The sequence below is a fragment of the Amblyraja radiata genome, chromosome 12 (genome assembly GCF_010909765.2).
Source record: "Amblyraja radiata isolate CabotCenter1 chromosome 12, sAmbRad1.1.pri, whole genome shotgun sequence".
Lineage (NCBI taxonomy): Eukaryota > Metazoa > Chordata > Chondrichthyes > Rajiformes > Rajidae > Amblyraja > Amblyraja radiata.
In genome coordinates, this window is record NC_045967.1 from 32,475,587 (window position 1) to 32,763,944 (window position 288,358).

General features: G+C 41.5%; 3 protein-coding genes and 1 long non-coding RNA gene across 8 annotated transcripts; 2 read left to right on the top strand and 2 right to left on the bottom strand.

Annotated features, from left to right (window-relative positions):
• The first annotated feature begins 294 nt into the window (after window positions 1–294).
• On the top strand, window positions 295–83,689 carry pof1b (POF1B actin binding protein). 2 transcript variants are annotated; one of them, XM_033030412.1, is made up of 16 exons: window positions 295–640; window positions 23,035–23,127; window positions 26,500–26,622; window positions 31,133–31,249; window positions 32,948–33,103; window positions 43,034–43,176; window positions 49,191–49,224; window positions 52,193–52,273; window positions 54,939–55,031; window positions 57,348–57,461; window positions 58,729–58,881; window positions 66,050–66,160; window positions 68,380–68,508; window positions 78,056–78,123; window positions 82,078–82,189; window positions 82,345–83,689. In XM_033030412.1, the coding sequence occupies exons 1-15, from the start codon at window positions 443–445 to the stop codon at window positions 82,175–82,177; spliced, it is 1,713 nt and encodes a 570-aa protein (XP_032886303.1). In that variant the 5' UTR covers window positions 295–442; the 3' UTR covers window positions 82,178–82,189; window positions 82,345–83,689. The 2 variants fall into 2 exon arrangements, with proteins under 2 accessions (XP_032886303.1, XP_032886304.1); XM_033030413.1 differs by having other exon boundaries at window positions 296–640; window positions 82,397–83,689.
• Window positions 83,690–93,946: 10,257 nt separating this feature from the next.
• LOC116979024 (zinc finger protein 711-like) lies at window positions 93,947–134,082 on the bottom strand. 3 transcript variants are annotated; one of them, XM_033030416.1, is made up of 9 exons: window positions 133,421–134,082; window positions 116,944–117,042; window positions 112,742–113,305; window positions 109,715–109,762; window positions 105,269–105,424; window positions 102,465–102,608; window positions 101,248–101,385; window positions 97,590–97,733; window positions 93,947–96,577 (listed from the first exon to the last, which is right to left on the bottom strand). In XM_033030416.1, coding segments are annotated over exons 4-9 (1,761 nt in total). In that variant the 5' UTR covers window positions 109,716–109,762; window positions 112,742–113,305; window positions 116,944–117,042; window positions 133,421–134,082; the 3' UTR covers window positions 93,947–95,399. The 3 variants fall into 3 exon arrangements, with proteins under 3 accessions (XP_032886307.1, XP_032886306.1, XP_032886305.1); XM_033030415.1 differs by lacking the exon at window positions 109,715–109,762 and having other exon boundaries at window positions 133,651–134,082; XM_033030414.1 differs by lacking the exon at window positions 109,715–109,762 and having other exon boundaries at window positions 133,421–134,081.
• LOC116979025 lies at window positions 121,817–126,744 on the top strand. Its single transcript, XR_004413619.1, has 3 exons — window positions 121,817–121,947; window positions 125,233–125,236; window positions 126,733–126,744. It is a non-coding gene; the product is annotated as an uncharacterized LOC116979025 (long non-coding RNA).
• Window positions 134,083–194,281: 60,199 nt separating the features above from the next.
• On the bottom strand, window positions 194,282–242,315 carry LOC116979026 (ADP-ribosylation factor-like protein 13B). 2 transcript variants are annotated; one of them, XM_033030418.1, is made up of 11 exons: window positions 241,635–242,315; window positions 241,078–241,223; window positions 239,346–239,416; window positions 237,466–237,679; window positions 230,790–231,039; window positions 224,953–225,058; window positions 213,665–213,867; window positions 207,531–207,651; window positions 201,394–201,652; window positions 199,079–199,192; window positions 194,282–194,564 (listed from the first exon to the last, which is right to left on the bottom strand). In XM_033030418.1, the coding sequence occupies exons 4-11, from the start codon at window positions 237,500–237,502 to the stop codon at window positions 194,509–194,511; spliced, it is 1,146 nt and encodes a 381-aa protein (XP_032886309.1). In that variant the 5' UTR covers window positions 237,503–237,679; window positions 239,346–239,416; window positions 241,078–241,223; window positions 241,635–242,315; the 3' UTR covers window positions 194,282–194,508. The 2 variants fall into 2 exon arrangements, with proteins under 2 accessions (XP_032886309.1, XP_032886308.1); XM_033030417.1 differs by lacking the exon at window positions 237,466–237,679.
• Window positions 242,316–288,358: the final 46,043 nt, after the last annotated feature.

Sequence of the window (288,358 nt, forward strand, 5' to 3'; positions counted from 1 at the left end):
ATACCTTGCATTTGTGGCCCACGGCACTTCATAGGAAGTTCAAAACAAAACTTGACAACGTAAGATATCAAATGGACAAGGAAGAGGGCGTTTTTAATCAAAGCTTGATTAGTCATTATTAAAACTCATGTTGAAATATTTACGGGGATGTTATGTTTCAACTGCAAATGGTTATTCTCCAGGTTCAGGCCCGGCTGGGGTGGGAAACAAGGGCATTAGAGCTCCTCTAGTATCTTTGGTGGAAAGGGCGTGCTGTGGAAGTAGCGACACCGCCCTTTGAGTTGTCTGTCTGTCAGTCAGAGTGAAGGTGTGTCGCACCTGGGCTCGGCTCCGACACTCCTCTGCCTTGGAAAGTCACACACTCTCCACTCCGTCGACGTTTACCTTTCGCCCGTGTACCAGTGCTGAGGCAGCCGTGCGATCGCCAGCCTGTTTCCCGACAATGTCATCGCGAATGCGGCCGGGAAGTTCGTCCTCTCTCTCGGAGGGCTCGTATTACGAGAGCATCGAGCGTGCCGGCTCCCCCAACCCCGCACTCTACATCCACGGACAGAAACACTACCTTCCCGTCGGCAGCCCCACAGGGCCCACCGTCACCAGACTGGTCCGGCACGGAGGCGGCCAGCAGACCCTGGAGCGGGTGAGCAACTCATTCATTGCCGCCGGCTAACCCGCAGCTCCTTTCACAATCTATTATTTTACCTTCATGCCATCGCTTTCCTATAGATACAACTCTGCGCAATGTTCCCAACTGTACGGAAGATTTTGGGAGTGATAGGTTCGGGGCATAAGTTATCAATTGAAGATTACGATCAGTTGTGCAGATCTTTGAAAACGTTTGGAACTTGTCAGCGAGAAGCTAAAATACGACGGGAGATGCAATTGGCTGAATAAACAGGGCGATCACCTGTGTTGGTCTCAAGTCTGCCTCCACAGGCTGCTCGCTGCTCGTGTTTTTTTTTATCCGTGATCATCAATAACAACGATCCTCCAATACTTTTTTTTTACTTCTACTATTTTTTATCTTTATTTGCCAACTTCCTCTCCTTCCCCAAATTCTTCCTCGATAATCTCCCCGCGTCCACAATGCCCAGCCCTCCGTGTCCCCCTCAACATATGCGACATCGCATAATGTACCGACGTACAGAGGGATCCCGGGATCCAAGTCCATAGCTGCCTGAAATAAGCAACACGAGGAGGTAGAGTGGTGAAGCAGGCTTATGTATGATGCGCTTGACTTCATCGGTAGTAGCATTGAGAATAAGAGTCAGGAAATCATGTTGCAGCTTTATAAAGCTATGGTTTGGCCACGTCTGGAGTACTGGGTTTCTGAGGCAGCAACTCTATGCTTTTAGATTGACTCATGTAAATGCAGGAAATGAATAAGGATCTTCTGCAGACAGAAGGAATTTGTTTACTTTGGTATTGGGTTGAACACAGACATCATGGGCCAAAGTGCCTGTTCCTGTGCTGTACTATTCTCAATACACGCACTTCCAAAATTACCAAATCACTCTATTTACTGAGGTGTTTGAACAGTATGATCGTGTGACATAATAACAAACATAAGAGAAAGTTTGCATATTTGATTTTATCATTAAATTTTAATTCGATATTGAACTTCATTTATTTAGAAATGAGGAATTGCATATGCTGCCTTACAAAAGAAAATACTGGTGAACATGGGTAGGTGACGTTTGGTATCGGGACCATTCTCAGTCTGGTTGGGGGGGGGGAGAGAAAGCTGGTGGAGGGGAGGGGCAAGACAAAACGTGGCAGGTAATAGGTGAACACGGGTGTTGGGGAGTTTTGATAGGCAAATGGCTGGACAAACGGCAGACATGAAAAGACAAATTATGAGCCAAAAGGATTGAAGAGTTGCAAATTGTAAAGCTAGATGTACAAATGTACGGGAGGGGTAGGGGAGAAATAGGTGTGTCCAGGTGAGGCATGGGGCAGGGCTGATGTGGGGAAGGGGTGGCGGTTGCTGTTATCTAAATTGGAGAATATAATGTTCATACCTTTGAATTGTAAGATACTCATGGAATATGAAATGCTGTTCCTCCAGTCTGCATGTGGCCTCACTCTGGCAATGGAGGAGGCCCAGGGCAGAAAGGCTAAAACGGTTAGCACCTGAGAAGTCCAGTAGGCCTTGGTGGACCAAGCGCAGGTAGGTGGCAAAACGGTCGCAGAGTCTATGCGTGGTCTCACCGATGTACAGGAGGCCACATCAGGAACACCGGATGCAGTAGATGAATTTAGAGGAGGTGCATGTGAACCTCTGCCTCACCTGGAAGGACTGCAAGGATCCCAGGATGGAGGTGAGGGAGGAGGTATAGCTACATATTTATTTGTTTGTTTGGGAGGAACTTGCATGAAGGAAGATCTTCTTTGTGATTGTCTGCAGGTTTGCATGATAAGATTGGGCACAGTTTGCATCAAGTTGGAGTAATCAGAGGAAATGTCAGAGTGACATGATAGCCATTTTGTGGCTGTATTTTGAATTGTTACTATAGTAACATAGATCATTGTTGCTTAGTGATGTAAGTGGCCTGGAGAAAAATGACATCTTACAGTCCACAGCTGGACTAGACAAGTTTTCTGGAAAAAAAATTAATATGAAAAATAGATCAGGTCTTTTGCCCAGAGTAAGGGAATCGAGAACCAGAGGACGTGGGTTCAAGGTGAGGGGGGAAAGATTTAATAGGAACCTGAGGGGTAACATTTTTTTTACACAAAGGGTGGTGGGAGTATGATTCTTCATAAATCAGAAAAAAATCAGTTGAATTGATTTAATTTTAAGCAACAACTTGGTTGGGCTAAGGATTATGATTGGAACCAAGGCAGAAGGGAGGGTCGGAAGACAAACAAAGAAAGCAGACATCAAAAGAGTTGTGCACTGATTTTTAACGCAGTGATATGATGCAGTTGTGGAAGAGGGAGACTAAAGATAGCAACAAGTAATATTAAGTGCAGAACAGAGAATTGGGTACAGCTGCAGTTGGAGAATCTCCATGAGGATATGGGATTGGAGACGGTAGAGGTAGGAGTGGGTGAGGGATTTGAAGGTGGTAATGAGATCAAAAGATCTGTGGCATGTGAAGTGCAGGCTTTACGGTCATAAAGTTCTGAGCTGTATAATTCCGAGTGATTGACTTTATAGAAGATTTAGATGAGGAGGAGAGTGAGAATAAACCGTTATAGGAACTTGGGATGTTTCCGAGTATCTCACAGTCCATTAAGTATTTTCAATATTGTCACTGCTGTAATACAGGACATGTTGCAGCCAATTTGTGCATGACTGGATACCACTAACAGCAAAGAGACCATAATTAAATTATGGCCATCAGGGTTTGTTTGAGGGATTAATGTTGACCAAGATGCAGGAGAATATCCCTGCAGCATCTTTCATTTGAGAAGATGGGCAGACAAAACTCAGCGCATTGTGTGCTGAGCCCCAACAACTCCCACTTGCAAATAATTCTCTATCTTGGAATTCTCTATCTTATATCTGGAATGATTTTGCATTGATTTGTGAGACCTTGTTGCTTCCGAGTTTCCTGTTGCATTTCCCTGCCTTTCAATTACATTAGACGCAAATCGTTAGCTCTATGCCATTTCAAGACATACTCGGGCAGAAAGAGGAAAACTTCTAAGGATGTTCTTAAAGCATCCTACGAAAGTGTAACATTTTCCCATGACTCTTGAGTATTCTAAAGGGCCTGTCCCACCATGCGAGTTCACCCAAGAGCTCTACCGAGTTAAAAAAAAAATCAAACTCATGGTAGAATGTACGTAGCGGGTATGTCAGAGCTCGTGGACATCTCGTAGCGGCTCGTAACGCTAAGGGCAGGTACTCGGGAAACGCGGTAAGTTCGTGAAACTTGTGAATTTTTTTCAACAGTGTGAAAAATTTCCAAGAGTAAATAAATACTCGTGATGAAGTCCAGCGTAGAAGGATTGCAAAAATTACCAAAGTACTCTCCACTTTCCTTTAAGCAGCTGTCCCAACCATGTAGAGTCTGCATATCCCGCATCAACAGCAACAATTTCTATTATATCTTGCATACATGGTGTAGAATTGGAAAATGGTCCAAAACACTGAGCCACAGGCTAATTGGTTTGTTAAAGAGAACTACTAATAGTTTATGATCTTTTATTCATACATCTAAACTCTTTAAAGCCTGCTTTAAGGAATAACTGAAGATGGGAATAAATGTATTGAATTCGCACAGTGTGCCAGTTGGCTGGGTAGTTACGTCACAAAGAGTTCCATTGTTAAATTGGTGTTCATTATCTCCATTTTATGCCTCGAAAGATTGAATGCAAAATACATGCCTCAATTTATTTTTCAAATTAGATTGTTGTGGTGACATCTTGAAGATTTGTAATGGAAAAAAAATGACTAGGAAATTCTTTAAAACCTTTGACCTGACTTATTCAAACTTCTTGCAGATGAGGGGGAGCCTGGAGGAATTTACAAATGAACAATTTCCAATATGAAGTAACAACATTGTCTTTACAAAGGAGGTTTTAATGAAAGTAATAACTCTTTGCTTCTCTGGCCAAACCTGACCTAATGAGTTCCTCTATTGACAAGAAATCAGATGTATTTTATGGAAATAAATGTCATGTAAAGTGCTGATTAGAATAATTATTTGCTGATATAGGATTTAAGCACACATTCTAACTCTCAAGAAAGTATTGGCACTACTTCAAATGTTGACACCGATGAACACAGGCTTCCTTCGTGGGGAAAACTGAAACATTGCTGTATGTAAAAGAAAAATATACGTTCTAAAGTCAAGAAGCTGCTCAAATATTTCTGCCATTTTGTCATTATGTGAACAGTTCTGACCTGTCAATATAGAAATAAAACGGTGATGATCATTTGCCTATACAAAGAAAATAACACGATTGTGATTTTTGGGGTAAGCAGAGTTGGCATCTGCAAATTGATTAAGACTATTCTGATGGATTGGACCTGTATCGCAAAGTAGTGGAAATTATGGTCAGGGTTTAATTTTTCTGGCAGAGTTTGCTGAAATTCTCAAAATATCGGTGAGTTTGCTTTGATTCTAGCACAAGAACCACCTGCTTATTTGAATAGTATATTGTGGTCCATGGGGAAGAAAAAAGGCGATCGTAATTTTTCAATTTTGTTTTGTTTGTTTTTACTTACATTTGCTGGAGAATCTTTTGATGATTTTTAATGTAAATAAAACCTTTTTTTAATAGCTTTTACTTGTTGAACTTCACGTAGTTTCAACAGTAACAATCACTTGGCAATGGTTGACATGCAGCACAGAGCCCACAACACTCCTAGATTATGTTTCCTAGACACACCTGTAAATGTGGGAGATCAAAAGAAAAAAGGCATAAAAGCAAGTGCAATCATCATTTCCTTTTAATCTGGGATGGGGAGAAGCGATTAGATTGAAACCACTGTATTAAACAGCAGTGCTGTTCATTGTAAAATTATTACAAGGTTTCTTAGGAGAAGTTTAATCTAATATAGTAAGCCAATTAAAATTTAAAATATATTATTCAGATAGAATAAACTAAACTAGAAGAGTAGCAGGTAGAATTAACCAAACAAGTAACCAAAACTGATGCATCAACTAGCTCATCAAAAATCACTTGATCTTACCTTACATAAATTTAGTTGGCTCAACATTTACATCCTGTCAGAGAAAAATGTTCCACATTTCTTGAAGCTTTTTAAGCAGCCATTTGAAAAAACAATAATGTGGAAATGGAGACACAAAATGCTGGAGTAACTCAGTGGTCCGGAAGTGGCGGCGCTGGTGAACGGCTGTGGCTCGCCTGCAGTCCGTTTGTTTTTACATTTTTGTGTTGTTTTTTTTGTTTTGTCTAGCTAAGTTTTTGGTTTTTTAGGTTGTGTTTATGTGGGGGGGGGCTTGCTGTCTCTCCCTTCGGGGGAATGCGACTTTTTTGTCGTATCCCACTTCTCTGCCTCCGTCTGTGCTGAGGCCTAATGGCGGAGCTGGTGACCTCGAGGCTCCGGAGGCAGCCTGTCAGGACTCGCCCTGGGCTCGCTCCCGTGAGGTCGGCCCAGCTTGGGGCTGGAACGGAGCTCCCGTGAGGGGCTGTGACGCTCCCATGAGGGCGGCCTGGCGAGGGGCTGAGACGCTCCCGTGTGGGCGGCCCAGCCCGAGGGTAACGGCGCTCCCGTCAGGGCGGCCCAGCTCGAGGGTGGAACAGCGCTCCTGTGTGGGCGGCCCAGCCCGAGGGTGGAACAGCGCTCCTGTGTGGGCGGCCCAGCCCGAGGGTGGAACGGCGCTCCCGTCGGGGCGGCCCAGCTCGAGGGTAACGGCGCTCCCGTGTAGGCGGCCTGGCGCGGGGCTGAGACGCTCCCGTGAGGGCGACCTGGCTCGGGGCTGGAACGGTGCTCCGGTGGCTGAGACGGCGTTGCGGCGGCGGCCTGAGTCCGGGGTTCGGCCGCGGACCAGTGGACGACGTCGTCAACAGCTGCGTCTGCTGGACTGGAGGGCGGCAGCTTCGACCACCCCGGGCCGCGGTGTTTGAACCGGCCCGTTCGCTGAGCTCGGTGAGCCGCGGGACTGATTTACCATCGCCCGGTGGGGTATCGCCTCAGCGCAGAGGAGGGAAGAGACTGCAGCCCTAAGATTTTTGCCTCCATCACAGTGAGGAGGTGTTTGGTGGACTCACTGTGGTGGATGTTAATTTGTGTTTACTGTCTGTTCTGCTGTCTATTATTGTATTATTGTATGTATGACTGCAGGCACGAAATTTCGTTCAGACTGAAAGGTCTGAATGACAATAAAGGAAATTCAAATTCAAGTGGGTCTGGCAGCATTTCTGGAGAAAAGAAATATGTGACATTCTGGGTCAAAACCCTTCTTCAGACTAACAGGTCTGAAATGTCACCTATTCCTTTTCTCCAGGGATGCAGCTTAACCTGCTGAGTTACTCCAACATTTTGTGTCAATCTTGCTGTAAACCAGCATCTGCAGTTTCTTCCTACACATTGTGGTAATGTAAACGGTTGCCCTTGGCTGAATTATGAATTTAATAATGGATAGAGAGACTCAGTCTTAATGTGCCAATGCAAATGCCCAATTGGGGTTGATTTTCTGAGAGCAAAGGCATAGTCACTGGCCATAGTCTGACAGGGATTGTTGAATAAATCCCATCTTCCAGCCTTTATGAGAAAATCAGAAAGTTGACGTACTGGCTCCTTTGAAAGTTGTTTAAATCTCTACTGGATTTGCTCTTTCCATCTCGGTAGAAACAGGTGGGCACAGTGGTTCAGTAACACAACAGGCTTCTCAGCAAAGTTGAAGAACATGGCAAAAACGGGATATTATGGGATTAGCAAGTTGTTGCCAAAGGTTGTTTCCAGCAGCCCCCCCACTTTTTTGGCTAGACATGTTTCATAATGCGTAGCCTATAGTTAACGCACGCAGTGTACGAGTACCACATACAAGTCGAAGCTCCTGTGGCTTGGAGTTCCCGAAGTTGGTCTCAAACCAGAGATCACAAGCTCCATGATGTGGCATCTGCGGTTGGAGCTCCAATGTCGATCCCTGGCAAAGGGATCGCAAGCTCCACGATGGTAACTCGGCAGGCACCCATGGCTGAAGCTCCCATTGACTGACGTATCAGGTCACCGAAAAAGTTGTGGCGTGACGCGGTGTGATGAAGTATCGACGCGCGGTGTTTTTTCAAGTGTCGCAACATTTTTTTGTCGCTGCTGGATTTTGAAATGTTCTAAATCTTTTGGCGACCCTGATATGACGCCGGCAGTCAGGTGAAAAAATCGCCAGTGGGACAGGCCTTGGGATATTTGATGGAGATGAGGAGCTTAGACTGATTGGTTGGTGGGAGGCTAGTCTCTTCAGTGGAAGGGTGAAGAACCCTGGTCATAGGTACAAACTAACGGAGAACTAATTTAGTAGAGACATGAGGAAAAGCATGTATGTAGCAAGTGTTCAAGAGGGAATTGTATAAAATGAAGTCAAATTTGAATGGTTGTACAACAAGAGCTAGTAGATGGAACTTGAAAGTTGCTCTGTTAGAGAGCCAGTGTGGACATGATGGATTGAATGGTCTCCTGTGCTTTAACTATTCTCTGATGTCAGTGATTCACTGTTCTATAGATGCTGTGTAGGGCATTTGAAACATACAATTAGAGTCCCTTGCAGGATAGAAAATCATTCACGACCATGCCATCTGCAATGTTTTGTCTGATAGGAGATTCACATAAATTAACTGTAGCCAAAACCTATTTCAAATATAGTTCTCCTATAATACAATAGTTATATTCATAAGAAATCTTGCATTATTAGAGAAAGTGATGTTATAAATACAATTGTGTCCACGGGGAGAAGAAGATTAGGGGATAGAGAACTTCAGCTTCGTAATAGCAAAGATTTTTATCGACATTATTTTCGAAAATAAATGTTTTTAAATTATATTTATTTGGTGTTGCTAAAATTACTGAAGTCTGGCTGTTGCAATTTTTAATAGACTATCATTGCACAAGTGTCATTAAAGTAATTGCTTGACAACTTTAGTGCGGTAAAACTGACAGACTGTTCTTAAGAGACAATGGTGTTGGATTACTGTGGGAAAATTACATGGGACAGTATTTTCTTGTCAATTCATAATGTACCTTTAAAGTGGTTCTCTAGTTTCTAATCAAAATTGTCATAAACAATTCAGCCCACGTAATAGATAATCAATTGTGTTATATCTGATTTGCATTGTGGAAGCACATATTATAGCAGATTTGCCTGTATTGGAAATAGTTAATCGCAAACCGTTGTGACCAGATTTTTTTCAAATCAAAATCTCATCCAAGAATTAACCATTATTGGAAAGCATGTCTCATGAAATCAAGTCATCTTTAGTTGTTAATTAATTTAATTAAAGGAGGTTTCAAATCTCATTTCTTCAGACACAGTTAAACATAACATATTTTTGTTGTATTTTGCTGAACACAACATGGAAATTCATTAGCTTTTTCCATTACATTGGCCCCCTATTTTTGCTCTTTAAGACTTTCCTAGTGATTCAGAACCCATGCCGAATTCATAATCAGAAAAACTACAAATGCTGGAAATTTAAAACTGAAACAGAAAATACTGGAAAGACTTTGCACGCCAGGCTGCATCTGTGGGACGCGAAATAGAGTCGGGTTGAAGACGCTTTGTTAGTACTGGATAAGAGACAAGATGCAGGGAGAATGGTAGAGGGGAATGTCTTGTGTAGGGTAAATCCAGAGTGACCATGGGGATAATCTGTAACAACGTTTTTCGTCAATGAGTGAATGGGAGCAGTTATATGTGAGAACGTAGACAAAAGAACATGGAGAGCAGGAGGATGTGCTCAGCAGGTTAGGCTGAATTACTGAGCATTGGTTATTAAGTTATTGCATTAAGTTATTGCGTCCCCTGACTGGATTTCAAGGTGGAAGATGGAACTAAAGGCACATTATGTCCGTCCTCTTCCAAAAGTTTTACAAAATCCCCTTTTTAATGTATCTCCTTGCAATATCCGGAAAAATATCCTACTTACCCAGAGAGCCGTGTGATGAATGGGTTTAAACAGTAATGCTGTTGCCATCTGTTAAGTTGAAGCTAATTGAAAGCCCAACATTTTTGTTCAACAAATAACATAGTAGTGTGATGTTTCAAAATGTTACTTGGTTTTATTGTTGATCTGCATAATGTATAAGCTTAGTTGCTGTTTGATTCTGAGTAACATCTCTCTGCACAAAGGATTTCACACTGTGGTTTGACACGCCCTTGATGGTGTAATCAGGTGGCATTGATTTACATGGGGTTTGATCGCATGTCTGCTTGTGATGTCTTATCTTTGATCAATTGCCATCTTCCTACTATTTACAAAAAAATTTTAGCACCGAGGCCAAAATATTTTTTATCTTTTAGAAAGGTGATTAACATAATTTAAAAAATGAAGAATATTCATGCTTTAAACTTTCAATTCAAATGTAATGTAAAGCTGCCTCTGGGATTTTTCTACATAAATTCAATCCCTGACAAAAGTTTTAGTGTACTTTCTTAAAACCAGTCTGAGCTGTATTGAGTTGCGCAAAAGTACTAAATTGGAGCAGGGCAAATTACAACGGGTATTAGGCAGGAGCTCGGGAGGGTATACTGGGAGCAGTTGTTATTGGGTAACTCCACATCTGACATGGGAGTTGTTTAAAGGCCATCAATCAGAGTTCAGAATCGGCATGTCCCTGAAAGGAGGAGGGATAATAATGGCAATGTAATGGATCCTTGGATGACCAAAGAGGTTGTAAATTTGGTCAAAAAGAAAAAGGAAGCACATGTAAGTGGATGGAATCAGACAGGGCCCTTGAAGAATATAAATAGAGGAAAGATCTCAAGCGGGCAATTAGAAGGGCCACAAATGACACGGTGAGTTGGAATAAAGAAAATCCCAAAGATTCGGGATGAAAAACAAGAGGGTAACGAGGGAGAAGATGGGACAAGTCGAGGAAAAAGATGGAAATTTTTGCTTGGAGTCCAGGGATGTAGGCAAGGTACTAAACAAGTACTTTTTATCTGTTTTCAGGGGAAGTACTTTGTATCTGTTTTCAGGAGAAGGACATGGACAGTGACATCAGTGTGGTGAATACTAATATGCAAGAACAGTTGGAGGTTAAAAAGTTGGAGGTGTTAGGACTCTTGAAGAACTTTAAAGTGCCTGTCCCACTTTCATGACCTAATTCACGATGTTTTTTACTCGTGGACGTTTTTCATCAGGCTAGAAAAACGCCCCGACCTACTTGATGCTATGAGTACCTACGACTGGCATCACGACCTACCTACGACCTCGTGACGACCATGCTGCGAGTACGAGTCAAGGGCAAACTCGGCAGAGGTCGTGAAAGTGGTACAGACCCTTGAGATAGATAAATCCCCAGGACCCAGATTATTGAGAAAGGCAAAAGTGGAGGATGAGGGGACATTAACAAAGATATTTGTGTCTTCTCTATTCAAAGGCGGTCACAGAGGACTGGAGAGTAGCTAATGTTGGAAAGGATAGATAGTCAGAACCTTTTTCTCAGGATGGAAAAATCAAATTAAACTAGAGGGCATGGCTTTAAGGTAAGAAGTGCAATGTTTAAAAGAGATATGCAGGGCAAATTATTAGTTAGTAAGCTTAATATTTATTTTGAATGTAACAAAGCAAACATCCTCAACCTGAGATTAACGATTTCAATTCAAAATGCACAATTAAGAAGCTGGTTTTCAAATTATGTTTAAACATAGTTGTACAGTATGATTTAAAAAAAAAAAAAAACCACACAAACAAATATCCATTTGCAGAAGTTGCCGGAAGACTACTTTAAATTTGGCTGTAATTATGGCTGAATATAAATTTGGCTGAATATAATTCTTTGTAGATTTTCTGACACTCTTCTGCTTATTCTTGTGCATCTGTGAACAGCGCTGCAGAAGATGTTGAGCTAGAAACCCATAGTTTTGTGTCTTATGCAGTAAATCTCAAACTGGAAATTGATCATTACATGAAACATCATTGAATGATTTTTACTGATTGTTACAATAGTATACAAAACTGATTTGGAACATTTTTGAGTGGGATACTTCTGCATTCAGGCAGGTGTGTGTAATGTGATGTGAAACTCTGAATGTGCTACCTCAGCTGCGGCTTCTTATTGCCTCAAATTGTCGGATACATTTACGTTAAAATTTGTATCAGATCCATTTTTGACGCCTTATTTTTATGCTGTGGTTTTTAATCCGTCCATTGCATCATCATCTGGGATAATTTCATTCTTGCAGAATCTGGCCTTGCTGATCAGCTATTAATAACTATTTGACCGTGCGACCATTTGTTATGAATGTCTTTACTTTCCTTGGAAATGAAATTAGAATTGCTTTGAGAGTACATTAAAAATAGGCATTATTATTCATAAAACATGAATTGGGAATAAGACCTGTTCACTGTCACTCTTCACTGGCAGTATTGCTGGAGGTTATATAACACATTTGGGAGACTCCTGCACAATTTGTAAAGGCTTGAATCTATCTACTTGAAAAAGCAATACGAGATGATTTTCTGCTCCTAAATACCTCTGCTGTAGATTGCCAGGGTAAACTGCCTCAGAACAAACCAATATTTAAACCAGTGGATTTTATATGACATGCTTTGTAAACAGACCTTCAAAGACTTTTCTGTGAGCTGATACATTCTTCTTAATGCCCCTGTCCCATTTAGGAAACCTGAACGGAAACCTCTGGAGACTTTGCGCCCCACCCAAGGTTTCCATGCAGTTCCCGGAGATTTTTGTCAGTCTCCCTACCTGCTTCCACTACCTGCAACCTCCGGCAACCACCTGCAACCTCTGGGAACCGCACGGAAACCTTGGGTGGGGCGCAAAGTCTCCAGAGGTTTCCGTTCAGGTTTCCTAAGTGGGACAGGGGCATATTAACCCTGTAATCAAAACCGCGTCATTGCATCTTCTGCTCTCTTAACTTGGTCCTGTGCATTACTAGCTTAAATAATTTGACTTCTCCCTCAACTATACCATTTGCTTGATGGTGTATTTTCTTACAAATGTTCCTTAGTAGAGATGCTCAATGGGTGCAGTGACAGAGCACTAACAGCTGTCCTGATCTTTAAGGCTTCCACATCAACTTTCAATTATGCTGGGGAGGTCCCGGTGACTGTTTGGGTTTGTGCGATTTCTGTGGCTCAGAGAAGAGGAGGTGAAAGTGAATTGCAGACGGTAAATTGGGGTGTAGTGGAGTGCTGCAGATCAGATGGTGCTGAAGCTTCTGAGGATATGGTTATGTTTTGTTTCTAGTTGGGTGGTGGTATGAGGTGTTGAGGATGAAGGTATAGTAAATGACTTGCAAGAGCCCCTGACAACCAGGTTGTCCTGGATGTATCCAGTGATGAGCACTCCTGTGACAATGTGGTCATAATTCCAGTTGTAAACTGAGCTTTGTATGCATCATCCCATGTGCCATATGCAGGAACTGCACCAAGGAAGCAAGGAAGACTCGTATCACAAACTGCCCAATAAAATTGTTATGTTGTTGAAAAATGACCCAGAAAAGTGGTTATAGCGTCTCACTGTGGAAAAAGAACATGATTCTCAATTGTATATTGCTGAAAATTTGTGTTATGTGCTTGGGTGTCGGTAACAGCATTGATCTTAATCACCTGGGAATGTTGTTCGGTGGAATTCCCCAGTAACATCCAGCCATATATGTACAACATGAGATGTGGCGCTTAGTATGCTTTACTCAACTGTAATATGGCTGCTTCTCGCAGCCATGCCCATCTTATGAGATCATCTTTTAATACATTTATTATACTGTGTTTTTTTAATTTATTTTCTTTGATATGACATGATCAGGTGGAATGATTTTATCCTTGCAGAATCCTGGTGCAGAATAGCTTGAATGGCAGAGTACCATTTTTGACTGTCAAATGGTTGATTATCAATTTGCTTTCTTTATATGGAAGCAAAATCAGAGTTGCATTGAATGCATTAAAGATAAACATCATTATTTATATGATCTTCAAGAAAATTTATTGTGCTGTCTATGTCTTTTCCAATTATTGTCCTCTGCATTGTATGTAGATTATTATCTTGAAAGGTTATATGAAATTAAAAATATTGATTTTGGCACTGAATCTTCACTTTTCTTCTTTGGCATTCCTTCATGACCCAGGATGATTTGCTTCCATTCCAGTATGTAGAAACAGTATCCATTGGCTATATTTAAGAGGGAGTTAGATGTGGCCCTTGTGGCTAAAGGGATCAGGGGGTATGGAGAGAAGGCAGGTACAGGATACTGAGTTGGATGATCAGCCATGATCATATTGAATGGCGGTGCAGGCTCGAAGGGCCGAATGGCCTACTCCTGCACCTATTTTCTATGTTTCTAACAAAGAACTGCAGATGCTAGTTCATACACAAATGGACACAAAGTGCTGCTGCAACTCGGCAGGTCAGGCTGAAAATTCGGAATGAAGAAGGGTCCCGACCCGGAAAATCACCAATTCAGAGATGTTGCCTGACCCGCTGAGTTACTCCAGCATTTGTGTTGTTTTTGTTTGGTTCCATTCCAATTCTGTAGGTTCTGAGGTGACCACTGAAGCCAACGTGGGACTTGGCACAAGTGGGCCAGGTGATATCTGGTGAGGTGGATGTGTGGTTAGCTTGTAAGGTGGTGCACCACCATTTACATGAGCTTCTGTACATGGAATGGAGATTCTCAGTGATATCACAAATGCTCCTTTTTGTGTGGCCATGGGCAGTATCGTTTTATCAAGGAGGCTTGGAAAATACCCTTGAATGTTTTACTCTTGTCCACTTAGTAATCTCTTTCTGTGTCCAAACTCAACATGGTAAATCTCTGTAAGAGATCTGGTGTTAGGTATGCGAGTGGCCTGCGCAGTGAAGCTGGCTGGATGTAATTAGGGCCTCGATTTCAGGAATATTGGCCTGGAAGTGGACACTGATGTCGTTTCAATTTTCCTGCCAGTTGTTTTGAAGAGATTTGGCAGAGTCTGCATTTGAGGCTCAGTGCTAATCCCTGAGGCTGTATGCTATTTTATCTATTATTTGATTAGATGATAAAAATGAAGGGACAGAATGTGGCCAATCAAGCTATTAATATTCTTTATCTTCTCAACACTGAAGGCAATTTTATTGTTCTCTGTAGGATTCATGCCAGCTTCACTTTTCAAATGAGTAACCGCCCATGATTGCCATGTATTTATTTCTTCAAGTATATGGTTGGATAGGTGCTGAAAATGAATGTTGTCTGGCCAGTTTTCAGTTCCAACTGGCTAGGTGTGGATTCCTGTGCATACCATCAGTTACAAAGTAAACAAATGTCTGTTGTTTAAATGGGAAGGCAGAGTCATTTTCTGTGAGAAACACAATAAATGCTTCTGGGTGCTGTAGTGGTGTATATTTTTGGATTTGGAGAGGAGAGCTGGCCTTGAGTGATGAGTAAAGAGTATGGGTGATTCTTCAGTAAGTGTCTACTTTGGTGTCCCATTACTTTGATGCAGTATATGAGGAAATTCCATAATTCTATCCCATTTCTTCTTTTTCTATATTGTTAATAAACATAATCCTCATAAATAAAGATGAAACCCTAAATGAATAAAGTGTTATTTTTAATTTTTTCCCCAATGTTCGTCCCCCGTCCCCCCCCCCCCCCCCCCCCACAAAGCCACATGTCCCGATGGTAACTAGTGAAATTCAGCTGTGAGTTGACAACAGAATTTAATTGCAAGTAGCAAGTGATTTTAAAAAAAAAACTGCTGTGGTGCATATTTGTGGGAAGCCACCTGTCTAGACTTTCACGATGGCATATAAGCTGTTGTCCCAACCTATGATCCACAACAGACTCAATGGTAACGCAAACTGATGCCAAGCAAGGATGCATCTTTATCCCGATACTCTGCTCCACTTCCCTTGCTGCAGTGCTGCACTTCACTCCTAACAAGTTTCCTGCTAAAGTGAAGCTAATGTGCAAGGTAAATAGGAAATCATTCAACCTATCATACAGTATCATGAAGCTACTCCAGAACCAAGATCACTTCAACCTCAGGAATTAAGTTGTAGGATGCAAATGGTCCTGTTCCTATAGATTTGGAAGCTAAACACGGAATTCATCGCCAAGTCATTCACTGAAGCACACAAAAGAATACAAGCCTACATTTGCCATTTTATAAATATAGATCTTCTGCCACCTATAGTTCACAACACCACACTATGGTGATAAAGGTCCAAGACTCGATCGTACATACATGAACCACTTCCTATATCTTATCTTTGGAGAGACCTCTAACTTCCTATATCTTATCTTTGGGCAGACAACATGTGAAGACGTTCCCTACACTATCAGCCCAGCCTTTGAAGAAACAATAATTTAAAGATCAAGGCTATAAACCTTGTACTAAGCTTCCTTAGTTCTAGTTCTTCCCAGGCTCCCTGCTATCCTTGTACAAGGCATTGGTGATTCCTGTCGACTCGCATGCTTCTGCAATGTGGATGATCTGCAGCAGATATTTTAAAGCTCTTCAGAGATACATTCAGGAATTCATCCAAATCTGCTCGCACGATACGAGATATATTGTCAGCATAATTTCTCCGGCCAACATCTCCAGCTCCACCATCATCCCCTCCAAACCTGTCATCAGACTCTGGACTCCGGTCATCTCTATGCAATTGGATCCTTGACAATCCGTTTAAATTGGCCTTAATACTTCCTCCTCGATGACCATAAGCACAGGAGTACATCATGGCTGTGTGCTCAGTTTTGCACTATTATGGTCTGGTTGGCTAATATAACGGATTAATTATTTGTTGTATTATTAATTATTTTATATTCATTTGTTGTCATTACGTAAACAGGCCTGTAAGGCTGCAGCCAGGATGAATTTCTGTTCTTGATGCCTACGACAGTTAATCATTCTTGACTCTTAAGAATGATAGACAATTAACACTGATTTCATCTTTGTCTCCTTTGTTATTATACTGTCAAAGAACTTTAATTTGTCAGGCACTATTTCTCTTTTTTTTATTTAAATAAATAATGTTTACATAGTTTTCCTGTCAACTAGTGTCAGATTAGCTGATCTGTATGGTGGTGGGGGTGGGGGGGGGGGGTCTTGTTTTCTCTAGTAGTAACTATAGCATACTCAAGGTCCTTGTACAGTTCTTTACTGCAATATACTTGCCATGCATGGAGTGAAAAGATAGGTTGAAAAGATTTCTGAGATGCAGGATTATCCCATGTCTAGTGATTAATCGGAATGGCCTATAATCCTCACCCGTACACTAGTTTTATGTTATCCCACTTTTGCATCCTGCACACTCAGGGCAATTTACAGAAGTGAATAAACTTACAAACCTGCACATCTTTGGAAACCGGAGCACCCAGCAAAAACTCGAGCGGTCACAGGGAGAACGCACCATCTCCACACAGACAGCACCCATAATCATGATCGAACCTGGGTCTCTGATGCTATGAGGCAGCTGCTCTATCACTGTGCCAGGGTGCTGGGAACCAGCAGTCAAAGTCCAAAAATAGGGATCAGCCATTATGGGGCTGGCATGAGAAATGATTTATTTGACAGAACGTTGTGAATTTTTGGATTTGAGAGCCGTGGATGTTCAGTACATTCAAAACAATGGTTGAGCGAATTTTGGATACTAAGAAAATCAAGGCAAATGCAGTTAGTAAATGCACTGAAGTAAAAAAAAAACAGCCGTGATGTTATCGAACGCTGAGGCACCAGAGACGTGCTTCTGCTGCTATTTCTTTGTTTTTACTATTACCCTTCCCTGGTGGATTCCTTATTGTGGAATTAGTTTGAGATTAATCATCAAGATCACTAATCATTAGACTGCTAATTAAATGTCTTGTTATATGATACTAGATCTACCGTAGACTAATCCCAATGGGCTCCAGGGCACATTTGTTTAAAACGATGTGCACCAAGCTATTTATGCCAATTTGATCTGTCATATTGAATATAATTGTATGGTTTCTAGCATTTTGTAATCAGTACCAGTAAGAAGCTCTAATTAAAGATCTCAATTGTAAAAAATGAATGAATCTGGTTTGAATTAGAGGTGGCCTAATATTAAAAATAATACATTGACACTAGATAACCTTTATATGAATGCCTTTTGAAATGTTCTTAACCAGATAATTTGGAAATATAACACATTTTGATGATATTTAAGGGAGACAAAAATGCTGGAGAAACTCAGCAGATGAGGCAGCATCTATGAAGAGAAGGAATAGGCAACGTTTTGGGTCGAGACCCTTCTTCAGACTGATGTCGGGGGGCCAGGAAAAAGAAAGGAAGAGGCGGAGATAGTAGGCTGTGGGAGAGCTGGGAAGGGGGAGGGGAAGGAGGGTATTTAACATTCTTTGACATTCCTTGGAATGTTTTCAGATATACGACTACTAGCATAATTGGAAATGATTTATAATTGAAATATTGATCTGCCCTTCGATGTTTTAACATTTGCTGTAAAGGAACCTAATGTCATGAATCTTATTTGGGTTTATTCAGACTCCATTACCTGCAAACTGGCTAATTTGTATCAGACTTTGTATGAGTCAATTGCATGGTATGAGCCTTTTACCAATGGAAACTTCTTCTGGCCACATCCTTGTTTTATTGGGATAATTCCAGAGTCAGGTGCAGATTCTTGTGTCTACTTCCAAAACTTTGTTTTTATAGTAGTCTGTCAAGGTTGACCAGACTTGCTATCTCTGCAGTCATCAGATAGTGGTTCGGTTGCTGATCCTAAATGTATCTAACAATAGTTAATTTTGATCAACGCGCTTTTCTCTTGAAGAACTGCAACACAGCTGGCTCCAGTGTGGCAACAAATCTTTCAGGCTTCTGTGAACACACACACTGTCCCTCTGTAATGGAAAACTTTGCATATAAAACCTTTGCCCAACTTTCCGTGTCTGAAAGAACATAAGGATTTCAGACCCATAGCCCGTACCTCGGTGATTATGAAATCTCTAGAAATAATTTTGCTCCGACATTTCATCAGTACAACAAATTATAAACTCGATCCATATCAATTTGCCTATAAGCAGGGCTGTGGCACGGAAGACGCTGTTGCCTCCTTAGTTCATACTATTTATAAACATTTAGACAAACCCAACACCTATGCACGAGCAGAGTCTGAAGAAGGGTTTCGGCCCGAAACGTTGCCTATTTCCTTCGCTCTATAGATGCTGCTGCACCCGCTGAGTTTCTCCAGCACTTTTGTCTACCTTCGATTTTCCAGCATCTGCAGTTCCTTCTTAAACACCTTTGCAAGAGCCCTCTTTCTAGATTTTTCATCAGATCTCAACACAATACAAGCAGACATTTTGGTGTCAAAAATGGTCCGGCAGGAACTGAATCCTTATCTGATTCATTGGTATGCTTCCTTTCTCACTAACAGAGTACAGATTGTCAAGGTGAATAAAACCCTTTCATCTGCCATCACAACCAATGTCGGGGCTCCCCAGGGTTGTGTGAGTTCAGCTATGCTTTTTACCTTTTACACTGATGATTGTCGTACAGATACACCGAATCAATATATTCTAAAGTACTCAGATGATACAGTTCTATTATCTCTGTAAAGTAACTCAGACAACCCTGTGCTGCACCAACTCGGCGTGATCAAACTGGTCGAGTGGGCTGATAATAATGCCCTTGAGATTAACACAAAGAAAACAGAAGAGATTGTATTTGGTTCACCATCTGACTCTCATAAAGTTTCTCTTGTTTTCCATTATGAAAAAAATCAAGCAGGTATTTTCATTTAAATACTTGGGGTAACGATAGATCATCAGTTATCATGGAATGACCACTAGGATGTGGGCCAAGCATCAAAAATGTGTCTAGAAATCAATTTTCGTGACCCACGTCACGGTACGACATGAAATTTTCCACAGATTTAGATGAAATATAATTGAGAAGGATGTCATAACTCGTCAGTGCCAAAAGTTGCACATTAATTAATTAAACTAATTAGAAAATGAGATCGGGAAAGTAAGCGCCATCTAGTGGCAAATGCCCATATTACACCGTGGGCAGCCTATTTCCGTGTTGCAGTCCATTTAAATTATATGTGTGTGTGTGTGTGTGTGTGTGTATATATATATATACATATACACACACACACACACACACACACACACACACACACACACACACACACATATATATATATATATCCAGGCTGGGGGACAGTCCTGCAAGGCATCTTCTAGTCGCTTTAATAGGAAATGTAATGAGACTGCAGCAGAGGTCCCAGGTTTTAAGGGCTCATGAACCTGCCTAATTAAAGGGTCAGGACAGATCCTCTGGGTTCCCCCATTTACTGAACCCCACTGACTGCCATAGTGGGGAGAATGGGGGTAACAGCCATAGTGGGACTGGGGCAGCTCCAGGCTGGGGGACAGTCTAGTAAGGCATCTTCCAGTCGCTTTAATAGGAAATTTATTGAGACTGCAGCAGATGTCCCAGGTTTTAAGGGCTCATGAACCTGCCTAATTAAAGGGCCAGGGCTCATAGTGGGACTGGGGCAGTGCCAGACTGGGTGACAGACCTGTAAGAGACCTATTTTATTTCTGATGTAAATGCCACACCCTGACCAAGAATCGAATGCTCTGATGTTTACTCGATGAGTATTCATTTTAAGCTACAATGAGCCTACATTTATGTTAGAGACCCCCCCGATTATGCCTTTGCAAATGAGGGCTATTACCTTTAACCTAAAATAACCCTAAAAGTGTTGCATTGTTTTAGTATCTGTAGTTTGTGTGTGTATCTGTGGATGTAAGTGTGTATGTATGTGTGGATGTATGTATGTGTGTGATGTATGTGTGGATGTACGTGTGTGCATGGATGTGTACATGTATGTCTGCGTGCGGATGTGTGTGTGTGGATGTATGTGTGCATGTATGTGTGTGTGCATGCATGGAAGTGTGGATACGGATGGGTGTGTGTGGATGGGTGGGTGGACTGTTGCACTGTCATTCACCAGCACGCCATTATCATAAGTAATTCACTCATAGTTTAAATATTTGACCAAATAAACAGTGAAACGATCAACATTAAATTAAAACTTTATATAATCATTTATTTCTCCATATTATTTGTTTACATTACATCTGATCTTCATCTGCGTATTCTTTATCAGATTCCAAGTCTCTTGATACATTTTTGATGTCTTGATAAGTCCATTGATAAGTTAGTTCAAGTGGAGGGTCAGGCAGAGGCTACAAAAAAAAATCTCAGTCATTAAGTCTGCATGGACTTCAATTCATAACATTTCAACCTCTTCTTAATGTTAATGAGAATAACACTGTTACTACCATAGATTAGTTCAAGTTCAAGTTCACATACACCAATTCATTTCTACATAAACATCAGCCATTTCTGACCATTTCTCACTCCAATGGAAGCCTATAAAATGCAGTGAATATTCCTCCGTTTTCTCCCGTGGTCGGGGCCGGGAAACGGCCGCTACGGACGGCACTATGTACAGCCTCCCCCCCCCCTCCCCCGCGGAGAAGATCCAAACACACTCCGCGGCTCCGTGTCCGTGAATCGGCCAATTCTTCATTGAGACCACGGCTTCACTATGTTAAATACATAGGCCCAAAGGCCCCGCGGTCGGAGCCCTTTTTCCCGGTAAGTTATCGCAGGCAGCTCCGAGAATAGATGTTAAAGAAAACTTATTAGACTTCAACAAGCTGGCATTAGTGAAAATGTTTAATTTGCTTTGTTATGGATACACATAGTTTAGACCATGAATGAATGAATGAGTGAATGAATCAATGAACGAGTGAATGTTCAGCCTCCAAATCTCATTTTTTCACATTATAAAATGGTGCAATTAAATTAATCAAAATGTCCATACAGATTAATTTTCATAAAATCAGACTTTAGATCTTACTTTTCAGTTCTAGTTGATTCACAAAGTTTGACTGCAGCACTTCAGCAGGGAATTTGCTTTCAAGGCTTTGTTCCATTTCTATCCACTAGCTGCACATTCTTCAGACTTCTTAATGCTTTTCTCACTAAATTAAATTACCATGCTGCAAGTTTCCACGACATGTATTCCACAGAACAACAAAGAACCTTCATTGGAATCTCCAGTAAAACAGGCATCAGTGAAGTCCTCTCAGCCATGTTGTGTGCTCCCTGCCTAGCTAGCCTGAAACAAAGCACGTGATTGGTCAACTGGCTTCCGACTCCATGTTAAACGTGCTTTGATTGGACTAAAATTACCCCAAAAATTTCCGTTTTTTTCTCTAATTTAATAAAAAAATGTGCAAGTTTTGTTCTTGACGAGTTTCAGGGATGATTTATATAATATTTTTACACAATATGTGAAAATTTCATATGGTTCCGTGAGTTGGGTCACGAAATTGCACAAAAAAGCTCCTCTGCCCACAGCCTACACATTGATAAGATTTGCAATAAGACAAAACAAAGAATCTGGTTTCTCCGCCGACAGATCTTTTGGAGCAAGTAGATAAATCCTTTTGTTATTTTTTACCGCTGTAATAATGAGTTTTGTAATACTGTGGGACTGCATGGTATGGGGGTTTGTCTGCTACTACAGGGTCAAGGCTGCTCCAACAATTACAAATCTGCACAAAGATTGTGGGTCAACCACTTCAGAAATTGTATAAATCATCCTACCATAAAAACATATTAAGGATGGCCAACAATATTTCTTCTGACCCCAACCACGTTCTGAACAGTGAGCTCAATTTGTTACCATCAAACCGGAGATATAGGGTTCCAAAATGTAATAAGGTTAGACTGAAGCACTCTTGTGTCGAACTAAGTACGGCGCTTAATCCCAGGTCAAATGCATGCTGATGGGCCTCAAATGTTGTCTTCTGTTATTGTAATGTTGTGTTGAATGTATGTATTTTTGGGTCCTGCCTTGATGTCTTAATGCATGACTTTTCAAGTCTCTTTTGTCTTTTATATGATGCTGTAAATGGAGCTGCTGCGATGCAAAACAAATTTCAGACTTTGTTCTGACAATAAAGTAATATCGTATCGTATTATTTAAACAAATGCTATAAATTCTGCATGCACTAAGAGCAACTGCATTAAAACTCAGCAAGGTGTCTCTTTCCCTGAATGTGAGCCATCTTGGTAGGTTTTTTTATATAGTTGCTCTTGAATCTTGAATGGCACAAGTTGTATCTTGTATTTTAACTTCTCCTGTGATTTGTTAAACACTGAACACTGTCAAACTGAGAAAAGAACTGAAATGTGTTGTCCAAAAGCAACAAAGCAAATAGGAACCACTATGCACATGATTATGAATCATTTTGTATCTTGCATTTTGGTTAGTTTAATGATGTGATTTGAATTTTATTTGTAACAATAACTTATTCTCCCGCAAAGGTTTAAAAAAAAAAGTTGTGCATTAATTAACATAATGTAATGCATCTTTTTGTGCAGGTACAAGACCATCAGCAACAATATCAACATGGTAATGAAGTCACCTATGTACAGAACAGCCCCGGGCAGGTGGGGTTGTCAAGCCCCACAGAGGTATGAGTTGGTAGTTTTACAAGCATGTCGAAACAGAACCTATAATTGTCTTGTCACTTTATGTTTTGCTGTATTAATTTTGCAAATTTAACCTCCCTGCTTACTGATGTGTGTGTGCAATGACAAACTGAAGTTAAATCTACCTTAAACCATGCTTATTTATTTTAGTTTTGTGGTATCTATTGAGGAGATAAATCCTTTTTTTTTAAATTGAAGATTTGTTTTTCTTAGCAAACACCAGTTGTGTTTATTACAGTGGAATCTTTAGAGGCAAATCAATTCAGAATATGAGTCATGGCTATTGAATGTGGAATAATGTGGGTCAGTCTGCATGCATGAAGCTTTATTCACAGGAGAAAGCCATTGCTTTCTTGTTACATGGTAAAGTCTCATATTCTTCTGAGCTCTTAAAGCCCTGTCCCACGGTACGAGTTCATTCCAAGAGCTCTCCCGAGTTTGCCCTGATTCGAACTTGGAGATTTACGGTAATGGCCACTTGTCGGTACTCTGGGCTCTCGTGGACATTTTTCAACATGTTGAAACATCTACCCGTGCGCACCTGCCATTAGCGAGTCTTCCCGAGTACCTGCTGTTAGCGGTACGAGCCGCAAAGAGACGTCCCCGAGCTCCGATGTACCCACTACGTTCATTCTCAGTGCTTACCACGAGTTTGATGTTTTTAAAACTCGGGAGAGCTCTTGGAATGAACTTGTACCGTGGGGCAGGGCTTTTACAAGCACCATGGTGAAATAAAGCTGTATAATGCAGACCGTAAAATTTAAATAGCAGTATATCTCTTGGAGAAGTCCCATGCAAATTAGCTGTAATATACTTTTCTAAGTGTGTGCCCATTCCAATGTCAACACGGAATCTAAATTCAATGGTGATTTAATTGACACGTGTGCAAAGTGCTAACACAAGGAAATTCTTGTTCTTACAAACAGTCCAGCAGAGTATTGCCATAATCCCAATCGCCAATTAACAAGTGTACAGAAATAGTCTACTGAGCCCACATGCAAGAAGTGCATATTTTGACTTCATTTTCAAACTCCATGCTCTCGTTCTTATGAGCGCTGTGAGATCAAGGCTACTGCGAACCTCCAGCCATCTCCTTTATGGATGCCACGTCCCTCTCCTCGCCCTTCTGCCTTTGTTTCCCAGGGGCGCCTCCTGCAGCTGATCATGAGGACTCAGTTGGCCAGACTCCAGTTCCCTCTTCTCTCCTACCGGGTCTTGAGTTGGCCTTGCTCCTCTCCCGTCATGTCCATTGTCATCGTCGGCTCCATCCTCCTGGTCTCTGGTCTTCGAAGGACGAGCAGGGGTCGGCACTGCAGTCTCCCCTTCCAAGCCAACGGTCCATCGGCTCCAACGAGCAAGGAACCGACTCGGCAGCCACTTCCTGCAGGCCATCATCCGCCGGGTCTTACGCTCTGCCTGCGGGGGTCAGCTCCGCCTGCTACTGCAATCTGCCGGGTCTTGAGTTGGACCAAACAAGGGCCTTGGCCTTCTGGGAGTGTCAGCTGCACGTGTCCTCTCAAATTGTTACCCAATAACATTAAATTATGTAAGCACTTAAATCTGATACAAGTCTCAATGCCTATTCAAATGTTTAGAAATCAGATCTTCACTTTCCAGTCATTTAAAGTTGAAGTCTATGGCATTCTTTCTAGCCTTTTCTTTCCTCTTCTTACTTACAAAAAAGTAAAGGGAGCATAGGAAGCTGAATTTCATTTTCCCTTTTTTTCCCTTTTTTTTAATAGACCCAATAAGTAAATAAGTAAATGTGCAGGCCATTTCTAGAGACATTAACATATGAGGAGCAAGGTTAGGCCAGTTGATACCGTGTGTCTGCTCCATTATTTTATAAGATGGCTTATCTTTAACCTCAGTACTTCTCTACTGCATGAACCCATTATTCCTTTATTCCTTTGATTTTTATTTTGAGTATACTCAATGTTGGCATCTTCACAGTATATAGGGAATTTCAATGGTTCACAACTCACTAGGTGAAGAATGTGTTTCTGGCCACTTTCCTAAACGCTAACTCCGTATTATGAGACAATGACCCCCTGTTTCTAGTTGCTCTAGACCGGGGAAAATATTACTTCCGTATCAACCCTGCAAACCCCTTAAGATATTTGAACATTTCAGTGAGGTCATTTATTGTTACAAATTTAAGAAATTGGAATCTGAATCTGTTTAATCTGTCCTTTATTAACGATCCTGATTTTCAAACCTGCTCCACTGTTTTAAATGATCACAGTTCTTCTGCTCCTTGTACTCAATTTTGCTTTCATGTCCAAAATCTCTTGAGCTGAGATAACCTGAAGATGAACTGCTTTGATTATTAATGGTTCCCTAAAATTTTAGTTAATTGTTGGGACACATTGTTTGGATGAACCATCATAGCAGTTTGATTTTGTTTAACATTTGTTTTATTGTATAATAAACTTTATTAGTTTACTCTAAAATCTTTAAAACTTTAAAACCAAGAACTCAATAGAAAATAGAATTGTGGGCGGGTTGTGGCTATTTGGCCATGTGAATGAACATAATGCGTTCTTGCTTTGAGAGAATGCCATCGAACGTACCTACAATAACCTACATTAAAGATAGGCTCAAAATTATTTTAATGTAGATTCTATAATAAATGAATAATAAATGCCCCATCTTCATTAGTCTCACCCTGTTTGCCCCATATCCTTCTAAACCTATCCTATCCAAGTACCTGTCTCGACTACTTCCTCTGGCAGCATAATTGCTGTGAAGTATTTTGAGATATATTGAGGAAGTACAGTGTAACTGAAACCTTACTCTTTCCTTCTCTTTCATTGAAATTAATTTAAAGTGAGCGGAGTGTCATGCTTTGTATTTGGTTGGGTTGATTTTGCCTTCCCTTGCTAAGCTAAAGACATGGAAATGAACATAGGATGAGTGCATTTCAAAAAAAAAAGTAGCACAATGGCACAGCTCATAGTCTGCAGCCCATACCTGCAGAGTTCAATCCTCACCTCAATGCTATCTGTGTAGATTTTGCACATTCTCCCTTTGACCCCGTTGATTTCCCTGGGGAGCTCTAGTTTCAACTATTGAACCATTCCTCCCATATACCCAAGACATGCAGATTGGTTAGCTAATCGGCCTTTGCAAATTTCCCCTAGGGTATGCATGAGTAGCAGCATCTGGAAGAGTTAGTGGGAACATGGGATTCACTTAGGATTAATACACGTGGGTGGTTTATGGTCAGCATGGATTTGGTAGGCAAATGGCTTGCAGTATTTCCATGCTGTATCTCTCTGTAACTCTATGAAGATGGGATAATTTTAGTTCATGAATGTATTAAAAAAGAATTGTCCTTTGTTTGTGACACAGGTACAAAACAGGCAGCATCAATATATACTGTCCCAAAGCATGAAAGGAATAAATATTCCAACTGAGTCGGAAGTTATAGTACATAAAACATTCGTGACAGTTAATCAAGTTCCATCTGCACAGGTAAGAGTTGATGCAAATAATTATTAATTACCAATTTTATATATCCATGCCAAGGTATAAATTGTTAGTATTTTTATATCATCTTAGAAAATGAAAGAATAAATAAGATAGATTAATTTATTCCACCAATGCTTTAATATTTCACTATAAAATTGTACATAATTAATTTGTCCATATTATTAGGCCAAATAGTCATTTTCAGACATCCCTCTTGCTATACGGACTCATTCGAGAGCCTGTAAATTGAATTAGCCTCAGTAAACTTGGAATCTTTGCAATTAAACTTTTTTTTTTGTTTCCATTAACAAATCTGTATCTCTATTAAAATTGTTTTTTGAGTTTCTGTGATTGTGCAAGGAAAGTATGAATGAAAGTTCTTTTGTCTAAACATAATCAATTTGTCTGCACCATGGATATTCAGCCCCTGGTAGGCTAGTATGTCCGGGATTGTCCTGGTATGCAATGAGTTGAGTGGCAGTTTTTATTTTCAGGAAAACTGCACACCACTTGGTGTGAATGTCAGTGGTGGGAGAGAAAGCTGAAGGCTATTATATAGGGTAGACACAAAATGCTGGAGTAACTCAGCGGGACAGGCAGCATCTCTGGAGAGAAGGAATGGGGGACATTTCGGGTCGAGACAAATTACTCCAGCATTTTGTGTCTACCTTTGATTTAAACCAGCATCTGCAGTTCTTTCCTACACGTTATTATAAAGGGTCAGACGTGAAAATATTAGTAGGATTAGATAAAATGAACATTTCTGAAAGTGAAATGCATTCTGAAAGGAACATGCATTTCTGATAGATAAACCTACTAGAGATTCTAGTTGTTCAGTTGAATGGACCCAGAGCAATCCTATTATCCAATGTCCCACTTACTTTCAACTTGTGGAGGTTGCGATTAAACCTTGCACTGGAACTGTGCTGTTCTTACAATTATGCTGGGCCTTGGTGGGATTGCACCTTGATGAGCATTGTGCACAGTTCTGATCTACTTACTAAGAAAAGGTGAACTTGCAAATGAGGAAGTGCAACACAGTTTCACCAACCTGATTCTTGAATGGTGTGTGTGCTACATGAGGAGTGATTAAGTAAACTGGGTTAGTATTAGGTTCATACAGCGTGGAAATAAGCCCTCTGGCCCAACTTGCCCATAACCTGTCCTATCCATGTACCTGTCTAAATGTTTCTTAAAAGTTGTGATAGTACCTGCCTCAACTACCTCATCGGGCAACTCTTTTCATACACCCACCACCCTTTGTGTGAAAAAACCCCTGAGGTTCCTATCAAATCTTTCCCCCCACCTTAAACCTCTGGCCTTGGATTCTCGATTCCCCTACTCTTGGCAAGAGATTGTGTGCATCTAATCCTCTCATGATTTTGTACACTTCCATAAGATCAATCAATCAATCAACCTTTATTGTCATCTTGCAAAATGAGAAGACGTTTCCCAGGGAATACCGGAGCATCGCACATGCAACTTAAAACATTTCATACATTGTTGTTGCCGCACCAGTCCACTAGTTGTTTTACTTCCTCCCTGTACATTGATTCCTCATCTCCGCTGATGAGTCCCACCACTGTTATGTCATCCGCAAATTTTATGATCCTATTGTCCCTGAATCAGGCAGCACAGTCGTGTGAGCAGTGTGAACAACACCGGGCTGAGCACACAGCCTTGAGGGGAGCCTCATCCCGCATCCTCCTGCGCTCCAAGGAATAGGAGTCCCAGGCTGCTCATCTTTCCAGCTCAGGCTCTCTTGTCTTGGCAACATCCTCGAAAATCTTCCCTACACCCTTTCCAGTTTGACAATATCTTTCCTATAACATGGTGCGCAGAAATGAACACAATACTCTAAATGCGACCTCACCAACGTCTTATTTAAATGCAACATGGCCTCCTAACTTCTATATTCAGTACTCTGACTGATGAAGGCCAATGTATCAAAAGCCTTTTTGACTACCCTATCCATCTGTGATGCCACTTTCAAATAACTATTTACCTGCATTCCTAGATTCCTCTCCTTTACAACACCCCCCAGAGCCCTACCATTCACTGTGTAGGTCCTGCCCGACCTACACATTAAATTTTCATAGAATGAGAGGAGATCTCTGTGAAATGTGCAAAATACTAACAGGGCTAGCCTGCCTGGCTGGAGGAGTCCCAGTCTTATGTCAAATGATTGAGTTGAGCCACAAAGGGCTGTAGAGGCTAAATCACTGAGTATATTTAAGAAGATGATAAAACGATTTCTAGATGCAAACTGCATCAAGTCATGGGGAGAGAGTAGCAATATACTGTTGAGATAAATGATCAGACTAGATGGTAGCAAGCTGAAAGAGCTGTGTGTTCCGCTCTTGTCCTTATTTTCAATCTTTCTGCATTTCTATGAAATTACCGTGAAGGCACCATAATTGTTCATGTTAAAATAATACATATAATTGTCTCTAATTGAGTTTGCTATAATTTAATGCAGCATTATTGATTCTAATGTCAATAGTGTGTGGGGGATGATAGAATTCCACGTGCAAATTATTTTTTTAACTGACAAAGGAACATTGACCAGGTTTTCCTGGAATATACACACAAGGACACTCTAAGGATAAAATGAACTCTGAAGTGAAAATCAAAAAGTAACTACAGCTGCTGGAAATCTGAGATATCTATATATTACTAAAACTCTGTTTGTTTGTTTGTTTGTTTGTATGCATGTGTGTGCGAGAGATCCAAACCCCCCACCAAAACGGTACACGATTATGCTACAATTTTTGGCCCACCTTACTCACCATTGTCCTGCGATGTAAATGAAGCAAGTTTTGCTTAGATTGATGGTATATATTACGTTATTGACATTTTAAACTTTACAAAAATCACATTTCAAACCATTTTTCCACTTGCCCTGCCAGTCAGCCACGTTCGATGTCACAGTTATGTCACAATGGTATCCCGATTCTCATTTACATAAAAAATCATGATTTTCAAAAAAACTCGGTTTCAATCAAATTCTTCCGTTTTCATTAACAGCTAACATTGTGTTTGAGTTATTTTAAAGAAAAAACTTGATTTTAATTGAGAATTTCATTTAAAATAAAAAATCACGATTTTCATTGTGGGGGGTAAGATAGTGGGGAGGTGAGGAGTGGGGATGCAGAGGGATAGAGGGAGAGGAGGGGGCAGTGAGGGGAGAAGGAGGGGAATGTGGGGGAGGTGAGGAGGGAGAGTGAGGGAGGATAGAGGGAGAGGAGGGGGGAGTGGGGGATAGAGGGAGAGGAGGGCAGTGGGGGAGGTGAGGAGGGAGAGTGGGTGAGTGGGATAGGGAGGAGGTGAGAAGTAGTGGAGCAGGGAGATAGAGGGAGAGGAGGGGGTAGGGAGGGCAAAGGGGTTATGGAGGGTGGGAGTGACTGAGGAGAGGGGAAAGAAGGAGGGGAAGGGAGTGCTGGGGGATGAGGGCGAATGGAGTATAGGGGTAGGAAGAGTTATAGTACATAAAACATTCGTGACAGTTAATCAAGTTCCATCTGCACAGGTAAGAGTTGATGCAAATAATTATTAATTACCAATTTTATATAGGAAGAGGGATGACGAGGCGCTGTTGGGGGAGGGCTGCAGTGACGCGGGCCACGACGGGGATCTCTGGCGTCACAATGGGACCCCTCAGCCGTGCCTGCGCATCCACGGTTTACTTTCCACAGATGCTACAGTACTTGACTAGCTGAATATTTTGTGGCATTTCCTTTACTTCTGGTCCTTGAAATGCTTTGCGCGACTGACCTACCATTCATCTTTTGGGCAATCTCTATAAAGCACCATTTTCTCTTCAATTTACTGCCCTCAATCTTCCTCGGCCCTGCCACTGAGACTCCTGGCTTTCCTCCTCCCACCACTTCCAATTCATCCACCTCTCAATTAATTTCTTCCTGATAACAGCCCTCCCTTCTTGAAGGTTCCTGCCACTCCATTTGAAAACTCCAATATCTTCTTGCCTCCCACCACTCCCCACCCTATCACTCTTCATGGAGCTTTGGTTTATCTCTTCCTCCCAGCAACAACAGTCATCCATCAAAGACCTTCAGGGTTAACTTAATCCTTCTGCACCCGGCCATACCACCATTACTGCCTTGAGAGTAACTCCCACTCCAAATGCTTCTCTGCTTTCCCTTTGTGCTCCATCATCTCTAATCCTCCACCTCCTTGAGGTCATTGACTAAATGCTATGCTTAACACCCACAACCTCCCCTCTCCAACTACCCATCCCCCCCCCCCCCCCCCTTATTTTGCAGTCCCCATCCCTTCACCAAACCTGCAATTGGAACAGAGTATCAGATGGCCTATTGTCAGGGAAGAAAATGTGCCAGTGTGTTTGGATTGGATAAGCCAGCATCTGGAAGTGTGGTTGGCACTGCACTGTTAAACCTACCACCTTTTGGCTGCACTGGAATAGGGAGTGTTCAGTCTAAAACCACCTTGTGATGATGACTCAAGTCTAACTGTCATTTGACTCTGTTTATAGGTATATGAGGGTGTTCAAGGCTTTCAATCCTATCAGAACATTGGAAATTCGCAAACCCACTGGGAAGATATCAAATACAGTGAAAGCCAAATAAGAAATGATCGAAGCCCTGTGCAGGTACCGTTTACGCTACGGCTTTCCAATGTTTTTCACATGTTTGGAACTATTTCAATTAATGCTTTTTCACATTTGCAATTCCACTCAGAATAATGTTTAAGAAAGAACTGCAGATGCTGGTAAAATCAAAGGTAGACACAAAATGCTGGAGTAACTCAGCGGGTGAGTTACTCCAGCAGTTTGTGTCTACCTCCACTCACAATTATGTAGAACCACAGATGCTGATTTACAAAAAACAATGCAAAGTGCTGGAGTAACTCAGTGGGTCAGTTGGCATGGCTGGAGAACAGGGATGGATGACATTTAGGGTCTGAAGAAGGGTCCCAACCCGAAACATCACCTCTCCATGTTCTCCAGAGATGCTGCCAAACCCGCTGAGTTACTTCAGTGCTTTATTTTAGTTTAGTATAGAGATACAGGTGGAAATAGTCCTTTCGGCCAGCGATCCCCACACATTAACACTACACTACACCGACTTTTACATTTACCAAGCCAATTAACCTACAATTCAATTCAATTCAACTCAACTTTAATGTCATTGCACAAATACTGAGTATGGGTACAACGAAATGCAGTTTTGCGTCAGTCCGTAGTAGTGCAATATAGAAATTTAAAAAAAAAGAGGATACAGAATAATAAAAAATACAGAATAATTAAACAATGGGGACAGAGGGACCGGAGGAATCTATCGGCGGGACTCCGAGTTCAGCAATGCGACGGTATGATTGTAGAAGCTGTTCCTCATCCTACTGGTACGAGACCTGAGGCTCCTGTACCGCCTCCCTGATGGGAGGAGGGCAAACAGTCCATGGTTGGGGTGGGAGGGGTCTTTAATGATCTTCCCAGCTCATTTCAGACACCGTTTTCGGTGGAGGGCATCCATGGCAGGGAGCGGGGCACCGATGATGTGCTGCGCGGTTTTCACCACCCGTTGTAGTGCCTTCCTGTCCGCAACAGTGCAGCTGCTGTACCATACCGTGAAGCAGGCGGTCAGGATGCTCTCGATGGTACACCGGTAGAAGTTGGTCAGGATCTGGGGGGACAGGTGGGCTTTCTTGAGCCTCCTCAGGAAGTTGTTCTGTACGTCTTTGGAGTGTGGGAGAAAACCGAAGATGTCGGCGAAAACCCACGCAGGTCACAGGGAAAACGTACAAACTCTGTACAGATAGCACCCATAGTCGGGATCTAATCCGTGTCTCCGGTGCTGCATTCGCTGTAAGGCAGCAACTCTACTGCTGTGCCATCGTGACCGCGGTGTTTTGTTTCTGCTCAGAATACTAAAGGCCCCCTTTGACTATCTCAGTCCTTGGACAATTAAGTTTCAGTAGCAGATGGAATAATTTGCAGGTAGCTGATTAGATACAAAATTAAATATCTGTGGGTTTGAGCTTTCTACTCATGATTAATATTTGGAATAAGGTTTTACAAAATGAATGAATTAAATCGTGGAAGAATATTTCATAGAAAAACAAATGTGAACAATGTTTTACTATTAACGGTTCTTAGGTTTCCGCATTGTTGTCACTGCAGGCATATATAGAACACAGGTATATTTATGAGCATGCCACACATTGTGCCCTCTTGTAGGTTGTATGTAATGGAGGTTTGGGGATGGTTTGGAAATTGAGCCCTAAGGTGAGGAAATTTAACTTCAGATTTGTGAACATTTCTTCAAAGTTAATAAATGTTGCTTTGCAGGTTGTGTCTTATCCGAATGAACACATCACGTCTCGGAGTACACGAAGCTCTGTCACATCCCAAGAATATGACCTACACTCAGAGGAAACCCAGATGAAATGCTCTGGAGGAGGGAGTCCAGTACCAGCCAGAACCCGGAGTCCTCACCCCAGCCAGGTACTGCAGTTACTTTACGACCTAGTTTTTTCACTGCACCTCGGTACACGTGACAATAATACATTAAACTAAACTAGGTTGAAATTTAAATGCAAAATTGGTCTATTTTTCATCGTTCTTTCATTTAGCGTGTTTGGTTCAGTTTAGGGTCTGCAAGTTTGCAAAACTAAACCCTTGTTATGAGAAGAGGTAAATTAAGATGGTTGTTTTATCTATGCTTTTGGCACAATTAAGCCCAAGGTTGATTTTGTGACTCCATTTCAAATGAGATGACTGAGTTTAGGAAAATGTCGCTAAATTCAGTTAAAATGTTGTTGCCATGACTTAGTATAACATCAATCCCATACAATGTTTTGATGCTAAATTAACTGTGATTTTGCAATGCTTTGTTGTTTTGCAGATAAATCTGCACAATAATTGAGCTGTCCATTTATAAATGCCAGTCTCTGGAGCAGAACATCCAACCTTTATCACAATTTAAATTACATCAGAATTATAATTGGCCTTTAACAAATCCACTCCGAATAATAAATGATCATATGTAATTCTTGGCTTATTCAAGCTAACTCGGCTCTTCAAACAGCCGTGACTTTATTCTTGCCTTTAATCACATGAAGATGAAATGCTTCTCATGTAATTTTATTGACAACTTGTTGGACAGGAGTATCTGATTACGTATATCTTTGGCAAAATGATGCAAGATGACATATATATTGATGTTAGTTTTAGCTAAAGCTATAAACCAGGAATGCACTCAGCCTTGTTTTTCTCATCAAAGACAACAAGGAAGTCTAATGATTAGTCCAACTGTGCTCCTGTTGGTGAGGGGAAATCAATACTGTTTACTGAACCAAAAATCAAAAATGCTAGAAATACGCAGCAGATTTGGTAGTTGTGGTTCAGGATAAAGACTCTTCATCAAACTGTTCACTTGCCCTAATTGTATTCATTGTCACCTACTGGCCATGCTAATACATATTAGGTGAGCACAGTATTGAAAGCAAGGTGATGAAGTTTACCGAAGCCCAAATCACTCCTTGATCTGTCTGGTCAAGTGCAATTTGGGGCAGATCTTGCAAAGGACTCATAAGCTACTTGAGGACTCGAGAGCTTGTCAAGCATTAAAGCCCTGTCCCACTGTACGAGTTCATTCAAGTGCTCTCCCGAGTTAAAAAAAAAAATCAAACTTGTGGTAAGCACGTAGAATGAACGTAGCGGGTATGTCGGAGCTCGGGGGCCGTCTCTTAGCGGCTCGTAACGGCTCGTCTTTCTCAAATATTGAAGAAGTCCTGCTTTTCAATCGGTTTGTAGGAGGAAGAATGGGGCAAATTGCTTTGGTTACTGAAACATACCCAACATGTGGAAAAACAAACTGATTAAACTGGATGTGAGCAATATGTTTAAAATTATAACAACGTGTAAGAAAAACTGAGGCTACTTTGTGTTCCCCTTTGTCATTTTTTATATAATATTTTATAAGTTTTCTCTATTCTATTCTAGCTAGTGTTGTTTGCTTAAAAACAAAATAAAGTGTTTGTCTCTGACACCACCTCCTACCTTCTCCTGGACTATGAGCTCACAACTGAATCTGTAACCACAGTTCCCTCATCCTTGTGCAATCTACCTCTCCCTGCTCCTAAGAAACACAGCAGGATTACATAGAAAATAGGTGCAGTAGGCCATTGATGATTGAATATCTTTTTTAAATTACAAGTGGTTTCAATTCTATGAAAACTTTTCCATGTAAATCAAATGGAATAAATAAATAACAAATTGTAGTTATCAAAGTGTTCTACTTTAATTAACTTTAAGATTGACATATCTTAAGAGGGATTTTTTTCACAAATGTCTTCCAGCTGTTGGCAACTGTCTGTTGTAAGTGCAACACTATAGTGTTGTGAACAACTTCAAAGGCACAGCTAATTATTTTGTGGTTAAGGAAGACCTTGTTTCATCTGCATTAATTGAAAAATGTTGAAATAAAACCAAGATGAGGTTAAATGAAACGGGACATTGTATCGGACCGTACCCAAAGTCTTTTGATTTAATTTGTGTTGTGTAACAATAATGTCTATTCCTGTACGAGTGCTGACTAGTAAGGAATATTCACCAGCTTTGCTGTGTTCCCTACTCTGAAATGCTTTGCACTTGTGACTAATGATAGCATTATTATAGGCTAACCGATTTCAATTCAAGGCTAAACACTAAAGGGCCTGTCCCACGAGCATGCGACTGCATGCGGCAAGCGCGACCAAACCGGAAGCGGGGGCCGCGCGGAGGTCGAGTGATCCCCGTACAGGGCCGGTCCCACCAGCATGCAACTGCATGCGGCGAGCGCGACCAAACCAGAAGCGGGGGCCGCGCGGAGATCGAGTGAGTGACGTGAAGTTCGAGCGAAGTCCGCGGGAAGTCCGCACGTGACGTACGACGTTGAGACGGTGCGTACGCCCGTCGATGCGGTGTGTATGACCTCAATGCGGCTGCGGGCCGGCAGGCCGTTGCCGTGCGGAATTTTTGAACACTGTCAGTTTTCCGGAGTCCCGCGCGATGTCGGGACCAGATTCTCACAACTCCATACGGCTCCGGCGATCGAAGTGGGACCGGCCCCGCGAGGCGGTACGGCTCAAGCGACCGCGTTAGGTCGCGCTTGCCGCATGCAGTCGCATGCTCGTGGGACAGGCCCTTTACTCTCTGACGCCACCTTCTACCTTCTCCTGGACTATGAGCTCACAACTGAATCTGTAACCACTGTTCCCTCACCCTTGTACAATCCCCCTCTCCCTGCTCCTAAGATCCACAGCAGGATTACATAGAAAATAGGTGCAGTAGGCCATTCGGACCTTCGAGCCGGCACCAACATTCAATATGATCATTGCTGATCATCTAAAATCAGTACCCCGTTCCTGCTTTTTCCCCTATATCCCTTGATTCCTATAGCCCTAAGAGCTAAATCTCTCTTAATCTTTGCCCAGCTATAATAATTATTTCAGCTTGTTCTTGCCTGATACAATTTATGTCTTCATGCCTTGATTCACAATTTTCCTCTTTTTCACTATACCCACCTGTTTCATGGCTTATTTGAGAATAAGAGCCATACAGCACAGAAACGGGCCCTTCGATTCACCAAATCTCCGCCAATCACCAAGTACTCATTTATAGTTATTCAACATTGTTTTACCATTTATTTTCTCTACATTCCCATCAACTCCCCTCTGAATCAACCACTCGCTTACACACCGTTTGGAGCTCCGGAGCGTTGGGCCTGCAGCATCGACATCATGGAGCTGTAGTTCGTGGAGCTCCCAACGCGGGCGGCGCTGACTACAACATCGCAGAGTCCCTGGGGCCCTTTGCCGAAGGCCACCAGCGGGAGTCTCCGCCCGGCGCGACCTGGGGACGTCGGGAGCTGCGGACTCCGGTGGGAAGCGGCCGTTTTGGAGGTCCAAGCCGCTAAGGTTGGCCTCCAGTCCCGACGTTGGAGTTCCAACATCCCGGCGAGCGGGCCTGAGTGGCGGGCTGCCGTAGCGGCGACTGTGGTGAGCTCCGGAGGCCCCGACCACGGGTGAACATCGAGGAAGAGACTGACTTTGGTGCCTTCCCTCACAGTGGGAAACCTTTGATTCTGCTGTGTGGGGATGTTTTATGTTGAACTCTATCGTGTGTTGTGTTCTTTATTTTATTGTATGGTAATCACATTTCACTGTGTCAACTGGCACATGTGACAAATAAATGTATCTTGTGTCTTGTATCTTGGTAGAAAAAGAGTCAACATTTTCTATACATGGTCTTATTAAAGAGATTTTATCAGTTTATAGCTCAGTATTTCAGTTTTAAAGATGCATGAGGATCAACAGGAAAAGAGTTTTCCATCACGGTACACCAAAATTCAGATGGGAGTGGTACGGTTAGTTTGCACAGTAGAGGAGGCATTAGAGAAGCAGGTTATGAATTATTTTTTGAACCTCACTATGAAAAAATGACTGAGAACATTTCCCCAGATCAATAAGACATTTCCACATTCACAACTGGATATACTTTGAAAATGTATTGAAAAGATCTCATAATGACCTACTTTGAAAGGGAAAAGTACAGGAGGAGCAATTAAAAAGAAAGCATTGCAGGGCTCTCACTTAACTTTTTTTCTCTGTAGCCAGACTAGGCTGCTTTTTAGGTTGCCAAATGACAATTTAGATGGTCATTTAAGACGGCTTGCATGCGACAAAGTGCTCGGACGAAGTGGGTAGTTACCAGTCGGAATTATGCTCAATGAAGCATTCACATATTATTACTGCTTCAAATAAAGTCACAAACTAAACAAATTCACCATTCAAGACATGATATATACCACAATGACATGCAGCAAAATTATAATACAGTATCTCAACTCTTTTTACACATTGCAATGAATGCAATTTCTATTATTTCTTTCTACTTCCAAACAAAAATGTGGTTGGATTATTCAGCGTATAATCAACCCCGGTGAGACCAAGTGCAGGCTTGACGATCGCTTCGCACAACGCCTCCACTCAGTTCGCAATAACCAACCTGATCTCCCGGTGGCTCAGCACTTCAACACCCCCTCCCATTCCGAATCTGACCTTTCTGTCCTGGGCCTCCTCCATGGCCAGAGTGAGGCAACCACAAATTGGAGGAACAGCACCTCATATTTTGCTTGGGTAGTTTACTGGCACTGGAACATTGACTTCTCCAATTTCAGGTAGTCCTTGCTTTCTCCCTCCTTCCCCTCCCATTCCCAGCTCTCCCACAGCCTACTGTCTCCGCCTCTTCATTTCTTTTTCCCACCACCCTCCTGACATCAGTCTGAAGAAGGGTCTCGACCCGAAACGTCGCCTACTCCTTCGCTCCATAGATGCTGCCTCACCCGCTGATTTTCTTCAGCTTTTTTGTCTACCACCCATTCACAGAAGTTCTGTTATCCCACTTTCCTCACCCACTCCGTACACATTAGGGGCAATTTTACAGAGACAAGTTAACCTACAAAGCCACTGCGTCTTTGGGATGTGGGAGGAAACCCACATGCTTGCAGGGAGAATGTGCAAATTCAACACTGACAGTGCCCGAGGACAGGATCGAACACAGATCTCTGGTGTGTGAGGCAGCAAGTTTACCACCTCTGCCACTATATTTTGTTTTACAACACACAAAAAATAATACGTTGATAACTTTGGTTACCAAAAAAAACCTATCCATTTTCAGTCTTAAATCTCTAAGTCACGCTATGTCCCCCTTTACAGCTACTTTATGTTTTAATTCAGTTCAAGATTATGGGGCAGTACATTGGACATAAAGTTGCTACCTAAAGGTGCCAGAGACCCGGAATTGATCCTGAATATGGGTGCTGTCTGTGTGGTTTGCTCCTTTTCCCTTTGATCGCATGGGTTTTCTCCGGATACTCTTGTTTCCTTCCACATTCCAAAAGTGTGCAGGAACCTGTTTCAGACCCAACCCAAACGTAATATTTTCCTTTTGTCCAGAGATTCTGTCTGACTTATTGAGTTACTCCAGCTTTTTCTGTCTATCCTCAGTTTAAACCAGTATCTGCAGTTCCTTCCTACATACACAATGCTATACGATAGAACTTTATTAATCCCAAAAGGGAAAATGTGTGTGTGGGTATATATATATATATATATATATTATACACACACACACACACATATATATATTTATTTATATAGTTATATATTCATATATAAATATACACTTTTGTTTACTAGTTTATAATATTGTTTACAGAGTACTATGTTTACATATTCTGTTGTGCTGCTGCAAGTAAGATTTCATTGTTCCAACTGGGACGCGAGAGAATAAAACACCCTTGACTCTTGACTCTTGCTAATGTGTGGTGTAGAACTAGTGTATGGGTGATCAGTGGTCGGCATGGACTCGGTGGGCCCGAAGGGCCTGTTTCTGCGCTGTATCTTTAAATTAAACTAAAAACACTAAAACCAGAGGGAGTCTAAAGAAGGGTCCTCCAGAGGGAGTCTACCCGAAATGTCCTCCAATTTCTTCCATCCAGAAATGCTGGCTGCTCCATGGAGAACCCCCGCACAATTAAAGCATGGAATAGTTCTACCATAGTTACCCACCCTACCATAGTTACCCAATCAGACGCAACTAAATTTAAGGTAGCTCTTTTTTCCCCCCAAGAACCCTTTTTTGCTTAAGCCCACCCTCCATCACCTACAGTTTAAATTCCATTTGGAATATTTTTGGAGAACCAGGAAACCAAGAAGCAAGAGTTATTCCAGGGAGTTACTCCAGCTCCTGGGAGTGAGTCTGCATTGGGTTTCAGCGGTCGCAGCGAGTCGGCGCCTGGTCAGCAATGGCGGCCAGATCTCCCACAATGCAAAGGGAGTGAGAAAGTACCCGGCGTCAACCAGGGCGGCCGTTGATGTGCTGGCCGTGGCAGTGCGCATGTGCAGGGGGAGGACGTGCAGGCTGTGGCAGTGCGCATGTGCAAGGCGGCCGGCCTTGCCGGCAGATGAGGAGCGGCCGGAAATCGGAGACACGGCGGCCCGGACACGGATGGCAGGCGGAGACAGAGTGACAGAGAGAGAGATAGAGAGGGGGACCTGCTCAGAGTTGAGCGGTAGGTGTCCCGGGTGCACCCAGAGAGCAGCACCCAAGCGCTGTCACGCAACCGACAACCTAGGCCTGGGCCCGGAGCCGTGACAAAGAGTCGCGGCTGCGGCTCAGAAGCCCGCCAAATACGAGGGAAATCCCATCCCTGTGCCCAGGAATCTAGGATCATCCTAATCCTGCACCGCAACCAACGGACTGCAAACATCCCATATTCTTTAACCCTGCCAGGCAATTGTATCCCTATCCCAGGAATTTGCATCTACCTAATTCAGGGATTTATCCCGATCTACTTGATTTTTTTTTTTTGCTTACCAAGCCGGAAAAAATGACACGGTGTTTAGGTTGCCCGGCGGGACTTTAGGTGGCCATTGGCAACCGAGCAACCGTTATTTTCGAGCCCTGCATTGTGACAAACCACAAAGACAAGTTGTTCAGCCTGCAAGACATAATCACAGTACTGAACATTTCAGCAGCATATTAAACAAATATTGAAAGTGTATGGTCCAAGAATCAGCTTGAGAGAATTGAAGAGAAGTTTTGCAAATACTACTTGCAATTAGTGAGAAATACTCTGTCGAGTAGCAAAGTCTGCAAGATTTGATATACTTCTGAGGTGAGACCAACCATTGTTTAAGATAAATTGAGAATTGGTGATTCCAGTGAATGCAGAGATTAATTATTGTTAAATGTGTAGCTTCAACACATAAAAAAAAGATTGTGCCTCAAGTTACAACAAAAGATTGAATTAGATTTAAATGCAAGCTCTAAGAAGATGAAAAAGACAAAAAATCTAAGATGAATAATTGTTAAATGTGTAGCTTCAACACAAGTGTTTCAAATGTTATAGAGAGTGGAGAAACATAACTCTGTTAAATCTGTATTTTTATAGTGTAGTAGATGTAATATATTGTTGACGTGTTATAGTTACTTTAAAGCAGTTACCTATTTAAGGAGTGTGCCATGTGAAAAACAACTCTGCAAAACTCTGCAGGTACAGCAGCAGGCAGTGAAGAAAGCTAATGGCATGTTGGCCTTCATAACAAGAGGAGTTGAGTATAGGAGCAGAGGTTCTTCTGCAGTTGTACAGGGCCCTAGTGAGACCACTCCTGGAGTATTGTGTGCAGTTTTTGTCTCCAAATTTGAGGAAGGCCATTTTTGCTATTGAGGGAGTGCAGCGTAGGTTCCCAAGGTTAATTCCCGGGATGGCTGGACTGTCGTATGTTGAAAGAATGAAGCGACTGGGTTTGTATACACTGGAATTTAGAAGGATGAGAGGGTTTCTTATTGAAACGTATAAGATTATTAAGGGATTAGATGATTAGATTAGATATAATTTATTGCCACACAGCCAGGCTGGTGGAAATTTGGGTTGTCTGCAGCGATACAATAATAAAGAACACACAACCACAATAAAACTGTAACACAAACATCCACCACAGCATTCATCACTGTGGTGGAAGGCACAAAATTTGGCCAGTCCTCCTCCATTTCCCCCCCGTGGTCAGGACCAGAGTCCAGAGTCAGTCCAGGATCGGCTCTTCCTCACCGGAGACCGCGGCTTTAAGTTGTTGTAGGCCGCAGGCCGGCGGTCAAGATTTAAAGTCCCCGCCGCAGCCAGAAGCACCGTAGACTGCAGGGCCGGCGGTCGAAGCTCCCCTCCAGGGGTGATGGTAAGTCCATGCCGGCCCCGCGGTAGAAGTCGGCCGCGGGCCGGCAGTGATGGCTTCTTCTTCCCCCGGGTCCCCAACGTGAGATCCCGGGCTGTAGACGCCGCACCAGCTGGAGCTCTGCAGACCGCGGCTTCAGGCTGCGACTTCAGGCTGCCGGCTGCCCCGGGCCAGCGAAACGGAGCGCTCTCCTCCAGCGAGCCCCAGCGAGGGCTCACCCGCTCCATGCCGAGAGTCCACGCTGCGCCCGCCGCTGAAGCCCCGGGCGCGTCTCCGGGAAAGGCCGCGTCGATCCTTGATGTTAGGCCACGGGGGAGGCGACCTGGAAAAACTCGCCTCTCCGTGGAGGAGGCGACCGAAGCGGTTTCCCCCTCACCCCCCCACACCACCCCCCACATAAAACACACAAAGAAACATTAAATACAGACTTTAAAACATACTAAAAAAATAAAAAAAGGTTGAAAAACTGACGAGCTGCATGACATGGCTGCTGCCAGAGCAGCGCCCCCTACAGATGGACACACTAGAAACAGGAAACATGTTCCCGTTGTTGGGGGAGTCCAGAACCGAGGGCCACAGTTTAAGAATAAGGGGTAGGCCATTTAGGACGGAGATGAGGAAAAAAATGTTCACCCAGAGAATTGGTTGAAAAAGCCTCCGAAGGCAGTGGGGGCCAGTTCTCTGGATGCTTTCAAGAGAGAGTTAGATAGAGCGCTTAACGATAGCGGAGTCAAGGGATAATGGATAGTGGATGATCAGCCATGATCACAGTGAATGACGGTGCTGGCTCGAAGGTCTGAATGGCCTACTCCTGCACCTATTGTCTATTGTCTATTGTATTTGTAGAAGTAATTGAAAATTAATTGAATAAAGTGCTTATGCATGTACATAAATACACACACATTTATTTATTGCTTAAAGGTGCATGTATATGAGCCTGCATATTCTATACAAGATTTTGTTGGAGATTTATATACTCATCGTGCATACTTTACGTTGTCTTTTACACTGATGGTCTTATATGTATTTTCAAGTGGCATTTGGTATCAGCACTTAGATTTTGCTTATTTTCATATTCTTAGAGCTTGCACTTAAATCTAATTCAATCTTTGTTGTAACATGAAGCACAATATTTTTTTGTTATTAATCCAAATTATTCAAACAGTTTTTGCCATTTCACTGTCAACAACAGTCTTTTGTTTAGTTACTGTAGTCATATTTCACAGTTGCTATTCATGCCTTTTTTATGACTGGCCCCAATGGTTTAACTCTTAAGCACACTTGATAAATTATGGTTTTTGACCTCAGTCATGTTATGACTTCCATTTTTATTTCTATGTCACCAGCATGACATTTATTTAGAAGTGTTACATTGTTAGAAATAGAAATGAAAAAAAAAACGTGTGACAAAATTTGGCATCCAATGAGACCCCATTGGGATATTGTTCAATATTCCACTGTGAATTCGATTTTGATTTTCAATTTATGTGTATGCCCAAAACAAAACAATTTCTAACTCTTAATCAAGTGGCTTTCACTATTAAAAAATTGCCAGTAGCATCCTGTTCCAAAATATCATCCATCCTGTAAATTGTAATTGATAACAATGATCCTCACCAATGTAGAATTGAACTATGTAATAATTTTCTGATACCAGATCAAGAGTGCAATGGATTACGAGAGTGGTAACACAGAGAAATTGGATCCTCGATACTTTGGTGAGCTGCTGGCTGAGCTGAAATGCAAGACCACTGAGCTCCACAACATCCTGCAGGAAAATACGCAGAAAATCAAGTGCAAGTGAGTATTTAACTTACTTGTCTCTGATCAGTGGAGTTTGCGTTTAATGATTTAGCATAATTTGTTTATTCGTGGTTCAGGATTGTAGGAAAATATGTGTAAGGTTTGTTTCGAGGTAAATAAGTGATTTTAGAATCTCAGTAAAAATGCCAGCTGAGAGCAGATTATCAAACTGGCTCTCAAATAAAAAGGTTAACAAGGTAGAAGAAGGCAAATTAATTCATTGAGTCTGCTCCATCTTTCACTGAGGTCATGGCTGATCTGTGACCAGCTCCACCTACCGACCATCGCACACTTCCCTTCATATTCTTTGCCACATAAGGCAGTGGAGGCCAATTCACTGGATGTTTCCAAGATAGAGTTAGATATAGCTCTTGCGGCTAATGGAATCAAGGGCTATGGGGAGAAAGCAGGAACGGGGTACTGATTATGGATGATCAGCCATGATCATTTTGAATGGCGGTTGTGGCTTGAAGGGCCAAATGGCCTACTCCTGCACCTATTTTCTATGTTACTATATATTTTCACGAAAATCTACCAAACACAAGTTTAAAATTTACAATTGATTTACAACTTTTGTCTACCTTCGATTTTCCAGCATCTGCAGTTCCTTCTTAAACATATCCTTAAAAGGAGATGGTGCTCAGGTCTGCTGCCGATATCTTGGGTATAGTCTAGATCAGTGGTTGGTATGAGTATAGCATAATTTTGTATAACTTCTACCTGATACAAAGGCCAGAATTTCATTATTTTTTCAGGTTATTTTCCATATACTTGAGATTTTACGTTATGGCTATTTATTATCACTCTGATGTTATCAACCAATCAAAGTTGAATCAAAGTAAGAATTAAACAGAATGGATCTTGGCATTAGATCTGAACATTGCAGAAACACATACCATTGAATTCAACCCTTCAAAGTTCTCCTCATGGAAATTTGGCATGATGTCTAGATTGAGAGAGCTGGCCTATAACTGTAGCAACCCGACACAGCCAACCTCTCAGTATCAGACCTTCTAACAAAGAAAACAGACATTTTCATTAAGGTGCGTGCATGCGTGCGTGTGTCCTACCAGCAAGGGTGATCTACCAGAGATGGCAACAAAGTGGTCAACAGTTAAGAGGCATGAATGCTGGAAAACATCACAATCAAGTTGGATCCCATGAAATATGATAGGATTAGACTTGGCGAGGAAATGGCCTGCAGCTTATCTGTGATGAACACTATGAAAGAAACTATCAGAATAGCATGGGCCAAGACTATACTCTGAATATGACAATTTGAAGAAAGTAAGAGAAATCAAAAAAGGATTGTCAAGTCAAGAGAGTTTATTGTCATGTGCCCCAGATAGGACAATGAAATTGAAGTTGGAGGGCAAGTTCAGCCAGGCAGACAATCATACTTCAAACGAAGCGAATCAGGCCATTCGGCCCATCAAGCCTGCTCTGCCATTCGATCATGGCTGCATTTTTCCTTGTGAAACTCATTGTCCTGCCATTTCCCCATAACCATTGACGCCCTTAGTAATCAAGAACCTATCTATCTCCACTTTAAAAATACCCAATGACGGCCTCCACAGCCGTCTGTGGCAATGAATTCCACAGATTCACCAACCCTTAGCTAAAGAAATTGCTTCTCATTTCCAGGCTAAAGGTATGTCCTTTTCTTCTGAGGCTATGCCCTCTAGCCCTAGACTCTCCCACTACTGGAAACATCCCCTCCACATCCATTCTATCTAGGCTTTCATTATTCGGTAGGTTTTAATGAGATTTCCCCTCATCCTTCTAAACTCCAGCGAGTACAAGACCAGAGCCATCAAACGCTCCTCATATGTTAACCCAATCATCCCTGGGATCATTCTTGTAAATCTCCCCTGGACCTTCTCCATTGCCAGCACATCCTTCCTCAGATATGGGGCCTAAAATTGCTCACAATATTCCAGTGCAATGTAAAGCCTCAGCATTACATCCCTGCTTTCATATTGCAGCTCCCTCGAAATGAATACTAACATTGCATTTGCCTTCCTTACTACCGACTTGATGTTCAAATTCAACTTTTGGGAATCATGCACCAACACTCCCAAGTCCCTTTGCACCTCTGATTTCTGAATCCTCTGCCAATTTGGAAAATAATCTATACCTTTATTCCTTATATCAAAGTGCATGATCGTACACTTTGCTATGCTGTATTCCATCTGCTACTTGTTTGCCCACTCTTCCAATCTGTTGAAGTCTTTATGCAGACTCCCAGCTTCCTCAACACTACCTGCCCCTCCACCAATCTTCATGTCCTGCAGATATGGCCACAAAGTCATCAATTCCATCATCCAGATTATTGACATATGATGATTATCAGAGAAAATAATTAGTTGAGGGGATCTGGCTGGTTCTCTGTTTTGGGAAGAAGCAGAGGGCTCTGAGATCTTCTTTATGGGAAATTTGTGAATGTAAAGTGGACTGGCTTTCCATGGTAAAGGTGAGTCAGTGAGGCCCAAGGCATTTGAAGCTATTGCAGTGATGGAGAGTGTGTGAGGTGTCCCAATGTAGACGGGAAGAGACTGGGAAAAAGGGAACAAGATAGCATCAAGGTACGAGTAGATGTTTCCTGCTGAAGATTTTTGCAAGTGTATACTTGCAAAAGTTCTGAAGCTCTCCAGATTAATCATGCACAAATCAAACTAATGTACGAACAATCGCTTTCCAAATAATATAGGCTAAGGAATAATTTGGTTACAAGAGAATATTGAACCTTAGTGGAGATCATCGTTAGACCCCCTCCAGTTTGCCTATCGCCCCAACCGTTCTACAGAGGATGCCATCTCTACCACGCTGCACACAGTACTCGCGCATCTGGAAAACAAAAACTCATACGCCAGAATCCTGTACATTGACTTCAGCTCAGCGTTTAACACCATCATCCCACAGAGACTTGTGGAGAAACTAACCCTGCTGGGCCTCAACACCACCCTGTGTCACTGGATCTTGGACTTTCTGACAGAGAGACCGCAGTCAGTCCGTGTTGGCAAGAACACTTCAGGCTCGATCACGCTGAGCACCGGCTCCCCTCAAGGTTGTGTGCTCAGCCCGCTGTTGTTCACATTGCTCACACATGACTGTGCTGCCAGATTCAGGGACAATAAGATCATAAAATTCACGGATGACACAACAGTGGTGGGACTCATCAGCGGAGACGACGAATCAATGTACAGGGAGGAAGTAAAACAACTAGTGGACTGGTGCGGCAAAAATAATCTAGAATTAAATGTCGACAAAACGAAGGAGATGGTTGTCGACTTCATGAGGGCGCAGCCAAAGCATACACCCCTCAACATCAGTGGCACCACAGTGGAGAGAGTGGAGAGCATAAAGTTCCTCGGTGTGCAAATTACAGACAGCCTCACCTGGTCCAGGAACACCACTCTGACTGTCAAACGGGCCCATCAGCGACTGCACTTCCTGAGGAAACTAAAACAGGCCTCACTCCCCACCAACATCCTCAGGACTTTCTACAGGGGTACGGTGGAGTCTGTACTCACATACTGCATAAATACGTGGTACTCCACCTGCAACTGCTCGGACAGGAAGGCTCTGCAGAGGGTAGTGAGGGGAGCAGAGAGGATCATTGGCGTCTCCCTACCCTCGGTACAAGAACTGTTCCAGAGCCGCTGTCTGAAAAAAGCTCAGAGAATTGCTAAGGACAAACTGCACCCCCTCCACATACACCTGGATCTCCTGCCATCAGGCAAGAGATATCGAAGCATCAAAGCCCGGACTACAAGACTGCTAAACAGCTTCCTACCACAGGCTGTGAGGCTGCTAAACAGTCACTCTGTACTCACAGTCACTTGATTCTGCGGCTGGCACGGACACTTTAATAACTGGCACTGGCCACTTTAATAACTGGCACTGGCCACTCAAATCAGCTGCCCCGGACATTTTTATGATTGGTTTATTGTATTTTAACGTTATGTTTTACCTGCTTTTAACTATTTATACTGTTCCATCAGGGACTGGATTGTTTTTAGTGTTATTATGTGTGAAATGTTTTAAATTTCATGTGCGATGCTCCGGTATTCCCTGGGAAACGTCTTTTCATTTTGCACTGTACAACTGTTGCTTGCAAGATGACAATAAAGGTTGATTGATTGATTGATCACCCTCTACAATCTTGGCATTGGTACTGTTTTGTGGGTAGCTTTGAAATAAAATCTTTAAATAGTATTATCATAGAATTGTTTATATTGGCAGTGAAAGTCTGATGTGTTGAATGAAACTTCATACCTCTAATTGTAACTGGGAGTGACAACCATCATAGTCTCAGCCTCTCTCCATTTCAGTAGACAAATCCTTGGCTACTATTTAGAAGCAGTATTTCTTTTCCAGTTTATTGCAGAAAAAGCAGTTCAATAACAAATTCTTACTGCAAATCAATTCAATACTTTGTTTGAAATGCTATACCTATAGTAAAAACATGCAGTGGATGCAGCCTATATTTCTGTGCAGCAACTTGTATTCTTAAAATATGGGACACGGGAAACAAATAGTTTATTTAAATGAGGGTAGATAATTGAAGATCTGTGATCTGTATCATAAATCATAATAAGCTAATCCGACAATGTTGAAAATCCAAGGCTTTATTTAAAATGGAATTGACTACATGGAATTGACTACAGTGTCATTCAGTTGTCGGGTAAAAAGAAGTTAATAACTTCCCCTACCATTCTCTGATGACTACCTATGGAAACTGCTAGGGTGGAAGCTCGTGAAGAGATCTTGGCCATGTTTTTAGATGGAAATATCCTCAACGGCAGCAACAGAAAATGAAGTGATGAAAAAAGCTGACAAGCAAACAAGTTCACTCTAAATTTTGGTTTCCAAGATTTAAAAATGGCTGGATCATCTGCAGTGAGAAGTAATAGTTGTTTTAAATAGAAAGGAAAAATGTTAAAATGTCAATAAAACCAAACTTTATAAAAAATTAAAAGACAGGTGTGGTATTGAAAACATTAGCATGAAGAAGTGAATATATTTAACAGGAGCTCTTAGAACAAGAATACAAAATAGGGGTAGGAGAAGTCCAGGTGACCATTCAATATGATCAAGCCTCACCTCTTCTGTGCCAGTTCCCCACAGCCCTCAATTCCATAACCTTTCAAAATGCAAAGTTTATCCTTGTGGAATAGTGAATCATTAAATCATTTCAAAGACATTCAGTTTTCCACTTTCCCATTGTGTACCCAGTATTATTACCATTAGGAAACCTGAACGGAAACCTCTGGAGACTTTGTGCCCCACCCAAGGTTTCCGTGAGGTTCCCGGAGGTTTTTGTCAGTCTCCCTACCTGCTTCCACTACCTGCAACCTCCGGGAACCGCACGGAAACCTTGGGTGGGGCGCAAAGTCTCCAGAGGTTTCCGTTCAGGTTTCCTAAGTGGGACAGGGGCATTAGTTTATCTCTGAGTATGTCCTCACCTTCTGTCAGTGCCCTGGGTAATCCAAGATACAGTGTGTAACTCAAGATACAGACTCATTGGCAGTGGCGGACTGAGTCTAAAAATATTGGTTGCCAGGAGACAAAGGGGGCCCACCCACAACTACAATGCTATAATTTAACAGGGGCCCACTTGCCATCACTTGCTATCACTTCATCAGGGGCCCACTTGCCATCGGACAAGCTGACACCCTGGCCAGTCCGCCATTGCTCATTGGTGCTCTGTAAATTTGGGGTGCACTGACCCTGTAAGTCTGCTTAGCAGCTCAAAGGATATTTACTCAATGAATGACCTGTTTAGCTCTCGATGGCATTTCCAATTTTGCACAATTTATCAGGCCCTACTGATTGGGTCAACTGCTCATTTCTATTTTTCTAAAATGTGATTTGCAAACTATGCAGTTATGTACACTAACAATAGTTGATAAATGAAGACCAGAATGTAGTTGCCAATAACTGATTCTGTATTCACGCAACATAACCAATGCAACATTTTAATCTAATTTTATTCTTTTTTTCGACAGACAGGGCAGTTTGCAAATGAATCTTGATCTCAATGTAAGTACTGCAGCTTCCTGATAATTTATAAGATAAGTAGGGTGTGATTTATATTGACAACTGTTGACAGATCTTAACGTCATACATGTATATCATCAGAACTATTTTTAATGTCAATAAGAGTAATAAATCAACTGTTAAAAAATCTTGTTAAAATGGAGCAGGAAGCATAAAGTATTTGCAATTTTCACTTCTGACGATATAATGTAACTTCCAAATAGTGATTTAAAATAGGTAGTATTTATAACATTGATTTATGCATATTTGTTTTGTTGTATTTTGGAAGGTGATAAAGTTTTGATGGTGTGCTGCCATTAATAATGTATTTGCCCTCTTACCCCTAATTTTGTGCAGTCATGAAAATTCAATTAATGAAACCAAAGTAAATACCAAGTAATAACCATGCTGCTATTTGTCAAGATTATTGAAAAAATGTAAACACATTCAGCCAATCCTTCGAGAACATAATGAAAACTTATTGTTTTTAATAAGTTGCAGTGAAATTTTTGTCCATGTATACAGAAACATTTCAAAACATGCTCCAACTGTGTTTTGGTGTTAAAGTACAGATGTCGAGAGGATAAAGAGGAACACATTTAATTAGTTCAGAATATACAAAATCCAGACAGACGGAGGATATTTAAATGTGAAAGGTACACAAAATTGCTGGAGGAACTCAGCGGGTGCAGCAGCATCTATGCAGTTCCCTTTTGAACATATTTAAATGTGAGATGGATCAGGTGCAAACTAAATGTATTTTGATTTGGAATAAAGAAAGATCTGATGACAAAGAGGAAAAATAAAAGATGTGATGGAAGAGTAAGATATTATTCATGCACCAAATTATGGTTTCCCCTGTCGGAGAATTTCCAAAAGCTTAAGATGAAAAACAGATATAAGGACTGCTTGGATAGAATTGGTTTATCCTTTGGTAATAGTGTTTTAGCTTGTTATGGTGAATGTAAATAAGAGTTTGAAAAATTTTAAGAATTAGAATTGATAAATGCTCATTAAAATATCATTTTAACTCTACTTAGCAATAATGCGGTTGGGCTTCAGGGAATCCAAGAAACATTATGCAAAAAAGGTGGCCATTCATTTCACAGTCAACATTTTTATTTATGGAGTGATCCATTCCATTTCCCCTTTAATGGGATAAAATATGATCCATATTTGGATTAATTAATGACAAAAAAAATAGAGCTGACCAGCAGTGAGAAATACAGTGCCCTCCATAATGTTTGGGACAAAGACCATCATTTATTTATTTGCCTCTGTATTCCACAATTTGAGATTTGTAATAGAAATAAAATCACATGTGGTTAAAGTGCACGTTGTCTGATTTTATTAAAGGACATTTTTATACATTTTGGTCTCACCATGTCATTAAGAAGAAAGAGAGCACTGGTGAGCTTACTAATCACAAAGGGACTGACGGGCCAGGGAAGACCTCCATAGCTGATGACAGAAGAATTCTCTCTATAATAAAGACAAATCCCCAAACAACTGTCCGACAGATCAGAAACACTTTTCAGGAGTGGCTTTGTCAATGACTACTGTCCGGAGAAGACTTCATGAACAGAAATACACTGCAAGAGGCTACACTGCAAGATGCAAACCATTAGTTAGCTGCAAAAATAGGATGACCAGGTTACAGTTTGCCAAGTACTTAAAAGAGCAACCACAGTTCTGGAAAAAGGTCTTGTGGACAGAGAGACGAAGATTCACTTATACCAGAGTGATGGCAAGAGCAAAGTATGGAGGAGAGAAGGAACTGCCCAAGATCCAAAGCATACCACCTCATCTGTGAAACACAGTGGTGGGGGTGTTACGGCCTGTGCATATATGGCTGCTGAAGGATTATCTTCATTGATGATACAACTGCTGATGGTAGTAGCATAATGAATTCTGGAGTGTATGCACACATCCTATCTGCTCAAGTTCAAACAAATGCTTTAAAACTCATTGGCCGGCGGTTCATTTTACAGCAAGACAATGATCCCAAACATACTGCTAAAGCAACAAAGGAGCTTTTCAAAGCTAAAAAATGGTAAATTATTGAGTGGCCAAGTCAATCACTCGATCTGAACCCAATTGAGCATGCCTTTTATATGCTGAAGAGAATACTGAAGGGGACTAGTCCCCAAAACAAGCATACGCTAAGGATGGCTGCAATACAGGCCTGGCAGAGCATCACCAGAGAAGACACCCAGCAACTGGTGATGTCCATGAATCACAGACTTCAAGCAGTCATTGCATGCAAAGGATATGCAACAAAATACTAAACATCACTACTTAGATTATGGAATGTATGGCTGAAAAACAACTGTAATGCACAAATTCAGTCCTTGCTGGATTGATTCAGTGCATTTGAATTGGATGGCAAGTTCTGCTCCATGTTAAAATAAAATGTTTTAAAATAATACCCCCCACAAACCTGGAGAAATACATGACATCAAAAATGTCTGTCTTCATCAAAATGTAATGTAAATCACATGAAGTATCTGCTTGGAACTGACAACTTTAAGATGAGGTCTGGCAGTCCAGGACACTATAGGCCATGGATTGGCCAAGGAATGGACGTGCAGCATAAAATCTGATTTTAAAGACTTCTTTGCTTTTCTTTTTATATTAATATATGCCTCTTCTATGGTATGTCATTGTTACTTGCAGACCAAGAACATGAGTAGCAGCTTAACTAGAGTAGAAGAAGGAAAGAGGAAAATGGTGGAAGAGAGAAGATGGTAGTTGGCTGGAGGAGCTAGGAGGCATGCTGGTGTGACCTTTATTTTTCCTATTTTTGCAATTTCACACAATATTGCAAAGATATTTACATTTAAATAACAATTGTTTGCTTTGATTTTTTTTTCAGCAATAGTTTTGTGACGGTGTTTCTGATTAACATGTATGTGTATCAGCCTTTAACAATGTCTCAAGCCCTAAACAGAATGTTTTTATTGTTATCCAGGGTACCAATGAAAATCTTGAAGCTCTGATACCAAAAGGGGTATCTGAATTGACAAAACAACACCTGCGCTATATTTTGCAGGTAAAATCTAATATATGTCAACTGTCAGTGAAAAATTGAAATTGTTCTTTCGAAAGGAGAGCACATTCTGAAGTAGTCTTTCTACTTGAGGTTCAGTTATATTAATAAGTGGTGCCATTCCTTCATGGAGGGATTTTCTATTTTATTGCATCTCCATAAACTATGACTCCAAAAAGGCTGACCTTTTAGAGTCACGGAGTAACACAGCGTGGGAACAGGTCCTTCGGCCCAACTCGCCCACACCGGCCAACAATGTCCCAGTTACCCTAGTCTCACTTGCCACGCTTAGTCCATATCCTTCCAAACCTGTCCTATCCATGTACCTGTCTAAACTTTTTCTTAAACAATGGGATAGTCCCAGCCTCAACTACCTCCTCTGGCAGCTTCTTCCATACACCCACCACACTTTGTATGAAAAAGTTACCCCTCGGATTCCTATTAAACCTATGTCCTCTGGTTCTCGATTACCCAACTCTGGGCAAAAGATTCTGTGCATCTACCTGACCTATTCCTCTCATGATTTTGTATACCTCTAAAGGATCTCCCCTCAATCTCCTGCACTCCATGGAATAGAGACCCAGCCTACTCAACCTCTCCCTATAGCTCACACCCTCTAGTCCTGGCAACATCCTCGTAAATATTTTCTGAACCCTTTCAGGCTTCACAATATCTTTCCTATAACATGGTACCCAGAACTGAACACAATATTCTAAATGCAGTCTCACCAACGTCTTATACAACTACAATATGACCTCCCAACTTCTATACTTAATACTCTGACTGATGAAGGCCAAATGCCAAAAGCCTTCTTGACCACTTTATCTACCTGCGACTCGACCTTCAAGGAGCCATGCACCTGTACTCCTAGATCCCTCTGCTCTACAACACTACCCAGAGGCCGACCATTTACTGTGTAGGTCCTGCCCTTTTTCGATATTCCAAAATGCAACACCTCACACTTCTCTGTATTAAATTCCATCAACCATTCCTCCGCCCACCAGGCCATAACATAACATTAAACCATGCCAAGAAACCAAGACTTTGATAATCATAAATGTCTCCCAAACGTTTGTGGATTTTTTGTAGAACTGTTAATGGAAAGGATGTTGTCTTTTTCTAAAAATAAAACCTTTAACAAGTTGAACCTAAAAATAAAACCTTTAACAAGTATGAGAAAATTTGTTTCTTGCTGCTCCTAAAAATCCAACTTTTATTTAACAAATTAGTGGAAAATTAAGAATGGTGCTTTGGCCAAGGACAAAATAGGGTAACATTTATAAGGATGCAAATTTATGCAAAGTAGTTCTATGCGTGCCCAAGTTGCCTTGATTTTTACGGTGGATTTGGCTGATGTAGTGACCATGATGTTAACTGATGCACAAACCCAGGAACTTCCGTCAAGAGATCTTTACCTTCAATGGTCCAGGAAAAAAATTAGTTTACAGCACATTGTACACCATTTGAATGGGCCTGATCTTCCATTGTGCCTCTCTGCCGATACACTTGTTTCTTATGTGGAAGCCCTGATGTCAAGAATGTCACATCTGTCGGTTCTTTGGTGCCACTGCTCAACATGGTAAATTACAGAGGCAGACCTATCAATAAAATGTCCTTCACTGAAGAAAGTCAACTCCCAACTAACATCTGTGGCTAATACAACAGACTGTCAAATGTCACCTCATAATTCTAAAAGGTGCACTCACACTTGGTGCAAATATATCTTTGGGCTATTAGTGTAAGCTTCTGTCTGCAAACATTTTCAGCTAGTTCTTCTTGCATTACAACAGAAAATGGTGGACTTTGCCTGATTCATCACCTCCAAACAATTGAAGGGTTGTAAGGATATGCTGCCTCAAGAAGGCAGCTAATATCATCAAAGACTCCACCACCCTGGGTACTTCTTCTTGCATCAGGGAGCAGATACAGGAGCCTGTGAACTGATACCTTCCATCAGGTCCTTAAACAAGCCCAACCTAACTATCCTCCTCCCCCCCCCCCTCCCCACCCCCCAAGCAACCTGGTCACTCCACATTTCCACCAATTCCCTGCTACTTACGCACAGTGGTCAGTTATCTATCAATCTGCACGTCTTTGAGATGCGAGAGGAAACCACAACCAGAACACCCAAAACGTCACCTATTCATGTTCTCCAGAGATGCTGTCTGACTCGTTGAGCTAATTCAGCACTTTTTTATAAATCACCATCTGCAGTTCCTCGTATCTTAATCATTCAGGTTGATTAACTTTCCACAGAATCTGATAAATCAAGATCTTTGCTGGAGTTTCTAAACAGGTTCCTTTCAGGTGCTTTCCCCACTTGTTATGCTATAATTATCATTATAGCTCAGAGTTTAACAAAAACAACCTCCAAACATCATAACTGTTGGCTTGCAGCAAGAGATTAAAGGAAAGTTTATTTTTGCTTCATAGTGTTACAGAAAACCCATTAACAGTACTTTATTGTATTGTTAATTAGCAGTTGTTACGGTGCACATTCAATAATGCTAAGCCATATGGAAGTACTGCAATAGTAAATCTACTTGTAGCTTTTGGGGGTCATCAGTTTTCTGATTTCTTCAGTTTGGTGATAAAACTTGCAGAAATGTATTCCCTATTTATCGTGGACAAATTGGACTGATATTCTGTGTATATGTTTTTTTCCCAGACAAGGTTTACTGTGGACAAATCCTTGCGACTTCTTTTGGAAACGTTCAGCAGCTTACGTGAAGATCTACTCCATCTTCAGGACGACCTAAGAGTACGTCCAAGAGTTGTAACAATTCAGTTGAGAATAATTAATAAAAGCAAAGCAAAATTAAATACGTCGTGTAACTTGGGTTACTAATCTTAAGTTTAATATGGATGTGTTTCAGCTCACATTGTTAACATATTATCAAAGCAGTAAAGGGAGATTCACAAAGGGAGATTCTTAATTGTATTGCAATGATAAAGAGGCCAATAGATTCTTTGGGAAGTATTCGTTCTACCATTTCAAATCAATTAGTTTTAAATACATGTTTATTTTCCTTCAAATTCATATTTTAATCCCCTCTACTAACTTTGCTGAAAGGATTAAAATGTGTTATTGGTTAAGTAGTTTGGGCATGATAATTATCAGCAAACAGGCCAACAGTAGCAGACACATGGGAGCACCACCACTACCTTGGTTTCCCTGCAGGTTACGCACAATCTTGAATTCAAAATATGTCACAGCTCGCAATCACCATGTTAATGCCAATTAGGAATAAGCAATAAATGCTTTGCCCAGCACCTGAAATTAATACCCCTATGTAATGCGAGCGTCCCATACCGCAAACAGATATTCTGAATTCATAGCACAGTAGAAATATTTAAGTGTTTGTTGGGACTGCGAATATTGTTGCATCACCACATTGTTGGTCATGGACTGTGGTCCACAAATATCATCAAGACTGGGAACACAAGTTCTGTAATGTGTAGGAAGGAACTGAAGGTAGACACAAAAAGCTGAGTAACAGAAGAACATGCAGCATTTCTGGAGAGAAGGAATGGATGACGTTTTGGATCAAGACCCTTCTTCAGACTGGTCCGACTTCTCTCCAGAGATGCTGCCTGTCCTGCTGAGTTACTCCAGCTTTTTGTGTCTATCCACAAGTTCTGTAATGTTCCATTGTGCAAAATTATTTTAATCTTTGACAGATCTGCAACATTTCTGGATGTGATACAATACTTCTCAACCAAAAAACAAGCACTGAAAGAAATTAGTAACTTTATCCATGCACCATGTGCCGTTTGGTAAATTATGGTCCTCACTGCTTATGGCATATTTACATATGGTAGTAACTGACATGAATCAGGGTCATTGATGAGCATTGCGAACAGCTAGTAAAGAGTTCCCACCAGAGTGGGAATCTATGATCTCATTTTTCGCTTGGCAGCTTACAGCCCATTGGTATGAATTTCTCCTACTTCAGGTAGCCCTGGCATTCCTTCTCTCTCTATCCCTCCCCCACCCAAGTCGCACTAGCTTCTCGTTTTCATCCAACAAACAGCTAACAATGGCCTGTTTCCTTTATCATTGTTACTTTTTTGCATATCTTTATCCATTGTTCTTTATCTCTCTACATCATCATCGATATCTCTCGTTTCCTTTATCCCTAGCCAACCTGAAGAAGGATCTTGACCCAAAACATCATCCATTCTTGCTCTCCAGAGATGCTGCCTGTCCCACTGAGTTACTCCAGCTTTTTGTGTCTATAACCATATAACCATATAACAATTACAGCACGGAAACAGGCCATCTCGGCCCTACAAGTCCGTGCCGAACAATTTTTTTCCCTTAGTCCCACCTGCCTGCTATCTAGGATTTAAAGTTAATGTTATGCATGTGACTTTGCTAATAGCCCATAAATTATATGTCAAATGATACAAAGTGTCCAAGTTGTTATAATATGGGAACATAAGTCTTGCACATTGGAAATTTGCTCTATACAATACCCCATTTTACTGAGCATGTTTAAGCATGGAAGGATTTTTATACATTGTAGGCACAAGAGACTGCAGCTGCATAAATCGCTAGCAAAAAACTGCTGGAAGAACTCAGCAGTTTAAGCAGCGTCTTTGGAGGAAATGGACAGATGGTGTTTCATGTCGGAAACCTTCTTCAAACATTAACTCAAAACATTGTCTATTTCGCTCCATAGATGCTGACTGACCTGCTGAAAACTACTCTAGCATTTTGTTTGTGTCCCTTGCCCAAGACCATTTTTTGTTGGTGAAAGAGAGACCAGCATTCAGTTTGATTATGATGAATCATTTTACTTATGTAATTTTGTTTGATAGTGCATACTTTATTGGAAACACAAGCTTGAGGCACAAATCATGGAGAGGAATTTGTAAACTAGAGTTGCCATTTGCAAATTTCAATTAAATCAAATGGTTCAAATATTACAGACATTATGTATGTGTTTTCATTTCTATAATAAATACAAATACATTTAAAGTATTAATGTTACATCATGATGTCAATTATACTTGACCCATCAATATCATATTTTCATTTTTATTAATATATTCCCTTCCTTTTCTTCTACAGAGTCTTGCCACAGACAAGGAAATGCTGGAAAAAGACTTGGGTTTTAAATCGCAAAAGATGACAGAATATTCACAGCTCTTGGAGTCCGTACGAGAGAACAACCGACAGTTGCAGGTAGAGTAATGTGATTATGTTTTACTGTTGTGTTCACTTTTCAATGTTAGAGCAAGCAGGTAATTTGAAAATGGTAGTTGATGATTAATGATATGCAGAGTGGTGCAAAGAAAGGGCAGTGCTGCTGCCTCAGCTCCAGTGCCTTGGGATCTGTCCTGACCTCTGATGCTGTCTGTGTGGAATTGCACAATATCTTCTGTGACCACCTGGATTTCTCTGGGACTACATTTTATTACTCGTACTTCAAGAAATCTTAAAATTTCATTACAATAATGCAGGAAGCTGCAGGTAGAGGTCAGGATACAAAAACAAAGCTGGAACTGACGGCTGCTGACTGTTATGCAATAAACCAGGTATAACTTATTAAATGCAAAATTGTTCCCATCCTACTGCTTGGGAAATCGTAATATTGCTGCTTATCTGTTATGACGATCTATCACCTGTCAGTGATGTCTGTGCAGTAAAAATAGAACATAAAATGTAATCAGTGCAGATATTTAAACTGTAGTGGTGACACACAAGCTCAGCCTCACCAGTCGTTTAACTGGAAGTGCTGACCCACAAAAATATAGCACTGCAGAACCTTTGTTCAAGTATATTAATGGGTTTGAGGAGAATGTCATGCAATCTTAATTTTCCCCTCCATTACCGGCAAACAGTGGCTGCAGTGTGTACCATCCACAAACTAATATACCCTAGGCTACCCCACAGCACTCCCCCAAATGTGTGACTTCTACCACCAAAAAAGGGCAATGGCACCAAGAAATGGGAACATCACCACCTGCAGGTTTCCCCCACATTTTCCACTACCTTAACTTGAAAATTTCAGTTTAGTTTATTGGCCCATAGAGTGAAACGCTTTTTGTTGCGGGCTAACCAACCAACAGATATCATCATTGTATCATCATTTATCATCATTGCTGTGTTGCAATCCTGTGTGTCATAGACCAGCAGCAGAGACAATAGCTGCAGTGGTTCAACAAGGCACCTTACCATCACTATGTCCATGGCAGTTGTGAGTGGTACTAAATGCTGGCCTTTGGTGACAAAAATGCTAGGCATTTTAAATGGTATCACAAAGTGCTTATTTTTTCACAAACAACCGTCAACATTTTTCACATGAACAAAACTGCAAAAGTTTGATAATTACAATGGGTTTTGTTAGATTAGTTGACAGTGTGCTGTATTACAAAATTAAGTGTTGAATGTGAATAGAAAATTATGTTACAGAGGCATAAATCTCCATGGTGTCTCTCCTTTGATTTAGAGTACCATAAAAGAGAATGGTTCAAGCCATCGATCCCTTGAGGATTTGATGTTAACTCTGAGAAATTCTGAGGCAGATAAGGAATTCCGCGTGAAAGAGTTGGAATTCAGCAAGAGAGCTCTAGAACAAGATAACGAGTCACTTCGTCAGCAGGTAAGGACAAGGACATCTCTATGCAATTAAGTATGCAAATATTTTTCAAGTAAAGGAAAGCGAAGACAATCTCTTCCAGTGATACATTGTATCCATTCATTGGTTGGTCATTGTCAAAGGGGACATCTGCTCTGTTATCCACTTGTGGTTCACGTTTTTATGATTTTTGAGTGAATAACAAGATAAAATAAAACATGTGAAAGGCCAGAATTTAATGGGAGTGATGAGCCAACCCCCTGCCCTCATGAATGAATCTTCCTGGTGAGAACTTGCTGAGTGAGAAGAGCAGCAACCTCTGAGCACTAAAATGATTTGGCACCCAGATAAGCCATGCCCCAGGGTGAACAGGCTGGCAAGTTAAATTAAGATTGTGAATGTCCAACAAGTTGAATGTAAGAGATATTCAAACACAATAAAAACATGTTTTAAGCAATAGAAAATACTTGAATTAAGTGTATTTAAATTATTTTAATTAATAGGGTTTATTACCTTTAGATTACATAATTGAACCTTGACATTCAATAGCATTATCTTCATCACATTCCCACTATCAATCTGCCAATATCCAATATCATTATAGACAACGCAACTGCTGCCTGAGCACTGGCTGCAACAACAGCTCAGGGGCTGGGTATGCATTGAAGATTGACTCGCAATCTGAGACACCACGGCCTTTCCTTTGTTTGTAGGGCATAAGTCAGAAGGATGATGGAATACCTTACACTTGCCTAATAGCTCAAAACCATCCAGCCCAAAGTAGCCCACTTACATTTTTTTTAACCATTGGTGTACAATAACAACAGTCAAATCAAAACACACTCTACTTACTTATCAAAGCTACTTATAATATTTTCTAAACCCCCAATCTCTACCATTGAGAAAGGCCAGGGCAATAACAAATGTGCGTATCACCACAACTAGGTTTCTCTCCAAGTGACACACCAAACATACTTGTTAATATACTACTGTTCTTCTTTTTCACTTGGTCTAAGCCCAGGAACATTCCATCCACCAGCACTGTGGGAGTGCTTTCACCAGAAGATCAGCAGCAGTTCAAGGTGGCCCACCACCTTTGCAAGGGCAAGTAGAGTTGGACAATCTATGGTGGTCTTCCCAGCAATGTACATAATCTACAAATTAAAGAAATAAAAATAAAAATAAATTACCTTTTTCACTTGCAGCCATTCTTCATTTCAAATAAATGCAGTAAATCTGTACCAGGTCTAAAATGGATTAGATGGAGGAGGTAGATTTCTCAGCACAATCAGGAAGTTGTGGTCTACTTCTGGGATTATGACAGTGCACAGTTGGATGATGTAAGCAAGGAACTGTCATGACGTTCACAACACACATAGAGAAATCCCACAGTTACACTTGGCATTTCTTATGAATATCAGGACCGTGATGTTTTACTCCTCCTCCAAAATGATTTAAACTGAGATAGCACCCAAGGATAAGTGTAGCCCACTATAACCTCGCAGGGAACAAGAATCCACCAGGAAAAAGGAGGGAATGTTTGCCTGGCGAATGAACAAAGTACAGAAAACTGTTCATGAAATCAAATTATTTCCCTTCCACATCTGAATTTTCTTTGGGTGTTTATTTTAATAGCTTTTCACATTATTTTAGGATGAATTCATCTTGTTTCAGTTTTATATATATACTAGACTAAGTGGGACCCGTTGGGTCCCAGCATCACACAGGAGGGCTGGTCATCCAACGCAATATTCCACCTCTCCACCAATTCTAATATTGGTGGCCAGTTGGGGGGGGGGGGGGCTTTCTGGAGCGCTAGTATGGGTGTTATGGGCTGACGGGACTGGTTTCCAGAGGGCTAGTATGCACAGCCATAAGTGGTAGCGTTTTATCTAAAATCAATATACAGTGCAAACAGGAAGTAAGTGCATTTACAGTAGTGCCTTTTAACTTCAAGCCAAAGCTCCCAAGCCACCATTTGCAGTAAGTAGTTCCTTTCAACTTCATGCCACCATTTGCAGGTAGTGCCTTTCAACTTCAAAGCTCCCAAGCCACCATTTGCAGTAAGTAGTGCCTTTCAACTTCATGCCACCATTTGCAGTAAGTAATGCATTTCAACTTCATGCTACCATTAGCAGTAAATAGTGCCTTTCAACTTCAAGCCAATGCACCCAAGCCACCATTTGCAGTAAGTAGTGCCTGTCAACCTCATGCCACCATTTGCAGTAAGTAGTGCCTTTCAACTTCAAGCCAAAGCACCCAAGCCACCATTTGCAGTAAGTAGTGTCTTTCAACTTCAAGCCACAATTTGCAGTAAGTAGTGCCTTTCAACTTCAAGCCAATGCACCCACGCCCACATTTGCAGTAAGTAATGCATTTTAACTTCAAGCCATTGCACCCAAGCTACCATCTGCAGTAAGTAGTGCCTTTCAACTTCAAGCCACACCCAAGCCACCATTTGCAGTAATAGTGCCTTTCAACCAAGCCAAAGCAACCAAGCCACCATTCGCAGTAATAGTGCCTTTCAACTTCAAGCCAAAGCTCCCAAGCCTCCATTTGCAGTAAATAGTGCCTTTCAACTTCAAGTCAAAGCTCCCAAGCCACCATTTGCAGTAAGTGGTGTCTTTCAACTTCAAGCCACACCCAAGCCACCATTTGCAGTAAGTAGTGCCTTTCAACTTCATAGCCACCAATTTGGCGTTAATTGTGCCTTTTGAACCATTTCAACCAATAGCCACATTTTCAGTAATAGTGCCTTTCAACTTCAATCAAGCTCACAGCACACCTTTGCACATAGAATTTTGCCTTTCACTTCAACCAAAGTCACCAAGCAACTTTTGCATAAGTAGGCCTTTCAACTTCAAGCCAAAGCTCTCAAGCCATCATTTGCAGGAAGTAGTGCCTTTCAATTTCAAGACACACCCAAGCCAAGCCAATCGGGGGGGGAGGGTTTCTGGAGCGCTAGTATGAACCATTTTAGAACCAATAGACATTTTTCTTGCAAGCTTTAGAACCAATAGATATTTTTTTGCAAGCTTTAGAACCAATAGACATTTTTTCAAGCTTTAGAACCAATAGTCATTTTTTTGCAAGCTTTAGAACCAATAGAGACACTTTTTGCAAGCTTTAGAACCAATAGACATTTTTTGCCAGCTTTAGAACCTATAGACATATTTTTGCAAGCTTTAGAACCAATAGAGACACTTTTTGGCAAGCTTTAGAACCAATAGACACTTTTTTTGCAAGCTTTAGAACCAATAGACACATTCTGCAAGCATTTTAGAACCACTAAGGGCACTTACATTTCAGTAGACATGTGTTCAGTGTTATTCACAGCTCAGAGAAACGTGATCCTCTGCCTTCCTGCATCTTGAAGAGTGAGTGAGGCACACCACTTCCTGGTTTTATAGTCTCTCCCCCTGCCGCCAGCGGGGGCAGCAGAGAGAATGGGGAATTTTGTAAAAACATTAATATCTCTGTCATTTTTAATCGACGGGAAAAATCCTCGGCACACATGCGGCGGAGGGGGGCTCTGAGCAAGGTGGCCAAAAATGACGGCCGTAGGTGGCGGCGTTCTCTTGGAAATCGCAGCAGAGATGGCCAAAACCGGTCAAGAACAGACTTTTAGTAATATAGATAGATAGATATATGATGCATTTGAAGTCTAGCTTTGATATATTTGCAACCATATAAATATACATGTATGCCCCACTGTTACACTTAGACCTTGAGTGTAAGTATCTTAGATATTTGCTTATGCAATAAGGCACAAGAGAATAGCACCTTGGTAGCTTATAACCCAATGTCATGAACATCAAGTTCTCCAATTTCAGTAACCCATCCTCTCTTTCATCCACCCTGCTCTCCCATCACCTGAGCCTGAACACACCTTTCGTTCCACTTTCCCAGTTCCTTTCCCCTCCTCAATCTGCTCAATCTGCTCATTTTATGTTCTTTTGATAAACTAATGCAAGAACTTACTTAGGGCTTGCTTCTCAAACAAATACAAGGTGATTTTTAGGGTAAGATATTATTAGCGATACAAAAGTTTGTTAATGCACTTGGTCCCCAAAACCATGAAGCATTGGGATCATAGTAAATTAAGAATTCAATTACTTTGAAAATGAAGGATCAATAAGCATATCTCTAAAATTAATAAATGTGTTTTATGCCTTTTGATTTTTCAAATAGGCAAAATTCATTATGCACTCGGACAACAATTAAATTCCAAAGATTAGATCACTATTCCATGAAAATAATACCAAGAATTAATATGTTTATCAATAAAAATAGGTTAAACATTCATTGATATATTTTGGCTGTAAAGGTGGTGCCATTTCCTGGTCCATTCTTTAGTTTCACCGGGTGGCTCCAGCAATGGCTGCCTCGCCAACAGTCTGTCTGGCCTTCCTTCTTTTGTTGTTTGTTAGTATGTGTTAATTGTATGTTTTTAGTGTTCTTTAGCTTGTTTTATGTGGGGGAAGGGGAGTTGGGGGAAACTTTTTCTAATCTCTTACCTCGATGGAGTTGCAATTTATTTCCGTATCGTATCTCCGTCCTCACTGCGGTCTAACATCGAGGAGTTGGCGACCTCTGCTGGAGACCGATTTCGAGAGCCCCACCACGGAGCTCGCGGTCTTTAGTCAGAGACCGACTTCGGGAACTTCAAGCCGTAGGAGCTTCGATCGCCCTGACGCGAGGAAGAGAATTAGACTTTATTGCCTTCCATCACAGTGAGGAACATGGGAAATTTACTGTGGTGGATGTTTATGTTAACCTTTATGTTGTTGTGTGTCTTGTTGCTTTTTTTTAGTATGGCTGTATGGTAATTTGAATTTCACTGTACCGAAATTGGTACATGTGACAATAACCAGACCTTGACCTTGAAATCAAATGAGCAGCAGAGTATAGCAAATGTCAACACTGTCCCCTGCTCTTGAAATAACTCTGATTGTTTCATTATTGGAAAAGCTGTTAAATACAGTTTCATCTTTGGGAAGTTACTTTGTGTCATCTCCAATTTTAGGTAACTCGACTTCCCCTATTTTACCTCTCTCCCTTTATTTCCTCCTTTCTTTCCTGTGCCCTACCTCGATACGCAACCATTTCACGAAGAGCCCCAACCCAAAACATTCTCTAGAGATACTGGCTGATTAGCTGAGTTACTGCAGCATTTACATATCCTGTGTCTACAAACCCCTCACAATGTCTATGGTGATTTAATTTTATGTTGACAGCAATTCTTGTTCTGTAAGGGTTATAACCTGGTTCCCTTGCATGTGTTCTACGTTTTAGATTAGTGGTAGTTGAAATCCTCAAAGTTGTATTTGTCAATTAGTTCATCAAAGTATGCCTATTGTTTAGAACATGTTTGGCTTGGGCAGCTGGCAAGGGAACAAAATTGCTTGCACAGAAACATAGCCTGGCCCAAACACACATTAATGAATGCTAGAGCACGTATTTTCTATCATCGGAGATTTTTAGAATTGGTAGCAACTCCTAAGGCCAAATTCGAGATCTCTCCCTGTGGCTGGTGGTGAAAAAGATGTTTCATGACAAATGGCTGAATGTACACTTAGTTGCTATACATTAAAAAAATATATATAATTTCCTTATTCTCTGATATTCTGTGATTCTAGCTCTGGCTTCACTAATGAGAGATGGATTAGTAACATTAGTAAAATTATTTGCCTCACTGAAAACTATCACAGTGTCCTATTAACAAAATAACCATTCATCCTAAATAGCAACAGATCAGCAAACATTTCTGCTGCTAAAATACAAAAGACCTAGGCTATATTTTTTACTCATGGTGTAGCTTACTCACAAATGGCTGTCGATGAGTTCAGAATTCTGCAGGAGATTTGGTTTAAATTGCCTCACTATACACATCTGGAGTGATAATGAATCATTTATCTGCTTTGGATTGTATCCGTTTGTCTTTGGGAGCATCCTTTTATGCAAGATGTCAGGTTAACCCGAAACATTTCACCGGGTGAAATTTGAAGGATATGGACAGTTAACAAGGGGAAAAAAGAACGAGGCCTCAGGAGTTGGACAAATTCTGAATGTCCAGCACCTGTTTGTGGGTGATCTTCAGTGACATTTGTCAAGGTTGAAGGGCTAAGTAAAAGTCCATGTAATAGAATTTGGGAATAGGGGATGAAGTAGTCTTTGGAACAAAATCAATTAGGTTAGCACATTTAGGAAATGCCTCTTGTGGTATGATTATGACCATAACGAATGAGTACTGACTGCATGCACAAAATATAATGATAATGAAGATAGTCTGACTTCTTTGATATTAAATGAAGATACAATGAACTATAGTTGCTAGTTTATCAAAAAGAGAGGGACAGCATCTCTGGAGAACATGGATAGGCACGCTTTGTGTTCAGACCCTTCTTTAGATGATTGTAGTAGAGTGGAGGAAGCGGGGTGGGGGACAAATCCTGGCAAGTGGCACATGGATAGTGGACCCCTGCATCTTCAGGAGATGTAACACTTATCCTTATACTCCTCCCTCACATTCTTCAAGGGTCCCCAGGAATTCTTCCACATGTGACAGGGATTTTTGTACACCTCCTCTAACCTCATTTTCTGCATTTGGTGATCTTGATGAGCTTCCTTTACATCAGCAAGACCAAGCGTAGATTCGGCGACCGTTTCGCTGACACTTGAGCTCGGTTGGCCAAGGCCTGCTGTATCTCCCGAGTGCTAATCAACTCCACCTTCCATTCCCTCACTGGACTTTCTGTCCTGGGCCCACTCCTTGCCAGAGTTAGCCCGCATACACACTATCCCACACAAAAACAGCCCTGTATTCTGCTTGGCAAGCTTACGAACGAACTGCATAAACATTGAATTCAATTTTAGGTAACTAACTTACAAACAACCCCTGCTCCTTCCTCCTGGATGCACACCCATTTCTCCCTTTACCCTTCCCCTTGTCCTTTTCCACCAATTCCTCTTGGTTTCCTCTAACTTCACATTTCATGCCTCTTTTATCCTTATATTTTATCCCCCCCCCCCCCCCCCCATCTATAATAGCTTTCTGAAGAGGGATCCTAACCTAATAAAACCTATCCATGTTCTCTAGAGATCGTACCTGAGATAATTTTTCAAAATGCCACACGACTATCCATGCTACCAACCATGTTTTTACACTGACAATATTATTCGTTGTTTACAGCTAATGAAGAGTCCATCCACTGCAACATTTACCACTGACATTTCAAACAATTACTATGAAATGGTCAGTAAGCTCCGTGAAGAAAAGGACAAGGAAATCACTGTTTTGAGGGTAAGGAAATTAATTTCATGCCGTTAGCTCCTATTGAAAATTGTAAAATCTTACCGCATGGTTAGAGGAGATTGTGTCTGGGTTGGTTGGAAGATCTATCAAATTAGCCTCAATGCTCTTGCCAGGGAACTTCTATCTGTGGGTGTAAATTGGTCATAAAATTGAAAAGGTAAAATGGAAACTGATTCTCCCATTGTTCGTGTCTGGTGTATTAAAATGTTACTTTACTTGAAAATCAATGTTAAGGTCATGGAAATCTGCAGGCCAATTAAAATATAGATAGCCAATTATTACAAAGTTATCAGGAAACTAATGCAGCCTTTCTTTCAAGGAGCTGTCGATAGAATGGAGAGGTTGCGGTGGTTATTCTCAGAACAGAAAACGTTGTAGGGAAATCCAGTGGAGTTATTTAAAATCTTGCAGGTAGAGATTAAATATTGACCATTTTCCCCCCATTGACTGGGAGGTCAGGAACTTGGGGTCATAGAATGAAGGAGAACTTGGAGTCATAGAATCGGCAGGAGAACCAAAGGTGATATCAGAATTTTATTTTGCACAATGAATGATTTGGATCTTGAATGCACTGCCAGAGAGGATGATGGGGGGAGTCAAATTCAATTGATGGTATGTGGGGCTGGACTAGGTATCTGAGAAAGAGAAGTTGCAGTTACTATCACATCAGGCCAGTAGAATTCATAGATCACAATGGCCACCTTTTGTGAAAAATAGAAATCAGGGGGCTGAAATATTTTTATTAGAAGTGATGTACAATAATATGACATAAATAACATATTACATTTCATGTACAACTTATTTTAAATTTAATAGTATAAAAAAAGATTAAGAAAAGCAAGAAATATAGAGAGAGAGAATATTATATAGCTCGAAAAAGAAAAGGTGATGTGAAATAAGCAAAAAGAAAAAGAATAGAGGAGAGAAAAAGAGAAAAGAAAAAAAAAAGAGATATTGAAAGGGATATGCCTCCTTCGTATCTTTACCATTCCCCTCCCCCCGGTTCTGAAACAATTAATTTCTAATGTTGTGCTGCACCACATGCTTGTAATAAGTCTTTAAGAATTGGTCTCATTTGCCTGATAGGAGGAATCTCATATCTTCAAGGTGTAACATTTCCAACATGTTTGAAATTCACATTTTGAGCGTTGGTGTGGGTGCATTTTTCCAGAATATAAGTATAATTTTTTTTGCTGTTATTAAGCCCTAATTAAGTAGACATTTTTGAAACTAAGTCCAGCTTACATCCGTCTTCCATTGATCCGAAGATAATCAGTTCTGTATTGGGGTTCAATTTTATTTTATTTTACTTTTTAAATATTTTTATTAGAAGCAAACATTATAGTAAAACACTTTTCATGTACATCAATCATACATTATTAAAATTTTCAATTGTGGATTGATTCTGCTTCTAGTTTTTTTTTTTATATAGATAGAAAGAGAGAGAAAGAGAAAAAAAAAGAATTACAAATGCCAAAAAAGAAAAAAAAGTGGAATGAATTACTAATAATACTTCGGATCTTGGGCAGTTCCTTCTCTCCTCCATAGGTTGCTCTTGCCATCACTCTGATATAAGTTAATCTTCGTCTCATCTGTCCACACGACCTTTATCCAGAACTGTGGTTGCTCTTTTAAGTACTTCTTGGCAAACTGCCATTTTATTTTTGCGGCTAACAAGTGGTTTGCATCTTGCAGTGTAGCCTCTGTATATCTGTTCATGAAGTCTTCTGCGGACATTGGTCATTGACAAATCCACACCAGACTCCTGAAGAGTGTTTCTGATCTGTCGGTCAGGTGTTGGGGGTTTTCTTTATTATAGAGAGAATTCTTCTGTCATCAGCTGTGGAGGTCTTCCTTGGCCTGCCAGCCCCTTTGCGATTAGTAAGCTCACCAGTGCTCTCTTTCTTCTTAATGATGTTCCAAACAGTTGTTTTTGGTAAGCCTAAGGTTTGGCTGATGTCTCTAACAATTACAGATTAAACACAGCTATAATTTCTACATGGTGAAACCACAATGTAGCAAATATTTTTGAAAACAAAATGTATGTCTTTTAGAAACAATAACACTATAACTGTTCTTTAAAATAATGAGTAAAAATTGGTGCTGTCTGGTGTCTTTGCAATGTTGTTTTTAAGAGGATGCTATATTGTTCATTTGAGCTATGGATATGCATTTTTATACACTCACAACGTCTTGGTCTCTTTAAGTCCCAAATCAGCAATATGAAACGTGAAATGTCATCCGGACAAGACAGTAGCAGCAGCATGGAAATTAAATTAATGCAATACAATAACAATCTGAGTGAGAAGGATTCCATTATTCAACAGAAGAATGAGGTAAGATCACATTGCTTGTATCTGATTTCTTTGACATTGTCACATAAGCATCCAAATGAATCAGTAGAATTAGACGCAGGACAATGGCCAGTATTGTGGTTTTGGACTAAAGTTGCTGTGTTCTAAGATACCCAGTGCCAGCATGGGTTTTGACTACATCTTTTCCCCATATGTAGAGTGCAAAATCACCACCAAGCAAGAATTGTTTCTTGGCAATAGACTGAGCAACATTGGAACTACCTGATTTCATGTTGCTGCCATCCGGAGTGGCGCCACTGCCCAAGCAGCAGCGGCTCGCCGGCAGTCCATTTGTCTTTTTTTTCTTTTGTCTTCTTTTTGTCTTGTTAGAGGTATGTTTTGGTTTATTTTTAGTTGTGTATATGTGGGGGGGGTGGGGGAAACGTTTAAAAATCTCTTCCTTCAACTGGAACGCAATATTTTCCTTGTCGTGTCTCCGTTGTCGCTGAGGCCTAACATGGTGGAGCTGGCGGCCTCCAACTGGAATCGACCTGAGGGCTCCGGTCGCAGAGCCTGTGGACTTACCATCACGGAGCTGGCTGACTTCGGAGGCTGTGGTGTCGCTGCTGCTGCTGTGACCCGACTTCAGAGCTTCGGAGGCTTTGGCCACGGGCCCTGGGGACAGTAACATCGGGAGCTCGCAGGTCCCTGGTTGGAGACCGACTTTCGGGAGCTCCCGCAACAGCAACTTCGTCCGCCCCGAATCGCGGGGTTTGAATCGGCCCGTCGCAGGGCCTTTCATCACCCGGCGCGGCTTAATCGTCTGCGGGATCTACCATTGCCCTCCGGGGGGCTTCAACATCAAGAGCCTCGATCACCTCGACACATCAGTTTGACTACCTGACCACGGGAGATGAAGCAGGGAAGAGATAAGAATTTTTGCCTTCCATCACAGTGAGGAATTAAATTGTGTTAATTGTTGCTTTTTGCTGTCATGACTGCATGGTATGAAATTTATTTTTGTTTGAATGACAATAAAGGAAATTCAATTAAGTCCAGGCTTTGCTAACAACTTTAGTTTTAATAAACTGTAAATTCTAACGTGTGACAAGTTTTACCCTGTAGAGTTATTCAACTGGAACTGCAAGTTTTGATTAAAAGGTTATCGAGCTGAAACATTAATTCTGCTTCTCACTCCATAGATGCTGCCTGATTTATTTAGTTGCTTCCAGTATTTTCTATTCTACATTCCAGATTTCCAGCAACTGCAGTATTTTGTTGCAACTTACTCTGCTTATATCTCAAATAGATTGCAGCAGATCTGTAAATTGGCCAAATGCAGATGTGACATTTCAGCTTATTCTGCCTCATTCCAAGGCTTTGTTCTTGATTTCCATATAACCATATAACAATTACAGCACGGAAACAGGCCATCTCGGCCCTACAAGTCCGTGCCGAACAACTTTTTTCGCTTAGTCCCACCTGCCTGCATTCATACCATAACCCTCCATTCCCTTCTCATCCATATGCCTATCCAATTTATTTATATAACCATATAACAATTACAGCACGGAAACAGGCCATCTCGGCCCTACAAGTCCGTGCCGAACAATTTCCTTGCTATCTTTGTAGTTTTTGCTTTCAGTGGTATGGAATTTCTGCTGCTTTTTCTTGATCTCCCTTGTGGTTTTAGCAGCAACATCTGGAGAAATCCAACAGTGATGTAATATCTGTAAACTATTTTCTCTTGGATTTTGTCTGAAAATATGATGTGGATTAGGATTATTTTTGTAGAGTTTGTACAAAATTATATTATGCGTCTTAAATCATATGAATACTTTCCCCTCCAGGTTTGTAAATTATTGTTGTATTTTTGGGATATTTCAATAGTATCTAACGGCCCCAAATTGTGTATCATACCCCATCTCAACCCAAACACCATGCCAGTTCTGCCACTGTTTAGCAATGTTACAACATTTTGAGATTTTAAAAATCAAGTCTGTAATTTATCCCATCAGATAAAGCATAAAAAGAAGTTTAATTTGACACCTAATTCACTTTCATATCTTCAGTATTAAAAGAATTATGGTCATTTTCATACTCGGAAATTAGCATCTTGTTCCCTATTGCTTTTTCATTGACTTAACACAAAAGCCCATAACTTTTTTAAAAATTAAGAGAACTGAAAGAAATTTTCAGTTATTATAGATTGAAGCATTCTGAAACAAATATGAAACAATCTTACTTAGATAACTTGAAATGAAAGCATATAATTAGTTAGTTACCCAATTGTAGCTAATTACTAAATTCAATTACTAGATCTAAACATCTATCCATTTCTTAAGAATAGGTTAACATTTTTAAATAGCCTAAGTGTCCAAATAACATTCACACAAGAATTCACAAATATAACATAATTTTTAAATCTCATTGTCATGGGTTTATAGGCCAAATGGAAGGAATTTAATGTTTAATACCTGTAAATTAATGGCCATTTAAATCAACTTGCGAATGGGTTTTTCTGGAACGCTATCAATTGTAATGTTGCGGTTGCGGTGGATTTAAACCCGTATAGGCAGCAAATACACTGTCGGTTCGTTCATGGGGAAAAAATCACCGTTTCGCTGCTTAAAATTAAATGTGAATTAAATACATGAATTAAGAAACACTTTTATACATAAAAATAAACTACTTTCTTTTACCTGTCCCCTACGTAAAATCCGGCCCCGTTGTCGGCATTGACGACTTCAGAAGCTGATTTTAAAATCACTCCAGCGAATAACTTGTCAGGCGAATTAAAAAAAAAAAAAAAAGGCCGTCGGGACGATTCCTCAGCCAAAACCTGCACTCCAACAAAATATAATACAGGACCAGGTAGTGAAAACTACCTAAACTAATAATTTAACCCCGCCCCCCCCCCCCCCTCAAACGCGCCAAAATCGCGCACATGGCCAGTGGCAGAATTGCAGCGCCGCTGAATGTAAGTATTGTAACATACCTACACTGTTTATAGGGAAATGTATAAAACTACTGTGATGATTAATGCATAGTGCTTTCTACCTGTTGAAGCATTGTGGTCTATTAAGCTTTGACCCAGCAAACTAAGAACATGGTGTTCAGTTATGCTGCATTCCCTGAGCTCATGGTCCAGTCATGTCAATTTTAGATGATCTTACAGGCACGTCTAGGTTTGCAACCAGATATGAAGCACTTCTGTTGATAACTTGCCAACTGATGGTACCTTCAGGACTTTAACATAATAGTGTAATTCAGCCTATTATAACTTCACTTCGGAAATATTACTCTTATTTGAGCTCCATCCCTGATGATAATCTAGCTGCAACTGAAAAGCAAGAAAAGGTCTGTAACAAATAGAGGCTGTTGGGGTGGCGTGCCTGCTTTCACTGGTTGAAAATAAATACTGCTGTCATTGACAAATAATTTTGGTAAGCAGGCACATTTGTAGCCTATAATTGAAGATAAAAAGAGTTGGCTATTTATAAATATAATATAATTTAATCACTACTTGCTGGGAGTCAAATACCTCAGTAAAAACCTATAGACATTACACACATAAACCTGACTATACCCTGCGGCAGGAAGCTGTCTTGATGCTGCATGTTTCTAATTCATGAATTAGTGCTACTTTACAGCCTATGGATATAATTTCAGGCAGCATTCAGTAACCAGTGCTGATTGTAACCTTGCCTATCAACAAGTGGGGCAGCACAGTGGCGCAGCAATAGATCTGCTGCCTCATAGCGCCAGATACCCCAGATCGATCCTGACCTTGAGTGCTACCTTTGTTGAGTTTGTACGTTCTCCTTGTAACCATGTGGGTTTTCTCCAGGTGATCCGGTTTCCTCCCACATTCCAAACGTGCAGGTTTGTAGGTTAATTGGCTTCTTTAATTTGCCCCTAGTGTGTAGAATGCGAACGTGGGATAACACATAACTGGTGTACGGGTGATTATTGGTTGGTGAGGACTCGGTGGGCCAAAAGGTCTGTTTCCAAACTGTATCTTTAAACTAAACTAGATTGAATTGAATTGAATAAATTTTATTAGCCAATTATGTATACATACAAGTAATTTGCCTTTGTGCTTTGCTCGCAAATAACAACATGATATACAGTAGACAATTAAAAATAAAACATTATAATTTAAACATGTGAAGAATGGGGAAAAAAAATACCAGAGCACAAGGATGCTACAGGCTTTTGGCTGTTGAGTAGAGCTACTGCTCGTGGAAAAAAGCTGTTTTATGTCTGGCTGTGGTGGCTTTGACAGCCTGGAGTCGCCTTCCAGAGGGAAGTGATTCAAAGAGTTTGTGGCCAGGGCGAGAGGGGTCAGAGATGATCTTACCCGCTCTCTTCCTGGCCCTTGCAGTGTACAGTTCATCGATGGGGGGAAGGTTGCAGCCAACAACCTTCTCGGCTGATCGAATGATGCGCTGCAGCCTCCGGATGTCGTGCTTGGTGGCTGAGCCAAACCAGACTATGATGGAGAAGGTGAGGACAAACTCTCTGATGGCCGTATAGAATTGGACAATCATTGCCTGTGGCAGATTGTGTTTTTTCAGCTACCGCAGGAAGTACATCCTCTGTTGGGCCTTTTTGACTGTGGAGTCGATGCACAGTGCAGTTAGATCTTTTATAATCTAGAATGGATTTGTCATCTTTTCCAAGAATGTAAAAATGAGTGCAAATGTATATTTAAAACGTTAAGCAAATATAAATGGTATAAAAACAAAAAAAAGTCCAGCAAGCTGGAGTAATGAGATATTTTAAATTTGTCAGTAGACTACTGCAGTAAGGTCAATCTGCATCACTTAATTCAGCATAGTATGTCAGTCTCTAGCTATCCTTCCATAATGAGACATTCTGGCATTATTAATACCCATTTTTTAAATAAACAAAACAGACTTCAATTTTTATTTTTTTTAAATATTTTTATTAGAAGTACAATAAAGTACAGTAATACACATCACATATATCTTATTACATTTGTTGTACCACTTCATATTTTGAGCTTTAAGAAATAAAAGAAGTAAGGAAAGTGAAAAAGAGTCGTGAAGGTGCAGGAAAGTGTTGGGAAAAGAAAGCCCCTTAGAAAAGAAGTTAGAGAAGGAAGTAAAGAAAGGAAATAGACCCTAGAAAAGAAGAAAAAAAAAAAAAAAAAGAAACAATCGCTCTATTATAACACAAAACTCCGCAAAAAAGGATATACCAACCGTATTTTTTACCCCCCGTTAGCAGATCCTGGCACCATTTATTTTTTAAATTACTATTGCACCTTATGCTTGTAATATTTCCATAAATGCAGACCACGTCTTTTGGAAGTGGTCTGCTTTGCCTGCTAGGCGGAGTCTCATCTCTTCCAGGTGTAATGTTTCGAACATGTTTGAAATCCACATTTGTTGGTATAGGAGCATTTTTCCAGAATTTGAGTATAAGCTTTTTTCCCATTATTAGCCCGTAATTAAGTAGGTTCTTTTGAAACACGTTTAGTTCGGGGCTACCTTCCGTTATTCCAAAAATAATCCATTCAGCTTTTGGTACAAGTTTTATTTTAAATAATTTTGTGAAGATTTCAAATATTTCGTTCCAGAATTTTTGGATTTTTATACAAAAAACAAAAGAGTGCGCTATGGTAGCTTCTTGAGACTGACATTTATCACAAATGGGTGAGACATTGGGGAAAAGTTTATTTATTTTGGTTTTTGAATAGTATAGTCTATGTAATGTTTTGAATTGAATTAGAGTATGTCGTACTTTGATCGAACATTTATGCACATATAGTAAGTGTTTATCCCAGCTCTCTTTTGAAATTTTTATAGCTAGTTCTTGTTCCCAGTCTCTTCTAATACCATCAGTTGTAGGTATTTCTATATTTAAAATAGTGTTGTATAAGTATGATATTAGGTTTGCTGATTCAGCCTTTGTCTTCATTGCTTCATCCAGTAAGTCTGGAGGCATGTTATGATAGTCTTTTGTGTATTTTTTCAGATAGTCATGGATTTGAAGATATTTAAAATATTGATTATTTCTCAAATTATATTTCAGTTGTAATTGTTGAAATGATAATAATTTTCCAAATTCATACAAGCCTCCGAGCATTTTGATTCCCATTCTTTCCCATTGTGTAAATGATTTATCTATAGTGGAAGGTTTAAATGACGGATTATTGACTATTGGCATTAAAAGAGATAGATTTCTTAATTTTAGATTCTGTTTTATTTGTTTCCAAGTTCTAATTGTGCTATGTATAATTGGATTTTTATTGTAATTTTTGTTATTCAGATTCATTGGTGAGAGGAGAGTCGCTCCTGTATTACACGGAGAGCAGTCCTCTCTCTCCATTACAATCCAGTCCACCTGCTGGGCAGAGTTGTCCAGCAGGTGAATCATATTTTTAATATTTACTGCCCAATTATAGTACATAAAGTTAGGGAGCGCTAGACCACCCATCTCTTTTGGTTTACTAAGGTGTGCTCTTTGTATTCTGTGGGATTTATAATCCCATACAAAATTTGTAATGTCTGAGTCCAATTTTTTGAAAAACTTTTTTGGAAAATATATAGGTATTGATTGAAATAAATATAGGATTTGTGGTAAAAAGATCATTTTTATAGCATTTATTCGACCTATTAAAGACATCGGGAGCGTTTTCCAGAATTTGATTAGATTATTTAGTTTCTTAAGTAAGGGACTGTAATTGGCTTTAAACATAGCGTGATAGTTTCTAGTAATTTCAATCCCAAATATTTGAATTTTTCTGTGGCTATTTTAAAGGGGAATTTTAAGAGATGTGTTGAGTCTTTCGGTTTTATCGACATAATTTCACTTTTGTTCCAGTTTATTCTGTATCCTGAGAAAGATCCAAAGTCCTCAATTAGATTTAATATGTTTGGTATACTGATTTGCGGTTTTGTGATGTACAGTAGTACATCGTCGGCATATAAAGATATTATGTTATTTGAATTTTTGTATTATAATCGTAAATATCCGGGTGTGTTCTGATTTTTTTCAGCTAAAGGTTCAATTACCAGAGCAAATAACAGCGGTGATAATGAACATCCTTGTCTATTGCCCCTTGATAATTGGAATTTCGTAGATAGTATATTATTAGTTAATATTCTAGCCGTAGGTTTGTTATATAATAATTTAATCCATGCGATGAAGTTCTCTCCCATTTGAAATTTTTGCAATACTTTAATCATATAATCCCATTCTACTTGATCAAACGCTTTTTCTGCGTCCAATGAAATGATAGATAACTCTTGTTCTTGAGGTGTGTGAATGCATTATGTTAAGGAGACGTCTCAGGTTATTAAATGAGTGTCTCTTAGGTATAAATCCCATTTGATCCTCGTTTATTAATTTACTAACATATTTACTTAGTCTTCTAGCTAGTGTTTTCGCTAATATTTTTTGATCCGTATTTAACAAAGCAATAGCTCTATATGAGCCTGGTTCTTCTATATCTTTATCTTTTTTAAGTATTAATGTAAACGTTGATTCTGCTAGTGTTTCAGGTAAGATGTGTTCTTTAAAAGCATATGTATACATTTTCTGTAAACGTGGTGTAACTATGTCGTAAAAACATTTATAAAATTAATTACTGAATCCGTCTGGTCCTGGTGTTTTTCCATTCTTTAGTGTGTTTGTTGTGTCTTCTATTTCCTTAGATGTAATTTGTGCTCCCAGTTCCTCTTGTTCCTTCAATTCTAGTTTTGGAAGGTTACAATTGTCCAGGAATTCTGAAACTTTATTATTGTCTATTAGCGTTTTGGATGTGTATAAATTCTGGTAAAATTGAGCAAATCTTTTATTGATATCATTAGGTAGTGTTAATAATTCCCCTCTATCTTCAATTTAAGAGAGCTACTAAGCATTTGTTGTTTTTGCAATAATTGCTGAGTTAGATCAAGCATACCTAAACACTTAAGCTTGGAGGGCCATTCTCAGGTTAGAAAGGGAGACAGCAGACAAAAGCAACTGTCAGCACTTCCATACATATTAAATGCTCCCTTGGAACCTACTTATAGGTGTAGTGATATTAAGAGAATGTTTGACAGCATTAGTGCATACTTCTCTGCACATTTAGTGGCTCATGAGAATGAGAATACTGAAGCAGGTCTCAGCTGGACGGTTGTGACATTTTTCAACTTTAGTCAAAGAGCTTTACCCTCTCTGGGCTATTACTAGAGAACCCAAGGCATCCACCTACCTCCTCTATGTGGGTGCCATTGTTAAGGATAGTTTCCTCGTAACCTACTCTCGCTTCAATCATCTGCTCCTTTCAGCCCACTCGGCAGCGGCTCGACTACAGTCGTCTGTCTTTTTTTATTTTTGTCTTGTTAAATGTATGTCTTTGAGTCAGTTTTTATTATTTTTTTTAGCTGTGTATATGTGGGGGGTGGTGGGGGGGCTGTGGGGAAACCGTTTGAATCCCTTCCCTGTGCGGGGACCCGACTATTCCCTGTCGGGTCTCGGATGTCGTTGGGCCTAACATCGTGGAGTCGGCAGCGACCTCCGGCCGGGACTAATCTGAGGGCTCCAGTTGCAGAGCCTGCGGAACTGAGATCGCGGAGCTGGCCAACTTCGGAGCGGGAAGAGCTGTGGTGGCGTGCGGCTGCGACCCGACTTTGGAGTTCGGAGGCACCGGCCGCAGACCCGGTGGACGGGAACATCGGGAGCTCGCAGGTCCCTGGTGGGAGACCGCTTTTTCGAGCTCCGCAACGGCGACTTCTCCCGCTGGAATCGCGGGTTTAAGGACATGGAGACGGGGCCTAACATCGCCCGGCGTGGCTTAAACGGCCTCAGGACTTACCATCGCCCGCCGGGGGCTTAAATGGCCTCAGGACTTACCATCGCCCGCCGGGGGCTTTAACATCGGAGCCCCAGTTCGCCTCGACACTGCAGTTGGACTGCTGGACCACGGGAGAAGGAACAAAGGGAAGAGATAAAGACTTTGCCTTCCATCACAGTGAGGAGATGTTGGAGACTCACTGTGATGGATGTTTATGTAAACTGTGTTAAGTGTGGGCCTTGGATTGTGTTGTAAACTGTAGAAATGATATTTCGTTCAAACCTAGGTTTGAATGACAATAAATTGCATTCTATTCTATTCTATTCTATTCTACTCCATCTTCTTTGGTAATCTCTGACCAACTGTTCAGTTAAGTTTCAGATCAATGTCACAATCAAGATACTGCCGAGGAGACTTTGACAAACAGTGAGATGACCAGGCTTCCTCTTGCTTGAAATGGTCATTTCTTGTCATGTATGAGGATGTTATTCCAATTCTGTTGGAGGCTAGCATGGACAGTATTACTTAATCGAAACCAGGAGATGGATATTGTTTGGGCAGGAAACAAATGCCTGAACCATAACAATTTTATTTTTCTCTGATAGGGTTCCTAAAGCAGGAAACCTATGGCAAGAATGTTTGATAACTGTTCTCAATCTAAAGGGAATATGCGCGGCTGGACATTGAATGATATTTTAAGAGTTCTCCAGCATAAAGATTTATGGCTGAAATTCCAAAAATGAATTATTCATAATTTACAATATCCTTTTTTTTTAGGAAATCACGAGACTCAGATCTTCACAACATGGGTCCAACAATGTGACGCGCACCATCATCACAAAGCGGTAATGCATATTGACATTAGTTAAAAAGTGTATAATTATTGGATTACATCTGGCCTGTCAGCCATTCCTTTTAAAAAGTCAACAGTATTATTTTCCAAAACTGAAGTATACCAATCATAATTTGTTACTAGTTTAAGGCAATATAATTGTAATCTTGATAAAATAAAATCACTGGAAGATGTCACATTCTCTTGAGCTTTCAAATAAGACATACATGGGATATTTCACAGATATTGGGGAGAGATCTTAAGACCTTCCATGTGGAGGATGGAAATGTAATGGGACTGGATGTCCATGGTAAAGGTAAAGCAATGGGAGGCCTAGAAATTGAAAATTATTCAAGAGTTGAAGAGCGTGTGAGGTGTCTCTGATGTAGGTGGGAAGGGACTATACAAGTGGGAATAGGATGGAATCAAGCCATGTGGAGATGCGTTCAGTGGGGCAGGAGTCTGCCAGTTGTGGATTTTAGGGAGGAGGAGATAGAAGTGGGTTGTGCAGATTGGGGTACAATAAGGTTGAAGGCTGTGGAGGGAAGATTGCCAGAGATGATGAGATTAGAAACCGTCTGGGAGATGATGGTGTGGTGTTCATTCAGGGGGTCATGGACAAGGGGTTGGTATGAGGTGGTGTCCGAGAGCTGGCGACTGTCCTCAGCATGGCTGGTCTGGAGCTTTTTGAGATGTGGGTGCAGGGATACAACGGTAGGGCCTCTGATAAGTTAGATGTGGGAATTATATTTTCTGCACCCCGGCTACCTGGAATCATGGATAGGAATCTCAAAACATTCAGGGCTGAGCCGAGATAAAATTTATATGAGTTAGATAGAGCTCTAGAGGGGCTGGTGGAATCAAGGGATATGGGGAGAAGGCAGGCACGGGTTATTGATTGGGGACGATCAGCCATGATCACAATGAATGGCGGTGTTGGCTCGAAGGGCCGAATGGCCTCCTCCTGCATCTATTTTCTATTCTAATATGTAGTGCATGAATAAATTCTCCACCCAAGTGGGGTAGTAGGCTCATTCATAAAGTATCTTCAAAACAAACATCGATAAATTTTTAGATATTAAGAGAATGAAAGGTCTGGGTTTATGCAGGGAAGTGGTGCTGAGATTAAAAATAGGAGAATTATTTGTGCTCAGATTAATAGGAATAGTAGGAAAGTGGAGCCAAGTTGTCTAGTTTGTCTGATGTGTTTTAAGTGTATAACAAAGCTACTTGAAGTTGCATCTCAGCAATGGTGGGCCAGTTCATTGGCTATATTTAAGAGGGAGTTAGATGTGGCCCTTGTGGCTAAGGGGATCAGAGGGTATGGAGAGAAGGCAGGTACGGGATACTGAGTTGGATGATCAGCCATGATCATATTCAATGGCGGTGCAGGCTCGAAGGGCCGAATGGCCTACTCCTGCACCTAATTTCTATGTTTCTATGAGGGAAACTTCAAGATACTACAATTAGAGTAGGGAAGTGATCCAAGAAACATAAGGACTGGAGGCAGTTACAAAGATGAAGGAAAGCTCTTAGTGGAATTTTAACATGAAAAAAACTTTAAATTGATTCTCTGGCGATTAAATCAACTTTTAAAACATTCAGAATCAAAGCAGGCCATTTTAATTTGATTAAATAAATATTGATATTTTAGTTTTTTTTTTTAATGTATAAATAAGGCTGCAATTTACCTGTGCTCTTTTCCAGTTGTCTGATGGTTTTGCAAAATAGCATGCACACTTAGTGTTATAATTGAACGAGTAAAATCAGGGAAGTTGCTGACTCATTACATAGAAACATAGAAATTAGGTGCAGGAGTAGGCCATTCGGCCCTTCGAGCCTGCACCGCCATTCAATATGATCATGGCTGATCATCCAACTCAGTATCCCGTACCTGCCTTCTCTCCATACCCTCTGATCCCCTTAGCCACATCTAACTCCCTCTTAAATATAGCCAATGAACTGGCCTCGACTACCCTCTGTGGCAGAGAGTTCCAGAGATTCACCACTCTCTGTGTGAGTTCTTCTCATCTCGGTTTTAAAGGATTTCCCCCTTATCCTTAAGCTGTGACCCCTTGTCCTGGACTTCCGCAACATCGGGAGCAATCTTCCTGCATCTAGCCTGTCCAACCCCTTAAGAATTTTGTAAGTTTCTATAAGATCCCCTCTCAATTTCCTAAATTCTAGAGAGTATAAACCTCTCCCTGCTCCTATACTCAAATCCTTTTGCTATGAAAGCCAACATACCATTCGCTTTCTTCACTGCCTGCTGCACCTGCATGCCCACTTTCAATGACTGGTGTACCATGACACCCAGGTCTCGCTGCATCTCCCCCTTTCCTAGTCGGCCACCATTTAGATAAGTCTGCTTTCCTGTTTTTGCCACCAAAATGGATAACCTCACATTTATCCACATTATACTGCATCTGCCAAACATTTGCCCACTCACCCAGCCTATCCAAGTCACCTTGCAGTCTCCTAGCATCCTCCTCACAGCTAACACTGCCCCCCAGCTTAGTGTCATCCGCAAACTTGGAGATATTGCCTTCAATTCCCTCATCCAGATCATTAATATATATTGTAAATAGCTGGGGTCCCAGCACTGAGCCTTGCGGTACCCCACTAGTCACTGCCTGCCATTGTGAAAAGGACCCGTTTACTCCTACTCTTTGCTTCCTGTTTGCCAGCCAGTTCTCTATCCACATCAATACTGAACCCCCAATGCCGTGTGCTTTAAGTTTGTATACTAATCTCTTATGTGGGACCTTGTCGAAAGCCTTCTGGAAGTCCAGATACACCACATCCACGGGTTCTCCCCTATCCACGCTACTAGTTACATCCTCGAAAAATTCTATAAGGTTTGTCAGACATGATTTACCTTTTGTAAATCCATGCTGACTTTGTCCAATGATTTCACCACTTTCCAAATGTGCTGCTATCCCATCTTTAATAACTGACTCTAGCAGTTTCCCCACTACCGATGTTAGACTAACTGGTCTGTAATTCCCCGATTTCTCTCTCCCTCCCTTCTTAAAAAGTGGGGTTACGTTTGCTACCCGCCAATCCTCAGGAACTACTCCAGAATCTAAAGAGCTTTGAAAGATTATTACTAATGCATCCACTATTTCTGGAGCTACTTCCTTAAGTACTCTGGGATGCAACCTATCTGGCCCTGGGGATTTATCGGCCTTTAATCCATTCAATTTACCCAACACCACTTCCCGGCTAACCTGGATTTCACTCAATTCCTCCAACTCCTTTGACCCGCGGTCCCCTGCTATTCCCGGCAGATTATTTATGTCTTCCTTAGTGAAGACGGAACCAAAGTAGTTATTCAATTGGTCCGCCATATCCTTGTTCCCCATGATCAACTCACCTGTTTCTGACTGCAAGGGACCTACATTTGTTTTAACTAATCTCTTTCTTTTCACATATCTATAAAAGCTTTTGCAGTCAGTTTTTATGTTCCCTGCCAGTTTTCTTTCATAATCTATTTTTCCTTTCCTAATTAAGCCCTTTGTCCTCCTCTGCTGGTCTCTGAATTTCTCCCAGTCCTCCGGTATGCTGCTTTTCTGGCTAATTTGTACGCATCATCCTTCGCTTTGATACTATCCCTGATTTCCCTTGTTATCCACGGATGCACTACCTTCCCTGATTTATTCTTTGCACTTTGTGTATACAGTGCAATGATTTGGTTTCTGAGAACATTGTGCTTCTGCCTTTATTTACTTTGAAAGGTTGAAGGTTTCAAGAAAATGTACTACACTTTTCCCTGTCAATGGAAAAATTAACCAGAATAATCTTTAAATGTTGTCAATGTTAATCAAACAAGGGTTGCATGAAATATGTGCCAAAAATACATATTAATTTTTAATTTATTTTCCATTTTCTCTGTATTTTTCTCTTGAGATGTGAATTGTGGTATTTGGCTCCTGAAGGATCATTTTACCCCTTGTTTACAATGCAGATACCTTGACTATCCTATTCTGGGCCTTCTGGACAATATACCTAAATCACCAAGTAAAGAACGAAAGACTATTTTCTATGAAAATAATAGAAGAAAGTAAATAAGAAAACAGGTACGTTTTATATAATTTACTCTTAACTCTTGCATCAGTTGCATTACCAGAAGAGTGCTGATGAACTGTGTATTCTTTCTTAGCAAGCTTTTACAGGCAATGGATGTGTTTAAACTTGTTGATATTGAAGGTACTCTTGCCTTGTATTTTCACAGTAGGTAAGGACTGAACCCTGGAGTAACACTCCATGAAATCTATTCTCATTAGGAACATCTTTCGGCCTACTGAAGACTAATTGAATACATCGGGAAGTATTTACTATTTTTGCCACCTAGGTTAATCAACATTTTCTTAATTTTATGGTGTCCTTTCTTAGCCTTGATTAGCCACAAAACGTGGTATTTTGCGGGGAATCGGTATCAGTTTGTGTTAAACTGTTTATTTTTTAAATGTATTGTTGAAGACTTAAGGTGTGAGGATTTTTGCTATTTTACCTTTTAATATTAGAATTAAATTAAATTGCATATTAGACTTAAAGGTGGTTGGTATGAAGAATAGAGCATAAAAATTGAAAAATAAATTAAATGCAAGCTAAACCACTGTCTAGTTGATGAGTGGGTGCTTTTTATCTGCATATTGAATGGTGATGTTTGTTTATCCTGTATATTATATGAAAGGCATTTTCCACTATACTTAGTGTGCCAGTTTCACTTGAACAGCAATGATTTAGTAGCAATACACAAGAGCACTGCCTTTTATTTGTGATTGTTCTCATTTCCATGTACATATACTTAAGTATAGGTACACTAAAGACAAGAAACATTACCAGTGATGGATGAAATATTTTATAATAATGGATTTTACCTTTTGTTCTGAAATAATTTTGTAATTTAACTGTGGATTATTGACATTGAAAATATATATTTTAAGATGTATAAAATTTATTGGTGATTTAAAATAAAGAGGATTAAATTTATTTATATTCAAAATAACGTGACAATTACTAAATTGCGATAAGAATTAAAGAGTGCTCTCTGAAAATTAAATCATCCTAATTGACTGTGTCCAGAAATAATTTCGACCATTCATTTTTAGCAATATCTGCTCATCAGTCTGTTCCATTCAAAACATGTTTGTAGGACATAAAGAAACTCTGATTCAAATGGATGAAACTGATCATTAAGTACAGTGTTAATTTTATACTTTATGGCTGAAGTAATTATTCTCAGTGCGCTTTTTTTTAGTGCAATAAGCAACTTCGAAATTATGGAGCTAGACCTTCTTGTTAGTATTGTGACCAAATATGTATATGTCTCAACTTTCTTATTGAACATTGGGGTTATAAACTGTACTGCACAGAACCATTAGCGTTTTATTCCATTATACATTCTGGGGTGCAATAAATTACTTTGTTGTACGTTAATGCAAGTGGATACATTTCTGTATTCCTTGAATGGTTCAAGGCTATCATTACAATTGAAAAATGCAGCCAAGACCGCAGAACAAATCTATATGTATCCATGCAATTTAACAAAAAAATAAAAAAAATAGATAAATTGTCTTTTGTTCAGAATCATTACTTGTTCAGTACTTTACTTTTAGATCGTAGTGCGAACACTAAGTCTGGGCTGTTAGAATACTTTAACCTTGTGGTACAAAGGCAGAAACATTCGACATCACTAAATAGAGTATATTGGAAGACATTTGGCATCCATGGAGAATGAGGAGATGTATAGCTGCATGGAAAACCTAAAAGGTGTTTGCATATAGTTGACATTAGAGAGCTGCTTTGTAGGTGGACAGAGTCTGGGAAATGAAGTGTGTTATTTGCACATTTAGTGCAGATGTCAACTATCAATCAGCTACTACAATTCTCAAAAACATCACTGCATGAATCATAAGCAACTATTTTTGCTGCATTAATATATATATATATATATATATACACACACACACACACACTAGACTCAGTGGAACCCATTGGGTCCCATGTTCACATGGGAGGGCTGGTCCCCCAATGCAATATTCCATCTCTTGACCAATTCCAATATTGGTGGCCAGTGGGGGGGGGGGGGGGGGGGCTTTCTGGAGCACTAGTATGGATGCTGAAGGGACTGGTTTCCAGAGGGCTAGTATGGACATTGTGGGCCAAATAGATTTTTGGGGTGGCAGCTCACTCTCGGCTGGTGGGCTGGCAGTTGACTCACGGCTATTCCTTGAGATTCCATTTCAAGCAGGGTGCAAGGCCACTAAATTCAAGTGCAGTTTCTTACCACTTCAAGCAGGGTGCAAGACCACTAAATTCAAGTGCAGGTTCATACCACTTCTAGCAGGGCGCAAGGCCACCAAATTCGGGTGCAAGACCACCACATTCAAGTGCAGTTTCCGACCACTTCAAGCAGGGTGCAAGGCCACCACATTCAAATGCAGTTTCATACCATTTCAAGCATGGTGAAACCACCATAAAACCACACCAAACACCACAGCCGTAAGTGGTAGAGTTTTATCTAAAATCAATATACAGTGCAAACAGGAAATTGTCAAGTTTAGACCACCAACCATTTGCAGTGCTTTTACTTCAACCCAACCCCCCACCAACCATTTGCAGTGCTTTTACTTCATCCCAAACCCCCACCAACCATTTGCAGTGCTTTGACTTCAACCCAACCCCCCCCACTGACCATTTGCAGTGTTTTTACTTCAACCCAACCCGCCACCGACCATTTGCAGTGCTATTACTTCAACCGAACCCCCCACCAACCATTTGCAGTAATTTTACTTCAACCCAACCCCCCACCAACCATTTGTAGTGCTTTTACTTCAAACCAACCACTTTTCATTTTTAAACCACATTAAGGGCACTCGAGGTCTGTAAAACCACACTCACAGTTTAGGAGACATGTGTTCAGTGTTATTCACAGCTCAGACTGGGAGACATGACCCTCTCACTTCCCCCATCTTGCAGAGACTGACTGAGGCACAACACTTCCGGATTTTATAGTCCCTCCCCCCTCCCACCAGCATGGGCAGCAGAGAGAATCGCAACATTTTTTAAACATTAATAACTTTTATTTTTCATCGATGGGAAAAATCCTCTTGTCCTGCGCAGTGGAGGGGGACTCTGAGTAAGATGGGCAAAAATCACAGCCGTAAGTGGCAGTTTTTTTTTTCCAAAATCATGAAACAGAAAAACAGGAAGTGGTCAAGATCAGACTTTTAGTAACATACTAGACCAAGTACAGACCTGTTGGGTCTGTTCCTCCAACGTCCGGTTGTGGTGGAGGGGCGAGGGGGGCAGCATGCGGCGTCACACGCACTAACCACCCCCACACACACGCTAACTACTCCCCCTTGATATTATATTAATATTATTAAGAGTGAGGGCAGAGAGAGAATGGGGAGAGACAGAGAGAGAGGGGCTGAGACAGAGGGAGAGGGGGTGGAGGGGAGAGAGAGATGGGAGGAGGGAGGGGGGCTGAGGGGGGATCAGATAGTGGTGGAGGGGGTTTAGGGGAGGGAGGGCAGGGGGGGTGGGGGAGAGAGAGAGAGAGAGAGGGGGGGGGGAGAGAGAGGGTGGGAGGGAGAGAGAGGGGAGGGGGGAAGAAGGGAGGGAGGGGGGAAGAAGGGAGGGTGGAGAGGGGTAGAGCCGCCCAGCAGCTTTCGGCCTCAGACCGTTTTGTGAACAACTTTATTAAAAATTTGGGGCAATCAAATTTAGAGATGAGTCGAGTTGCGAAATTTGTAGGTTAAATCGCTACCGAAATATGTAAAAATCTCAGCGTATTCGTGTCTGGTTTTCGAGAAAATAAGTTTCAAAGGCAAAATGACATACACCCACACACACAGAGTTTTAATAGATATATATATATCAACATTCACAGCAATCTTGCACAAAGAAAGATTAATAATTCCTCTTTGTGCCACCTTAATTTAATAAACATGCACTAGCCTTCCAGTGGAACTGGTCTTTGAATATTTTTAAGGCAGAGGTGGATAAGATTGTCAATATGCAAGAAAGTAAAGATTAAGAAAGACGGGTAGGAAAGTGATGATGAGGTTACAATAAAACCAGCCATGATCTTATTGAATGTCAGAGCAGGTTCAATGTGTCAAGGGAGTTACATGTAGTCCTAAATCATATACTTAATGGATTGTGGAGGCATGCTGCTTGGCTATAGCACTGGTTATTGCTGTTGCACAGTTTGCCACTGCTACAGGTTAGATGGTTTTCATTGAAGAGGAAATAATCTTAATATGAAATTGTTTGAGAAAGGGAGCAATGTGAAAAGGCTCTATTTAAATGTCCCCAAAGCATGAACCCTGCAATTACATTTATTTTCAATTGAAAACTGTTGGTGTGGATAGCGTTCATAGGGGAATTTTCCAAAATAAAACCTGAACAACCCGTCAACCAAAACTGCACATATATAAATAGGTTTTTAAAAATTCATTCATGTAGCTGATATTATCTAACATTAATGACTCCAGTCAACAATCCAATCATTATAGTTGCAACTTTAAGTCTATTACATTTGCAAAATTATTTGTGTATCTCTTTCACATACAATGGACATCAGCTCATCCTTGCTCTAATGTAATTCTCTACAATTTATATTACAATTGTGCTGAGTAAATTATATTAGTTCTTATTTTCAGTATGATCTCAGCTTTTCTACATAGCATGATATTGTAAACATGCTCAGCTCAATTAGCTTAACCTGCCTAAATATTTAAGAAATGTATCTAATTCACCCCACCCTTCCCAGAATGCTTTGAAAACCAAAAATTCTCATAACCCGTTCTTCTGGTTTTTACTAAATCTATTTGAACAAACTTTTTGACAATCGTAAGGCCAATTTGTTTTTCACATTTCATTTATCATAATTCTGAATGAAACTCCAATGGTATAATCACCTAGCAACACACCCAATGTAAAATTAATAATGTCCAATTGTTGTGGTTCCCTTGGATAAGTTTACAAAGCAAACAGTTGCTTTGATTTATTGTGGCTGTGATAGTGTCAGGTTTAAATTATAAAGCTTTGTTGCAGCTTGACCACTTTCTTTGCAACTTGTAAATGCAAAATGCAGAAGGGCAACATGAATGTGCTGCGTGAATAATTGTATGTATAACATATTTTCACCTCCAAGTTATCTATAATTGCACAAAGGAATCAGGATTGTTGAAGAGTGAATAGCATGTTTTAATTGGAAATTCTTCTGTTCAAAAACAGAAGTTTGCTATAACATTAGAATTGACTGCGTGCAAAATATGCCAAATAATTATTTACTTGATTTTCATATAGCTCACAATCTTGTCTGTGTTCACATGATTTTCGCATCTGCAGTCTCATGAGTAAAAAAAGATAGAGGAACAGATATGTAGACAGCTTACAGAAAGATGCAAAAGCAACAGGGTTAGTGTAGTGGGAGCACTGCACACAAATCCTGATGTTTCTGTTAGTTATGAGGATCAATTGAGTTTGAGGAGAACTGTGATATATTGCCTTAATTAAAGTATTACATACAGTGTAGCAACAGTGACATGTTAATTTTAGAAGTCCACCACCTTGTGCCGAACAAAAGTATTGCTCTGTTTAGTGTCCTTCACACATTCCAGCACGATTTATGGAACTTTACAATAATGCAAAGCTACACAAAATAAACATCTGGCCTCACTAGCTCCACAATCACAAACCTCAATGCCAATCCACAATTGACCAAGGTTCTGCCCTGATTTCCTGATTCCCCAAAGAGCACAACTTACCAAAATCTGATGCCCCTAATCCTCCAAATAGAGGCCTTGATCTGCACCCTATTCCCAAACCATTTAAGGGACTGATCCTTAAGGCGAGATTGAACATCCCACCTCAACCCCAAGTCCAAATCCTAAATGGGTTCTCGGACCACCAACCCTGTCTCCATTAGTTGGAAAATGAAGGATTTTTTAAAACGTTGAATTAATATATGTAAACATCTATCTATCTATACATAACTAAAATGTGGATCTTGTTATCTTCCGGTTTGCGCGGTCATTCTATTTGGGCAAAAACGGTACACAATAGCGCTACGATTTTTCGCCAGCGTAATCACTGTTCTCCTCTGCTGCGATTGCACCGTTTCGTTCTGATCGGTGGTCTAATGTAAAAGTCAGCGAGATTTAAAACTCGCGCGTGCGCAAATCGATCTACTTTCCTGCCAGTCGGAGCCACGTGGATTGGTCTTTTCTCCTTTCATTCCGCGGGACGGTCCGCCCCTTCCTTCTCCATCGCGTCTTTAATGGAGCTGAGGGAGGCTCTGGATGACCGGTGGAGGTCTCCAACCAGACACAGTTTTCAGAGGGACCGGAGTCGGAGATATCGCCAAATGGAAAACGGAGACTCTGATCCCGGCAGAGAAGGTCCAGCGCCCGCTATGAGTCCACCAGCCCCTTCCCCTCTGGTCCCCCTCGCTGTTTACTGCCCCCCTCTCCCCCACAACCCCCGTCTTTTCTCCAAGCCCTCTCCCCTCCCTCTCGCCACCACACCCCCTCCCCTCCGCCTCCACAAACCCCCCCCGCGGGGCCCACCGCTTCACCCCACCCCTCCCCGCCTCCACACCTTTCCCTCCCGCCCCCCACCCCCACAACACCCCTCCCTCCACCTCACACCCCTCCCCTCCACTACCCCAAGCCCCCCTCCTCCCACAAACCTATCTGCCCACATACCCCTCCCCCCCATAACCCCTGCACCCACACAACCCCCTCCCCACACCCCTCCCCTGGCCACACAACCCTCCCCCTCCACCCACCCTCTCCGGCTCCATAAAGCCCGCTGCCCCCCCCACACTCCTCCACTCCACTATCCCCACAAGCCCCCCGCCCACACCGATCCCCCAACACCCCTCCGCCCACACACCCTGCCCACACAACACCCCCACCCCTTTCCCCACCCCTCTCCCCACACACCTCTTTCCACACACACCCCTCCCCACACACACACACCCTCTCCTCCCCACTCTCCCCACACACCTCTTTCCACACACACCCCTCCCCACACACACACACCCTCTCCTCCCCATCACACATCCTCTCCTCCCCCCTCTCCCCACACCCCTCTCCTCCCACACCCCTCCCTCTCCCCACACACACCCTCTCCTCCCCCACACATACCCCTCTTCCCCCCCTCCCCACACCGCCCTCCCTCTCCCCCACCCCTCCCTCTCCCCACCCCCACTCTCCCCACACACACCCTCTCCCCACTCCTTCCCCCCCCCCTCCCTCTTCCCCCACACACCCCTCCCTCTCCCCCCCCCCCCCCCTCTCCCTACACACACCGGGTAAGCTTTCTCTATCATTTAGTGAAATCGTGGCTGATCTGATTGATCAACTCCGCATTCCGGTTTTCCTTTGGTAACCTTTCACCCCCTTTGCTTATCAATCATTTATCTTGTTCTGCTTTAAAAATATGCTTTTTGAGCAAATGCGTTCCAAAGTCTCAATGTTCAAAATAATGTCACCTTATCTGCTTGAACATTTTAACTCTGCTTCCCATTTAAACCTCTCTGGCATGAGGGGTTACATTGTCCTCCTACATTGTCAGAGTGAGGCCACATGCAAACTGGAGGAACAACACCTCGCATTCAGGTTGGGTCGCATACAGCCCAGTGGTATGAACATTGAGTTCTCCCCCTATGACAATCAGTTTGAAGAAGGATTCTAGCTTGAAATGTCACCTATGTCTTTGAGATGCTGCTTGACCCACAGTTACTGCAGAACTTTGTGTTCCAAACAAACACCAATCACCAGTTACCAACAAATGCAAGCTAATGGTTAAAAGGAGACCAACTTGAAAATGGAGACACAGAGACTGGGGTAAAAAACAAGCTGCTGGAAGAACTTAGTAGGTCAGGAACCATCTGAAGTGGGTAGTGGACTGATGACATTTCAGGTTAGTACTCCTCATCTGGAGTACGAGGCCTCTCATTAAAAAAAAACACAGCAAATGCACATATACAGGTTTTGTCTTCAGAAAAAGTGTAATTAGAATATGACCATTAGTAGATACCTTTATTCGTGGTTCAAACCTATATGACCTGTGGAGCCGTTTGGTATAGAGGTCACAGGTTTAGGAAGTAGTCTGGGTGAGTACATGCATTTTATAGATAGGATACACCATAGCCGTTGTGTGCCAATGCTTAGGTTGTTAATATGGAGCTAATGAAGGAGGCTGCTTTGCCCTGGATGCTGTTGAACCTCTTGAGAGTTGTTAGCCCTGTACACATCCAGGCAAGTGGAGTCTATTCCTTCACTCCTGCTTTGAAAATGATGGACTTCCAACAACCACAACCATCTTCTCATATGAGCCATGACCCCAACCCTTCTTCCCTTGATACCTATTGACCTCAGTTTTACGGCACTCCATGATGCCACATATTAAACAACAGTTGGTCTCCTCCTCAACCGTATATCTCCAATTCTTCTATAACCTAACATAGTTAGCAACTGTTAACATTCAGGAGATGATTTAAAACAAAGTTTTGTCATTACATTAAAAAATAACTTTAGATCTTTAAGTTTTAACGGAATTGTTTATTACATTGACAGGCATTTATAATCAGTATATTAACGCCAGAAATTTAGGAGCAATAGATGAGATACGATTCCCCCTCCCCCCCATATATTTGTACCATTAGTAGCTGATCCCTAAGGCAGGGACTGGAGCTTAGTCATCAGCAAAACAGAATCATTGAGCCAAAATAAGCGCTTTGCTCCAAACCTTCTATGCCAACCAAGTTACCAAACCAAGCATGTCCCACTTGGTTGCATCTGGTCCAGATCCACCCAAACCTTTTCTATCCATGTACCTCATTAAGTGTATTTTAAAAGTCGTAATTGTACCCGCCCCAACCACTTCCTCTGGCATTTGTTCCATATACACACCACTCTGTATGAAGACGGTGCCCCTCGGGTCCTTTCGAAATCGTTCCCCTCACCTTTAAGCTATACCCACAAATTTTGACTCCCTACACAGCAAAGACTGGCTGTTCCCCTCGTCTATCAACCTTGTGATGTTATATACTCTATAGCTCACCCCTCAATCTGCTACGCTCCAAGGGAAAAAAGGACTTTGCCTATCCAGCCTCTCCTTATTACTCAGGCATTCCAGACCTGTCTACATCCTTGTGCAGTCTTTCCAGTTTATTGATATCTTTCCTAAAGCAAGGCGACCAGAATGGTATACAGTATTCCAAATGTGCTTGTACCAGAATCCAATGGCCAGTTTCTGGACTGTGAATGTTAAATAAAATATACAGTGCATCATATATTTCATACAACTTAGATTTGAACAAGAACACAATGACATTTCCATACTCTTCATTAATATTTAGTTATGCTTGCGTTAAATGCAGGTTCACTTTTCCATCCTGATGGTACAATTACGTAACAATCGGAAATAAATGACCATGTGCTTTCAGTTTGATCACAGGTTGCATGGAGACTGAGAGCCTGCTGGAGAAGTACAGGATTGAATACAAATTCATATTCACACTGCAAACCATTATCTACTGTAAGCTCCAGTCAGAAGTAAATGATAAAGAGATCAACTGCTTCTTATAGGAATAAAAGCAAAGGAATTAGTAGGTGGACCCGGTCATTCAAAATTCAAACATCGAGAAGTGAAAAGTTTAAAGCAAGATGAACTGAACCGGAGGACTAATGCAAATGCCTTATTTGTTGGGGATTCCAATATAAGATATCCTGACAGGAAATTTATTCATTACAACCATACTAATCCTTTTTCTATTTCTGGAATCATCGTATTGGAAAGTAGTTTCAAGGGGATACTATTGTTTGGGGGAAGTAAACTGACAGACGGCAGTGATGCAGTGGATCAGTGTTGCTGCCTCACTGCTCCAGAGACCCGTGCTTTATGCTGGGTGCTATCTATGTGCACATTCCCCCTGTGAATAGGTAATTTCTAGTGTAATGATCTTCCACAACACAATCCTGGACTGCGCTGTGCTACTTAACAGGCATAAGCACCTTTGAACTGTTGCTGACTCCTCTCACAACATTTCACTCATTTAGTTTAGTTTCATCTCCCCAATACTGATGAATCACAACCTTTGACTGCATCTGCTTGTATTTTCACAACGTTTTTGGATGAAGTGCTTCAAAGAAGAAAAATATCATAGTTTGGGATTGAAATGGGAACATGGGTAACAAATTAGCCATGTTGTCATAAGCAATGAATTATCTTGAATGAAGTGGTTTCCAAATGGGGCTCTGGCACAAGTAGATGTCCTACGTTTGATCCCCTTTTGTTCAATACATTCATTCATGAATAGGAAAACAACATTGGTACTAACTTGTAAACTACCTGGAGCTAATAGATTGCAGATTAATTTTATGGATCCAAGATTAGGTAATAATCTTAAATATAGACTAATATGCAGCTGCACCCAGGTATATTCAGAAATAATATGAAATATTACAGGTGTACATCAATTAACAAAGATGGACCCTAAACGGTGATGCACTCAAGTAACATCAATACAGTGCCACAAGGACAAACTAGTTGAGATGGGTCAATGTAAGTGTTGTCAAATGACTCCCAAATCACATTTCTTTCCTATGTCAGATGGGAATTTTGGCAATGGGTTGAAATCACCCCATGCTGATAATTAGTGTTTAAAAAAAAAGATGTCTATAGCACAAAAGTGGATTTCACCTATTTTTGGATCAATTTACGAGCACCATATTTTGCCTTAATGTCTTAACAACCGTCACCAAAAGGATTTGCTAAACTAAGGCGACTTCATGAAGACATTTCTCTCATGCTTTTCTTCTTGTAATTATTACGTTGACATGCATTCCCAGATAGAAGGGATTGCCTGAAGGAGATAAACGCACAAAGAGCATTGGGCAGCATGGTGCACAGCGGTAGAGCTACTGCCTTACAGCGCCAGAGACCCAGGTTCAATTCTGACTACGGGTGCTGTCTACGGATTTTGTACGTTCTCCCTGTGACCTGCGTGGGTTTCTCAGAGATCTTCGGTTTCCTCCCACACTCCAAAGACATACAGGTTTGTAGGTTAATTGGCTTGGTACAAAAAATGTAAAAATTGTCCCGAGTGTATGCAGGATAGGTTAATTTAAGGGGATCACTTGTCGGTGTGGACTCAGTGAGCGGAAAGGCTCCTTTCTGTATCTTCAAAATAAAAACAAGTGGTGGAGGGTGCCTAGAGACAACTGGGATAAAGAGGGAAAACCCTGAGGGAAGGGGAAAAAAAATCGAGATGGATATGTTTAAAAAAAGATCTGAATTAAGATCATCAAGAAGCATGGGACTACCTCTTGCCATGCAATGCTATTAGATCTTGTGCCATGATTGGACTGCTCCATGATAATCTTTGGTGCTACAGACAGTTGCATCTGGCATGCAGATGCTGGAATTCTGGTTTGTGCTGCCTCTCTGCAAAGGGGAACACATGAAAATCAATACTGAGGAGCTTATGAAGAGGAAAATGATAACCCAGTAATGACCATGAGTTTGATTCACAAACTAGTGTGACATACTCCTTTGTTTAACTGTCATTCTCAATCGTTACCTTCAATGTTTTGTTCCAAGTTTTGTTTGTACTTCAGAAAAACACACCACACGTTTAATACATTATAATGTGCGAATCAGTAGAATACACACACCTACGTTTAAATTCCTGATGGTCTGGATTTCACCACTTCAAGTACAAAATGCCTTTATTTACCATATCATTTTAGGTTTATGAATTTTATCTGTATAGGAGCAAGTATTCAAAATTATTATTACATCACTTATTTCATAGCAATTTAATTGTTTTATTACCACAATCTGTATTGTCACTTTACAGAAGCAAAACAGTAAAACACAGTTATTTACCAGAAATTAAATACTCATGACTTCATCCTCAAGCAAGCTTCAAAGACTAAATCATAAATCTTAGTTCATAATTTGTGGACATAAGAGTGCATGCAACCAACAGTAATTAATTATCTGTAAAACTGCAATGTGATTGGGCAAGGGGAATTGACCAAAAGCTAACTTTCAGTGCAACGGATGTAGTTTTATTGATATACTCATCACATTAAGAACATTTAGAAATAGTAATCCCACAGAACAGTGACAAAAGATTTCTTATTTTACAGAGTGTACAACCTTTGCAGCCACATTAAAACACACGTGTTTTCTTAAATCTAAGAGGCATTGCTAAATTAACATTCTGAATTTTGAAAATAGAACATTTTGAATTCTCGAGCAACTGATTCTCATCTGGTGCAAAACGAAAATTGACAACATTTGAAGAAACACAAAACTACCACAATACAATGAACAAAGTTAAAAATTCACAAAGTGAACAACCATTTAATGTGTGAGCAGTAACCAGCTAAAAAAAAAACTATATCCATCATACCACTTCCTATACATTATATGGATAACAATGTCAAAACAAGATCTGTATCCATTAAATAGCCCTGAACCAAATTGTTTGGCTCCTGAAGTACTCCCATGTTATATTATTTACGGATCATGAGTATTTGCAAAGGGATGCATAAAAATATCATACATGCCCTATAGTAAAAAGCAGTCCAACTCTTAAGAGTACGAAATTAATCTACACTGGCTGCGTAGACCCATTCTTGCATTGATAGTAAAATAGCAAATCTGTCTCAACTGCAGCACCTATAAGGAATAAAGTAAAATAAATCCCAAATCCACTGAACCAGTCTTTTTACAAGCATTTTGGAACGTGGTCTGTACTTGTTGACTATTTATCACAAATAACTATTCATTGGGATTTATTTTTGATTAAAAAAAAGTTTAAAAGATGTTTTTAAACATCAATTCCAGTAATCAGATAATTTACCAGGATTAACTGTAAAATGGAAACAAATTTAAAAGGTCTAATTGTGAGTTTTATAGCATTGCTGTGGAATAGAATATTTTGCAGCTGCATGTGAGACAAACTCAAGACACCCAAAATTGTTTTAAAAAAAAGACAATGAACTCACTTAATGGCTTCACAATTATGGCAATCCCAGAACACTACTTCCTAGTTTCTGTAAAGAAACCAAAACATTTGTACAATTGACTCCGCCTCCCAATTCTCATACCTTTTGACAACTTATAATACAAAGGATGAAAGGTAGATCGAGAAACAACACTCAAGTCGAGTCCAGGAGAAACAGTTCACGAGCCATGCCAATTAACTCAGTTAATTAAGTTTGTGTAAAATATTTTTACGCCTGTACATCACATTATAGCCTCTTTATGATGCCGCATTATATGCTGGTTCTTTTCAGAAGGCCTACGAAAACCTTTCTTACAAAACTCACAACGGTGAGGATAGTCCTTTGTGTGAATAGAAATTACATGGCGCTTGAAGCCCGAAGCATCAGTAGTGCTATACTCGCAATATTCACACTGGTAAACTTTCTTCCCACTATGTGTCTTCATGTGCTTCTTAAGTTCACTTTGCTGTCGAAACTCTCTCTTACATCTTTTGCATTTAAAAGGAAGATCCTTAGTGTGAACTGAAAGAATATGGCGACTGAGTATAAAAGGATCTGCAATTTTGAAATCACAGTGCCTGCACTGATGAAGCTTTTTACCCTTGTGAGTTGACATATGTTTCTTCAACTCCGATGGACGATGAAATCCCTTATCACACACCTCACATTTGTGTGGGAATTCCTTGGTGTGCACAGATATTATATGACGTTTAAGGTCACTAGAATTGGAGCTCCTGTGGTCACAATGAGTGCATTGATGTGTCCTATGTGCCTGAAATAAAGTGGCATGCTTTTGCAGATCTTTGTCATCCAAAAATGTTTGCGGGCAGTGGTCACATTTGTATGGCAGCTCATTGCTGTGCTTGGTTTTCACATGGGTTTTCAGATTAGAAGCATCAGCAGACCTATACTCACAGTACTGACAATGATATGGTTTCTCCCCAGTATGAGTTCGCATGTGTTTCTTGAGTTCTGATGGATGACGGAATCCTTTCCCACATTCCACACAAATGTGTGGAAAATTCTTGCTATGCACTGCCAACAGGTGCCGATTGAGAAGACCCTGTTCAGCTGTCTCATAATCACAAAATTTACATTTATGCATTTTAGTTTCTTTTTCTCTGTTAACCAGTTTGTGAGTGGTCAGTGTCCCTGCCTGAGTGAATCTTTTCCCATACTCACTGCACTCGTATGTTTTCTCTCCTTTGTTGATGAGCTTGTGACTCTCCAAATGATTGTGAAAACTTGCTTTTTTATTTGTTGTATAGTCACAGTCTGTACACTGATACTTCTTCTTTGCACTTTGCTCCAGATGATTCTTCATATGTCTTTTCAAGAAACCCCTTGATTTAAACTTCTTTCCACAGATGTGACAGGGGTATACAGTTATGGGTTGTCCATCAGGTCCTATGATGACAGCTTTAAATGAAAAAAAAAAAGATTTAAAAAAAGATTGAAGTTACTGCTAAGATACTATGGTCTTTGAATCTGAAAAGTAAACCAACTTTGAAACAGCCTGATTGAGATATTTTACCTACACCTTTCAATCCCTCATAACGCTCCCTCTCCACCAATTTAAAAAAGCATCAATGCCAAATAGATATTAATGAATCTTTGGGATCTGGTTGTTTATTGTGAGCTGAAAAAGGAAGATTTAAATGGAAATAAACATGTGAGCACAAAGTAAAATTAAAAAATCTTAATGAATATCTGTCCAGCTAGAAAAGTTAAATGAACCATCTTCATGGTAGGGGTGTTAATTCTTGCACCCTGTAAAGAAATAGGAATGACTCAATGCTTTTTGCATAAAGCTAATGGATTATAAAGCAATATGGGTTCCATAACATTTAAAGTCAACCCTCATCTCAATTTCTCCCTGTGGGAATACAGTTGCATTTTACATCATTCTTATGGAGTATATGATGCGCAATACAAATGTATCCTCTCTAAAACAAGAGATATAATAAATAAGGGCCATAACTCAAGATGTCAGTCTGAAGAAGGGTCCTGGACAAAACATTGACTGGCCACTTCCCTCCACAGACGCTACCAGTCCCACTGAGATCCTCCAACAATTTGTTTTTGGTCAAAATTCCTGCATCTGTAGTCTCAAGTCTCCAACAAATAACCCAGTTTAAAATCAAACTTGGTGCATCAGCACAAGATACTTTATTTCTCAAGCTCAAACTAACTTCTTTAAAATTCATTTTTCAGTCTGAAAAATTCTACCTATCACTTCAGTTTCTTCTTATATAATTGATGAACTGCCAATATATATTTAATATTTGACAATTCCTAAATTTAATATCAATATTAAACTGAGCATTTAAATATTAACTAATATTATACAATGCACCTCATCCAATCACTTGGAAGCATGTGTTCCTTTTTATTACCAATGATGATGATTTCCCTCATTAGCTATACTTACCTGTATGCCATTGTCTGCCTTCACCCCTTCTCTTCTTCCTGGCTTTTTGCTTTAGTGCTCTGGTGGTACTTGTGCTGTCACTTATTTGTAGGAATTGACTCGATGTGCCATTCTTATTCTCTATCTTTGCTTCAAAGTTGTTACCTTGAGCAAAACAATACAGTCTTTAAAAATAACCAATGATAACTGTGGGTTCATTATTTTGTAAAACCCAAGTATTTATGCAAAGAGCTATTTTGCAACAAGGCAAATTCGAGGAATTTACTTCAATTTTTTTCAGAAAATGAGAACGGGGTAAATAAAGGACAGGAAACATCAAAAACAAACGCAGCCAACCAAACAGCACATCTTTGGTTACATGTGCGGCATGCCAACAATAAAACTTAATCTATCCGGTTTTCCTATAAAATAAAGCAAATTGTACAATGTCTTCACGAATCTCAAATCAAATTTATGAAAAATATTCTGGTAATTATTACATGGCGTAACTGAAAGAAAAAGTCGCCAATGGTCTGATTTTTTACAAAGAAATGTTACCATTCCATGTGAAACTGCTGGAACCTCCCCAGTCTTGTTCCACCAAGTGGAAATCCCAATCAGTATTTGTTTGACTTCAGCAAATTTTTCCATGAGGAATATGAAGTTCCAGCAATTCCCCAAGTCTGCCAAAAAGTCTCCACCAGAAACAGCATCTCCATTAAGTTGAATGTAGAGGAACAGCAAGAGGGCAAAGTATTAGGTAAAATATATATATTTGAATTAATTTAGTTTAGTTATACGTTAAATGTCATATGGTCATGCGGCATGAAACAGGCCCTTCGGCCCAAATCGTTCATGATGCCCCGTCTAAGCTAGTACCATTTGCCCACGTTTGGCCGATATCCCTCTAAACCTTTCTTATCCACATATACCTGTCCAGGTTTTGTTTAAATGCTTTTATAGTACCTGCCTTAGCTATCTCACATCTCGTTCCATATACCCAGCAACCTTTGAGTGAAATAGATGCCCCTCAGGTTCCTATTAATACTATCTTGTCTCACCTTTAACTTATGTCTTATGGTCCTTGATTCCCCTACCCTGGGTAAAGGACTCTGTGCATTCTCCCCATCTATTCCCCCATGTTATATCCGTGTGTAAGATCACCTCTCAACCAGTTGCACCCCAAAGAATAAAATGCTAGACTTTCAAGTGCAGCCACAGCTTTGTAAATGTGCTTATGTTTATTTTTTAATATATTCTCCGAATGACAAAAAACCTTAGCAACTATGTTTGTGACAGGTTTGACAACTAGCATTTTGACAACACTATTTTGTAATGGTGTTTATACACATGGGGCCCCAGAATCACCCTAGCATTTGGACCAAATTAATAATCTACCATCAAAAACTTAGTTTGAACTTGATATATGGGTCAGCAGCTTGGTGTTGGCAATAAATTATAGATCAATAAATGGTTTTGTTTAATTCATTCATTTCTTGAGAAGCGGGCATTTTTAAAAATCAAGGCTAGCATGTATTGATCATGCCGCCAATACTAGTGAGGCACTGCCTCAAACTACTGTGGTCCCGGTGAAGTTCCTCCCACAATGCTGTTGGATAGGAGGTTCCAGAATATACAGCTAGACAATGAAGATAGGGAAATAAATTTGCAAGTCAGAATGGTATGCAACTATGAGAAGGATCTGCAAGTAGTGGAAGTTCCATGCACCTACTGCACTGGTCATTCTTGAAGGTAGAGGTTGGGCTTTGAGATATTCGTATGGAATGACCAATCAAATAACTCATTCAAGCATATAATATTCAATCATACTCCTGTCGCGGAAAGGCACTGGCTGATCTTCCTTTCTGCAAGCTACAATTGTTAGATTTAGAGTTAGATTTAGCACTTAGGGCTAACAGAATCAAGGGATATTGGGAAAAAGCAGAAACTGGGTACTGATTTTGGATGATCAGCCATGATCATATTGAATACTAAAAGGACCGAATGGCCCACTCCTGCACCTATTTTCTACGTTTCTATGTTTACAATGTGGAGCTGGAACGAGAACAGAACTATAGGACTGAGGAAACGTGGGTGAGGGATCTATTTATGACAACAGGGGGAAACCACGTTGAGTAAAGAATGAGGACATCTCGGATGTCCTAGAATGGAACGCCTCATCTTGGGAGGATATGAAGAAATTGAGAGTAGGGGATCGAGTGTTTGCAAGAGGCAGGGTGGGTAGAAGTCTAGTCTAGATAACTGTGGGAGTCAGTAGGTTTGCTGTGGACATCTGGACAATCGAGTCTGTCCCCTGTGATGGCGACAGAGATCAAGACAGCTATCTCCTTAGAACAATAAATATGTAAGGAGGTCACAGACAGCTGCAGGAATAATAGGGCTTGGATTTCCTTTGGTCTCCTCCCACAGACGTTTTGGTTGAGAGGGTAAATGGCCACTGTGAATTGCCCCTAGTGTGTAGGTGAGTGGTAGAATCTGAGAGGAATTTATCGGAATGAGGGGAGAATAAAAATGAACCATTGTAGGATTCATGTAGAGGAGTACTTGATGGTCAGCATGGACATGGAAGGGTGAAAGAACTGTTTTGGGCCATGTGACTCTGGTGACCCATTGTTCCCGCTGCCTCATTAAAAAGTCACAATTTCCCCTGCTCTACGCAAGATAGCTAATATTTGTACCATTATTCTTTTGACATGCTCTGACATTCATTAGTTTTACATATTGAAAGTCTTTTAGAAATCCACATCAGTGACACTTTACACCTCTTAAAATAATTCAAATAGGTTAGTCAAAGAAAGATTCTCTTTAGACATCTTTCCTGCCATAAATTGTTATTTTGAAACTTATGCTTTTTTGCTTCCATTCACAAAAGTTCAATCGCTTTCGCCATTGAAAAAGTTAAGCAGTTAAGTTATTGTATTCACTGGAGGGCGAGGGGGGATCTTATAGAAGATTATAAAAGGACTGGACAAGCTAGATGCAGGAAAAATGTTCCCAATGTTGGGCGAGTCCAGAACCAGGGGCCACAGTCTTAGAATAAAGGGGAGGCCATTTAAGACTGAGGTGAGAAAAAACCTTTTCACCCCGAGAGTTGTGAATTTGTGGAATTCCCTGCCACAGAGGGCAGTGGAGGCCAAGTCACTGGATGGATTTAAGAGAGAGTTAGATAGAGCTCCCGGGGCTAGTGGAGTCAAGGGATATGGGGAGAAGGCAGGCAGGCACGGGTTATTGATTGGGGATGATCAGCCATGATCACAATGAATGGCGGTGCTGGCTTGAAGGGCCGAATGGCCTCCTCCTGCACCTATTTTCTATGTTTCTATATAGTTAATCTTGGTAAGTGCAAGGTTATGTGCTTTGAGAGCTAAACAGGCAGGCCAAGCACAATGAATGGTAGGATCCAAGAGAGCATTGATGAATAGAGATGAATAGAATTGCCTCCTCCTGCACCTATTTTCTATGTTTCACTATACAACTCATCTTCTTTCTTACATGATGGTTTTATACATGTATTCCTTTGCACTACATGATTTTCTAATGAATTACAAAATACTTTCGGTCCACTTATCTTTTCTTTAGATTTCTTAAACTGCACAGATACACAGTAAAAAATATTCAATCTTAATCTTAAACATTAAACGTAAATCACAGCCCCTACCATACGCAGCAGCCCATGCAACAGGTACAAAGGCTTTATTGATGCCAGAATCCTCAATCTGTGTCTCATGCACTGTTGCTGCTTCCTCATCCCCAACAATGACCTCCATATAAACTTCATCAGCAATATCAGCACAATCTGCATAAAATATAAATTAGATTTTTCAGTTTTTTTTAAATAGTTAATTGAAGAATTAAATTTACATTTAAATCAAATTATTACATTCCACTCCCTCAAAATTCACTATAATTAGCAAAAAACATAGCTTAATTTGTTAATAGATGGCATGTTGGTACAGTTAAATAATGTTTTTGATAGATTCTATATAGTCACAATGTGTAGGGAGAGCTTTGCATCTGAATATTTGACACTATGGTAACAAGCAAGTGGTCTTACTTAACAGGAAATTAAAATTCATAATTTAAGGAAATTATTGTTATATGTGCAGAAACCAGGAACTGCAAATGCTGCTTTACAAAAAAAGACAAAATGCTGGAGTCACTCTGCAAGTCATGCATCATTCCTGGAGAACATTGACAGGTGACATTTCGGGTCGAGACCCTTCTTCAGACTGTTGAAGTTACACGTGCCCTTTTCTTATATGCAAGAAAATTTCACATATAATCAATTAGATTTTGTAATTGCTAAAATCTTCCTCCAATAGATGCTGATAATTATATCTCTACAAAGGTCCATTATATCTTTGACTAACCAGATTGGTTTGGGCTTCTTTCACAAATTCAATGTTCTGGAAACTTAATATCTTGGCTAGCACAAACATGTCAAAAGCAAAAATGAAGCAAGTCAATTATGTAGCTAATGGCGTCCTAAATTAATTATATTTAAAATGGGTGAATTTAGAAGGCTTTCACAAACACAATCTTCTATATTGCTACTTAACTCGATGCTGACTATATCAATATCTGCTACATTAATATTAAAATACCAGTACAATTTCTGGTGGAAACCCATTTCTTCTATCAGCTGAATTACTGAACATGGATTTTTAGCTTTGTTAGATTATGCGTTGAATTTCATGTTTATGGTTTATCTTATTCTATACTGTTACATAAAAAGCAAATTAACTTATTCTGAAAAACTAATCCAAACCTCTAAACAATTGCACTAATAACTAACCTGACTATATTGAATACAATAAATCACAGCCCTCCTTTCAACAAACACTGAATAAAGAAACTGTACATAGAATTTCTTACTAATGTCATCTTCCTGAGATGGGTCTTTAACTGCCATATAAACCATCTTTTCCCGAGACATTCGGCCAACATTCCCTTGATCGAGCATACTGGTTATGGCATGACCATTCTGATATTCATTTTCTGCAACTACTTCAGTTTCTCCTTGAAGCAAGAAAACAAATCAGACATTAAAAGAAAATTTAAAATCAACCTTAATTATATTACAAATACAGTGAAAATACAAAAAAAGTTGCCATACAATGGGTCATAAACACTTGAAGATATTTTGCAGTTGCACGTGTACACTTTAGTTTCCAATGTTCTAAGCATACAAACCTGCTCTGTAGTGAATGGATTCAAATTTAGTAGACAAAGTGTTGGGAGTCATACAGCATGGAAACAAGCCCTTCGGCCCAACTTGTCCACACTAACCAACATGCCCCATCTACACTACTCCAACCTGTGTGTGTTTGGCCCATATCCCTCTAAACCTATCCTGTCCATGTACTTGGCTAAATGTTTTTTTTTGTTGTTTTTTTTAAACACACTACCTCCCCCAGCAGCTCGTTCCATATACCTACCTACCAGCCATTGTGTCAAAAAGATGTGCCACATTTTGCAAGTACCATAATTCTTTGAACAAATTATCTTATGGGCAACAATAAATGAAAAAAATAAATGTGTCATTATAATCAGTACACTGGCCCAAAATTGAAAATAACACTGATTTAAATTCCATAGGCATTCATTACAGAAGCTGACAGTTTAAAACTAGACATCCATGAGATGAGGCAAGGTGGACTATTAGCAGCAATGGAAGTGTATACCTTCACAATCTGTAATCTTTTGAACTAGCATATCTACCACAGACACTCTACCATTGCAATCAAGTCATTGGATCAAGGACAATATAAAGAGTGGATGCAGTACCAAATATTTCCAAGAATGTTATGCTAGCCAAATGAAGCTACAGTATTTTAACAGGACAGTATGAATGCCACTCAAAACAAAAATACATTTAACAGGGAATATTAACTGAGTTTCTCTGCAAGCACAGGTTGTGGTGTTCAATACCAGGACTCGAGCCACAAAAAAGTACAGATGATGTGCCAGAAGTTCAGACACTTTTGTGATCAAGGTCAATGAAAGTGTATGCAAATATTATAACCCACTGCATGTACCACCAGCACACGCGTGTCACCCGCTTACCACCAATCTCTCTCAATTTGGACTCAAATATTTAGTGTTACTTCACCCTTTCTGAATCCCCATACTCAGTACTGCTATAACACTCAAACCCACTTTATGCAGCTTGCATACATTCCCAGAGAGTGAATGACAAACACATTCATGCAAACACATTTCAAGACATTCACTAACATTTGCCCTCTTTCCTCAAACAGAACAGTGCCTAATTGGAAGCAGCAGAAGCTAAGCAATAGTGAACATCTGCATTTGTATCGTACCAAAATAGACAAGGTGAAAATCAGTGAGGCCACAGTGAGTCAAGGGTTGAAATTATGCAGTAAAATGGTATCTCATTCTAATCCTTCTTTGTTGTACCCTTTCCCTCATCCCATAATCCCTTAACAAACTGCAGATAGTTGACACCTATAACTTTTCTTCACTGCCCTTGTTATTACTCATCATTGCGCTTTTCTCCTTTCAGATAACTAAGAACTGCAAGCTGTCCAAGCAGCATTAAAAGAGCAAGCTAACCATGTGTATGAAAATACTATCATTCATGAAAATAAAATCAAAGCAGTTATCTTAATACAGTTTAATTTAGAAGAGAGCCTGGAAGGAAATGTTGCACACGGGAGACTCTGGAGTACAGGTGGTCTCCAGATATGTCAGAGGATAAGAGTCTACAGTTGAGATTGCACAGGAGACTGCTGCCAGATCTAAGGAATAAACTTTGGTAGGCAATCTAAGGGTAGTTGATGAGAAAACAATGACAACGTTAAAAAAGTATTTAGGCACGAGTCCAAACACACAGATGATTCTGGCTCGAAACTTACTTCTAATAAAGTTCTAGATTTTTGCTCAATAAGGAGAAAACTAGAAAGCTAAAGTCATGAATTTGAATTCAAAGTAACTAGTTAGTCTTTGACAAATTTAGTTGCTCTATCACAATATAACCAACAAAAAATTGTGTAAGGTAGACAAAAGTGCTGGAGAAACTCAGCGGGTGCAGCAGCATCTATGGAGCGAAGGAAATAGGCAACGTTTCGGGCCGAAACCCTTCTTCCTTCGATTTTCCAGCATCTGCAGTTCCTTCTTAAACTAAAAATTGTGTAAACCTAGTTCAAAAGTATATAAAAAGTAGAATTATATTATCATTTCCCATTCTGTGCCTTCCTGCCTTAAACAGATAGTAAGTTAAATTAAAACTCATTTAGTCAGTATCAGTGGCTTTCCAACCAAAGCAATTGTCGATAAATGATGGATATCAATCATGGAAATTAAAGTTCATAATGATAAAAATGAAATGTGTTTCCATATTACCTAATTGAATAGAACTAACAATTAAAAATTGTGTAAGAATCATTATTTTTGAATGTCAAAGTTCCATTCAGGTAAAGAAAATTAGGTCCATATATCAGTTTACTATTCTGCTAATAGCAATGTGAAATTAAAACATGTCTAGTTATGGCTTACATTTCTTCTTAACCAAGACAATGTTATGGGATATATAATTATTGCAAAACACGTTTAGATTTTCACATTGTATACTCACCATCTGGTTTTCAGGATTGATAAAGGGAATAAACCAAAATGTTTTTTTCAAAAAATATTATTAACTTTGCTATAATTTTTACCTATTTCCACATCATCTTCGGGTTCCGCTTTAAAAATATACACTTTTATGACCTCAGCCCCAAATCCGTCTTCTTTAGAAGAATCATCTTGTTCAATATCAGTGCTTATTTTTATTGGTGCATTTTCCATACGATCCATCTTCTCTCCGTCATCCACTGCACAAAACAGTGATAGAAGAATATAAGCCTCAAGCGTAATACATTTTATTTGGTCTAGCACCTATTTGACTCAATAAATTGATTGGCCATGTAAATATTTGATAGATAAGAGCCTCTCATACATATTCCTGTCTTTCCACAGCTCCCAACAACTACAAATGATTGCAACTAAATAATATTTGCTTGACCTTATTTAATTCTCCCAAATTCAACCTTGTTTTGATTGAACAATAGTACGGTTAGCTAACAATACTTTGAAGCATTTAATATTCTTTGATCCCTTGGTGTTTTGGGCTACAAGTGTGGAAATGCAAAACCATATGAAATTAATGCTCCAGAACCTACAAGCAATGATGACTGAATGTCATAAATGAAAAACAAGTTGATTTTCTGACCCTTACTAGGGAAGAAACTGAATATTTAATACAGCCTGAAGTACTTTAGTTAATTTCAGCATCAGACTGTTCAATCCTCTACCAATATTGGGCTCAACAAATCATTAACTGTATAAACAAAAAATGGTGGATAAAAGGTATGGAATATTAATGACACTAATTTTTTAAACTACAATTGTTTGAACCAATGGCAATGAATTATTGTGATTCCGTTTGGAGAATCTGAGTTGTACAGTATAGAAATAGGCCTTTTGGCCACTCATCCATGGCGACAAAGGTGCCCCTTCCTGAGCGAGTCTCATTTGGCTGCAAGTGACCCATATCACTCTCAGCTTTTCACATCTATGATTCCATCAAATCATCTATTAAGCATTGAAATTGTACCCACCTCCACCACTTCCTCTGGCAGCTTGTTCAATATACCAACCAACAGCAAAATACTGCCATGCAGTCCCTTAGGACCCTTTAACCTTTCCCTCTCATACTTATGCCCTCTAATTTTAGTTTCCCCTTCTCAGAAAAATAGGCTGTGACCATCCACCATATTCTATGGTAATTTTTCATTGGGGAGAGGGGACGGAGGTTGATTGGCAAGCGGGTGAAGATAAAGGCAAAGGCTAGAGTTGAAAAGGTGACAAAACTGTGCAAGAAAAAGGAGTAAAATGTAAAGCCGGTGATATGGATGGGACACCCAAGATTTCAGTGCAGGACCTTTCTAAAGAAATGTAATCTGCCCATCCCCTCCAAAGATGCTGCACTGTGTTCCTCCAGCAGTTTGTTTTTTCCCTTTCTAGCACCTTCTAGCACATGCAGTCTGGTGTCTCTATTCTCATCCAAATCATTAGTATTAGGACAAATTACAGCATCAATTACTACACCACACTCCTGGTCACAGCTCTCCAACCTGAAAAACAACCCTCCACTACCACTCTTCCACCAAGCCAAGTTTGCATCCTATGTGATCTCGCCTTCCGGAATAGCCTTACCGCATGGTACCTTATGAGACATCTTGCTGAAATCCACGTGGACAACATCAACCAACTTGTCCTCAGAAATCCTCTTGGATCACATCTTCAAAAACTATTACATTTGTGAAACACAATTTCCCAGGCACAAAACCATGCCGACTATCGTTATTTGGTCCTTCCCTTTCCAAATGTAGTGATATCCTCTATCTCAGAATCGCATCCAAAATCTTTCCTACCCCTGATGTTAGGCTCACTGGCCTTTAGCTCTCCAACTTTTTCTTGCAACCCTTCTTAAATAAAGGCACAACATTACCCACCATCCAGTCTTCTGGTACCACATCTGTGGCAAAGGAAGACATTAAAAAAAACTGAATTGCACTAGCTATGGCCAATGGCTCTGAATGGAATGACTGGAGATCAGCTACTCTCACCCAAGTAACTCAGACTTAAGAAGACCCATTGGGGTCCAGCAGCAGAATTCTGGCATAAGACTGCAAGAAGTCTACAGGAAACTTGTAGCTTCCTCAGAAAGTAACAATCACAGGATGTCACCCCAGGCTGCTGTCACTCACCTCCCAGTAGCCAGATCAAGAACAGCATTGGCAGAAGCCTGGGAGAAAGTCACCTGCATGTTTTCTTGATGAGGAAATGGAGTATAGAGACCTAAAGGAAGAATATTAAATATCTATAGAGTAATAAAAAGTAATTAATTTTACTAATACCTAATTGTAACTGTCTAATAATGTAAGATTACATTATTGATTAGAAAAAGGCCATTGTCTGCATCAAATCCAATGAGAATAAAGGTGCAATTATGAAATCATGGGAGTTTCCTCTCACACCAATCACTGATCAATTGCAAAATGGAATATTAATCCTACATCCACCCTCACTGAACATAAAATGCCACGTGACACTACGAATTAGAATCTGGTCCTCAATTTCATCATTCCAACCTTATTTCACAACTTTGTTCAAAGACCCAAAATAAGTGGCTGCTTGTGTGGACTATTCAAATGAATTGGCATCCATTTTGAGTTAGAATGGTTGAGGTTTAATGTTAAGGCCTGTTCTAAGACTCTTAATCTGACAATATTATAATTCCCTCCAGATGCTAAATGGGACCCAATGTATCTCATCGCCTTCTTGACCAATTTATTTCAAATGAAATTAGCAGTAATTCAAACTCCATTCCATTTTAGTCTCTGCATGCAAAAATACATATTTTCCATAGTTTTTTTGTCATCTGTCCCAATACGTTGCATTATCCATATTAAAGTTAATCTACCACATCCAAATGTCAAACCTTCTTTGCATTTGCTTTCATTACATTAATCCATGCCCCAAGAAAATGTACTACTACTAACTTCTAGTTACTTTCATTGTCTTAGTGTTGTGTTACGAATAACCAACACTGTAATTATGGAGTAAACCAGACAATAACATCCAGTGGCCCTTAAACTGTAACTTCAAGTAGCCTTTGCTTTCCCTCTCTCTCCATCTCCTCCCCCTTCCCAGTTCTCCTACCAGTCTTCCTGTCTCCTACTACATTTTATCGCTCTACCACCCACTCCCCTGATATCAGTCTCAAGAAGTATCACCCATTCCTTCTCTCCAGAGATGCTGCCTGTCCCGCTGAGTCACTCCAGCATTTTGTGTCTACAATAACATCCAGTAACTGCAGTGGCTGTCAGAGTGAGTTTGTTACTCTGTTACATAGGTGCATTTTATAAGAGAAAAAGCATACAAATGCCCATTTACATAGTAAATACTTACTAAACAAGCCAGAAAAGTGTTAGGCCATGTCCATTCACATGTAACAGAGATCATTAATAGTCCGAAACAGTCTGAAGAACGTCACCTATTCCTTTTCTCCAGAGATGCTGCCTAATTTGGCTATTCCAACTGAGATATTCCAACATTTTGTGTCTCTCTTCACTGATAGTTTTCCCTAGCATTGAAAATTTACTGGTACAACTGTGGAGTCAGACGAATTTTCTCTGGTGATGTAAAAAAAACATCTAAAATATAACTTTCTCCACATTTCTTTTCTCTTAGTAGCAGCTTTGTTTCCATTTATCTGACATTTAAATTGGTATTGGATTAAAACTTTAACATAACAAACAAAATCAGATTCTGCTTTTTCTGTGCACAAGAACCAGATCCATGAAATAGGTTGCTGCCTCTTTTTAACTATGAAGGTTACACGTTGCAAGTGTCACTCGTTCACCGCTTACTGTAATATAATCTATTGTTTTTTTTTGGATAGTCTTTAAAACTAGACAACCAATCAAAAAGTGTGCTGTACACCTAAGGCTTCATTCTTAACCTTAAAGGAGAACTTGAATTTTCAAAGGGTTTTTCTTATAATGACATCTACTAGATTACCTATTTAAGAAAGAACTGCAGATGCTGGAAAAATCGAAGGTAGACAAAAATGCTGGAGAAACTCGGCTTTTGAGGCAGCATCTATGGAGCGAAGGAATAGGTGACATTTCGGGTCGAGACCCGACCCGAAACGTCACCTATTCCTTCGCTCCATAGATGCTGCCTCACCTGCTGAGTTTCTCTAGCATTTTTGTCTACTTTCTACTAGATGACCTTATCTATTAGTTTAGTTACAAACTCAATGCATGTGTATGCTATTGCCAAAGAGTACGAAAAAGCAACTGCTTCCTCAAATAATTGCCCTTCAAGTACGTATTTATAAAATGACGTGGTTTTTTCCTAAGGAAAAACTATACAAATTAATTCCATTACTATTTTTTGATTAGAACTATATTTCTTATTCGTGTCAATTAATTTTCCAATAATCAGAAAACCTATAATCTAAAAGCATCAATAGCTTTGTCGCAATTTCTTATGGATTCCAAAATGTACAAAAATCGACTAAAGTATTTGTAGAATGCAAGTTTTTCACTAACTTTTGCATGTCTTTTTGGTGAAAAACTGTTGAGATCATGTCATCGAATCTGCAACATAATTGTAAATAAAATGTACTCAATTTATCCTTTGACATCAACATTTATGCTTCAAGTTTCATATACTATTCACAACAGGTTAAAACTTTATATTTGTTAAGGTTTCCCTTGTGGCCCTTTTAATTTATTTTTTTGCTTTCAAATTTTCTCCATCTTTAAATAACTCAGTTGCCTTTGTATTAATCTAAAAAAAATGTCTTTCTCCCTTAAATCTCATTAGTCATGTTATGTTGCATTTTTATTTCACATTACAAAATGTCTTTAAAAAGATAAATATCTACCGTATGTTAAGTACAAATTCCTAACTAATATTTCCTAAAACAAATTTAAAAAAAATGTGTTTTAAGCTCTGTTAAGTCTAATTCCATTCCCTCAAGAACATAAATCAAACAGAGAAACTACTAATTCCATAAAAAGTTATAGATTACAACAAATGAAAAAAACATGCAGTAAAATCCCATAGAAGAGCTTTTTTGTTAGTGGAAGGGACGTTCTCCTAAAAAGGACTGTGCAAGTTTGTATTCATGGATTTTTTTTGAATAGCAGTAGCGCTTTTTCAAATGAAATTTAACTCATTACACTAAATATTAATTTTTAATCTACCTGTAAAACTTATCTAAGCAAGTCAATTATTTTTAAACTGACGTTTTGACGTTTTTAAACTGACGTTGATCATTTGAACCATTAATGACCAAAATAGTGTGACCATATCTTGGGCTACTTACGAAATATAAATGCTCAACGAGCTCATGTCAAATACATCAGACAAACTAAAATGCAATTCCACGTTTTCTCCTATACCAAGCTTATATCATTGACATCAAAATAAAATTAACTTCTCTTATTCACCGGTTAGTGACATTTGTAATACCAGGCAATATCTTCATTCAATGGAACAATTGTTATTTCAATCAGTATCTGATTTTGCACATTGCCCCCATCTGTAAGTGGAGATTCTGTTCTACTAGAACAATATGTCTGGTACTCAACTTCAAAAGAGCACTGTACTGCGCCACTATCAGAATTTATTTTTTGCCTTCCCTCTCTGCATATACCCTAAATTTGATGTCTTATCAATACATGTGTTATTATAAATGTTAAATTAAATTGATTAGATTACATTTTAAAAAAGTAACAGGATTATTAGATACAAAGACTTTATGAAATTCAGCATGAATCATTATATGTGTACATGAAATACAAATAGCAGATAAGGCCTGAAGTTTTGTAATACATCACAGAAGCAACTTAGGCTCAATGACATGAACATGCACATTTAGATTTTGAAACTAGTTGTAAAACTTGTCAAGAGAAGAAGAAAAAGATGGAGTATGCGAAAGAAATACCCACAAATGCACGGAAATATAAGAGATGGGATAGTAAGCCAAAAACAATAACAAACCTTATTTTCGATATGCAATATTCATCATAAAGCACAATACAGTTTACTATGACTTATGCTCAATCTTCAAAACATTCCTTACATGTTCTTAAAAGGGAATATCAAATTTTAAGAATAGGATACTGATTGGCAATAAAGGTACATGGCAAATAATTGGAAATCATAGATATTAACAATTGACTGGAACTAACTGTAAAATAAGCAATGTCATATTGGTGGCAGGCAACTAGCAAGACCTAAAGATAAGTGCTGAGGTGATTATTATTTACATTCTTCCTTAGTGCTTTCTTAGTGGAGACATAAACAAAACTATTCCAGACTTTTTAAACAAGCTACAAATAGATAATGTTTTGGACAGATTAGGAAGCTAAACTATGAATGGCAGATGTAATTTAATGTGAAAAAATACCAAGTCCTCATGTTGGAAAAAAAATTAAGAACAATAACAATGTTAAGTTAAATTATATTATTCACAAGACACCAGATAAGATAAATATTTGAATGTACTGAGGGATAAACCAATGAATCTATCAACACAATGGAGGAGAGGAAAAGGTGAAAAATCGACTTGATAAGAATTTTGGGCTCTATTGTCAAAAAATACAGCATAATTGCAAGGCCGTGATTCCAAGTTGGGTTCAGAGTCAACACGCAACAAACGTACAGAGTACATTTCTGTTCAACAAATTAAACAATTAAATCAGAGTGGAATGGTGAAGAAGGGAGGGGGAAGGAGAAGAGTTAGAAATGAGAATAGGATGCAGTAGGTGAGAATGTGTACAATGCAAATCATTTGCCTCAAGAACGATTCAACATTCTAAAGGCAACTGACAAAATGAAAATTCACGGGCTAGAAATTCGATTATGTAATACATTGCGCTTTTACATACTAGACCATAGGTCTGCAGCTTCACACCAACATAACGTTACTATTTGCAAATATTGTCTACTAGATCTTCCATGTAGTGGCAGGCATGAGATGATATGTATATTTTTTGTGAGGTACAGATTCAAGGGCATATAAATTTTGAACATCGAAGTGGACTGACAAAAGATAATTTAGATTGAATAACTATAAGGAGAAGGTGGTGAATATATGGAATGAACAGCCACAAAAGATTAGTGATTGATAGTGCCAACAAATACAATAGAAAACCAAAGAAGTTTGGAGAAATTTGACATATGAGTAATAATCTTTCCCACATTTTCCACATAAATAAAATTTATTATTATTATTATTATTATTATTATTATTATTATATTTTTCTACAATAGTGTTGGCAAAAGGGCAAGACTTCAAAACCTGAATTATGAATAATTGACATTCCTAAAACAGTTGTAAAGGACAAAAATTGATACAATTATACGATTTTAATTTTGTATTAAATGGTATTCTGCATTCGCTCACAATTTAATTCCTCAAGAAGATTCTTGCCAGTCTAAGTGTTGTAAATTGCTTATACACTGATAATGAACAGATACTTGCTCAGTATAAAGCTAAGAGTAAATTGAATATTTCAATTCACAACAATGATAAATACACAAGACGCATGTTAATTTCCACTTACAGGATATCATTAAGAAATCCTCAGATGTTTCTTTTCCATCTACTTGGGCTTCAATAGTCATGGTTGGGCCAGAAACAGTCTCTTCATTTTGAACTACTAAATCATGGTTTTGAATCACAGACTCCGACACAGACTCTACTTCCATAACTTCTTCTGTGAGCATCGCAGGAGAGAGAACATCTGTAACAGAATCCTGGACTACATGTTCGAACTGTTCCTCATCCTGCACTGATACAAGATCTGACACTAGTACTTGATCTGGAACATCAACAGTCTCTGTTATAAGATCTGAAGCCAGAACATGGTCAGGAACTGAATTGGTATTCAAGTCTTCTTCAATGGTAACATTTGCTTCTAGGACAGAGTCCGAGACCATCACACCATCCGTCACATCATCACTTTCAGCTATAATATCCGGGCCCTGAACAACTTCATCGATGTTAGTTGTAAGACCATGTTCTAATGTAACCTCTTCCCCAGTGACATCTGAGACAAGCACTGCATCAGGCACAGATACAACAATGTGATCTCCATCAATGTGGGCTGCGCCAGCCATTCCAGACACTGCAACACAAACGACAGATTAGTTATGGACAATTTCTGTGAACATTTTACAAATTACATTTGTTTTAGATGTAAATGTAAGAGATGTGATTTATCTACATTACAATGTAATCGTAATAAAATTGCATAATAGAATTATCTATAGATTTGATCAATTATTAGATCTCAAATGTTCCAAACAGACAACAGCACACGGGAAACCAAAGAGCTAGTTAATTAAATAAAGCAGATTTTTTTTTTCACTGAACATACATTCCCACACAACTTTACATTATTTCTCTCACCCCGGCAAGTAAAACATACCATTTTACCTCATCCTGGCACACAAGAACCAGTTTATATTAATTTCCTTTGCATTAAACCTGCATATTTCCTTGCTAATGTCTTCCATGATATCAGAAAACTTGGATCATGTTGGTGGTACAGTCCAAATTAATGGGAAGGAAAGTTCGAGAATGGATAAAGCGTACGGTCAGGGCCAATTGCGAGCGGTGCGAGGGGGGACGTGAATACGAGGTCAAAGTATTGTATATAAATGCGCGAAGTATAAGAAATAAAGTGAACGAGCTTGAGGCTCAGTTAGAAATTGGCAAGTATGATGTTGTGGGAATTACAGAGACATGGCTGCAAGAGGGCCAGGGCTGGGAACTGAATATCCAAGGGTACACCTCCTATCGAAAAGACAGACAGGTGGGCAGAGGGGGTGGGGTAGCTCTGTTGGTGAGGAATGAAATTCAGTCCCTTGCAAGGGGTGACATTGAAACAGGAGATGTGGAGTCAGTATGGATAGAACTAAGGAATAGTAAGGTTAAAAGACCCTAATGGGACTTATCTACAGGCCCCCAAACAGTAGCCTGGACATAGGCTGCAAGTTGAATCGAGAGTTAAATTTGGCATGTAGCAAAGGTAATGCTGTGGTTGTTATGGGAGATTTCAACTTTCAGGTAGACTGGGAAAATCAGGTTGGCACTGAACCCCAAGAAAGGGACTTTGTAGAGTGCCTTTGTGATGGATTCTTAGAGCAGCTTGTATTGGAGCCTACCAGGGAGACGGCAATTCTGGATTTAGTGTTATGTAATGAACCAGATTTGATAAAGGAACGTGAGGTTAGTGAGCCATTAGGAGGTAGTGACCATAATCCACAATTGGAGAGGGAGAAGGGTAGATTGGAGGTGTCAGTGTTACAGTTGAATAAAGTGGACTATGGGGCCATGAGGGAGGAGCTGGCCAAAGTTGACTTGGTTTATACTCTCTAGAATTTAGGAGATTGAGAGGGGATCTTATAGAAACTTACAAAATTCTTAAGGGGTTGGACAGGCTAGATGCAGGAAGATTGCTCCCGATGTTGGGGAAGTCCAGGACAAGGGGTCACAGCTTAAGGATAAGGGGGAAATCCTTTAAAACCGAGATGAGAAGAACTTTTTTCACACAGAGACTGGTGAATCTCTGGAACTCCCTGCCACAGAGGGTAGTCGAGGCCAGTTCATTGGCTATATTTAAGAGGGAGTTAGATGTGGCCCTTGTGGCTAAGGGGATCAGAGGGTATGGAGAGAAGGCAGGTACGGGATACTGAGTTGGATGATCAGCCATGATCATATTGAATGGCGGTGCAGGCTCGAAGGGCCGAATGGCCTACTCCTGCACCTAATTTCTATGTTTCTATGTTTCTATGAAAGATACCCTAGCAGGGATGACAGTGGAACAACAATGGCAGGTATTTCTAGCAATAATACAGAAGGTGCAGGATCAGTTAATTCCTAGGAGGAAGAAAGATTCCAAGGGGAGTAAGGGGCGACCGTGGTTGCGAAGGGACGTCAGGGACAGTATAAAAATAAAAGAGAAGTACAACGTAGCAAAGATGAGCGGGAAGCAAGAGGATTGGGTAAATGTTTGAAGAGCAATAGAAAGAAGACAATACGAGGAGAAAAGATGAGGTACGAAGGTGAGCTAGCCAAGAATATAAAGCAGGATAGTAAAAGCTTCTTTATGTGAAGAGGAAAAGCTTAGTTAAGACCAAAGTTGGATCCTTGAAGACCGAAAAAGGTGAATTTATTATGCGGAACAAGGAAATGGCAGATGAGTTGAACAGGTATTTTGGATCCGTTTTCACTAAGGAGGACACAAACAATCTTCCTGATATAGTGGTGGCCAGAGGATCTGGGGTGACGGAGGAACTGAAGGAAATCCACATTAGGCAGGAAATGGTGTTGAGTAGACGGATGGGACCGAAGGCTGATAAATCCCCAGGGCCTGATGGTCTGCATCCCAAGGTACTTAAGGAAGTGGCTCTAGAAATCGTGGATGCATTGGTGATAATTTGCCAATGTTCTATAGACACAGGATCAGTTCCTGTGGATTGGAGGATAGCTAAGGTTATCCCACTTTTTAAGAAAGGCGGGAGGGAGAAAACAGGGATTATATGCCAGTTAGTCTGACATCGGTGGTGGGGAAGATGCTGGAGTCAATTATAAAAGATGAAATAGCCGCACATTTGGATAGCAGTAACAGGATCGGTCCGAGTCAGCATGGATTTACGAAGGGGAAATCATGCTCGACTAATCTTCTGGAATTTTTTGAGGATGTAACTAGGAAAATGGACATGGGAGAGCCAGTGGATGTAGTGTACCTGGGCTTTCAGAAAGCATTTGATAAGGTCCCACATAGATTAGGGGGCAAAATTAGGGCACATGGTCTTGAGGGTAAAGTGCTGACATGGATAGAAAATTGGTTGGCAGACAGGTAACAAAGAATAGGGATTAACGGGTCTCTTTCAGAATGGCAGGCAGTGACTAGTGGGGTACCGCAAGGCTCGGTGCTGAAACCGCAGCTATTTACAATATACATCAATGATTTGGATGAAGGGATTCAAAGTAACATTAGCAAATTTGCAGATGACACAAATCTGGGTGGCAGTGTGAACTGTGAGGAGGATGCTATGAGAATGCAGGGTGACTTGGACAGGTTGGGGGAGTGGGCAGATGCATGGCAGATGAAGTTTAATGTGGATAAATGTGAGGTTATCCACTTTGGTATAAAAAACAGGAAGGCAGATTACTATCTAAATGGCGTCAAGTTGGGAAAAGGGGAAGTACAACGGGATCTGGAGTTTGTACACTCTGGAGTTTAGAAGGATGAGAGGGAATCTTATTGAAACATATAAGATTGTTAAGGGGTTGGACACGCTAGAGGCAGGAAACATGTTCCCGATGTTGGTGAAGTCTAGAACCACGGGTCACAATTTAAGAATAAGGTGTAAGCCTTTAATGGAGACGAGGAAACACTTTCTCTCACAGAAAGTTGTGAGTCTGTGGAATTCTCTGCCTCAGAGGGCAGTGGAGGCCGGTTCTCTAGATACTTTCGAGACCTAAATAGGGCTCTTAAAAATTGTGGAGTCAGAGGATATGGGGAGAAGGCAGGAACGGGGTCCTGATTGGGGATGATCAGCCTTGATCACATTGAATGGCGGTGCTGGCTCGAAGGGCCAAATGGCCACCTATTGTCTATTAAATTCTGTTGCTTTAAAACTTAATTTAATCTCTACTTGACTTGTGATCTTATTTTTACGTACTAAAATCATTGCATTTAAAAGGTAACAACTTGTTCTTTTATACCATTTCTAACAAAGGAAAGCTACTTACCGAAGTCCTGCATAATCATTGCATGAGAAACTTTTGATTCCTGTGAATGCAGCTCAAGTCCTCCCCCTCTTTGATCCATGATTTATAGCTTTCATCAGTCTTTAAAGAAAAGGGTATAACAATTAGTACTTAAACTAAAAGCTTTAATGAGCACTCATAAAGCTATCAAGCTAACCATATCTTAAGATAACAAATAAGTTGAGCTGCACATGAATTGGCCTTGATGATCTATTAAGGAAAACTGGTTGTTTCAAATATTTCTGGCACAAATAGAATCAAAAAACATCTAGGTCATGGAATCACAGTAAGATTTGGCACAGAAGTCAATCTGACAGATTTCATCTGTGTTAGTTATTTGATAGAACTATACAATAAATATGATTTCCATTTTCAACCAGCCCTGTCCTAACTAATACTGCTTAGTTTGCTTCCATTACCATTCTAGGAAGTTTACTTCGGCTCTATAACAAAATGTGTACATGACATCTCTGGTTCTTTTGAAAATCATAAATGAGTCTAACAACGGAAGTTGCAATACAAGCCAGGGCCCATCAGCCATAGCCACAATATTCAGTCATAAAATCTAACCAAGATATTCTTAACTTACCTTGTTGCACACTACCTTCTAGGAAGCAAAAATGATACCCATGGCTAATATTTGGCAAATAACTAGAAAATGTAATGCTTTAAACTAAGATTGATTCATTTAATATCCTCTTCACTTTCCCATCAGACATTTCAATCATGTAATTACCTCACCCAACCTCCAAAACTAATGTAATAATTTACACATTACTGCTACACTTTCATCCAAAGACCTGGAGCACTGATCTGGAGGTACAGGAGCAAATTTCAAATAAAAATGGTGAATATGAAACTATGACACTGTGTTAAAAGCCCACTGTTAATTCATGTCCTTCAGGGAAGGCCACCCACCATTCTTGCCTGGCCTGCCTCTGACATGGCATTATGCCCAACTCTTAAATGTCGTCTGAAATGACCCAGTGACAATTGTTCAGATGAAAATTAGATGGGGGGAAATGGGGACAAATGTGATTGTTTCATTATTGTAGTCCTCTTTATCAGAGCTTATTTTCAAATTCTGTGTCTCCGCATTAAAGCATGAAAAAATAATTTATGAAGAGGCTGGAATCCAGAGGGCCTGGATATATTTGCTGTATATTGAAGGTTTTCCAGCATTTCCAAAATTAATGAGGATCCAAACCATCTGAATGCTGAGTTGGATGACATTCAGATGTTATTGCGAATGGAAGCGCAGCTCTAAATAAAAGCAAATTTACAGCAAAAAAATCAACATTAGCACTTCATAAAATGGGAAAGACTGAAGGATAATCACGTTCAGCACTTAACTGAATAAACTTCAAATGCATCACCCCAGTTTGGTCTAAAACATGATAAATATTTGGATGCTCACAGAGCTTTCTTGTATTGATTATGTAAATATTTAATCCTCTTTAACCCTATTACTGCCATCCTTGAGAACACCCTGAGGAAACTAGGTGTTTGAAGATCAAGACCACAAAATAAAAACAGGAAATGCTGGAAAGGGTCAACAGTCAGGTGGCATTTGTGAAAAGAAAGATATTCAAGGCTTCAGGTCCAGGCATTTAATCATAACTGAGAAATAAAAGTTAGTTAACAAAACAGACAACATGGAGAGTGACTGGAACAATGGAATTTCTCCGATAGGGCAAAATAATGCAGCAGCTAAGATCAATTAAGATTAATTGTTGGTGTAATCACTGTATCACTATGACTTTATAATGTGCTACTAATGTCCCTGTATAAATGGTTCACTTGTAATTAGAGTCAGTCATAGAGTCAGAGTGATAGTGTGGAAATAGGCCCCACTGTCCAACTTGCCCACAACGGCCAACATGTCCCAGTTACACTAGTCCCACCTGCCTGCGCTTGGTCCATATCCCTCCAAACCTGTCCTATCCATGTACCTGTCTAACTGTTTCTTAAACATTGGGATAGTCCCAGCCACAACTATCTCCTCTGGCAGCTTGTTCAAAACACCCACCTTTGTGTGAAAAAGTTACCTCAGATTCCTATTAAATCTTTTCCCCTTCACCTTGAGCCCATGTCTTCTGGTCCTCGATTCCCTTACTCTAGACAAGAGATACTGTGCATCTACCTGATCTATTCCTCTCATGATTTTATACACCTCAATAAGATCACTCCTCATCCTCCTGCGCTCCAAGGAATAGCGACCAAGCCTACTCAACTTCTCCCTATAGTTCACACCCTCTAGTCCTGGCAAAATCCTCGTAAATCTTTTCTGAACCCTTTCTAGTTTGACAATATCTTTCCCATAACATGGTCCCCAAGAAAACCCATGCAATCACAAGGTGATCATACTAACTCCATACATACAGCACTCTTACTCAGGATCAAACCTGCGTCTCTGGTGCTGCAAGGCAGCAACTCTACCGCCCCATACCAAAATCAGATCCCGCATTGGTCTCTGCACATTCCTCAAAACTGGAATAGAAGGATGTCACCACTAAAGATGTCACCATGGGTCTCTCCAGGGTTGGAGGATGCCAGTGCGTGGCTTTGTTTAACATGGGGAGACTGGTGCACAGACAGCCACCACATGGTCCTTGACAAATCTGGGTCGGGAACCAGTGGCATGGAGTCCAAGGCGACAGGAGACCCTTTTCTGCTGCAGCCTTCATCCGCCTTCCCAGCCATTGTGACGCTCCACTAAGGTCAGTCATCATCCTCCGCCTGTTCCACCGTTGAGGTCTTGATTGGATTGCTCTTTGTCAGAGTCCTCCCCCTCGACCATACCGTCATGGGTGGCCCTACCAGGAGCATAGCTCCAGACGGCATAGCTCTCAGGATCTCAGGACCACACAAGCTTCTCCACCACGACAAGGTGACAATCCATGGATTATCCCTAACATAATGATGATCAAGTTATGAGGATCATTGGCCATGAGGTTACCTTGTAAAAATATACATTTTAAAAACCTGTTATTAATAATCATCAGCACCCCATTCTTATTATCATTAGCTCCAACAGAGATAAACCATTTAAAAAAATTTGGCTTAATTAGTATAGCATCAGTACATACTCAGATTTCTCTGAACCCTCTTGCCTGAATTTGAAGGGCAATTAGAACATAAATCGAACATAAAAGAGTACAGCACTTCAGAGTATATAGAAGAGTGGCCCTTCAGCCCACAATGTTTGCATCAAACCTGATTCCAAGTTAAATTGGTCTATTCTGCCTGAACTTGATCCATATCCCTCTATTTCCTCCATTTCTAACTAAACTAAACTTTGTAGGGGACTGATATGTGGCAACTCTTTGCATACTTTGTAAATTGAATGCAACACAAATAATTTCACTCTAGCTATGTACATGTGACAATATAGTATCATCATAATCAAGATGACACTACATTGCTACCAATGCCATCCAGTTCTTGTGAAGGAAATCATTTGCCAATGCTATCAGATTTATCCACGAGTAGGTTAGTAAATAAATTGAAGCAACTTGGTTTTACATATAGATTTTCTCATTATCCAACATAGTTTAACAGGCATACTGCTATACCGTACAGGTGAAATCCAACACAAGTGGTCTAGCATCATTTGACTTCAATGTTGCGCCCAGAGAATATTCTGCAACCTTGCTCTCAAGGAGAATCATCCAAGACTTCTTGCGTATGGAGTGCACAGCCTAAAGTTGCAGGACAACTTGTTCTATTTGATCTTATTTGATTGTGCACGTCAGGTTGATTGCATTAGTCGAAAACAGGGCGGACCACGTGAAGGTTGCAATCTCCCACCCCATCATCCAAGTGAAATTACAATTGGGGGCAATTTTGCTTATACCTCTGGCATATCCATGACACAAAATTGATATAAAACAATTTTGTTCGTAAACTAGAGAAACACTTAAAAGTTACTCTGGAAATGGACAAGCAGAAATAAAAGTCCAGGAGAGAAAACTTATTTGCATAGACCTATCCCCGTGTCCAATCAGGCACCATTGTCTCTTAAGCAAACAGCTGCTACTTTAATTACACATGCCCACTGGAATTGAAAAGCATTCACTTCTATTGACATCAGTGCAATAAAAATAGTCCATTGACCAATGTAACAACGTGTTTAAAAACAAACATGTGTATTTTTACAATACTGGAGAGTTTTTGACGAACAAGATTAGTATTCACTTTTTTACACCAATACATTGTTAACAAAAATCTACCCATCATGTGAAACCTTATAAATAGCAGATATAAATTAGATGACTTCAAGACCGAAAGTCAAAACCTTTTTTCATAACAGACAAATTTTCATCGTCTTTTCACCATTTTGGACACCAAAAGTGTGACATTAAAAACTGCCACATTTAGTCATGAATATTAAATTCATAAACTTCATATGGCTACTCATACATATACGTATTGATAATGATCTAGGGAAATACCTTCAATACCAGGAGAAAAATACAGTAATATAAAGGTAATACAGTACAGTAAAGATCCCGTAACAGTCGTTGTGCTTGGTGTCCATTGTCACAACGACCGTTATCGGGGTCGGTACGTCCGTAAGTTAAACCACGGAGGCTCCAAACCTCTAACGCTTTTCAAACACCCAACGAGGTATCTTATGGTAGTAGCGATCTTTGGGTGAGTTAATTATTTGTTCTAAATTTCCAATTTAATGTATCAAAAACATCATGGTGTCAAAAACTCAACGACCGTTTACGATATATTTTCCGACTTTTTAAAATCAGTAAAATCAGTCATCAAAACTAAGAAACTAAGCCAATCTTCAATTTGGAAACATAGTGTCCCTTGTTTACCTGTCGTAAGGATCCAGTCGCTAACTTCATTCCTTCGTGTCAACTTCGGGAAGCTCCGCAACGACCGTTACGGACACATTTTACTTACAAAGAAAATCAGCCCAAATCAAACGATCTGACGAATCATCGGCCATCGATAGCTCAAATCCATAAGGTAAATGCTTGGTTTTCGCTAATAATGTATTATTGATGATGTTATATTTTACATGTTATTCACATTTTAAACGTTACAAATTTAACTTTTCACTTAACATCTCACTGTAAAAAATCCAAATCCAATTGCCCACCCTGCCCATTACAATGTTGCAAATCACAGGACACTGAGTCCTGGCAGCAAGTGCAATTGGATTTTTTTCCCTGGTAGCAAGTGCAGTTGGATTTTTATTTAAGTTTAAAAAGAGGGAGGGTGAATAAGGGGAAATGAGCCGCCCCTGCGCAGTTGGGGGCTATGGGTGAGTGGTGGAATATTGCATTGGGGGACCAGGCATCCTGTGTGAAAGGGTCCCACTTGGTCTAGTAGCTATTAAAATTCCTTTATTTTTGAAAGTCTCTTTGGAAAGAATAACTTTGTTATTGCAGGTCTGAAAGTCTTTAGTCACCAAACCCCTATTGATACAATATGTAGGAACTGCAGATGCTGGTTTACACCGCAGACAGATAAAAAAAATCCTGGAGTAACTCAGCGGGTCAGGCATCTCTGGAGAAAAGGAATAGGTGATGTTTTGGGTCGAGACCCTTCTTCAGCCCTGATGCGCAGTCTGAAGAAGAGTCTCGACCCGAATCGTCACCCATTCCTTCCCTCCGGAGATGCTACCTGACTCGCTGAGTTACTCCAGCATTTTGTGTCTATCCCCTATTAATACAATTTGTTTTTATAATATGATTTTCAATAATGTAATGTTTTTGTTTAGGAACACAACTCTTGCATTACAGCCCATCTACCTTACATAGAAATATCAAAATACAGTAGATTTTCTCCCATCATCCTTTCTGGAATCTAATCAACACCAGCTGCTTTTCTTTGTTCCAACTGTTGACGCACACAAAAATAATTATCCATTCGAGGAAAAGATGGACAAACCCAGTTAAGTAGGAAGCAGGATAAAATAGATTGTTTATTCATCTGAAAATATATTAGAACTAATCATTATCTACACAAATTGTTTTTTGAACAGCAAATAAAATGACATGCAAGTGGCCAGCCATTGGGTCTGGTGCTGCTGTATGAAGTTTCAATGTTGACTTAAGTACAGAATACACCGAAACCAAAACACTTAAAAATATTTCATCATTAATACTTGTACAGGTATCTACATTAAAAAAAAACCTGTTGTAATTAGAAAATAATGAAACATGTTCTTTCTTTTTGGCTTGAACAGACTAGAGACTCATTACAGAAGACAAGCATTTAATATCTTATCCAAAAGGACAATGCAATATTCTCTAGGTTCTAATGAAGTGCAAACCCAAATTACATACTCCTATCCCAGAGCGAGTCAAGAGATGCAAGAGACTTTAACCAGTGAGCTAAGTTGCAGGCACAAAATTTGCATATGATACAATCACTGGGGTTAGCGAAATTCCCATTTGCAAAAAATTCAGAACTATGAAAGGAACAAATATAACAGGATGTACTATACATTTTTTTGCTTTAAAAATTTCCCACAAACAAGATAAAGGACGTTGTTGCAGAAGATACCTGTACCTTTGATGAAATGTTACCCAAATAATTTGCTCCATCATTAATGCAGTCGCTGTAGGTTTCATCCACAAAATGCGCCATAGTTACTCATAAAAAAGATACTCATTACTACTCACTCAACTTATTACCATTATCTCAAAGAAAGACAAATGAGGAAGGCACATGGGAACACTCAATTCCTAACCACCACCAACCACCCCACCCGTCAATTTTATTGGTTTATAACTACTGCCCTTTATCACCGACACTTCTGAATTACACGGTGGGAGTTCCTTCGCCAGAAAGACTAGTAGTTCAAGTTGGTGGCACATCTTCACCTTATCAAAGGTAAGCAAGGATAGTCAATAAATGCCAGCCTTCCCACAATGTCCAGTTCCCAATTTTTTTTTAATTGCACAAGACAAATTGCATATAATACATGCGTCTTCTCCATTCTTCATAATAAATCTTTTTCCAATTCTAGAATTGTACTCAGTCTTGTACCATAGCATTATGTTCATGTTCTTCAAAAGAGTTTGGTATCTCGATAAAGGCAAGGAATCATGGAATTTGTCAAAAGTCATTCAGGATCAAAAGAAAGCGAACGCAGCGTTGTATAAACTGTGTATAAATTGTTAACTATTCTACCAAGGAATTAATCTAGAATTCTGTCAACTCAATAGCTTCCTTTCTTGTTCTGCTGTTCACACATACAGACCCAGTTCTAGTTCAGTTCATTAATCTGCAATAATGAGATATTCAAAAAGTTAAATAATTTATTATTTTCATTTAATCCTTAATGTGTTTGCTACTACATAAGAAAATATTACTTGTGTTTGAAACATTTTCTTATCTTTATTCATAATTTATGTGTAAAAATATATTTAATCTGAAGCAAGCAGCGACTGTATCAATGTGATGTGGGCTGATGCTTTACCTGCAGGCAGTGTGAATGTACCGTGAAGGCAAAGATTCATCTCAGAGGAAAACTGACTGCAAGGTTGGCCCTGTGAAGGAGCCGCCAATCCGATACAAGACATTTAACTGCGAAATCCTTTAGTATTGGATCGATTGAGTGGAGGGTCTGTGCTGTTCCAAGTTTGCGGCAGTTGCGGTGCGTTTCCCCCAGCCATCTCGCCCAGTGCACGTTGACCAGCACAGTTCGCCAGCCCTTGTTAGCAGAGGTCTTTGTGTAGGTGTTACCCGAAGCCTAAAGGTTTTGTGGAGGTTCTGTGTTAGGATCGGGCATGCAGCGAGCTAGCGAGAGGGCAGTCAGATCACATCAGCCCAGGTTGACGCGTGTCCGAATTTTAATGGGTCGTTATTAAACTGTTCCGTCTGTGCGGCATCGCCAGCTCTCTCTCCTAGATCCCCCATCCCAACTGTCGACAAAATCTGACTGAGAAAATGTCCCCACTCATATTACGGGTTAGCTCTGCATTTGCCCACTTGCTGGGCCGAGCGGTGCCTCCTTCAAAGAGAGCGAGAACAGGTCCTGTCAGCTGGGGAGCTGCGACCACTGCTGAGTGACGCCTCTAGTTTGGCTGCGCTTCAAATGGCTGCAAATTCTAATTATCACCTCCCGGTCACCCGGACCTGGCTCCCAACTGTGTGCCCTGACAGACTGGAACCCACCCCATAGGTTAAAGCGACAGCATCTTTATTTAAGCCAACCTACCTTGAAAGTTTAACCAGCCTGTTCGAATCCAATCTGAACTTTCCAACCTACACAGCACATTCTCATTTCCTTCAATCCAGGAAGGTTGTTTAGATAGGAATGCAAGGACTGTCTCAAATTGGTTAGCCACACAACTTGTAATTCGTGTAAATCAATATCAAATTTGAATGGATGTGACCCAGGCTAATGCCAGGGATTTGATAATTGACAGGTTCATTCCAGGCATTCTTGCATTTTCAAGGCTGGTGCTGTATTGAGTCTGTAATTTAAATAGATACAATTGTGGGTTTGTGCAGCCTGCAGTACACTGTGGCCTACTGCTGACATATTTGACAGATATATTTATTTATAAATTTCAATGAAATGAATACGCAGGTCCAGACACACACAGTAGCTCAGCTGGCGAGAATGTTTATTCCAAATGACCCATGACCTGGGCATGCGCAGTTGTAATACCAAACTCGCTTATTGAGAATTAAGAAACTGACAATTTTTCTACAAAAACAGTCCAGTTTATTTCACATTATAACGGACAGAGAAATGAGTTGCATATTGTACTTGGATTCAAAATTAACTCCCCAAAATGAGTGGAACTTAATACCACTAAAATTAGAAATTTCAAATTTTGAAGATCTAACTAGAATTTAATGGCATTTATTGTAACTTAACCAAATATCTAGTAACATGAGTGAGAAATTCTTCTAGTTTTGTGCTGGTTCTTAGACTGAACTAATGAACAATGGCTGCTACACCTGTCCTTCCTCTTTTTCTTAGCAGAACATTACAATATCATAATAATTTCTATTGACGGGGCAGACAGTGCTGACAGGACAGGATAAATGAATGGACAGATTGTGAGATGGCCTTCCACTGTTGACAGCGAACATATGTAATCCTGATGCATGGTCCCAAGGTTCAACATATCATCGCAAGTAGCACTTCGACACTTTGTCAGGGGTCGTCAACCTTGTTCTACATAGGGGCTGGGCCGCATGTCTGTGAGCGGATGGCGGGCCACATCTATCACGTGTGCACATGCATCCCGCCCCGGATGGAGGCATCAAATCACGTGTTCACAGGTAGACAAAAATGCTGGAGAAACTCAGTGGGGGGGGGGGGGGGGGGCAGCCTCATGCTATTCTTGCATGTCTCACCTGCTGTGCTTCTCCCGCATTTTTGTCTACCTTCGATTTTTCCAGCATCTACAGTTCTTTCTTAAACGTGTTCACTGAAGGTGCACGGCCGTGTGGTGGCTTTGCGCAGGATGCGTACAGCCAGAGCTCGGCTGCTGCTCGGGGCGCCCGGCCGCTGCTGCTCGGGGGGCCCGGCGGGCCGGATGATTTTGTGTTATGGGGGGGCCGGAGGTTGCCGACCCCTGCTTTAAGTGGACCAGTGATTCATAGGAATGTGGGGATTTTCCAGTTCTGCCCCCCCCCCCCTCGTGGCTTTCAAGACATTGCACATCCTTTCCTCTTCTACTCTATCGGTTGGTGAAGCTTATTGTTGTGTAGAACTGTAACTGATGTACCATTGGAGCCCTTCTGCCCTTGAATGAATTTTCAGAAATAACTTAGTCATAGCTATGCAATGACACACAACCAACTATGATGTTATATATTATCTATTTCCATTCCAACTTCACTTATACGCACAGCTTAGTGTGTTTTTGTTGTGGATTCATTAAGCCCTCTGCTCTCCATGGTTATTCAATCATTGATCACCACTTGCAACAACTGAAAAACTATGTGATCCCTTGGCAAAAAGCAGCATGCTGACATGCACACACTTTGTTTTCGATAAGTGAAATGTACTCTGAACATTCTCTTATCTATTTTGATGGTTAAAACTGAGCCAGGGATGGGTCACATCTCTGAGTTTATCCATAACCAGTTCCACTTGTAAAGTGAGGATATGGAGGCTAATTATAGCACAGGCTGAATGAGAACCAGCACTCATAACCATTTGTCAATTTCATGGTCACTAAAAATTTCTTCCACCTGGAAATGAGTAATCCAAATGGACATAACAATATTTTTATGACTTTATAGATACATATCGAACAATTAACCTATATCTATTCTTTTCTCTTTTGAAAATGAAAAGGAAATTGGCAATGAAACTGTCGTGAAAAAATATGAACACAATGAACTGCTGGATGATGAACATAACCACTGTGCAACAAACCCCATTTTTAACCCAAAGACCATACTTGGTCTTGTAAATTTGTTTCTACATGTCATGATGAATAATGAAATGAGTTATTTTGTAAATGATTAGTTCCTATGAGGACAATATTGAGTGTCTAAGCTTCAAAACATTAAGCAACAAAAACAATAATTTAGCACCAAAATAACAAATTACCAAAAGGCTAGGCATTCAGTAATTTTTACCAACTTTTATGAAACAAATCATATTTTTTTAAACAAAACAGAAACATTCAATATAATTCTGTATAATTTTGAATGCATTGCGTATTAGACCATAAAATGCATCATAATATGGATAAAGCTTAAATTATAATTGCATGCCTTAAACAATACTAAGTTGTAAGTTTTTGTAAAATAATAGAATTTAGGATTCAATGGCAGACTTTCGATACTTCTACTTCACCGACATGCGCAGGCTGCTTTGACGTTATAATGACGTTTCCTCAAGCGGAAAGATCCATGCTGGGCCCTAAGTACGTCAGGGTGAATCTTTGGGACGGTTTGACACGGGACACGCGCTGAGGGCTGATCATCCTGCAGTGGGCCGCCCTTGTGGAGGGTGTATAGTGTTAAAAGGCCGAAACACCCAGTGATGCAAGGGTACACTACTGATTATGTGTCCTGTGTCCAACTGTCCTGAAGGTTACCCAGGCCAAGATATACGTATTCCCCCCCGCCCCCCACCGATGTTGAGCGTCTACCACTCTCAACAATCAACGAATGTCGTGAAATGCTCCCCACCTATTGGCACAAGGGACTTCTTAACATCTTGTCCTGTGTATTTGATTCTGCTTGTCAACAGTTGGCCAGCAACAACTCTTCCTTTGATTTTCTTCTTTGAGGCATCTGGCCTCAACTCAGCCATGCCCCATAGTACGATATTCAGCCTTTAGGACAGTTTATAAATTGGAAACCGGTGCCCACTTCCTATCTGTGACTGGTTACATGTCAAGTTCAAACATACTTTTCCATCTGTCCAACACATCTCAACCCTCTTTCCCATATCTTTCAATTTTAATTAACATAAATAAAACCACCTGAAATATAAAACATCACTGTGAGGTATAACCTTACTCCTTTGTTAATTAAATGGCTTCTCTAGATATTTAGCCACACAAAGTTATACAGCATTGGACGTAATTACAAATACTTGCCAATGCAGCTGGAGGGTTTCTTGTTAAATAGATTTACACATTTGCAGATCTCTTTCAGAGATATCCTTTTACGGTCAAATCATGACTTTTCCAAAAGGAGAATTAAGAGGCAGCTTAGTGGAAACAAAAGACATTGATAAGCCCAGTCTGCCAGAGTCTGATTGGACTATAAGGGAAATAAAATTATGAATTGTTTCCATTTTTAACTCCAAAACTGATGTCCCTTCTGACTTATTTAAACATTTAGACATTTTAATTGAATGCTTTATTTTCCCAATCATTTTTGATACAGGGCTAGACAGCCATGCTAAACGGGAAGGATTGAGGAATGTGAATCAAAGCACAAAATGTGGGAACTTCTGAACTACTTTTAACATTTTTAAATGTTTTCTCCTCTTTGCTGTAAAACATCTGGTTGCGAATCTCTTGTACACTGTCTCAGTTTAATCTACCATACACTATTGCACTTAAGCATGATTGTCCCTTATGTATTTAAGATTTTTAATGAACCATATGTAAAAAAACAATTTTACTGTGCCTAGGTTCATGTGACGATAAAGTACCATTCAGCCATTAAAAACGAGTCATCGATACAGTCATATTTTATTTTAAGAATTTCTGAAAATTCATGTCTTGAGTGTGCAAGTATTTTGAATTTTTTATAAATTTCTACCATTTTTAAGAGATCTCTGCAGTCCTGTTAAAGAGTGTGCTGATTAATAGTCTGGGAGAGAGCAGAATTCAAATGATAAGAAAATCAACCAATGAGACAAGTGGCTAAAATAAAAATATTTAGTACTGACATTGAATATGATCAGGTCAATAATACTTCAATATATCAATGTAGCAATGTAGATCGATGGATTCACCCCCCCCCCCACAATAACGATATAGATCTGCAGTTTTCCAGGGGCAATGCCACTGGTGAAGGGGAATTAGCACACTTACTAATTGGCACATTGGGTGATGCAGCAGTAGAATTCCAACGGATCCCCTCCTCTAGGACACCCCATCATGGCCATCTACCTGCTTTAGACCAGTCTCCAACGGGCCCCCTCCTCTTGGACTCCTCCTCATGGCCACCAACCTGCTTTAGCCCCATCTCCAACAGACCCCCTCCTCTTGGACTCCTCCTCATGGCCACCTACCTGCTTTAGACCTTTTTATTTTAAACTGCCGGCGGGACATCAACCGCCTCAACTGCTCAACTCCCCTTTCTCACTCTAACCTCTTCCCCCCTGAACGTTCAGCCCTCCACTCACTCTGCAACAACCCAGACTAGGTGATCAAACCTGCCGACAAGGGAGGTGCCGTGGTAGTCAGGAACGCTGATCTCTACAAGGCTGAGGCCACGCACCAACTCTCAGACACCTCCTCCTACTTATCCTTGGACAATGACCCCACAGACGAGCACCAGGCCATGATCTCTAACACTATCACTGACTCCATCACTTCCGGCTCCCTGCCCTCCCAAGCCTCCAACCTCATCGTTCCCCATCCCCGCACGGCCCGATTTTACCTTCTCCTCAAAATCCACAAACCTGACTGTCCTGGCAGACCCATTGTTTCTGCCTGTTCGTGTCCTAACAAACTTATTTCCACATTCCTCGAATCCATCCTATCCCCCCAGGTTAAATCCCTCCCTACCTATGTTCAAGACACCTCACACGCTCTTCGTCTACTCCATGACTTCCATTTTCCAGGCCCCCATTCCCTCATCTTAAAGCCCTGTTTCTTCCTCGACTGCAGAGCCAACCAATACTGATACTCTCCTCTACTTAGCGGAGCTGGTCCTTACCCTGAACAACTTTTCGTTTGACTACTCCCATTTCCTCCAAATACAATACGCGCATGGGCCCCAAGCTATGCCTGCCTCTTTGTAGGGTGCGTCGAACAATCTTTGTTCGAGACGTACCATAGCCCTATCTCCGAAATCTTCCTCCACTACACCGACGACTGCATTGGTGTTACCTCCTGCACCCATGCACAACTCACGGACTTCATCCATTTCACCACTAACTTCCATCCGGCACTCAAATACACCTGGACCAATTCCGACATTTCCCTACCATTTCTAGACCTCACTATCTCCATCGCAGGTGATAGGACTACTCACCGACATCTGGACTACACTTCTTCCCACCCTGCTTCCTGTAAGGATTCCATCCCCTACTTCCAATTCCTCCGTCTACGCCGTATCTACACCCAGGATGAGGTGTTCCAAACTAGGGCATAGGAGATGTCCTCATTCTTCAGGGAACAGGGGTTCCCCTCTTCTACTATAGATGAGTCGTTCACCAGTCTCTTCTATACCCCATAACTCTTTCACTCCCCATCCCCCCCCCCCCCCCCACTCGTAACAAGGGCAGAATCCCCCTTGTCCTCACCTTCCACCCTACCAGCCGTCACATACAACGAATAATCCTACGACATTTTCGCCACCTCCAACGGGATCCCACCACTGGCCACATCTTCCCATCTCCTCCCCGTCTGCTTTCCGCAGAGACCGCTCCCTCTGTAACTCCTTGGTCAATTCGTCCCTTCAACCACCCCCTCTCCTGGCACTGTCCCTTGCAACCGCAGGAAATGCTACACTTGTCGCTTTACCTTCCCCCTTGACTCCATTCAAGGACCCAAACAGTCTTTCCAGGTGTGGCAGAGGTTCACCTGCACCTCCTCCAACCTCATCTATTGCATCCACTGCTCTAGGTATCAGCTGCTCTGCATCGGTGAGACCAAGCACAGGCTTGGTGATCGCTTCGCCCAACACCTTCGCAATAACCAACCTGATCTCCCGGGGGCTCAGCACTTCAACTCCCCCTCCCATCCCTGAAGATAAAGTCTAATATACACTACCCATCGATCCTCTCCAGAGATGCAGCCTATACTGCTGAGTTACTCCAGCTTTTTGTGTCTATCTTTGGTTTAAACTGGCATCTGCAGTTCCTTCTTACACAAAACATCACCTATTCCTTTTCTCCAGAAATGCTTAAGAAGGAACTGCAGATGCTGGAAAATCGAAGGGAGACAAAAGTGTTGGAGAAACTCAGCGGGTGCAGTAGCATCTATGGAGCAAAGGAAATAGGCAACATCTCGGGCCGAAACCCTTCTTCAGACTGATGTACGGGGGGGGGGGGCGGGGAGAAGAAAGGAGAAAGGAAGAGGAGGAGCCCGAGGGCTGAGGGAGAGCTGAGAAGGGGAGGAGACAGCAAGAGCTACAGGAAATTCTAGAAGTCAATGTTTATGCCGCTAGGGTGCAAACTGCCCAAGTGGAATATGAGGTGCTGCTCCTCCAATTTCCGGTGGTGCTCACTCTGGCCATGGAGGAGGCCCGAAACGTTGCCTATTTCCTTCGCTCCATAGATGCTGCTGCACCCGCTGAGTTTCTCCAGCACTTTTGTCTACCTCCAGAAATGCTTTCTGACCGGCTGAGTTATTCCAGCTTTTTGTGTCGATCATGACTTTGCTACACTGTATTACATCTGCCACTTCTTTGCCCGCACCCTCTGCATGTCCAAGTCCTTTTGCAGATGCCCTGCTTCCTCCACAATACCTTCCCCTCCACCTATCTTCGGTCCATCTATCCTCATTCACTATCGATCCCCTGTTCACACTAGTTCTAAATTATCTAATTTTCGTATCCAATCCCTACACACTAGGAGCAATTTTGTAGAGACCAATTAACCTACAAACCCACACGTTTTTGGGATGTGGGAGGAAACTCACGGGATCACAGAGAACATGCAGACTCCACACAGACAGCACTCGAGGGCAGGGTCGAATCGGAGTCGCTGGCTCTACGGCCACTCTCACATTCATGAGGATAACACTTAAAACACAGAAAATCACCAGGTCAGACAGAATCTGTGAAGAAACGGAAGTTAATATTTCAAATGTGTGACCTTTGGTCATTGACTTGAAACATTAATTTCCTTTCTTTATGCATTGATTCTGCACAACAATAAATTTTGCAATTTTTGTTTTAACTCATATTTGTAGCATCCACATTGTGATTTCCGTCCTACTGGCATAATGTAATACTACAAAACATTATTCTTTACAGTTCAAACGTTATTTTGAATAGGCGCTAGTAACATTACAAAATCTAGAGGCAGGTAACCACTTTTCCCACGGGTACTGCATAAATAACACAAACAGATTTCAGGCAGAGGGAGCCTTACGACGTAGTTAGAAATTGGCTGGGGGCGGGAATTCTTTTGCTAATTCTAACAAAGGGATAGGTCAAACGGATTTGGGATAAAACAGTTAAAAGATATGAGTGAATGTCCGTACATTTTTAACTTTGATAGAAATATTCTGTTCCAATTTAATATTTTTTAAAGCGGAAAACGTTCATATATAGTAAATTAAAACGAGTTTTTCAAGCTTAACCAGCATGCTGCAACATCGCTGGCAATACAATGGGCGCGTTAGAGATATCCAATACAATGGGCGCGTTAGAGCGAAGGCCGATCTCAAACCGGTCTGCAGTTGAACGCTGTGTGTGCGCGTATGATGGGTCCGAATAGTCATGTTTGTTCCTAAATGCTGCAAATCTCTCGGCGCATACATGCCATTTTCCAATCGCATCAGAGCTACAACCCCATGGAAGGTGAGGCGATTGCAGTGAGGTTTAGACGCGGGGAAAGAAGGCCGATCATGGCCGCTTACCCCTCCCTCCACGGTTCAGACACCAATCACCCGCCCAGTCGCCGACATGTTGTTTCTCCGCCATGTTACGCTCCCTGTTCCTAGCGCTTGTCCTCGCAGATTCGGGGGCGATCACCTCCGTATATATTGTTGGCCAAGGCCTAACCCGCAAATTTGGCCGTCCCGCTCTCCTTTCCTCTCGTATTTTACTTTGTTTAATTTCATTGAACCTGGCCGCGCACAAGAAAATAACTCACTCCAGTTTCTCCCTCGGGGCTGCCGTTCTCCTCCTTCTCTACGGCCGAAAGTCTGGGACTGAACGACGAAAATATCCCCCGTCTCTCCCTCCCTTTCTCGGTGGGCTTCTTCCCTTTGGTCCGTTGAGATTTCAGGCCTTACATCGAGTCTGTCGGGGCTGGAGCGAGGAACAGGGCCGCGGCCTAACTGCGGCCTTAACCCGGCCTAGTTCGGCCCGCCCTTCAATTACCTCAGTACGGGGCCCGAGGCGCGCCCTTGGACTCGGCGCCCTCCCCCGCTGGGCGGGCCCAGTCACTGCTTAAACCGGCAACTTGCTCGTTGTGCTGTTGCCTTCCCTCCCCTGCCTTGCTCTGGTCTGAGGCGAGGCGCGATGCCGTCTGCTGCCTGCCAGGGGCCTGACGCTGCCCGGCTCCAGGCCCCGCCAATTAGGCTTCGATCTGGCGGCGGCGGCGGGCGAAGCGCGCGCCCGACCGCCGGCCCGCCCGCCCGCCCGCACCGGCTTTTCGGGGTTACGTCAGAGCGAGGCAGCTGAGGAGCTGCAGCCTGAGCCGCAGGGTAGAGCAGAGCGCAGGCTGGTGCGCTGCCACGACAAAAAAAAACACTGGAATCGGGCAAAATCTGCAGTATCTGCAACAAAATAACGCAGCGCACGAAAGGGTAGAAGGTGCGTTACCTAAATCCTCCAAACAAGGAGTTTACTTTTACACACACGTTATATTCCGGGGGATAAAATACCACAGGCCCGACGGACGTGTCACTCGAGTGTTTCCATTTCTGTTTAAACATTTGGCTTCGTTTGATTTGTGCCGTATTAAAAAACGCGTCAAACCAGCCCTCTCAGTTGTAAATGGCCTCATCGGCGAAGGAGAGAAATTGGAAGGTGATGGAGAGGATTTGCTAAGATTTACAACTTCTGAAATAATCAACTTGACTCAGGGCAAGTGTCGACTGCTTTTCGTCAAAATGTACACTGCGACACCTCTAAGATACATATTTACATGTTGCAGGGAAGATAATATTACAAATTAAGATGAACACCTACAGCTGCCCTCATTTCATTATCAAAACACAGGCCCTCCGGATACAAATAATGCAGAGGCAGTTATAAATTAATCAGAAAATCTGTTTGTTAATTAAATACAACAATAAGGGCAGAACAGTTGGTAGAACTGCTGCCTCACAGCGTCAGAGACCTGGATTCGATCCTGACCTTGGGTACTATCTGTGTCAAGTTTGGACGTTCTCCCTGTAACCTCTAGGTGCTCCGGTTTCCTTCCACATCCCAAAGACGTGCGGCTATGTTGGTTGTTCAAGAAGGAACTGCAGATGCTGGAAAATCGAAGGTACACAAAAATGCTGGAGAAACTCAGCGGGTGCAGCAGCATCTATGGAGCGAAGGAAATAGGTAACGTTTCGGACCGAAACCCTTCTTCAGAGGAAGGGTTTCGGCCCGAAACGTTACCTATTTTCTTCGCTCCATAGATGCTGCTGCACCCGCTGAGTTTCTCCAGCATTTTTGTGTACCTTCGTTGGTTAATTGGCCTTTGTAAAATTTCCTCTAGGAAAAGTGTAAGGAGTGCAAAAATGGGATAACATCGAACTATTGTGAACCTGGAGATCGATGGTCAATGTGGACTCTGAGCCATAAGACCTTTTCCAGTCTGAAGAAGGGTCTCAACCCGAAATGTCACACATGCCTTCTCTCCAGAGATGCTGCCTGTCCAGCTGAGTACTCCAGCATTTTGTGTTTACAGCCTTTTTCCATGTTGTATATCTAAACCAATAAGTTTTTTTGAAGAGCAGATGGTGATTGATGAATGGAGGACAGTGATTGGAGTAACTCAGCAGGACAGGCAGCATCTCTGGAGAACATGGATAGGTGACGTTTCCGGGTGAGACCCTTCTTCAGTGGATATTGTATACATAGACTTTAGTAAGGCTTTTGACAAGGACCCTCATGGTCCAGAAGATTAAGATGCATGGAATCCATGGTGACTTGGTTTGGATTCAGAACTGCCTTACCCATAGAAGACAAAGGCTGATGGTGAAAGGGTGGTATTCTGGCTGTAGGTTGTTGTCTTGTGGTGTTCCACAGGGATTATTCTGGTACCTATAGGGAGGCTTTTTCAGACTGACGTCTGAAGAAGAGTCCTGACCCAAAACAACATCTATCCATAATTTCATAAATGCTGGTTTATACCTAAGATAGACACAAAATGCTAGAGTAATTCAGCTGGTCAGGGAACATCCTTGGAGAAAAAAACCTCCATGTACTCCAGAAAATCCTCTGGCCTGTAGAGTAACTCCAGCAATGTGTGTTTTATCATGATTCCAGCAGCTGCAGTTTGTTTTGTCTCCTGAATGGAAATGTAGATGGGTTAGGGTAGTAAGTTTGCAGACGACACCAAAATTGATGGAGTTGGAGATAGAGAAGAAGACTGGCAAAAGATACAGCAGGATTACAGATATGGGTGGAGAAATTACAGATGGAATTTAATCCATGCAAATGTGATGGTTTGCACTTTGGGAGATCAAGTGTAAGGGGAAAGTATACAGTTGTTGGTAAGACTCTTAACACATTGATGTTCAGAGGGATCTTGACGTCCAAGGCCATAGCTCCCTGAAAGCAGCAACAGAGGTAAGTAGAATGTTGAAGCAGGCGTATGATATGCTTGCCTTCATTGGATAGTGCATTGTATAAGAGTCAGGAAATCACGTTGCAGCTTTGTAAAACTTTGCTTTGGTCGTAGATGGAGTATTTTGTGCAGTCCCAGTTGTCCTGTTACAAAAAGGATGTGGAGGCTTTGGAGAGGGTGCAGAAGGGGTTTACAAGAATGCTGCCTGGATTAGAGGTTATTAACTAGAAAGAGAGGTTAGACAAACTAAGATTGTTTTCTCTGGAACATCAGAGGTTGCAAGGAGAAGTATATGAGAGGCATAGAGATGGACCTTTTTCCCAGGATGGAATTGACAAAGAGGACATGGCCTTCAGGTCAGCGGGGGAAAGTATAAAGGAAATATGGAGTGCAAGTCTTTTACACAGAGAATAATGGGTGCCTGGAACGAGCTGCCAGGGGTGGTGGTGGAAGCAGATACAATGGTGGTGTTTACTGGGCACATTAATATTCAGTGAATGGGGAGAAATGGATCACATGCAGGCAGACGAGATTAGTTTAACTTAACATTATGTTTGGCACAGACAATATGAGCTGAAACGTCTGTTCCTGTGCTGTACAAAAAAGCACAAGCTTTAAGATTTGGTTTGATATAGGCTTTTTAAAATTGTATGATTATTTACTTAAAGTTTAACAGATAGATAGTCATAAATGGCATTTAGTTTTTTGGTATGTTTAATGCCAATATTGGCCTAAGATAAATGTCCTTCAGTAGATTTTTTTAGAATTTAGCAGGTTATTTGAAACCTGGTGCCAGTGTTAATTGGAAATTTTCCAGTTAGTTTGGCATGTGATTAAATTCTGTCTGTAATTTCCTTTTAAATCAGACATTTTGGCAGTTGACAGAGGGAAAGAAAGCATCAATGTAAAAATTAAAAAAAACAGTTATATATTTAATGCAGTAGTTCCAAACTGTTTGGCATATTATATTTAAAGAAAATAAAGCTAACCAAAATATATATTCTGTGGATTTGCTATTGGCTTTTCTTAGTGTTGCTCAATGAACTTGAAAGGCAAGAAAGGCAACTAATGGTGACAAATCAAGCCACAGCAAGACTTTGTATCTGTAGTCAGAAACACCAACACCAAAACTATTTAAAATTAAAAGTCAAAAGGTGTGTTAGGATTCAATTAAAAAAGTCCAATTCATTGGTTTTATCTCATTTTCCGATATACGGGTACCTCTCATTAGTTGAAATTTACAATCTCAAACCCAGTGCAAGCCAAACTGAAACCTACCACAGAGATATAGTTTGAAGTGATGATAGTATGTCTTTTTTAAATTCCTGTTGTTTGACTGATTAAACTCGCCACTGTAAATTGGTAACATGATCAAGGTCACAAGATTGGTAATCCTACAGATCAAACTGTAATATGTAATGAAGGGTTCTGAATTCAAATAGATTAGACAGCAAAGTTATAAAATGGAGCGACGTTAGAAGGGAAACGGTGGTGTCAGCGAAAACCCAAACTACTGTAAGTAGAACCATGCAAAAGTAACATGTCCAATTTGTTCCAAACATCAAGATTATTTTGTTTCTGTTGATGAACCTGCCAAGTAAGAAAAAAATATTTTACATCTACAGTGGCAAATCTCAAGAGTCAAGGCTCTTAGCCCTTGAGATTCAAGAGTCAAAAGTGTTTATTTGTTATAAGTGCTGAAACAGAACAATGACATTCTTAATCGCAGCTGTGTAACAGGTTTATAAACACAGTATTCAAAAAATAACATAACATGATAAACAAAAAAAAGATCAATAAAGAAAAATGCCTCAATATTAGTGCAAAAACAAAACAAAAGCCCAAAGTCCCTAGTGCAACGGAGGCAATTCATAGTTTGAAAATTAATTGATGTTTGTAGTGTTCAATAGAGCGTGGTCAGGGTGGAGTGGGCACTTGATCATGCTGGCTTCCTTTTTTTTGAGGTGAAAAAGATCCTATAGATCCCTTCGATTGTGGGGATGTCAGTACCCATGAACTGGAAGTTTGTGTTGCTGAACCAGGCCGTGCTGCTACCAATCAATATGCTCTCTGCTTCACACCTAAAGAAGTTCAAGTTTGTTGACATAGCAAAGCTCCTCAATCTTCTAAGGAAGTAGAAAAGTGATGGACTTTCTTTGTGATTGTATCAATCTGCTGTGCCCAGGCCAGATCTTCAGAGGTATACACAATAGACAATAGGTGCAGGAGTACGCCATTTGGCCCATCGATCACATTCAATGTGATCATGGCTGATCATCCTCAATCAGTACCCCGTTCCTGCCTTCTCCCCATATCCCCTGACACCACTATTCTTAAGAGCCCTATCTAGCTCTCTCTTGAAAGCATCCAGAGAACCTGCCTCCACCACCCTCTGATACAGAGAATTCCACAGACTCACAACTCTCTGTGAGAAAATGTGTTTCCTCGTCTCCGTTCTAAATGGCTTCCCCTTATTCTTAAATTGTGGCCCGTGGTTCTGGACTCCCCCGACATCGGGAACATGTTTCCTGCCTCTAGCGTGTCCAAACCCTTAACAATCCTATATGTTTCAATGAGATATCCTCTCATCCTTCTAAACTCCAGAGTGTACAAGCCCAGCCGCTCCATTCTCTCAGCATATGACAGTCCCGCCATCCCGGGAATTAACCTTGTAAACCTACGCTGCACTCCCTCAATAGCAAGAATGTCCTTCCTCAAATTAGGGGACCAAAACTACACAATACTCCAGGTGTGGTCTCACCTCTGTATAACTGCAGAAGGACCTCTTTGCTCCTATATTCGATTCCTCTTGTTATAAAGACCAACATGCCATTCGCTTTCTTCACTGCCTGCTGTACCTGCATTCTTACTTTCATAGACGGATGAACAAGGACCTTCAGATCCCGTTGTACTTCCCCTTTTCCCAACGACGCCATTTAGATAGTAATCTGCCTTCCTTTTTTTGCTACCAAAGTGGATAACCTCACATTTATCCGCATTAAATTTCATCTGCCATGCATCTGCCCACTCCCCCAACCTGTCCAAGTCACCCTGCATTCTCATAGCATCCTCCTCACAGTTCACACTGCCACCCAGCTTTGTGTCATCTGCAAATTTGCTAATGTTACTTTGAATCCCTTCATCCAAATCATTGATGTATATTGTAAATAGCTGCGGTCCCAGCACCGAGCTTTGCGATACCCCACTAGTCAGTGCCTGCCATTCTGAAAGGGACCCGTTAATCCAATACACATCCAAGAACCTGAAGTTGTTGACTCCACCATCGACACGTCGATGAAGACAGATTTGGCCTTCCTTTTCTAAAGTTAACAATCAGTTCCTTGGTCTTACTGACGTTAAGAGTAAGGTTGTTCTGGCACCATTCGATTAGACAATCATTCTTTCTCCTATACTCTGACATCATTACCCATGAGATGTTCCTGTGATGATGGTTATCGAGGAGGAAGTGTTGTTGCCAATTTCTGCCAATTGTGTTCTGTTGAGGAGGACGTTGAGGATCCTGTTGCAAAGGGATGCGCAGAAACCCAATTCCCTGAGCTTGATAATGTTGGGAGGGGATGATGGTGTTGAATGCTGAGCTGTAATCTGTGTGCAACAGCCCGATGTATATTTTTATTGTACAAACTAGACCAAGTGCAGACCCGTTGGGTCTGTTACCCCAACGTGCGGTTGTGGGGGGGGGGGGGGGGGGGAGGCGGCATGCAGCATCACACACACTAACTATCCCCCCTTCCCCCACGCACTCACGCTAATTACCCCACTTGATATTATATTAATATTATTAATTTGCTCCTTTTACCCCATAACCACCCTATCAACTGACGCATAACCCCCAACTTGCAGTCACATCTAGAGAGGGGGGGGGGGGCGGGGGTAGGGAGTGAGGGCAGAGAGAGAAGGGGCAGAGACAGAGAGAGAGGGTGGGAGTGAGGGGAGAGAGAGGGGGTGCTGATAGGGGGTGAGGTGGGGAGCAGGGAGGGAAGAGGGTAGGGGGTGTGGAGGGGAGGGGAGGGGAGGGGGTTTAGGGGAGGGTGGGGGAGGGGAGGGGGGAGGAGAGGGGGGGAAGAGGAGAGGGGAGGAGAGGGGGGAGAGGAGAGGAGAGGGGGGGGGAGAAGAGAGGGGGGAGAGGAGAGGGGGGGAAGAGAAGAGGGGGGATTTCCGTTCTCTCGGAAATCGCAGCACAGTTCGCCAAAACCGGTCAAGAACAGAGTTTTAGTAATATAGATGGTCCAGCGCAGAGTGGAGAACAAATGAGATCACAACCCTCATTGATCTATTTTGGTGGTCGGCAAATTGTATGTTCTTGCTAATATATGTGCCATATCCATTCTCTCAAAATCTCGCTTCATCACCATAGACCAGGGGTCTCCAAACTATGGCCCGCGGGCCACATCCGGCCCGCCACGATATTTTATCCGGCCCACAGCAAGCTCTTAACACGTTCCATCCGGCGGGCTATTTAGCGGTTTCTGTGGTAGCGAGTTCAAACAGCGCCCCCACTTGCTCCGCCCCTCCCGTCTTTACTTGACTGGCGTAAAAAGGACACCCCACTGGTCCTCAGCGCGGGCTTTCCACACCGCCATCTTTTTTTCCGCTCAGCGACCCGATAGCTCCACGGGTGTTTCATTTTACATCGTGACAGATATATATATAGAGAGAGAGAGAGACATTAAATTTATAAAATCGATATTTCTTTATTTTTTCCTACGGCACGCAAAAATGTGCAGGCCTTAGGAAATGTGGCCCTCATGCTGAAAAGTTTGGAGGCCCCTGCCATAGACATTAGTGCCAATGGTCAGTAATCATTGTAGCAAATCTACCTTAATTTCTAAAACTGGAATAGCATTTTCCAGATTTTGCTGTTGAAATGACAGTGAAATGTATTCACTCTTTTTAAGTAGTAAAACCGACACTAACTTTGGCATTATTCATGTGCTGAGGTATGGAAATCCAGTCGTGATTCATCTTCACACCTCACAGTATATTTAATTTTTCAACTTTCTTTCCATAGAAAAAGGTGATTTTTCAACAATGTGCTGTTCTATATTTTGTGCTGTTCAATACATAGAATATCTTACCATGCATTGTACCACGCATTAGAGATATGAGTTCATTTTTATGGCATATTATCCTTGATTACTGCTCTGCAAACTCTGGCTTCAATATATGTTGATGTAATTCCCTGATAAATATTACTGGTTTGGTAGCTAGCAGAATTACTAAATATGATTAGCTGCTCATCCAGCTGGAGCAGATCATTGCTTCTGGAGGCCAAGGATTCCGTAGAGCTGATACCTGACAGCAACCCTTAGCAACCGTCATGGGGAAAGGGTGAAATTATGTCTTCTAAAGAACTCGCTGAACACAGTGGAAATTTCCATTTAGTTCAGTTTAGTTTATTGTCACGTGTACTGCAGTATAATGAAAAGCTTTTGTTGCATGCTATCCAGTCAGCAGAAAGACATACATGATTACAATCGTGCCATAACTGTGTATAGATACTTGATCAGGGAATAACGCTTAGTGCAAGGTAAAGCCAGCAAAGTCCGATCAAGGATAGTACAAGGGTCACCAATGAGGTAGTTAGTAGTTCGGGACTGCTCTCTGGTTGTGCAGGCTGATAACAGCTGGGAAGTAACTGTCCCTAAATCTGGAGGTGTGCGTTTTCACATTTTTATACCCTTTGCCTGATGGGAGAGGGGAAAAGAGGGAGTGGCCAGGCTGCGACTTATCCTTGATTATGCTGTTGGCCTTGCCGAGGAAGCGTGAGATATAAATTGAGTCAATAGAAGGGAGGTTGGTTAGTGTGATGGTCTGGGCTGCATCCACAATTCGCTGCAATTTCTTGCATCCTGATAAAATGCTTTCTATTGTGCATCTGCAGAAGTTGGTGAGAGTTGTTGGGGACATGCCGAACATGTTGGCTTGCTTTCTTGGTCGTTGCTTCAATCTGGGTGGTCCAGGAGAAGTTGTTGGTGATATTGACTCCTAGGAATTTGAAGTTTTCAACCATCTCTACTTCAGCACCATCAATGAAAACTAGAGTAAGTGGACCACTTAGTTTCTTGAAGTCGATCACTATCTCCTTTGTCTTGCTGACATTGAGAGAAGGTTGTTGTCTCAACAGCAGGACATGAGGATCTCGATCTCCATCCTATACTCCATCTCATCATTATATGAAATCCGGCCCACAATGGCGGTGTCGTCTGCAAATTTGAAAATTGAATTAGATTTGTACATGACTGCACAGTCGTGGGTGTACAAGGAGTAGAGAAGGGGACTGAGAATGCATTCTTATAGAGCATGGTTGAGAATTACCATTGACGATAATTTGACCTCTATTCTCACTGATTGGGGTCTGTCGGCTGGGAAATCGAGCATCCAGTTGAATAGATGAATGTTGCAACCAAGTCCTGCGAGTTTGATGATAAGCTTGGATGGTATAATCGTATGAAAGGCAGAGTATTAAAGTCTGACGTAGGTGTCTCTTACCCAGGTGTTCTAGGGATGAGTGTAGGGTTAGGGTGATGGCATCGACCGTGAACTTTTGTGGCGGTAGGGGAACTGCAGTGGGTCAAGGCCACTGTGTGGTCTGGATTTAATGCGTTCCATAACCAGTCTCTCAAAACATTTCATGATGGTGGATGTCAAGATCACTGGACGGTAGTCGTTTAGGCATGAGGACTTGCTTTCCTTCGGCACTGGGATGATGATGGTCTTGAAGCTGGTGGGTACCTTAGAACCGAGTAGGGAGAGATTAAAGCTGTCCGCGAATACTCCTGCTAACTGGTCCGCGCAGCTACTAAGGACATTGAAGACTTGAACCTCGTCTGGGCCAGTTGCTTATCGTGGCTTTACCCTCAGGAAAGCCGATTTAACCTCTGCTACAGTCACCCTGGGGAGAGGCTGAAGTCTGGAGTCTGAAGGGCCAGGTGTCACCGCCAGTTGGCCTTATGCTTGAAGCGAGCAAAAAATGCATTCAGTTCATCAGGAAGGGCTGCACTATTATGAATGATGTTGCCCAACCTTATTTTGCAGCCAGTTATCTTATTCAGACCTTGCTACATTCTTTTTGTGTCCGAATGATTATACTAGGATTCAAGTTTGTCCCGATATTGTCTCTTGACATCCTTAATGGCTTTGCGGAGAACATAGTGGGCATTCTTGTACTGCTCAGGATTGTTTAATTTGTATGCAGCGGACCTGACCTTAACCTGTGAATGTACCTCACGGTTCATCCATGGTTTGTGGTTGGGGAACACTCGGATTGACTTCGTCGGCACACAGTCTCCTACGCACTTGCTGATGAAGTCAATCATGGCAGTGGCGTACTCATTCAGGTTAGCTGCGGAATCCCTCAATATGGGCTAGTCCACTGAATCAAAGCAGTCACGTAAGTTGTCATCCGTGTCTGTTGACAAACATTTCACAACTCTCTGTACCGGATCCTCCTTCTTCAATATTTATTTGTAGGGATGGAACAGAAGCACAGCTAGGTGATCAGATTTCCAGGTAGAGGGACAGAGCGGTAGGCATTTCTTTATTGATGTATAACAGTGGTCGAGGGTGTTCTGGCCGCTGGTGGGACATGCTGGTAGTAATTTGGTAGTAGGCCCCTGAGGTTGGCTTGATTGAAGTCTCCAGCTACAACGACCAGGGCTTCGGGGTGTTTTGTCTCGGCGCTATTGATAATGGAGTACAGTTCGTTCAGAGCAAGCTTGACGCCTGCGTGTGGGGGATACTGACTACTGTCGGGATAGCTGTGGTGAATTCCCTCGGCAGGTAGTAGGGACGGCCATTCACAGCTGGGTATTCAAGGTCGTGGGAACATTAACTCGCCAGAACTGCCACGTCTGAACACCACGAAGTATATATTAGAAAGCAGACAGCGCCGCCTCTAAGATGCTGTACAGTCCATCTGGTGAAGGGAGATGCCCTCGGGCTGAATGGCACAGTCAGGTATGTCTCTGTAAAAAAGAGCACACAGCAGTCTCTCATTTATTTGAGGTAAGTCATTCTAGCTTTGTTATCTAGCTTATTTTCAATAGATTGCATGTCATTCAGTGGTATGTTAGGTAGTGGGGGGAAGGGGGGGGGGGTCTTAAATCCCTGTTGTTTTAACCTTACTTGCCTTTATTTTAATAATAACATATCTGTCTTAATTTTATTTGTTTTCAAATCATGGGTATGCACTTGCCACATTTACCATACTTTTTGGGATAATTAAAAATTGTTTCAATATGAACCCCTACCGTGGTATCAATATGTAAAGTGAATCAATGGATGACAAACTCCACTAAACATTATTTAAGCATAGGGCGCACAGTCAACGTTACCACAGGAAATGAAGGATAAAATTATGTGATTAGTGGTTTTAAGCAAAATTAGGGAAACCATCACATTGCCTAGATTTCTGCCGTTAGTTGAAAAGACAGAAAAAAACAAAACATGACTTGAAGACAAATATTTGAACTGTGAAAAGATGACAAAATCATGCCAGAGAAACTTGGATATCTAAAATGGTCCTTGAATCATTTTTGCTTGAACAAAAAAGAACCTAATAATTTATGTTAAAAGCAGTCATGAGAGCATTTTGATCAATATATTCAGCCTAGTAAAATATATTTATTTTATAATAATTTTATAATAATTTTATAATAAACAATTTAAGGTTCAATTTTAACAGTATTAATGTAAGGAAGTTATTTTATAAATAAAATGCCCGGATTCGTCAATAATTGTAATAATATTAAAATAGTGGTTCTTATCACATTTAAAGGACTTTTCTAACAAAATGAATAAAGCATAACTTTAAGTGTCAGTATATCTACTTAAGTAAAAGCAGTATAATATTGCATAACTGCTTAATTATGCATGATAACACTTTTCAAAAAGTAAAATTCTTCGATGGGAATCTGAGTAATCCAAGATTAACTCTTTTATCTAATTTGAAAACTTATTGCAGAGCAGTTTTCACAGAAATCAGGCTTGAATGCCTTTAATCCTCTAATTTGCATGAAAATAACACGTCAAGCACAAGAATCCAGAACATCCGGTTCTTGAAGGATATGGGCAACATTGTGCGTGTTCGTAACATAAAATTAGCATTTAGTGTACTTATCCCCTGTCAAAATTAAATATCAATACTATGACATGCAACAATCCTTTTCTAATTCTGGATCTCTAAAAATCTTCTGAGTATGATCAATATCTGGTCAGAAGCAACTCCACAATACTGCAAGAGAAGCACAAATAAGTAAGTTCCATCTCAGGTCATCAGACCTAGAATTTCTCCGTTATGTGTTAGCGTAAACTAACGGCAGAAATCTAGGCAATGTGATGGTTTCCATAATTTTGCTTAATACCACTAATCACATAATTTTATCCTTCAGTTCCTGTGGTAACGTTGAGTGTGCGCTAGATAGGTGTTTTTTCTTCTAGGTTAAAATTATATTTTGAAGCCTCTCCCAATTACAATAAAGGGACAAATAATCCCTTAAAATGGTGTAGGATATATTACCATTGGCTTGGTGGCACAAAGGTAGAGTTACTGCCTTATAGCGCCAGAGACCTGGGTTAGATCCTGACTGTGAGTGCTGCCTGTTTGTTTTATATGTTCTCCCTGTGACCTGCGTGGGTTTCCTCCCAGAGAGTTGTGAATCTGGAATTCTCTGCCACAGAAGGCAGTGGAGGCCAATTCACCGGATGTTTTCAAGCGAGAGTTAAATTTAGCTCTTAGGGCTAACAGAATCGAGGGGTATGGGGAGAAAGCAGGAACGGGGTACTGATTCTGGGTGATCAGCCATGAACATATTGAATGGTGGTGTTGGCTCGAAGGGCCGAATGGCCTGCTCCTGCACCTATTGTCTATGTTAGTGTAGGAGAATCGCTGGTCGGCACGGACTCCGTGGGCCAAAGCGCCAATTTCCACTCTGTATCTTTTAACTAAAAATTAAACTAAATATGCTAGGGTACACAAAATTGCTGGGGAAACTCAGCGGGTGCAGCAGCATCTATGGAGCGAAGGAAATAGGCGACGTTTCGGGCCGAAACCCTTCTTCAGACTGATGGGGGGTCAACAGTTCCCTGGTTCCCGCTGACCCCCCATCAGTCTGAAGAAGGGTTTCGGCCCGAAACGTCGCCTATTTCCTTCGCTCCATAGATGCTGCTGCACCCGCTGAGTTTCCCCAGCAATTTTGTGTACCTTCGATATTCCAGCATCTGCAGTTCCCTTTTGAAAACTAAATATGCTGTTGTGACTATAGCTGCAGCAGCTTTCTTCATCAGCTACTGCTGGAAACGGCAATAGGTAACATGCAATTTTGATATGAAATTTTTTTAAACCATTTTTGGACTGAGCTGAGCACTCGCTGCCCAGTATCTGTTTGTGATATGTTCATGGATGAACTCAGCACATAAGTATTATGATTGTTTGCTAGGTTGGTATAAGTAATTATTCATCCATGCTCCACAAAATCAGCAAGGGCCTGAAATCAAACACTTTCCAGCCAAGTCTGAACAAGCTTGTGTTCTGCCTACAATTGCTAACAAGGTCCAGCCCCTAAAATGGACTAAATATCCAACAAGTTTCACAGCTAGCAAAATGTTTCTAATTAATGAAATCCTTCCGTTAATATTTATTTTGAAAATAGTGTCTTCGATTTACTTTTTTCTTGCAATCTTGACTACCGTAACGTTCCTTTTTAGACATCTGCTTCCAAGGCTTAACTGCCAATATCTCTCAATTGTTTGCTGTAGATCAATTGATAGCATTCGTACTATGAAGGTCAGTAGTTTTTGACATCATGTCCTCTGCAAGTTCCAACTTCAAACACAATGCCATCTTCCAGAATTTGTGATCTCCAATGTAAGTTAATGTAATGCAAATTCCTTGCATGTGAATGCTTGGCTAATAAACTTATTCATTCATTCATTCGTAATGCATCATCATCAAACTTATTCATTCATTCATTCGTAATGCATCTTCCCTTCTCATCTTTGCAAGAACCATTTGCCCAACAGTTCCCTGGTTCCCGCTTACATCTCCCTCAATAACGATTTATTTCCTTCATTCCAATTTTTAGCTGTTAGTTTCTGGTCATAAAGACAATTGAATGTGGAAAGAATTGCGATTTTATAATTTGACAAAATAGGTTAAAAGTGTAACTTCCTTTGTAGGAGCCATTCATGCTGATGCTAGTTACTGTTAGCATATTTTATTATTTTGTCTAGATATTTCTTGCTGAATTATTTTGAATGCTTGGGGGTGAGCTTTTGATACGTAGATGAACGTTACATGTAGCGTAGCCAAAGGAAGTGGTCAGATCAGACTGGAGCTGGCACGGGAGAAAGAATACAGTTTTTAACAGATCAGATAGTAAGAACGGAACGCTACAATTTGTATAAGAATAAAGAGGATCTTGTATGTTCACTTCTTTGTCTGTACAACTACTTCAATAAAAGAACGACTGGGAGATTTGTTTTTGTTATCGTCTGCGTAAATTCTAATCCTCCCTGCCTTTTAAAGTAAAAACTGTTCGCTATGAGTGGAACTGAAGTTAGGAAAACTGGAACAAAGGATCTGCTTGATGCCGTCAATTGGACAAGGTCGCCACCTGCGCTAAGCTGAATAACGAAGATTGGAAACGTCGAAAGCCAACGCGCAAGGAATCGTGAGTAAACATACAGCATTAGGCTTTAAGAACGGCTACTTTAGGCTGTTTTGGAACGGCCAAGAAGGCTGTATTGGAAAAGCTGCATTAAGCTTTATTGGAAAAGCGATAAGAAAAGTTGTATTGAAAACGGCTGTGAAGGGGCTGTCCCACTGCGGCAAACTAATCTGCGAGTTTTGAAGAGTTTGCCCTCGACTCAAACTCGCAGCATGGTCGACACGTGGTCTTAGGAGGAGATCCTATGAGGTCACTGGAACTCTCCTTCATGCTTGAGAGAAGTTCCCGAATACTCGCGGCCTCAGCTAGGTCGCGGAAAACTTTTCAGCATGTTGTAACATTTTCCGCAAGGGCGAAGTGGAACAGGATTCTGGAAAAGAAAGAAGATCAAGCCACAAATCTAATTATTCATCATGTGCATCTTCAAAGGTCTCTGCTCGTATTAAAACTCAGGCTGCTCTCTTGGAATGGGTTTCCGCCAGGAAGAAAAAGCACAAGCTTGAGGCACAAGAAGAACAAATGAAAAGAGAGGCACGAGAAGCACAATTGAAAAGAGAGACAGCCCTGGCAGCAACCAAGCAACCGGGCTTGAGCTTGAGGCACAAGATAAATATTATAAAAGAGAGATGGAACAGTTGGAACTGGAGACGGAGCTGGCAGCAGTTAATGCATAGATTGATGCACTTGAGGCCAAGAGATCATGAAGAAGTGGTCACACATTGGAGCGGTGTCCACAGATTGAGGCCAAGAAGGAGCACAGATTAAAGATAGACTTCTTAAAGGAGAAGAGAGTCTGCTTTGGATTTTAGAAGAAAGGACACATGGGCAAAGAGTGCAAGAATTGTATGACTCCTGATGTGTGCAACCAAGATCATCCTGAAATACTCCACATGGAACAGAAGAACACAGAGAAGAAGCCGGAGCATACAGAACAGAATGAGAAGCCAACTGTGAGTGATGCTGTTTCCTCATCTAAGATGTGTGAGCATATTGAGGCCGGTGAAGAAACCTGTATCTTCTCCATTTTACCAGCACAGGTAAAGAGCCGCAAGTGGAGACACGGTGTTGCAAGCATACGCTTTTTGGATCATGGAAGTTCAACTACTTTTTGCACAGAAAGCTTGATGAGAAGGCTGAACATTACAGGACTAAAGACTAAGATTCTCTTGCGTACCATGAATGAAGAGAAGTCTGTGTTCAGTCATCATATCTCAGGTTTGGAAATATCTAGTCTGGCCAAGACGATTTTAACTATCTGATGTGTTCACTCATAAGACCATGCCTGTTTCTCATCTAAACATTCCCAAGCTGGAAGACCTGAAAGAATGGCCATCCTAAAATAGACTGACATCGACCTACTCATCGGAACAAATGCTTCAAAGATATTGGAACCTTGGGAGCTGGTCAACAGCCAAGGGGAAGGATCATTCGCCGTAAGGACCCTACTCGGATGGGTCATCTATGGTCTCCTGCGAAGAGACAACAAAAGCAGGGATGAAAATGGCTGCCCTGCTGCTGCTGTCAATCGAATATCCACTGTAAACTTAGAGGACCTACTGGTCAAGCAATACAATCACGACTTCAGTGAAAGAACCAATAATGAAGCAGAAGAAATGTCCAGAGAAGAGGTAAAGTTCTTGGATATTATGAATCGCTCAGTAAAGATGATAGATGGACACTATTGTCTAGACTTACCTTTCAAACAAGAAAGCATCAGTTTGCCGAATAACCGTTGCATTGCAGTGCAGAGCATCCAGAGCCTGAAACCAGGTTTGGCAAGAATAAGACATTTCATGATGAATGTACATCTGTCCTCACAGAAATGATTGATAATGGTTATGCTGAAATGGTACCAGTGGACCAGCTGAATCGAAGTGATGGACAGCTCTGGTATATTCCACACCATGGGGTGTATCATTCAAGGAAAGGAACCTTGAGGGTGGTCTTTGACTGTGAGGCAGTCTTCAAAGGAACATCACTTAACTGCCAACTGCTGCAGGGTCCAGACCTTACCAACTCACTCATTGGAGTTCTCATCAGATTCAGACAAGAACCAGTTGCTTTGATGGCTGATATCAAAGCAATGTTTCATCAAGTCAAGGTATCAGAAAAGCATAATGACTATTTGCGATTCCTGTGGTGGCCTGAGGGTGATGCACAGCAAGATCTTGTTGAATACCGGATGAAGGTACATCTTTTTGGAGCAGTGTCATTATAAAGATGTGCAAACTTTGCATTAAGGGAGACTGCTGAGGCCAACAAAGCTTATTTGCCAGCAAAGGTCGCACACACAGTAAATAATAACCTATGTGGATGATTGATTAAAACCATGTCTTCAGAACGGGAAGCAATTCAAATGGCAGCACACCTGACTACCCTCTGCCAAATGGGAGGATTCATGCTGTCAAAGTGGATCAGCAACAGCCGTGCTGTATTGGCATCCATTCCACAAGAAAACAGAGCCAAGGAGACCAGGGAGTTGGACTTGGACAAAGAAAATTTGCGTTGAAGCAGATGTGTTCAGGTTCAGAATTGTGGTACAGGAACGACCATACACCCGACAGGGCATCTTGTCCATAGTTGGCTCTATATATGATCCTTTAGGATTTCTTGCACCATTTACTCTGCCAACCACGCAGATTATGCATGAGCTCTGTAAGGAAAGACTCGGATGGGATGAGAACCTATCATTTAAGAATAAGGAGTAAGCCATTTAGAACGGAGATAAGGAAACACTTTTTCTCACAGTGAGTGGTGAGTCTGTGGAATTCTCTGCCTCAGAGGGCGGTGGAGGCAGGTTCTCTGGATGCTTTCAAGAGAGAGCTGGATAGGGCTCTTAAAAATAGCGGAGTCAGAGGATATGGGGAGAAGGCAGGAACGGGGTACTCAGCATTGATCACATTGAATGGAGGTGCTGGCTCGAAGGGCCGAATGGCCCACTCCTGCACCTATTGTCTATCGTCTATCGCAAACCTCTCAGCGATGGACTGGATGGTTAGCAGATCTCAACAAGATGTTGGAATTTAAAGTCGACCGCTGCAAACATGACCATTTTATCATGTGATCATTCTCCACTCGTAGCTAGACGTAGTTGGTCTTAGGTGTGGAAGACTGAGGTTGAGGGGGGTCGTAGGAGGTCGTGGACATAGTCGTAGGAGGTCGTAGACATAGTCGTAGGAGGTCTTTTACTTTGGCGAGCCAACACGACCTTGACATTTTTAAAAACTCGTCTAGGGTCTTCTAAACTCGTGGATTAGGTCGTCCAAGTGGGACAGCCCCTTAACTCCGCTGCAAGAAAGGTCATAACAGACTGTGTAGTGTGTAGACGACAGCGGGGAACAGTTGTAGAACAAAAAATGGCAGACTTGCCCCTGGAGAGGATTTTACCTGACAAGCCTCCATTTACAGATGTAGGACTAGACTACTTCAGTCCTATAGAGATCAAGAGAGGATGAAGTCTAATTTTATATCGAAGTCACGTGAGTGACTACGTGAAGAGCCCGCCAGCCCGCATGCGCGTCAATACGTCGACGCATGGCGCGGGATCGGAGCAATTCGAAACTGCTCCGGCGGGTAAGGAAAATTTTTGTTCCAGGAACGGCCTGCTGCTCCGTTAATTAGGTGCAGCGGGCTTGGAGAAGCTGACGGCCGCGGCCAATGCAGCTACTAGAGAAGCGGCCAAACAGCTACCACCATGGAGGATGGTCGATCTCGAAAAGTTGACAGGCATGGCCTGTGCAACTACCACTATTGAGGCTCCGAGAGGGAGCAGGCGGCTGTTGGGGAGAAAAAACTGACGAACTGGAACTTTAATCCCCAGCAGGATCCCATCGCGGCAGTGTTTGGGAACGATTGATTCGCATAATTCGAAATGTGCTGCGGTCTGTTCTTAAACAACAAGTTCTGGACGATGAAGGATTGCAAACTTTATTTTGTGTAATTGAAGTAATTTTAAATGATTGACCTATTACCAAGAGTTCTGATGATCCAAAGGACCTGGAAGCACTTACACCAAACCATCTTCTTCTGTTGAAGACCACACCAATACTATCCACCTGGACTCTTTGTGAAGGAAGACTTGTACATTAAATGCAGATGGAGCTGTACATTAAACAGTTCAGATACAATATATGGCAGACCTTTTTTGGAAACGGTGGACACAAGAATACTTGCCTCTAATCCAAGAACGACCACGATGGCCAAGGGTAAGAAGAAGTTTTATTCGAGGTGACATCATTTTGGTGGTTGATTCAACTGCACCACGAGGCTCCTGGCTAATGGGCAGAATGTTGGAGATCATATCAAATGCACAAGGTTTTGTGCGAACAGTACGACTTCAGACTAAGAACAATATCTTGGTAAGACTGATAACTAAGATATGTCTGCTCCAAGAAGCTAAAGAAGAAGATTGAAGAATCACTAAAGACATTTAAATGCCAGCACATAGTGCATACCTTTTGTTTTTGATAATATGTTATGTTTTTATAGCTCCTTTTAATGTTCATTGATAATTGCTTTGTCATATACGTAGAACAATTAGGGGCCGGTGTGTTAGAGCCATTGATGCTTAGGCTAGTTAGTGTTAGCATATTTTATTATTTTGTCTAGATATTTCTTGCAGAATTATTTTGAACGCTTGGGGGTGAGCTTTTGATATGTAGTTGAACGTTACATATAGCGTAGCCAGAGGGAGTGGTCAGATCAGACTGGAGCTGGCACAGGAGAAAGAATACAGTTTTTAACGGATCAGATAGTAAGAATGGAAAGCTACAATTTGTATAAGAATAAAAAGGATCTGTTATGTTCACTTCTTTGTCTGTACAACTACTTAAATAAAGAATCAATTAAACCGGAAAGAACAATTGGAAGATTTGATTCTGTTATCGCCTGCATAAATTCTACTCCTCCCTGTCTGTGTAGTAATGACAATAAAAGGTTGGACAATGGAAAATAATACAATTGCATTACAACCTTGTCTCAAGTAAATGCCTCAACAGTTGCAATTTGTGAGATTGATAGATGGGTGACAGAGAAAGACATACTTGAGAAACACACTGATTCATTGTCCTTCCCTGCAATGTCACAGGAGTTCAAATAGGTGGAGACACAATACACAGATGCTAGAATCTTGAGCAACAAAAATAAACTGCTGGAGGAACAAAGCGAGTCATGCAGCACCTGTGGAGAGTAATGGATAGACTACATTTTTGCTCAGGACCCTTCTTCAGTTTTGTCTGTCCATTTCCTCCCACAGATGCTGCCTTTTTTTAGGTTAGATAGGTGGCTAATTGCCAGTTCTTAAAAAATAATCAGGGGTGATTAATGAACATTGGCCATGATAATGATGCCCACCTTTTACGCATAAATTTAAAAAAAATCAGCGATTCCATTCATTTTTGTGTGAAAGCCACAAATCAGTGACTGCACAAAATATAAATCAACCTAAATGTAATATATTATTGGAATACATGAGTCTGTAGTTCAGTTGAATGGGCTTAAACAAAATTGTAAAATCAATTGAATGTTCAGATGGCATTATCAGGGATTACGAATCTTCCAAGAGTGATGACAAAGCAATAGCCTAATTCAGTATTTCAAATAGTGGTCTAAACTGTAAGAGTATCTTTGAAATTGTCAAAATATGATTGTAGCGCTGATATAATTCCTACAAATTTAATAATCCAACTTTAAAGAGTGATTTGAGTCAGTTATGGATTAATTTTTTTAATGGTCAGTTAACTGTCATATTTTGTCATACTCTGTACTACCTTAAAAAAAATTGAATAAATCATTCAGTTGCTAAAATATTATAACATGCTTTTATTCTCAAATTACCATTTTAATGATGGATGAATTAATATGTTAGCATGACATGACTGCTTTCTTATATGTATGGCTTGCATTTGTTTGGTTGATAAAGCAACACATGTTTGTACACCAATTTTAGAGAATAAACACATTTCAGCCGATTTGATTTATTCCATGAGACTGCACAAAATGCACCATTGGAAGCTTCCTATCCGGATGCATCACAACTTGGCATGGCAATTGTTATGTCCAAGACCGCAATAAATTGTTGGCAGTTGTGAATGCAGCCCAGTCCATCACACAAAACCATGCTCCTCCCCTGTGGATTTAATCTACACTTCACATTGCATTGGGAAAGCGGCCAACATAACCGAGGACCACTCATATTCAGTCATTCTCTTTTCTCCCCTTTACCGTCGGGTGGAAAATACAAAAGCTTAAAAGCGTGTACTACCAGATTCAATCATTCAATTGCTGCTTTTCAGCTTCAAGCAACTCACGTTCACTCCCAGCATCTGGTGCTAGCTATGTGCACATTACATGTTCTGTGTGATATTCCAATTCCCAATTCCCCACCACATCCCAAAGACGTGTATTGTAGATTCATTGGCCACTGTAAATTATACCTGGTGAATAAATGAGTGGTAGAATCTGGATGCGTATTTACAGAGAAAGTTAGTGCTGAATGAGACTGATTTTTAACTTGGAGTAGACATGAAGTGCCAAACTGGTATTCCATGTTGTAACAGAATATGGACATTTCCATCAAATCTGCCACAAGGATGGTGGTGTTGTAATAGACATAGAAATAGGTGCAGGAGTAGGCCATTCGGCCCTTCGAGCCTGCACCGCCATTCAATATGATCATGGCTGATCATCCAACTCAGTATCCCGTACCTGCCTTCTCTCCATACCACCTGATCCCTTTAGCCACAAGGGCCACATCTAACTCCCTCTTAAATATAGCCAATAAACTGGCCTCAACTACCTTCTGTGGCAGAGAATTCCAGAGATTCACCACTCTCTGTGTGAAAAATGTTTTTCTCATCTCGGTCCTAAAATATTTCCCCCTTATCCTTAAACTGTGACCCCTTGTAGCCTTTGCAAATCTCCCCGCCAGGATATTGGCCCCCCTCGGGTTCAAGTGCAACCCATCCTTTTTGTACAGGTCGCACCTTCCACAAAAGAGGTCCCAATGATCCAGAAACTTGAATCCCTGCCCTCTGCACCAGTCCTTCAGCCACACATTTATCCTCCACCTCGCTCCATTCCTACTCTCACTGTCGCGTGGCACAGGCAGTAATCCCGAGATTGTTACCTTTGCGGTCCTTCTCTTTAACTCTCCTAACTCCCTAAATTCTCCTTTCAGGACCTCCTCTCTTTTTCTACCTATGTCATTGGTACCTATATGTACCATGACCTCTGGCTCCTCTCCCTCCCATTTCAGGATATCTTGGACACGTTCAGACACATCCCAGACCCTGGCACCATGGAGGCAAACTACCATCCGTGCCTCCCGACTGCGTCCACAGAATCGCCTGTCTGACCCTCTAACTATAGAGTCCCCTATTACTACTGCCCTCCTCTTCTTTTCCTTACCCTTCCGAGCAACAGGACCGGTCTCTGTCACTACCCCCAGGTAGGCTGTCCCCCCCAACAGTACTCAAACAGGAGTACTTATTGTCAAGGTGTACAGCCACTCTCTAGTCCCTGCCTGTGCCCCTTGCCCCTCCTAACCGTATAACCCATCTCTGTAATAACATCTCTGTAATAACAACCGTAATAACCCATCTCTGTCTGAATCAGAACTGTCATTTCAGTTGTAATCAAATTTATCCTTTTGTGATGGTGGCTTAGTTTTGCTCTCTCGACCAGTACAGCCTAACCTACTGGGCATTTCCTGCAGTCCTGTATTTGGCTTTCCTATGTTCATATTCTCACACTCTAACTCTATCAATCTGATAATCTGTGTTAACATTCTCTCTAATTTCCCCCATTAATGCAGTGACTATGTATCCTCTCCAATTTAGGTTTGATGAATCGATTTTTCCGAATAATAATGAGCTCTCTGGCCTATTCATCCTGGTTTATTTTGTATTCTATTGTTTGATCTGCCTAACCTGTTCATGACCAGACTGTGGCATTGTGGTTGAATCCTAACTACCTCCTGAAACAACCTAATGAGTCGCTCAGTTGTATCTTTAGCATTACATTTAAATAGAAGAGTAATAAAATTGTAAGATTACCTGACACTAAATTAATACAAGGCCATCCGGTCCTTGCCAAAACACCCACATAGGTACCCGAGGGCTGATGTCCATGTTTGGAGAGCTGTCCCACAAACTATTTAAGCAAAACCTGCAATGGTGGTACACAGAAAATCACAGGTATCAATATGTAAGATGCCTCTAAAAAAATCTCTGGACATACCCTGTAACTTTGACCAGTCACCAAAGAAGACCCTGCAATGATGGCCAAGTAGCTGCTCAGAACGAGAAACTGGATCTATTGGAAAATAAGTCAAGCTGACCTGTGATTAGCATAAGATCCAAATGCACACAGCTAACTGGGCTACACTCAGTCTAAGCTCACAGATAATGATGCTGGGCTCCTGCATACCAATGCATCTACTTGCTCAGATGGCTCAGGAAATTTGGCATGTCTGCAATAGCCCTTACACAAATAACTCTCAAAAGTTTGAAAGTGTGTACTACCAGATTCAAGAACAACTTCTCCCTCACTGTTATCAGAGTTTCATATATGGATTAATTTCTGATCTTCCAAACGGCCACATTGCGGCCCTTGCACATGACAATAATAAACCAATACCAAGACAGCACAGGCACCACCTGAGGCAGAATACAAACCTTCGTAAAGAGCAGAGAACCAAGAGAATATAGTGATGGAAAAGTGAGTCCTCAATAAATTCAAAAGTCTAATAGAGTCAAATTGAACACGATTAAGTACCTGTTTTCATTCAGCTGATGAATCACTGTCTTTCTATGACTTTTAAAGAGGTCCTTCTGCAGTTGTACAGGCCCCTGGTGAGACCACATCTAGATTATTGTGTGCAGTTTTAGTCTCCTAATTTGAGGAAGGACATCCTTGCTATTGAGGCAGTGCAGTGTAGATTCACGAGGTTAATCCCCGGGATGGCGGGACTGTTATATGAGGAAAGATTGGAAAGACTGGGCTTGTATTCACTGGAATTTATAAGGATGAGAGGGTATCTTATAGAAACGTATAAAATTATAAAAAGAACTGGACAAGCTAGATGCATGAAAAATGTTCCCAATGTTGGGGGAGTCCAGAACTGTCTAAGCATAAAGGGGAGGCCGTTTAAAACTGAGATGAGAAAAAAAAAATTCACCCCGAGAGTTGTGAATTTGTGGAATTCTCTGCCGCAGAGGGCAGTAGAGGCCAATTCACTGGATGATATTAGATAGAGCTCAAGGGGCTAGCGGAATCAAGGGATATGGAGAGAAGGCAGGCACAGGTTACTGATTGTGGATGATCAGCCATGATCACAATGAATGGCAGTGCAGGCTTGAAGGGCCAAATGGCCTCCTCCTGCACCTATTTTCTATGTTACATCTAAAAGAAGCAAAGACACATCATGTACACTGGATGAGGAACTATAGTCCTTCACCTGGATGGCTTATTGAAATTGCAACTAACCCAACCAGCTGAGTCTTGATAAACATAGCTCCACACAGAGTCGGCGGCTGCTAGTAAGCAAAGCAACATGAGGGATAAATCTACTTGACTACTTCTTTGCCAGTCTATCTGTTACTAATATGTATGTCCAAAACAGTATTAGTAGGGGAGACTGCTGCGCATTCTTATGGAGACAAGTTACCATTTACACATCCAGGACAATCTCCATTGTGTAGTGTGGTACTAGTCTGGTAAAACTGAGAACAGATCTGACAAGTCAAATCTGGACATCCTTGAAATGCTGTGGATCACCAACATCATTAGAAGTTGTATAGCCAAAGTCGAACTTCATGCCTCGCATATCCCTCACTCTATCCTTACAATAAAACTTGTGGCTCATTCTTGAAGACTATGCAGGAATACCAGGCATACCTCAAAATAAGGTAACAACCTGGTGAAAGTGCAATACATGGCAAAATGCATGCTAAACAGTCAAATCATCATGGAATAGGTAGAACTGAGTGATCCAACAACCAACTGTCATATCAAAGCACTGTAGTCTTGCTACATATGGTGATTAAACAACATTGGCAGGAGCTAGTATGTGAGAACTAAAGGAAGCTAAGTTATTTGGAGCCATGTTCCACCAGAAGAGTCAAATGGTGCACCTCAGTTTCCCCCTTTGGTCTCCATCATCACAGGAGTTATTCTCCAACTATGGTAGCAAGAAAAGGCCTGAGCACTGGATAAAACAAAAGCTATGGGACTGGATAACATTCTGGCTATAATATTGATGATTTGCATATCATAATTTGACATGCCTCTAGCTCGAATGTTCTGGCACTGACATTTACCCGACACGGAAAACTGCCAACTTAGTAATGCCCAGTTTGGATTTTGCTGGGACCACTCAGCATCAGACTCATTACAGCGTCAGTCCAAACAAGAGAGGAGAAGAGTGTTTATTGTCATATGCACCATATACGAACTGGAACAATGAAATTATTACATGTTCCAACTTTTCAGGTACATTAGATGCAACAACAACAATCATTAAACAATAAATGTGTAAGAATTAACTGCACATGCTGGTTTAAGCTGAAGATAGACACAAAATGCTGGAGTAACTCAGCGGGACAGGCAGCATCTCCGGAGAGAAGGAAATGGGTAACTAGAATATGATAGTGTAAAAGACAATGTAAGTAATCATATTACAGACAACGTAAAGGCAATCATATTAGAGCAAAATCTATAGTGGTTAGGTAGGGTTGAGATGATGGAGGCAGGATTATGGTTTATTATGAACAGCGTTTAAACTTTAATAAATTTGCATATGACATTAAATATAACGATCTTTAGAATGTGATAGAAAATGGATGGATTATCCCATTTATACCAATTGAGATGGGTATCTTATAATGATTACTTTGACACTCAAGCAATAAATTAAACTGTTCACATTTACTAAAAAGAATGATTTATTTCTTGTAATTGTCCATTGTGACCCTGTTGTAATTAACAAGAAGATGCTCTGGCAGGCAACTAACAATTGAGTTTCTCATTGTATACCTCTTTTCTTGACTTCCACCGTTGCCCAATGGTCTTTCTCCACATCCTGGTCTATTCCACTGTCTAAGTTGTATTGGTTCTAACATTAGGTGCATTCAACCCTAGCTAACTGCTGGTTTAAATTTACTTAGATGCGTTGCCCATTTCTGGACCTTTTGCTTCCCTCACTGATCTATCCTTAAATTTAACATGTTCTCTGGATATGAAGTCTCAACTACTGTGCTGAACAACACCTTTGCTCATTCTGTTGCTCATTTGCTTAATTTTTAAAATTACCTGGATCTGCTGGTGAATAGTTTCTCCTTAGACTATCATCCTTTTGGTCTGAGGTATTTTCCTGTACTCCTACAACTTCACCATATTGTTTTACTCCTGTATTGGAACTACTTCCTGATTCTTTCTGTTGTGTGAAGAAACATGCACCGGTGTCCTTTCTGATGCCCTATCATTTAATTATCCTGGAGACTTTATTTTCACATCATATCACTGCACTTAGTCAATAGTTCATGCATCCATAGACTCTCTGACTTTAGCTCTGCACTACCTCCAATACAAATAATTGCGAGGCAACTTGATGTTCAATGATTACATGTGCAGCTTTGGATGTAATGAACCTGATCAATATATTTATTTTTCTTTCCATTTTGTAAACATCTTTTCTTTAGCTTAGGTGCTGCACAGAGGATGTGCAACCGTTAAAATTTCTTAAGTCTCATTTTGTGGAGAAGGGGAAGGCATTTAATCGCTGCATGAACAATTCTTGCTAGAATTTAGTATTGGGCCTCTTCACCGAAAAGAAGAAAGGGTTACATTCCTTGTGCTAGGTTCTTTAAATACCTAGTATTTGAAATTATAATATGCAGAAAAAAATCATTATTATTATTTTCTTCAATAGAGTGCTGGTTGATTATTTCCAGCAAGACGCTTCATTAAATCATAGGAATATTTATAGAAGCTTCATTTATACATTTATTTTTTTTAACTATCAGAATCCCTTGTTTAAAGTATCTCTCTTCCTCCATATTGGGGCCGTGGAATAGCAAAGTGATTGCCGATATGCTGATTTCCTGGATGCTCAATTGGATACTCTTCGTTGAAACGTGATCCAGTTGCATTTGAAGGTAAAACTTGAATCCTGTTTAATCCCTTTATATCAAAAGAAAAAAATAGTTGTTATCCAGGATGATAATATTTTTTGAATTAAGTTTATTATTTATTTTGTACAGTTAAGGATGAAACATTAAAAAAAAAAAATGAACAGTGTCATTGAGTAAAATGATTGCAGTCATCTCAGAATTTGCAGTTTTCTGGCACACATAAAAATAAGGCATTATCCTGGTAAACCTACCATGACTTTTTAAAATAACTATGGCTCAGATAGGAACACACTTGCATCCGAGTCTGAATATTTTAGGTTTAAGTATTTTTGTAGACTTGGGGACAATATTTCCATAATGTCATCTTCCAAATGTGATACTAAACCAAAGCCCTCTAGGGTTTCTTGGGTGAGGAGATGACGGGTTGGCGGAAAGATGTGATGAGAGTTTATCTCTAGTGCCTTGCAATTGTTTTAATCTTTGTCATTATATATTTAAAACTGATTATCCAGAGTTATCATCTTGCTGCTTGCTCAAATTGGCTACTGCATTTCCAGCATTAGACTAGTTTATTGTTATAATGTAGATAATAATAAAGATGACAAAGTTATATGAATACAACTCTATCACTTCCAGTTTTCCTCAGAAACATATTTTGCTACTCATCAATGATCGTTTCAGAAGTTTGAATGTTTGTTGAAGAGAGCCAATGGCTTGATCCATTTAGAATCCCTGAGCTAATGAGCCAGTTCATGTCCACCAACTGCCAGATCCAGATAAGATTTAGATTTGGGGTGATAAGTGAAAGAATAGTCTACAAGGGACACACCAGAAGTGTGATGAAACACTTTCTATTTGCCTGGATGTGTGAAGTTTTAACACTCAAGAAGTTTGAAATAAAGCAAAAACAAGTATTCGTCATTTTAAACATATATTCCCACCACTATGTCAAACATGTCAAGAACGTAAAAGACAATCCACATTAATGTAGCAAAGCTTCTTCAAAAGTACTTTGTAGAGTCTTTTAGAACGAAGGAACTCTAACTCATTCAAGTTACTTTCCAAGTCACATCATGGTTTCACATCATCGTGGAACTTCTTCTCTCCACAGTAGGAGTATCATTACAACAAAGAATGTAATTGAACGACACAAAGAAATCATCTCTCACAGTCCACCTTGAAGCTTACAAACTCCACCTCACTGACTACAAAGATGCCCTCATTGCTGCAAAATCTGCCTACCTCTCCTCCATATTCACCGATCCCTGCCTAAACCACAGAACCCTCTTCTCCACAGTGGGCAACCTCCTCAAGCCTCGAGCCAACACTCTCCTTACCTCTACTCCGGATCTCTGCAACTCATTCCTCCACTTTTTCGCTGATAAAATCAGCACCATCTATCAATCTTTATCCCCTGTACCCGACTCCCCAGCATCTACTCCACTACCTACCAAGGCCCCTCCTTTCAACATCTCCACTGACCTCCTTATCCCTCCTCCACACTGCTTCCTCTCCCAGTTTGACCTGGTCACCCCTATTGAAATCTCCAAACTCATCAGCTCTTCCAAACCCACTACCTGCTCCCTCGACCCTCTCCCCACTCCCCTGCTGAAGTCCTGCCTCCCCGTTCTCTGCCCCTACCTCACTAATCTCTTCAACTCCTCATTGTCCCCTCCGCTTTCAAAACTGCTGCTGTTACACCAATCTTAAAGAAACCTGGTCTTGATCCCTCCTCTCTCATTAACTACCGCCCAATCTCAAACCTCCCCTTTCTTTCAAAAACCCTGGAGCGTATCGTTGCGTCGCAACTTCATTCCCACCTCCTTGCGTATAACCTACTTGAACCCCTCCAATCTGGCTTTCGCCCCCTCCATAGCACAGAAACTGCTCTCCTCAAAGTCCTCAACGACCTCCTCACCTCTGCTGACACTGGTTCCCTCAACATCCTCATCCTCCTCGACCTGAGCGCAGCCCTCGATACAGTGAACCATAACATCCTGCTCACCAGACTCAAAGACCTCGGCATTGAAGGCTCTGCACTCAGCTGGCTCCGTTCCCACCTTTCCAACAGATCCCACTTCATCTCTCTCCACAACCACACCTCTGCTACAGCCACAGTCACTCAAGGCGTTCCCCAAGGCTCCGTACTCGGCCCCCTCCTCTTCATCATCTACATCCTCCCCCTTGGTCAGATACTCCGCCACTTCAACCTGGACTTCCACTGTTACGCTGATGACACCCAGATCTACCTCGGCATCAAATCCCCCCACAATCCCCCCTCTCCCATATCAACTCCTGTTTGTCAGCTATAAAAATCTGGATGCAACATAATTTCCTCAAACTCAACAGCGATGACAGAATTCCTCCTCATAGGCTCCAAAGCCACACTCAGCAAAATCAATAACCCCACTCTCACCATCGACAGCACCACTGTCTCCCCATCTCCACAGGCCCGTAACCTTGGCGTGATCTTTGATTCCACCCTCTCCTTTGAGCCTCACATCCGCCATGTCATTAAAACCTCCTTCTTTCATCTCCGCAACATCGCCAAACTCAGACCCTCTCTCACACCTCCCGCTGCTGAACGACTCATCCATACCTTCATCTCCTCCCGACTGGACTACTGCAACTCACTTCTCCTTGGCATCAGCTCCACCTACATCAACCGACTCCAACTGGTCCAGAACGCAGCCGCCCGACTCATTACCCACACCAAATCCTGGCATCACATCACTCCAGTTCTCAAACAACTTCACTGGCTTCCCATCTCCCACCGGATCAACTACAAAATCCTGATCCTCACCTTCAAAGCCCTCCACCATCTGGCCCCCCCCATATCTCACTGACCTCCTCTCCCCCTACCAACCCTCACGGTCCCTCAGATCCACATCAGCCGGTCTCCTCTCCATCCACAAGTCCAACCTCCGCAGTTTTGGTGACAGAGCCTTCTCCAGGGCAGCTCCCAGGCTCTGGAACTCCCTCCCCCAACTGATCCGCAATTCTGTGTCCCTCACCATCTTCCAGTCCCGCCTCAAGACCCATCTCTTCACCACTGCCTATCCTTAGCCCCACGTCCCCCTCCCTTTTCATCTGTGCATTAATTGCCTCATATTGTGTTTTGTATTGAATTCTGTCTTTACTTTGTGTACTAGTCATGTCTCTACTATTTATTTCATTCCCCTTACATGTTTTTCCTCTACCTGCTACATTTTTGTAAGGTGTCCTTGAGACTCTTGAAAGGCGCTCATAAATAAAATGTATTATTATTATTAAAGAATGAAACTGTGTTCAAGAGTTTATTTGTCTCTGCATTTTCAATTGCAGTCAGGGTTAGGCCAGCAATACCTATATTTATTTTTCCATCCCTTCCACCTGCAGAATGCATGTTAGCTTCATGCACGATTGACTTTTCAGGGCAGTGCCACTGATGTCCATATTCTGATTCTTGCCTCATTGTTAACTAATATGTTTAATCAACTGAAAATCCTTAGTCATAGAGGCATAGTCATACAGAATGGGTAAAATGCTCTTTGGCCCAACTTGTGCATGCCAACCAAGACCATGCCAACAAAGACTGGATAGACTCGGCTTATACTCGCTAGAATTTAGGAGATTGAGGGGGGATCTTATAGAAACTTACAAAATTCTTAAGGGGTTGGACAGGCTAGATGCAGGAAGATTGTTCCTGATGTTGGGAAAGTCCAGGACAAGGGGTCACAGCTTAAGGATAAGGGAGAAATCCTTTAAGACCGAGATGAGAAAAACGTTTTTCACACAGAGAGTGGTGAATCTGTGGCATTCTCTGCCACAGATGGTAGTTGAGGTCAGTTCATTGGCTATATTTAAGAGGGAGTTAGATGTGGCCCTTGTGGCTAAAGGGATCAGGGGGTATGGAGAGAAGGCAGGTACAGGATACTGAGTTGGATGATCAGCCATGATCATATTGAATGGCGGTGCAGGCTCGAAGGGCCGAATGGCCTACTCCTGCACCTATTATCTATCTATCCATCTAGTATCTAGGAACAGCAATCTAAATAAAGTAAAACAGAATGCATACCAATCATGCCAATAATTGAAGTGATGAGGTCAAAGATTCTAGGAACCTTGTTTATGGACAGCTTGGTTCATGATGCTATTGTGATGAATGATTTGTTCTGCTTACCTTCGGCTTTGCAGAGGATGTTGCAGGAGGCATCCTATTATCCTGCCAAATATCGTCATTTCTTGGGGGATATGGTGGAATAAAATGTTGACTGGCTTCATATGAAGATTTTGCATGTTCCATAGGAAGTGGAATTTGTTCTCTGATTTTATTCAACTCAGGCTGAATGCTTCTAAAGAAGAGAACAATATTGATTATTCTGAAAATATCATTTCTTGCCCTATACATTATCGATCTGTGTTTAAAAACTATGCAATATTGTATATGAAAACTGAGGCTTACATGAGCATCTTCCCTTTAAAATGCTTTCAATGCAAATGCATCTTGGCAATGATGCAGTATTCTGCAGTTTAAAACCTGTTCTGTTGCGCAGAGATGCACCACCAGTGGGCAATTTCTCCACAGTGAGAGAGATTACATTAAATCCTTGGTGTAACAGATTTGCAGACACCAGATGCTAAATACCATAGCTACAATTTAAATTTGAATTAATACATCCTGCACTGCACAATTGACCTGCATTTATTCAAATTAAATAATTCCTCCACTGTTCAGCCTCTAAAATGAAAACAGCATTATCCTCCATTTTAATTGAATTTAAAACACTTGAAGTCAGGGTTAAAATGTTCTCTTATGCACAGGACATACATGAAAATTGTATTGGAATTAAGTGGTAATCAAAATAAAAGCCTTTTTGTCACTTTTGCCGTGGTGAAGTTTTTAATCCCTGGCAACCGCAACAACACAATGAGGCCATGATCTATCTCTTTCCAAGATATATTTTGAGAGACTAGTGTGGAAGAGGGTATGGTCTTTTATTCAAAGTTAATTACTTCAATCATTGTGTCAATAAGACTTTATGCTATATGCGATGTACCCAGCGGTGCACTGAGATATTAACAACTGTTGCAATACTATCAGATTACTGAATTAGATAGACACAAAAAGGTGGAGTAACTCAGCGAGTCAGATAGCATCTCTGGAGAAAAGGAATAGGTGACGGGTCTAAAGAAGGGTCTCTACCCAAAACAGCATCTATTCCTTTTCTCCAGAGATGCTGCCTGACCCGCTGAGTCACTCCAGATTTTTGTGTCTCTCTTCGGTTTTAACCAGCATCTGCAGTTCATTCCTACAGATTAGTGAATTATTTTAGTATGCTAAAAAAAAATCCTGATCTTCCACTGCAAAAAGCTGTCCATGAATGAGTGCTGTAGGTTGGCATACTCCAATGCCCAGCTATGATCTGAGGGAGTTACTGAAGCTTGGCGCAGACATCACAAATGTCCTGTGGAGAAAGCCGCAGGTCTCTTGCCACTGTACACTAAGGGGATGAAAGCCATGAATAACAGCTTCCACATTATCATTGTTTAGGAAAGGTATGTTTAGGAAATAACATGTCATGCTGATGTAAAACAGATCTTGCACATGTGGAGACACCCTAATGTATCAAAATGTGTATGAAAAAAACTGCAGATGCTGGTAAAATCGAAACGTCGCCCATTCTTTCTCTCCATAGATGCTGCCTCACCTGCTGAGTTACTCCAGCATTTTGTGTCTACCCTAATGTATCAATATCTATATTTTTGAAAATAATTTATATAAAACATAAAATATTGTTGTATAAAATAGTAATTGTTTTGATGTACTGTTTACAAATGTTATAAACAAGTTTTTTTAATATACATACAAAACACTAAATTGCTCTAACACTAACACTAGCTCTATTTGTTAATTAACTTTCCAATTCTATGATGGTATAAATAAAGTAGTTTGCTGATTACATTTTTGAAACAATCTAGGTGATAAGACAAATATATATTTATAATATTCTTGGTTTCTAAGTTCATTGCGCTTATACCATTTAACATCTGTACCCTTTGTCAAGTAAAGTCACATAGGTATATGTTTTACCTAAATTTACAATAAAATAGATGCATAGATGCAAAACGTTCCAAACCTGATGTTGACTTTGGGAATGTAGTTCGCTTCTGGATTATAAAGATATTCCGTACTAGGCACATTAACTTTTGGGATTTTCCGAGGATAATTCTTGTGACATGAAGAAGTAACAGACAATTTAAGTTTTCAGAAATACATCTTAATATAGTAATTATTGAACCAAAGAAATAGAACAGAGTACAATGGCTTTTTGATAGCACTATGTAGAAAAATACCCTACAATGACCATGATGTAACAGCTACTTCATTCGTTAGCTAGTTTAGAGATTTTGTATCTGCTGTGTCAGTCATCTTTAAAGTACAGTCACCTTAAATAACTCTAGCATCAACTGTATTCCCAGGGCCACAGGTACAATGTCCACATTGGGGCACGAGGAGGCTTGCTGACTACTGATCCTGCTTAAGTCGTTTGCTGAATACATTGTGCCTGGATGGATTTGGGAAGAAGTATAAGAATTACATTATTGTAACTTTTCTGAGATAAAGCGTACTCAAGAAGCCGCATAGTCTACTTTTGTTCCTATTTGTAAACAGGTGGGATGAAACATACAAGCTGAATCTTGCTTAGATTGCCTGTTACATCTCCAATGTCAATTTTAAGGTGGTGGTGGAGAGTGAATGTTGTTCAGTAACCTGCTAATTTTAGTATTGTATGTGGGGCACCAATATCATTCTTTATTTTGTCAGAACATTAGAGCACTGATTGGTAATAGAGGGTTTCTGAATAGCAGTGTATGTGTGGCTGTATGATACCCATTGTCAGGAGTGCAAGTTTTACAAACCAACAATAACATGCACCTTCCAGCATTAAAATCTATAAGACAGGGTGGTGTAAATATGCAATAAAAAGGAATTTATGCAACCTAAACCCACAAATAAAGTTCACTTCATGCCTCTTTTTGCTGATATCATCCAGAAAAATGAACTTTAACAGTTAATGACTTTGACACTGATTTTACTTTTATTTATGGAATCAATTGGATTAGTGAAAGGAAATAATTGATTAATTAAGTTAAGCGCTACTAATCTGAGAATGTAATGCATATCCATTAGGTTTTTGAATGGAAATTCCCAACTAGAAATTGAAAGAATTTTAGGATTTGTAAATAGTTTTACATTATAAGGAGAACCATTCAATTAACCCGCTGAAGTTCTTTGAGAAGTGTAACTATCAAAATCACGAGGGAGGAAACAGTGGATGTGGTATATAGATTTTGGGATGGTTTTCAACAATTTTCCACATAGGTAGTTGGTTAACAACGTTAAAACAGATTGAATTGGGGGTAAGATACTGATATGAATTGAGACAGAGCAAAATGGGGCGTGTATGGATTGTCGTCAAATTATCATGCACTGATTAGTGAACAAATTGTTAAACTAGGAGGGCTTGCGAGAACAGAAGTGGATGTAAAGAGGTTGCAAGAGGATATGGACAAGCTGAGTGAGTGGGCAGAAAATGGCCTATGGAATTAAATATGGAAAAATATAAAGTTATACACCTTCGTGCATACAACAAAAAAACAAACTATTTGTTAAATGAAGAGAAATTGTATAGCGATTGTAAACAACTGTACAGACAGTCTGGTGTTCAATTCAGCTTTAATCATCAGTCATGGTGGTACTATACAATACGTTGTTAGTTCATCTCTACCTCTGGTGTAACTACGTAATATGGGAAGTGTGTGTTAATATAAAGTGTACAGTAAGGTGGAGCTAGTGTTAGTACATTACTCTGATTGGTGCCCATGCACTAACCAATCTACAGCGATAATGTTCAAAGGGCCTATTCACAACTCGTACAACATGTAGATGCAGCAAGTGATTAGGATGGCAAATAATGATAGTCTTTTTTACAAGGGTATTTAAGTTCAAGAATAAGGAAGTCTTATTGCAATATTTTCGGATCTTTGTGAGACCACATCGTGAGTATTATGTATAGGTTTTTTTCTTCTTACCTAAGAAAGGATACACTTATCTTTAAGGGAAGCAACAAAGATGCACTAGATGGGTTCCAGGAAAGGTGACTGCCATATGTGGAGAGATTTCTCCCAATTTTAGAAATATAAGAGGTTTTATTGAAACTTACAAAACTCACAGCTCCTGCTTTCCCATTATTTCCTCAGTAGCCTAGGTTTCTTCCACCACTAGGTCCTTCCCCTGCTTTTCAGCTGGCAGCTAGCTGTTCAGCCTGAAATGTAGCCCAAACTCCCAACCTTGCACAGAAAATCATCAGCAGAAAACCACCCACCTGGTGTGGCCTGGCAATGGCAAAGAGCGTTCTCAAAGTGCTCAGAATAATCAACATGATGGTTGTAAGCTTAGTGACCATTCTTTAAACCGATAGACTTTGATTCATAGGTCACAAATAGAGACAGTATCAGAGCTGATCATACACTGAAAGATTTCCAGAAAAAACACATGTGTTTTCCAGTACACTTTTGACTTGATTACGATAGCAGGGTATTCCAGTGTATTGAAATAATAGAATTGTAATTGGCGACCAGTACATTTTGTGTACATCTTTCTCAATTGATCAAATTCATTGCTGCCTTACCGCACTTTTCTGTTGAGTTTCAGTATCTTCATCATCATTCTCATCGTTTACAAATGCGTCATTCTGATGATAAATGTTCATAACAGAGTGTTTTGATTTGGCTTCACTTCGAGTTACTTTTTTGTTGGTCACTCTTCATTTTGTGTTAAAATACAAATAACAATATTATAGAAAAATTAAATATTGAAATGAAATATCTCAGCTGTGCCAATTTTATTTAGGTTCCAGTTTTATAGCTTAATAACATACACCATTCCCCATCCCCCCCATCAATTTAATAACCTCCAGAATTTATGAGCCCATCCTTCTGAATACTTCCTCAAAGAACCCCCGTCTCACTCCAGAAGTCAGTCCAATGCACCTATAAAGTTTGCTCCAAGGCATTGAAAGCCTTCAAATTTAAGAAACCAGAATTCTGCATAATGTTCCGGATGTGCTCACCAATGTCTGTACAGTTGTACTTTTATACCCAACCCCTTTGCAATAAAGGACATCTCACATGTCTTTCTAATTGCGTGCTGTATCATCATATAAACTTTCTGTGATTCATTTATGAGGAACATCACATTTTCTAAATTCCACTTTTTTAATAGTTTGTTTCCTTTTAAGAAAATATTTTTTCTATTCTTTTCACCAAAATGAATAAACTCAGATTTATCCATGTTATTTACTATCTTTCTCCTTTTTACTTACTCTCTTATTAAACTGTCTGTATCCCTTTGTGTCCTTCTTACAGACTCCTTTCCCATTCAGCTTAGTATCATTAGCGAACCTGGATTTGTTGCAATCAATTCCTTCAGCATTTCTAGTTTGTAAATTTCTGAGACCCAGAGCACTGATCTTGAGGCACCCCACACTACTATCCCAGACTAACTGTCAATCAATAAATCACAAATGTATTCCTACTTTCTGTTTGTTATTAACCAAATTACTTTCCATCCTAATTTATGTGCCATGCACTACCACATGACCTTATGTTCCAACCTTTTGTCTGGCATCTTGCTAGTTGCCTTTGGAAAACCTAAATATGCAGCATCCACTGGATCATTTTCTTCTACCCTGATGGTGAACATAGTATATCTGTCAAGTGCAGTTTAAGAAATGTGATTGTCCAAGCCTATTGTGCATTATAACTAATAACACATGACTCACCCTTTGCTTGCTTTTGCAATGTATTTTCGTTTATTGTAGCTGTACACACAGTGCATACAGACACCAACAACCAAAGCAAGGGAAACTCCAGGAAGTATGGCCACCAGTATCAGGTCGCGGATATTCCACTGCTGTTCACAATTTGGACCCATATTCCAGTAATCCCCCAAGGGACCTTTAAAGTTTGTGCACCTAAGAGAAACGTGTTTTCATTATGTGGCATGTTTGTGGCAATTTAAATGGTTTAATATGCACAGACTAAACGTTTAATAAGATACATTTATAATGTGCCTTTCACAACATCATCCATTATAAACCACATAACTCGCAGGGGTGCCATTTGTTTGTATGGCCACTGACGTCCCAATAGCAGCAAATGTAATAATGACAAGATGATCTATATTAGTAAAATTAAAAAAGAAATTGCAGCTGTTGGAAATCATCAGTCCTTTAGTTTATGAAAACAAAATAACAGTGCTCTTATGAAACACCTATGCACACTTTGCCAACTAAAAACTGTTATTGAAATGAAAGGTTGCAAATGTTGTGTTTATGACATACTACTTATCATGATTTGCATCTTTCTCTTTGATTTTACACACCTATTCTTTGAATGTTATACATCCTGTACACTTACAGTAAGAAGTAGTTCCTCTTGCCATTGCAATCAGGTTCCCAAGACTCCTGTCTTGGGGATCTGATTTTTTTATTTTAACTCGAGCATACAAGATGTCTCATTTAGGAAATACTTACTGAATTGCAGGCACCCCACACATGTTTCTCTCTGACATTCAGTCAGAGGAATTGTGTCGCAGTGACGAAGGATGAATATGGCCACCTGCTGAGAGACCTTTTACCTCTCACCTCATATGTTAGGTTATCTTTCTCTACCTGCCGTCTGCTTATTTTGCCTGTCTTGCTCAAGGAATTTGCATGCACCATGGAGTCAGAACATATTCCATTCGCTCAAGGCATAATATTTACGACAAAATTTAAGAAAAATCTGGAAGCACCAAATCCTGGTAAAAATCTATCACTGCCTAATCTGCAAGTAAGTAATTATTGACATTTTAAATAGCACAGTTTTCAAGTGTTTTCATTTGCTTAATACTTGATCATATTTGTTAAACATTTGTTAAGCATTTGATGTTAACTGTATAATTTCATTCTGATTGACGCCAAGGTCTGCCTTGTATTGCATATTTTCTTCAGATGATGAAGGCGCAAATGCTAATGACCTTCTCATGACAATTGTCAAATGACTTGCTCAACAAATATAGGCACGTACAGCAGATTCCAAATCAGAAGCAAATTATGATCTACAGTGCACAGTAATTTGGAAAATATTGAAGAATTTTGTTGCTGAAATGTTTAACTTGGGTAGATATCCTAAATTATACATTTCAATTCATGGGAAGTGAAGACTTACAAGAAGAAGCTATTGAAACAAATTTGAAATGTAACAATTGACATTAATTTTACTGTACATTCAATCAAACATTTCCTCAAAGGATTTACTTTGTGCATTGACATGATTTCCTTATTTGTTGTAAATGAAAGTCATCATTCCCTCAATGAATGGTCCTTTTAGAACATTGCAAGCCTCCCAATGTTTTGGGAGCAAACATTATTTGCTGATTCTGGCAATCAAGCTCTGGAATAGGATACTTGTAAGTCCTACACTTTGATCTGTAGGACTTGATACTGTCTTTGATCTGTAGGATTGCCTCCCACCTGGCTCCAACTCTATACATACATCCCCAGCTGACTTTGACCTTCTGAGGATCAGCCACTGGCAACTTGACTTTGAACCTTTAAGGCCTTGATCACTGAAGTTCCCAAACCACTTCCCCTCCTCCACTGCCCAGCCTGACCATGCCTCTTCAACCGGCTCCTGTAATTACCCAACCTCCACCAATTATCTCAGGACCTGATCCACAGCCACTTGCCCTTTCTGCAAATCTCCACCCATTTTTTCCATCCAATCAATCAGGGAGATCACCAACTCCATCCCAGCTACTATCTGTACTTCTCCACACATCCCAATCCTTAACCTATGGCTATCTCTTATCTAAGTCTCAGTCCTTGACTGCATGTTATCCCCGATAGACTATTGTAAACTACTCTTAACAAAGTGGTGTTTAGTACACTGCTACAATTACGACAATTTAAACACAGTAGATTAAACTGACTTTAACTAAACCTAATATGAGAACTAACCAGAACACTAGGTTTGTTCTATGAATGATGAATATCATTCAGATGAGACAAGTACTGGCAAATAAATGTTGCCAATGACCACAACATACTTCATTCTGAGCAAAAAGATGGGCTTGGGTTTAATTGGATTTTGCTCAAAGTGTATTACCTCATTAAACACAACTTTACTCTCCCTCAATGCTGCTTGAGGTGGATTGATAACAGTGTCGTGAGGGCAAAAGTGCTAGAAAAGGTTTTCTGGACAACGTGCCAAACATGTAACCCCTCAACATGAGATTTAAGGAATGGGAAATAGAGGAAGGACAAATATCAACTATAGAAAGAGAAATGAAAAGAGGAGAAAAAAGGCCAGATTAGGAAATTAAAATGTCAAAATGAAAAATATGAAATATACATTTAAATATTTTAAAATTCTATTAGAACAATTATCAATTTGTAGGAATTAATTCGATTTACTATTCAGATGAGAGAAGATTTTTGTCATCAAGAATTTTTATGTTGTTAAAAGAATACTAACACTATTGATTATTAAACTGTGGTGAGTTGAAAGGGCAATTAATATTGAAATGCAGTAACTTCAAGAAATCATGAGGTGATTAGCTGCAAAATTTCATTTCTGCATGGCTAAAGTTACTGTGAGTTGAGATAACTTGCAAATCATGGAATATCTCATTGCCATAAATGTGATTGATTATTTGAGAGAAACAACACGCAAACAGGCCTTTTGCCCCACCTAGTTCATGCTAGTTCTATGTTATCTTCATCCACTCCCTACACACTAGGGTTGATTTAGAGAGTTTAAATTTACAGAAGCCAATTAACCGACAAACCAGTATGTCTGTGGGATGTAGGACGAAACTGGAGTTACCAGAGGAAGCCCATACAGTCTCAGGGAGAACTTGCAAACACCACACAGACAGGATCTCTGGCGCTGTGAAGCAGCTGCTATACCGGCTGCACTACTGTGCCACCTCTTAATCAATTCATGCATTAATTTATTGGTTGTTCAATTTATAGTTTAATCATGCCATTCATTTATTTACAAAATATTCTTACTCAAGTGTAATCCAAAAATATTGCAAAATTATTATCTGATCATTAACAGTGACACAGCATGTCTTTGTAATCTGTGAGGATTTGAAGCGTTAAAAATGAATAGTTACCGACAGTATTCTTTATTTTCCCTACAGTAGCAAGGCATATGATCCGGGCAGGTGTTCTTTAAACATGGTTCATAGTCATAAATATTTTTGCAGTTTTCTGAAAAATAATTTTGAAAGGTGGATGAGATATTAGCTGGGTGTAAAAAAAAAGAGCTTTCTAACAAGTTGCAAAGAATACCACAATTCATAGATTTGTCAACTTGAAATATTTAGGAACATAAACCATAGAATGACAATGTAAAAAAGGTTAAAGAAAAATGGCCTACTGTTTTTCATACAGCCATTTATTTCATTTTCATTGATATCAATGCTGTTTTAAGCCAAAAAAAGACAGAAAGTGTTTGTTTAACTCAATGGATCAGGCAGCATCTCTGGGAAACATGGACGATTGTTGTTTTGGGAAGGGACCCTTCAGATTGATTGTTGTGGGGGTAGAGAAAGCTGGAAGACAGGAGGGGCAGGACAAAGCGTGGCGAGTGATAGATAGAGATGAGGGGCATTTTTGATAGGCAGATGGTTGGACAAATTCCAGAGATGAAAAGACAAAAGGTATGAGATAAGGATAGACGAAATGCGATTTATCCGTCACCCTCTCCCTCTTCCTCGCCCTCTCCCTCTCCCTCTCCATCACCCTCTCTCTCTCCCTTTCCCTCTCCCTCTCCTTCTCTTCCCCTCCCTCTCCCTCCCCCTTCTACTCCCTCTCCCCTTCCCCTTCTCCCCCCCCCCCACCCTCACCGCAATCAGTCTGAAGAACAGTCCCGACCCAAAATTTCAGCTATCCATATTATCCGAAGATGCTGCTTGACCCACTGAGTTACTCCAGGACTTTGTATCTTTATTTGAAAACCAGCATCTGCCTGTATTAGTACCATGTAATTACGTTTCAATCTGAAATCACATTGCTGGAGAGACTTAGCTCGTTTTCAAGATTAGAGTTAAAATTTTAACTCCCTCTGTCCAGTTGAAATTTGATCAGAGTTAAAAATCAAAGGGTTCAATTGCAACTCCAATATAATCCAAAATAGTTCAGCTCCATTGATTTTATCGCTTTCTTGTGTCGGTGTATGTAATGTAATTAACATATTTGATGTCTTGCGCAATGGGACGCATGCGCAGGAGGGACTCAAGGTGGCGTCCTGGAATAAAGAAGCTTGTTAGTTTTACTCCCGTGTCTGAGTGTTATTTAAAGTCAGTTCCAAGCATCAAATACACAACAATTGGCAAACGAGGATAAAAGAACAGAAAAGAAAAGAAGGACTGTCAAGAAAAAAGAAAAAAGTTAAAGAAGAGGTTGTATTTGGAGACAAAGTGGAACGGTACCAAGCAAAAAAATTTGGTGCCAAATGGTTTTGAATTGGCTCCAAAGAAAAGAAAGGTCAGAACGGGAAGCAAGAGCGCAAGGAAAACAAGTGGGGCAGTAAGTGTCACTAAAGAGCGCAGCTGGAAGCTAGAAGCTGAACCAGTAGGACAGCGACGGTGTCAACTTACCTGGAACGCTTTCCAGGGCTGTGCAGCCGCCACCAACTTTGGGTGAGTCCCAGGGCCATGTAGCTCATGGCCAGGCCCAGTAGCCGCCACCGACATCGGGTGAGGGCCTAGTACCGTGTAACCCACGGACAGGTACGGCGACCGCCACAGACGACAACTGAGTCTCCAGCCGGCTGTGAGCAGAAAAAGCCCAGCTGTGAGCAGAAAAAGCCCGGCCACGCGAGAGATGCGGACCGGCCGAGCGAAGAGAGGGTCCGACCAAGAGAGAAAGCCGACAACGCAAGAGAAGCGGGCACAGCACTTCGCCAGCCACCGACGAGCAGAGCAGCGGGGGCCAGCAGAGCTAGGCCAAGCCGTGGAGCTAGAAGATTGAGGGGGGATCTTATAGAAACTTACAAAATTCTTAAGGGGTTGGACAGGCTAGATGCAGGAAGATTGTTCCCGATGTTGGGGAAGTCCAGAACAAGGGGTCACAGTTTAAGGATAAGGGGGGAATCTTTTAGGACCGAGATGAGGAAAACATTTTTCACACAGAGAGTGGTGAATCTCTGGAATTCTCTGCCACAGAAGGTAGTTGAGGCCAGTTCATTGGCTATATTTAAGAGGGAGTTAGATGTGGCCCTTGTGGCTAAAGGGATCAGGGGGTATGGAGAGAAGGCAGGTACAGGATACTGAGTTGGATGATCAGCCATGATCATATTGAATGGCGGTGTAGGCTCGAAGGGCCGAATGGCCTACTCCTGCACCTATTTTCTATGTTTCTAGCGACGGGCGGAGCAGTAGCCAGGCGGGCGGAGCAGCGGGAGTCAGCGACAGCCAGGACAACCGCGAGGCAGGCAAGTAAGCAGGCAAGCCAGCGAGGCAGCGAAGGCCAGCAACGGCTAGGCCAGCTGTGAAACCAGCGGCGATCCAGTGAGGCCAGCAACGGCAGCAGCGGTGGCCCGGTGAGGCCAGCAACCGCAGTAGCGGCAGCAACGGCGAAGCCCGGTGGAGCCAGCGGCAGCAACGGCGAGGTCCGGTGAGGCCAGCAGCAACAGCAACGGTAGGGACAGCCCGAGAGATCGCTGATGCACCGGAGTCCAGTAAAAGCTGGCACAATAAAAGCTGGACTGTTTGAATGTAATGTGTTGTTCAATGTCATTAATAATTTAAGTAAATTTGTGTGCATTGCAGGAATATGGTTTAAAAATTTCTAGTTTGCTATTAACATGAAATGTTGGTTTATTGGTATAAATCTATTATTATTATAAGAATGTGTAATAGTCAATGGGCTGGATAACTTCTTAGAGTGGAAAAGGATTAAGTCCAGGGCAGAAAACACAGTGAGAGAACAGAACATAGTGCACCTGAATAGCAACAGGGTAGCATGACTTTTCTAATTGTAGGAAAGGTGCCGCAGTTAGATTCTGGGTGTAATTTTGAGAAATGGACCGAAGTCTTGGAGGCTTGTTTCATTTCCAATGATATCGCTGCAGAGGAGAAGAAGAGAGCATGGCTTATATTAGGCTTAGGAAGAGAGGGTTATCACACCTTATGTACGGTGCTGCAGCCAGCAAAGCCCATGGATAAAACGTACGAAGTGTGTAAGGAGGCATTAATGGCTCATTTCTCGCCAAAACCTCCAAGGATATTCAGATGCAAGGAGCCTGAACTAAAGATGGAAAGGAGTTCCTCAAAGGACAAAAGTCAAGTGGAAGGACAAAAGTTAAGTGCAAAGGGACATTGCCATCCAGAGGGCAACTCTAACTATTCAAGCTGCATTCAAGGGTATGGAGGTACGGAGAGAGATCCAGGACAAACAGAAGGCAGCAACGGTAATACAAGCAGCATTTAGAATGCACAGAGTATACCGTCCATACAGGGCAATGAGATTGGCAGCTATAATAGGTCAAACCCATTATAGGGCACACCTTCAAATGGAAAGTGATCGCAAAACTTACGTAAAGGTACGCAGCAGCTTTGTGCTGCTTCAGGCTGCCTACCGAGGAATGCTTGTTCGAAAGCAATTGCGGTGCATGCACAAATCTGCCTAGGTCATACAGACTTATTATCAAATGCATAAACAGCATCAGTATTTCAAGAAACTACGCTGGTCCGCCATTGCAGTACAGCAATTATACCGAGCTTGCCAGATAAGAGATGTCCACGTGAGACATTATAATAGTTTGAGTAAAGCAGTGGTTTGTATTCAGGCCTTCTACCGCGGGATTAAAGCCAGAGAATTGGTTGAGAAAATCAAGGCGGCACACCATATTAAGTCAGCCTTAATGATGTGCATTACAAGAAAACATTTCTGATGTAAAAGGTGGCTGTAGCCACTCTGCAAGCTTCATTCCATGGGTATCGATCAAGGGCACGCTATAGAGCTATGCGGTCATTTCGATCCAGAGATGGTACAAAGCATGCAAAATAGGGCATTCCAAGGTTGTGCAATATCAGTCAATGAGGTATGCAACCATTACCATGCAGGCTGCCTACAAGGGTATGGTGGTTAGGCAGTGGATTAAGCAAAAGAGGCCTACGGTAAAAATTCAGTCAGTATTCCGTATGAGTTGGTATAGGAAAGACTTCCTCAAACTGAATTATACAGCAGTTGTAGTGCAATCACACTACCTTGCTTATAAAGCAAGAAAACTATACAGAGCACAAATCAAAGCCACAGGTATTGCAAAGACAATATAGATCCTACTTGAAGAACCAGAGATGTGACTTAAGAAGACAAATGGATGAACAACAGAAAAGGCTTAAACGATATAGGAAAGACTTCCTCAAACTGAAATATACAGCAATTATAATGCAGTCTCACTACCATGCTTATGAAGCGAGGAAACTATACAGCGCGCAAGTCAAAGCCACTGTTGTATTGAAAAGACAATATAGATCCTACTTCTTGATGAAGAACCAGAAATGTGATTGAAGTGGGCACATGTGCGCATGTGCGGGGCTCTTGTAGAGTGTGCGCATGTGCAGGGCTTTTCCGGAGTGTGCGCATGTGCAGGGCTTTTCCGGAGTGTGCGCATGTGCGAGGTATTTCGGGCCGGAAGGGCCTGCGGAATCAGTCATGTTTGCCAGACATTTCTGAGATTATGTATTAAAGAAATAAGTTGCTTAAATTGTTGTGAGGCAAATGAAACATTACACTACTCGCCATTTACATAAACTCAGAAACGTCTGGCAAACATGGCTGATTCCGCAGGCCTTTCCCGCCCGAAATACCTTGCACATGCGCACACTCTTTGAAAGCCCTGCACAGTGATTTAAGAAGACAAATAGATGAACAACAGAAAAGGCTTAAACGGTACAAAGAATGGTTAAATAAATATGTGACAATGAGTAAAAAGCTGCTAATAGAAAGGTCTAAAGAAGAGAGGCTTGTCGGTCGAGACAAAAGTATGCAGGACCGATTGCGACTAGGACACTTCACTACAGTCCAGCATGGAGCCTCCTTCACTGATCAGTGGACAAATGGTTATGCATTGCAGAATCTCACTGAACAACAAGAGCAGATAAATACGCAGCGCCAGGAAATTGAGCGACAAAGGAAGATGCTAGCAAAAAAAAAAAAAATCTGCAGCCATGTGTCAGATGCCACCTACAAATAAGGAACAGAAACAGAGGAAAACTAAGCAAATGGAGCAGAGAAGGAAATGTTAACTTTAGCAGAATATCAGGAATAGGAAGAAATCTGCAAATTAGATCAGGACATTTAAAAATGGGAAGAGGCAGAGATACAGGCAGAGCTAGAGCGATTAGAAAGAGTTCGCAATTTTTACATAAGGGAACGGAAAATGATAACACATAAAGCAAGGGGTAATATATCTGGTTTAAGGAAGATGGGTGGTATGAATTTTTTTTTTATAAGGGCTAGGTTTGGAAATGATTATTACAGTTATGAGGATGTATTGTAAGATGACTGTAATAACACAATTTTGCAACAGTGTATTAATTATATTGTATGTAATAGAAATGGTGTTTACTGCCTCCAAGTTAAAAGGGGAGACGTGTGGTGTATGTAATGTAATTAACATATTTGATGTCTTGCGCAATGGGACGCATGCGCAGGAGAAACTCAAGGTGGCGTCCTGCAATAAAGAAGCTTGTTAGTTTTACTCCCGTGTCGTCTGAGTGTTATTTAAAGTCAGTTCCAAGCACCAAATACACAACAGATGGAAACTCTGTAAATGTATGTAATATATGAAATCAAAATTGTATGATCCATATAGAACAGAGATAGGCCCTTAATGGTATATTATGAATATCTTCTGTCGTCCTGCTCATTAAAGCCAACAGTAAAGTGAAAAGGATGTTAGTTCTAGAGGATCGATGGAATATTTTTTATTTCTCACATTCTGAAACTTCTGCATATGACAAAGCTCCTCAGTTATTCTGAAAGGAAGACTTTCCACATTGACAGTATACATTCATCCTATAATATTGACATTAATAGAGTACTGACCTGATTCTACATTGCTTTCGATTGCGACATATGTAAATGGAGACTTCAAGGATTGTTCAGTGGATGTACCAACCAATATCATCAATATGATTGCAAAAGTAACCTGAGGAAGCATCATGATCAGCTTTTCAGCAGCAAATCGACATAAGGTAGCGTACTTCCAACAGGCTTAACTGAAATGAAAAATAAATTGCTGACTACTTCCTTTTACGTCTGAAATACTTAGATTGCCACTCCCAATATGATCATAAATTTTTATGAAGTAGTTATAATTCAGTCCAACAAGGTAATATAAAGTTATAGCCAGAATAATGGCTGACTAGAAGCAACATCTACAGGTCACTGTTCAATTCTCAAGAAATACGTTCCAAGGGGCAAAATGCAGTTGATTACTGTTTCTAAGCCATTATTTTAGAGGAGGAAAAAAGGAGGATGACAATTATACGCAACTTGTGGAAATTTTGACACCAGTTCTATTCAAGAAAATGTACCCTTTTGGCAGGCAATGATGCTGTTACCCCAGGCCCAGGGAATCCAAGCAGTCACGTGTTGCTGCAGCTGCATAATGGATTTGATTTGGATTTCCATCAGTATAGTTCATGGCCAAATGTAACTGGTTTATGTCTTTAAAATACATTGTCTATAAGATTTGTAGCCTATCCAGATACATGTTTGGTCTGGTTAGTGATGAAGACATTAGTTGTCAAATTGTTGTGCCATTGAAACTGCTTTTGATTTTTTTTATCATTTAGCGCATGCTGGCTTCCTATATGTCGCATAGTTATGTAATGGCTTACATTATGTATTGGATGAGTTTGTACATATGTGACTGGCAAAGTGGTGAGCAGATTCTTCCCTTCTAATACCACAGGGATTATAATGTCTGCATGTCAGAACATAGACAACAGCGATTGACTTTCATTGTATGGTAATAGTACTCTTAGTGGGGTTAACAGCACATCTGTTCTCTTGGCTTAGAGGACAATTTATACAGGAGCACAATACCTTACAATGGAGTACACCAGGGTTAAAGCGGCCATTTGGAAGGTCTTTGCTTCTGTTCACCATAAATTTCTGCAAAAAGTTTGTATGGATCTTTTACCTTTCTTTGGTCTTCTTAAATTTGTTTGAAGTTGAGGTAGCGATCAAGCCATATTGGTAAATCTCATATAGAGTAGTAAGTTCAGCAAGCTTGAAAATATGACATTTGGCCTGTCAGCCAAATCAGTAATAAGGATTGTTAAAACGTGAGGCCCAAACACTGATGCCTCAGGTACTCCATTAATCACAACATCATCTGGTAAACTTCAGTAAATGCACACTATTTAAACCAGGGGAACGTGGCAAATATTAGTAATAGTATTAGATGTAAATCATTTATAATTAGTCGACAATACAGAGGAGGTGAATCGGCCTTTCAAGCCTCCACTAGCTTTTTCAACAACTTGTCCTATTAGTTACAATCCCTGCTTTTCCCCTGAACGTGTAAAAGCTTATTTTCTCTTCAAGAACTTATCTAGTTTTCATTATTATAGAATTTTTATAAAATCTGTTTCTATCCTTCTTCCAGATAGTTAATCCCACTCCATTCCTCGACCACAGGAAATATTGGAAATCTGTAAGTCTGAAAAGTGCTGTTGAATCTCTCCCAAACCTCATCTATTCAAAGGAGAATACCAACTTTTCCAGTCACTTCACCTGATTGAAAGACTATTTCCTGACTTAATTTTACTAATTTTCTGCTGAAAGTCTTGACAATCTTTGCATTGTCCCAAAGAATAATAATTCAGATGCAACCCCCGAAGGATTAACACTACTTCCTTTTTAGGCCGTCTTTCCTTCTGCTTGTAGAAAGGTAATCATTCCAGGTGCTATTCAGCTTTCGGCCTACAAACTATATGTCTCTCTCTGTCCACCCCTACTTCAAAACTGCACCTTTTGGTTTGTTTTATCTGATTCTTCAAGTCAAATTTGTGTCACTTCGCACCACTGCATTAAATTTCAGCAGATTGTCCTTCAGAAGTTCATTATTATTGTCCTCATTTGTTGCTGTATTAGGTGTCATGCACTTATGCGCTTTATATCCAAGTCTAGGTAATAAATCCATATCAACAGATGTAATGGTCCTAATACAGGTCCTTGGGGCCAGCACTGTAATATTAATTTCAGTACAAAATATAGCTGTTCTCCATCATTTGCTGCAATCTTGTTTGTGTTCTAATTGTTTAGAAATGCCAACCATAGAAAATGACATATATTTTAAGTGCATGGAAATTATGATGTTCTCTTTTATGAAATTCCAGGTTCCAGTAAAAGAGATGTAGAGCGTCACGTATAAAGTTTATTACTCCTATTTTTCCTACCATTAAGCCATTTATTTATCCAGTGAAGACTAGCTCACCCAGTATCTCATGCAGTCTATCCTTCTGGACATATTACCTTGTGGAACCTTATGCAAGGTGTTGCTGAAATCCATTTAGACTGCATCTTCAGTCCTGCCCTCAGAGGTCTTCTTGATCACTTCTGTGAGAATTTCTATCAAATTTGTGAGCTATGATCTCCCACGCACAAAACCATACTGACAATCCCTAATCAATTCCTGTCTTTCCAAATGCATGTATATCTCACCCATCAAAATTCCTCAAGTCCTTGCTTTTGTCTTTTGATTGGCTTCTGATTTCATAGAGAACCAATTTTCTGCAGTGCCCCAACTATTATAGTAAGAAAGCTGCTGGCTGAATCTGCACCAGGTTAGATTAGATTAAGGGTGGCACAGTGGCGCAGCAGTAGAGTTGCTGCCTTATATAGCTTACAGTGCCAGAGTCGCGAGTTCGATCCCGACTACGGGTGTTGTCAGTACGGAGTTTGTATGTTCTCTCCATGACCATGTGGGTTTTCTCCGAGACCTTCGGCTTCCTCCCACATTCCAAAGACGTACAGGTTTGTAGGTTAATTGTCTTTGTATAAATGGAAATTGTGCCTTGTGTGTAGGTAAATAAAGTTCCATTGTCGGTAAACATGACAATTAAATTCTCTTGACTATTTCCTCAATAGGATCAAGCTCAACTTGGAAGGAAACTTGCTGATACTTCTTGCTTTTATTGTGTATCTAGGGGTTGAAAGCAGTCAGCTGGAGTTTGTCTGCAATATATCCTGTAGATGGTGCACATGTAAGCTATGGTACGTCAGCGCTGGAGGGAATGTACAATAGAGAGCATATTGACTGGTTGCATCACGGCCTGGTTTGGCAACCTGAACGCCCAGGAGCGAAAAAGTCTGCTAAAATTTGTGAGCACTACCCAGTCCATCACCGGCTCTGAACTCCCCACCATCGAAGGGATTTATTGTAGTTGCTGCCTCAGAGACCCATGCCATCCTGGCCACGCACTCATTTCACCCCTGCCATTGGGAAGAAGGTACAGGAGCCTGAAGACTGTAACGTCAAGGTTCACAAATAGCTTCTTCACTAAAGCCATCAGGCTATTAAAGACTTCAACCTCAAATAAGCTCTGAACTACAATAGACTATCTATACATAACTAAAACTATGATCTTGTTACCTTCCGGTTTGCGTGGTTTTTCTATTTGCACAAAAACGGTACGCGATAGGGCTACGATTTTTCGCCAGCTCATTCACCGTTCTCCTGTGCTGTGAGTGCACCGTTGCGTTCCGATCGGTGGCATAATGTAAAAGTTAGCAAGGTTTAAAAATCGTAAAAACCACGCGTGCGCAGATCGATCTCCTCTTCTGCCAGGGGGTGTGTGGGGGGGTGATTAGTCTTTTCTGTCAGTCCCCAGGACGATCCGCCCCTTCCTGCGCCATCGCGTCTTTACTGGAGCAGAGGGACGCTCTGGATGGCCAGCGGAGGTCTCGAACCGGACACAATTTTCAGAGGCTCCAGCCAGCACGGTGCAGAGTCGGAGATGTCGCCGATGCCACCAAACGGAAAGCGGAGACTTTAATCCCGGCGGAGGAGAACAGCCAGCGACCAGCGCCCGCTGTGAGTCCCCATCGCACCGCAAGCTCCAGCCCCTTCCCCTCTGGTCCCCCTCGCTATCATGGGGGGAGGGGGGTAGGAGACAGCGATCCATCCCCTCCACAACCCACCCTCCCGCCCACACACCCCCTTCCTCCCACAATCCCCCCTGCCCACACACCCAACCCCCCCACAACACCTCTCCACAACAACCCCCACACACCCCTCCCCCACACAGCCCCTCCCCCCACACCCCCTGCGCACACACCCTCCCCCGCCCACACACATCCCCCCGCCCACACACACCCCACTCCCACACACACCCCCATCCACACCCCCCTCCCCCCCACAACCCCCCTTGCTCACACACCCCCCTCCCCCCCGCCCACACCCCTCCACCCACAACTCCCACCACCGCCCCCATCCCCCCCCCTATATTCCTCCCACCCCCCCACAAAGCCGCACCTGCGCAGTTAGGGGCTATGAGTGAGTGGTTGAATATTGCGTTGAGAGAACGGGTTGCGTTGGGAGAACAGGTGAGTGGTGGAATATTGCATTGGGGAAAGGGTTGCATTTGGGGACCAGGCCTCCCGTGTGACTGAGACCCAACGGGTCCTACTTAGTCTAATTATTATTATTATTATTAAATCAGCATGGGTTAAATTGGACTAAGCACATTGGATAACAGTTGATGTAGGCAGTCTGCTGCTGACTGGATAGAAACGTAGAAAACAGGTGCAGGAGTAGGCCATTCAACCCTTCAAGCCAGCATCGCCATTCAATATAATCACGGCTGATCATCACATTCCTGCTTACTCCCCATATCCCTTCATTCCGTTAGCCCTAAGAGCTATATCTAACTCTCTCTTGAAAACATTCTGTGGATTGGCCTTCACTGCCCTCTGTGGCAGAGAATTCCATAGATTCACAATTCTCTGGGTGAAAAAGTTTTTCCTCTTCTCAGTCCTAAATGGCCTACCCCTTATTCTTAAACTATGACCCCTTAGTTCTGGGATACTTTAGCCCAAAGTTTAAACCAGTGGACTGGGTACCAATTCAGTGGGCCGCCTTTTCCAGGGTCGTGTGGAGCTTCTTCAGTAATGGTGGAGCTGCACTAATCTAGTTAATCAGCTTTTATCATGATGTTGAATTGTGTGTTGTTGATACCACGGAGGCTTGAGGGTGAGTTACTCATTATATTTCTTTAAAAAAAATATTCTTGCACTATCCGATTTGGACTATAAATGCACGTAACATTTGATGCAATCTGCTTCCTGAGATTAAATTGCCGATTTTTGAACCCAATAAGGCAATAGCTAGTACATTGAGTCATATCATTATTCATATGCAATTTAAGACAGAATTAAGATTGTGTAAGTTTAAGTTAATTTTTTACATGTACTTTATTCTATGCAAATTACATCTAAATGATTCAAAGAAATCACATTCTCTGAATCATTTTCATTTGATTTTACCCATATCTTTTTGCATAGAAATAGAATATTTATAACCCTCCTGATTAAGAATATATCTTTGGCATCATATATAATAAATGCTTTTGTGTAGGAATGAACATTTGGGTTTTAAAAACCCTCAGTAATTTTGAGTTAGTCATATAGTCATATAATCATCCACTAATCTATTGTGGAGATCACACTGTGGCCCAGATAAGGCCCAGACAACACCCAGGCCCGTACAAAGCTTTTCAAAAAGGGGGGTGGCATGACAGGATTACAAAAAACTTAATGTTAATGTTAAGCGAAGTGTGAAATCCCTCGATTCTCAGGGATTTTAGATGCTCTCTGATGCATTCTGAGCCTTATTTTGGAACATTTTTGCACCAAATTTATGACCAATATTTCAGGAATCTGAGAGGTAGCTTTTTCACACAAAGGGTGCTGGGTGTATGTAACGAGCTGCCAGAGGAGGTAGTTAAGGCTGGGACTATCCTAATGTTTAAGAGACATTTGGACACGTACATGGATAGGACAGATTTAGATGGATATGGGCCAAACGCGTGTGAGTGGGACTAGTTTAGATGGGACATGTCGGTCGGTGTGGGCAAGTTGGCCTGAAGGGCCTGTTTCCACACTGCATCATTCTTTGACTAAAAAGTGAAGAAGAAAAATGTATGTAGATAAGTAGAGCAGATTTGAAAGAGGAGTGAAATATAAAGGCAGAGAGAGATTTATGGGTGGAAAGGAACATAGGAAAGGAGGGGGGAGAGTGGGCTTGGGCAGATGGGTGAAGGGAAAATAATAACAAAGTGTTAGAGTAACTCAGCGAGTCAGGCAGCATCTGTGGAGAACATGGATAGGTGACATGTCACAGAGTGCTGGAGTAACTCAGTGAGTCAGGCAGCATCTGTGTAGAACATGGATAGGTGACATGTCACAGAGTGCTGGAGTAACTCAGTGGGCCAGGCAGCATCTCTGGAGAAAAGGTATAGATTATATTTCGCGTCAAGACTGTTCTTCAGTAATATTCATGATGTGACATGCATAGACATTCCTGAATGTTACCCAAACCATCGTGAGCTACTTTGTTACGGTGCTTGCCCTCTCCTATAACATCTCTGTTGCCTTGGGTGATGCAGGATAGGACACAAGCTTTGGGGCACGGTGTGAAGCTGTTGCCGTCTGTCCCAGCCTGGTAAAAACCTGGATGGAGTGGATTTGGAGAGGATGTTTCCACTAGTGGGAGAGTCTAGGACCAGTGGCCACAGCCTCAGAATTAAAAGACATTCCTTCAGGAAGGAGATGAGCAGGGATTTCTTAAGTCAGAGGGTGGTGAACTGTGGAATTCATTGTCACAGACAGCTTGGAGGTCAAGTCAATGGACATTTTTCAGGAGGAGATTGATAGATTTTTGATTGATACGGGTGTCAGAGGTAATGGGGAGAAGGCAGGAGAATGGGTTTGAGAGGGAAAGATAGAGTCATAGAGTGATACAGTGGAAACAGGCCCTTCGGCCCAGCATGTCCCATCTGCACTAGTCCCCCCTGCCCACGTTTGATCCATATCCCTCCGTACCTGTCCTATCCATGTACCTGTCTAACTGTTTCTTAAATGTTGTGATAGTCCCTGCCTCAACTACCTCCTCTGGCAGCTTGTTCCATACACCTATCAGCCTTTGTGTGAAAAACATACCCCACAGACTCCTATTAAATCTTTTGCCCTTCACCTTAAACTTATGTCCTCTGCTCCTCGATTCTGGGCAAAAGACGCAACCATATCTATTCAAATCATGATTTTATACACCTCTATTAGATCATCCCTCATCCTCCTGTGTTCCATGAAATAGAGTCCCAGCCTACTCAACCTCTCCCTATAGCTTTGGCCCTTTAGTCCTGGCAACATCCTCGTAAATCTTCACTGTACCCTTTCCAGTTTGATGACATCTTTCCTATAACATGGTGCCCAGAACTTCTATACTCAGCCTGACCCGCTGAGTTACTCCAGCACTCTGTGAAACGTCACAGAACAGGGCAAGATTAGCAAGTTTGCTGATGATACAGATGTGAGTGGTTTTGCAGATAGTGAAGATGGTTGTGAAGGATTGCAGCAGGATCTGGATCAATTAGCCAGGTGGGCAGAGGAATGGTTGATGGTTGCATGGTTCCTTGAAGGTCGTGTCGCAGGTATATCAGGTGGTCAAAATGTATTTTGGCACTTTGGCCTTCATCAGTCAGAGTATTGAGTATAGAAGTTGGGAGGTCATGTTGCAGTTGTATAAGACGTTGGTGAGACCGCATTTAGAATATTGTGTTCAGTTCTGGGCACCATGTTATAGGAAAGACGTCAGTCCAATCAGGGTTGTGTCATCCACAAACTTGAGAAGCTTGACAGAGGTGTCTGTGGAGGTGCAGTCATTGGTGTGGCGAGAGTAGAGGAGAGGGGAGAGTGCGCATCTTGCTGTGTTCCTATGCTGAGCGTTTGCGGGTCCGAGATATGCTTTCCCGCCTCACATGCTGCTTCCTGTCTGTCAGAAAGCTGGTGATCCACCGACAGAGGGGTTCAGGCACAGTCAACTCAAAGTTTGGAGCGTAGTAGCTCTGGCACAATGGTGTTGAATGCGGAGCTAAAATCAATAAAACAAAATCCTCTCATAGGTCCCCTGGCGGTCTAGGTGCTGGAGGATGAAGTGCAGGCCCAGATTGACTGCGTCATCCACAGATCTATTGGCCCAATATGCAAAATGCAGATGGTCCAGCAGAGGGATTGTGATATTTTTCAGCTTGGCCAGCACAAGCCTTTCAACGGTCTTCATTACTACAGAGGTCAGTGCGACAGGCCTGTAGTCTTTAAGACCAGTAATCCTTACCTTTTTGGGTACAGAGACAATAGTGGAGACTTTGAAGCAGGCAGGGACAGTACATCTTTGCAGGGATTGGTTAAAAATGAGTAATTGGGTGTGAAGTGGTGAGTGGGGTGGGTGTAGAAGGGTCCACTCTTTTCATACTGGAGTCTTGCCTTAAGTAGGTGTGAAGTGGTGAATGGGAAGGAGAGAGTGCAGGGTCCATTCTTTGCAGACTGGGGTCTGGCTGTGTTTGTTGGGGAAGGGGTACCAGGGTTACGTTTCTGATTTTCAAACCTGCAGTAAAACTCATTCAGGTTGTTCATCGGCTGACGATTGTCCAAAGAGTGGGGGACTTTCCTCTTATAGCTGGAGATTTCTTGCATGCCCTTACAAACTGAAGAAGAGTCATTAGCTGAGAACTTGCTCCTCAACTCCTCAGAGTACCTTTCCTTGGCAGCTCTGATTCCTCTTCTCAGCTTTATCGATTAGGCTATCTTTTAACTCTTTAACGATTAGGCTATCAGCTTGACGCATATTTGCCACCATCCCCCCCCCCCCCCCCCCCCCCCCCCCACCTCCCCAATCTCGAAATGGAAATGTTACATCTGTATATAATGATCCTGCGGCCTACAACAACTTAAAGCCGCGGTCTCCGGTGAGGAAGAGCCGATCCTGGACTGACTCTGGACTCTGGTCCTGACCACGGGGGGGAAATGGAGAAGGACTGGCCAAATTTTGTGCCTTCCACCACAGTGATGAATGCTGTGGTGGATGTTTGTGTTACAGTTTTATTGTGGTTGTGTGTTCTTTATTATTGTATCGCTGCAGACAACCCAAATTTCCACCAGCCTGGCTGTGTGGCAATAAATTATATCTAATCTAATCTAATCTAATCTAATTAAAATATGTATTTATTCACAAACTATGGAATGCATATTTTTCAGTATTGTTATCAAGGAAAAGAAAGCAGTTCCAATTGTTTGATATTATTTGATATTGTTTAATATTATTCATATGGAGGAAAATATAATAGCTCTAAAACATAACTTAATTTTGCAATCTCACTAAAGATAATCCCCCTTTCCCTCTCCCCATCTCTCTCTCCCCTCCCTTCCCCTCTCTATCTCCCCCTCCCCCTCTCACATCCCCCCCTCTTTCTGGCAGGTTGAGGGGGGGGTGAAGATGAAGGTGGCGCGGGCGGGGAGGATGAAGGTTGCGTGGGCCCAGCGGGGGTGGCGTGGGCCCAGTGGGGGTCAGCAAGGGTGGCGTGGACCCAGCGGGGGTCGCGTGGGCCCAGCGGTGTGGCGTGGGCCCAGCAGGGGTGGCGTGGGCCCAGCAAGGGTGGCTTGGATCCAGCGGGGGTGGCGTGGGCCCAGCGGGGGTGGCGTGGACCCATCGGGGGTCAGCGGGGGTGGCGTGGACCCAGTGGGGGTGGCGTGGGCCCAGTGGGGGTCAGCGAGGGTGGCGTGGATCCAGCGGGGGTCAACGGGGTTGGCGTGGGCCCAGCGGGGATGGCATGAGCCCAACGGGGGTGGCATGAGCCCAGCGGGGGTGGTGTAGGGGGAAGATGGCTTGGGCCCCGGCTGCGGGGGGAGGCGAGGGGAGCGGGCTCCGCCGCAGCGGCGTCTGGTGTTGGGGTTACAGCCGTTGGGTTCAGATTCAGCCACACCCACCCGGCGACGGGAGAACGGAGAACTGGCTGTTTCCAAAGTGGAAAAGCTGATGGTGATTTTTTCTTAGGGGGGAAAATAACCCCCCCCCCCCCCCCCCCACCTCTGCATCTAAAGAAAACCAAGCATATCAAGTTACATTCCTTAATTTATATATTAAGGTCGATCAGTATTTTAATATACTTTATTTTAAAAAGCTGAGACATTGGTGCATTTGAAATTAATGTGATTAACATCCGAATATTTCTGCAGTCCTCCCAGTTGAACTTCCAGACTACACCGGAACGCAAACTTGTTGTAGCAAAAGATTAAAGGAATTATATGGAGTGACCATAACAAGCCACTTGGACTAAAAGGAGAAAATCAAACTGTTATGTCAGGCAAAATAATAACATGCCTGAAATATGTAAAATCTATATACTTTTAAAACTCTGTGTGTGTGTGTGTGTGTGTGTGTGCGTGTGTGTGTGTGTGCGTGTGCGTGTCTGTTTGTGTGTGTGTGTGTGTGTGTGTGTGTGTGTGTGTGTGTGTGTGTGTGTGTGTGTGTGTGTGTGTGTGTGTGTGTGTGTGTGTGTGTGTGTGTGTGTATGTCAGATTAAATTTTCAGATTAGATTTATGGCCTTTGATTCCTTGGTACCGCCTAAACCACACACAAAAACTCAAGAGATTTTTTCCATTTCGTTAGCGATTTCACTTTTACATTCGCATATCCACTCCTCATTACATTTACACATTTTTCTGTACACATTTTTAATAAAATCCTTCCCCCCCCACTCACTCATTTTTTCGCCTCCTGCTGGCCAGCCACCATAACGGCTGCTGCCGCCCGGCAACATTTTTCACATTTTGCTAGCGATTTTCACTACTGCCGCCTGGCTCTCCTCCACTCTCTCCCCCCCCCCCCCCCCCCCCCCGGCCCGGCTCTGTCACGCTGGCGGAAGGCACAGATCGGCTGGTCCCCCGCTGCTTTTCGCTGTCCCCGCGGGCTTGCACTCTCCGAAAATCCCGCGCGTCAACCGCCTGTCGGCCCGCAGGCGTATTGAGGGCATACGCAGCGTCGTTCCGATCGGTTGAATGTCATCAAAGTTAAAAATCTTTGGTTTAAAAATCTTAAAAACTGCACGTGCGCAGATCAATCTCTTCTGCCAGTCAGCGCCGCGCGGATTAGTCTCCTCCCCTGTCACTCCCCGGGATGGTCTGCCCCTTCCTGCACCATTGCATCTTTACTGGAGCTGAGGAAAGCCTGCGGAGGTTTCCAACCGGACTTTCGGAGGGACCCGAAGCAGCCCTGCCTCAAGCAGCGGCCCATCCCCAAGCAGCAGCCCCGCCCCAAGCAGCAGCCTAGTGTCGGAGACCCGACCCAGCCCAGCCCAGCAGGGGAGACCCAGCCCAGCCCAGAGTTGGAGACCCAGCCCAGTCAGAGATCCAGCCCAGCCCGGAGATGTCGCCAGTGTCGCCAAATGGAAAGAGGAGACTCTAATCCTGGCGGAGGCTGTAAATCCCCATCGCACCGCCAATTCCAGCCACTACCCCTCTGGTCCCCCCTCGCTGGCTCCTCCCCCCTCCCCGTGATGCCCCCCTCTCTCCCATGGCTCTTCCCCCATCTTTTCTCCGAGCTCACTCCCCCCTGCCCACAAATCCCTCTCCCCGGTAACTCCCCCTGGCCACACACTCCTCTCCCCCCTCACAACCCACCCCCTGCCCACACACCCCCGTCCACACACGCCCCCGCCCACACAACCCCCCGCACACACACACCCACCCTCCCGCCCACACATAACTAACCCACCACCCACACACACCCACCCCTCCACACATCCCCCCGCCCACACACCTCTCTCCCCATACAACCCCCCCAGCTCCTACAACCCCCTCCCCCCGCTCACACAAAACTCCTCTGCCCGCACACACACCCCCCACACACATACACACACCCTCCTCCACCCCCCATTCCCACATCTCTCCTCCCCCCTCCCATAGCCCTCCTGCCCACAAACACACCTCCCCCCCCACACCCCCCCTTCCCCCACACCACCCTCTTTCCCCCCTCCTACACCTCCCTGTCCACACACACCCCTCCTCCCCTCCCACCCCTCTTCCATCCCCCCTCCCCTCCTCCCCTCCCACACATGAAGAGGAGGGGGAGGGAGTGCTCGTGGATGAGGGGAAGTGAGCCGCGCCTGCACAGTTATGGGCTATGGGTGAGTGATGGAAAATTGCGTTGGGGGAACGGGTTGCGTTGGGGGAATGGGTGAGTGGTGGAATATTGCGTTGGGGAATGGGTTGTGTTGGGCAACCAGGCCTCCCATGTGACTGGGACCCAACGGGTCCCACATGGTCTAGTACTCATTAAAAACCTAAATTGTTTAAGATTATTAAAAGATTTAATTGAAAAAGCACTTTAAATTTCTAAATACACATAATCTCTTTTAAATGCTTTATAATAACCTAAATTAACAATCCATTTGAGTTTTAAATGTATTTGTTTAGTAATATTGAAAATAATATATTTACACTGAAACTCTATCTGAAATAACATTACAACAAAGAATTCTTTCCTGAGGGTCATACAAAAGTGATAAGTTGACTATTTTTCTTTTCTGCAGCAGATATTTGATAAGCCTAGAAATTGCAAATGAATAGTTTTGTCCTCAGTTCCCACTCCCACTCTGAATTGAGTGAACTACTGGATTTCCACACAGAATTACAGGCGGTAAATGTAGAAAATCTGTCAGTTCATGGTCTACAGGACTTCCCACAAAGTCCAGACCATCAGTGTCGACACCAACTTGGTGTGGCACAGTGGCGCAGCGGTAGAGTTACTGTCTTACATAGCCAGAGACCCGGGTTCGATCCTGACTACAGGTCCTGTCTATACAGAGTTTGTACGTTCTCCCTGTGGCCACGACGGTTTTCTCTGGGTGCTCCAGTTTCCTCCCACACTCCAAAGACGTACAGGTTTGTAGGTTAAAATTGGTTTTGGTAAAAATGTAAATTGTCCCTAGTGTGTAGGATAGTGCTAATATATAGAGTGATCGCTGGTCAATGCGGACTCAGTGGGCCAAAGAGCCTGTTTCTGCGCAATACTTCTAAAGTCTAAACAATTGGAATCCAAAATAGGACCAGAGTAAAATATTTCAATTTTATGCAGAAGCAAAATAATTAAAAATATTAAACATTAACATTAAATTTCTATATTTTAAACCGCTGTGCTAAAATGTCATGCTTTTCCAGCAAAAGAGTTTTAATTCCCTTAACAAAGAAACAGAATTCCTTAATAGTAGAGCTAACCCACCACAAAGGGAGGTGCAAATAATCTAATTGTTAATTGAAAGATGAACATCCTATAATTATTGTTCAGCAACTTGTCTGTGAATAGAAAAAACGTGTACAGATATTCCAATCAATTACCATTGGAAATGTATTTTTAAATATGGCCAAATGTTTGTGCAAATCTCCAGTAAATGCAACAAAAACAAGTGTTGATTCAGGAATCAGATGAATTCCCTGCTCTAAATAGTTTACTGACAGAAATGACCTTTGTTAATTGCTTATCTGAAAGATAATGCATTCAAATACTTTTAGAGGGTGCAGCATTTACGTAGTTCTGCAGGATAGTCAGTCTAAATTTTCAGAGGGACTTCAAACATGATCCCTGATTCAGATGCATAATTGTAAGAAGAAATTGCAAGTAAAAATAGAAAATCTTACATATCTCTGAAAGTCTGTTCTCACTGTAAAAATGAGATTATATAATATATACAGTATTGTGTAAACCAGGAAATTGTAAACATAGTTCTTTCATGGTGTCCATCTCAATCCTTTCTATTTTTGACAGATTTGGAACACATTAATTATGAAAAAGGGTTTGTAAATTGTAGTTTTATTCAACCCACTAAACTTAATTTTCAGGGTTTTGATATGGGCTTTGCTATTAATTTTGATTTTTGGTGGCATCAAATATAAATGCACAAGGTCAACTGGCAATGGAGACCTGAATTTACTGAGACAATAGATGAAACTTAGGTAAGCATGCTATTTGGACTGATAAAAAACAATCTATTATTAAAAAATGAAGTGACAGGAACATGGAATTCCAAAGAGATTTAAGAGTCTTTTTATAGAGATCAAAAAAATGGGACAGGCAAGTACAAAATGTCAGCTTCATCAAGTACGTCTAATCCATAAACTGAGGAGGTGTTAACCTTTACAACTCGTGGCTGAATATGAAACTGAGGATTAATACCCACAAAGTACTGGAGGAACTCAGCAAGTCAAGCACATCTGTAGGGGGAATGGATAGACCACGTTTCAGGACCCTTCTTCCAATTGATGAAGTGGGGGGGGAGCTGGAAAAGAGAGGGGCGATGTGGCAAAGCCTGGCAAATGATTGGTCGTACAGGGTGGGGAGGTAAGTTTCTATAACTTTACAAAATTATAATGAGACTCCATTTGACGTATTATTTACAGTTCTATCCACTTTATAAAATTGTATTAGTATTTAAAGAGTACAATGAATATTTGTCATACTGTTACCAGGGTCCAAGGAGAGATTACAGAAACTGGTCATGCATTTTTAATAAAGAAGGTAAATTGGTGATTCGATTGCCATTGTTAGGGTTTTAAAAGGAATCTGTAGAACAGAGGAAAATAAATCTCTTTCCGTTGATGGTAGGGTCTGGGGCTAGGACTCTTAAATTTAAAACATTCCGAAGAGAAATTAGAAGAACACTTCTTCATGCAAAGCATGGTAGAAATGAGGAACTGTCAATGCTTCTTTTATAATTTACTGCCTAAGATTGTTAACTATTTGACAGACCAGGATGTACTTGATGAAGCTGAAATACAAATCATCCAAGATCTCATTGATAGGAGGTAGGTTTGAGAAGGTGAACCTTCTTTTCTACATGGTTTATCCCAGACTTGTTATGATCTTTAAGCTTAGAATAAAAAAAGGCTGAGACCCTAGTAGATGCTCAGGTACCTTTAACATTACAATTTGTACAAATGTCAGATTGTTTCCTTTAAATATATTAAGCATGAAACAAAGAATATGCAATAAATGCAATAAATAAAGACATGAAAAAGAAAGTAGAGCATTGCATTGCATATAAAAGAAACTGAATTTAGGATTAATTGTGCATCAGCGTCTCTCAGACAGCTAAGTATCTGATGACGTTCATAAAAATAAAATACAAAGTTCTGTAGTAACTCAGAGGGTCAGGCAGTATCTGTGGAGGGAATGGTCAGGTGACATTTCAGGTCAGGAGCCTTCTTCATTAATTTCTATTAATAAAAACAAAACTGTTAAAGATCTTGTTTATTAAGTTCCATAATTTGTCAATATTTTCTCACGATGCCAGTGAAAATAAAATTTAACGCATTAGCTGACAGCCACCCGTTGTACCTATACATGTCCAACAATGTTCAAGAAAGCATGGACTTTAAATGACAGCTCCAGTTGATACAATGCAATAATATCAAGTGAGTGAAGAACCCAGCTCATCAGAATACACATTGAATTGATTGTTCAGTTGTTAGCTCGAGGTCTGGTCTTTAATGCAAGGAGTGCTTTCCTGTAAAGATCTGAAAGGGTATACAAAGAAAAACACACGGATTAGAAGAAACTAAAGTATAATTAAGTATGGAATCCCTTGCATTCTTTGAATAGATAAAATTAAAAAATAGACAGGAATTAAGTATATACAAAAAAAAATTGGAATTGATTATAAAGTTACAATCTTCTAGCTTGTCCCTTATGTTACATGTGGTTATGTTGTTTGAACAGTAATTATTCATATCCAGGAGACTAGTCACCAAATGGGAACACCAGAATTGTATACAATTCCTAGGTATTTATATTCATTAAAATATTATTTTCATATTTATATTATATTCATTAGTAACAGTTCAGTCATTTCTGGAATCCATCTCCTGATAGGTGATCTGTATGGTTATTGTTTAAGACAGGACCTCTTGATGTCCAAGCTAATATCCTCTAGACTATAATACTGAGTTTGTTGACGCCAGATACAATTAGAATCTGTGTACCTAAATTGGATGATGCAAGGATGGAAATGTTCCTGTCCTTTAAATTAGGTTTAACACAAGATATGTTGAACTGTAGCCTGCAGAGAGGGAGCCACCGAGCCAGCCCATGCTCGTCCTCCAAAGACCAGAGACTAAGTAGATGGAGCCGATGATGATGACAGACCTGTTGGGCGAAGAGCTAGGCTGGGAGGAGAGGGAACTGTGGTCTAGCCCAGTGATTCTCAACCTGGGGCCATATGGCAAATTTCAGGGGGGCCACAGAAAAAAATTGGGATTTAGGGGGCCACAGGTTCAATGAAGGGGGTCACAGAGCTACCACCCGGTTGCCTCCTAAATTTCAGTTCTAATAAATTTAAATCTATGTATTTGAAATATTTGTGCAATTAATAGACACTGATATTTTAATGGAAGGTATTATAATATTGAAGTACTTTTTTTCTGCTAATAATGTCAGGGGGGGGCTACAGAAAAATTAAAAGATCCCAAGGGGGCCATGAGCTAAAAAAAGGTTGGGAACCACTGGTTGCCTGTGGGAGACACTCCGCGGACACCAAGGTGGACAGGAAAGGAGAGGGACATTGTTCGCTGGTCGATCCACACGTTCAAGGAAGGTGATGGCTGGAGGCCCTGCAGCAACCTGGGGATTGCCCGGACTAGGCAATGTTCATTATCCCTAGAGCACGGACTGGACTTTGAAAATGGCACCAAAACCTGGCGCTTCCTACATGTGGGCTCAGTAGACTATTTTTCTTCACTTTGCTAATCGGGCATTTGCTTTGTTATGGCAGTACTTTACTGGATTGTCTGTAAGAAAATAATTTCACTGTGCATTTGCACATGTGACAATAAAAGCACATTTGAATCTTTGACATTATGGGTCGATCTTGTGTTATAGCATTCCATATTCTAAGCCACTATTCAAGATATTTTAGTGATTTTTGTGCAGCAACACTGAACTCTAACGTGCTCTTTTAATGCTTCATTATAGTTAAAGCTCAATTATCCGGTAGTCACAAAAATGTCACTAATTTAGAGGGAGCACCTTGGTTGATACTTTACAGAAGGGTTGCCTGTGATAAAGAATTTTAGTTCTGGGGTACAGTGGGACTCGGTACAAACATTGGTGCCGAGAACTGAACATTATTTTAGAAGAAGGAGACGACGAGATATTTTAGTCAAAAGATGGTGAATCTGTGGAATTATTTGCCACAGAATGCTGTGGAGGCCGTCAGTTGATATTTTTAAAGCAGAAATAGATAGATATTTGATTAGTACAGGTGTCAGAGGTTATAGGGAGAAGGCAAGAGCATAGGGTTAGGAGGGGAGAGATAGATCAGCCATGATTGAATGGCAGAGTCGACTTGATGGGCTGATTGGCCTAATTCTACTCCTATCACTTATTAACGCTGGTAATGTGATGGAGGAGGGGAGTAAGGGATCTTGATTAGGGAGGTAATGATAAGGAAGTCATGGTATGAGACACGCTGGAGTTTTGAATTAAATAAATTGTGTAAGAATATTAGCCTTTGCAGCAAAATATTGGGATTAATCATATCTACAGTATGGCAAAGGTTTTGAGTGGTATCAGGAAGTGGTTCTGTGATGTAGATCCTTGCATATTTTTCATGTCCACACCTTGCCTGAGCAGTTAGAGATTTATTGCTCAACAAAAATAACTAGATGCCAAATGAAGCATGAATTATACAGTCTTGGCGAGTTAAAGTCAATTATATAATTATTAGAACCACTTGCTTAAAATCAACAAACTAAGGGAAGTTTAGAAAATAGATTTATGGATTTTCTGATTACTAGACTCAATTACAACATGAGCAATGCAATTGCCAACTAAATCTTTGGTAAGGTATTCATACAGAAGAGCTAACTTCTAATGACTTGAGTTCTAATAAACCATCAGGACATTATCAATAAATATCCTAAATCCAAGTATAGCTAAATAGCATGATTGGGGTTTCAATTATCATTTGGAATCATTAAATGGATATCCTTTTAAACCTACCCTATCCATGTACTTGTCCAAATGTTTTTTAAACTTTGTACCTGCTTCAATTACCTCTTCTGGCAGCTTATTCCAGGGGTCAAGGAAAGAGCATTCACGTTGCAGCCCTGTTTCCACCAATCTTTCCATCACCACACACAAGAAGCACAAGAAGCACAAGACAGACAACATTGTGCAGATGCCAAGAAGTGTGTCAGCTCTGACTGAACAACTTCTAATCTTGTGTGTGGGCTTGATAATAAGAAAAAGCTTATTCCATATAGAAACATAGAAACATAGAAAATAGGTGCAGGAGTAGGCCATTCGGCCCTTTGAGCCAGCACCGCCATTCAATATGATCATGGCTGATCATCCAAAATCAGTACCCCATTCCTGATTTTTCCCCATTCACTTGATTCCGTTAGACGTAAGAACAACATCTAACTCATGAAAACCTCCAGTGGATTGGCCGAGAATTCCACAGATTCACAACTCTGGGTGAAAATGTTTTTCCTCATCTCAGTCCTAAATGGCCAACCCCTTATTCCTAAACTGTGACCCCCTGGTTCTGTAAATCCTGGCCAAAATGGAGCTAGTATAGAGCCAAAATAAAGCAGAGGATTCATGCATTGCAAGGCCTTTTTGGTCAAGTCTGTATTTCTGTATAAGAAGCCACAGGCGGTTGGCTAGTGCCAGGAAGTCTAGGTCCCAGATCAATGTTGCAGATAAGAAAGGTATAAGTATCTTTGCAATTGTCAATATGTAAGAGAATCTTGCAGAGGACCTCCAAAATATTGTAAATGCATGAGTTTCATTGGATTGCTGCACAAGGATTGTAAATAATGTTGCAAGACAGTTACCCTGTTTGTTGATTGGCCAAAGTGTTAAGCCCTGGCAGAATTGTTTTGAGTTCCAGGGTAAATGTTGCATTATTCAGTGAATTAGCTTCCTTCCAGGAGCTTCTGCAAGAAACATTATTTTAGGCTCTCTGTAATCGGATTGTGGAACTGTCAATAATGCATTGATGTAATTAATATGTTTGATTGGATTGTAAGGGTCCACCCCTATGTAGTTCGGCCCCTCGAGGTTCGTGGACCTATTAAAGGTAGTCCCATTTTGGATCGCTGTTGATCTTCTGGAAGGGCGCTTGGGATTGCGTGACCTTTTGGGCAGTGCCTGCTTGCACGAGGCTGAAGGGCTTGGCCAGGCAGAGACAAGGATCGAACCCGCGATGGTTTAGGTATCATGTAAGGGATTTGTTGTTCATTCTAAAAATAAAGTTTAGTTGGTCCAGTGCTTGAGTCAGTGTTTTTTACTGAACTAGACTAGGGGGTAAGCTTTAGGAGAGCGTATTTAGAGTTCTGGACTTCCCCAACATGGGGCACATTTTTGCTGCATCTAGCCTATCCAGTCCCTTAAGAATTTTATATGTTTCTATAAGATACCCTCTCACCCTTCTAAATTCCAGTGAATACAAGCCCAGTGGAACCATTCTTCCCTCATATGTCGGTCCCACCATCCCGGGAACTAACCTGGTGAACCTACTCGGCACACCCTCAATAGCAAGAATGTCCTTCCACAAATTAGTAGACAAAAACTGCACACAATACTACATGTGTGGTCTCACCAGGGCCCTGTACAACAGCAGTAGGACCTCCTTGCTCCTAAACTCAATTCCTCTTGCAATAAAGGCCAGCATGCCTTCACTGCCTGCTGTACCTGCATGGTTACTTTCAGTGACTGATGTACAAGGACATCCTGTATCATTGAACCTCCATTTTCCCTAATTTGACACCATTCTGATAATAATCTGCCTTCCTGTTCTTGCCACCAAAGTGGATAGCCTCACATTTATCCACATTATACTGCATCTGCCATGCATCATATAATATCATCCTTTGTGTAAAATGTTGCCCCTCAGGTTCCTATTAAATTTTACTTCCCTCATCTTAAAATGTTTCGAGTTCTAGTGGACATACTTGATTCACTTTTTGTGCATTTAATTAGACATTTAACTCAAACTACTGGATTCTGACTATGTGTTGGCCCTTACCCAGAGGTGCTGTTAAATCCACATTTTTGGAAAAATCATCGTCAGGGTCAGCTGAATTGATCTTGTTTTTGCATTTCATCTTTATTTTCTTCCCCTTATTTTTCTTTTCAGAATCTAAATCAGATTTTTAAAGAGATGTAATCACACAAAATAATCTATCATCTTAAATCCAAATGGAACAAACTACATGGAACATAGCTTGTTCCCTCTAGGTTTTCAAACACTTTCAGACATTACTAAATAATTATATGTTATCACCTATTCGTTTCAAATAATTTTCACCTCTCAGGAACTCATTTGGTTTATAACACATTGTCTCTCTGATCTTACTTTAGGCTCTAAATGTATAACTGAGTGAAAATATGAACAAATAAATGTGTTATGAGCCTCTAGAGTTCAAAGAGTACGATGGGGGAATTATATGGATAAACTTTGAATTAGCTAATGTTATTAAACTAAAATGTACAACATTTACAACTCTTAGACAGGTTGATATTCATCCACTTCCTATATTGAACTTTAAACAGAGAATAAATAGCAAGCAGGAAACTTTGGAAAGAAATAAATAGTTTTCAAGACATTTTTACAACACGCCAAATTGAGGGCAGTTTAGGCAGGACTCCAATAAATACAGTTAAATGACGAGTAAAAAGAATGAACTTCTTAAACATCAATGAGACCAAACAACAGGTTCCAAATCAGAAATATGCTGCATTTACCAATTACCTACTTTCAACTCTGCAATTACATCAAACCAACCATTTTGGCTGACAGCTTATTTTAATAATTTGCTAACAACAACAAATTGCAACAACTCCTTAAACACGGGGAAATCTACCCGTATATGGAATAACTGATATCAACTTATAGATGGAGATTGATAGAAAGGTCACAGAGGGAGGGTTGAGGAAAGATTTGAAACTTGAGATAATTCTGCCACCGAAGGTAGTTGAGGCCAGTTCATTGGCTATATTTAAGACGGAGTTAGATGTGGCCCTTGTGGCAAAAGGGATCAGGGGGTATGGAGAGAAGGCAGGTACAGGATACTGAGTTGGATGATCAGCCATGATCATATTGAATGGCAGTGCAGGCGCGAAGGGCCGAATGGCCTACTCCTGCACCTATTTTCTATGTTTCTATAATTTAGAGATGGGATGGCGAAGGTAATGACCTCCAAAGATGGTGTGAAAGAAGTAGAAAGTGTACAAGAGAAGTTATAGGATTAGAGAAGGTTAAGGAACAAGACCATGGATGGATTGGAAAACAAGGATAAAAATGCAAAAAATCATAGCATTAGTGGATCAATTAGCGGATAATTCGTTGTTTATTATTATCTCGTTAATGGGACTTGGATTCAGGTAGAATATTGGTAGCAGAGTTTTAGATGATTTTTATGATACTGACTGTAAAGGGAAATTCATTTCGTTGTCTCTAATTGAGACAATGACAATAAATTTGAATACAATACAATACAATACAAAGATGCATTCATATTAATGGAGAAAAAAAGCCCAGAGGGCAATGGAAACATTGCACAATGTAGATAAAACAAAAATATGGAATATTTTGTTCATACAGCGGGGACCAAATGAGACTAGGACTAAGGCAAGAGAACTTATCATTTAAAACTGGCATTCACCGAGGTTCCAGTACGGTATCAAGGCAAACAGTTTGTGTCATTTTGAAGTATTGGCTAAGAAAAGAGGTGAATAATGTGCATGGAAATTGACTTTTATGGTGGATGAACAGTAAATTTGCCACCCCAATTTAATTGGAAAAGTCATTATAGAAGTTTCTCTGGCTGTGACGGGACAAATCGTAATGGAATTGAGTGACGGCAGAACCTTTCAATTAAAAAAAAGCTTTGGTATGAGAGGAGGATAGGGTGTTCAATTGGGCCAATATCTGCAAAAATATTGATTAATCTGGGGAAGGGTTGTACAGCGCTTTGCAAATCATGGAAAATGCCATTTGTGACTTTGGTTAAGGATCATTAATGCTTCGCACAAAAAATGAAAAGTGATGAAATTATATATAATAAATCAATATCAACACAGGCTTATATATTGTAACAAACTACCTCACATTTCCAGTGGATCAAATTCCAAAGGAGAACAATACATCCAAATCACTTATTAAGTAACATTTTATGCTGTAAAATTTTGCCTGATGGATTCAGATTGGTTTTGTGGTTATCTTTAATGCCATTAATTTAAGATTTCTCATATCAAAGAGAAATTTGCGTCCTTCCTATTCTATGAAATTCATTTCTTACTGCATTTCAAATATGCAACAAGCTAGGGACATAAATTTACCTTTAATAGCTTCTGTGTTCCCAGAGTTTGGCATCAGTGTTTTATTTTCTGCTTGGTGAGAATTATCCAACTGAATGATACTTCTATCCCTCTCATTCCTCCCTTTGCTGGATACAATAGTATTGTTAGTTGTGTCTGAGGAAGTAGTGTTTCCACTCATCAGCCTCTTTGTTCGAGATAAACTCAGATTGCTGCCAGAAAACCTTATTTTCTTCTTTTTTTTCTTGGTCACGAAAGCATTCTTGATTTTTTCTTCATTCTGTTACAATAACAAAGGAGAATTACAGTTTCACCTTGGCATCAGCAGAATAATATGTTCCAGTTAGAGTACAGTTACAAGTTGAATACAGGTACGTAAATCAATAAAATGAATTTACATGACATTTATGTATACCAACATGAATGGTGAAAATATGAACATATTTGGAGATTAAAAAATAAGCCTCCTTTTTAAAATAAATTATTCATTTTATATTTATGCATTTTTTTCAGGTTTGTGACATAGATTATCAGGGTAGAAGGGGTGGCTCCTCTGAATTCTAAATCCTTTCACCTAATAAATGATGTGGAAGAACAGTGCTCTATTACTCCTCCTGCCGAATGAAAAGCACATGATTTCCACTTAGCATTTCCTTCCAGCAGACTAATGGTTGCACAAGAACAAAATGCAGTGGTGTATAAGCATTCAACTGTTTAATTTCTGTAAGGAACCTTAGGGTGAATATTATTGACTCAAACAACACAAAAACAAGGTTGTGTAGCCTACTGTGCTTGTCCTATTTTTCTAAAGAGATTCACAATTAGTCTTATTGATTTGTTCTTTCCTCTGTAACTTTCATCTACGAATATCCAATTTCATTAAAAAAATTACTGCTAAGCCTGCTGCCAGTACTTTCACAGTGTATTTGCACCATGACACTAATATGCTTATTATAGAGTAAATATTAAGTTTAGAAATAAGATATGTATTTTCATTTATATTGTATTTTAAGTAAGGATTGTTAAGTGCCAGTACATTCTGGAGATAAGTTATGCATTCATTCATGCATCTTCTCATCTCAATCATCTCAAAGAATGCCTTGAGAATAAATAATCATAAAACATTTGTATCTAGAATGTTTAAGTTGTGGTGATGCTCTGGAAAAAAATGATGGATTGTGGCCAGTAGAGTCTGAATTCTGAAGGATTATTAAAGGAACATGAGATACATTTGAAACAAATTGATTGAAAAGAGATATTTTAAAAGATAATTGAAAATGTAAAAATTAAATATGGAACATTTAAAAAAAAAACCCACGAGAAGAGTATAAGGAATGCAGACTCAGATTGGTTAAGGCAAGCTTTAGAAAGTTCTCTGCAGAAGTCTTCTTCTTTTTAAACAGTCCCTTTGGATGGATGATGATTTGGTTCCACTCCAGAGGTGGCTGATGAGGGTAATGTATAGTCTGCTACAAATGGGACAGCAGGTGTTTGATGGGCTAGTTGAGTGGGTAGTTCGGGAGATGATGCAATCCTTTTGCAGTTTACAGTGGGCTTTTGTCCGTTCCAGCCAAATAGACTTGAAACTCAATGTAATCCTGAGTACTATGTCTCCAAATTAAGTAGTCACAGGCCAGGAATTCTGACGAGCAGAACCTGGAAGAGAGTGAATGTTTTGGGTGTCTGGTATCAGACTTGAAATAAAAATAAATCATGCAGGAAACATGCAGCAGACTAGATAACATTTGAAGAAGGATAAAAAGAGTTAACATTTTAGGTCAATGTTGAAAGTGAGTAAACAAATAAAAATTAAGTTAGAGAGAGAATGGGGGTGGGATGGATAGGATAAAGGGGATATTGCTGATAGGATGAAACCAAGGTTGTGGAAGGATAAAAAGGATGAGACAGTTCCAATGAACAACTTGCTGAGAGACTGATAGAAACAGTCCCAATATCTTACAAAAGGGAATTGAAACAATACTTGCAAGATTAAAGAGAAGGATAGTGTAGATTGGTTTATGCATGAGAACCAATCAAAGTAGAATAGCATCACTAACTCCACCCTACTGTACAATTTATACTAACACCCACTTCCTACACGGGTCAGTCTTGGAAGTGGTCATGATGTTCAAACAACTAACAACCTGCTGTACCGCTATAATATGAATACTGATTTCCTTTGACCAGTCGGTCCACAAGCTACTGATATCTGTGGACCCGGTAAAAGAATACCCTGATTTGTTCGATGGCAAACTAGGCAAGCTGCCTGCGACCTACAAGATATCCATTGACCCCAATGTTGACCCTGTCGCCCGCGCACCGCATCGTGTGCAACATGCCATGAGAGACAGGATTGAGTCTGAACTAGAGAACATGGTCTCCTTAGGCGTACGAGAAGAGATCAGTGACCCCACTGACTGGGTCTCCACCATGGTTGCCACTCTCAAGAAGGATAAAAATGAGCTCCGCATGTGCATCAGTCCGAAGGATTTGAACTCTGCCATCAGGCATCCGCATTATCCTATGAGGACTGTCAAGGACATTGCGGCACAGATCGGACGAGCCACTGTATTTTCTGTCCTCGATGCAAAGAGCTCTTTCTGGCAGGTACCACTGGACGACGAGTCGTCAAACCTCACCACATTTGCCACTCCATTTGGCAGATTCAAGTTTCTAAGAATGCCATTCGGCATCAACTCGGCCAGTGAAGTCTTCCAGAGAAACATGGGACTGCTGTTCCAGGGCCTCCCGTGTGCCATCATAGTTGATGATATCTTGGTTTATGGCAAAGACTTACCGGAGCATGACTACAACCTAAAGCTTATCATGGACCGGGCACGTCAGATAAACCTGACATTTAACCCTAACAAATGTAAGTTCAGGGTTTCAGAGTTCATCTATGTCGGTCATGTGTTCACTTCTGACAGTCTCAGGCCGGATCCGAAGAAAACTGCTGCCATCACAGAGATGCCAGAGATGTGCTCGGCCTGCAGCGATTCCTGGGTATGGTGAACTATCTTGGGAAATTCATACCAAACCTCAGTGAACTGAGTTCGACTCTGCAACAACTAACTAGAAAGGATACTGCTTGGTCCTGGTTCCAGCTACACCAAAATGCATTTGACGTTTTTAAATCGAAGCTGACCAACGCACCAACCCTGACATTTTTCGACCTGAAGCGCCCTGTGGCAATTACCTGCGATGCCTCACGATTCGGACTCGGCGCAGCCTGCCTACAATCATCTGCCGTTGGAACTTTGCGCCATGTCTCCTATGCCTCCCGCACCATGACCGACACCAAACAGCGCTACGTGCAAATCGAGAAGCAGCTGCTGGCCGTTGTCTTCGCTTGTTCCAAATTCAAGGACTTTATCTTTGGCAATGTTTTCACGGTCGAGACAGACCACCAACCCCTGGTGACGATCCTCAACAAACCTATACACGCAGCACCTGCACGTCTGCAGCATATGATGATGCAGCTCCAGCGCTTTGACTTTAAACTTGTTTACAAGAAGGGTAAAGACATGCTCGTTGCGGACACTCTCTCTCGTGCACCACGGGCATCCAACGAGCGACACCCCTACGAACGGGACAAGTTTATGGTTCTCAGCATTGACTTTGTTCCTACAAAACAACTGCACCGCCTAGCCGAACATACAGCCACCAACACTGCTCTCCAGATACTTTCATCCATAATCAAAAGAGGCTGGCCAGACAGACAACCCAGTGTACCAACAGAGGTGCAGTCGTTCTTCTTAGTCCGCGATAAACTGGTAATATAGGATGGTGTCATAGTTAAGGGCCACAAAGTCGTGATCCCCTCATCACTACGTGACGAATACAACAAAGAGGCACACAGCGGTCACCCAGGAACTGATGTCACGCTGGCCCACGCACAGAACCTGTGAACAGAACAGAATTTTTGTGTACCTGTTCTACTGGCCTGGGATGACCAAGTGCATACAGCCTCCTGCCCCATTTGTAACAGCCTCGCACCACACCAAGAGAGACAGCCTTTACTGCAACAATTTCCACCAGCACTGCCCTGGACGTCGCTGGCGGCAGACATTTTCGAATGGCACGGTAAACACTTTCTCGTCCTGGTTGACTCCTATTCCAACTGGTTTGAACTCGACTTACTGACTTCTATCACATCAGAAATGGTCATTCAAAAGTTAAAGAAACACTTCTCTACATTCGGCGCACCTGTCCATTTGCAGACCGACAAAGGAAGACAGTTTACCAGCCACGCTTTCAAGCTCTTTGGCAACCGATGGAATTTCCACCATGTCACGAGCAGCCCTGAATACCCACAAAGTAACGGGCTCGCTGAACGAGCTGTCAGAAGCGCTAAACATCTAATGGAATGCGCACACCTAGCCAATTCAGACGTGTATCTCGACCTCTTAAACCTCAGGAACATTGCTAGAGACGGAACCCTGGGCTCGCCGGCCCAGCGACTGATGTCCAGAACAACGAGACCTCCGATTCCGATTTCCCACTAGAAGTTGGTGCCACAGGTGCTGAAGCCAGCTACAATCCAAAAGCGTATCCAGGAGAAACACGACATACAGAAACGGTCGCATGGCAAGTCCAGCAAACCACTCAAACCTCTACTACCGGGCCAAGTCGTTCGTTTACAAACTTCCGTGGGACATTCCCGTTTGGGTAGTGTTGTTGGTCTGGCTGAAGAACCACGATCTTACCTTGCGGACTATGATGGCACCTTATACCATCGGAGCCGCCAACACTTGGTTGCTGTGAAGGAGCCACGTCCACCACCAGCTGGTCCTTACGCTCCACCTCTACTGTTCCAGCCGTCTGCTGCCACGTCCACCAGTTCCAGCATGTCCCGTACCCCTCCACGACCGACGGCTATGACTAACCACAAAAATACCTCTCCTGCATGCTCCCCCTGTCAGTCACCACGGATGTCCCCTGCTGCTTTCTCTCTTCCGGGTTCACCACCTCCCTTTAATCTGTCTGGCGAAGGGGGAGAGGGCTTGGTCCGTATGCGTTCGGGCCATATTAGTAGACCGCCTGATAGATATGGCGACTATGTTTAAATTCTTACGACATGTATGCTTACCATATCCACACTTTACGGGGAAGGATGTAGATTGGTTTATGCATGAGAACCAATCGTAGTAGAATAGCATCACTAACCCCATCCTACTGTACGATTTATACTAACACCCACTTCCTACACGGGTCAGTCTTGGAAGCGGTCACGATGTTCTAACATCTAACAACCTGCTGTACCGCTATAATATGAATACTGATTTCCTTTGACCAGTCGGTCCACAAGCTACTGATATCTGTGGACCCGGTAAAAGAATACCCTGATTAAAGATGATCTTGAACTTCAGATTGTATTCTTTGGCTATTTACAGATAGGATAATTGGATAGTTCTTTTTTTTTAATTGGCATTGGCATATTGGACCAGATTAGTTTCTTTATGACATTAGAATTGAGGAGAAATCAAAACCAGGTATCACGAGTACAATAGGGAATTTAAGGAAAACTTCTTTACTCAGAAATGTTTGCGAAATGCCTACGAAAAAGGTGGATAAGCACATAAAGAGGAAACAAATAGAAGGTAATGCCTATAAATAAAGTGAGGTAAGAGGGTAGCCGATTGTACCATTAAGACTTGCCTGTGACTCTTGAACAGCCTTGTCCATCACAGAATTGTCGATTTCATGCAAACTGACTAACTTAATTAAAGTAGCGTGCCAAATACATAAACATCAAGTTAACATAGGATTAGGTCATAGAGATGGCTTGGGGTAGCTGCCTTGTGTGGCATTATTGGCGAGGTGCCGTGTGTGGGCATCACGTTCTGGCACATCTGACCTCTTGTGACTCACAATCAGAGACATTGAAAAGGCCTTTGACATCATGAGCTGCTAGAAGGCAATTGGGATGAAGGGGGAAGCAAGGTTTCAGGTTCTGCCAGCTAATGTTTAGTCAGCACTGGTGTACCATTTTGTCCCACAGAGATTCTCAAAAAAAATGACTGCACTGGCAGGATTAGCTGAATGAATAAACTTGTGGCAAAGTGGTGTCAAGCAAGATTAAGCACACATTAATTAACAATGCTAGATTAAAAAATGAAGGATCTCTACAGCAAATAATCATTTTTTTATTTTCATACCTGAGCATTGATGACATTACTTAACCGCTTAGATGAGTTGATCTTTGCCGGAGTTGTGTCTTCAATGTCTTTCAGATGGTGACTCTTTTGTTTCTCTAAACCAACTCTGGTGTGCCTTTTTCTATAAAATAGAATTAGTATTATATTTGATGTTCCACAGAATGTTCCTCAAAGATTATTATATAATCCATGCTAATAAAAGCCACAGATTATGCACTATATTATGCACCAACAGTGGATTGCCCCAAAATAAAATATTATATTCTCAATTTTTTACACTTCCTTCCTTTAGTCTTCTGCAATGATCAGTGCAGAAGGAATTTATTTTTCACACCTTTAACTTCCAATAGATTGTACGCTGAGTTAGTTTACAGTGAAGACTATTTTTGTATGTGCCTGACTCAAAACCTACCAAAGGATTTATAGCAATTTATTTTTTATAAGGGTGGGGGGGGGGGGGGGGGGGGGGGGGGGGGGGGGGGGGGGGGGGGGGAGAGGGAGGAGAAGGAGGGAGAAGGAATGGAGACAACTTTTAAGAAGCCAGACATACACGGCTATGAAGCTCGGCAGACATTAACATTACTGGTCGGTTATCCTTGGTTCGGAAAACTACTGCTTACGTTTTATTCCCCCAATTCACCGGTCAGCACCGGCTACAACTAGGTATGTTACAATACTTACCTTCAACAGCGCTGCAATTCTGCCACTGGCCGTGTGCGCGATTGAGGGGGGGGGGGGGGCGGGGTTAAAACGCGGAGTGCAAGATTTTGCTAAAGAATCGTTCCGACGGCCGTTCTGTGTGTTTTAAAAAAAAATTTGCCCGACAAGTTAATCGCTGGAGTGATTTTAAAATCAGCTTCTGAAGCCGTCAACGCCGACAACGGGGACGGATTTTATGTAGGGGACAGGTAAAAGAATGTAGTTTATTCTTATGTATAAAAGTGTTTCTTATGCATTTAATTCACATTTTAAGTTGCGAAATGGTGATTTTTTTCCCCGAAGAACCGGCAGTGTATTTGCTGCAGATATGGGGACTAAATCACCGCAACCTGAATGTTCCAAATGGTCCCGTTCCAGAAAATCCCACTCGCAAGCTGATTTAAATGGCCATTAATTTACAGGTATTAAACATTATATTCCTTCCATTTGGCCTATAAACCCATGACAATGAGTTTTAAAATTATGTTATATTGTGAATTCTTGTGTGAATGTTATTTGGACACTTAGGCTATTTAAAAATGGTAATCTATTCTTAAGAAATGGATAGATGTTTAGATCTAGCAATTGCATTTTGTAATTAGCTACAATTAGGTAACTAACTAATTATATGCTTTAATTTCAAGTCATCTAAGTAAGAAAGTTATGGGCTTTTGACTGTTCTCAATCACAGCTTTTGTGTTAAGTCAATGAAAAAGCAATAGGGAACAAGATGCTAATTTCCGAGTATGAAAATGGCCATAACTTTTTTAATACTGAAGATATGAAAGTGAATTATGTGTCAAATTAAACTTCTTTTTATGTTTTATCTGATGGGATAAATTAAAGACTTGATTTTTTAAATCTCAAAATTTTGTAACATTGCTACTACAACCAACGAGAACCTATGAGAACCTTCGACCACCTGGCAACCCACTAGGACCTCCTGGCGACCTGCCTACGGCACGAGAATTCTTGCTACGCTCCATGGCGGCTTCCTTCTAGTCGCCGCTAATTTGTCACCATGTTTGGGCTGACCATAATGAGGCCGCGACTAGTTCCCAGAATGCGGGAACTCCTCACGACCATGAAGGCGACTACCTGCCAACCACCTGCAAACATGTGGAAACCATGTGGCGACCGCAGAGTCTCCTGCAGTCGCCTAAAAAGTTGCCTAAGTGGGACCGGCCCATTGGGTTTGTATGTTTTTATTCACTTTCTTAATGCATTGTTATTTGTTAATAATTAAACTATTGGAAAAGGAGGATACGGCTGTTTGATTGGTTGGTATGAGTGTTCAGTAAACTAGCAACAAATGCCAATGACAATTGGATGCTTCAACCACCACAAACCTGGTTCTCCTATCACTGTGTTTGCTGCAGTGAAATGGAGCTGCCTACCCATCAGAAGAGAGGAAAAATTGTAGTCCTCCTTTCCCCCCAAGTGGCAGCTTACACAGAAGGATTTTTTTGGGGACCTGGAATGGATCGTCTGACAGGGGAAAAGCCATGAAATAAGAAATGGAAGAAATAAAAATCACTCATACATTTGAGTCACATGAGGACATAACCTGTGGATATTTATTCTTACTAATAATAATTCAAATGTAGATTGCCATCTCTGCAAAAGCCAATTGAAGGTACCAATCAGATTATTTTTTGTTATTGGTCATCCTTATAATGTGGTGCAAAACAAAATCATAAAATGGGAAAAAGGTCATCTTCAATTCCTTGAAGCATGCATTCGCGTCACATGGCATAAGCATAAATGGATTTACTTATACCAATAATAGCTCAAAGCATACACCTTTTCTGCAAAGCATGGGATCACCAGCCATAAGCTATAATACAAGATAAAGCAATTCTTACTCCTGCTTGGTCATGTGATACGCAAAAATAACGACTGACTTGAGCTCCATCGCGGGCGTGGTCTTAACATCGGAGTAGATCCTTTGCCTGGGATTGCTGCAACCGTGGCCTGCGGACTTTACATCAGGAGCCCGCAGTCTCGGGAGAGGCTAGTCGGGAGCTCCAACGACACAGAGATTCGACCAGCCCCGATGCGGGGTTCAATCGCCTGGCGCCTGGGGAGCCGACATCCCCCCGAGGAAGGAACGGATCACCCTGATGCGGAGGGGCCAAACGCCACCCGCTATGGCAGTCAAGATCGTCCCGTCAACGGAGGGCTTAAGGCCCCCGACCACGGGAGAGCAAAGAAGGGAAGAGATTTGAACTTTTTTTCCGCCTTCCATCACAGTGAGGAATGTGGAGGAGTCACTGTGGTAGATGTTTATGCTTCTTTTTCTTCTTCTTGCATATGGCGTGCACAGCCTAAAGTTGTTGGACAATTTGTTTTATTTGATCTTACTTGATTGTGCACGCCAGGTCGATTGCATTCGTCGAAACAGGGCGGACAACATGAAGGTTGCAATCTCCCACCCTGATGTTTATGCTAAAATGTATTTTGAGTGTTCCGTTGCTTTTTATTTGTATGACTGACTTGGCAAATGAAATTCCTCGTATGTTGCAAAACATACTTGTCTAATAAAGTATTATTGTGATTGATTGTGTGATTGTGATTGATAACATTTACTATTCATGCAAGTATTAAGCTTCCAGGGAATATGTTTCTGTATTTTCTTAAATTGGAATGTGGAAACTTGCTCATAAAGTGGTGACCAGCAGATGGAGCTCCCACATTTTATTCTTTGCATGGCAATTTGCACGTTCTTTTCTATGGCTTCACTTGATTATGTGATCATCATCTAACTGCTCCCATTCACTCATTGATCAGATAACCTTGTTTACAGCTTATTCCCATGGTCGACCCGGTTTACCCTTTTAGAGACATTCTCCTCCCCCACTCTCCCTGCAACTTTACGAGCTTCTTTGGTCCCATTTCTGTTCTGAGAAAGGTTGAAACATTGACTCTGTTGCTCTTCCTTCAAATGTCAAATATTTCCAAAATTTTCTTAATTTATTTTATTTTAGATTTTGAACATTGCAGTTTTTTTAAATTACGTTAAAATAGAATTTCCTAGACATTAATTCATTGGAATTGATAGTGCAAAACACACTATCTATTTGTTGCAATTTTGCGTCCAAAGTGCATTAAATAAAACTGACGCCCAGGTACACTCCAGAAGTGCAACAGCTACTATATTGTGCAATAGTGCTGCCTAACTAAGAATGAATTTCTGGGCACATATATCCATGTTGTAAATGACACTAAAATAGCTGGTATCGTAGACAGTGAAGATTACTATCAAGAATGACAGAGGTATCTTTATCAGCCAGGCAAGTGGGCCGATGAAAGGCAATGGAGTTTAATTCAGTTAAGTGTAAAGTGCTGCATTTTGGAAAATCAAATCTATGAACCTACACAGTGAGTGGTGGGAAAACTGAGGGAAATTGAGGGAACTGAGAATACAAATACAAGAAGGCGTATGATATGCTTGCCTTCATTGCTCGGGTCATTAAATATAAGCATCAGGAAGTCATGTTGCAGCTCTATGGGATTATCGTTAGGCCATATTTGGAGTATTGCATGGAGTTCCTGCCGCCCCATTACAGGAAAGATGTGGAGGTTTTGGAGAGGGTGCAGAGGAGGTGTACCAGAATGCTACCTGGATTAGAGGGGTTCAGCTACAGGGATAGGTTCGATAGACTTGGATTGTTTTCCATGGAACATCAGAGGTTATGGGGCAATTTGATAGGTAGATAAAATTATGAGAGACATAGATAGGGTAGACAGTCAGAATCTTTTTCCCAATGTGGAAATGTCTAGATGGCTTAGCTATAAGGCAATGGTTCCCAACCTGATTCTGGATTTGTACATATTTTTTCTCGTTGACTGACTGTGTTTAGTTCTGGCATACCGGTATGTGTTCATCATTAGTTGTTCATAAATAAGTGAAATAACATTGTTATGTGCTATTAAAGTTGCCAGGGGGTAAACGGGATGGAAAAGGTTGGGAACCCCTGCTATAAGGCGAGAGGGGAAAAGTTTAATTAAGATGTGCGGGGCAGCTTTCTTTTACACAGAGAGTAGTGGGAGCCTGGAATTCATTGCCAAGGGTGGTGGTGGAGCCAGGCACATGGAAATTCCAGGAATAGAGGATACGGAATATATACAGGCTGATGAGATCAGTTTAACTTGGCATCATCTTCAGCACAAACATTTCTGTGCTGTACTGATTTATGTTCTATGTGCATTGTTCCCTGAAAGTGGTATCACAGGTAGATAGGATGGTGATAAAGATTTTTAGCATGCTGGCCTTCATCAGTGAGGGAATTAAGTATAACAGTTGGAACTTTGTGCTAAAGTTGAGCAAGGCACTGGTGAGACTATACTATGAGTACTATTCGAGGTACATGGACAGGAAAGGTTTAGAGGAATATGGACAAACGAGGACAAATGGGACTAGCTTAGATGGGGCATTTTAGTTGGCATGAACAAGCTGGGCCGAATGACCTGTTTCCATGCTCAATTATGTAATTAACAGAGAGGTGAGTGAGCCTCCATGCAGTCAGTAGGAAAGAACAGTTTTCATGTCTGACTGTTAAAAAGTAAAGAATTTGCATTTATAGCGTCTTTCAAGATCCCAGGACTCCAAAAGTGCTTTGAGCACTCTGTAGTCATTGATATAACATATGAAACATAGTTCGGTTGCAACTGGTGTCAAGCTCCATCATATTGGAAGTGTGTAAAGTTCTTAATGATTCCTGGAATTAAGCATTTCAGTTATTTTGCATAGAATGAGATTGTTCAAGCACCGAAAACTTCATTGGACAAAACCATGAAAAGTTTAGAAAGATAAATAAAAATAAATTACTCCTTTGGTGGATGGTTTGTGAACCAGACAGTATAGATTTTAAGTGCCTGCCAAACAAAAGCCTGAAGCAAACATACAGGAAACCGTCTCTGCTGTGATGGGAAATGGGAAGGTGATGGAAGCAGAAATAATCATGGTTTTCAAATAGGAATTCGACTGTATTAGAAGGAAAAAACAAAATCTGGTTTACACGAATAGAGCCAAGAAATGCATTGCTAAATAAAGAACAAATGGTCTCCTTCTACACTATGAAAGCCAACAGTCTGTTGTGTCATGACAAAATCCCACAAATAGGATTGCAATAAATGAGCAGATTTCTTGGTATTTTGCAATATAGGTCAAGGGATAAATGTAGGTCAGAATACTAGGAGAACTCGCCTGCTCCTTAAATAATCCAATGCAATCATTTATTTACTCCAAGAGAGCATACAGAACCACAACTTAACATCTTATCCAAAAGCATGTGCAGTGTATCACCCTTTTAGTACAGCACTGAAGTACCAACATATAAATTGTACTCTCGTCTCTGGAGTAGAAGAAGTTGGCTGTTCAAACTACTAAATGAAGGATCTAATTATGCCATGCTAACTCAAGATATCTTTACCTTTCTCCTTGTATGCTACATATTGGGTGTGTTTCCTCGCATTTTTCATTTACTTTGATCTTTGGTAGCATGGTATCATGGTGCACCCGTGTGCACAAATTGTTGTAGTCTTTGGCGATAGTACGCAAGAGCCAGCGAAGCCCTTTCAGAATAGTTTTGTCTAGTCTTTTTTCAGCGTAGTCCAGAGTGGCTGAACACGGTTCCTTAAAACAAAATTATAGACATTGAAAATTCATATACAGTATTATGGTTTACCATCTTATTTTGAAGTGGTGCCCAATAGTCAGGTAATAAATAGTACAAAAATCGCATCATTTTATTACAATCGATAAACCAGGAGGTAAAGGCCTATTGAAAGTCTATGGTTAATGAGGGGTTCAATCAGCTTTTAAATATTCACATTCACAGTTGTTGTTGACTTGGCTACTTTAGCTATGTTGGTCTGGCCCTGGGCTGAAATAAATAAACTCTTAACAAAGGTTATCATTAGGACTGGGCATGAATTAGAAAACAGAGTTTGGTAACAACATTATTCCGCGTGGTAAGCAATTGAAGATAATGATGCTCAGACCAATTTATTTAACTATCTTGCAGTAAGTCAAAGAGACAGCCAACTGGATACTAAATTAGCTTGGTGGTAGGAGGCAGAAATGGATGTGAAGGGTTGTTATTCAGAATGGAGGCCCAATGACCAGTGCCCCAGGAATCAATGCTAATTGCCTGCTGTTTGCTAATGATTTGGATGGGCCAAAGGGATATCTATCTATCTATCTATCTATCTATCTATCTATCTATCTATCTATCTATCTATCTATCTATCTATCTATCTATCTATCTATCTATCTATCTATCTATCTATCTATCTATCTATCTAAAAGTCTCATCTTGACCACTTCCTGTCTGCGCTGTATATTGATTTTAGAAAAAGTGCTACCATACATCACTATGATGTTTGGCCATCTTACTCACAGTCCTCCTCCGCTGAGGCAACCCCGAGGATTTTTCCGATCGATGAAAAATAAAAGAGTTATGAATATTTAAATAATCTTGAGATCAGCTGATTGATCCTTTCACCTGTCAATCACCATGATGAAGGTAACACCTCTTCCGGGGGAGGGGGGGGGGGGGTGCAGGACTATAAAACCCCGGATGCCTGGACGTGAGTCAGTCACTCTGGAAGATCGCGAGGGAGAGACCACAACTCTGATTCTGCTGGGAGTCTACTGAACTGTGAGTCTGCCCTTTATGTGCTTTATGTGGTTCTTGTCGTTATGTGCTTTATGCGGTTAACCCTTCATGTGCTTGCAATAAATGATTTGTTAGCCAGCAATATGCTTGCAATGAATGATGACTTGTTTTTATAACCCTTAATGTGTTTGCAATAAATGATGTGTTAGCCCTTAATGAAATGAAATGAGTTGTTTGGCCTGCCCTGTGCTTTTGCTTTGCCTTTGCTTTGCTCGACCTCACCTGAAATGAAAGCAATTGGATTGTATTGTTGGCTGGCTCTGCCTGCCCTGTGCTTTTGCTTTTGCTTTGCCTTTGCTTTGCTTGAGGTATTGAACACAACAGTTAAAACTACGTTTTACAGTTGTACAAAACATTGGTAAGTTCTGATTAGCACACAACAGGAATTGTGTGATTAAGCTAGAGGAGATGCACAATGTAGAAGGATGTTGCTTGGTTGGCTCATGAGTCCTAAAATGATGTTGCCTCATGAGTTATAAAATGAGATTAAACAGGCTGAGACTCTGTTTTCCCTAGAGCAAAGTAGTCTGAGAGGCAATATGTTAGAGACGTATAAAATTATGAGAGGCATAGATAAGGTAGATAGTCAAGAGTCTCTTGTCAGGAGCAGAAGGGTTAAAGGATATCAGAAGAGCACATTTTTCACAAAAAGTAGATGGTATCTAGACTGAATTACCAGAGGAATAGCAGTACAACATTTAAAAAAAATCCGAATGAGGAAAGCATAGGTGGATTTGGAATTATTGCAGGTAAATGGGATTAGTATAGAGAAGCATGATGGTCAACACAATCTTGGTAGCCCAATGGCCCTATTTTACACTGTATAACTCTATGACTCTATAATTGTCCAATGTGAGTTTGAGGGCTGAGGGGAGTCCATCTTACAAAAGGATGGCTGAGTTGTGAGATGTGGGTGGGGCCCTAATATCAAGGGCAATACCGCGGAATTGAGGAGAAAAGAATACCATATTACCGGTAAGTTGTAACTTTTGTCTTTAGAAATGACCTCCAATTCCTTATGTTCATTATTTTGAGTTAAACTCTGTCATCTTATTATTTAGCCCATCCACCCTTCATTATTACTGTGAATTGGTTTATTTTCATAATCTGCTAATTCCTCACTGAAGATAGCTACAAACACAAATGGCCTGCAGTACCACTCCACTATTGAATCTCCCTGAGCAACCTTGGAATGTTAATCCTGGCCTGATTGGCGGGGCTAGGACTCTAAAATGGGATAAAAACTTCTGGGCTGCTGGGAGAAAGTGCTCTCTGTGGAACTGGGACAAGCTGCAGAGTGGTGCCAGTTTGTCTAGAGCCTAGATCCAAGCTGCAGGAAAAGAATAAGAACATCTGCAGACCCAGTCAATTAGGTGCAAAATGCATGGAATGGATTGGATGACTGCAAACCAGACATGCACCTTGTTAATAATTGCAAATAATGTTGCAGAGTTTCACTTTGCCGAAGGTTGATTGGATGCGGTATTGAGCCTTGTCTGGTTTTCTTGCAGATCAGGGTAAATGTTGCTAGGTTTGCTTCCTTGAGAAGCCCTGTTTGAATACAATCTATTAGCTGCTGTATTATTGGGTTAGGGAAATGTCTGTTATGTATGGGGTTAATCGATATCTGTAATTGGATTGCAAAGAGACCACCCCCTTGTGGTTCTGCCCCTCGAGGTGCAGGGACCTATAAAAGTCAGCTACCATGAGGTCCTGCGTCGATCTTCTGGGAGAGCACTTGGGACTGTGACCTTCTGGAGTTTCTCTGTTTGAGCGAGGCCTAGAGGGCTTGATCAGGCAGAAACGAGGATCGAACCCGCAGTGGGATAGGTACAGTAGTTGAACTGTAATTGTGTTTGGTTAAAATAAAGATTAGTTGATCAAGTGCTTGATTCAGTAGTTTTTGACTGAAACTAAACTGGGGAGACGCTTAGAATGAGTAATTTACAGGAACACAGAACAGTACAGCAAAGGAGCTGGTCCTTCAACTCATCATGTCAATGCCAACCATGATGCTAGATTAAACTAATGCCATCTGTCTGCACATGGTCCGTATCTCTCTCTTACGTGTTCCATATGAGGATAATGTGGACCATTTCCAGCCCTATTATGCAACTGAATTCAAAGGGTTCCAGGAGCAGAAGACAATCAAATACATTTCTTACAAACCAGCAGGCATAAAATCATGTCATTGCAAAGTTGGGGCTGTGCCTGATGAATTATTCATGTTATTACATTCTGAGGGTGGTTTTATTTATTTGTGATTAGATTATATGGTTATCTGCATCATACTAATTGCATTGGGTAGTTGAAATGGCATTTTGACGTGAAAAATGTATTACCTTTACCTAGGGAGACATCTTTATTTAAGGCCCACATGAGGTTAGAGATACACTGTATAGAAATAGGCCCTTTGGCCCATCACACTCATTTATACTTTATTGGTGGTTTTGTAACATTGTATTCCCAGTTTTCAAGTATGTATGATGGTGACCGAATACATTGGTTAATCTGGTGAATGAACAATATTAACCCATGAGTAAATTAACAAAGTGCAGGGAGTGAAAACAGTTAACTGGAAGAACAAAGCTTATATTTTGCTTGGGTATCCTACAACCCAACAGCATGAATATTAAATTCTTCTATTTCTAAAACCACATCCCTTACTCCTGCTTTCTCATCTATCCTGGGTTTCTTTTTGTCCCACCCCCCACCCCCAGTATGCATACCTTTCTCCCACGACCCCTGCCTCCCAATTCCATTCCGCTTCTTCCCCGCTCATGTCCCCTTTTTCTTTTTATTCCTCTCTCCCCTATCTCCCCACTACCCCTCACTCCAGTTTTCCATTTTACACCTCCTCTTACATCCGTCTCTGATTCTTCATCTGCAGCCCATCGATTCCATTTCACCTCCAGCCTTAGTTACTATATCCACCCATCTGCCAATCACCCCTTGTCACCTGAATCGCTTATCACTTGCCAGATTTTACCCCACCACCTACCTTCACTTCTCTATACCACCTTTCTCCCCTCTACTTCATTAATCTGATGAAGGAACCCGACCCAAAACACCGCCCAACCATCTCCATCCACAGAATCCCTCCACTGCCTGACTCGCTGAGATCTTCCAGCACTTTAAAAAAAAAAAATCAAGATTCCAGCATCTGTAATCTCTTGCATTTTCAATATTAACCCACGATTCTTTAATGTGTACTCAGTTCATACTTCATCATAGATAATAATGGAAAGAATGAGATGTAATCTAAATATAGATACATGCGGTCAAATTACTTCTACTTCGTATAATCTATATTTCTACAATTATTAGGCAGACATTTTCAAATAGATCTTTCATAAAAATATTTTTTACTGGTACCAAAGATGTTTCTGTTGCATTACTCACACCAACTCTGGTAGTTATTTTTTAGTACCTGGAAATGCTGGGGCAGTTTAGGATGGCTGGCGAGACAAACTGTAGAAAGCCTAGAAAAACTTTTAATCGTGTTCTTCAATTCTGCATGCTAATCAACTACAGGTGTGATGGCCTTTCAGGGGAACCTTGCAGAAAATCACTCTCCATGCTTTTTGCAGCTATCATGTTTGATGATCAATTATTGAGGTCGGTGAGCTGTTAAATGAGCTGTTAAATGTCTTTCAAAATGTACAACTCATGAGGTACTTGTATTTAGCTGCTGGCATGTATTTAATGCTAATATTTAAAAACCTGCCCGTCTGTAATGCCACAGTATTCTCACTTCCGGAAGTGGCGGCGCTGTCATTCAGCTGCGACTCGCCTGCAGTCCGTCTGTCTTTTTTTTTTCTTTTTTTTTTTTCCTTTGGTCTTGTTTTAGTTTATTTTTAGTTGTGTATGTGTGGGGGTGGGGGAACCTTGTTTTAGTCTCTTCCTTCGGGGGGATGCGATCTTTTCTTTGTCGTATCCCCGTCTCCGTCTGCGCTGAGGCCTAATCATGGAGTTGGAGGCCTCCAACTGGGACTGACCTAGAGGCTCTGGAGGCAGAGCCAGGACTCACCATTGCGAAGCTGGACGACTTAGGGGCTGTGGTGGCGCTGCGGCAGCGGCCCGGCTTCGGAGCCTCGGAGGCTTTGACCGCGGGCCCAGTGGATGACAACATCAGGAGCTCGCAGGTCCCAGGTTGGTGACCTATTCTCCGGAGCTCCCTCAACAACAGCTTTGTCTGCTGGAGTGGAGGGTGGCAGCTTCGTCCGTCCCGGGCCGCGAAGTTTGAACCGGCCCGTTCACGGAGCTAGGATTCGGCCGCGGGACACCCACGGGGGGGCCCAGCATCGAAAGCCTGGATCGCCTCAACGCAGAGGGAGAACAAGGAAGGAAGAGATAAGACTTTAAGACTTTTGCCTTCCATCACAGTGAGGCGGTGCCTGGTAGACTCAATGTGGTGGATGTTAAACTGTTTTCATTGTGTGTTCTGTTATTATATTTTCTGTCATGACTGCAAGGTAAGAAAAAGACAATAAACAGAGAATAAGAGAGGGTGGGTTTCTTAAATGTGTATATTTTAATGCTGGGAGCATTGTAAGAAAGGTGGATGAACTTAGAGCCTGGATTGACACCTGGAAGTATGATGTTGTGGCGATCAGTGAAACATGGTTGCAGGAGGGCTGTGATTGGAAACTAAATATTCCAGGATTTTGTTGCTTCAGGTGTGATAGAATTGGAGGGGCAAGAGGTGGAGGTGTTGCATTGCTTATCAGGGAAGATATTACAGCAGTGCTTTAGATTAGATTATTAGATTAGATTATACCTTTAATAATCCTTTTCAGGAAATTACAGTGCCACGACAGCTTCAAGACAGACATAACACCACACATTTCCTCAAATGGCTTCCATACTTAACAAGTTAAAATACAAGTTAAAATACAAGTTAAAATACAATTAATTTAAAAAAAAGTGCAGTTATTTATGCGCATTATATAATCTTATAGCAGTTGGTAAACAGGACTTCCTATGTCTCTCAGTTTTGCACATTGGTGCAATCAGCCTCTGACTGAAGATGCTGCACTTGATCACCTTCAGGGCATGGAGTGGGTGAGTGGGGTTGGTCATTATAGAACCTAGTTTGTTCAGAGTTCTGGCCTCTGCCACCTGCTGGACCGTTCGTTGCTCAGCCCCGACCACTGAGCCAGCCTTCCTGATTAGCTTGTCCAGTCTGTTTTTATCCGCTATACGGGCGCCATCTCCCCAACAGGCCACAGCAAAAAACAGAGCACTGGCCACCACTGAATGGTAGACACTGCACAGTAGGGGTTGGCAGATATTAAATGACCTCAGCCTCCTTAAAAAATACAGTCGGCTTTGTCCCTTCCTGTACACCGCCTCCATATGACACTTCCAGTTCAGCTCACTGTCAAGCTGCACCCCAAGGTACCTGTGATTAGCGACCACCTCCACCTCAGTGCCCTTAATGGTGATCGGCGTTGCTTGAGTCCTCCTCCTCCCCCTCCTGAAGTCCACAACTATCTCCTTTGTTTTTTTGGTGTTAAGATGGAGGTTATTGTGTGCGCTCCACTCCACAAAGTTACTTATTATGTCTCTATACTCCTCCTCATTGCCCCCTTTAATGAGGCCGACAACAGCTGTATCATCCGAAAACTTCTGCAAAAAGCAGCTGTTGGTGTTACATTGGAGATCCGCTGTGTAGATGGTAAACAGGAACGGAGCCAGCACAGTTCCTTGTGGAGCCCCTGTGCTGCTCAAGATGGTGCCCGAGACACTGTTCTGTAGGCGCACGTACTGTGGTCTGAGGGAAAGGTAATCCAAACACCACAGTACCAGTGATGGATCCACTTTCATCTTCTCCATCTTCTCCCCTAGCAGTCGGGGCTGAATTGTGTTGAAGGCGCTTGAGAAGTCAAAAAAAGTAATCCTTACAGATGCATCAGTAGTGTCCAAATGTGTGTACACCCTCTGCAGCATGTAAATGAGGGCATCATCGACACTGATGTTAGGCTGATATGCAAACTGTAAAGGATCCATTTGATTTGACACACTAGTCCTGATGTAGGAAAGGACAAGTCTCTCAAATGTCTTCATTATATGTGAAGTGAGCGCTACTGGTCTGTAGTCATTGTGGAGAGTGGGATGGGTCTTCTTTGGGACAGGTACCAGGCAAGATGTTTTCCACAGCCTTGAAACCCTCTGTAGACGCAAGCTCAGGTTGAACAGGTGTGTTAGAATACCACACAGCTCTGAAGAGCAAGTCTTCAGTAGCCTTGGGCTGGTGTCATCAGGCCCCACTGCTTTCCCTGGCTTCAGTCTGTCCAGCATCACCTTGACCTGAGCAGTATGAAGAGTCATGGGTGGGGCTGCCGGTGGAGTGGGAGGTGGAAAGAGGGGACTCCGTACAGGTGACATCTCAGGAGTGATGGAGAGAGGGATGGGAGGTGGAGAGGAAGCAGCAATGGTCAGCAGACCAGGTGGGGGAGGCTGGGGTGGTGTGGAGCCGTCAAATCTGTTGAAGAATCTGTTCAGATCATCAGCCAGACTCTGTTCACCATCAGGCAGTGTACCACCATTCTGCTTCATGCCCGTGATCTTTCGCATTCCAGCCCATACCTGCTTCACACCATCTTGCTGCAGCTGTCGTTCCAATTTGAGCCTATAGGCTTCTTTCCCCTCCTTAATCCTCTGTGCTTTGGCAGGATAGATTAGAGGGCTCGTCTAGGGAGGCTATTTGGGTGGAACTGAGAAATGGGAAAGGGGTAGCAACACTTATAGGGGTGTATTATAGACCGCCAAATGGGGAGGGAGAATTGGAAGAGCAAATATGTAAGGAGATCGCAGATATTAGTAGTAAGCACAAGGTAGTGATTGTGGGAGATTTCAATTTTCCACACATAGACTGGGAAACACATTCTGTAAATGGGCTGGATGGTTTGGAGTTTGTAAAATGCGTGCAGGATAGTTTTTTGCAGCAATACATAGAGGTACCTACTAGAGAAGGGGCGGTGCTGGACCTCCTGTTAGAACATGAGACGGGTCAGGTGGCAGAGGTATGCGTTGGGGAACAGTTCGGGTCCAGTGATCACAATACCATTAGTTTCTATATAATTATGGAGAGGGTCAAAACTGGACCTAGGGTTGAGATTTTTGATTGGAGAAAGGCTAACTTTGAGGAGATGCGAAAAGATTTAAAAGGAGTAAATTGGGACATTTTGTTTTATGGGAAAGATGTGGAAGAGAAATGGAAGACATTTAAAGGTGAAATTTTAAGAGTACAGAATCTTTATGTCCCTGTTCGGTTGAAAGGAAATAGTAAAAATTGGAAAGAGCCATGGTTTTCAAGGGAAATTGGACACTTGGTTCGGAAAAAGAGAGAGATCCACAATAATTATAGGCAGCATGGAGTAAATGAGGTGCTTGAGGAGTATAAAGAATGTAAAAAGAATCTTAAGAAATAAATTAGAAAAGCTAAAAGAAGATATGAGGTTGCTTTGGCAAGTACGGTGAAAGTAAATCCAAAGGGTTTCTACAACTATATTAATAGCAAAAGGATAACGAGGGTTAAATTGGTCCATTAGAGAGTCAGAGTGGACAGCTATCTGCAGAGCCAAAAGAGATGGGGGAGATATTGAACAATTTATTTTCTTCGGTATTCACCAAGGAGAAGGATATTGAATTATGTGAGGTAAGGGAAACAAGTAGAGTAGCTATGGAAACTATGAGATTCAAAGAAGAGGAAGTACTGACACTTTTGAAAAGTCTTCAGGTCTGGATAGGATATTCCCCATTGTTTAAAAAGGGTTCTAAGAGTAAACCTAGCAATTATAGACCTGTTAGTTTGACGTCAGTGGTGGGCAAATTAATGGAAAGGATACTTAGAGATAATATATATAAGCATCTGGATAAACAGGGTCTGATTAGGAACAGTCAACATGGATTTGTGCCTGGAAGGTCATGTTTGACTAATCTTCTTGAATTTTTTGAAGAGGTTACTCGGGAAATTGATGAGGGTAAAGTAAGGCCTTTGACAAGGTTCCTCATGGAAGGTTGGTTAAGAAGGTTCAATTGTTGGGTATTAATGGTGGAGTAGCAAGATGGATTCAACAGTGGCTGAATGGGAGATGCCAGAGAGTAATGGTGAATGGCTGTTTGTCAGGTTGGAGGCCAGTGACTAGTGGGGTGCCACAGGGATCTGTGTTAGGTCCACTGTTGTTTGTCATGTACATCAATGATCTGGATGATGGTGTGGTAAATTGGATGATACTAAGATAGGTGGTGTTGTGAATAATGAAGTAGATTTTCAAAGTCTACAGAGAGATTTATGCCAGTTGGAAGAGTGGGCTGAAAGATGGCAGATGGAGTTTAACGCTGATAAGTGTGAGGTGCTACATCTTGGCAGGACAAATCAAAATAGGACGTACATGGTAAATGGTAGGGAATTGAAGAATGCAGTTGAACAGAGGGATCTGGGAATAACTGTGCACAGTTCCCTGAAGGTGGAATCTCATGTAGATAGGGTGGTAAAGAAAGCTTTTGGTGTACTGGCCTTTATAAATCAGAGCATTGAGTATAGAAGTTGGGATGTAATGTTAAAATTGTACAAGGCATTGGTGAGGCCAATTCTGGAGTATGGTGTACAATTTTGGTCGCCTAATTATAGGAAGGATGTCAACAAAATAGAGAGAGTACAGAGGAGATTTACTAGAATGTTGCCTGGGTTTCAGCAACTAAGTTACAGAGAAAGGTTGAACAAGTTAGGTCTTTATTCTTTGGAGCGCAGAAGGTTAAGGGGGGGACTTGATAGAGGTCTTTAAAATGATGAGAGGGATAGACAGAGTTGGCGTGGATAAGCTTTTCCCACTGAGAGTAGGGTAGATTCAAACAAGAGGACATGACTTGAGAATTAAGGGACAGAAGTTTAGGGGTAACATGAGGTGGAACTTCTTTACTCAGAGAGTAGTAGCTGTGTGGAATGAGCTTCCAGTGAAGGTGGTGGAGGCAGGTTCGATTTTATCATTTAAAAATAAATTGGATAGTTATATGGACAGGAAAGTAATGGAGGGTTATGGTCTGAGTGCAGGTAGATGGGACTAGGGGAGAATACGTGTTCGGCACGGACTAGAAGGGCCGAAATGGCCTGTATCCGTGCTGTAATTATTATATGTTTATATGGTTATATGGTACACAAATTTGTTCAAACTAAAAGTTTGAATGACAATAAAGGAAACTTTATATACTTTATACTTTATATTTAATAAATAAGTAGCAGAGTGAACAATCTTGAGGTCTCCAGTCATCAATAACAAGGGAGCAAAGCCGCAGGATACAATAATGAGCCCATTACAGGTCATTTCGGTTCCCTATATCCCTGTCCCAATTTCCTTCAGGATTTTCACATTATGCAGATAGAGTTTACTTCAAACAGAAAATGCACGAATTTGCTGAAATCTCTGTTGTGAATGTTCACAGGGGTCCTGCCAATTATAAGCTTGTTAACCTCTCGCCCCACCTACCCTTCTTATCCCTTGACTTCATATCATGATTGAAGCTAGGTCCCTGTTTGCCCTGTTGATCAAGTTACCTATGAACAACAGAATAACAATTGAATGGTATGCTTCAGATGCAGAGGCGATCCTTCGTATCATCTACTGTACATTTTCAGGTACTTTGCAATGGGGTTTGTAATGTACACATAACAGAATCAGTTAGAATTTCAGTACAAGGGTACCAGAAGAAAAAAATGTGAGAGGATCTGCCACAGGAACACATACAAATGGATGGTTCAATGCTGTTGAATGGAGCCAGAATGTACCAACACTTAAACCTTGCAGTCAGTAGCAGCATTCCTATTTTCTGTCAGGTCTACGTCAAAACATTGGCCCACGACCTAAATATGAGTGTCCTTTGTACTCTTGATAGACGCATTGCCCCTCATTTATTGAATTGGAGAGACCAAGATAAATATGTCCACCATTATTATTTTAGAGAGGGTACTAATGGAGTGTGAAAGATGATAAAAAGTAAGGAGTTCCTCAATGATGCAGTAGCTGTATGAAACTTACAAGATGGCAGAAGGATTTATTTTCATTAGCCAGTTTCCCCAGGGACATCTGTTCAATAATGGCAAACTCTGGTAGAGCCTCAGCTTTATCCTGTTTGTTTGCAAGTCTGAATAAAATATAAAAGGAAAAATATTCAATGCAAGAAAATGAGAAACATGCAAAAAATACTCATAGAGTGTCGATACAAGGAACTGCAGATGCTAGTTATAAAAAACACAAAGTGCCGGAGTAATTCACCGGCTCAGGCAGCATCTCTGGAGAAAATGGATAGGTAATGTTTTGGGATGGGATCCTTATTCAGACTGATTGTGGTGGGGGAGGGGGGAAAAACTGGAACGAGGAGAGACAGGACAAAGCTTGGCGAGCGATCACACGGCAGGCTTTGTCTATTTCCTTCGCTCCACGTTGCCTATTTCCTTCGCTCCAACATCAGTCTGAAGAAGGGTTTCGGTCCGAAACGTTGCACATTTCCTTCACTCCAACCACACACAACTGACTGACTTCATCCGCTTCACCACTAACTTCCATCCGGCAATCAAATACACCTGGACCATTTCCGACACTTCCCTACCATTTCTTGACCTCACTACCTCCATCGCAGGTGATAGACTTCTGACCGACATCCATTATAAACCCACTGACTCCTATGGCTATCTAGACTGCTCTTCTTCCCACCCTGCTTCCTGTAAGGACTCCATTCCCTACTCCCAATTCCTCCGTCTACGCCGCATCTGCTCCCAGGATGAGGTGTTCCACACCAGGGCATCAGAAATGTCCTCATTCTTCAGGGAACGGGGGTTCCCTTCCCCCACCATAGATGAGGCTCTCACCAGGGTCTCTTCCATACCCCGTAACACTGCTCTCTCTCCCCATCCCCCCCACTCATAACAAGGGCAGAGTCCCCCTAGTCCTCACCTTTCACCCCACTAGCCGTCACATACAACAAATAGTCCTCCGTCATTTTCGCCACCTCCAACGTGACCCCACCACTCGCCCCATATAACAATTACAGCACGGAAACAGGCTATCTCGGCCCTACAAGTCCATGCCGAACAATTATTTTCCCTTAGTCCCACCTGCCTGCACTCATACCATAACCCTCCATTCCCTTCTCATCCATATGCCTATCCAATTTATTTTTAAATGATACCAACGAACCTGCCTCCACCACTTCCACTGGAAGCTCATTCCACACCGCTACCACTCTCTGAGTAAAGGAGTTCCCCTTCATGTTACCCCTAAACTTCTGTCCCTTAATTCTGAAGTCATGTCCTCTTGTTTGAATCTTCCCTATTCTCAAAGGGAAAAGCTTGTCCACATCAACTCTGTCTATCCCTCTCATCATTTTAAAGACCTCTATCAAGTCCCCTCTTAACCTTCTGCGCTCCAGAGAATAAAGACCTAACTTATTCAACCTTTCTCTGTAACTTAACTGTTGAAACCCAGGCAACATTCTAGTAAATCTCCTCTGTACTCTCTCTATTTTGTTGACATCCTTCCTATAATTGGGCGACCAAAATTGTACACCATACTCTAGATTTGGTCTCACCAATGCCTTGTACAATTTTAACATTACATCCCAGCTTCTATACTCAATGCTCTGATTTATAAATGCTAGCATACCAAAAGCTTTCTTTACCACCCTATCTATATGAGATTCCACCTTCAAGAAACTATGCACGGTTATTCCCAGATCCCTCTGTTCAACTGCATTCTTCAATTCCCTACCATTTACCATGTACGTCCTATTTTGATTTGTCCTGCCAAGGTGTAGCACCTCACATTTATCAGCATTAAACTCCATCTGCCATCTTTCAGCCCATTCTTCCAAATGGCCTAAATCACTCTGTAGACTTTGGAAATCCTCTTCATTATCCACAACACCCCCTATCTTGGTATCATCTGCATACTTACTAATCCAATTTACCACCCCTTCATCCAGATCATTGATGTACATGACAAACAACAAAGGACCCAACACAGATCCCTAAGGCACCCCACTAGTCACCTGCCTCCAACCCGACAAACAGCCATCCACCATTACCCTCTGGCGTCTCCCATTCAGCCACTGTTGAATCCATCTTGCTACTCCTGCATTTATACCCAACAGTTGAACCTTCTTAACCAACCTTCCATGAGGAACCTTGTCAAAGGCCTTACTAAAGTCCATATAGACAACATCCACTGCTTTACCCTCGTCAATTTCCCTAGTAACCTCTTCAAACAATTCAAGAAGATTAGTCAAACATGACCTTCCAGGCACAAATCCATGTTGACTGTTCCTAATCAGACCCTGTTTATCCAGATGCTTATATATATTATCTCTAAGTATCTTTTCCATTAATTTGCCCACCACTGAAGTCAAACTAACAGGTCTATAATTGCTAGGTTTACTCTTAGAACCCTTTTTAAACAATGGAACAACATGCGCAGTACGCCAATCCTCGGGGACTATTCCCATTTCTAATGACATTTGAAATATTTCTGTCATAGCCCCGGCTATTTCTACACTAACTTCCCTCAATGTCCTAGGGAATATCCTGTCAGGACCTGGAGACTTATCCACTTTTATATTTTTCAAAAGTGTCAGTACTTCTTTTATCATAGTCATAGAGGTCATAGAGGGGAGTTATAGGGAGGTGGTTACTCCAAAACCAAACCACGGGAGAGAGACATGTGGGTCACGCTAAGGAAGGGCAAGGGGCAGAGGCAGGAATGAGTGAGTACACCAGTGTCGGTACACCTTGCAAATAAGTACTCCTGTTTGAGTACGGATGGGGGTGACAGCCTACCCGGGGGTAGCGACAGCGGACGGGCCTCCAGCACAGAGACCGGCCCTGTTGCTCCGAAAGGTAGGGAAAAAAAGAAGAGGGCAATAGTAATTGGGGACTCTATTGTTAGGGGGTCGGATAGGCGATTCTGTGGACACAGTCGGGAGACCAGGATGGTGGTCTGCCTCCCTGGTGCCAAGGTCTCGGACGTGTCTCAACGCATCCAAGATATCCTGAAATCAGAGGGAGAGGAGCCTGAGGTCGTGGTACATATAGGTACCAATGACATAGGTAAAAAAAGGGAAGAGGTCCTGAAGGGAGGATTTAGGGAGTTGGGAGGAGAGTTAAGGAAAAGGACCAAAAAGGTAACAATCTCAGGATTACTGCCTGTGCCACGCGACAGTGAGAGTAGGAATGGAGAGAGGTGGAGGATAAAAGCGTGGCTGAAAGACTGGTGCAGAGGGCAGAGATTCAAGTTTCTGGATCATTGTGACTTCTTTTGGGGAAGGTGGGACCTGTACAGAAAGGATGGGTTGCACTTGAACCCGAGGGAGACCAATATCCTGTCGGGGAAATTTGCAAAGGTCACTGGGGAGACTTTAAACTAGAATGGTTGGGGCGAGGGACTCAAATAGAGAAAGCTAGTAGACAGAATGGGAGGCAGGAAGTAGAAAAGGGAAGCACTCGGACACAAGAGGAGAAAGAAAAAAAAGGAAATAAACAGAGAATAAGAGTCGGGGGGTTTCTTAAATGTGCATGTTTTAATGCTAGGAGCATTGTAAAAAAGGTGGATGAGCTTAGAGTCTGGATAGACACCTGGAAGTATGATGTTGTGGCGATCAGTGAAACATGGTTGCAGGAGGGCTGTGATTGGAAACCAAATATTCCAGGATTTCGTTGCTTCAGGTGTGATAGAATTGGAGGGGCAAGAGGTGGAGGTGTTGCATTGCTTATCAGGGAAGATATTACAGCAGTGCTTTGGCAGGATAGATTAGAGGGCTCGTCTAGGGAGGCTATTTGGGTGGAACTGAGAAATGGGAAAGGGGTAGCAACACTTATAGGGGTGTATTATAGACCGCCAAATGGGGAGGGAGAATTGGAAGAGCAAATATGTAAGGAGATCGCAGATATTAGTAGTAAGCACAAGGTAGTGATTGTGGGAGATTTCAATTTTCCACACAGACTGGGAAACACATTCTGTAAATGGGCTGGATGGTTTGGAGTTTGTAAAATGCGTGCAGGATAGTTTTTTGCAGCAATACATAGAGGTACCTACTAGAGAAGGGGCGGTGCTGGACCTCCTGTTAGAAAATGAGACGGGTCAGGTGGCAGAGATATGCATTGGGGAACAGTTCGGGTCCAGTGATCACAATACCATTAGTTTCTATATAATTATGGAGAGGGTCAAAACTGGACCTAGGGTTGAAATTTTTGATTGGAGAAAGGCTAACTTTGAGGAGATGCGAAAAGATTTAAAAGGAGTAAATTGGGACATTTTGTTTTATGGGAAAGATGTGGAAGAGAAATGGAGGACATTTAAAGGTGAAATTTTAAGAGTACAGAATCTCAACCCTAGGTCCAGTTCTGACCCTCTCCATAATTATATTGAAACTAATGGTATTGTGATCACTGGACCCGAAGTGCTCCCCAACGCACTTTTTTGATGCAGCACTTTAAATTATGAATATTATATAGCATTTTCAATTTATTTGAACTGGGACTGCCAGCCAAAAGAGTTTGAGAACAACTGAATTAGACATTGAGTACATCTCTTTATATGCTGCCACATCAAACAGTGAAATGGTTGTTGGTCATCAAACAGTGAAATGCCCACCTGCCAAGGCCTACGGGATCTCCCCATTGCCTCCATTTCAATTCCCCTTTCCATTCCCAGACTGATCTTTATGTCCTGGGCCTCCTCCATTGCCAGAGTGAAGCCACATGCAAATTGCAGGAATGGCACCTCATATTTTATTTGGGTAGCCTACAACCCAGCAATATGAACGTTGAATTCCCTCATTTTACACAATTTCTACTAACACTCCCTCCCCTCCCACTTTGTTCCATTCCTCCACCATAGTCATTTAACCAGTTCCACAGTTCACCACATTGTACCCCCTATGAGGTCACACCTTCCCTAGCCAATATTGGGCCTACCAGGGCTTCATCCTGTCTGAGGTAATTAGTCGTCACCCCGATTGGTCCTGGTCTTGTCTCACCTCCAGCTCTTCAAACCCTCCACCCATTACTTTCAGTTTGAAGAAAGGTCCCGACCCGAAACATTACCTATCCTTTTCTCTCCAGAGATGCTGCCTGACACACTGAGTTACTCCAGCACTTTGTGCCTTTTAGTGAAATGGGTGTTTTGTTTAATACTGTTTTATACTTGTTTTATACTGAATGCTGGCACAAAGCAGTCACCCAATTTGAGTTTGCTTTTCCAATAAAATGGGCACCGCAATATGAACACAGAATATAGTACATTAGACTTGATGACGTATAATAAATCTCACTGCTATTTCAACTATGCTTCCTTCCACCAGCCTCAATAGATCATCCTTTACAATTATACTCAGCTTCAACAACACTTCGCCACCAGTCACACCTTCCCCTCATTTCTTCTTTCAGCATTTTGACTGAACTGTTCCCTTCACAATTCACTGGTTTATTCTTCCCTTCCCACCAACCACTCCATTTTTAACAACACTTTCCCATTCAATTGTAAGAGATCCTGCAACTACCTTTTTACCTCTTCTCTTCATACCATCAAGAAATCCCAAACACATCCGAGAAGAAATGTTTTCTTCTAGGAATGTCAAAGCAGTATATGATTGGGATGGTGATGAAGTTAGGAATTAGCTGATGAAGTGATGGCAAAAAATGTAATGGTCAGAAAATCTGGCCTCCACTTAAATTTTAATGATGCCAAATACAAGTTATGTTTAGTTGTTGCGTGTTCATTCTATTTACCTAGTCAAGTCACAAAATAAGGCAAAGTGCTACCAAATACTTTGGTTCTCTTTAATCATCCATCGTGTACTTTATCCAATAGATTTTAGGACTTACACGAGGACAGGTTTCCCAGACATCTTTTCATGCTTCATTACTTCTGATAGAACCTTTCCAGCTTCCTCTATTCGCTTCACATCCGTAGAATCAACAATGAAAATAAAGCCATGGACTGCAGAGTAATAATTCTTCCAAGCAGGTCGGATTTTCTCTCCACTGCCAAGATCAAATAACGTCAGATTAAACCGATCTACCATGAGATCTGTCCTGGAAAATCCGCCATTTGGACGAAGGAGAAAAGGAGATTCTGTTGAAGAAAAGAGAGTCCAGAGAGAGAGTGTGTTTTATTGTCATGTGTCCCAGATAGAACAATGAAATTCTTACTTGTTGCAGCACAACAGGATATGTAAACATAGTACACTGTAAACAATATGATAAACGAGGGAGGAAAAAATTCAGTGTGTATATAAACACATACTCACAAGTACATACACACATATATATATATATCCGAGTTTGAACTGGCCCGTTCGTGGAGCTCGGATTCGGCCGCGGGACACACCATCACCTGGCGGGGTCAAGTATTCAAGCCTCTTATATATATATGAGGCTTGAATACTTGACCCCGCCAGGTGATGGTATGTCCCGCGGCCGAATCCGAGCTCCATGAACGGGCCGGTTCAAACTCCGCAGCCCGGGGCGGACGAAGCTGCCACCCTCCAGTCCAGCGGAAGAAGCTGTTGTTGCAGGAGCTCCGGAGAACTGATCACCAACCTGGGACCTGCGAGCTCCCGACGTTGTCGTCCACTGGACAAAATGAATACTGCTCACTGTCCATACTGATTCCTCACAACACTCATTGTTTGCCTGCCTGCCTGTCTGCAGGCATGAGCCCTGCTAATGCAGAGGGGTAAATAAACTGACCTTGCACAAAAGGGAATTGTTCAGTCAGGCATATTCAGCACTGAATATTGAGCAATGTTTGCCAATGCATGCACTAACATTCCTTGAAAGGAGACAAAGCTAAATGTGCGACCTTTAACAAAACCTGTCAAATCACCAAATCTTTAGATTGTCTGTGATATTCAGAGGCATTTAAAAACCATTAAAATTGGTTAAAATAATTAAACAATAAAGAAGTAATAATAATAATATTGAATGAATTAAAATAATATCAATACACTACAAACTACATAACAAAAGAAAATGTAAATATCTAAATAACAAAACTTACCTTTCCCCACCTAATTTAAATTCAAGTTAACAGGGACTTCCATCCTATTCTAGAGGCATAACAGAGGGAGCCGTGACAGAGGGAGGAGCGACCTCCGTGTGGTGAGTTAAAAACCCATCGCGGGGCTTGTCTCAACAGAGGCCCGGGAGCCGTGACAGAGGGAGGAGCGACCAAAATCTGCAACGTTCCATTCGCAGATCTCACTTCCAGAGAAGGAGTCTGGTGGAAGCCCCTGATTGGTCAAACGGACTAGAGGAAGCAGCTGATTGGCTTCTATCCCGGGTAAGGCTTTATTGTATTCGGTTAAGGGGGAGAATGAGGGCCAGGGCAGTTTACTGTTCTGGATGTCAGATGTGGGAGGTCATGGAGTCTGAGTGCCCTCCAGACGTCCACATCTGCGCCAGGTGCGTCGAGATGGGGCTCCTAAGGGACCGTGTTAGGAACCTGGAACAGCAACTTGATTACCTCTGCCTGCTCAGGGAGAGCGATGACGTCATAGATAGGAGTTACAGGGAGGTGGTCACTCCAATACCACGGGAGACAGAAAACTGGGTCACAGTTAGGAAGGGCAACGGGCAGAGGCAGGGACTGGTGAGTACCCCGGTGGCTGTACACCTTGAAAATAAGTACTCATGTTTGAGTAAAGGTGGGGGAGACAGCCTATCTGGGGGCAGCGACAGCGGCCGGGCCTCTGGCATAAAGACCGGTCTTGTTGCTCAGAAGGGTAAGGAAAAGAAGAGGAGGGCAATTGTAATAGGGGACTCTATAGTCAGGGGGTCGGATAGGCGATTCGGTGGACGCAGACAGGAGACCCGGACGGTAGTTTGCCTCCCTGGTGCCAGGGTCAGGGATGTGTCTGAACGTGTCCAAGAAATCCTGAAATGGGAGGGAGAGGAGCCTGAGGTTGTGGTACATATAGGTACCAACGACATAGGTAAAATAAGAGAAGAGGTCCTGAAAGAAGAATTTAGGGAGTTAGGTAGAGAGTTAAGGAGAAGGACTGCAAAGGTAACAATCTCAGGATTACTGCCTGTGCCACGCGACAGTGAGAGTAGGAATGAAGCGAGGTGGAGGATAAATGAGTGGATGAGGGACTGGTGCAGTGGGTATGGATTCAAGTTTCTGGATCATTGGGACCTCTTTTGGGGAAGGTGTGACCTGTACAGAAAGGACGGGTTGCACTTGAACTCGAGGGGGACCAATATCCTGGTGGGGAGATTTGCAAAGGCTACTGGGGAGACTTTAAACTAGCATGGTTGGGGGGAGGGACTCAAATTGGGAAAGCTAGCAGTCAGTGTGTGAGGCAGGAGGCAGAGAATGGTAGCACTCTGACCCAAAATGTAGGGGAGAGAGAAGAAAAAGACAATAAACAGAGAATAAGAGAGGGTGGGTTTCTTAAATGTGTATATTTTAATGCTAGGAGCATTGTAAGAAAGGTGGATTAACTCAGAGCCTGGATTGACACCTGGAAGTATGATGTTGTGGCGATCAGTGAAACATGGTTGCAGGAGGGCTGTGATTGGAAACTAAATATTCCAGGATTTCGTTGCTTCAGGTGTGATAGAATTGGAGGGGCAAGAGGTGGAGGTGTTGCATTGCTTATCAGGGAAGATATTACAGCAGTGCTTTGGCAGGATAGATTAGAGGGCTCGTCTAGGGAGGCTATTTGGGTGGAACTGAGAAATGGGAAAGGGGTAGCAACACTTATAGGGGTGTATTATAGACCGCCAAATGGGGAGCGAGAATTGGAAGAGCAAATATGTAAGGAGATTGCAGATATTAGTAGTAAGCACAAGGTAGTGATTGTGGGAGATTTCAATTTTCCACACATAGACTGGGAAACACATTCTGTAAATGGGCTGGATGGGTTGGAGTTTGTAAAATGTGTGCAGGATAGTTTTTTGTAGCAATACATAGAAGTACCTACTAGAGAAGGAGCAGTGCTGGACCTCCTGTTAGGAAATGAGACGGGTCAGGTGGCAGAGGTATGCGTTGGGGAACAGTTCGGGACCAGTGATCACAATACCATTAGTTTCAATATAATTATGGAGAGGGTCAGAGGCGCAGTCGTCTTTCTTACAGTTTGGCTTTCTTCCCAACCAATTGTTCAAGCGCTTTTGATGGCAACATGCGCCTTAATTGAGTTCAACAAAGAAACTGACAAGTTACTAAAGAACCTAGGGTTGTGATTTTTGATTGGAGAAAGGCTAACTTTGAAGAGATGCGAAAGGATTTAAAAGGAGTAAATTGGGACATTTTGTTTTATGGGAAAGATGTGGAAGAGAAATGGAGTACATTTAAAGGTGAAATTTTAAGAGTGCAGAATCTTTATGTCCCTGTTCGGTTGAAAGGAAATAGTAAACATCGGAAAGAGCCATGGTTTTCAAGGGAAATTGGACACTTGGTTCGGAAAAAGAGGGAGATCTACAATAATTATAGGCAGCATGGAGTAAATGAGGTGCTTGAGGAGTATAAAGAATGTAAAAAGAATCTTAAGAGAGAAATTAGAAAAGCTAAAAGAAGATATGAGGTTGCTTTGGTAAGTAAGGTGAAAGTAAACCCAAAGGGTTTCTACAGCTATATTAATAGCAAAAGGATAACGAGGGATAAAATTGGTCCATTAGAGAGTCAGTGGACAGCTATCTGCAGAGCCAAAAGAGATGATGGAGATATTGAACAATTTCTTTTCTTCGGTATTCACCAAGGAGAAGGATATTGAATTATGTGAGGTAAGGGAAACAAGTAGAATAGTTATGGAAACTATGAGATTCAAAGAAGAGGAAGTACTGACATTTTTGAGAAATATAAAAGTGGATAAGTCTCAAGGTCCGGACAGGATATTCCCTAGGACATTGAGGGAAGTTAGTGTAGAAATAGCAGGGGCGATGACAGAAATATTTCAAATGTCATTAGAAACGGGAATAGTGCCGGAGGATTGGCGTACTGCGCAAGTTGTTCCATTGTTTAAAAAGGGGTCTAAGAGTAAACCTAGCAATTATAGACCTGTTAGTTTGACGTCAGTGGTGGGCAAATTAATGGAAAGGATACTTAAAGATAATATATATAAGCATCTGGATAAACAGGGTCTGATTAGGAACAGTCAACATGGATTTGTGCCTGGAAGGTCATGTTTGACTAATCTTCTTGAATTTTTTGAAGAGGTTACTCGGGAAATTGATGAGGGTAAAGCAGTGGATGTTGTATATATGGACTTCAGTAAGGCCTTTGACAAGGTTCCTCATGGAAGGTTGGTTAAGAAGGTTCAATTGTTGGGTATTAATGGTGGAGTAGCAAAATGTATCAACAGTGGCTGAATGGGAGATGCCAGAGAGTAATGGTGGATGGTTGTTTGTCAGGTTGGAGGCCAGTGACTAGTGGGGTGCCACAGGGATCTGTGTTGGGTCCACTGTTGTTTGTCATGTACATCAATGATCTGGATGATGGTGTGGTAAATTGGATTAGTAAGTATGCAGATGATACTAAGATAGGTGGGGTTGTGGATAATGAAGTAGATTTTCAAAGTCTACAGAGAGATTTATGCCAGTTGGAAGAGTGGGCAGAAAGATGGCAGATGGAGTTTAATGCTGATAAGTGTGAGGTGCTACATCTTGGCAGGACAAATCAAAATAGGACGTACATGGTAAATGGTAGGGAATTGAAGAATGCAGGTGAACAGAGGGATCTGGGAATAACTGTGCACAGTTCCCTGAAAGTGGAATCTCATGTAGATAGGGTGGTAAAGAAAGCTTTTGGTGTGCTGGCCTTTATAAATCAGAGCATTGAGTATAGAAGTTAGGATGTAATGTTAAAATTGTACAAGGCATTGGTGAGGCCAATTCTGGAGTATGGGGTACAATTTTGGTCGCCTAATTATAGGAAGGATGTCAACAAAATAGAGAGAGTACAGAGGAGATTTACTAGAATGTTGCCTGGGTTTCAGCAACTAAGTTACAGAGAAAGGTTGAACAAGTTAGGGCTTTATTCTTTGGAGCGCAGAAGGCTAAGGGGGGACTTGATAGAGGTCTTTAAAATGATGAGAGGGAGAGACAGAGTTGACGTGGATAAGCTTTTCCCACTGAGAGTAGGGAAGATTCAAACAAGGGGACATGACTTGAGAATTAAGGGACAGAAGTTTAGGGGTAACATGAGGGGGAACTTCTTTACTCAGAGAGTGGTGGCTGTGTGGAATGAGCTTCCAGGGAAGGTGGTGGAGGCAGGTTCGTTTTTATCATTTAAAAATAAATTGGATAGTTATATGGACGGGAAAGGAATGGAGGGTTATGGTCTGAGCGCAGGTATATGGGACTAGGGGAGAATACGTGTTCGGCACGGACTAGAAGGGTCGAGATGGCCTGTTTCCGTGCTGTAATTGTTATATGGTTATATGGTTATTCTAGGGTTGACTAATGCAGAAAGGGAGAGGCATTGCGCTGCAAAACCACAACAGAATTAGCTCCTTCTGCAGTACTCAACGTGAAGTACAATGACAGGTGTGCTTTGATGTATCACTCCATGTATCCTAATCTTACTATATTACTTATGTATGTACCCAAGAGTGATTGAACGCTGGTGACATGAAGGGGGAAATTGAGAATGGGTAAGGAGGGGCCAGATAATCAAGACTTGTGAAAAACTCAATCAGAGACTTGGGATCATATTGTGAATTTGAAGTCTAGAAGGTATGTTGGACCAAATAATCAGTGGTGAGTCAATAGCTCGGTGGGTGAATGCCAGGACTTGAGACAAGGGATTCAGTAACATTGATATTGGTATTGGTTTATTATCGACACATGTACCAAGAAACAATGTAAAACATGTGTTTGTGTACAATCCAGGAACAGCATACATGAGTACAGTAAAACCCCATATATGAGTACAACAGGTAGGGCAAAGAGAAAGGAAAGAGTGCAGAATAAAGCGTTACAGAAAAAGTGGATGGGCTACAAGAGGTGGATTGGGAACTACATCCTTATCTGATGAGAAGTCCATTCTATAGTCTGATAACATCAGGGAAGAAGCTGGTTTTGTGCTTTGAAGCTTTTGTATCTTTGGGAGAGGGGAGAAGAGGAAATGACTGGGGTGTAAGTGGTACTTGATTACATTGGCTGAGTACAGCCATGCGAGGGTAAAGCTCAGAGGTGAGCCTATAAGTAAATATCTTGAAATTATTTGCAGATTCTTTCAGCTGCAAGTTGGGGACTTATTCAGAGAAACCCCCATTAAATTGCAGCAGAGCAGGTTGCAATATGAACCTGGTTGAGCTGCGAATGCCCTAGGACAAGTACATATCAGGACAATGGGTGTTAATTTCCACCAGCAATCCCAAATTGAGTTTCATTGGGAATTATGTTGTTCCATCTGGATCTAACACAGAAATTCGCTCATCTATGAAAGCACAATTTGCAACATTAAGAGACCGGCTGCATTTTCTGAGAGGCACAATTCAATCTGAAAATCATCAATATCATTTTCCACTCCAGAAAACATTGACTTTCATACGTGCAGCTCGAAGAAGGTCAATGCCAAGCGACCACATTTTTAACCGTGTGTGCTTGAAGACTGACAGATCTGGCCAAGACAGTAGTGTGATTTCTTCTCCTACTTGTTGATGGGATCTGTTCTGCTTCCATCCCTTTACTTATGTGATGACATTATTTCACCGAAAGTCCTGTCGACCTGCAGGAAATTATGGGCAATATTCTCCTACAGATTCCTGCGGATAAACACAAACTTTGTTTGGACTTGCATGATCACCAGGTTGCTTGCTGCTGATCACAATTTACGTGTCTTTTTTAGGATCTGGGCATCACTGACAAGGTACACTGTTTTTGCCCATCTAACATTGCCCTTGAGAAGGTGATGGTGAGCCACCTTCCTAAACTGCTGCAGTTCTGAATGTGATATATTTTAAAATTAGGAGGTAAACCTTCAGGTAATGATTGTGTTCAGTGTGCCATAAATATAGTATGTGTAAATATGGGACACAGGCAAGCCCTATCAGATCATCAGCATTTTAGTTTTTGGAATGAATAAAATATTTTTAGATTAAAACAAAATTAGAAAATATATGTAGCAGTATGAATATACAGTAGGACAATATCTTTCCCAAAACTATTAACATCAACATCATAAAGTGGAGTAGAAATAGTCATAGAGTTGTACAACATGTAAATAGGCACTTCTTCCTAACTTGTCCATGGCGACCAAGATGCACATAGCTAGTCCAAATGACTCTTAAATATTCTAATTGTACCTGCATCAACGCCTTCCTATGTCAACTCATTCCATGTAGATACCACCTTTCCTCTAAAATGTTGCCTCTCAGATTCCTATTAAAACATTCACTTTTCATCTTAAATCTTTGCCTCTTGTTCCTGATTCGCCAACCCTGTGAAAAAGACTGTGTTCATTCATCCTATCTATGCTTCACATGATTTTATGTAAGGCCATCTAACAGTGGCCTATCTTGCATGTCCCAGTTCAACTACTATACTCAGTGCCATGACCGAAGAAGACCAGTATGCCAAAGCTGCCCTATTTCTATGATTTATCAAATCCTACATCACTGCACCTTTCGGCATTTTTTTCCATTATAAATTCTAAGCACACTTATAATTGGAATAGTTAATGCAAACGCGTCACAATGAAACTATTATCAGTGGAGGTGCATGCTACAAATGTATTTGTAGTACATCAAAAAATGCTAAATCAGCTCATGCTACCTGTCAAATAATTCCATGAAATATCTGCATCCACATTAAAAATGGAAATGGATTATGCACACGTATCACACTATAATTATATATATTCACCGCTGGTTGAGGCACAGCAGCATTTAAAATGATGACTTAATTACATCTGCACTCCCTTGACTAATTAATCCCTAGTTCTTAACCCTTTCTCAAATAACTCTTGGTTTCACTGTCCCATGTGTGACACCAAAAGCTATTAAATAAAAATCTGACAAAATTCATATTTCGAGCCTGCATTCATGCATATCCAGTGCAAATATTGTAGTAAACTGAAGAAAAGATGCTCTGTCAGGCTTAGTTCTAGCATTATTCTCCTGTTTTTTTAACTCAATGGAAAAAATATTCAGGAAATGTCCACAGCAGAGAATATGCATAGCTTCTAAAATTTATTCTCCAAAGGTTTAGTAGTTCACACCCAAGCTTCCCACAATATAAAATGCAATTTGAAGATTGCCATTGTTGGCTGAGTGTTAATTTCGTTCCAATTCTGCTTCAATGTAGTCAGTTAATTTTCTCTGCTTTCCCATGAATCAAGGTTTGCACGTGTGACATAAAAGTGATGTAAACTATTAAAAACTATAATTATGTATCTCTCTTGATCATATCTTAAGGCAATGGTTCATTTACCTTTCTGTATTCCTTTGAGTATTGAAGTTTTCCCTGCATTACTCAGTCCAAGGATCAGCAAAGTGACATTCCTAAAACAGAGATGAACAGTGTGTGGAAATGCTTAATAGACAAATTTACATAAATTCTGATAGAAATATCAGAAAATAAATTAATACCATGCGATTATGCCAAATGTGAATGCTTGGAATGACTTGTCACCATGCTGAATCAAAGCTGATTTATCTACAATGCATTGTTTTTCTGCTCAAGAGCATTCCCGTACTTCAACAAGGCACAGTTGCTCAAATCTAGTTATAATGTAGAGGCACCAAACGTCGTTAATAAATGGGTTACTTTATTTAGGCATAATAGGTTTGAAATAAATACACGTTGATCCTCTAACACAAAGTTGTTGTTGCTGCTGCTCGTGGGCTCGAGCTGAGCTCCTGCTGAGGTGGAAGGACACTCACGAAAAGAGGGAAGAGAGCTGGTCAGCTCGAAGTCAGAGAGAGAGGGAGAGAGGGTTGTCCCGGGGTTCATTATATATACCAGGACACACCCCTATACCCCGTGACAACTCCTCCCTGCCATTGCCCAGTCACGTGACCCTAGCCCCGACTGCTGAGGGTTTGTGTAGCTAGTGGCCCAACCACCGGGTGCTGCCACAATAACCCCGTAGATGTAATAAGTGCCATGGTTCTCTGCCATCTAAACTCTGTTAATGCCCATTTGCCTAGCTGCCAAGAGTAGCGCAAAGCACTTTTCACAAACATTACTATTTCATTATTTCCCCCTCCTTCCAAATCCTAATACACTCACAGGAATCTGCTCCCATTGTGTTTTACTGCCTGCTGCTATCCACTAATGCATCAATATTGTGGCAATGTGCCATTTCCACTCTGTTCTTGGATCAGGTATTGATGAATTCACAGATCAGATTAGTTCTCATGATAGAATTGTACAAGCACTCCTTTAAATGATACAGTTCATTATTTTAGCACCAAGATCAATTTGAGTAATACAGAATTTGTGCACAAATCCTCATGCATTGCTGGTCCTGATTCCTGATTAGAACAGTGCCAGTTCTTAGCACATGGTACAAAATCTTCAGCATGTTTGCAAAAACATCAACCTGATTCAGAAGCCACAAATAGATGTCTCATGAACTGCCACACCACCAATAGTCCTATCCTGATTCCACATATAAAACACACACCTCTTCCCCAAACACCACCAGCTCCTTCTGGCACCAGTATATTCCTCTATGTATAAAATGTGAGCCAATTTTCTTATTTTCTTCCTTGCATTTTCTTCCTTGCATGTTCATTACAAAAAGATAATGGCAAAAAAAACGAATTATGACGTGAATGAAGTACATAGGTTTGCTTAGGATATTTCAAAGAAATGGAACCTTTCGTTAATTTTTCTTCTAACCAGGATCAAGATTGGATCGTAATGGCAAGTTATAGATCCTACATGTCTGCATAATAATCAGCATTATAATTTTCCCACTGTAGTTTAATCCCAATCTCAAGATTGATAATTTCATTACATGTGAAGGTCAGTTCCTAAATTCAAAATGTTCTGAAAAAAACATAATGGTGAGAGCTCATGACTCATTGAAGTGTGGCGAAGATGCAATTAAAAGAGGATGTAAAATGACTTGTCCATGTCACTTTCCGCTGGTAGATATTCAGTAGCATTACTTATGAGATATTTATTTTATGTCATCAGAGCAGTAATAACTCACCTTATCGGCTCCTGAACTTTCCGAGCCCAGATACAGCAGTTTGCCATCAGGCTGAACATGATTTAGAATTAATGCTTGATGTAGGCCAGTTGGATCATCCAGTTTGGAAAACTGGCTGTCAAACTTATATTTCCTAGATTCAGGAGCTAAAATAAAACAAATCGGGATGAAGAGCAGAATTAAAATCCAAACCAAATTACAGTTAAGAATATTCTCTCAACACCTATTGTCAAAGCTATTTTTCATATTAATTTATTTTGTCCCTTTTGAATCCTGCTATTCAAAGAGATTACAATGGAATTCTACTTCCATTCTGGAAGTCTGTTTGTCCTTGAAAATTTTTCACTGAATGTATGATGCTAGTTTCAGCTCAGTGCCTTTTGGAACAGCGCAGTGCAAACTAATAAATACAGTGGAACATGATGCTGTCAAACACCACCATTAGATTTTGCTGCAAGCACCAAATAAAGCTCTGCTACTGAGCTGACTATTTATGTACTAGTGAAACTTTGAAAGGCATATTTCCTGAACAAAACATTCCTTTAAATAATACTTACATGGAAAATAGGTCATGCAGCACTTCTTTTGCTTCAGTGCAGTGTGATTCAAAATTGATTTTACGTGGAGTAATTTGCAGTTGATATCATTTCTGTATGAAATTGTGTCAATTTCTAAATTTGACAGGACACTTTGGTTGCAGTCCAAGTCAATGTGCCTAATATTTTCCTTATATTCCTAATATTACTTAGATAAGTACCTAATGATGTGATTCATCATGCAATGTACGTTTCATGAATTGGAAAAGAATTATAGAACAGTCACAGAAGAACTTGGAGCAGACCATGCCTAGTTTGTGATTGATTTGTAATTGAAAGGACACTCTGCTGCAGGAATCTCTAGAAAGCAATGCCAGAATTAAGTGGAGAATGCTCAAATACCTCCCAAAGTACACAGTCAGTGTTTAGATTAGCAAGGAGTACTACTTGCAGCATTTAGGTTCTGAGCTACTTTATTGAGAATCTCAGCGATAATTCTACTCTGCACTTCATCGCTGTAGACTTGAGGACAGCTGTTGCAGATAACATGGAATGTTTGGGTGGTGTGGTAAGAGGCATATAACATGGATATCTACAAAGATCTGAAGTAAGGAGAGTTTCCAGAGATGGCACATTGTACCTGGATCTCTGATGAGCAATGGCTTTGGAAGCTCGGGTTATCTAAGGCAGCAGTAACAGCAGTCTGTGACATTCTGCAGAGCGAGCAGCAACCATGCTCTACTGCTGGGAATGCTCGCTCTCTCTCTCGGGAGATGAGGGTCACAATAAGTCTCAAATTCCCAGCCTCCAGTCATCAGCCATATTTCCTAGCTTACTGCTTATCACAGCATTAGAGCTCTCAATAGGTTTTGTATCAAAGAGGAATGATTTAATTTACATTTATATCATTAAGCTGAAGGTGACGTCTTGGGCACTTGGATTTATCAGTGTTCTAAACTTCCCCAGATGGCAGGCAGCCATCACTTGCATTTGTGTTTCCACAAAGAGTATCTTTAATAAGCAGGATATAGAAGGGTTTTGTACAGTTTGCCATGGATCATGAGAAGAATTTTATGGTGGTTAATGCCATGTTGTGACTCCCAAATGCTGCATTATCCTTAGGATATTTCCAGTGGCCAGCACTTCCCTGAGGGTTGGATTCTAAGCAACTATTTGTATTCACTATTGCCATGGATTTTGACCCCAGAAAACTGCACATGTGTGAAGAAAATGAATTTGACCCACTTCATGTGCGTCAAGGGCAATGCATCATCAACTGCTGTAGCGATTTCAGTGCAGCGTGCTGCATAACCTGGCTGACAGAATATAGCAGCCAGTGCCTGAGGAAGATCTGAAGTCCAGGAAGCAGGCATAGAAGGCCAGTAGAGGTGGGGGTGTGGAACAGTGAAAATTGTTAAGGTATTGTTTCTGCCTGACATCAGGTGCTCCAACTTCTGACTGAGTGAAGGATTGAGGTATTGTCCAACTAATCAATAAAGAATTCCCTTAAAGAGAGAAGATTCTTCTGATCATTCTCCATAATCATAGTCTCCAAACAACATATCAATATATTAAGCCCTGCTACAATTACTTAGATGTTTTTTACAACGTTCAGTATTTGTGGATGGATGGCACTCCCTTAATGGACTCTCACATCTGCACACAATATATTGTACATTGAGGAACTCCACACGGGAGGTATCACTGGTAGAACACAGCTTTCATACTCTAGTCTCACATCAACAGTGAATATTTACCATTGTGCCCCATGCAGCTATCCCAAATATTGATCAGGTTGGCATGCAGAATGATTCATTGAAGGGTAATGTTTCAAACAAATGAGTCCTCTCTCATTTATTGATGAGAAATCCCTCATGAAATTCTGTGAGGTTCATTTGAAGTCATAAATCAAATGACTATTGGCAGCAGAGCTAGTAGAGCCACTGCCTCACAGTGCTTGAGACCTAGGTTCAATCCTGACATCAAGTGCTGTCTGAGTGGACTCTGATGTTCTGCATGTGATCATGTGTGTGGTCCCAGGTGCTCTGGTTTTCACCCACATCTCACAGGCATGTAGATTGATAGGTTAAATGGTCACTGTAAAAGTGACTGATTGAATTGAGTGGTGGAGAGAGACCCGATTGGCTGAAGGGCCTGTTTTAATGCTGTATTACCCTGACTCAAAGATTACTGTAAGAGAAACTTTGTGAAAGAACTGATTAAGCCTCAGCACTAACACAACATGCTCCAAATATTAGAAGTTAATACTGTATTGTAACATCACCCAGCTCTACTCCAATTGGTGTCAGAGGTTATGGGGTGAGGTTACGAGAAGTAGTAGAGGTATCAGAGGTTATAGGGAGAAGGCAGGAGAATGGGGTTAGGAGGGAGAGATAGATCAGCCATGGTTGAATAGCGGAGTACACTTGATGGGCCAAATGGCCTAATTCTACTCCTATCCCTTATGACCTTTTGATCTTGTGAGCTCAAAAACATTTCCTACTATAACTACCTTGCCTAATTTTCTACTTTTCTAATTCTTTCGCACTAAAGTCTTGTTATTTCGCATTTTTTTTATTTTCATTGCCTTGCAGAATTTAGATGTCATTTATGTACAATTGATGTTTTCTGTGTTAGACATGAGTCTATATGCCTGCGATACTGTTGCAAGCAAGATTTTCACTGTACCTGTACCTCACCGTAATTGTGTATTCAACAATAAACTCAACGATGCAACCTGATTGTTTGTGCCGAGTTTATTGCTATATGTAATAGAGGGCTCTTAGAGAAAATAGACATTGAGTCGATGTTTGAGCTCACGTTATAACCTTGTTGGTTAACTTTCCCTTGGATTATGTCCAATAGAGATTGCTATTATAAGTATTGGAAGAGCAGGGTGAAGATCCAGGAATAGGTATCAGCTTCATGCTAGAGGTTATACCAGTCATTGTCAGAATAATTTAGATGCTACGCATGTCAAATTGTTCCATCATTAAATGCAACGAGACAACCCTTTTCATCTGAAAATCATCCATAACTTGCAAGCAACAATCAAAGTTGACCTCCATTGACCTGAAATGCATTAACGTCAACAGCCTTGCTGATTGATGCGTCAACAAGTAAGCAGTATGCCAGTGATTGTTATGTGAATGTGACATTTTTTCTGTACTCTGAGATGTTATTTGTACTAGCTAAACATTTATTTGACTAATGCTGGTACATTCATTTGGAGCAAAGCAAAGTCAAATGATGCAAATTATACAAATAATGGAAAATTATGATGTTTATATACAAAATTAAACACCTTAGTTCTTCCCCTACTTAGCATTTCTAGGTGGGTTTCAATGACCTATTTCTCTCTGTGGCTGCAATTTCTTTAAATTGGACACAGATGTCCTGATGTGTCATAATAAACTGGTCGTGGCGCACATTAACTCCAGCCTCCCAGACACCCGTGATCTACTGCAGTTTGCCTATCATCATCAGAACAGGTCCACAGCAGATCTCCCTGCTTCTCCCTGGCGCTACTCTCATCACTGGAATATCTAGATAACGAGAACGCTTATGTCAGACTCCTATTTATAGATTATAGCTCCATCTTCAACCCAATAATCCAACCAAACTCATCTCCAAACACCTTAGCACTTCCCTCTGCAACTGGATCTTCGACCATGATTCGCAGATTATCAGTGAGAATAGGTGGCAAAACATCCTCCACAATAATTCTCAGCCTCTAACTGTACATCCTATATACTCATGAACATGTGACTAAATTCGTCTCCAACTTCATTTACAAGTTTGCAGGAAATGAGGTGGCATGCATGCCCCAGACAGGATCAATGATGCCAAAGTGGAGATGTGGAAATATCTTCAAGTTCAATGTTCTGAGGAAACAAATATCACCAACAATTTTTCCTGGACCAATTACATTGAAGCTATGGCCAAGAAAGCACACCTCAGTCTACTTCCTCAAAAAAATAAGGAAGTTTGGTATGTCCACAACAATTTTTACCAACTTCTACAGATGCATTGTAGAACGCATCCTATCAGAATGCATTACAGGTTGGTTTGGCAACAACTCTGGTCCAAAACCACAAGAAATTGCAGAGAGTTGCAGAGAGCTGCAGAGAAACCAGCCTTGCCCTCACCCCGCAGCCCCCATCTACACATGACAGTGCCTTGGGAAGGCAGCTAACATAATCGGAACATTTTCATCCATCATTCCCTCTCCAATCATGAGGAAGTTACAAAAGCTTGAAAGCACATTACATCAGATTCAGGGACAACTTCTTCCCCACTATTAACAGACTACGGGACAATCCTTTAATAAGATAGGGTGTACTCTCAACCTACCTCATTGCAAACCTTGTTTTTTTAAATATTTACATTGTAACTGTAATGCTTTAACATTCTATATTTGCACTCTGGTATTTTTCTCTTTGCACTACATGTTGTATTTGTTTATGGCATGATTGTCATGTATAGTATGATGTGACTGATTGGCATGTAAACTAAACTTTTCATTGTATCTCGGTACACATAAGATTAATAAACCAATATCTATACCAAAGAACGACCAGCTTTTGGTATTATTGGTTACCCATTAGAATAATAACTGTTGAAATTACAACGAGGGTACAAATATCATATTCTTTGGGAAACCAAAGAGCAAAATAATTTAGTTGCCTAGCATCCCTGCAGTGGTATTGTTTTTATACTTTTCAGACAGAACTATGCGGAGAGTGATTATTCTGTAATATACCTGCCTGCTGTCACCCTAAATTTAACTGTTATTCAACTACATCCAACATAAAGAATAACACATTTAAAATCCCATGGTCTTTCAAGGAAGTATTAGAAATTGACATTTATAAATTGAAGGAATCATGACTAGCTTATTTTTAAACTCAGTTAGAAATTATTTTTGTTTTAGAATTACCTGAACTCACCTACTCTTGTAAACTGTTCCTGTGAAGATAATCACATTCAAAGTAGGTCATCGCTGATGTTTAATCTAAACGGAGAGCAAGATGATCAACTTAAACACTGTAATATTTAAAGTGATTGAATTCATCATTACTCGGAACATTACAAGAGTAATCCTGTTGTCTGTCAACCTGAAGTTGTTCACTGTAACAAGCACATCCAAGTATGCTAACTGTAATCCGGATTTTTATAATTCCCTTGTTAATCCCACTGGGGGAGGGTAAGAGGGTAAATGTGGAGAAATAGGACATGCACACTGTGGTTCTTTTTCTTTCCTCTCTTACCAAATTTTACAAAATAATTCCCCCTGTTTTTAGACTAATTGATAAAAAAGATTCAGTCAAAAGGCTGTTATTTAACTATGTCATGGACTCTAGTAACTTCAGAGAGATTTTCTTGGGTGTGTTAATTTCATTCAACATTAACAACGCAGTGGTGCTGCTTTCCAACGGGAACGGTGACGGACGCACACAGACATCTCTGTCGTCCAGTTCCTGCGGACTTCCGCCGCTGGAATTATAGGATTTTGGTGTGCTTTATCATAATTTCCTACAATGCTATGTACTTCAGTGATCGCAACTTCTACTGAAGTGCAATTCCCCCCCACCCCACCCACCCCCCCCACCCCACCCACCCCCCCCCCCCCTCCTACCGCCGACCTAACTTGACCTGTGTGTGTTACTGCCAGGGAATCTTAAGATAGAATATTTAGCAATAGGTTGTCACCATTGCCAAATCCAATTTTAAAACCTGAAGAAAGGAGGAATGGTGTAGGAAAAGGCTACGTTTCAAATGTGTTTTTATGTTTATTCTGACTTCTTTATGGTTTTTCATGATTTCAATAGCACCACTTCGAAACTACGACATTAGGTGAAAAATCGATTTCTAATTTTGTGCTAGTTTTGTTAAGGATTGGACACACTCATTAATTTTGTCATTCTTCAAGATAATAGATATGTATTAACTTCCAAAAGAATTAAACATACAGTGATAGTAATTACACCTATTATTAGGGCCACACCTACTTTATAAGATAACAAAGAGTTTTAAATTTAATATCTGGCAAGTTTTGTTGAATTCTGAAATACTTGTTTTTACACTTATCTTTATATAATTTGGAGATACACCTTCTGATCCATTACTCACTTCATGAACTTTGATTTTAATAGGAACTAGACAAAGTGCAGACCCGTTGGGTCTGCTCCTCCAATGCAATATTCCACCACTCACACGTTCTCCCAACGCAACCCGTTCCCCCAACGCAATATTCCACCACTCACACGTTCCCCCAATGCAACCCGTTCCCCCAACGCAATATTCCACCACTCACACGTTCCCCCAACACAACCCGTTCCCCCAACACAATATTCCCAGCACTCCCTCCCCCTCCTCTTCACCCTCTCTCTTCTTTCCCCTCTCCTCCTCCCCTCCCCCAATCCCTCCCTCACCTCTCCATTCCTCTCCTTTCCCCTCCCACAGTCACTCTATAACTCCTCTCCCCTCCCTACCCCCGTTCTATCCCCCTATCTCCCACTTACCTCCCCCTATCCCCCCACTATCCCTCCTCTCCTCTCCCACTACCCTCCTCTGCCTCTATTCCACACTCCCTACCTCCCCCACACCCCCTCCTCTCCCTCTATTCCCCCTCATCCCAAACTCTCCCTCCTCACCTCCCCCACCTTCCCCCCTCTCCATCCCTACCACCTCCTCTCCCTCAATCCCCCCCACTCTCCCTCTTCACCTCCCCAGATCTTTCCCCTCTCCTCCTACCCCCCTCCCCATCCCTTCCTCACCTCTCCCTCCCTCTCCTTTCCCCTACCTTCAGTCGCTCCCTCCCTCCCTCCATAAAAAAGCAGCATCTGCAGTTCCTTCCTCAACAGGTCATTCATTGTTAGCTGTGTTTAGTCCCATTGACTTGACGATTGGACCAGTTTGCATCGTGTGTGCGTGTGTGTAAGTTACTCAAATTCCATGCAAACTACTCGGCCACCCTGTAACCCGACTCTCCCTCCCTCTCTCTGCCCACTCCGGCTCAGCCGCTGCTCGGCCTATCCCTTTCCTGCCCGACTGCCCACTGCTGCCGCTCGGCCCTTCCCCACCCTGCCCACCCAGCCACCCTCTGCTGCTGCTTGGCCCGTGCCCACCCACCTACTTGCCTGCCCGCCTGCTGCTGCCGCTCAGCCCGTCCCCACCCACCTACCTGCCTGCCTGCTCGCTGTCGGGCCGGGCCACGGGGGGGGGTGGAGTTGGGGTTCGTCACGGTGGGCACCATGAGTTTTGATGAGCTGGTGGAGAAGATCTCCTCTGAGAGAGCGGTGAGGGTGAGTTACCGCAGCGGCAGAGGAGGAGACGGACGGTCACAGCCATTCACCTGGGAGATGGGTAGACGGGACCGCCATTGCCGCAGAGGGTGGGCGAGGGAGAGGGGTGAGTGAGGAAGAGTCAGGCGGGACCAGGGCCTCCACTGACACCCCCCCCCCCCCCCCCCTGCAGCCGCCGCCGGTGGTGGGGGAGACAGTAGACAAGTTACTGTGAGGAGGGGAGAGAGGAGTTTGTGAGTGAGGCAGGAGGGGCTGTGGTGCAGGAAGGGGCGTCATCACCCCGGCCTTGGCATTGACTGACAGGAGAGGAGACCAATCTGCATGGCGCTGACCGACAGAAGAAGAAACCAATCTGCGCATGTGCGGTTTTAAAGATTTTTAAACCTTAATAACTTTTTAAAATATACCATCAATCGGAACAAAGCTTGTTGCACTTGCAGCACAGGAGAATGGTGAGTCAGGTGGTGCAAAATCGTAGCGCTATCATGTACCGTTTTTGAGCACATAGAAAATCTATGCAAACCGGAAGAGCACAAGATCAGAGTTTATCTATAGATGGTTCCTATACATTTTATCACAGGTATATTTTGATTGATTGAAATGATTTGATTGGTGATACTTATCTAGGCCTAAATACAAAAATTAAAATGTGCCAGCAATAATTACTCTGAGCATTTTGTACAGAATTGGTAATCTTTTATGAAAACATTTAATCAACTCTATTGATAGGTCATCAAGCTGAAATGTAAATTGAAAAGCAAAAGATTGCAGATGCTAGAACTCTGAAATAAAAACAGAACATGTTGAAAATACTCAGCAGATCAGGCAGCAATATAGAAATAAATAGTTAACATATTGTGTTGGTGAGATTTTGGTTCTTCCCGTCTGCATAAATGCTGCCTGACCTGCTCAGCGTTTCTAGCATATTCTATTTTTATGTCAAATTTCAGGATCCACAGTATTTAGCCTTTGTTTCAATAATTTATTTATCGTTTAAGCAAGTTCCTCAACAATGTTCTTGAAGAAAAAGGCCAACCGATGACTATCATTAACTAGTCATCTACGACAAAGCTGTTAGGCCAAAGACATGGACAGAGGCAACCTATCTAACAAAGGAAGGTAGATAACAATGCTGGTTAAACTCAGCGCGTGAGACAGCATCTATGGAGCGAAGGAATAGGTGACGTTTCGGGTCGAGACCCTTCCTCAGACTCTATCTAACAATGGATATCTTTTTTGCCTTTGCTTAAATATTATCTCTACAAAATTCCATCTTTAAGGCAGCATAAATGAATATTAATTAATTCCTTACATTTTAAACCAGAGATTTTGAAATTCATAATTTCTGATCAAAACATTGGGTCCTTATTATTACCTTCAGGTAGTTCTGCTATAATGCATGTTATCATAACTCCACCCCCCCCCCCCCCACTCTTCCCGCCCTTCCCCCTCTTCCTCCACTAAAAGTCCATTAACTATCTCCACAGTTCACAACTATGTATCTCTCGGGTTCACATCTATCTCGAGCCAAAAATCAGCCTATCCTTGCCTGAGGTCATCTTTTGCTGGACCTAATTTGTCCTGTTTTTTAGCTTCCAGTTGTTTTCTCCACTCTCCCCTACTACAACAATGTGAAGAAGGGTCCCACCCCAAAACCTCACTTATCCAAGTTCTCTAGAGAAGCTGCCTGGCCCGCTGAGTTACTCCAGCTTTGTGTGTATAAAATGGACTAGCAATCACTTCTATTGACACTTGTGCAATGGTACTCTGATAAACAACGTAACATACAGCTTTTAGCATCTCTAGACCCCTAAACAGACAGGAAGGAGGGAAGGAGGGAGAGAGGGAGGGAGGGAGGAAGGAAGGAATCTTCATACCATTGGGTTGTAAGCTACAGAAAGGTTAGTATGGGACTAGGAAGAGGGTTAGCAACTGGGTGATCCAGTAGGCCTTGGCAGACTGAGTGCAAGCATTCAGCCAAATGGTCATCGAGTTTTTGCTTGGTTTTGCCGATGTTCAGCAGGCCACATCAGGAATATTGGATGCAGTAGATGAGGTTAGAGGAGGTGCACGTGAATCTCTAACCTTGAATAAAAAGAAATAGAATAGTGGTAACTATGATTTATTTGACTATGACTTAAAGACACTAATAAGAATAAAATGTTTGCTATAATTATTATTTCTTCTTCCTTGGGACAGTCTAGCTTTAGTGTGAGGCATTTGCATCTACTTGCTTCCCCACGCTTAATATTCCTCTGTTATCAATTTGTTGACTTTTCTGAATTACATATAGATGAAAAATAAAATTAATAAACCATATCATACTGTGAAAAATCCCCACTAGAGGGTGCCTTAAGGCAGTGAAATAAGATTTACAAACCATTAATTTTCGTCTTATTGAGGAGCAATTCCCCCTGGGGAAACTTAGATAGATATGGCGTAATAAACTGTTTACTTAAAACTATTTGAGTAGCTTTATTAATAGCTGGATAATCAAGGTAATCGAGCAGGTAAAATCACAAATTTTCAATGGAGGGATTTAATTTTATTCCAATATGCATTCAGATCTGATCAGCTACCATGGCATCATCATAACTTTTGTGTCCATCAGTTTATTCTTTCTGAAACACAAGAGTAGTCACCCACAGAGAAAAGGACCTGATGTCGTACGTCACGCGCGAACGTCCCGCGGACAGGCCCTTAAAGATTCTTCATGCTGTATGTTCAAACACTTCAAGATCAAGGACTTCAATTAACTTAAACTATGGCAAATAAGTCAAACAATGAAACATTTGAGCTTGGATAAGGAACCAAATGCAGAGTTACCCTTATGCCCAAGGAATCAGATTCAGAAATCTTAAGAGATGGCAACAGCATGGAATTACCTGTTAGTTCTTGAGTGTGATGACTCTCCCAGGAATATATATGCAGATACGTAAGCATTAAACAAATATATGTAATTATTGAGCTGGGGTTTGAAAATCTGTAACACACATTTACCAGTAGTTTCCCCAAATTGTCCTGTGTGCCCTGCAAATAGCGGTTAAGCCATTTTACTTTGATTCATTATTATCACATTTCTACGTTTGATAATGCAAAAAATCACAAATTCATTCAAAATGAACAGATGTATACTTTCTGTAATAATATCAATAATTTGGTCTATTTATTAACTATATCAAAAGGACATTTTATTGACCATCTAACTTTTTTTCTCATTTCTCACCCCTTTTGTAGTTTAGCACAGTTTGACATGCCCACCGAGTCTATCTATCTCCACAGGGAAAGTGCAGATAAGAAAAAGCAAGGCCTGCAACAAAGTAGATTGGAAGATCAGGAATTCATTCTGAGCACATGAGAGGTCTGGTCAACAACCTGCTAACAGCAGTGACAATGCTGTTCTTGAACACGATGGTCTATTGCTTCAAGCTTTTGAACCTTCTGGTAGAGGGGAGACAGGACAATAACTGGGGTGTGAGTGCTCCATGATGATGTTGGCTGCTTTCCTGAGGCTATGTGAAGAGTAAATCAAATCGATGGTGGGAAGAAGATGGTTTGTGTGATGAACTCAGCTCTCTGCAACCCTCTGCAATTTCTTGTGGACTTGGGCAGAACAGATGCCAAACCAAGTTGTGATGAATCCAGGTTGGTTGTTTTCTATGTAGGAAGGAACTGCAGATGCTGGTTTAAACCAAAGATAGACACAAAATGCTGAAGTAACTCATTGGAACAGGCAGCATCTCTGGAAAGACGGAATGGGTGATGTTTTGGGTCGAGAGTCTTCTATGTTGCATCTATAGAAATTGATATGAGTTGTTGAGACATGCTGAATTTCCTTAGTCCTGAGGAAATCGAAGTATTGATGTGCTTTCTAGGACATAGCATCAATGTGGTTCTACCAGCACACATTGTCGCTGATGTTTATACCCAGGAACTAGAAGCTCTCGACAATCTCCTTTGGTACAGACTCAGATGTGCACTCCACCCTGAAGTCGTTGATCAGCACTTTTGTAATACTGATATTGAAGGAGAGGTTATTGTCCATTAAACTCTCAATCTCCTACCTGTAGCTTGTCTTATCATTGTTTGAGATCCGGCTCATATATGTCAACTACAAGTATGCAAATGGAGAGAGTAGGATTTGGTCACATAGTCTTGAGTGTATAAGTGTTACAGCAAGGGGTTGAGAGCACAGCCTTGTGGGGCACTGGTGGCAAGAATTAACATGGAGGATATTTTTGTCGCCTATCCGTACTGGTTGCTGATCTATAGGTCAGGAAGTCAAGGATCCAATTGTAGAAGTGTGTGCTGAACCTTAAGTCCAGGGGTTTGGAGATGAGATTGTTTAGAATTATTGTGTTGAAGGCAGAGCTATAGTCAATAAATAGGAGTTGCAGTGGGTATTCTTGTTCCAGGAATGAGTGTAAGGCCAACGAGATGGTGTCTGAAATGGACCTGATGCAGCAGTCAGTGGATCAAGTCTGGCTGGGAGACTGGAGTGCCATAACCAGACTCTTGAAGCATTTCTGAAGGTGGATGCAAGAGCCACGGATCGTAGTCAATAAGACATGCTACCATTTTTCTCTTTGGTACCAGGATGATTGTAGTCTTCTTAAAGCAGGTGTGAACCTGCAAGCTGTCCACACAGGTTCTGAGGACACAGCCAGGATTCAATAAGACTAGTCGCTTTCCATGGAAGGCCGGTCTGACTGTGGGTACCGTTGCACTCAAGACTGACGGGGTTGGTGACATAATTCCAATGTCCTTCTATTCAAAATGAACATGGAATGCATTGAGTGTAGGAAGGAGCTGCTGATGCTGGTTTACATCGAAGATAGACAGAAAATGCTGGAGTAACTCAGCGGATCCGGCAGCATCCCTGGAGAAAAGGAATAGGTGAAACCCAAAACATCACGTATTCCTTTTCTCCTGAGATGCTATCTGATCCACTGGATTACTCCAGCATGGAATGCATTGAGGTTGGTGAGGAGGGATCTTTGCTGCCTGTGATTCTGCCTGATTTTGCTTTGAATCTTAGGTCCAGGTGTTTGGAGATGAGATTGTTTAAAATTATTGTGTTGAAGACAGAACTAATAATTAAAATGTGTGCTTTATCACAATCGACAGGTGTCTTTTTGGTTGGTCTGGAACTATAGCTTGGTTTAGAATTGTCTCTTGGAGTCCCTGAAGATTTTCTGTACCTAGAATTCCTACACAGGTTGGGATCGCCCGACTTGATCATCTCAGACCTCACTAATGAGTGGATCTCGTGCTTCATCATTGGAGTTTCCCATTGGAGTTGTCGAAATGACTTGTTTGGCTCGCAGTCCTAACATGCTTATTGATGAAGTTTGTAACAGGATAAATATTTAAGTTGGCTGCTGAATCCTTGAATATGAACCAATCCACCAACTGAAAACAGCCACACAGGAACTCACCTGTTATTTCAGATCAGCATTGTATAACAATACTTAAACAGCTGAAACTAGTTAACTGAAATCAGTTGCCTCAGACACTGTTGGACTAGGGTGTACAAGTCTCATCAAGGGATTCAAAGTGTGCAGTGTTAAGTTAGTGAATTATGTTAAGTTAGGGATTTTATGTGGAAATGGCAAAGTTGCAGTTTTATATTTATGTAAATAAATACAATTAAGTTATATTAAATTTAGGCAGATATAGCAGGGCAGTTGATGTGTTGCAGGTGGAGTATGTGGAAGTTAATGGAAATCATGGTATTGCATTGAAACCCTATTTGTGGCAAGTATTTGCAGCTGAAGGCGTTCTGGCTCAGAATTTATGACCTTACGATAGAGAGCCAGACACAGCAATCTTCTCAGGAGGATCAAGTTTTGCAAGATGCAGTCACAGCCTTAAGCCATAAATTCTGAAGATCTGGTCATTCAAAAGAGACAGGAGAGTGTGTCTATGAGTGAGGCAGAAAAGGGGATCCAGTGTTTGCATTTCAAAGCCACAGCCCATTTATTGTCCAGCTGATACACCGTGTGGACAAGAGCAGAGACTGGAGGGAAGACAAGCAATTGATTATAGCATGGTGATACAGGAGACTATTTAAGTGAAATAGTCATGGGGATGAATACTGCTTCATGATGGTTCATCCTAAAGGCTGTGTTTTCTGGCAAGAACTAGGATTGAGGACATGTTCTTGTGCTGTGAGCTGAAGAGAACCTTGGAGTGGAAGCTGCGAACCTCGTGGGGACCAGTGACATAGATAGGACAAAGAAGGAAGATTTTGCAAAGAGGTACAAGCAGCTACAGTCTATATTATAAATCAGAACCAAATAATTCATATTTTTTGCATTAATCTCAGGATCAGCAAGGTCACCAAAATGGACTATGTATCTTTGAAATTGATGTGAGTGAAATGAGTTTCATTTCATGGGACACTGACATCAGTACTGGGGAAAGAAGGAACAGTTCCATTGGGACTAGCTTCCCTTGATTCGGCAGGGACCAAGCCTGCATCTTAAATTAAACCTCTCGATGATAAATGTTTTAACCTATATAGTAATGGGCCTGCCCCACTTGGGCGATTTTTCAAGCGACTGCTGGCAACTGTCAGAGTGGAACAGACACACACATCGCTTCCTTCATCAGCCTGTTATGCAGGTGAGGGACAGGGGAAGCGGGGGGAGCGCTGTCTGAGTGAAATTCACATGGCGCAAAGCCAATGTGATACAGCCACACACTGCGATGAACAGGAAGATTGGCGCTGTAATTAAGAAGGTGAAAGCACAGTGTACGGGAAAGGTCATGTAAGTCCTTTAAAAGAGGGGGGTTCAGTGGGCATTTAACATTACCGGTCTGTTCTCCTTGGTTCTGAAAACTCATGCTTATGTTTTTTTCCCCAATGAGCCAATGAAAATGACAGGTCAGCAAAGGCGATTAATCAAAACTACCTACGACTACCTCGACTACCTATAACTACTTGACGACCCCACTACCATTGCACCCACGACTACAAAATTATTAATTTTCTCCATGGCGACCAATTTTTGGTCGCAGAAAAATTTTCAACACGTTGAAAAATTTGCACCGACCATACTGAGGCCGCGACTATTTCCCAGAATGCGGGAACTGCTCGCGACCATGAAGGAGACTCACCAGAGACCACCAGCGAACATGTGGCGACCATGTGGCGAGCGCAGAGTCTCCTGCATTCGCATAAAAAGTCACTTAAGTGAGACAGGCCCTTTAGTGGGACAGGCCCATAAGGAAGGGAATTTTGGTGGGGGGAAATTTAAAGTTAAAGGGAAGGGACAAGGTAATAGTGCAAAGTAGCAAAATGAGAAATGATAATCAATGCATACAAACATAAGAGTATACCTCCAATGAGGGTGATGATACTAAGGAAAATAATATGAAGACTAAATTGAAGGGTTCTTTGTAAAAATGTATGCAGCTTTCATAACTGGACAGCTAAATTAATGGGACAATAGAAATAAATGGGTACAAGTTAGAGCTATTGTAAAGGCAGAGTTATCAAGGTTGGGAATTGCATATTCCAGAAAGACAAAATGGAAGAGGAAAGGTAGCCCTGATAATAGCTGATGGAATAAAGACAGTGGAGTGCAAGGATGTTAGCCCAGAAAATCAAGATGAAAAAACTCAGAAATACCAATGGACAGAAAGCACTGGTCCACGGTGTCGATAAATCTCAGGTATGTGTAGTAAAGTAGGATGTAGCAGAAAACGGGAAATAAGAGTTGAATAAAGCAAGGGTAATACAATAGATATGGAGGACTTTCAGCTCCATATCTATTGGGCAAAACAAACAAACAGTGGTAGTGTGATGGATAAAATAATGGAGAGCATGCAAAATGCTTTTCCTGATCACCAGGTTGAGGAATATGAGAAGACTGTGTAGATATTTTAAATATACAACATTCAATTACACATTTTCCAGAAAGGGTCACTAACTGCAATCAGGAACCACGAGCCCTGGTTACAATTCTCTCATCATCAGCCCAAATGCACAAAACCAAATGCAATACTTGCACTGCCAACCTTTCTCATATATCATAGAAACATAGAAAATAGGTGCAGGAGTAGGCCATTCAACTCTTCGAGCCTGCACCACCATTCAATATGATCATGGCTGATCATCCAACTCGGTATCCTGTACCTGCCTTCTCTCTATACCCCCTGATCCCTTTAGCCACAAGGGCCACATCTAACTCCCTCTTAAATATAGCCTATGAACTGGCCTCAACTACTTTCTGTGGCAGAGAATTCACAGATTCACCAATCTTTGTGAAAAAAAAATTCTCATCTCGGTCCTAAAAGACTTCCCCCTTATCCTTAAACTGTGACCCCTTGTTCTTGACTTCCCCAACATCGGGAATAATCTTCCTGCATCTAGCCTGTCCAACCCCTTAAGAATTTTGTAAGTTTCTATGATCCCCCCCCCCCTCAATCTTCTAATTTCCAGCGAGTACAAGCCGAGTCTATCCAGTCTTTCTTCATATAAAAGTCCTGCCATCCCAGGAATCCGTCTGGTGAACTTTCTCTGTACCCCTTCTATGGCAAGAATGTCTTTCCTCAGATTAGGAGACCAAAACTGTACGCAATACTCCAGGTGTGGTCTCACCAAGGCCCTGTACAACTGCAGTAGAACCTCCCTGTTCCTATACTCAAATCCTTTTGCTATGAATGCTAACATACCATTCGCTTTCTTCACTGCCTGCTGCACCTGCATGCCTACTTTCAATAACTGGTGTACCATGACACCCAGGTCTCGTTGCATCTCCCCTTTTCCTAATCGGCCGCCATTCAGATAGTCTACTTTCCTGTTCTTGCCACCAAAGTGGATAACCTCACATTTATCCACATTATACTGCATCTGCCATGCATTTTTCCACTCACCCAAATATCCAAGTCACCTTGCAGCCTCTTAGTATCCTCCTCACAGCTAACACTGCCCCCCAGTTTTGTGTCATCCGCAAACTTGGAGATGTTGCATTCAATTCCCTTGTCCAAATCATTAATATATATATTGTAAATAGCTGGGGTCCCAGCACTGAGCCTTGCGGTACCCCACTGGTCACTGCCTGCAATTCTGAAAAGGACCCGTTTACTCCTACTCTTTGCTTCCTGTCTGCCAGCCAATCGTCTATCCACATCAATACTGAACCCCCAATACCGTGTGCTTTATGTTTGTAAACTAATCTCTTATGTGGGACCTTGTCGAAAGCCTTCTGTAAGTCCAGATATAACACATCCGCTGGTTCTCCCTTACCCACTCTACTAGTTACATCCTCGAAAAATTCTATAAGTCGTCAGACATGATTTACCGTTCATAAGTCCATGCTGACTTTGTCCAATGATTTCACCACTTTCCAAATGTGCTGCTATCCCATCTTTAATAACTGATTCTAGCATTTTCCCCACTACCGATGTTAGACTAACTGGTCTATAATTCCCCGTTTTCACTCTCCCTCCATTTTTAAAAAGTGGGGTTACATTAGCTACCCTCCAATCCTCAGGAACTACTCCAGCATCTAAAGAGTATTGAAAAATTATCACTAATGCATCCAATGTTTCTGGGGCTACTTCCTTAAGCACTCTGGGATGCGGCCTATCTGGCCCTGGGGATTTATCGGCCTTTAATCCATTCAATTTACCTAACACCACTTCCCGACTAACCTGGATTTTACTCAGTTCCTCCATCTCATTTGACCCCCGGTCCCCTGCTATTTCCGGCAGATTATTTACGTCTTCCTTAGTGAAGACAGAACCAAAGTAGTTATTCATTTGGTCTGCCATGTTCTTGTTCCCCATGATCAATTCAATTGGTCTGCTATGTCTTGCAGGAGGGCTGTGATTGGAAACTAAATATTCCAGGATTTCATTGCTTCAGGTGTGATAGAATTGGAGGGGCAAGAGGTGGAGGTGTTGCATTGCTTATCAGGGAAGATATTACAGCAGTGCTTTGGCAGGATAGATTAGAGGGCTCGTCTAGGGAGGCTTTGTAAAATGTGTGCAGGATAGTTTTTTGCAACAATACATAGAAGTACCTACTAGAGAAGGGGCGGTACTGGACCTCCTGTTAGGAAATGAGATGGGTCAGGTGGCAGAGGTATGCGTTGGGGAACAGTTCGGGTCCAGTGATCACAATACCATTAGTTTCAATATAATTATGGAGAGGGACAAAACTGGACCTAGGGTTGAGATTTTTGATTGGAGAAAGGCTAACTTTGAGGAGATGCGAAAGGATTTAAAAGGAGTAAATTGGGACAGTTTGTTTTATGGGAAAGATGTGGAAGAGAAATGGAGTACATTTAAAGGTGAAATTTTAAGAGTACAGAATCTTTATGTCCCTGTTCGGTTGAAAGGAAATCGTAAAAATTGTAAAGAGCCATGGTTTTCAAGGGAAATTGGACACTTGGTTCGGAAAAAGAGGGAGATCTACAATAGTTATAGGCAGCATGGAGTAAATGAGGTGCTTGAGGAGTATAAAGAATGTAAAAAGAATCTTAAGAAAGAAATTAGAAAAGCTAAAAGAAGATATGAGGTTGGCGTACTGCGCATGTTGTTCCATTGTTTAAAAAGGGGTCTAAGAGTAAACCTAGCAATTATAGACCTGTTAGTTTGACGTCAGTGGTGGGCAAATTAATGGAAAGAATACTTAGAGATAATATATATAAGCATCTGGATAAACAGGGTCTGATTAGGAACAGTCAACATGGATTTTTGCCTGGAAGGTCATGTTTAACTAATCTTCTTGAATTTTTTGAAGATGTTACTCGGGAAATTGATGAGGGTAAAGCAGTGGATGTTGTGTATATGGACTTCAGTAAGGCCTTTGACAAGGTTCCTCATGGAAGGTTGGTTAAGAAGGTTCAATGGTTGGGTATTAATGGTGGAGTAGCAAGATGGATTCAACAGTGGCTGAATGGGAGATGCCAGAGAGTAATGGTGGATGGTTGTTTGTCAGGTTGGAGGCCAGTGACGAGTGGGGTGCCACAGGGATCTGTGTTGGGTCCACTGTTGTTTGTCATGTACATCAATGATCTGGACGATGGTGTGGTAAATTGGATTAGTAAGTATGCAGATGATACTAAGATAGGTGGGGTTGCGGGTAATGAAGTAGAGTTTCAAAGTCTACAGAGAGATTTATGCCAGTTGGAAGAGTGGGCTGAAAGATGGCAGATGGAGTTTAATGCTGATAAGTGTGAGGTGCTACATCTTGGCAGGACAAATCAAAATAGGACGTACATGGTAAATGGTAGGGAATTGAAGAATGTAGGTGAACAGAGGGATCTGGGAATAACTGTGCACAGTTCCATGAAAGTGGAATCTCATGTAGATAGGGTGGTAAAGAAAGCTTTTGGTGTGCTGGCCTTTATAAATCAGAGCATTGAGTATAGAAGTTGGGATGTAATGTTAAAATTGTACAAGGCATTGGTGAGGCCAATTCTGGAGTATGGTGTACAATTTTGGTCGCCTAATTATAGGAAGGATGTCAACAAAATAGAGAGATTACAGAGGAGATTTACTAGAATGTTGCCTGGGTTTCAGCAACTAAGTTACAGAGAAAGGTTGAACAAGTTAGGGCTTTATTCTTTGGAGCGCAGAAGGTTAAGGGGGGACTTGATAGAGGTTTTTAAAATGATGAGAGGGATAGACAGAGTTGACGTGGAAAAGCTTTTCCCACTGAGAGTAGGGAAGATTCAAACAAGGGGACATGACTTGAGAATTAAGGGACTGAAGTTTAGGGGTAACATGAGGGGGAACTTCTTTACTCAGAGAGTGGTAGCTGTGTGGAATGAGCTTCCAGTGAAGGTGGTGGAGGCAGGTTCGTTTTTATCATTTAAAAATAAATTGGATAGTTATATGGATGGTTATGGTCTGAGCGCAGGTATATGGGAATGGAGGGTTATGGTCTGAGCGCAGGTATATGGGAATAGGGGAGATTATGTGTTCGGCACGGACTAGAGGGGTCGAGATTGCCTGTTTCCGTGCTGTAATTGTTATATGGTTATATGGTTATATATGTCCTTGTTCCCCATGATCAATATCATACATCTATCTTGATTTGATATCTTTAACCCTACATCTCATGGATCATTTACTTATAGAGACAACAGTGGACCTTAATTACATCACATTTGTATAGTTTAAATGGTTTTAAAAATCTGTTTAGTTCACTAAAGGGAGAGGGAGTAGGAGAGAGAGGGACACTTCCCTGCTAGTCAGGCTTCCCGCACCACTCAGGTTAGTCAACACTTGTGCAAAATGAAGTAAAACTCCATCTGCAGCCCAGAAAAATCTGACACAAGTCCAATATGTTAATTTATTATTATAGAACAGTACAGAACAGCACAAAACACAGGCCCTTTGATCCACACTGTCTGTGCCGCCCATGATGCCGAGACTACCTCATATCTACCTGCATATAATCCATATCCCTTCCATTCCATGCATATCCGTATGCCTATCCAAAAGTCTCTTAAATGCACTATCATATCTGTCTGAACCACCACCCCCAGCAGCACATTCCAGGCATTCACTGCTGTCTGTGTAATAAAACAAAACTTGCCCTGCACATTTGCTTTAAACATTGCCCTTCTCACCTTAAAGTTAAGCTCAATAGTATTTGATTTTTCCATCTTGGGAAAAAGGTTCTGATAGTCTAGCCCAGGGGTGGGGAACCTGCGGCCTTCTAGGCCATTACGTGCGGCCTTTTGTATGAATCAAAATTTGTAGAACAAATCCTTTTAATTTTATTAATATGTTTTTGTTCGTCTTTTATTATTTTTATTTTAATCTTAAAATGAACGTATTTAAAATACCAAAGAGTACAAGAAGATTCAACGAAATAATCCTATATCTAATTGAAGTTTCTTGGATGCGGCCTTATTAGATTACAGCTAACTTAATGCGGCCTTCCAACATGAAAAGGTTCCCCACCCCTGGTCTAGCCTATCTACACCTCTCGTTATTTGATATACTTCTGTCAGGTCACTCCGCAACCTCTAGTGTTCCAAAGAAAACAATCCAAGTCTGTCCTACCGCTCCCTGAAGCTAATACCCACTATTCCAGGGGTTATTCTGGTAATGCTCCTCTGCACTCTTTCCAAAACCTCCATATTCTTCCTATAATGGGGATGACCAGAACTGCACACAATACTCCAAATGCAGACTAACCAAAGTCCTATAAAGCTTTAATTTATGCCAGTCGGCCCAGTTTCATGACATTCCTTATTTATGATGCAGAGGCTCCAACATGTGTGTTTGACATTTGCTGACATATGAAAAGAGCAGGAAGAGAGGAGAAGTCTCAAAATTTTTACTGTGTGCTTATTAGTCAAAGGGTAATGATGTTTGAGAATCAGGAAGGTTAAAACTTGAGAGATTAAAAATAAATATTATTTTTATCTCACCAAGATCCCAGTACAAGATTTTGATAATATAGAAATCTAGAAAAATTTACCCAGCAACCCTGGGATATTATGTTCCTCAGAAGACTAAGGATGTTTGGTATGTCTCCGCTGACGAAAGATTGAAAGTATGTACCTCCAGATTCAGGAACAGCTTATTCGCCTTTTTCAAATATCAGATATTGAATGGCCCTCCCATAAGCTAGGGTGAGGTACTGATCTTCCAACCTATCTCATTGTAGTCCTTGTACTTTTCATATTTGCACTATAACACTATAACGCTGTAATACTATATTCTGCACGTTTTATTTTCTTTGCACTATTTCTTGTACTTGGTATGGCTAAATTGTACTCATGTATAGTATGACTTCACTGGATAACACACAGGCAAAGCTTTCCCTGTATCCCTGTACATGTGGCAGTCATAAACTAATACCAATTACCGGAATTTTCAATCCATGCTCGCCAACTGCTACACTTCACTTCATTGCCTTTGGTCATACACCTGTTAATTTCTGTGACATATCTCCTTGCCACGCTAATTTAAAAAACGATTTAATTTATCACATGATGAAAGAATTCTTTCCCACATCTCCTCTATCATTTCCAGTATGAAAGACATTAGAAACAAAATTACAAAAGTGGTTTTAATTCCAAAATATTTTTTCTTTCAGGTTGCATGCAATGACGTTTCTGTAGTTAATGGAAAAAAATCAGCATTAATAACTCGGCTAGGGAGAGGGAGAGGGGGAGGAGAGAAGGGGGAGAGAAGTGGAAGAGTGGGGAGGGAGGGAGGGGTAGAGGGGTAGCGGGAGTGGTGGAAGAGGGACGGGGGAGTGGTGGAAGAGGGACAGAGGGGTAGGGGAAGGGGTGGGGAGAGAGGGGAAGGGAGGGGAAGAGAGAGGGGTGGTGGAGGAAGAGGGGTGGGGTAAGGGGATAGAAGTGGAAGAGTGGGGAGGGAGGGGTAGGGGGAGTGGTGGAAGAGGGACAGAGGGGTAGGGGGAAGGGGGTGGTGGTAGAGAGGGAAGGGGGGTGGGGGAGAGAGGGATTATACGTTTCTATAAGATCCGCCCTCAATCTTCTAAATTCTAGCATGTACAAGCCGAGTCTATCCAGTCTTTCGTCATATGAAAGTACTGACATCCCAGTAATCAGTCTGGTGAACCTTCTCTGTACTCCCTCTATGGCAACAATGTATTTGAACATTGGGCATTGTGACATCACACAATGGAACGTTCACCAGGTGCTGGGGCTCCTGCAAAGGCATATGTAAATGAATCCATTCCGATTGGACATATGTGAACATTGGGCATTGTGACATCACACGATGGAACGTTCACCTGGGGTTGGGGCTGCTTCTATGGGTGAGATGCCAGTTTTTTTTTTTTGAAATATTGGGGTGGGGGGGAGAAGGATTTGAATAAAAATGTGTACATAAACACGACGAAATGTAATCAGGAGTTTCTATAAGATCCCCCCATCAATCTTCTAAAATCTAGTGAGTACAAGCCGAGTCTATCCAGTCTTTCTTCATATGAAAGTCCTGACATCCCAGGAATCAGTCTGGTGAACCTTCTCTGTAATCCCTCTATGGCAACAATGCCTTTGAGCATTGGGCATTGTGACATCACACGATGGAACGTTCACCAGGTGCTGGGGCTCCTGCAAAGGCATATGTAAATGAATCCATTCCGATTGGACATCTGTGAACATTGGGCATTGTGACATCACACAATAGAACGTTCGCCAAGTGCTTGTGCTCCTGCAAAGGCATATGTAAATGAATCCATTCCGATTGGACATCTGTGAGCATCAGGCATTGTGACATCACACGATGGAACGTTCACCAGGGGCTGGGGCTGGGGCTGGTGCTGCTTCTATGGATTAGAATCCAGTTTATTTTTGAAATATTGGGGGGGGGGAGAAGAATTTGATTAAAAACGTGCACTTAAACACGACGAAATGTAATGAGGAGCAGATACTTAGAAAGAAAAGTGAAATCTCTACCGAAATGGAAAAGATGTCGGCGATTCTGCGTCTGGTTTCGGAGTTGCAGGGAATCAAAGGAAGAAAGGTGTCCAGCAGCCGTCCATGTAAATGGATCCATTCCGATTGGACATCTGCGAGTATTGGGCATTGTGACATCACACGATGGAACGAATCAAAAGGCAGAAAGGCAGCCGGACGGCAGGCACACAGTTTTATATATTAACTATACCAAGTGCAGACCCGTTGGGTCTGTTTCCCCAACGGCGTTTGCGGGGGGGGGGGGGGGGGGGGGGGGGGGGCTGCGGCATCAAACTCACATTAACCACCCCCCAAACACACAGGTGGGGGGAGGGGGAGTGAGAAGAGGGGAGGGAGGAGGAGGAGGAGGAAACGGGACAGATTTGGGAGGGAAAGGAGAGCGGGGTAGGGGGTGAGAGAGAGGGATGGGGAGAGAGATGTGGGGGAGGATGGGGAAGTAGGGGAGGAGGGAGGGAGGGGGAGAGGGGTGGAGGGAGAGAGGGGAAAGAGTGGGGAGGGAGAGTGGAGGGGGAAGGGGGAGAGATGGAGGAGGGGGAAGGGGGAGAGGTGGAAGAGTGGGGAGGAGGAGAGGGGTAGGGGGAGTGATGGAAGAGGGACAGAGGGTAGGGGGCTGGGGAGAGAGGGAAGGGGGTGGGGTAGAGAGGGAAGGGGGGTGGGGGAGAGAGGGAAGGGGGGTGGGGGAGGGATGAGGAGAGGGGGAGTGGGGAGGGAGGGGTAGAGGGGTAGCAGGAGTGGTGGAAAAGGGACGGGGGAGTGGTGGAAGAGGAACAGAGGGGTAGGGGTGGGGGAGAGAGGGGAAGGGAAGGTAAGAGAGAGGGGTGATGGAGGAAGAGGGGTGGGGTAGGGGGAGTGGTGGAGAGGGACAGAGGTGAAGGGGGCGGGGGGAGAGAGGGAAGGGGGTGGGGTAGAGAGGGAAGGGGGGTGGGGGAGAGAGTGATGGGTGGGAGAGGGGTGAGGAGAGGGAAACATAGAAACATAGAAATTAAGTGCAGGAGTAGGCTATTTGTCCCTTCGAGCCTGCACCACCATTCAATATGATCATGGCTGATCATCCAACTCAGTATCATGTACCTGCCTTCTCTCCATACCCCCTGATCCCTTTAGCCACAGGGGCCACATCTAACTCTCTCTTAAATACATCCAATGAACAGGCCTCAACTACCTGCTGTGCCAGTGAATTCCAGAGATTCACCACTCTCTGTGTGAAAAATGTTTTTCTCATCTCGGTCGTAAAAGATTTACCCCTTATCCTTAAATTGTGACCCCTTGTTCTGGACTTCCCCAACATCTGGAACAATCTTCCTGCATCTAGCCTGTCCAACCCTTTAAGAATTTTGTAAGTTTCTATAAGATACCCCCTCAATCTTCTAAAATCTAGCGAGTACAAACCGAGTCTGGGGCTGATTCTACGGGTGAGATGCCAGTTATTTTTTAAATATTTGGTGGGGGGTGGGGGGGGGGGAAGGATTTGATTAAAAACGTGTACATAAACACGACGAAATGTAATCAGGAGTTTCTATAAGATCCCCCCCCAATCTTCTAAAATCTAGCGAGTACAAGCCGAGTCTATCCAGTCTTTCTTCATATGAAAGTCCTGACATCCCAGGAATCAGTCTGGTGAACCTTCTCTGTACTCCCTCTATGGCAACAATGTATTTGAGCATTGGGCATTGTGACATCACACGATGGAACGTTCACCATTGGCTGGGGCTCCTGCAAAGGCATATGTAAATGAATCCATTCCGATTGGACATCTGTGAGCATCGGGCATTGTGACATCACACGATGGAACGTTCAGCAGGGGCTGGGGCTGGTGCTGCTTCTATGGGTGAGAAGCCAGTTTATTTTTGAAATATTGGGGGGGGGGGGGGGGGTGAAGGAGTTGATTAAAAACGTGTACTTAAACACGACGAAATGTAATGAGGTGCGGATACTTAGAAAGAAAAGTGAAATCTCTACCGAAATGGAAAAGATGTCGGCGATTCTGCGTCTGGTTTCGGAGTTGCAGTGAATCAAAGGAAGAAAGGCGGCCAGCAGCCGTCCATGTAAATGGATCCATTCTGATTGGACATTTGCGAGCATTGGGCATTGTGACATCACACGATGGAAACGAATCAAAAGGCGGAAAGGCAGCCGGACGGCAGCCGGACGGATAGCACGAGAGTTTTATATATTAACTAGACCAAGTGCAGACCCATTGGGTCTGTTTCCCTAACGGCGTTTGCGGGGGGGGGGGGGGGGGCTGCGGCATCACACTCACATTAACCACCCCCCAAACACACAGGTGGGGGGAGGGGGGTGAGAAGAGTGGAGGGAGGGGAGAGGAGGAGGAGGAAACGGGACAGATTTGGGATGGAAAGGAGAGCGGGGTAGGGGGTGAGAGAGGGGGATGGGGAGAGAGATGTGAGGGAGGGGGGGATGGGGAGGGAGGGGAAGAGGGAGGGAGGGGGAGAGGGGTGGGGGGAGAGAGGGGAACGAGTGGGGAGGGAGAGTGGAGGGGGTGGGGGGAGAGAAGTGGAAGAGTGGGGAGGGAGGAGGGGAGGGGTAGGGGGAGTGATGGAAGACGGACAGAGGGATAGGGGGAAGGGGGCGGGGGGAGAGAGGGAAGGGGGTGGGGGAGAGAGGGATGGGAGAGGGAGAGGGAGAGGGTTGAGGAGAGGGAGGGGGAGAAGAGAAGGGGGAGAGAAGTGGGAGACTGGGGAGGGAGGGAGGGGTAGAGTGGTAGCGGGAGTGGTGGAAGAAGGACGGGGGAGTGGTGGAAGAGGAAAAGAGGGGTAAGAGGAAGGGGTGGGGGAGAGAGGGAAAGGGAGGGGAAGAGAGAGGGGTGGTGGAGGAAGAGGGGTGGGATAAGGGGAGAGAATTGGTAGAGTGGGGAGGGAGGGGTAGGGGCAGTGGTGGAAGAGGGACAGAGCGGTATGGGGGAAGGGGGTGGGGGGAGAGAGGGAAGGGGGTGGGGTAGAGAGGGAAGGGGGGTGGGGAGAGAGGGATGGGTGGGAGAGGGAGAGGGGTGAGGAGAGGGAAACATAGAAACATAGAAATTAAGTGCAGGAGTAGGCCATTCGGCCCTACGAGCCTGCACCACCATTCAATATGATCATGGCTGATCATCCAACTCAGTATCCTGTACCTGCCTTCTCTCCATACCCCCTGATCCCTTTAGCCACAAGGGCCACATCTAACTCCCTCTTAAGTTCCGATTGGACATATGTGAACATTGGGCATTGTGACATCACACGATGGAACGTTCACCATTGGCTGGGGCTCCTGCAAAGGCATATGTAAATGGATCCATTCCGATTGGACATCTGTGAGCATCGGGCATTGTGACATCACACGATGGAACATTCATCAGGGGCTGGGGCTGGGGCTGGTGCTGCTTCTATGGGTGAGAAGCCAGTTTATTTTTGAAATATTGAGGGGGGGGGGGAAGGATTTGATTAAAAACGTGTACTTAAACACAACGAAATGTAATGAGGAGTTGATACTTAGAAAGAAATGTGAAATCTCTACCGAAATGGAAAAGATGTCGGCGATTCTGCGTCTGGTTTCGGAGTTGCAGGGAATCAAAGGAAGAAAGGCAGTCGACAGCTGTCCATGTAAATGGATCCATTCCGATTGAACATCTGCGAGTATTGGGCATTGTGACATCACACGATGGAACGAATCAAAAGGCAGAAAGGCAGCCGGACGGACGGCAGGCGACAGGCACAGACTTTTATATAATAGATAGATAGATAGATAGATAGATGGATAGATAGATGGATAGATAGATGGATAGATAGATGGATAGATAGATGGATAGATAGATGGATAGATAGATGGATAGATAGATGGATAGATAGATGGATAGATAGATGGATAGATAGATAGATAGATAGATACATAGATATATGAAATTACAAATAATATAAGCCAGATATTATTGCATTACGATCATTATTCCATTACAATCACCACAGATTGATGTATGAATCACTTTAACACCAATGAACAGATAAAAATAACTTCAAAACACTCAATAAAAAATAGATTTCAAAGATCCATTCAGGACCAACACATAGAAAGAAAATAGGTGCAGGAATAGGCCATTCGGCCCTTAGAGCCAGTACCGCCATTCAATATGATAATGGTTGATCATCCAAAATCAGTACCCCTTTCCGGCTTTTTACCCATATTTCTTGATTCTCAGCCCAAAGAGCTAAATCTAACTCTCTCTTGAAAACTATATTAACATCTAGGTAATACCTTAATATCTTAACCGATAGGTCTAAGCAATGCTGAATGATATGTCAAATTCATGCGCCATCCTACCAGCAAACAACATAATGCCAGCATTTTGTAGAAAATAAAGCGTAAAAATGTGCGTCTATCATAGTTCAAAGATGCTCCACCATATAATTGCAAGTACCAAAGAAAATTCACAGTCTTTGCAGACAATTGCAACCTGGACAAATTGATATATCCCTCGTTATTGTAAAGCAATTTTAAACAAATCCATCGCAACAAATACTAATTATATTGTTATAACATAACACAACAAATGAAGTATCTCATATGAGTAATTCTGAAATTAGCCTATCCTGTGGAGTGTAACAGGGCAGGGAGAGTTAATGAAGAGCTGCTCATCAGATTGATGAATTTTCTTTGACATCAGAAATGGATATACCAATTAGAATTTGGTTAAAAACTCTAATCTTAACCACACTCTCAACATTTCTCAGAATGTGTCAGATTAGGATATATTACATAATTCAACTTGCAAATCTTAAGAAGGGAGGGAGAGAGAAAACGGGGAATTACAGACCAGTTAGTCTAACATCGGTAGTGGGGAAACTGCTAGAGTCAGTTATTAAAGATGGGATAGCAGCACATTTGGAAAGTGGTGAAATCATTGGACAAAGTCAGCATGGATTTACAAAAGGACATCTGTCCATATTTATGTCCAAATCATGTCTGACGAATCTTATAGAATTTTTCGAGGATGTAACTAGTAGCGTGGATAGGGGAGAACCAGTGGATGTGGTGTATCTGGACTTCCAGAAGGCTTTCGACAAGGTCCCACATAAGAGATTAGTTTACAAACTTAAAGCACACGGCATTGGGGGTTCAGTATTGATGTGGATAGAGAACTGGCTGGCAAACAGGAAGCAAAGAGTAGGAGTAAACGGGTCCTTTTCACAATGGCAGGCAGTGACTAGTGGGGTACCGCAAGGCTCAGTGCTGGGACCCCAGCTATTTACAATATATATTAATGATCTGGATGAGGGAATTGAAGGCAATATCTCCAAGTTTGCGGATGACACTAAGCTGGGGGGCAGTGTTAGCTGTGAGGAGGATGCTAGGAGACTGCAAGGTGACTTGGATAGGCTGGGTGAGTGGGCAAATGTTTGGCAGATGCAGTATAATGTGGATAAATGTGAGGTTATCCATTTTGGTTGCAAAAACAGGAAAGCAGACTATTATCTAAATGGTGGCCGACTAGGAAAAGGGGAGATGCAGCGAGACCTGGGTGTCATGGTACACCAGTCATTGAAAGTGGGCATGCAGGTGCAGCAGGCAGTGAAGAAAGCGAATGGTATGTTAGCTTTCATAGCAAAAGGATTTGAGTATAGGAGCAGGGAGGTTCTACTGCAGTTGTACAGGGTCTTGGTGAGACCACACCTGGAGTATTGCGTACAGTTTTGGTCTCCAAATCTGAGGAAGGACATTATTGCCATAGAGGGAGTGCAGAGAAGGTTCACCAGACTGATTCCTGGGATGTCAGGACTGTCTTATGAAGAAAGACTGGATAGACTTGGTTTATACTCTCTAGAATTTAGGAGATTGAGAGGGGATCTTATAGAAACTTACAGGCTAGATGCAGGAAGATTGCTCCCGATGTTGGGGAAGTCCAGGACAAGGGGACACAGCTTAAGGATAAGGGGGAAATCCTTTAAAACCGAGATGAGAAGAACTTTTTTCACACAGAGAGTGGTGAATCTCTGGAACTCCCTGCCACAGAGGGTAGTCGAGGCCAGTTCATTGGCTATATTTAAGAGGGAGTTAGATGTGGCCCTTGTGGCTAAGGGGATCAGAGGGTATGGAGAGAAGGCAGGTACGGGATACTGAGTTGGATGATCAGCCATGATCATATTGAATGGCGGTGCAGGCTCGAAGGGCCGAATGGCCTACTCCTGCACCTAATTTCTATGTTTCTATGTTTCTATGTTTAACTCATTTTATTTAAATATAAATCCAAATTCAATATTAGAAAATTAAGTATATATAAGATGCAGCAAATCATTACGCAGCTTTGTATGACTTTGTTTGGACAGCATTCGGGGAATTTGCATGCAGTTCTTATCACCCCATTAGATGAAGGATGTGGAGGCTTTGAAAAGGGTGCAAGGGAGGTTTACCAAAATGATGCTTGTATAGATAGGGTATTAGCTATGGGGAGAGATTAGACAGACTTGGATTTTTTTGCATGGAATGCTGGAGTTAGCGGGGAGATCTGATAGTATATCAAATTACGAGAGGCACAGGTAGGGCAGACAGTCAGACCTTTTTCCCCCAAGAAGGAAAAGTAAAATACTAGAGTGTATAGCTTAAAGGGCCTGTCCCACTTACGCGATTTTTTCGGCGACTTTCCGGGACCCGTCATAGTCGCAGCAGGTGGCTGAAAATTTTCAACATGTTGAAAATCCAGCGGTAACCAGAAAAAGGTACGACTCTTTGGGCGATAACTCACGACCGTACAGGCATCACCTCGCAACATGTTGTGAGGTGACACCTGTATGGTCGTGAGTAGTCGCCCAAAGAGTCTTACTGAGAGGGGAAAGTTTAAGGGAGATGTTCAGGGCATCTTTGTTTTTACACAGAGTATGGCGAGTGCCTGGAACATGATGCTGGGGTTGGTGGTTGGGGCAGATATGATAGTGTTATTTAAAAGGTTTTGGATAGGCATATGGATATGCAGGGAATGGAGGGCTATGGTTACATGCAGGTAGATAAGAGATGATCTTGGCTCATGTTCAGCACGGCCAATGTGGGGCAAAGGAGCCTATACATGTGCTGTTAAGTTCTATGTTATATATTTAACATATGTAAACATGACATATGTTTAATTTGTTTATGTGATTATTTATATTGAATAGGCTTTGATATTCATAGAATATTTGTGAGTTTCTTCCATTTCCAAATCAAACTGAGATCATTCATGATAGTTTCTTGTTCTCTGTTGATGTTTTGTTCAATGTTTATTTACTTGAATACAATTCACAGACTAAACCTGAAATGGGAATATTTGTACATAACATATCAGGAGCTGATCTCAGGGTCATTTGTCAATGTATTACTAGTATCTACAGGACTTTGCTGATTACTAATTAATATCAAGGAGTTCCTACAGTGAGATGGTGCAGATATCATAAATGTCCACAAGGAGATCACACAATCTCTGCTCGAATTCTGGTATTTGTGAGTTCCCTTGCGTGATCAGTGCTGTTATTCTTGCCTAGATAATATAGTAGGTGACTAAATCAGGCATGGTAATCTAAACCATTTTGACCACTGTTGTTAACTGAGTTACATGTTCAAAATGATAGGAGCAGAATTAGGCCATTCGGCCCATCACGTCTACCGCCATTCAATCATGGCTGATCTATCTATCCCTCTTAATTCCATTCTCCTGCCTTCTCCCCTGCTAACACCCATACTAATCAAGAATCTATCTATCTATATCTGCCTTAAAAATATCCATTGACATGTGGAGATGTCAGTGTACAGGGGAGAGATAGAACACCTACATGAGTGTTGCTACATTAATAACCTCACACTCAATGTTAACAAAGCCAACAAATTGATTGTTGCCTTCAGAAAGAGGAAGTCGGGAGACCATGTGCCAGTTTACATTGGAGGGTTGACAGTAAAAAGAGTTAGCTGTTTCAAATTCCTGGATGAGCAGCTGGATCTAATTAAGAAGAAGTTAAAGAGATTTGGCATGTGAGATTGGTCACTGAATACTCTAACAAACTTCTACGGATGGACCATAGAAAGCATCCTAACTGGTTGCAGACCTGCCTGGTATGGCAATTTCAATGCACAGGAATGCAAGTGGCTGCAGAGAGCGATTGACTCCGTCCTGTCCATCACAGACATGGCAGTTAGTTTTTAAGTAAGCACAGAGATAAAGCAGGGAAAAAAGAAAAATGAAGCTCTATGTAGTGGAGGGCAGGAGAAATTGGACAAAGAGGTTGAAGATGCAAGCTGGAAGGTGGTAATGGGACACGTAAGGAAATAGATGTCAAGGGGAACAGAACTCAGAATAACAAAGTCCTACTGGACTAACAAGCTACAGAGGGAAGTGATGGTATTTCTACTTTAAAATTTCCATTTTTCACATTAACTATCTTGTGGCCTTTCTGAATGAGATTGGGAACAGTTGGTAACATTGTCAATATAAGTGTGGTTTGTATGTAGATCTGGATTGTGGCTGCTCAAACGCATTTTACAGAGAATCTTTTCAGGCAACCTGGGACTGGATTTGAATCCTCTTAATGGAAGAGCCAGGTTTGAACCTACAGTATCACTGCTCTTGCTTCATAAATATAGCTGAAAGTTAATTAGATTGCCTCAAAGTAATTTCTCCTCACCAACCCCTACAGACCATAATTCATAAGATCATAAGTAGAATTAGGCCATTCGGCCCATCAAGTCTACTCCGCCATTCAATCATGGCTGATCTAACTCTCCCTCCTAACCCTATTCTTCTGTCTTCTCCCCATGACCTCTGACACCCATACTAGTCATGAATCCATCTGTCTCTGCCTTAAATATATCCACTAGCTGCCTCCACAGCCTTCTGTGACAAAGAATTACACAGATTCACCACCCTCTGACTAAAGAAATTCATCCTCATCTCCTTCTTAAAAGAAGGTAGACACAAAATGCTGGACTAACTCAGTTGGACTGGCGGCATCTCTGGAGAGAAGGAATGGGTGACGTTTCGGGTCGAGACCCTTCTTCAGACTGATGTCAGGGGACTGGGTGGTACAGAGATAAAATGTAGTCGCAGACTGTAAGGCTGGTGGGAGGACTGGGAAGGGGGAGGGGATGGAAAGAGAGGGGAAGCAAGGGCTACATGAAGTTATATAAGTCAATGCTCATACCACTGGGGTGTGAGCTACCCAAGTGAAATGTGAGGTGCTGTTCCTCCAATTTGCGCTGGGCCTCACTCTGACAATGACAAGATCAGATAGGGAATGGGAAGGAGATAAAGTGCTGAGCAACCAGGAGATCAGATAGGCTTAGGCGGACTGAGTAGAGGTGCTCAGCGAAACGATCGCCGAACCTGCACTTGGTCTCGCCAACATACAGCAGTTGACACCTGGAACTGCGGATACAGTAGATGAGGTTGGAGGAGGTGCAATTGAACCTCTGCCTCACCTGAAAAGGGACAGATTTGATTTGATTTGTTTTGATTCAACTTTATTGTCATTGTGCAGAGTACAAGTACAGAGACAACAAAATGCTTTTTTCACCCTACAGCCATACGAATAAAGAAATACGAATGAAAAATAAGAACACAGAACACGATAGTCTATAACATAAACATCCCCACACAGCGGTATCAAAGTTTCCCACTGTGAGGGAAGGCACCAAAGTTCAGTCAACCTTCTCTTTGATGTTCTTTGACGTTCACCCGTGGTCGGGGCCTCCCGAGCCTCCAGCAGTCGCCGCTACGGGCGGCCCGATGTTCAGGCCCTCTCGCCGGGATGATGGAACTCCGACATCAGAACGGAAGAACATCCTCAGCGGCTTGGACCTCCGAATCGGCCACCTCATACCAGAGTCCGCGGCTCCTGAAGTCCACAGGCCGAGCTGGGCGGAGATTCAACGCTGGCGGCCCTCGGCAAAGGGTCCCAGGACTCCGCGATGTTGGTCAGCGCCTCCCGCACTGGGAGCTCTGCAAACCACAGCTCCGCGATATTGATGCAGCAGGCCCAACACTCTGAAGCTGCAAACGGCAATCCCAGGTGAGGCATCGCCCGCTCCGCAATGTATCCAGCGCTGCACCACCGCTGCAGAAGCTCTGGTCTGGTCCCTGGCAGGAAAGGCCGCGCCAATCCAGTTGGTAGGCCGTGAGGAGGGGGGCGAGGACGCAACTCGGAGAATAGTCGCATCCTCGCCAGAAAGTGACTGAGAAACGGTTTCCCCCTTACCCTACCCTGCTCCCCCACATAAAATACTAAAAATAAATCCTCCAAAACGTACTTTAAACAAACTAAAAATAAAAAAGATAGAAAGACAAACAGACTGTAGGCAGAGGCTGCCATCATGTGGTGCCCCCAGGTGTCGAGACGGATGTTATATCTTCTGCGGTTGCAGGGGAAAGTACCTGGGGAGCGGGGGTGAAAGTGACGAGACCCAACACAAATTGGAGGAACAGCACCTCATATTTCGCTTGGGAAGCTTACACCCTAGCGGTATGAACATTGACTTCTGTAAGTTCAACTAGCCTTTGCTTTTCCTCTCTCTCCATCCTCTCCCCCTTCCCAGTTATCCCACCAGTCTTATATCTCCGACTACATTCTATCTCTGTACAGCTCACTCCCCCGACATCAGTCTGAAGAAGGGTCTCGACAAAAAACATCACCCATTCCTTCTCTCCAGAGATGCTGCCTGTCCTGCTGAGTTTCTCCAGCATATTGTGTTTCTACCTTTGATTAAAACCAGCATCTGCAGTTCTTTCCTACACATCCTCCCGAAAAGAATTAATTTATATCAGTTAGTCTTGCTAATGATGCCTTTGATTTACTCCCATGAAGATGACCCCAATAGTCATTTGCATAGGCAAACATAAAGTAATTGGCCCTACTCATAAGATAGCAGCAGGACATGGCATTTGGGAAATCTCCCTGAATGCTACCAGACCCCATATTATGATTTTTAAATAGTCTAACCTGCTTCAGTGTATCAATATGCTTGTATTTGCTCATGACAATTGGTGTTTCTTCTTTCCTAGTGATATGAGATGGTGAAGTGGAATGGCAGCCCCACAATGTCAGCACAGGACTCTACATTAAAAAATGGTGAGGACAAGACAAGAGGTTGCTTTAGCCTAGATAAGGATACCATCAATCATGTGGCGGCGCGGCTCTGGCTGCAGCGGCTCTCCGGCAGTCCTGTTTGTTTTGTGTTTTTTGTGCTGTTTATTTTCGTTTTGGTTAGTCTAGTTTTTGGTTTTTAGTTTCTGTTTTGGGGGGGGGGGGTTTGAAACGAGGTTTGCTGTCTCTCCCTGCGGGGGAATGCGACTTTTTTGTCGTATTCCCCTTCTCTGCCTCCGTCTGCGCTGAGGCCTAATGTCGGAGCTGGCGACCTCGAGGCTCAGGAGGCAGAGCCCGCCAGGACTCACCCTGGGCTCGCTCCCGTGAGGACGGCCCGGCTCGGGGCTGGACAGTGCTTTTGTGAGGGGCTGTGACGCTCCCGTGAGGACGGCCGGCCCGAGGAAGGAACGGTGCTCCCGTCGGAGTGGCCGAGCTCGGGGAGGTACGGCGCTCCTAGCCCGAGGGAGGAGCGGCACCCATGTTGGGGTGGCCCAGCCCGAGGGAGGAGCGGCGCCCAGTCGGGGCGGCGCCCAGTCGGGGCGGCCCAGCCCGAGGGAGAAGCGGTGCCCAGTCGGGGCGACCCAGCCCGAGGGAGGAGCGGCACCCAGTCGGGGCGGCCCAGCCCGAGGGAGGAGTGGCGCCCATGTCGGGGCGGCCTGGCGCGAGGCTGAGACGGTAACGGTACACACGTGAGGGCGATCCGGCTCGGGGCTGGAACGGTGCTCCGGTGGCTGGGATGGCGTTCTGGCGGCGGTGGCCTGAGTCCGGGGTTTGGCCGCGGGCCAGCGGCTGCGTCAGCAGGACTGGTGGGCGGCAGCTTCGACCAACCCGGGCCGCGGTGATTGAGCCGCGGGACAGTTGTAACATCGCCCGGGGGGTATCGCCTCAGCGCAGAGGGAGAAGAGGAGGGAAGAGACTGGAGACCTAAGACTTTTGCCTCCATCACAGTGAGGAGATGTTGGGTGGACTCACTGTGGTGGATGTTAATATGTGTTTATATGTTGTTTTTTATTGTATTGTATTGTATGTATGACTGCTTCAATTTCGTTCAGACTTCGGTCTGAATGACAATAAAGGCTATCTAAAAAAAAAGTTATACGCGGAGTGAAATGTTGTTCAGGAGGGATTGGTGGGGTATGGCATTTTCGTTCACTACAATGTTAAAATGTACCAAAAAGAAATAATTTTTAAGGTTAATCTCAAAAATGTTGTTAACTCTCCAAGTGATTTGATGTTTATCCCATTCTTACCTCTATAATAGATCAGAATTGTTTGAACCGATGAACGTTATACATTTTTTTAGTTCAACTAGTAGCAGAATATAGAAAGTCCAGTCCTGACGAACTCCATTGCTGGTTTTCAACAGTAAAGCCAGCCTTGGTGTGTGTGAATCAGGCTGGCAGAGCTGCAGGGAGCTCCTCAGTAGTACTGACTGTCAGCAGTGATGTAGATGTACAGGTACGAATGTCTGTGAGCAAATCGCTAGCTACCACTGCTGCTCCTCAATGGAAGGCAGACTGAATTATCTTGGTCATGCCTCATAATAGGATGCATCTTCATAATTGACCAAAATAAAAAGGTAAGGGATGTTAAATCATGACTAAGGATTACTGAAACATTTCTCTCTGTTGGTGATTGTCAGACATCAGTTGAATCTTGTCCACAAAAGCTGTTTTACAAAAAAATTGAACTGGTAATATAACTAGCTTTAATCAATTTTGTTTTCTGAATTAATGTGTGTTTTTAAAGCAAAATGCAGAAGATTTACATTCAGTTGCATACATGAATCATCATAATGAAAATGTACTTCTGTAATCAGTTTAACCATGTAACCGAGGTTGTTTGAATTCTTATTATTTCCTCAGCAAAATAGATTTTGCATGAATATACAGTAACCTTTCATTGCCTACAATTGCACCACTGTATAAAACAAAAAACAAAAAAATCATATATTGGTGTTTGGAGATTGTCGTGAGCTTGTTCACTCTTTGCACTGTCTGGCTGAGCACATTTGCTTGGTCTGCGCTGCTTCACCTATTTAGGAAGGTTGGAGGGCAGATGCTGGCCGTTTAAGATGAGGGTGATCTTAAAGACTTTGAATACAGAGTGGGATTGCACAGTGCACACGTCTTCATTTTTTAAATTTCAGCTTCAAGCATTGAACTGCTATCATGTCTGTCTCTTTGCTTAGGAAGTGTAACAACTCTTACCTGGTAGCTTTGATGGAAACTCTGAAATCCTAGTCTATTTCTTTCCCTGGAGCAGGACAGTAGTTTGCGACTGGGTGGGAAAGGAGAAATTAGAGGAAGCAATAGCTGTGCTCCCAGATTAATTCTTATTGAAAAAAACAAGCTGATCATAAAATCATGATTCGACTAGTAGATCAGAATAGTTCAGTTACTATAGAAACAGCATCACTATTGTTCAAGATGGTGGAGTTATGGACCACACTGTCCTCTGATATTTATGTTTCTCACAGATCCAAATTGGTGATCTTTATTTGAAAAGTTGAAATTGAAAATGACTGTTTTCTAAAATCATGCTGCAGTGAAGCAAATAGAGATGCATATTTTTTCCTCGGCTTGGGTATAATTCATCATTCACTGATGATGAATTACAAGCTAGAATGTCTGTCCTTATTTGCAGAAAGGGAAAACCCTTCCCCATTTGAAAGCAATCTGTTTAAATGATATCAGCTTTTCCATTTATCCTAATGCATTCTTCAGTCATTTATAACATCAGATTATAAAAATAAATTGTTTCTTGTAACCTATTTCCACAAGTTTTTTATAACGATAGGGATATTCAAAAGCCTTAAACTTGATATCTGTATGACATCATTCCCTTGGCTGAATCAAGGCCTGAGCCAATTCAAAGCTCATACACAAAGTGGATATCTTTCAAAATGTTATTCAATTCAGTCACTTGTTCATAAAGTGTTTATCAATATTGCTTTTTTGTTAGCAACGCACACAATTGATTTGATACTGGTTGACTATAACACTTTTAAGAGCACGGTTAAATATTTTGTTTGGAATTTATTTTAGTTAAGAAAAATAACTAATCAACTCCAAATCAAGACGAGCGGGGGACCAAGCTAATTCACTCACTCACTTGTGATAAGTTATCTTGAAAGTCAACATATATCTTCTTAATACGTGGACTTGGCCACTCCTGATCACCAACTCAGAGGCAATTTGGAGGCATGTTCTCAATGACTGGTTGTTGCTATTTGGCAGAGGAATAATCTGGCAACACACACATATTTACATTTGCATCCCAGTGAACAAGTCAACATTTATTGGTGGTGAATGATGTGGAATAGTAGCTCAAGACAAATGCTTAAAAAAATTTCAAGTAGTTACTACGAAGCCAATTTATTTCTGAACGAATTACCCCCAACAATATTGTTATTAGAAATGGAAACTAAAATAGCAATTATTATACCAGGTATATTAAATTTATTGGAGTCATTGTTTCCAACATTTTCTGTTTTGATTTTAATTTTAATTTTAAACCTGCCATTGGTATCAATTTCCACCTTCCTTATTGATCAAGCGTTATGTTTCTTTGACATCCCCAAACAAACCAGCAAAATACTATTCTTTACATAGCGAAAAGAGATATATGACCAAGAGGTTTCTTCCCATCTCCCACTGTATCAATAATTCATTTAGCTCATCTATAATAAATTAAAATCATAAATTTACCGTTAAACCAATCATCCACTCCTCTACAAACATTTTGCCTATATTTACCTATAAACCAATGCATCCAGAGATATACCATCTGATAATTCATGTTCAGAGACACCCAGTCTCCTGGGCCACATTATTGTCATTGGCAAATACTGGACGCTTAACATGACATTGATTATACTTGTGCAGATTTTGAAAATAATTACCAATATGCAATCACTTGCTTGTAAGGAGAAGACATTAAAGGTGAAATCTCATTATCCACATTACTCTGTTGTCGAGGGAGAGAGGGAATAAAACCAGGGAAGGAGAAAAAATGTGAAATGACAAAAGAAAAAATGAATGAGAAAGAAAATGTGGGCAGCTACAGAGACGTGATTTTCTACCTATTTTAGTGGACCTATGTAACAAAATAGCATAGCCTCTGGCAATTTCATAGCATAAATGTGCCAGACTTGTAAAGTTTATATCACACGTGTTACAAATATTATATTATAGAACAAAGAAATATATTTGTTGAACATGAACGAAGTATTTAAAATAAATGGTCAGTTATTTTCAAACTGTTTTCAGTTGACCATCACAATTTGACCTTTTCCTGAAGAGATGATGATTTGCAAACAACTGACATACTAATTATGAAATTTCTTCAATAGAAGCAATTAGCTTTGATTGATTTAATTAGAACATTTTCTCACTGTAATTTTATGCTGTGCCATATCAGGGCAATACAAGTTTAAATAAAATGTTATTATAGCTTGCATCATGAGAGTTCCCAATTGGGATTCTTCTTTTCAAGGAGTGAAAGATTCAAGCTCACACCAGGTAATATTTAATGATCCAAATATCCAATCTTTCCAAATGCTAATTTGTCATTCGATTGGGGACTCGAGCTTGGACAATGTACACACTGAATGGATGGTTTAATTCCCAACACTGAGATTAAAGAATTGGACTGGAACTTCCTGTTTGGAGTTCTTGCCAACCTCACTTAACTGAACTGGATCAGGAAGAAAAAATTTACTGGGTGAAGACTCAGTAATAACATTCACGTGGCATAGTGCAGGAGCCCCATGTTGATAGCAATAAGTACACAAAGTATCACAAAACTAATATAAATAGCACTGGTCTCATCCAATTATTGGGAAGCCACCAGATCCAAGGAAGAAGTCATAAATCTAATCTGTGTCCAAGCAGATGTTTGGATGTAGATTCGCAGTGATACCGAAAAGCTCACAATCCATGCACTTACACTTTTGAACTCAACTATTCTAATATTTGAAGCCAAAAAACAAAATGCTGGAAGATCTAAACAGGTCAGACAGCATCTGTGAAGGGAATAGACAGACAACGTTTCTGGACGGGACCCTTCTTTAGACTGCTATTCACCTACTGTTCAACCATGTTCTGACTCAGACTCACTACTACAGCCTCGGAATCAGCCTGAAGAAGTGCCCGACCTGAAACGTCATCTGTCCAACATCTTTAGTTTCTTGGGTCTCTTCCCCAATACTATTCTTGGACAACTCCCTCCTCAGTCCATAAAAAACATTTTCAAAATTCCACCGCATGATGCTCCTACACAATAAACCCATTTGCCTGTCACCCCCATGCTCACAGGTATTAACATCTTCTCTCCCTATGCATTCAGTCCAAAATAATAATCTTCCTCTAATAAAGTCCTCTAATCTAGCCTTCTCGGCATCCATTCTGTCTTTTAGCAATGTCAGAGGTTTCAGTTTCCCCCCGAAATGCCTTTTATTGTGCCTTATGTATACACAACTTTAAACCTCCCCAAACCCCATTGAAGCTTTGTTAAGGTGCATAGGAACTTCTTCTCACAAAGACTTGTGAATCATTGGAATTGTCTATCCTGCAGGACTGTGAATGATTTAGGATCATTAGGGGGTATTGAAAGAGGAAGTGGATTCTTCCTTAGAAGAACATGGAATTAAAGCTTGTGGGGAACTACACAGAAAAAGGTGATGAAGCCTTGGGCAGATCAGCCATGATCACATTGAATGTCATTGAATGGCAGGGCAGGCTTGACAGGATGGGTGGCTCATTACTGCTCCTATTTTCTTGTGCTATTATATTCAATGTCAGTAATCATTCTAGCTCCTGCTTCCTGCCACAACATTCAATTTTATGCCAGCTATTGACAAAGCAACTTGGAACACATATTTACATTAGGGAAATATATACTGTAATTGCAAGTTGTTACGCAACTGCCATGTGATGAGATTTTAGCTTGCATTTTAATATTTGTATTATTTATCCATTTATGGGATACAGACATCACTGACAATGTCTGGCCAGCACTTATTGTCCATTTTTAATTGCTCTTGAATTGAGGAAGCAGTTAAGAGTTAACTTATCATCCACTTTAATGGGCCTAGAGTCATATGCTGATAAATCAGGGGAAAATGTCTAATATCTAATGGCTACATTTACTTTGTTTTTGACAATCTAATGGTATCATGGTTACTATTACTGAGGAGTACAAAAATAAATACAAAGTGCTGGGCTAACCTAGCGGATCAGGCAGCATCTCTGATGAAAATGGATAAGGTGACGTTTTGGGTTGGGACCCTTCTTCAGAGTGATTGTGTTCAGATTTATTAATTGGTATCGTTCATTTTGAATAAGGCAAAGTGTCTGAACATAGTCCTTAAAGTAAGTGTGGATGAATGTTGCTGCAGATTCATATGAATTAGAACCCAGTTGAAGTTATTCATAGGCACAGTTCCACAGCTCTTTGCTTCTGGGTCTTGCTTCTATTGTCTGGATACATCAATGACTTGGATACAGCCCCAAATTTGCAGATTATACAAATGGGAACAAAGATAACTCCAAGGGCATTTGATTAAGTCAGCAAAATGGGCATGCACCATGTGGATAGATACTCATCTCCCCTCTCCCCTCCCTTCTTCCTCATCTAAAAGTCAGTTAACCAGTTCCACAGTTTGCAGTGATGTATCCCTCTTGGGATCACACCATGGCTGGGCAACAATCAGCCTATCTGGAAACTTCCCTGCCTGAGATCATTTGTTGCCAGCCCTAATTTATCCTGTTTTTTTCTTACTTCCAGTTGCTCTTTTCTTGGATGCTGCCTGACCTGCTGAGTGTTTCCAGCATTGTATGGTTTTCATTCAAGTGAAACATAGAAACATAGAAACATAGAAAATAGGTGCAGGAGTAGGCCATTCGGCCCTTCGAGCCTGCACCGCCATTCAATATGATCATGGCTGATCATCCAACTCAGTATCCTGTACCTGCCTTCTCTCCATACCCCCTGATCCCTTTAGCCACAAGGGCCACATCTAACTCCCTCTTAAATGTAGCCAATGAACTGGCCTCAACTACCTTCTGTGGCAGAGAATTCCAGAGATTCACCACTCTCTGTGTGAAAAATGTTTTCCTCATCTCGGTCCTAAAAGATTTCCCCCTTATCCTTAAACTGTGGCCCCTTGTTCTGGACTTCCCAAACATCGGGAACAATCTTCCTGCATCTAGCCTGTCCAACCCCTTAAGAATTTTGTAAGTTTCTATAAGATCCCCCCTCAATCTTCTAAATTCTAGCGAGTACAAACCGAGTCTATCCAGTCTTTCTTCATATGAAAGTCCTGACATCCCAGGAATCAGTCTGGTGAACCTTCTCTGTACTCCCTCTATGGCAAGAATGTCTTTCCTCAGATTAGGAGACCAAAACTGAAGGCAATGTGGGGGACAGGAGGAGGTGATAGGTTGTCATGGGGTGAAAAGGGTTGTTGCAGGAGCATGTATGCAAATGAGGGGTTGTTATAAATCCTGAAAGGATTCTACATATAGGAAATCCACAAACTCTTTTCCATGTTCATGAGCCAGGTCAATTCTGGCTAAATCAGGCAGAAACAGACTTCAATTTGCCACTTGAAGGTTTGATTTTGCATCCTGTGCCATTCACAGTCTAACACGTGGAAAAGTGAATTATGCAACTCTGACATCAAAACATGATCCATATGCCATTTAATGTCACTGCATACAATATATTCAAACACATCTATTTGTAAGTATGTGATATGGGCCTCTGTAGGCACTTCCAGTCCTGCTAGGGAAGGTTTTGAGGCAGTGGAGAAAGTACTGTGCAATTTTACTGCTCATTGGAATGCTATTTAGAGTATAGAAATGCAAGAAAGTATTAGACCATCACAATAATTTATTATATTTCCAATTTGCTGTGGGATGAAAGATAGTAAAAGAGTGAACGGATGGGGCACAGAAAATAGGAACAGACTGCATCCAATGTATGAAAGGTCTAACAAGAGCTCATAGCTACATGATTAAATGTAAGAATTGGAGCAGAACAGAGATAAAAATACAGTGAGCTGTGAAGTTGTGAGTTAGCGATTAAGGCAGAGAGAGGTTTAAAAATAGGCTAGATGAGGGGGGGGGGGGTGAAGAAAAGAGAAATGAAAGAACATAGGAAGGCAAAAGTCAATAACATCACAGAATTGCAGAATAGTTGTAGCTAAAAAGGGACCATACAACCCGCTGACCATACCAGCTCTGGTAAGAGCCATCCCGCTGGTTCCACTTTTCCGCACTCTCTCCCAACTGCTTATAGTTTAGTTTAGTTCAGAGATACAGCACGGAAACAGGTCCTTCAACCCACTGAGTCTGTGTCGACCAATGATCACCCATTCACTAGTTCTATCGTCTACACTAGGGACAATTTACAGAAGACAATTAACGTACAAACCTGCACGTCTTTGGAAGGTAGAAGGAAACCAGAGCACCCGGTGAAAACCCACACGGTCACAGGGGAGAATGTACAAACTCCATTCAAACAACACCTGTAATCAGGATCTCTGATGCTGTCAGGCAGCAACTCTACCACTGCATCATTGTGCCGCACTTTTTGTTCAGCCATTTACCTACCCCCCTTGTGAATGCTCAAATCAAATCTGCCTCCCAATTCTAGACCTAAACCATTCATTGCTCAAATATGGTTCTCCTCATGTCACTTTTTGGTGCTATTACCAGTTGCCCTCCTCATGTATTCTCTGGTTAGCATTGCTGCTTTATTAGAGGATAACAACAGACCAACTGGGCATTTCTGGATCGTGACCTCTATGCAGTTATGAGGTCTCCAAATAACTTTATTATTTTTAAGTGGGCTGCACCTTGTTCCCTCTCTGCCAATTCTTCCTATCCTGCAAAGGAAAAGTAACACAAATAAAAAGCACAAGACCTTGACTTTCAATAAACCATGTCATTGAACACCAATTTATACTTGCACTTTTCAATTGGTGAGTCAGCAGAGAAAAGGAACACTGAAGAGTTATTAGAGACCTTAAATGAACCAGATTAGCCCACTGAAGAGAAAGATAATGACCAACAAGGAAAAGTTTAACCACCTTATCATTCAACTGAAATCACCACTGCCTGTTCCTTCATCATTGGCATTCCTGTGGTCACCATTGACCACAAATTTAACTGGACCAGGCATATATTATAAAGTAGCCAAAGAGACTGGGTACATTGTGGGGAATATCTCACCTTCTGACACACCATAGTCTTTCTAATACCTTCACTTGCCTAGGTGAATGTAACATCAACGACTCTCAAGAGATGTGATACCATCCAGGAGGTCTTGGATACCATCTCTTCACCATCATTACACTACTGTCATAGCGTGTACCAGTGTGAACCAGCTTTGCAATTACTTGCCCAGGTCACTCCTATCTACATCTCCTATCCCTATCCAGATCTACAACTTCTTCAACAAGTGAAGGCCATGGAATCATGTGCACAGAAACATCACCTTCACTTGCAAATTCCACTCCATGTTACACACCATATTAATTGGGGAATATATAAGCATTCCTTCATTGTCACTATCTTTAATTCCTGGAACTCCCTCCCCAACAGTCCTATGGAAATATCTTCACCAGACGGACTTTAGTGGTTCAAGAAAGAGACTTGCCTCCACCTCCTCAAGAGCAATTTAGAATAGGAAATAAATGCTGGCCTATTCAGTAATGCCCACATCCCAATGAGTAGCTTAAAATAAAGCAAGTTGAAAGTATTTAGGAATAATTCCATGTGTTTCATAGCAGAGAAGGAAAAATGTGGTAATGGGAATTTATTCAGTCAAAAGTAAATAATTTGAAATCTGTTTTATAATCTGTATTATAAACACAATGCTGCTGGAGGTGAAGCTACATTTTTTTTACCAAAGTGCTTATAATTTATAGTAGCATCACCCCGTCATTGTAAATGTGGGCATCACTCTTCAAGGTGACCAGATTATATGCCACCATCATCCATGTGATCCTAACAAAGAGCCTTTGATACCTCAAGACTTTACTGATACTTAGTATGCACAGTGCTGTCAGCAGGAGGAATTGCGTTTGATATTGGACAATGCTTCACAAAGCAGTTTGCCAGATGAAATGTAATATAACTGGGTTCAACTGAATTCCACGCAAAGCTACATGTCTTTATTGCCTCTTTGAGAACTTCAAAGGAATTTATGCAGGCTTTCATGCAAGCATATTGAAATGCATTATTCTCCAGGCAGTCCCTTGGGATCAAGGATGACATGTTTCTTCTCCAGTTCTGTAAGTCCCCTCCAAGGTGGTTACCAAGCTCTCAGATCTGGGTCTCTGCGCATCCCTCTGCAATTGGATCCTCGACTTCCTCATTCACAGACCACAGTCCGTATTGGTGGAAATGTGTTATCCTCAATAACAATCAGCACGGGAGCACTGACATAGTGCGAACTCCATCATCAAGTTTGCTGAAGATACCACTGTTCTGGGACGAATCACTGATGGGGACGAGTCAGAGTATAGAAGTGAGATCGACCGATTGACCAAATGGTGCCAGCACAATAACCTGGCTCTCAACACTAGCAAAACCAAGGAACTGATTGTGGACTTTGGAAGGGGTAGGATACGGACCCACAATCCCGTTTATATCAATATACTAGACTAACTGGGACCCGTTGGGTCCCAGCATCACACAGGAGGGCTGGTCATCCAACGCAATATTCCACCTCTCCACCAATTCTAATATTGGTGGCCAGTTGGGGGGGGGTGGGGGCTTTCTGGAGCGCTAGTATGGGTGTTATGGGCTGAAGGGACTGGTTTCCAGAGGGCTAGTATGCACAGCCGTAAGTGGTAGCGTTTTATTTAAAATCAATATATAGTGCAAACAGGAAGTAAGTGCATTTACAGTAGTGCCTTTTAACTTCAAGCCAAAGCACCCAAGCCACCGTTTGCAGTAAGTAATGCATTTCAACTTCATGCCAATGCACCCACGCCACCATTTGCAGTAAGTAGTGGCTTTCAACTTCAAGCCACACCCAAGCCATCATTTGCAGGTAGTGCCTTTCAACTTCAAAGCTCCCAAGCCACCATTTGCAGTAAGTAGTGCCTTTCAACTTCATGCCACCATTTGCAGTAAGTAGTGCCTTTCAACTTCAAAGCTCCCAAGTCACCATTTGCAGTAAGTAGTGCCTTTCAACTTCATGCCACCATTTGCAGTAAGTAATGCCTTTCAACTTCATGCTACCATTAGCAGTAAATAGTGCCTTTCAACTTCAAGCCAATGCACCCAAGCCACCATTTGCAGTAAGTAGAGCCTGTCAACCTCATGCCACCATTTGCAGTAAGTAGTGCCTTTCAACTTCAAGCCAAAGCACCCAAGCCACCATTTGCAGTAAGTAGTGTCTTTCAACTTCAAGCCACAATTTGCAGTAATAGCGCCTTTTCTACTTCAAGCCAAAGCTCCCAAGCCACCATTTGCAGTAAGTAGTGCCTTTCAACTTCAAGCCACAATTTGCAGTAAGTAGTGCCTTTCAACTTCAAGCCAATGCACCCACGCCCCCATTTGCAGTAAGTAATGCATTTTAACTTCAAGCCATTGCACCCAAGCCACCATCTGCAGTAAGTAGTGCATTTCAACTTCAAGCCACACCCAAGCCACCATTTGCAGTAATAGTGCCTTTCAACTTCAAGCCAAAGCAACCAAGCCACCATTCGCAGTAATAGTGCCTTTCAACTTCAAGCCAAAGCTCCCAAGCCTCCATTTGCAGTAAGTAGTGCCTTTCAAATTCAAGTCAAAGCCTCCAAGCCACCATTTGCAGTAAGTGGTGTCTTTCAACTTCAAGCCACACCCAAGCCCCACCCAAGCCATCATTTGCAGTAAGTGGTGTCTTTCAACTTCAAGCCACACCCAAGCCATCATTTGCAGTAAGTAGTGCCTTTCAACTTCAAGCCACAACCAAGCCACCATTTGCAGTAATAGTGCCTTTCAACTTCAAACCAAAGCTCCCAAGCCACCATTTGCAGTAAGTAGTGCCTTTCAACTTCATGCCACCATTTGCAGTAAGTAATGCCTTTCAACTTCAAGCCATTGCACCCAAGCCACCATTTGCAGTAAGTACTGCCTTTCAACTGCAAGCCAAAGCACCCAAGCCACAATTTGCAGTAAGTAGTGCTTTCAACTTCAAGCCAAAAGACCCAAGCCACCATTTGCAGTAAGTAGTGTCTTTCAACTTCAGGCCAATGCAACCAATCCACCATTTGCAGTAAGTAGTGCCTTTCAACTTCAAGCCACACCCAAGCCACCATTTTCAGTAAGTAGTGCCTTTCAACTTCAAGTCAAAGCTCCCAAGCCACCATTTGCAGTAAGTAGTGCCTTTCAACTTCAAGCCAAAGCAACCAAGCCACCATTTGCAGTAAATAGTGCCTTTCAACTTCAAGCCAAAGCAACCAAGCCACCATTTGCAGTAAGTAGTGCCTTTCAACTTCATGCCACCATTTGCAGTAAGTAGTGCCTTTCAATTTCAAGACACACCCAAGCCAAGCCAATCGGGGGCGGGGGGGGGGGGGGGGGGTCTGGAGCACTAGTATGAACCATTTTAGAACCAATAGACATTTTTTTGCAAGCTTTAGAACCAATAGATATTTTTTGCAAGTTTTAGAACCAATAGACATTTTTTCAAGCTTTAGAACCAATAGACATTTTTTGCAAGCTTTAGAACCAATAGTCATTTTTTTTGCAAGCTTTAGAACCAATAGAGACACTTTTTGCAAGCTTTAGAACCAATAGACATTTTTTGCCAGCTTTAGAACCTATAGACATATTTTTGCAAGCTTAGAACCAATAGAGACATATTTTTGCCAGCTTTTGAACCAATAGACATATTTTTGCCAGCTTTAGAACCAATAGAGA

What these genes read in the sequence shown, in the direction of transcription:
- pof1b (XM_033030412.1), top strand. Translation starts at nt 443, where the DNA reads ATGTCATCGCGAATGCGGCCGGGAAGTTCGTCCTCTCTCTCGGAGGGC. An exon ending in GGAGTCCTCACCCCAGCCAG is followed by an intron (nt 33,104 to 43,033) that starts GTACTGCAGTTA and finishes TTCTGATACCAG; the next exon opens with ATCAAGAGTGCAATGGATTA. An exon ending in AAATGAATCTTGATCTCAAT is followed by an intron (nt 49,225 to 52,192) that starts GTAAGTACTGCA and finishes ATTGTTATCCAG; the next exon opens with GGTACCAATGAAAATCTTGA.
- LOC116979026 (XM_033030417.1), bottom strand. Translation starts at nt 241,136, where the DNA reads ATGTTCAGCCTGATGGCAAACTGCTGTATCTGGGCTCGGAAAGTTCAG. An exon ending in TCTGGGAAACCTGTCCTCGT is followed by an intron (nt 225,059 to 230,789) that starts GTAAGTCCTAAA and finishes TATTTTATTCAG; the next exon opens with ACTTGCAAACAAACAGGATA. An exon ending in GTAATGTCATCAATGCTCAG is followed by an intron (nt 201,653 to 207,530) that starts GTATGAAAATAA and finishes TTATTGTAACAG; the next exon opens with AATGAAGAAAAAATCAAGAA.
- LOC116979024 (XM_033030415.1), bottom strand. Translation starts at nt 117,022, where the DNA reads ATGGATCAAAGAGGGGGAGGACTTGAGCTGCATTCACAGGAATCAAAA. An exon ending in AATGATTATGCAGGACTTCG is followed by an intron (nt 113,306 to 116,943) that starts GTAAGTAGCTTT and finishes TTTGTGTTGCAG; the next exon opens with TGTCTGGAATGGCTGGCGCA. An exon ending in AGGCAGACAATGGCATACAG is followed by an intron (nt 96,578 to 97,589) that starts GTAAGTATAGCT and finishes TTTCATTTAAAG; the next exon opens with CTGTCATCATAGGACCTGAT.